Source organism: Camarhynchus parvulus, chromosome 15 (assembly GCF_901933205.1).
Source record: "Camarhynchus parvulus chromosome 15, STF_HiC, whole genome shotgun sequence".
Lineage (NCBI taxonomy): Eukaryota > Metazoa > Chordata > Aves > Passeriformes > Thraupidae > Camarhynchus > Camarhynchus parvulus.
In genome coordinates, this window is record NC_044585.1 from 5,471,160 (window position 1) to 5,753,531 (window position 282,372).

The window sequence follows — 282,372 nt, forward strand, 5'->3', positions numbered from 1 at the left end:
CAGTGACTCAGCCATCCTCACCGTTAGGCATCATGGGAGACACCGTCAGGATCACCTGCTCTGGGATTAGCAGCTGGAGCTATGCTGGCTGGCATCAGCAGAAGATTCCTGGCACTGCCCCTGTCACTCTGATCTATGAGGATAACAACAGACCCTTGGGCATCCCTTCGCGATTTTTCTTGTCTGCCTCCACAGCCAAAGGAGCAGCATGGAAAGGCAGAGGCAGGTTGGGGAAGGGTGGTGTGGAGAGGTCTGTGCAGGTGTGTGGGGCTGGCCAGGCTGGGCATTTGCCCTTGTGCTCCAGGGGCTTCAGGATGCAGAGACCTTCTGTGGTGCTGCTGACAAGGGGGAGAGTCACTGGTGCTGGGGCAGTGCCTGCACTGGGGGTGATGTGCCACCTCAGCCCTGGTGGGGGGCCATGGGTTTGGCTGGGGCAGCTGCAGGTGCAGAGCCCAGCGCAGAGCCCCTGCATGAAAAGAGAGTGGCTGGAAGAGCTGATCTCTGCTAAGATTGAGAGGCCTTTGCCCACACACCTCAATCCAACTGAGTGTAGTCCTGTGGCTCCTGAAGCACACCAGCTTCTAAGATACACCACTTGTGCTTGGAGCAGGACCTGTTTTTCCCAGCTGAGTGCCCAAGGGAGCAGGTGGCCTGAAGTTATCTTGCTGCAGTGATGGGCAAGAAAGAGAGGAAGCAGTGGGATAGAAGCCATCAGGAGATGTCGGGGGACACATTTTTATGGTGGGCCTGTGTCGGGTAGGCAGGCACATAAGAGGGTGTTGGGGGCCACAGTGTGAGGACATGGAGCTGCTGGGATCACACTGTGGCCTGGGCCCCTCCTCTCCTCACGGTGCTCACCACAGCTCAGGTGCCATGGCCAGACTTGCTGAGCCAGAATGGGGCCTTTGGGCACAAGGACCCCATCCTGCTGCCCAGGCAGGCCTGTGCTCCTGGGACACTGACTGACCCCCAGCTTCTCCCCTCTCTTCTCTCCCTCTCCAGGTTCCCTGGTCCAGGCAGCAGTGACTCAGCAGCCACCTGAGATGTCAGCCAAGGTGGGAGACACTGTCAGGATCACCTGCTCCGGGCTTAGTAGCAGCAGCTATGCTTATGCTGGCTGGTTCCAGCAGAAGGTCCCTGGCAGTGGCCCTGTCACTGTGATCTATGCTAATGACAAGAGACCCTCGGACATCCCTACGCGATTCTCTGGATCCTTGTCCACCTGGATCCTTGGCACCACGGCCACGTTAACCATCACTGGGGTCCAAGCTGAGGACAAGGCCGTCTATTTCTGTGGTAGCTGGGACAGCAGCAGTACTGGTGGGGATGATGAAGCCAATGAGTAATGGGGAAGTGAGACACAGAAGCCAGTGTCAAGAGAAGAAGCTTTTGAGCCATTTTTCTTCATGGACAAACAAAGCAGTGAAAGTGGAGTTGAGGGTGGTTCCTGTCCCCTACCTAAGGCACGAATGTGCATGACAAGGCACAGGAGGGGACTCTTGCCCCTGTCCCCATAATAGGAACAGCACTGCCTCATCCCCAGCCCTGTTGCCTTTTGCTTCAGGCTGCTCCCTCCTGCTGCTGCAGCTGCTGCTGCTGCTGAAGCTGCTTCTTCTGGGCCAGACTGGGCCCTGATTCCTCCATGTTTCTGTACCCATGACCAGGTCCCTTGCCCTCAGAGGGTGATGTTCTACTGCTCTGCTGCTGCCAGCTCTCCTTCCAGGGCCATGGGTCTCTAATCTTCCTCTCTGTCTTGAGGCTGTTTTTCCCAATGTGGCATCAGAACCATTGGGCACAGGAGACTGTCAAACTGCCTGGACAGGGCTGTATTTTTGGGGAGAAATATTTGATCCTTCTAGTATTACCCCTCTCCCTCTCTAGGCTCCCTGGCCTAGGCAGGATCACTGAGTCAGTCATATTCAGTGTAATTAAACATGGGTGAAACCATGAAGATCACCTGCTCTGGGAGCAGCAACAACTATGGCTGGTACCAGCAGAAGGTCCCTGGCAGTGCCCCTGTCACTGTGATCTATCTTAATGATAAGAGGCCCTCGGACATCCCTTCGCGATTCTCTGGATCCATATCCGGCTCCACAGGCACATTAACCATCACTGGGGTCCAAGCCAATGACGAGGCTGTCTATTTCTGTGGTGGCCAGGACAGTAGCTGCTCTCCTGGTCAAGGTCCAGGGCAGAGCCCCATCAGTGTGGGGTCATGGAACTGGTGGGAATGCAGCATAGCCTGGGCCCCTTCCCCCTCTGCAGTGCTCCCCCACAGCTCAGGTGCCATGGCCAGAGTCGTTGTGACTGGATGGCAGAGGGCCACATTCCCCTGCCCAGGCAGGCCTGTGCTCCTGGGACACTGACTGACCCTCATCTTCTCCCCTCTCTTCTCTCCCTCTCCAGGTTCCCTGGTCCAGGCAGCTCTGACTCAGCCACCCGAGATGTCAGCCAAAGTGGGAGACACCGTCAGGACCTGCTCTGGAACTAGCAGCGGCTACTATGCCTGGTTCCAGCAGAAGGTCCCTGGCACTGCCCCTGTCACTGTGATCTACTGGGATGACAGCAGACCCTCGGACATCCCTTCGCGATTCTCCGGATCCAAGTCCGGCTCCACGGGCACGTTAACCATCACTGGGGTCCAAGCCGAGGACGAGGCTGTCTATTTCTGTGGTAGCTATGACAGCAGCAGTGGCAGTTACTATGGTGTGACGTAACAGTGAGTAACAGAAAGTGACAAAGACTCAAAAAACAGGGGAAAGATTTTGGCCTTCTCCTTCCTGGCAGCTCATGATGTAGCCGTGTCTCCCACAGACACTTGGTACTGATGGCCAGGTCCTTCTGTGCTGCCAAAGCTGCTTGTGTAGCCATTCAGCAATTGGCTGGGCTCTGCTTCTCAAATGTCTATGACTGTGTCCATGTCTGACTGTCGGATTCCCTGTAATCTTGTCCAGGCAGGTCTGTGTACCTGGGACACTGACTGACCTCCTCTCCTCCCCTCTGTTTTTTCCCTCTCCACGTTCCCTGGTCCAGGAAGCAGCAGTGACTCAGCCATCCTTGATGTCAGCCAATGTGGAAGACACGGTCAGAATCACCTGCTCTGGGGCTAGCTATGGCAACTGGTATGGCTGGTACCAGCAGAAGGTCCCTGGCACTGCCCCTGTCACTGTGATCTATGAGAACACCAACAGACCCTCGGGCATCACTTCGTAATTCTCCAGATCCCAGTCCAGCTCCACAGGCACATTAACCATCACTGGGGTCCAAGCCGAGGACGAGGCTGTCTATTTCTGTGGTAGCAGGGACAGCAGCAGTGGCAGTTGGTATGGTGATAAAGAGAGATGTGGAAATGAGGTACAGAGGAGTTAAAGATGGAGTTTCTCTGCCCTCTCTCTCAGGGCTGAACAGGGCTTGATGCAGTTTCATATTCCCCCCTCCATGACCACTGGCTCTGAATGGCCTCCTGCTTGCCTCCTGCTATGCATGAGGAGAGCTGGGGCTCTGCAGTGCCTGGCATTGTCCTCAGCCCCACCACTCATTCTGCTGCCAGCCACGTCCTCTAGCTCTGCCAGGTCTCTTCGTGGGGCCCTGGCCTTGAGCTCAGGCCTTGGGATCTGTCTGAGGCAGTGGCCCCTCTGTTCCATCAGGACTTTTTGGCACAGCAGCCCTGTCCTGCAGGTCAGAGAGGGCTGTCCTGGGCCACTGACTGACACCTCTCTTCTCCCCTCTCCCTCTCCACATTCCCTGGTCCAGGCAGCATCTCTGAGTCAGCCGTCCAAGGTGTCAGCCAACATGGGAGAGGCTTTCAAGATCAGTAGCAGTGGCTATACCTGCTCCCAGCACAAGTCCCTGTCACTGCAATCTATGATAGCAGCAGGAGATCCACAGTGGTGCTGGTCCCTGCCAGTTCAGGGCTGATGCACACTCATCTCTGGTCACAGCAACTGTGCCAAAGGACTCTATGTCTGTGTGAGAGGCTCTCCCCTGGGAGCACACGCTGCCGTGGCCACGGTGCCATGCAGAAACCCTGATGGTTGTGGCCAGGGCCGGAGCAATCTCTGGACCTGGTGGAAGCCGCGGCAGGGGTGAGAGGCAGCAAGGGCAGAGTGCTGTCCCTGGCTCTGCTCTCAGTTCCTGCAGCGCTGTCCCTGAGGCTCTTCTTGTCCCCACACGGTGTCAGTGTGGCTCCACTGCACAGGCGGGAGGCTCACGGGCCAGGCGGGAGGCGAAGGGGCTGTGGCCAGCCAGGTGCCAGCGAGGTTCAGAGCAGCCCCGCCGGCTCCTTTGGCGGCTGCCGTGGGCCGGGCTGTGCTCAGGAGGCAGAGGGGCTGCCCCCGGCCGGACGTGACTTTTCCTTTGTGTTGTTGAGCCTGGAAGCTCCTGGTCTTGGTGTGGTTCCCATTCCCTTTCAAAGCCCCATTTCTCTGCTCTGCACTTCTCTTGTGGCAATTCAGAGAGGCCCAGTTGAAGCACAATGTGTGCAGCAAGGTCATGGTCCTGCTGGGCAGGAATAGGGTCAATGTGGTCCCTGGCTGATCTGAGAGCTCAGCAGGGATGGTGAGGAAGGAGCAGGCAACCCAGACCAATCTTGCTGCCTTTTGGTGGGACAGAGGTGCCTGCAATGGAGGGAGCAGTGGGACAGGAGCTCTAGGGAACACTGGGTGCCACACATCCATGAAGGGGCTGTGCCTGGTCAGATAGGGGCTTAAAAGTGGACCAAGGCCCACTGCACAGCCCCATCACTGTGAGGACATGGAGCTGGTGAGATTGCACCTTAGCCTCGGCCCTTCTCCTCACAGTGCCCGCCCACAGCTCAGGTGCCATGGCCAGACTCGCTGTGCCTGCACTGGGCCTTTGGGCACAAGTACCCCATCCTGCTGCCCAGGCAGGCCTGTGCTCCTGGGACACCGACTGACCCCTGTCTTCTCCCCTCTCTTCTCTCCCTCTCCAGGTTCCCTGGTCCAGGCAGCTCTGACTCAGCAGCCACCAGAGATTACAGCCAAGGTGGGAGAGACCGTCAGGATCACCTGCTCCGGTAGCAGCTACAGCTATAGCTGGCACCAACAGAAAGTCCCTGCCACTACCCCTGTCACTGTGATCTACTACAGTGACAAGAGACCCGCGGACATCCCTTCACGATTCTCCGGATCCAGATCCGGCTCCACGGGCACGTTAACCATCACTGGGGTCCAAGCTGAGGACGAGGCTGACTATTTCTGTGGTGGCTATGACAGCAGCAGTGGCAGCTATGGTGTGTGGTGACCATGAATAACAGAAAGTGACAGAGACTCCAAATGCAGAGGAAAGATTTTGGCCCTTCTCCCTCCTGGCAGCTCATGGTGTAGCTGTGTCCCCCACAGCCTCTTGCTACAGATGGCCATGTGCTCCTATGCTGCCAAAGCTGCTTCTGTGCAGCCGTTTGCAATGGGCTGGGCTCTGCTCCTGGAATGTGCTTATAACCATGTCTCTGTCTGTTCTGTCCAGGACTGTTGCATTCCCTGTAACCTTGTCCAGGCAGGTCTGTGCTCCTGGGATACTGACTGGCTCCACTCTTCTCCCCTCTCTTCTCTCCTCTTCCACATTCCCTGGTCCAGGCAGCACTGAGTCAGCAACCATCCTTGCTGCCAGCCAGCATGGAAGAGACTGTCAGGATCTCCTGCTCTGGGAGTAGCAGCTACTATGGCTATGGCTGGTACCAGCAAAAGGTCCCTGGCACCACCCCGGTCATCGTGATCTACAGCACTGACAAGAGACCCTCGGACATCCCTTCGCGATTCTCCGGCTCTGGGGGCACGTTAACCATCACTGGGGTCCAAGCCGAGGACGAGGCTGTCTATTTCTGTGGTGGCTGGGACAGCAGTGTTGGTCAGGATAGAAGCCCCCTGCAGGATGGTTGTTGTTGACCATGGATGCTGGGGGATGCTGTTTCTGAGGAATGACTGATGTTTGAGAGCTGCAGTTTACAGGAATGGTTATGCAGATTGATAGTGCATCAGACGCCCTTGGGTTTAGGGATCCCTGGTGGGACCAACACCCTGTTCTGCCATTTGGACATTTGGCCATCACCATGTCAGATGTAACTCATCATAAATCTGGCAGTTTTTCTCAGCAGCTGAAATGTGGTATGGGAAGTATCCTTTAATGAGTGAGCTGAGTGGGTGCTGAAGAAAGGTATATTGGCAAGTTCCTGCCTTGTGAATGGAGTCTTAATTTCATGGAGGAGCCACGGCCCAGACATGTGGTGGCTTAAAAGCTAGACAAGGACCACAGCACAGCCCAAACAAGGATGAGGCTATGGAGCTGGTGGGATTGCACCATGGCCTGGGCCCCTCCTCTCCTCACAGTGTTCACCTACAGCTCAGGTGCCATGGCCAAACTCACTGTGCCTGGACAGGGCTTCTACATGCAGGGCACATCCTGCTGCTCTAGGAAAGCTGTGTTCCTGGGGGGCAGATTGATCTCCTTCTTCTCCCCTCTCTTCTCTCCCTCTCCAGGTTCCCTGGTCCAGGCAGCAGTGACTCAGCAGCCACTCGAGATGTCAGCCAAGGTGGGAGAGACTGTCAGGATCACCTGCTCTGGGGGTAGCAGCAACTATTATGGCTGGTTCCAGCAGAAGGTCCCTGGCAGTGGCCCTGTCACTGTGATCTATCGGGATACCAATAGACCCTCGGACATCCCTTCACAATTTTCCGGTTCTGCCTCCGGCTCCACGGCCACGTTAACCATCACTGGGGTCCAAGCCGAGGACGAGGCTGTCTATTTCTGTGGTGGCCAGGACAGCAGCAGCTATGCTGGTGAAGTTACAAAGACAGAGGAAATAAAAGCATAGATTTTCAGTCCTCCTCGTGGCCAAGCAGAGTTGTGGATATGGGGCTGGGGCAGGTATATGTCTCCTCTGCATGACCATCGCTATGAATACCATTTTTTATTGAACGGGAGGCTGGGGACCATTGTTCTCATCTCTACAAAACTCATGTTATAGCTGTGTTCCACACCTCACTGCATCTTGCTAGTGATAACCATGTCCACCTTCATCTGCCAGAGCTGGCTGACTCTCTGTTCAGATGCCTTGGCCTGGGCTTTATTTCTTAAATATGCTGCTGACTGTGTCTGGGTTCATTCTTCTCTGACTGTGGCATTCCCGGTAAACCTCCTCCCCAGGAAGATCTGTTCTCCTTGGGCACTGACTGACCTCCTCTCCTCCCCTTTCTCCTCTCCCTCTCCCAGTCCAGGCAGCAGCAGTGACTCAGCCATCCACCGTGTCAGCCAAGGTGGGAGAGACCGTCAGTATCACCTGCTCTGGAGCTAGCAGCAGCTGGTATGGCTGGTACCAGCAGAAGGTCCCTGGCACTGCCCCTGTCACTGTGATCTACGATAATACCAACAGACCCTCGGGCATCCCTTCGCGATTCTCCGGATCCCAGTCCGGCTCCACAGGCACGTTAACCATCACTGGGGTCCAAGCCGAGGACGAGGCTGACTATTTCTGTGGTAGCTATGACAGCAGTGTTGCCCAGGCTTTTGGTAATGGTGGGGTAATTTTTTCACTTCTCTTGATTGCTGAACTTTTCCCTGTGTGGGGAAGAGTTCTGAACATTGGCAGTTCCTATCCTTGGTGCCTGCAGCTATTTTGGCTCTTGTTTCACCAGGTCTTGTCTTCAATTCTGTCCTCATGCCACATCTCATCTGGTGGCCATAGTGTGTTGAAGATGTCCCCATTACTTTGTCATGCATTATAACCACACAGAGCTTCTCACTGCCTAGGGACCCCCTGCTTTGCAGTACCTGACTGCTGGCCTGGACGTGGTTCCCCTTGGTCCATTGTCAGGGCTGTCTCCAACTGCCCCAGACACTGAGTGTCCACAGCAGGCCATGTCCCCAAGCTGTCTGGCCTCAGTGCCTGGGATGAGGAGTGCCCTGAGGGGCAATGGGCAGGGAGAGGTTTCAGGCTCTGGCTACAGCAATCCCTCAGGAGTGCCAAAGGTGGGCATCACACCTAGGGTGTCCCACATGTGTGCCTGAAGGCAGAATTCTCAAATTACTGTTCCCTTGCCTGGGGAGGGCTGTGCTCCTGTGGCACTCACTAACTGCCTCTTCTCCTCTCTCTCTTCTCCCTCTCCAGGTTCCCTGGTCCAAGCAGCAGCAGTGACTCAGCCATCCTCGGTATCAGCCAAGGTGGGAGACACTGTCAGGATCACCTACTCTGGGGGTGAGACCCACCATAGCTGGTACCAGCAGAAGGTCCCTGGCACTGCCCCTGTCACTGTGATCTACTGGAATGACCATAGACCTTCGGGCATCCCTTCGCGATTCTCCGGCTTTGGGGGCACGTTAACCATCACTGGGGTCCAAGCCGAGGACGAGGCTGTCTATTTCTGTGGTAACTGGGACAGCAGCAGTGGTGGCTATGGTGTATAGTGGCAACAGGAAGTGAGAATTCCAAGGATTTCCAAACTCCAAAATGAAAGAATATATTTCAGCCCTCCTCCCTCTTGGCTGGCTGTGGGGTAGGTTCCTCTGCCCTCTGTACAGCAATGGGTACAAATGCCCTTCTTTTGCTGTCCCACAGAACTGGAGGTTCTCTTGTTCTCCACCATGTCTGAAGGTCATTGTCCTCATTCCTACAAAGATCAGTGCGGCTTTGTCCCCCAACCCATCACATCTTGTTACTGATGACCATGTCCTCCTTCTGCTGCCTCTGTGCTGGTGTGCCTGGGGCTGTGTCACTCTGATCTATGGCAGCAACAACAGACCCTCGGGCATCCCTTTGCAATTCTCTGGATCCTGGTCCAGCTCCACAGCCACGTTAACCACCACTGGGGTCCAAGTCGAGCATGAGGCTGACTATTTCTATGGTAGCTGGGACAGCAGTGGTACTGGGGATGAGTAATGGGGAAGTGAGACACAGAAGCCAGTGTCAAGAGAAGAAGCTTTTGAGCCATTTTTTTCTCACAGCCAAACAAAGCTGTGAAAGGGGAGTTGAGGCTGGTTCCTGTCCCCTGCCTAAGGACACGAATGTGCATGACAAGGCACAGGAGGGGACTCTTGCCCCTGTCCCCATAATAGGAATGGCACTACCTCATCCCCAGCCCTGTTGCCTTTTGCTTCAGGCTGCTCCCTCCTCCTGCTGCAGCTGCTGCTGCTGAAGCTGCCTCTGCTGCATTGCCCTGGGCCAGGCTGGGCCCTCATTCCTCCATCTTTCTGTACCCATGACCAGGTCCCTTGCCCTCAGAGGGTGATGTTCTACTGCTCTGCTGCTGCCAGCTCTCCTTCCAGGGCCATGGATCTCTAATCTTCCTCTCTGTCTTGAGGCTGTGTGTCCCACTGTGGCATGAGGATCATGGGCACAGGAGGCCTATCTTACTGCCTGGGCAAGGATGTGCTCCCAGGGCAATGGCTCACACCATCTTATTGCCTTTCACCTCTCCCTCTCCAGGCTTCCTGGTCCAGTCAGTCATCCTCGGTGCCATCCAACCTGGGACAAACTGTCTGGGCTATATGCTCTGGGAGCAACAGTGGCTATGGCTGGTACCAGCAGAAGGTCCCTGGCAGTGCCCCTGTCACTGTGATCTACTGGGATGACCTAAAGACCCTCAGATATTCCTTCACAATTCTCTGGTTTTGTGTCTGGCTCCAGAGGGTCACTGGTGTTCAAGCTGAGGGCAAGGCCGACTACTACTGTGGTAGCTTTGACAGCAGCAGTGCTGATCTCATGGTGACAACTGTCCCACAGGCAAGCAAGATCTTGAGTGTCAAAAAGCCTGGTTTTGGTGCCTCATTCCACTCCACCAGGCATGACCACCTTCCAGCTTTGGGACGTTTCTATTCCCTTCCCTGTGTGTTCCAGGTCTCAGGGCTGTGACTCTGAGCATGATGTGGCACTGGAGCTGGTTTCCCAGAAAACTTGTGGATGACCCACCCCTGGAAGTGTTCAACGCAAGGCTGGATGAGGCTTTGAGCAATCTGGTCTAGTGAAAGGTGTCCCTGCCCAAGGCAGGAGTGTTGATGGTATTTAATGTCCCTTCCAACTCAAACCATTCCATGATTCTACGACTGTGTTCCCAGTGGCTGGGCCCTGGTGCTGCAGAAGCCCTGACCTGGGCTCATTTTTGCTGCCCAATAGCCATGTGAGGGGCAGAGGAGCCTGGGACAATGTTAGGAGCTGCAGACAGTGGAGCTGCCCAAAAACACCTTTGCCACATACCTGCCCCACAGTCTGAGTCCTGCCCAGGGCCTGGCAGCATTGCAGCTGCCCTGGCAGCTCAGGACTGGGCGTGTTGGCACTTGCCACCCCTGGGTGCTCTGGCTGGGCATGGAGAGCTTCTGCCTGAGCCCTGGTTCTCACATGGCTCTGGCTTAGCTGTCCCCAGTGTCCATGTCTCTGCAGCAAAACACCTTGATCTGCTGCAGGAGCAGCAACAATGCTTATGGCTGGTACCAGCAGAAGGTCCCTGGCACTGCCCCTGTCACTGTGATCTATGCTGGTAACAGCAGACCCTCGGACATCCCTTCGCGATTCTCCGCATCCACATCCGGCTCCTCGAACACGTTAACCATCACTGGGGTCCAAGCCGAGGACGAGGCTGTCTATTTCTGTGGTGGTGAGGACAGCAGCAGCAGTGCTTAGACAGTGGCATGCAGCAATTGGGGAAGTGATGCAAGAACCTCTTGCTATTGCAGATATCAGTCAGGAGTCTCTGCTGTGCCTGCTTGATGGAGGGTCAGGCTCTCATCATGGCCCTGCCCTTGCTGCCCTGCACTGAATGTGGCTGTGCCTGGTGCCTCAGCCTGGCACTCCCTTAAAGCCCTAGGTCCCCACCCGTTCCCTGGCACTTTGGGAGGGGATATGTAGCACTTGGAAACACACTCACCTCCATGGCCACATTACCCATGGCTGGGTCCAAGCAGAGGAGGAGGAGAAGTGGGAGGAGGCTCTCACTCTTCTGGCTGGGACGCCAGTGGTGATCAGGGCCATGGTAACTCCCAGCACAGGAAAAGGGAGATACAGGCCCACTGTTGTCCTAGTGAGACACCCTTGGGTGCTGCCTGCAGCTGCCCAGGCACAACATGGAGCAGCATCTATACCTGTGTGGCAGTTCTTGCTATGGGACACACGCTGTGCACCAGCAGGTCCTCTCCATCCTGCTCACAGGGAGACAGCCCTGCAGCCCTGCCGTGCCCGTGCCAGCCAGGCTCCTGGTGCCCTGGGCACCCACCCAGGGGTCAGCATAGTTGGGGACAGGGAGGATCCTGGGGGAGAGGGAATTTCCTGTGATGCAGCCACTCTTTGTCTGGGTTGAGTCTGCCAGAGACAGCCATGATCCCTATGCCCTGAGTTGGAGCAGGACTGACCAGGAGCTGCCTCAGCTCTGGCTGCTGAGCACCAGCACACTGGGCTCATGATCAGATAATGGGAAGGCATTGCTGAACCCTGGGGCTCAGTGCTGGCCCAATCCCATTGTTCTGGGGTGTGAATGCCTGGGAAGAGCAAAGGTCTTGGTCTTGAGTGGTGGATCTCAGCTGTCAGAAGAAGGGCTAGGGCACAAAAGCAGGAGATCAAGGGGGTATTTTACAGGCCTGGAACACCCGTGGGAGGGAAAAAGGCCAAAAATGAGTTGGGGAATGGTAGAGCTTGGCATTGCTCCGGTCCCATCACTGGGAGCTGCAGATACTTCTGTTTGCCCTTGCCACAGTGCCCAGCTCTCCCTTCTTAGGCACTGCAGCCACTCAGCCTGGTGTGGGGACAGGAGGGTCAATGCTGGTGGGTTTCAGGGTCAGAGCTGGGGGGTGTCTCCACTTTGTGTCTGGGGACAAGCCCTGCTACATCTGGGGTGATGGGGCAGGGAGGGATGTGCAGAGAGAGGCGCGGGCAGGATCCGGCCGTGACCGCAGGGTCGGATTTGCATGGAGGGGACGTGTCCTGGGCGGGCGGGGGCTTAAAAGGGAGTCAGGGTCCACGGCACAGCCCCATCATTCTGGGGACGCTGAGCCGGTGGGACTGAACCATGGCCTGGGCCCCTCTTCTCTTCGTGGTGCTCGCCCACAGCACAGGTGCCATGGCCAGACTCGCTGGCTGTGCCTGCGCTGGGCCTTTGGGCACAGGGACCCCATCCTGCTGCCCCGGCAGGCCTGTGCTCCTGGGACAATGACTGACCCCCGTCTTCTCCCCTCTCTTCTCTCCCTCTCCAGGTTCCCTGGTCCAGGCAGCGCTGACTCAGCCATCCGAGATATCGGCCAAGGTGGGAGAGACCGTCAGGATCACCTGCTCTGGTAGCAGCTACAGCTATGGCTGGTACCAGCAGAAGGTCCCTGGCACTGCCCCTGTCACTGTGATCTACTGGAATGACAAGAGACCCTCGGACATCCCTTCGCGATTCTCCGGATCCAAGTCCGGCTCCACGGCCACGTTAACCATCACTGGGGTCCAAGCCGAGGACGAGGCTGACTATTACTGTGGTAGCTATGACAGCAGCAGTACTGCTGCACCGTGACACAGAGCAATGGGGAAGTGGTACAAAAACCTCAGCTTACCCTTGGAGCCCCAAGACTGTGCCTATCCTCTGTCATTTGAGGAAGTTATGACCTCCCAGCAATGCTGTCATGGCCCAGGGTGTCCCATGTATGTGACTGCAGGCAGATTTGTCCTGTCACTGTTCCCTTGATCAGAGAGGGCCATGCTCCAAGTCACTGGCTGACCCTCATCTTCTTTTCTCCCTCCTCTCCCTCTCCATGTTCCCTGGTCCAGGCAGTGTTCTGTCACCTCTACTCGGTGTCAGCATTGTGGGACAAACCCATTCAAAGTCATCTGCTCCAGGGATGGCAGCAGCTGTGACTGGTACCAGCCTAAGTTTCCTGGCTGTGCCCCTGTCATTGGGATCTGCTGCAATGACTTGGGACCACCAGACATCCTACTGGGATTCTCCAGATGCCAGCCCGGCTCCATGAGCACAGTAACCATCTCTGGGGTCCAAGCCCAGGACAAGGCTGTCTGTTAATGTGGTAGCTACCAAAATGGCAGTGATGATGTTACCATGGTTGTTTCTGTATGTGGATATGAGGATAATGAGAATGGATAGAGCGAATGATCCTAGGTAGGCTTTGATTAGGCCGGAATGGAGGGCAGTGGCAGTTTTGGTTGTTATTAGTTGCAGGTGGACTAGTCCTTCTGGGCCTAGTATTTTGTATCAGGAGAGGTCAATTAGGTGGGAGGCAATGTTTTGTCCTCCATTGAGGAAGCTGGTTATGCTTAGGCGGTGGGTTAAAGGATTAAGTATCCTAGGGATGTGGAGAAGTTTGAGAGAGGAGTTTGTTTTGTGAGGATGAGTGTTTGGGTTATTTTTGAAATCTCTAGTGCTAAAGCGATGCCTAGGGCTGTCACGATTAGGGCAGTTATTTTGATGGAGAGTGGCATGGTTATTGGAGGGGTTTTTGTGGGGGTAATGAACGAGGTGATGAGGAACCCTGCTAGGATACTTCCTAGTGCAAGGCGAGTGATGGGGGAAGTTACTGCGGGGTTGTTTTCATTTATTGGGGTTAAGGGTGGAATTCAAACGAAGCCGGTTTGTACTAATACAGTCATACAGATCGTGTACACTGAGGTGAATGATGTGGCTAGGAGGGTTAGGAGCAGGGCTCAGGTATTTAGATAGGATCTGTTTAGGCTTTCGATGTTTTGGTCTTTTGGAGCAATGGAGATGGGATTTGGAGAAATGGAGCAATGGGGATGGGATACAAAGTCTTCCTGCCATGGCAGGAGCCTGTTAGGAGCCTGTGCTGTCCCTGTTTGGTGGGGCAGGTCCCTGGCACAACCCTGCCTTTTTTCTGCCCTGTGGTGGGTGTGCCTGTTTCCAGTGACACAGCTCCGTCCCTACAGCCCTCTCCTTGTCATTGGTGGATGAGAGCAGATAGGATAGAACTGAACAGACCATTTCAGATGGAACAGGCCTTCAATGATCACACAGTCCAACTGCATGGCCACTTCAGGGATGACAAAAATGTAGGGCATTGTCCAAGTGCCTGTATAACACTTGCAGGCCTGGGATATCATCCAGTTGTCTAGGAAACCTGTCCAATATTTGCCCACACTCTCAATAAAGAAATGCTGGGATAATCTCCTGTGCCTGCTGTGCTCCAGAGCCAAGATTCTTCTGATCTCCCTGGTTAGTGCCCAGGGCCCTGCTGATGCCTCCCAGCCCTGCTGTGCCAGGAGCCTCTGGACCATCACCACCTCTGGAAACAAAGGAGTTAAAGATGGAGTTTCTCTGCCCTCTCTCTCAGGGTTGAGCAAGGCTGTGGGCTTGATGCAGCTTCATATTCCCCCCTCCATGACCACTGGCTCTGAATGGCCTCCTGCTTGCCTCCTGCTGTGCATGAGGAGAGCTGGGGCTCTGCAGTGCCTGGCATTGTCCTCAGCCCCACCACTCATTCTGCTGCCAGCCACGTCCTCTAGCTCTGCCAGGTCTCTTCGTGGGGCCCTGGCCTTGAGCTCAGGCCTTGGGATCTGTCTGAGGCAGTGGCCCCTCTGTTCCATCAGGACTTTTTGGCACAGCAGCCCTGTCCTGCAGGTCAGAGAGGGCTGTCCTGGGCCACTGACTGACACCCCTCATCTCCCCTCTCTCTCTCTACATTCCCTGGTCCAGGCAGCATCTCTGAGTCAGCTGTCCAAGGTGTCAGGCAGCCTAGGAGAGACTTTCGTGATCTCCTGCTCTGGTGGCAATGCCAACAGCTACTTCAGCAGCACCGTGCTGCATCCAGCACAGCCTCTGTCCTCCTCCATGCCTCTGTGCAAGGAGAGCAGGACTGAAGAGATGAACCTTGTCCCCCTCTTGTCCTCCTACAAAATGAAACCAAAACCCCATTGAAGCCTGAGAAATGCTCAGAAAATGATCACCCACAATAGAGGGCAGTGGCTTCAGCTAAATGCTTTGCATATACAATTTCAATGATGTTTTTTCCTTTTTTGGATACTTTCAGACTTTGCACAAAAGGATAAACCTTCCCACAGGCAAAGCAAACCTCTGAAAGAGAAAGTGTCTCAAACCACAAAATCTTCAAAGTGTTACCTGTTCTACAGTGAACTATTTATAGAGTTCCTGTGTCTCAGGAAGTTCACTGACTCTGCCTCTTTCTATAACCACTTGCACAAGCCACATCATTTGAAAATCTGTGGGTTCAATTTACATTGATGCTGTTGGCATTCAATGGTCCAAGCTGAGCACTGAATCTGCCAATCTGTGGGATTAGCACCACACTGCGAAAACACTTTTCAAAGAAGCAGCCAAGCCTTTACAGGGAAATTTGAAGTTAATTGGTTTTACCTGAAACTCATTTTGTCTCACCCCTTCCTTGGCTATCTCAGCTTTATGTAGGCGTCTCTACCTCTTGCCTTTTCTTATTTTTAGGGTAAATATTAATAAAAATAAGTTGCCTGCAGAGACCTTCAGCTATTATCTCCATTGCTGGTGGTGGAAACTGCCCTGAAAGAGCCCAGCCAGGACCAAAACTCCACAGGTACAACTGTGCCCACACCTTCATCCTGCTGTGTCCGTCGAGGTGTCTCCATCCCATCACCTTCATTCCACTGCACCCATTGGGATATTTCCAGACCATTCTCTCCACCCTCCCACATCTGTGGGGTCCAGGACTGCTCAGCCATGAGGCAGGAGGTTTTTGTGTGGCCCTGTGTCACTGTGTGGTATATTCGGGGCCGGGACGAGTTTGACCGTCGAAGGTGAGTCGCCAACTTCCCCTCGGTCTTCCCTCTCCCACCACGGAATTTTGACATTCTGTCGATTTTGGGCGATTTGGGGTTTTTTCTCGGACTTGGCGCCGGGCTGGGGTCTGCCGCCCGTTTGGGGCTGGGCACTAAGCCCGGCCTTGGGGGCTCTGTCTCGTCCCCGAGGACTCTGACGACTCTGTGTGTGCCACGGAGATTTGGGGCGTATTTTCTTAGTCAAAAAGTCTTAAAATTTGTCCAGGAAATGTGTCTGAGGTCTCAGGGGGAAGGAAACTCAAGTTTAGGTCCCTAAAAGATGTGATTTTTGTCTTTGTCAAAGAAAATTGCCAGTCTAAAGTCTAAGTCCTCAACTCTTAGTCCTGAGGACTAAGTCTATCACCCCTGGTGAGGGGCAGGGGCTGTTCTGCGGGGTCCAGGGGTGCAGGTGCTGTGAAAGGACAGCCTGTCCTCGTCTGTGAGCAGCCCACAGTCATCCTGACTTTGTGTTAAAATGTCCCTGGAATCTTAGACAAAAGATTCCAGGAGTATCTTAAAGAGCCCATTTTCCAGGTAAGACATGTCAAAAATGGAGATTACCTGTCTGAAATGCTGCTGGAAATGTCGTTTGTCTGTCTTTGTCTGTAATTTTTAAAAGAATTTGGTGAAAAATCCCAATTTGAACCAAATTACACAGGGCTAAGACCAAGAAAAATGTTCTTTGGGCATTTTTTAATCAAAAATAATTTAATGGAATCATCCTGGTTTTTAAATGGAGATAGAGATAGAAATAGAAACACTACACTTTGGAGGAGGCAGCAGAACCACACCAAGAAGACCAAACATCTTTTTTCCATCTTCCTCTGTGTGATTTTTAGTGGTAGTTTTCAGAGACAAGAAAATGTCTGAAAGCAGAACTGGGCAGAAGACAGGATGGTTTGTCTGTGAAATTTTGGGGTTTTAAAAAAAATGCCTTGTAAAGGAAAGAAATGACTTTATGACAAAGAAATTAAGATTAAATTTTATATTATATATATTTTTTATATATTATATATAAATATATAAATATATATAAAGTAAGACTTTATATATATATATATATATATGAGATACAGAAATGTATAAATATCCATGTTAAATGCATTTTACAGAATTATACATCTATTCATATGATATGGATGACCTATGTATGTATATTGTACACTGTATGTATATTATGCATATTATCTGTATATATCTATCATATGTAATACATATATGCACATATATGTGCATATAGTGTATATAAAACATATATACAAGCATATATGAGATGTATGTGTATTGCACACACATATATGCATATATATTATATATATATATATATATATATATATATACCCCAAATGTAAATACATTACAGCTAGGAGTGCTAAGCTCTGGCTGTGGGGAAAGTGGGGAGTTTCTGGGTTGTGCCAGCAGGGCAGGCAGGGGCTGTGGTGGGGGACAGGGCCCCCTCTGACCCCGTACCACTCTCGTCCCTCGCAGGCCAGCCCCAGGTCGCTCCCACCGTGCACCTCTTCGCGCCATCCTCCGAGGAGATGGAGTCACAGGGCAAAGCCACCCTGGTGTGCCTGATGGAGAACTTCTACCCACGCAGTGTGACGGTGGAATGGGTGGGTGACGGCAACACCATCTCCACTGGCGTGGAGACCAGCCAGCCCCAGAGGCAGAGCAACAACCAGTACATGGCCAGCAGTTACCTGTCGCTGGAGGCCACCAAGTGGCAGAGTTACAATTCTGTCTCGTGCAAGGTCAGGCACGTGGCTGGAAACGTGGAGAAGACCGTGAACAGATCCGAGTGCTACTAACCCACCCTGCTGGCTCCCTCCTTCCTCCCCACTTCTGGGAACAGCGGCTCCCCCCGCCGCAGGTGTCTCTGCCCATGTCCGCCCGTCCCCTGCTCCTGTCCCCCCACTGTGAGTGTCACACAAATAAACACCGACACTGAACTAGCGCTGGCTCAGCATCCCTGGCTCTGTGTCCTTCCAACGCGCCCGCCCCCACTCGCGGCCTGGCAGCAGCCCAGGGAGGGTGGGATGGGAACACCTCCACCAGTAGGGAGGGTGGGATGGGAACACTTATGCGTGTGGAATTTGCAGGCAACTCCAACATGGGAAGAGATGAGAATCTTGACTCCATGTTTCAGAAGGCGGATTTATTATTTTATTATATATATATTATATTAAAGAAAATGATACATTAAAGCTACACTTAAAGAACAGAGAAAGGATTTAATCAGAAGGCTAGCAAGGAATAGAAAGGAATGATAATAAAATCTTGTGACTGCTCACAGCCTCGACACAGGTGGCTGTCATTGGTCATCAAGTAAAAACAATTTCACATGCTGGGTAAACAGTCCTCCAAATCACATTCCAAAGCAGCAACATGTGGAGAAGCTGAAGCTTCTCAGCTTCATGACATATATGTACACACACACTCATATTGCAAGGCCTCTGTGAAGCTTTTGCTCAACCCTGAGGACTCCAATGAAACCCCCTGGCACTGCCAAGACAGGGAACGAGCAGCCTGGGGCACAGCCTGTGCTCAGCCCCCACGCACTCATTGAACACACAGCCCTGGCTGTGCCATCCTCGCCCCTTGCTCCTGTGCCTCTGGGTGCCCACTGCCTTGCAGGCACATGTGGCCAGTGGTGGAGGCACAGCCAGCCATGTCCCTTTGCCACCAGGCCTGGCTCTGTCTCCATTTCATTTTCACCCCCGTGCTTCCTGGAATTATCACCCCCGTGCTTCCCAGAATGTAGCTGCCAGTTAAGCACAAACACCAGCCTGTCCATCACACCCTGTGCCACCACAACTGGGACTCCTGCATGCCACATGCCCTGTCCCCATCCCCAGCACAGCCCTGGGGAGGTTTCCCTGCAGCCCTGCCCATGGAAGGGCTCACAGCCATTGCTGTGCTGAAAGCACCAGTGCTCTGCTGTTGTCACCCCATCAGGGCAGCCAGGAGCCACTCCAGGGACAGGGGCTGGGAGCACCCAGCCATGCCATGTGCAGCTCTGGGGGAGGTGTCCCTCACCAGCCTCTTGGGAAAGGGGGGATGACCCCAGCACACCCCCCTCCCCAGGCTGTGCTAGTGGAATGCCTTGCTCCAGGCTTTGGGTTGCCATATGTCCCTGCAAGTGTCTTCTGGGGACACAGAATCATAGAACCCTAGAATGGAGTTGGGTTGGAAGGGACCTTTAAAAATCATCCAGTCCAAGCTCTCTGGAATGAACAAGGACATTAACCAGATCAGGCTGCTCAGAGCCCTTTTCATTCTGATCTTGAATCTTCCCAGGGATGGGACATCCACAGCTTCCCTCAGCTACCTGTTTCAACACCTCACCACTCCCACAGTAAAAAATTTCTTAATTTTACCTAGCCTAAATTAACCTTTCTTTCATTTAGACAAGAAACATCTCTTGTCCTATTGTATCGGGGCCTGCTAAAAGGCTGCTATAAGCTCTTGCCAGAGCCTTCTCCTCTCCGGGCTGAACAGCCCCAATTCTCCCATCTTTTCGTCATAGCAGACGTGCTCCAGAGCTCTGAGATCTTTGTGGCCTTCTCTAGACTAACCCAAACAGGTCCATGTCCTTTTTCTGTTGTGGGATCCAGAGCTGGACGCAGCACTGCAGGTGGGGCCCACCAGAACAGAGTACAGGGGGAGAATCCCCTCCCTCAAACCACTGCCCTCACTGCTTTAGATGCAGCCCAGGATATGTCTGGCTTTTTGGGCTGCAGGTGTACATTGCCAGGTCATTATCCACTGATTGCCTCAAATTCTTTGTAGCAGGACTGTTGTCAATTCCCTCGTGCCCCGGCCTGTATTGATATGAGAGCACAGTGCCCCTTCCCTCCTGCTTTTTGTCAGGGAGCTGGCAGCAGGCCCTGACCCCACCTGAGCTGCCCAAGGGCACCTCATGCTCCAAAACAGCTCCACTGGCTTTAATCCTGCTTTATCCTCCTCAGCTGGGCAGAGGAGGCCTTGCCATGGAACAGCCCCATGCACAGGGCAAAGCCCCCTTCCCATCACCCTGCTCAGGGGTCAGCCATAATGTCCCTTCCCATGTGTGGGATCACAAGCTCATGGTTTTCACAGGAAATCCCAAATCCCATGGCTACAGAGCAAACCCATGTGCAGGCCAGGCCCCTGGGCTGCTGCTGGCCTCAAGGAAGGAGCCAGCAGCACAATGCTCACCCTGTATTGGAGCCGGGCAAAAGAGGGAAGGGCAAATGATGGAGAGCTCTGTCCCTCTGTGTTTCAAGATAAGCTTCTTTAACAGAGTTTCCTGAGCAGAGAGGGCCCACCATGGCAGAGGTGCAGGGCTGGCTCCTGGGGGGCCACTGGGCTGTGGCAAGTGGTGCTGAAGGTGAGGGTCCCTGCAGCACGGCCACATCTGGGCATGCATCCATCCATTCCAGCTCGCTGCTGGGGAATGTGAGCCCAGAGATGGCAGCAGCTCCTGCACACTGCCACTGATCCCATTCCTTGCTCAAGCAAGGTTATTCCCTGCCAAACCCCTGCCTTTGGCATCTCATCCCCAGCCTTATGGTGCTGCCAGGAGAGCTGAGACTCTGCCAGCCAGAAATGCCCCAATGACCCAGACCTGCTGCCAGGGAGGATGTTCACTTCTTTTCTGCTGCAAAGATCAAGCCTCAATAATTACCAATTCCAGCAGTTGTTGAATCCTTAGTAGTGGTTGAGGCTGCAGTGAATGACAGGTGACACAGGGCCCCCATCCCAGCTGTGCTGCCAGGTTTGACCCTGAGAAATGCCACATTTCTTGGGGGGGGGGGGGCACTGGGGGAAGATGGCAGGGCAATGCTTTCCCCAGGTCCTGAGATTCACCTTGGCATTTCCTGAGTAGAGCCCATTCCTTGGTCACAAGACACCGGCTCCAGCTTTTGTGGGCTCAATTTGGGGCATGAGCTGGGGTTTTGCTTCAGCTCAGGCCTGTGTGGGCAGGGCACAGCACATCTCTGGCTCAGGGGGCAGGAAACCTCACTAATTATTGATTAAAAGATTTTTCTAAATCTTTTCCATAAGCAACAACTGTCAAGAAAAAAGCCTGATTAATTATAGATCAGTGGCCCTGGCCGCTCCAGGGCTCCCATCTCCCCCGCTGCCTGCAACTTGGCAAATTCCCAACCAGAGTTTTACCCTTAACAAACCTTCAGCAGGGCCAGAGAGCCTCGGCTGGGAATCACAGAGGGATGCAGGGCCTGATCCACCCCCTGGCAGGGCGGGAAGCAGTGCCTGGGAAGAGCAATCACCCCCCTCACTGGGGGCGTCTGGTGAGCAAATGTGCTGAGCAGAACCGAAACCTCCCTCCCCTCCCCAGCTGCAGCTCCTGCTCTCACTCTGCCTGTTCCTGCACTGCAATTTTAACAGTCATTTATTTTCTCATTTTCCCAGCTTGCCAGTAATTTTAAAATGAGGGGGATCTAATTTAGTAAATGAGATGCTTCGGGAAGGCTTTAATTAGCTGCAAAGAGAAGCAGTGGATCCCATGAAGGGTTTGGGCTTGGTAAGAACTGCTCTCTCAGGCTGAGGCTCCCAGATGAGGGCTTAACAAAGCTTTCAGGGGCCTTTTGATAAACCCTGGGGGTTTGGACATCATGGGCTTGGAGGGGTTCCACAGCTGAGAACAGAGTGAAGGATGCAGAAATGTTGGCAAAGGAATGTGGGACCACAGGAACTCTTGCAACCCTCGTTCCTAAACCACCGCCACAAACCTCTAGCACAAAGCTCTGCTCTGGTCCCCAAACCCTCCTTGTGCCCCCTCCATGATGACCACCTCTGGCCACATTTGTGCCCCAAAAAACAGCCCTGACCTGTGGTTTTTTATTGTACATCACTGGGTGATTTCCCCAGGCCAGGCAAGCCCCAACCTCTCCTACTAGGAGGAGGTGGGGTCTCTTTTTGTGGGGACGTGGCAGGAGAAGAGAGAGTGCACCTGGAGCTGATGAAACAGCTCGTCTGGAGAGGCACGGGCGGCGTGGCAGAGCCAGAGAGGAGGGGATGGGTCCCGCCTGCCCCCAGGCAGCTGCAGCCGCGCAAGCAGCCGCGTTCCTGGAGGCAGCAGGGCTGAAACTCGAAAGCAAGAGCAGGGTCCCAGAATAGCCCCAGCCCAGGCTGGGGGGAGTGGGGCAGAGGCAAAGCCACCGGGACAGCAGTGGGAGGATGGCACAAGCACCCTCGCTTTGGTGCTACATGTGTCCCAAGCCCAGGACACCCATGGTCTCTGCCCTGCCTGAGCCAGGGGGCTGCAGCCCCCGAGCACCTGGAGAGTGCTGCTGCTTCCTGCTCTGCATCCTGACACAGCCTGCACTCACATCACTGGGTTCTCTGAAGGACTTGGGGAAAGGCTGAGCAGAGCCCACATTGTGCCACGCCAGCACTGGGCCCTGTTTTCCCCAGCCAGCCCCACCGTGCAGCTGTGCAGCAGTGGGGCATCCCCTGGCTAAATTTACTCCTCACCGACTACAGCCCCCAATCAGAAATTCAAAAGGGCGCCCCAAAAAAGGAAGTGAAACCGTCTCCAGTGGGTGCTGACGTGTGAAGGCAAGAGAGCGCCACGCGGCCGAGCCTGAGCTGGCTCAGCCCTGAGATGGTGGCCATCATCACCTTGTGAGGGACATCAGCCCTGGAGATGGTGGCCAGCTCTGTGTCCCCAGGGCTCTCACCCTGAGGGGTCATCACCTTGTGGGGCACGTCAGCCCCGGAGATGGGGGAAAGGCCTTGGAGTGACATGATACTGCCCAAAATTGCTGCAGGGTGGGTGGTGCCGAGCAGGTACCCACTGGGGCTGGTGCCAAGGCTGTGTCAAGACTCTGTGGCATACCAGGGTATGTGTCCCCAGGCCAGGGTCACCCCTCCTGTCCCCTGAGGGTCCCTGACAGGGCACCCAGTGGAGTCTTGCCTGACAGGGTGGTCCCTGCCCTGGTGTGGGATGTCCCAGCTGCTGTACACACGCACACACACGTCTGTGCACACACATTGCACAGGTATGTGCAGATATGTGCACACACACCTCCCCTCCAGTGACCCCAGTGCTTCCAGCCCCGGGCTGGGCACGACTGACCCCACAGCTGTGGGCTTTGAGGCCAGGAGAGACCCTGACACTGCTCACGTTGTGGCCTTGTCTCCCTGTGCCACCGCCACAGGGAGACCAGCCTGGACAGCTTCCCGCTGCTACCCTGCTGTCAGGTCACCCTGAATTTACCCACTCATTTACTAAATTAAACGAATCAGTCCTTGCCTGCTGCCAAGCCAGTCCCTTCTCTGGAGTCATCCGTCAGTCTGATCTGTTGCAGGGTACAGGGGCAGCCTCCAGGTTCACAAAATATGGGGCAAGTTTCCCCAAATCTGGGAAAAAAATTTATAAATTAATAAAATACAAGATACAAATTATAAAATACAAGTCATGAATGGCAAAATACTATCAAACACCCCAGGGCAGCTCTGGGTCAAAGCCCCAGCTGGAGACAGCCAGAGAGTGCAAGACCAGGGTTTATTGCCCTGCAATTGGAAGAGAATTAAATGAAATAAATAAATGTTTCAGGCTGGTGTGGTCGAAAACACAACCTGAGCATTCAAGCCCATTTGTGAAGATGAGAGCAATCATTTGCATAACTGTGTCAAAACAGCAACTGCCAGGGCATGCAGCTGGCAGGAAGGTACCCCCTAGCTGGGGGTTATTTAGATGTGTATGAAACCACACCAGAGCCTGGGGGAGAGCCCAGTAAACAACCCCAAAGATAAGTGCCCGGGCTTGTAAGCAGATTGTAAACAAGCTGAACCAACTCAAAAATAAACAACTTTCAGCTGCTTCAAAATATTTATTATTTCAATTTTATTGTGTCAGGAAAATGTAATTCCCAGGAGAGCCTCAGCCTGGTCTGGGGACTCAGCAAAACCTTGTTTTCTCTCATATTTGAGGTAAACAGGTGCTGATCCCCAGTCAGGTGTACTGATAAAGATTTGATCACAGGGCTGGTGCTCCCTCTCTGGAGAAACATGGTCATTGAATTGCAGACCTTGTTATGACTCCCTGGGTGGGACTTTTTAGTTTAATGTTAAGAAATTTCTGGGTAGGGAATGGTGACAACAAGGTGGTGGCAGTGGTGGCTGAGGGGAGTGATGGGGGTGGCTGCCAGGGTCCACACCAGGCCCTCGGGGTTAGGCTCACCCGGTTAGGAAGGACTTTTAGCCAGATTTGCCTTTTTCCCTCTCCACAGCCAGGGTGGGCAGGGCAGACAGCAGGATGGGGAGTGGAGGAGAGCATTGAGTGCACCCTGGGGCTGGACCCTGCATCCTGTAAATGTGGTGTTCAGAGACATGGCTGGAGCCAGCAGTGTCAGTATGATCTTGAACAGCTTTTCCATCCCTAAGAGTTCTGGGTTCCTACGCCAGGCAGTGACACCCTCACCAACAGCTCCCTACCCTGTGCACATGCTGCTGGCCCCACGCCAGAGCCACAGCCCTTTCCCCTTCCTCTGCAGCCACTGCAGGGAAAAACTACCAGGTTTAAACATTTCTGCCATGTTTTGGGCACTTTTGGCCAGACCCCCCAGCTGGCTGTGGGCAGGGGTCTGATGCACATCACAGCCCCCCAGCTGAGCCAGGCACCCTCCCAGGCAGCTGTTTTGACCGCAGCCCCGCAGGTTGGAAACAGCCCTTGCTAAAATTACAGCCCGCCAAAAGCGAGAGCCCGCCAAAAGCGAGAGCCCGCCTGGGCCAAACATCAGCTGGGAGCCAGGAATAGCCCCGGCCCCGCTCGCTCCGCTGCCCTGGCACAAAGTGCCCTGCACGTGGCACCCGGGCACCCCTGCCGGGCCGTGCCAGGGCAGGGCAAGGGCGGGAAAAGCCGGGGTTTGGCCCCAACTCAGCAACGGCTCATGGAGGGGGGCATTGCGTGTTCCTTCCCTGGCAGCCCAGCACTCCCAGCACAGGCACAGCAACCCCCCAGATTTCGGGTCCCCACAGTGCTGCCCAGTGTGTGCTGAGCCTTTGGGGTGGTTTTGGTGTCCGGCTGTACAGAGGGTCTCTGCTGCCAGACCCTGCCTGGTGCCACTACTGTCCTCTGCTGGAGACACCACAGCCAGCCAGGACAGGTCCCCCAGGTGATGGGGACCCTGTGGAGTGCCTGGTCCCAGAGCTACTGCCCAACGTTTTGGCCACCAATGCCTTTGGGAGCCACAGCCTGTGCCCTCCATGGTCCCCCTGGGCAGGCACCTGGTCCCACTGCCTGGGTGCCCCTCACACCCTGGCCTGGCACTGGCCTGGACTGGGGGGCTGCAGCCACTTGGGGCTCACCATGGCTGCCTGGGCCCCCCTTTCTCACCAGCTGGGGCTGGGCCCATCCTGGGCAGGACCTGGGCACATCCATGGGGCAGCTGCCCTGTGGCCTTTGGGCACAAGGGGCTGGAGCTGGGCAGTGCAGCTGGAAATGGTGGGACATGGGTGGACATGAGGGAACAGGCAGAATAGAGGACATGGGAACATAGAGGGGCAGGGAACACAGAGGGGCATGGTGGGACATGGGAGGAAGAGAGGGCACAGCAGGGATGGTGGTAGGGCAGAGGGAGCAGTGGAACACTGAGACCAGGGACATGATGACACAGGGCACAGTGGCCTCTGGAAGTGGGGGACAGGGGCAAGAGACCATGGGAGCCAGTGGCACAGGGGACACAGGGGCTGGGGGCATGGAGACACAAGGAATGGTTGCATGGAGACACAAGGGACAGCAGCAGGAGAACATGGGGTACAGGGGCATGAGGACACAGGGGACAAGAACATATGGAACAGGGCAAATGGGAAAAGTGAATGAGGACACGAAGGGATAAGGGCCCCGGAATCAGGGGACAGGGGCCAAAGGACATAAAGGAAAGGGCCCCAAGGACATGTGGAACAGGGACAGGAGGACGCAGGCAGCAATGGCAGGACACAAGGACACAGGCACACAGACCCATGACAGAGGAGGCAGAGACAGGGACACAAGAATAAGGGACACAGGGACACAAGGCACAGGCACACGGGCGCGGGTGGCGGTGTCAGGGATGGGGACAGAAGCGCACGGGGCACGGGTGGCGCTGTCGGGGCCGTGCGGGTGCCCGGGGCCGTGCAGAGGGCGCCCCCTGGCGGCCCCCAAGCCGCTGCGGGCCCCTCTCCGTGCGCGTGCCCGCGGCGCCCCCGCGTGTCCGGCGTGTCCCCGTGTCCCGCGGCTCCCGCCCTCCGCTCCGGGGGGATCACAGAGCCACATCCCCCCTACGTGGGCATCGGGGATCTGCGACGGGGTCCACTCCGCCCACCGAGAGCCTCTTGCAAGGTTTACCCCAGGAGCCTCGCACGGGGCATGCTCAGGGGGATGCTCAGGACCCACGGGTGCGGCAGCCACCGCTGGGATTGGGGGCTGGAGCCCAGCACGGGCAGTGGTTCCATCCAGAAATGATGAAAAACGTCAGCCTGCCCCCTCTTCTCTCGGATAACGGCCTGTGCTCTTCACCCATAATTCAGGAGAAGGTTGGGAACATGCCTGGAGCTCCAGCACATTAATTATGAACCACCCCGCTCACACAGCCCTGCGCCGGCCGCTGCAGTTATTCCTGCCAGCACAAAATGAGCTCCGTGAAAAGATCCCCGTGTCCTGCACAAGGGCACTGCAGGTGCTGTGCTCCCAGGGACACCCCCATCCCTCCAACAGCCAGCCCCAGCCCTGGGGAGGGCGACAGGGCAGCGTCTGCAGCGCAGGGACTGCATGCGGGGCCTGGATCCCGAGCCAGGGGCAGGATTTGGCTCTTTCCTGCCTGCCTGCACCACCACACAGGGGATATCCCTGAATGTCACCCAGACAGCACCCCCAGCTCCCTCCCCACTGACCCCACAGTGCCATGCCAAGCACCTGCCTCAGATGGTGAAGGGACACAGAGCCAGCAAAAAAGAGGCAGCAACCCACTGACAGGACCTTGGCTTTATTCCAGTCGATAGAACATCCCCCTCACAGCAGCTCCCCCTGCCCATCTACAGGGGCAGCCCAGGGCAGCTCCAGACTTGCAGAGATTCACCTCTGCAGAGATGCAGGTTCACAAAATCTTCACCCAGCCAAGGTTGCAAGGTGCTTTTTTTCCCTTGTTTCCCATTTCCCACGAACAAGATGCATCACCTCCATCTCCGCTGCAGCAGGGCCAGACCCTACGGGGCTGGTGAGAAGAGGCTGAGCAGGGCCAGGGGGAGCAGGGCCGAGAGGAGCTGGTGGTGTTCCCCATGCAGGGACCCCCCGCTGGCTGTGGCCCCCCGAGAGGCAAAGACCTTGCGGCTGCGGAGGGGCTGCGGCGGGCGGAAGTTGTTGATCATTTTTAGGAGCGTGGATCCCTCGAGTGGGAAGTGCAGGGTGCTGACGAATGCCTTCAGCTGTGCAGGAGAGAGGGAGGGTGGGCAGCTGCATTGCCAGGCACCCCAGGCCCCTGCCCTCTATTAGCCCACCTCAGACTGCCCCACTGCCAATGGCACAGGACCCAGGGCGTGGCCCCACACCGGTGGATGTCCTCCCACCACCCCCCAGCGCTCTGCTGAAGCCAGACCCATAGGTAAGCACAGAGGCCGGTCCTTACAAGGATCAGGTCTTGAGTTTTAAAGGAGCTAATTGTGTTTTGGTGCCAGCAGTGAGCACTTAGAGAGTGGCTGGCCCATGACTCCCTCAACAAAATACATCTACTAAAATGCTTGACCAGCAGAGGAGAACTCCTTCCTTCCTTCCATGCATCCATCCATGCATCCATCCATCTCCTTGGAGCCTCCACTGAGCTTCAACGGATTCACTCCCATTTCTCTTTCTGAATGCCAAGGCTGGGCAGGAGTGCAGTATGGATGGGATTTCTCCCCACTGGCAGGTGGCCACATCTCCATTACTTAACCTTCATAAAATTAATTGCCAAGTTGCCAGGAGCATTATTCTAGAGATGACTTTCCCTGTGCTCTTGCTCTAGGGTCAGGAAGGACAAGGAGAGAGGTCACCCTGGGGACCCAGCCTGTGGGGTGCTGGCCCGTGGGGCTGTGCACGCCAGTACCTGCTCCCGGCCGATCTCCACGGGCTCCTCAAACACAGTCCAGACCACGGCCTCGCTGCAGTCGGGGGTGGTCAGGGAGCCCTGGTAGCGGTAGTAGCCCGAGAGGCGGGGGGCAGGCGGCAGCAGCGTGCTCAGGCGGAACGTGGAGGCCAAATCCACGGAGTCCCCTGTGCGGCAAGACGGGGCACTCAGCCTGTCCCCTGCCAGGGATGTGGTGGGGACAGCAAGGCCACCCCCATCAATTTCCCCTCAGCAGATGAACCCAGATGAGCTCAGAGATTGGCAAATTCCCCCATCCAACCCACTGGGGTGCATCCCTGCCCTCCCACTGAAGGGTCTCCCCTTTCCTGCCCTGCCCTGATGAGGAGGTGGCTCACCAGCATGGGAGACATTCCTCAGCCCTGCCACGATGGTGTTGTAGTTGGTGTTGGTGGTTTCAGAGATCTGTGTCCGGGGAGAACAAGTGATTGAATTCAAGCAGAGCCTGAGCAGGGCAGAGCTGGGTCATCCTGTCCTGCCAAGCAACCACAGGCAGAGCCAGCCTCCCCTGTTGCAGAGCACTGGGGAAGGTTCCCAGCCAGGTTCTCTTGCAGTCAGTGCGTTCCCCAGCCTCTCCTGGCCTTGACCCAGCCTTCCTGCCCCTTCCCACTCCTTCAGGACATCCGTACAATGCTCACCCAGCTGTACCGCCAGCACCCAGGTCCTAGAGGGCCCCTGCAGACCCACCTGGAAGAAGAAGCCGAGGACAGCCAGCCCATTGGGATGCCCCTTGGCCTCTGCCAGTGTCTGGTACATGGCATTCATGTGGACGATGTGCATCTGAGGAAAGCACAGAGGAGGCAGATGTGCGCAGCTGCCCCCAGCCAACGCCCTGGCAGCAGGACATTCTGCTATGGATCCTTCCAGCCAGCTTGGCCAGACTCTGAGCCAACCTCTCCCAGTAAAGCCCTTCTGGTCCTATTGGCACATCTGTGGAGTGGGTGCTTGGAGGATCAAAGAACCCCAGTGAAGCAAGCATTCTTTGAAGGGTGTGCAAAAGGGGGGCAGCAGTTCCGGGGTGCTCGCCAGACACAGAACATAAATTCTGCTTTCCTCTGGCAGATAATGAATATTTTAGAGGCGCAGAGCCTCTTTCATCCAGAAGGATCCCAATGTGCTTAGCACAGCACACTCCTGCTTGCTCTCACTTGCATTCACTAGCTCAGTGTGTGGTCCCAGCAGGGCACAGAGCCCCCCAAACCCCACTGAGTGCCTTGGATGAAGCAGCTTGGCCCATGCATGGTAAAGAAACACCTCAAGTCTCACTTCAGCTGCTTTTTCACCAGCCAGGTGCCTGTACAGAAGCACTGTTGATGCCACCAGTGCAGAGTCACAGAGCCCCATCACCTGCTGCACAACAACCTTGGGGTGCCCCAGCATCTCCCCTTCCCACCACACCAAGGGCTTGGGCAACCCAGAACGTGCTGGGGGTTTTTTCTCACATACCTCCATGGGGAGCTGGCGCCCATCCAGGGTGTGCTCGGAGCCGTTCCCAGCCGGGCTGCCCCAGTGGAAGTGGAGCTGGAGCGCGCGGTACCGGCCGGGGAGGCCCCCCCCGCTGACGGTGATGTGCTCAGAGGCCGACTCGCCCGCCAGGCTCAGCATCACTGCAAGGGCAGCAGGACAGGCTGAGGGGAGGCTCGGGGTGGGGAACAGCCCTGGCACAGCTCCTTCTCCCCGGCTTCATCCCAGCACTAACATTCATCCGCATGGGATCCTGCAGCACCCAGGAGTGGCACCACAGCCCGGCCCCAGTCAGGATGGTGCCTGGGGAGCTGGGACAGGGGAAGGTGCCCAGCTTCAGCACGCACCTGTGTGCCCATTGTTTGTGAGCCTCCACTTGCCAGGGGGAGCCTGGTCGTAGCCCTCGAAGAGGATGTCCCCGAGGCCACCATCCCGCTGCAGCCGGCGCCTGTCGATGTTCACAGGGGACTGCCTGTCGCCACCACACGTGGCTTTCAGCTCCTTCCAGTGGCTGGGCCCTGCAGAGGAGGAGCAGGGGCACCATGGGCAGCCACCAAACCACCGCTGCCCCCAGAAGGGGACACAAGCCCATGGGTGACTGTGTCCCCAGCCAGCTCTGCTGTCCCTGCCAGCCTGGCCTTGCATCCCATGGGAACTGCTCTCCTGCCCAGCTAAGTTTCCTTCCTATTGATGAGCAGGGGCTTATTGCAGCCTCATCCATAATTCAGCAGGATTTCCTCAAGGGGCTGGGGGCTATATTTAGCCTGGCAGCAGCGTCCACATTGACGCTGGTGAAGGGCAGGCTTTTCTCCCTGCCCCTTCTGCCTGTTGTAGCATGTTCAACCTACTCACACTGGTTCTGTCCAGCTGTGACAGGTGACAATGCAACCTGGCCACACAACTCATCCTGGGGCAAATCCTACACGTGTTCCAGAGTGACCACATGATGCCCATCAGCAGCTCCTGGGGTGGGGAGGTCACCATGGCAGGAGCTGGGAGGGGACACAGCAGTGCTGGCAGCTGACTGCACCCACTGCAAACCCACAGTGCTGCCTGGGGGCTGTGAGCAGGGTCCCCATGGCTGCCACCACGGCCGGACCACACAACCAACCCATATACGTGGCTGGCCCCATTGCCCCAGCATCACCTCTTCTTGCAACCCTTGTGGCAGCCCACAGCTGTAGGATGCAGCCAGCCAGCCAGCCTGCTGTTCACTGCTCCAGTGTGGCTGCCATGGCACCCCACTCCTCCTCCTGGTGCAGCCCAGGATTGAGGTGTCAGCACTGGGCAGCACCAGTACCTGTATTCAGTCCCAGCTGGGGAACAGGAGCTCCCTCAGTGTCTCCAGCCCTGTCCTCCTGGGGCATCTCCATTCCCAGGGGAGCTCAGCAGTCCCAGCAGGCACTGTTGGCTCTCCTCACACACACATCATGGCTTTGCCTACAGCCAGGGTTTGGGAACTGTTCCCCCAGCAGTGCCCCAGTGTTCAGCTCTGACATTTACCTTCCTCTTGGGCAGACCAAACCACAGACACTTGTGTGCTGTATCCTGCCCCCCTGGGCTCAGCCCTTACCCTTTATGTTCTCCTCTCATTACTTCAGGCAACTTTTTGCCTGGCAGCCCTGGGAGCTGCAGCCAGGCTATGCCCCCATCCCAGCAGGTTCCTGGCATGGTGTAACTGGGTGGTCCCACAGGTTCCCAGGTGCCTTCAATGAGGGGGGGCCATTCCACATGGCTCTGCTGCAGGCACACAGCCAGCTCCACATTGCTCCAGCCGCTTCCCACCGGCCCCTCTGCCCTGCCAAAACCTGCCCTCGCTGCCAACCCAGCAGCGTTGAAGTGGGTGAGACCGAGCCCGGCAATCCAGGCTCAGCAGCCACGGGGCATGGAAACCCAAGAGCTATAAAACAGCTGGGCCGTAACAGCTGATTAAATGCTTGATGATCTTTAATTAACCTTTTACAAGCTATTTGTAATTTGTATTTATGTGTTTTGAGACAAAGTGCCCCCAGCCATGCTTCCCTCCCCATCCAGGCAGGGCTGCTCAAAGGGAGCTGTCCCTCCTCAGTCGGGCCCCCAGACCCTCAGGCCCCAGTGCTGCCTACACTGCATGGGGTTTCTAATAGAGTATTTTAAAGCCTGGACTTAATTTGTTTCAGGTGGAAGGGGGAAAGCTGGTGCTGTCCCAGGAGCACCCGGACCTGGCTGAGGTGAGGGCTGGGGCTGACTTGCTCCAAGGGGCTCAGGTGTTTGTCAAGTCCCTACAGCAACACCCCCAAAAGTGGAGCTCCTCGAACCATTCCCATGGGGGGATTTACCCTTTTCCATGCCACACTCCCCACTGGGCCTTGCTGATGCTGCCCAGGGTGCTCTCAGCTGGGCCCTGTGGGGAGACAGGAGGGTCTGAGCCCTGGCCAACCCCAACACACCCACACTTGGCACCACTCACCGCATCGGGGGTCCTGTGAGTCGTAACACCACTGCCCTGCAGGAGAAAGGAGAGCTCAGGGCAGGTGATGGAGACAGGCACCCTTTCCCAAACCCACCTATGGCCATGCCCAACCCCCCGACAATGAGGACATCCCCCAGTGCAGCCCGGGGTCCCGCCAACACTGGTGTTCATCACGGTTATTTTTGGCGCTTGTGTTTTCACACCCTCCCTGCCTCCCCCACACGCTTCACAGGGAAACCTCCCTCAGTATCGCTGCTCCAAGGCAGCCAAACCTCCTGTTCACTGTGCTCCTTCCCCAGCTCTCGAGGAGCCATCCCCCCTTTTCCATCCTGGGCAGGCAAGGCTCACCCCACAGCAGGGGCGAGCGGGAACCGAGGAGAGCAGCCTCAGCCATGCCCGGTGTCCCTCTCCCTTGTGCCCGGTGTCCCTCCCCGCCGTGCCCCATGTCCCTCTCCCCTGTGACCGGTGTCCCCGCGGCTCCCGGGGCTGGCAGCGGCAGCAGGGGGCGGTGGGCAGGCCCGAGCCCACGCTGTGGGGATGGTGGCCGGCCCCGTCACTCAGGGCCACCTCAGCCCGAGCTGCCGAGCTGCCACCAGCGCTCGGGTGGCGCTGGGTACCGCGGGCTCCATGACAAGGGCTGGCGCAGCAGGTGCAGGGACGCCGAGGGGATGCCGAGCAAGCCCCCCTCCTGCTCTGCTGGCTGCACGCCCACCCAGGGCCATCAGCTCTGCAGAGGGGATGCAGGGCACCCCTTCCCTCCTCAGCTGCCCGTTCTGCTCCTGGCAGGAGGCACAGAAGAGCCGGTGCAGCCCGGGCCCAGCCCACGGGAAGGGTCCCTGCTGATGGCCGAGGGCGATGCCAGCGGGCCGGCTGCAGGCGAGCCGAGCCACGCTCTCGTGCCAGCCACAGCCGCTCGGAGCAGCAGGACAAAGGCAGCCCTGCCAGCCTCCACCTGTGCTGCTCAATGCCCCAGCCTGCGGCACTGCATCCACAGTCTCACTACAGTGGTACAGGAGGCACCAGCCCCCGAGGAGAACTGCGAGTGGGACAGAGCAGGCAGGACTCTGACGGTTCCCAGAGCAGGGATCTTGGGGTCCAGGGGCAAGAAGAACTCCTGAGAAATCCTCAGACCTGCACGCACCAGCCCTCGAGCATCCTCCGGCAGGAGCCAAGGTAGCGCCGGGCGCCCCAGCCTGGCCCGGATGCAGGTGAGCGCCCAGCGGCCCGGGACGGCAGCGCCCGTTCGCTCCGAGGTCTCGTCCTCATTGGTGCTTCCCGGTGGCGCAGGTCTGTGGGGCGGATGGGCTGAAGCCCAAGACCCCACTGTCCCAAGGGGGCCGTGGCCCCACCACCTCGAGCCCCCCCGAGGCCGGCAGCACTCGGGGCCATCCAGCAGCGGGAGGGGCCGGTGGGAGGGCAGGAGAGGGTCCTGGGACAGGCTGGGTCCCCCAGCCCCTATTGCCAACCCCTCAGCCCGCATCACCCCTCGACACGTGGGAAGGGAATGGAAAAAGCGGCGCCCCCCAGCCCCGCGCCCCCCAAGCCCCCCAACCCCGCGCCCCCGTCCTTTCCGCCCGCGGGACCCCCGGCCCCGCCGCCCCGGGCGCAGCTCACCTCCCGCGGCCGCTCGCACGACGAGGGGCAGTGCCAGGAAAGTTATGCCGAGCCCGGTGGGGCCCATGGCGGCGCGGGGCAGCGGGGGGACCCCCGCACCTCCCCGTCCCGTCCCGTCCCTCCGCAGTGCGCCCGGTGCCGGGCTGGGGCGGGCGGCAGCGCTGGCAGCGCCCGCAGCCCGGGAGATGCTCGGCTCCAGCCTGGGCTCTGCTCTTACATATTCATCACCCGGGCTGAGTTTTTAACTCCTCGGCTGCTAGGAGGGAGCGGGGAGAGCCCGGCCCCCGGCCAGCCCCTCGCGCCCGCCGGGTCCCTGTGACAGGGACAGGGACGAGCGGGGGCTGGCGGAGCCCACGGGTGCCATCCATCCGGATCTCCCGGTGCCATCCCGCTCCCCATCCCCAAAGCTGGAGGTCGGCGGCATCCCCGCTGTGCCCCAGCCCGCCCCCGCACAGTGTGTGGGACTGCAGATGGACTGCGGGGGCCTGCCAGGAGGCAGATCGGGCTGGGGACAGCAGCTTTGGCCCGTCCCCTCCCCATTCCTTGCAGACACAGGCTGTGGGACATGCCCTCTCCCCAGCTCTGGGAACTCCCCAGCCAGCAGCGGGTCCTGCATCTCCCGTGTCTGAGCGTGCTGGTTCCCACCTGATGAGGGGCAGGCGATGCCATGGGGACCCACAGACCAAACCCAACTTCTGCCTGCAAGCACAGGCCCCTCTCTGGAGAAAGGCCAGCGAGCACCTCCTGGAAGCCCCATCCTCGGGGCCCAGGCAGCCTGGACAGCCACGCTATGGTGACCCTCAGTCCCTGCAGTCACTAAGGAGCTGCACAGTGCTGGGGCAGGTTCAGCCCTTTCCTCTCCAGAGGGCACAAGGCTGCAATGGCTCACGCTCTCACAGCCATGGGGCAGTGCTGGGGCACAAGCCTTGCACACCCATCCGAGCAGCACCACAGCACACTGCAGGCATCCCGTGCTGGTGGAGGCAGCTGTTCAGCTCCTCAGCACAGAGGGAGCATATGCCATCCCATTGCACCTGTCCAGCAGGTCCCACAGGAGCCAGGATCTCAGCAGGTAGGCAGGTAGGTAGGAAGGGGGTGAGAACACAGGAGCATGGTGTTATCACATTCTCCTTAAATATCCGTGCCATGCTCACGCAGCAGAGGAAAGGAGGCCAAGGGGCCCAGCCTGCAGCTCCCCTTGCTGGCCCTGGCCGGGAGCACCGGCGAGTCCCTGCCAGGATGAACAAACCCGGCAGCAGCGCCCGGCCAGCGGGAAGCGGCCCCTGCTGCCGGCTTGGCCAGGGATGGGCTCTGGCTCAGCAGAGCTGCTCGGCTGCCAATGCTACAACGGGCTAATCCTCAGCAGGGATTCTTTGGGGCACCTTCTTCCCCCCCAGGCAGCGCCAGCCCCGAGCCACGTTTGGGCCCCGGTGCAGGGCACAGAGGAGGGTGGCAGCACAGGTGTCCCCTGGGCTGGGCTGGATCTGTGCCGTGGCTGACACTTGGCCCCTGCTCCAGGGATGAGGTAGTCTGCAGAGGGCTGCGGTCATCCTTCCGGAGAGCCGCAAGGGGCGGGCAGGTGCGGCAGAGGGTCGCACCAGCTCCCAGGCTGCCGATTGTTGCTGGGAAAGAGAGGAGCTGCTCCGGCACTCATGGAATCAGCACCTCCCTTGGAAACACGAGCCCACCAAGTGATCCCTCTTCCTACACGTCCACAGCAGGACAGCCTGTGTTGCCAGGAGTGGGGGAGAAGCCCAAGACTCCTGGGGTCAGAAGATGAGACTCATTGCCCCATGGACACTTTTTCAGGTTTTCAGGCTTCTCTAGTGGTGATTTTTAGCAAGAGGAGCAAAAGCAGAGTATGGAGCTCTGCACAGCCCCCATAAGAAGCAGGAGCAGAGTGAGGAAGCAGTGGGATCTACAAGGCATGTAGAAAGGCAGTGGCAGCACCACAGCCATACCGTGCTGCCACCCATCCCCACTGCACTGCTCCCTAGGCTGCATGGCTGGCTGCTGGCACTCGTGCCAGGCAGGAGCAACTTCCAGTTTCTACAGGAACCAGATGAAGCCTTGAAACTGATGGCCTTGCTGACACGTTGGTGGTGAGCTCACAGCTGATCCTGCAGTTTTGTGCCATCCTCATAGGGCAACACCACGTCCATCAGCCTGCTGCCTCTGAGCCAGGAGGTGGCGGGGTCCCTGCAGACACACACAGCACCAAGGGCAAGAGCCATGATAAGGGGAAAAATACCACTGCAAGATAATAGTTACTTAAGCTGCAACCATCGACTGGTCGTGGGCACGATGCCACCCTGGTGGGAACCCCCACCATGTGCACCATCAGCAAGCCCTGTGCCAGCACAAAGCAGAGATGCCAGCAGCTCCTGGAGGTAAATCCTTCACTGCCACCCAGGAGCCTGGCCGGGGACCCGGGCAGACAGGGACAGTGGTAAGACCAAGACTTGAGCCTCCACAGTGTGGTTCACATCACACAGGCATGGGTGCACGAAGAGAGGCAAAGTTCACAGGCAGTAAATACTCTGATCTTTGATCCCCATAATAAGCTGGTGCTAGCCCAGGAAGAAAGCCGGGAGCGGGGCAGGGAGTGCAGCAGGGGCCGGCCCTCCGGGGCACACAAAGGAGGCACTGTGGCCGGCAGATGCGCTCTGGCCACACGCCGCTGCACAGCCCCTTCATTCATGCCACGCTCCCGCCACCGCCGGGGTCAGCGACATCTCCCCCCGGGCCTGGCACCCCCGGGTCAGTGCCAGCGCACGGCCCCGGCGCGGCTCTGACACGGCCCTGGCGCGCTCCCAGGGGCTGAGCGCCCCGGACACGCCGCGCTCAGCACAGCTGCTCAGCACTCGCTCAGAAAAATGCATTTTAAGCTGCTAAGAGCTTACAGCAGGAGGCTGCCCAGCAATGCCCTGCCACAGCAGCCGAGGGTCAGCACACACAGCTGCCTCTGGACACGCGTGTCCCCGGGTCAGGGCGGGGAGCCCGAGAGCCCTGGCGGCACTTCGGACAATCCCCACAGGAGCTGTCCTGTCCCCAGGCAAGGGGCAGGAGGCAAGGGCAGGTTGTATCTGCACGGCATCTCCCAGCACCCGCAGAGCCCCAGGTGTTGCAGGCCAGACTGAGCCCTCCAAGAGGAGCCCCTCGTGCTGCAGCTGCTGCGGAGAGACGCGGGCGCTCCAGAGCAGCAGCGGGGCAAGGGCTGCGCCCATCGGCCCCGGCTGAGCCAGCACCGCCCGGCTGGAGCCGCCGTGGAGCCCTCTGGAGCTGCGCTGGCCATGGAGCTGCTCTCTGGAGCTGCGCTGGCCATGGAGCTGCTCTCTGGAGCTGCGCTGGCCATGGAGCTGCTCTCTGGAGCTGCGCTGGCCATGGAGCTGCTCTCTGGAGCTGCGCTGGCCAGGGCCATGGAGCGGCTGCGGTGGCAGCTGCCCTCTGCAGGCATCGGGACAGGAGCGGGGCCATGCCTGGCCCCACAGCGACAGCGCCCGCTGCAAACACTGCGAGCCCGGCGGCTCGAGAAAAAACAGCGAGCTGGGAGTCTGCACCAGCCTCTCCATTCTGCAGAACCCCCGGCGCCTGGACTCAGCAGCTTCCCATGGGGTTGGGGAGAGCAGCACGAATACACTGCACTTCATTTTCTTGGGTATACACTCAAGACCTTCCTAAAATTACACTAATACAGGTGAATCCCACTGGAACCTGTACACATAGGAACTCTGGCAGACTACCTTCTCAAAGTTAAATGCATTTATTGATCTTTTTGCAAGATCACAGCTCAGAAGAGTGATTTAACAAAACCCTCCTTCACAACACTGGGCAACCACATCGACGCAGAAATCAGGAGACACAATTGGAACACAGCATTTCTCTTACAGAACACAATTTATTTGGCATTTGGATGAAATGTTTCTCACAGCATCTTGAAAAAAAAAAAGAGATTAGTGCCAACCCCAAAGAAGTTAAAAACAAAAACCAGTGTCACAGGGACTCAATTATTATAGTATCAAATTTAAATTCTACATGGTATTTCACAGAATATCAAAATCTTTTATACACTGCCACAGTTAAGTCCAGTCACAAACCAACTACACAGGAGAAGCCTGCAAGTGCAGCGCTGGCTAAAATGATTTTCCAGAGGAAGGTACAAAGCAGTGTCTCATTCTCTCACAGCCTCCCAGGCACCCTCAGCCCAACACACAGGGATGGTGCAGCACAGCCACCTCTGCTGGCAGCAACCCTGACCCACTCAACACTCGAGGGGCACATCCTAGAAAATTAAAGCTATGTGGTACCGTAGCAGGCAGGCAATGCTGACTGTTATTAGGGGGAAGCACATCTTCATCACTGAAAGCATCTATTCCAAGGAAACACCTATTTCACTTGGGACTCGGGAACATGAGAAGCAAACATGAACTTTGATTCACCTCCTCTACACTCAAGTGCTCTAATTTTATGGTCCAGCTCCCAACTTGCAAGGGAAACTTAAAAGAAATTTCTGCATATTACATGTTCCTTAGCTAGGGATAAAAAAGACGTTTCAGCAACTGAAAAAAAGAGATGCACATTATGGATTGTACGAGGCAACATTAAAACATCAGTGTTTTGCCACTGAGAAGTCACAACTGAAAGATAAAAACATCTTTAAGTACCAAGTTCAAATTCATTTAACATGAGATGGGAAAAGAATGGTAATAATTACTGGTCACAAAAAACATTTTCTTCCCAAGTACTGAAACAGGCCATCACCCCATGGCACCTGTGGAGGCAGAGCACCCACCAACTGCTAGATTCAGCCTTCAGAAAAAAATGTCCACCTACTTCATATTTCGTCTAGATCGGTGTCCGGCTGTGCATGGCAGAAGGAACAGTCTGAGGCTCAAAGTAAACAGGACTGAACACTACACAGACAAGCTCCTTGCACACCTGAATGATGGTGCTGACCCTGCACAACAGAACCCACCACCCCTGTAACATTTGAACTCTGAACTCTCCCAGTACAGAGCCAGAGGCTGCTGTGGGACTGTGGATGGGCATCACTGACAAACCAGAGTGTCTGGGGCTGCTCTTAGGGAACAGCAGAGGCCTCAATATGGCACCACAGAACAGGGAAGCTGAGGAGCAGCTTTGTCTGAGGCCACAGTGGGACAAGACCAGCCCGGTACAGAACCAAGTGCTGGGACTTGACAACAACTGCAGTCAAGGGCAGCCCAAGAAAAACACACCCTGGGCTCCCACAGGCTGCTGGAAACCATGTGGCAATGCCATCTCCCTGCTGGGGCTGCAGGGACATTCAGGATGCACCAGATGTCAAGAAGAACATCCAGAGATGTGAATGGCAGTGGGGAAAAATCAATGCAGAAAGTAACTCCAAAGATCTCATCAAATGAATGGCAATCAAACCAGAGAGGTTTTCCTTGGGCAAGCACCAACTCTCTGTCATCAGCCCTCGGGACAAACTGCCCACCAGTCACCTTGCCAAGGGCAAGGAGGGTTTCCTGAGGAGTCCACTGTTGCCAAAAAAACTCTTAACTCTTCCCAAGTTTTTCCAGCAGTCTGAGTAGTTGAGACATTTTCTGCTACAAAGGCTCTTACTCCAAGAGAAAGTACTTAATGTGAAAAAGCTACATTAAAAGGGAGGGGGAAATGACAATTTTATTGCCAAATTAGAAGCTCACTGAGAGGTAAATGAGCTGTACTTAGTGAGCTGCTCCATTCAAGGCAGAGTTTCCCTTGTTTACATTTAAGATGAAGAAGGATAGGGGAAAACAGAAAATAGCAGCCTCCTGCCAATATACAAGTGGGAAAGGCTCAGAAGCAATGGGGAAAATAATCACACTGAGGTTTCTACAAAGAAGCCTCCATTTGGAATAGCTACAACCAGGAGCCACAATGAAGTTGCCAGTTGTAACTGAGCTTATTTGCAAATAAAATTCACCACAGAACCAGAAGTAAAATACAAAAGTATTGAACAGATTCCCGCAGTGTTAGGAGAAGTGTGAGGTAAGGTATCTGTTCACCTCAGCCACAAAATACAGCCTCAGAGACTGAACCAAGCCCAAAGGCTTTTTGTTATTGCGCTAGGATAGTACAAAGAACAAATACTCCATCTGGCTTCAAAAGAAATTGGAAATTTTCTACTTTGCACTGCTAACAAAGTATTTTTCAGGAACAGATTGCAGTAGCATAGACTTTGCATCCTATTTAAGTGTACACTATCACAGCCTGTCCTACAAGAGAGTGTAGCCAGCTTGAGAGAAGTATTAACCCTAGAGCCTAATTTCTATCTCAGGGCTTAGCTTCACCTAGCTGGACGCAGCACAAAGGTTACTGTCTACAGTATGTATAGATATATATATATATATATATAGATATATATATATATATATATATATATATATGTGTGTGTGTGTATATATATATATATATATCACCACCCAGAAACACACACACGCACACACACATTCGTACCTATAAAACTAAAGAAAAATCAGTACATACAATGTATAAAACGTATGAATGTGCTCAAAAATGCACAAAACCCGTTTTATTTTCATACTTCAGAAATGCTCAATAATTTGTATGCATGGTTCTGACTACTGCTATCCATCCACTTCATTAGACCAGGACTTGGAACTCGGAGAGGACTCGGTCAGAGATCCCATAGAGTGGAGAACTGCTCCTCTCGTTTCGTACCACTGCTGCTGGAGCCAGGCACAGCAGAGAGCAGGATGGGGTGGTGGAACAGCTCCAGGCAGAGAGAGGCTTCCTACCAGTGCTTCCTCCCACTCGTGTGCCAGCAGCGCTCCCAGAACTGTGATTCACGCTCTCGCTGGAGTCAGGGCTGTCTGCAGTGTCTGCACGTCGAGACACCAGATACGACCTCGATAACCAAACTCACAGTTTTCTGTGCAAAACGAGTTGAACTGTCAAGACCAATCCCCAAGTACAGTATAAGCCTATAGGCAAGACAGGGAATGGAAAGTAGCAGCATATTCCGTGGGGAAAGAGTCAGCTGCACTGGGAAACCACAACAGTGGGTTAGGATTTGTCATACAAGTATGATTTCTCATCATTACTAGAAAAATAGATCACATACACAGCCCCATGCAGTGCTTTCTTCCTGTCCCTCTAGGCTTGTACCCTTCATAAGGTAACAGGAGACCGACCACTCACAAGAGGCATTCTTTACAATTTCCTTAAAATTCATCTCATCTGCTGACTATTACAGTAAGTCAAGGAGAAGCAGAGGCAATGGGAGTAGGGGAGAAAAGGGTAAACTATTTGTACACCGAAATCCAAACTTAAATTTAAAATTGCCTGTAAAGATTATTTTATACTCATTAACAAAACCAACAGCGCTTGACTTTGGGTATCGTGAGGGACTGAATGAATCTTTGCCATCTGTAAATTAACTTAGCTTAAAGAGTTCAATACAAGGGGGAAATTTAAGTTGACATATCAGACTGAAGCAAACTGCTTTATTGATTTAAGTACACTAACCTCATTATAACCCCTTGTGAGACCTGGATAAATGGCTTGAGGGGCACAGGGGAAATCTCCAGAACAGGGTTGGCTATTTATGGGACTGAGATAAGGAAGAGGTGTCCAATTAGAATTAAACATCACCTATAGCACATGTTGATCACCATTTTTAAGTGGTATTTGTAGAACTGTAAAGAAGTGAAATGAAGGGGAGGGAACACACATGCTAAATATAGCATGCAATAAGAAAAGCAGGAACAGTGGTCTTGTATCTAGGCCAATTTTGTGCAACCATTCACTGTAAAGAAGTTAAATCACAAAGAAAATACCCTGATCTTACTTATGGGATTAGAACAAACAGGGGCTTCACACAGTGAACTCAGGCTGCATAAAGTTAACTGCCCCCATCTCTTCCCTAAAATACTTCCTAACACACGTGAGGGTTCCACTAAAGGGACATCACACAGACCCAGTTTTCTTCGTGGGCCAGAAGTTTATCCAACAATACAACAAATAACTGTAATTGCAAATCCTGTTTTTCTCAGTACCCATTTGTCACATATTGCGTAGATCATTCCTGCTCCAGCTCCTCTGGTGTTCTGATCAAGGCACTGTGTTTTACACAGTGTAACTCTTAATGGCATGAGTCCCACTCCATAAAACAGGCCCCCAGCCCCCTCCTCTGCAGCTCCATCTTCTCTGCTTGAACAGTGATTGCCCCCACCCTTCTTTTCCATTGTCTGTTTCCTGGGTCCAGTGGTATCCAGCCAAATCCAAGCAGCTTTTTTCTGATGTAGATTTTGATTCCTCTCAGGTTAAGAAAAAAAAAAAAACCAACAACCCAAACTACCCATACTTCTCACCTCCTCAGAAGTCAAAGGAATTCTCTGCTCTCCTTTCCATAGCCAATGGAAAAAAAGAGCAGTTGTACAATCCATATTTACAGGACAAATTGATTAGTGAGTGAATAACGACAGCCAAAAAACGAGAGGCACGATCCTAATCTAGAACATAAAAGCAGTATTTGAAAAACAAAGTGGAGATTCCTTCTGAAGTTCAAGCCACGGATTAGTGTTTGTCTGTGCAAACAGTTGCTAAAACTCTGAGCGGTGCTGGGCGTTTCACTCCTTTATACAATGGTGTTGAGGGAACAGTGGCTGTGGCGGCTGCCTGTCAAAGTTTCTGCTGGGGTGTTTTCATTTATGGGTGTGTCAGGAGGGACAAGAAAGGTGCTGCTGTCAGCAGAGTCTTCCAGCTCCACTGGAGAAGGACCAACTGAGGGAGGAAGCGACCCCTCTGTCAGCTGTGGGGATACATCACAGTTTCCTAGTGATGGAGGACTGCTTTGCACAGCCTGAGAAAGAACTCCATCTGCAAAGGACAAAAAACCAAGCAGAATCAGAACGTGGAGTTTACCATTTCACATTCCCAAACAGATTTATGATCCATATTTCTGGGAGCTCTGAGTTTTTCCTGGTTTTGAGCTAATGCACAACAAGATGAGACTGCAAAAGAGGAAAATTGTATAACAAAAATAAAACTTTGACATATAAATAAGATGCTTGCACTAATCAGGCTCACTTATCCTGTGAAATATGCTGCTATAAAATCTCAAATTGGAATGATTTCTACAGTATGTGAATATCACAGCTGCAAAACTGAAGAGCACTGGGTGAATCATTAGACAGTGGTATTTTTGGTCAATTTTTAGGGGGTGTGGGTGGGGGAAGCAGGGAGGAGAGAAGAGGCTGGATACATTTTATCCAGAATCTCTTGTACTTGACATTTGTTCTACTTCTTAATACCAAACTCTATCAACCTACCTTCAAAAGGCCAAAAATGGTAGCAGAATGTTAGAAAAAAGGTAACCAGCTAATCCATCCAAGGTTAGGCTCAAAAATAGGTAAGGTTTAAGAGGTAAACTGTTTACAGATTGGATTCCACTGCTAATTTAGGTGATTCAAAAACCTTTGAGAAAAACCAAACTTAATGATACATTTTAACAAAAGACTTGTCCATCACAGAAAATGGAGATTTTTTGGTAAAATGTCTTTTTCCCTCACAATAGCTAAAACACACGATTATAGCTTAAAAACATCCATCCTCTAGCCAAAATGAAAAAGTGGGAGAAAAGAGAAATTATTGTCTGCATACCTGGAGTGGAACAAAGGATGCTGTCTGGATTGACAGAAGCCTCATAAGGAGGAGGTGGGTCATCAGGATGTTGAATATCTGGGTACTTGTAAGCAGTATAGGGTGGAGGGGGATGATGAAAATGAAATGCTCCACCCTCCCCATCGTCTGAAAGATGCAGTGGAGTAAGGCCAGTTCCAAAACCATCGGGACCGTAATCAAAACCAGGCATCCTGCGGCCCAAGTTGAAATGGTGCACTATTTCAAGAGAAGGAAAAGGAGTAAGTGACTTTATCTCGTGCTGTCTTCTTCAGTTTAAGTCAGATGTCAACACTTTTTTCCACTTTTCACACCCCAGCAACTCAGGTCTCCTGAAGACCTAGAAAAGTCTACATAACCCATCCAAGTCAACTTGCTGCAATTACACAATACCCAGGCCCACCTGCTCCCAGTCTGTTTGTCCTGCATCACATCTAAATTTGACTGTAACCTCTTCAAACTACAGACTGTTGTTCACACAGAAGATATTTCAGATTTGGAGCACATACAAACAAAAATATTCTTCCATCATCCACTACAAAAGTTAAAGTTTGAAGACCCCCACCAAGACACACGCACAGTCAAGCAAGACAATGACATTTCTCCCCTTTCCATACCCCAATGTGTCAATATCCAGCACAAGGAGAGAGCTGATACTCACAGTTAGCTCCAATCAGAGACTCAATGCGCTCTCTCCGCCTCTGGCGCAGCCGGTGCACCATGAAGAGCAGCAGGGAGAGGATGAGGAAGGAGGAGATGCAGCTCACGATCAGGCGCATTCCACCGGCCATGGAGTCAAACAGGCTGTTGCCATCTGTTCATCAAACATAGAAAAACAGCCTGTTATTTTTGTTCAAGCTTCATTTCTCTTGATGCTCTTCTGTCAGTAACGGAGAGATAAACGTAGAGTGGAGATTCATTAGCCTGGTTTAACGCTTCTCCGTATTCCAAATATATAAGAAAATCATGAATCATCAGGTGATTTATCTTTTTACTGCAAGAAGATCTGAAAGTTTCTAAGAATATCTTCCTTGGGAAAAGGGGCAAAACGTTGAAGGCTTTGGGCCTCAGAAAATTGGAAAAAAGAAAGGTTAGTGGCATTTTGCACATCCACTTGTTTCCCTTGCATGGCTGATCACATTATACTAAAGAGGAAAAGGCTTGAGAACTAGCATATATATACACTACATAATTTCTGAACATCCTAACCCTTCCATTTCCACTAAAAAAATCTCTGAACATTGTCACTGTCACTCAGATGTGGCTATCTAAATTCCACATGTCACCAGTACACTGGTCAGCACCACTAAGTGATTGGAACATGGTAATAATCACTCAGGAACTGAAGAGATTAAGGTGAATGGGAATTAAACCTTTTCCTAGAGTCATACCAAAAGCAAGTGGCAGAACAAGAAACAGACCCAGGAGCTCAGAACTTTGAGAGCTCTATCCCATTGTTAACCAGCCCCACACAGGGAAGGCTCTTGTGAACAAATTACCACTGTACTCCCAGCACCAGGCACGAGAGGAATTAATTTCTCACAATTCAACTAATCCCCCTTGGTTATGCCTAAGCAGCACATGCACACACAGCTACTCTACACAAACAAAAACGACCTAAAGATGATGTACTGTGTTCTTTGCACTAACTTCTACTGAAGAGCTCTGAATGAGAAACACACCCGGGTTAGGGGTGGGTAAGAAACAGATGAGGTGGCTTCACAACGTGGTCACCTGCTGCTACAGGACACCAACACCAGCAGGGAGGGCCTCTCTTCCCAGTCACTACCAGAGGAACCAGCCACGTCCTGGCCACCTCTCCACACCCACTCCATACTTTTCCTTTCACTAACAGCAACTGAAGTTTTAGCAAAGATTCCTCATAAAAGAAGGCTAAAAGCCTCACAAAAATTTTAAGTATTAGTTTGCTACATATGCTAGTAACAGAAAAATCCACCTAATTTGTATCATTCCAGTCCATGGCTAACAGGCTGGCATTTATTATGTAACACCTCCTTGCCAAGAAGGAATCCATTTAATAGTGCACCACGCATAGAGCTCGAACATTACATCCTCTCAGATCCGGCTGTGCAGCACAACAGCCTGGGTGCTGTCAAACCCTTTAGCAAGTACCACTGACAGAGCTTCAACTGCTGCACTCACACACCTCCAACCAGCACAGCCTCCTGAACACCACAGACCTGCCCCTGCTCCTCCTCCATCTCACGGCCACACCGACTCCATCACCCCTGCAGAATACTCAAGGCTGTCAGTAACACTGAAGTGCCTTTAGTAAAATACATTCACATAGGTGCAGAGGCCCAGAGAAGCTGACTTTAGTCATGGGATGGGTTCTGGTGGTGCATCCCCCTCTGCAGGCTGCACTACGATCTGAGAAATGCTCATCAGACCTTGATGAGTTGCACTTAGGCTAAGCCCTCTTGAGCTTATCAGAAACACTGTCTGTTCCCAGGAACTAACAGGTATCTAAAGAACATCTGGTTTTTAATGAACAGCCTTGGAAACTCTTTTTTTTCTTTTTGCCTGAATAACAATCCACTTGGAGTGGTATTTTTGTTATTGCACCTTCAAAGAAAGTTACTGACTCAAACTGTAGCCAGGATGGAAAATTACTACAACTAGTGCCCATTCTCTTGTGACCCTATAAACAGGAGCCCAAAGCGGGATCCTTCTGATCTCTCAATTCCCAGATAAGGGGCTCATGTGTATGTCTCAAACACCAACAACCAGGTGGCTGTGGAGCCAGCCAAGGACTGCTAGTAACAACAGAGACAAGAATTGTTGTTAATAACCAAGGACTATTGGTATTAACATGCCATGAGAAGGAACAAGATTTGTCTGGAGAAGAGGAGCCAGGTGGAGATAGGGCAGCGCTTTTCTGTGAGAAAGAACCACATCACAGTACAGTGCAGGTGTAAAAATGTGTGGCAGGAAGTGGGCATGGACTCTAGGGTGGGATTGAGATCACCAAAGACACCTGAAGCCCACAAAAATACAAAATTAATTATTTCAGAAAACTTGGTTTTACCCTCAGTAGTGCCCTGTAACTGCACCAGTTCAGTCACTAGAAAAGCTTCAGCACATCAGTTCTTTCCAAGTATTTTATTTCTTCTACTACCTTTTCACAGTTGCAGGTCTGTCTTAACAAGAGCCATAAGAGAAAAATTATTTTCTACCACAACATGGAGTAGCAATAGACAGACTACCTTGGTTTCAAAATACTCCTCTGCTGTTTATCTTTGGCTAAATGAGAAGCATCTTTTAACTGAGTATAGCTGGGATTGCTCAGCTTACTCCTACCACTGAAAAATCCCCCTACTACCAAGTCCTTGAGTAATATTTGTTACCACTTGTAATCATTGCTCACCCACTCACGCTGCAAGAGCTGATTACCTGCCAACCCAACAGCAGGATTTATTTCTCCCAGGTCTCTCCTTGGGTGATTAATTTACTTACTGTTGATTAGTAAACTGTTTTCTTTCCTTTGTAACAGAACTTAGGGAAGATACATGAAAGAATCAGACAAAGATAAATACATGCTGATTAAAGAAAGTAATTCATTAATTTTTGTCATCTGGAATAGTCATTTATAACCACCCTGAAGGAAAACTGAAATGTTTAATTTAAAATTTTCAGTGTTTATCACTAGCTGAAGCAACTTCATGATGAAAGAAGTTGGATGACTGCTTGATAATTCCTCTCTAAAAAACTAAGTTTCTAAAAAATCCACCAGAACACTTCAAGCAAAAGTATAATGAAAGAGTCTCATTTAGCATCAATACAGAAGAAGAGCTTAAGGATGAGAAAGGATGTGGTAAAATACACTCTTCAAATCAGGATTCATGAAATAGTTAAGACCCACAGCAATGAGCAAGGATTAAAGAACATGACACGAGGTTATCCCAGGTCATCTGATCCTGTCTGCTGGATGATGCTTTGCTGACACTGGTCCTGAAGATAAAAAAAGTGAAGCCTAAGTCTTAACTCAGCTGATAAGAGTTGGAGGAAGACTCCTGCTTTTTCCCCACTCTTTCACTGCGGATCTGCCATGCCAGCTGCAAACATCTGTTCAGCTTAAAGCTCAGAACAAATGTGACACAAGGAGAGAGAGTGGCCTTTAATGATTAATCTCTCTAGTTAGGACCAATAAGACTGCAAATTTGGAAGCAAATAAGCACCCCTTTATTTGTAACAGATTGAAATAGAAGCCTCTGATGGAAGAGCTGACCTTTTGTGTTTTCCACAGGAGTTCAGAAAAATAGTTTCTTAATGCACTCAGATAAGATTAGGTTCTTTTAAAATACCAGTAAAACCAATATCACAGAATTGCTGAGGTTAAAGGGAACATCCTGAGATCATCTAGTCCAACTCCTGTTCAAGCAGCATCAGCAAGAGCAGGCTGTGCAGGACAAAGTCCAACCAGGCACTGAATATCTGCACAGAAGACAATTCCACAATCTACTCCAGTATCTGACCGCTCTCACAGTGAACTCCAAGCAAGCTAAATTCCTTTTCTGTACAGAAAAATAACCTCCCCAAAATCTGCACCCTAAAACATTGACTGACAAACAGTTCAAAGTCAACTTCATTGATTTAATCAATCCAAAACAAAAACCTCTACTGATATGCGAAATCAAATAATTAGGTTGTAGGTCCTGATTATTACTGAAACTCTATTTAATTTTAAAACCTCTGCTTCCCACATGATCCCTGCATGAACACTTCCACACACATAAATATGCTCATGACCAGAAAAATATGCTTAATTAGTGCTCAAGAGAAAACTGTTTTGTTTTCATGACAACTAAACATGACAAAGGAAATGTACCAGATGCTCTACTAAAAACCCACAGTATCATCCCCCTCCAAACTGAAAATAAACTACTGCTTCTCCTTTCTAAGGAGCATCAGGGATAATTCATTTTTACCAGCCACAGTCTGAAGTGTTTCCCATGATTTCAGACCCTTCCCCACAGGGTGGTTGTACCCAGCAATGTAGAGGCATGTAATAGACATATTTTATGAAAAATCCTTTTGCTAGGATTTTTCTCCTGAGAAGCTGAGAGGCCTCATAAATTAAGTGTAAACAATAATTATCTCCTGCTGTGGAATGCAACAGGTGCATCTTTGATTGGTCTCATGTGGTTGTTTTTAATTAATGTCCAATCACAGTCCAGCTGTCTCAGACTCTCTGGTCAGTCACAAGACTTTATTATCATTCCATTCCTTTCCTTTCTTTGCTAGCCTCTGATGAAATCCTTTCTTCTATTCTTTTATTATAGTTTTAATATATCATTTTTTTAATATATCATAAAACAACAAATCAGCCTTCTGAAACATGGAGTCAAGATTCTCATCTCTTCCCTCATCCTGGGACCCCTGTGAACACGACCACATTTGGTGAGCCCCGAGTGAGGAACATTGCCACAGAGGCACTGCAAGGATGTGTTGTTTCAAACAAAGCTATACCCAAAGATACCCAAGTTGAGCACTCAGCTGATTTTTACTGACAAAACTGTAGCACCAGAGTCATACCTGGGTCCAAGCAGGTGAATTTGCAGCACTCCTTGGGGTCCTTGCGGTACTGCTGGCAGCCCTGGGGCCGCTCACACAGGGCGGCCACGCACATCTCGGGCTCCCCGTTGTGACACGTGCAGCTCAAACAGGGATCGTTCCCCTTGGGAGTGAAGTAGTAGCCTTCATCCACAATGTTGTCTTTGATATCAACACAGGTCTGGCCTAGAACAGACAGGCACAGCAATGTCCATGGAATCCAGCTTCACTTGTTGTTTTAAATGATTTGTAAATGTAAGCAGAGCACCGGTTAAAATCCAGGCCTTCACACTGAAGAACTTTGAAAAAGGGTCTCCAGGGAGTGTGAAAGATAATGGATGGTCCCAGCGACACAGAGACAATTTTCAGCTCATTGACAAGGGGAGTTTTAGGTATTTAATGGAACTGACACACTTCCAAGCATCCCCTCCAAGACAGAGGAAAGCAAGCGGTCTGAGAAGTTTAACCTCACTGCCAAAGCCTGCTGCAGCTCCCTTCCTCTTCCCTGGAATTAGGAAAAGCTGTATCTTTTCTAGACCAAATCTTCAGGCCTTTTAACAGGCCGGGACTTAAAAAGAGAGCCAGGCAATAGTACTTCCACTCTCCTAGCAGCATCCTGATCCCTGCCCAGCAGGGGAAGCTTAGCTGCCTTTTGCCCACTGACCTAAAAGCAGGCGCCAAAACCAGAGAGAGAAAACATTGCTGGGAGCGGCAGCTGCACTGACTGCTCAGGGAGGATGGCCTGTCCCCTCCAGCCTACGCACAGTCAGCTGCTGGGGTCCAAAGGGAAGGTAAGACTGGGAGAGACCTGAGGAGGTCACCAGCTCAATCTCTGATCAAAGCAGAGTCAGCCATGACATCCCAATGGGTTGCTCAGGGTTTTATCTAATCTGGTCATAAAAAACTCTGAGGACAGAAGCTGCACAACTTCCCTGGCAGTCAGCTGCACCCTGTATAACCCTCAAGTTAAACAACTTTTCTCCTTGCAAAGAAGCACCATCTAGATCAGGTAATGTTTAAGATTACCTGATAATACTGCAAATACCTCTGCTGGTATCAAGGCTTTTGGAGTACAGGAATGCAGATACAGAAGATATGGAACAAAAGCCTTTTTTTTTCCCCACTTTTAAGTCAGTCAGCTCCACCTGTCTTTCCCTTCTAGGTCTAATAATTAGATGGAAAGAATTTAGTAGAACTTGCTATACTCTAAAATAAGTGTTTCCTCATTTTAATGTGAAATTAATAACTTAAGATCAATGTTTACTAACAAGACATTTATGAAAAAAAAACAAAAATTTTTTTTTGCCCAAGTTTATTTTGGGGCTGATACAGCTGCCTAATGACTTTTTAGTAGAACTCTGTACTGTGTGACAGCCACACATTATGATGCTCTTATTTATTGAAATCAAGCAGAAATACAACTCCACCCTTTTCTTCTTAATTCACTGGGCCAAAATTAGAAAGGGCAATGAAACAATTTCCAGCTACTTATTATATGCATATTTAAACACACAACACAGTTAACACTGAACTGAACCCAACTTACTCCTTTTGCAGAGGAATGAAGATTTCTTATAGCAGTTTTCAGCGTACCAGCTGTGATAACCGTCGCGCCGGAGGGAAGCAGAAGCGTAATACTGGAACTGGGCACAGAAAACGTTTTCCTTTCCAGACATAGCCGTACCAAATTTAGGGATAGGAGGTAAAAACACTTCTGGAGAGCCTGGAACAAGATACATTGGCATTAGTGGGTATGTAAAGTTTTAGAGAGTCTCTGTAACATCACCCATTTCCTGCACACCAACTCCAATACAAAGAGGCCTCCAGCACCAGCTCCCATTACCAGCACTGCTCTGGGGGAGGGCAAACAGCTGGGAGGGAAGGGGTGACTCACATAGAAAAGAGGCTGCTGTTTTCAAAGTACTGGGTAATTCTGTCACTCTGAACCAGAAGTGATACTCCAACATCTCCACAAGTGCTGCTTCACAGAGCCCCATGGGGTTTGCCTGACAATAGTCATACACCTCCTCAAACCACGCTGAGTTTGGTCACAGTTGCTACCAGTGGAGCAAGAACCCACACAGCAATTTTGTGCCTGGCACTCCATGCACCCACCAGTGCTTCCAAAGGTGTGCATCTGCCTGTGCAGCCCTCACAGAGCTGCTCCATTTTTGGGGGGAAGCACTAGGGCATCCACAGTTTGGTCCTTTCAATCATGAAACAGCATCCTGATAGGCTCCAAACAGTGCAAAAGGTGTTGAGGGCATTTTCTGGAGGACTTATGTTCCACATGTTCACAACAATAAACTAAAATTTTCAAGCTTTAGAAGCCTAAATCACTTTTCAAACAGGTATTAGAAATTCAGAGTCTGCATCAATAAAAGCCTAAGAAAAGTTTTTCACAAACTACTGAATGTTACTATGTACTTTACTTTGTAGAGGCATCTCTTTGTTAAATATAGAACTTAAAAACATAAGATTATATGTTATTGAGAAGGTTTAAATTCATATAATGCATGAAATTAAATAAAACTAATGATGAAGTTATGATGATTTTTCTGTAATTCATGCCTCCCTGTTGTGACCACTCTGTCAGCAGATGGCAGTGCAGTCAGCTTTCCAAAGAGAAAAGAGAGGTCCTTTTAAGGAGAATCTTTGTATTCATGTGTCAAAGGAAGTATTTTTCAAGACCCAACTGTTTGAAAATTCTGATCATAATTATGTGTCTGTACCTAAAGGAGAGTTTTCCTCCCAGATTATCCATGGATACTTAAAACTATGTGTGAGAAAAAACCTATTCAGATTAGTTTTCAAATGCTACACTGGGATTCACAGTGCTGATGCTTAAAAAACAACACCTTTGTTATAATTTCTCCATTATCTAAACCGGTACAGGAATTAAACAGGCAACTGTACACATAAGAGTTTGTATTATGACTTTAATCTCACTACTGAATTAGCTAAAAATAAAAGGTGTAGAAACATAGCTTTGCATTTTCAGCAGAGGGAGCTGCTTGTTTTGCAATTGAAAGGGTTTAGCCAGTGATACCCATCAAATTAATGTTCAGTTTTTCATATAAAAGGAGATGAATTTCTGGGATTACGCAAATTCTGACATGGTTTAAGTAAACTACCTGAAATACTTTTAAAAAGAAAAAAATCTCTGTAAATTCTGCAAAATTCAAGTGTGTTGTTTGAGTACGCAAAATTCTATAAATTTTTAAAAAGCTAAAACCTCCAAACACGCTACACTAGTCTGCAAATTCTAAAACCAGGAATCAGCAGTTCATCTAAACATTCACCACAAAGAATGAGAAATTACACAGTAATTCCCTTTCTCTCACTTAATCAAGGGGAAAGCCCAAATAAACTGACACGTTCTTTCCATGCCAGCATGAAAACCCATAAAACTTAAACTTTAAAATAAGAAGCGTGTTGAGTATTAAACTCTTCCACTTCTACCCACTGAAGCGAAGCAGTTCACCTACACTATTTCAACATTACCAGTGAAAGAAGTCATGCTGTTCTTTCAAATCATATTCATGCTTTAATACAATTTTCATGGGCACTGAAGTAAGCAGCAATTTGAGAGACCCACCTTTGTAAGCAACTTCCCAGTGACCTTCCAGAGAGTGATTTCTGTTGGTGATCACATACTGATATCCCACCCAGAACCTGCAAATCAAGTTACATTCTAAAGATACAGGCCAAAAACACAGTAACAAATTAAATTACACAGAACCTTCTAATGTCTTCCTATGTAAAAGCAATGTAGAGAGACTACAGTTGAGGAACAGAGAAAAATACTTGATAAAATACTTATTAGTTTTCTAGGTTTACAAATTATAACTGTGTCCTTTATTTCTATTCATAAACACCACCTTATTCTGTTGTCATGGCAGCATTTCAGTATCTCAAACCCAAAAATCACACAGCAGCATCCAGAAGTCAAGTATTTCTGAAGTATTACGTCAGACTGTTCTAGAGCAAACCACTTAACTCTTCACAGACAGAAACACACCATTACTCAGCCACTCCTGGTGATCTGACACGGCAGCCCAGGAGTGACAGAAAACCCACACACAGAAAAAGGAGGAATTGTTTATTGTGAACTAACAGAAAGAAGTATCTAAACCACCCAAACACAGTAGTTGCAACTCAAAATGCCTTTTTACTTCATTCCTATCTCAAAGTTGCTCTTTGTTAGAGCTACAGGTACTTCATAGAAATCAAAATTTTGTTGAAAAATTCACATAATTATTTCTATACACAGCAGTGCAGCAGCAGTCGCTGTTAAATCCACCTTCCCTGATGCAGCTCAAGAATATCTGTACCTTGCTAAGACAATCTGAAGATAAGAAGACTCTGCTGATAAAAAGACTCTGCTGAATTGAATTATCTGTTAATAATTATTAAAACATAAACTACAGATGAGGCACTGCCTAACAGCCAAGCACGTTCACACTGGCTTATTCACCTGATGTAAATTTTATCATTAGGTTTTCTACACAAACTGAACCACCAGCATTTGTAGCACACAGCAACCATTCTCTGTAACATGAGATCTTTGTCCTTTTCTCCCTACTCACCTACGATGGTTCTCTCCTTCAGATGCTTTTTCTTCGAAGTTCCACTCCTGCTCCAGGATGAAGTTGAGCTCTTGGTCTGCAGTGAAGGTGGCGAGGGACCCGTTCACCCGCTGACATGTCTGCACAGCGTCCCAGTAGTTCTCCCCATTTAAATACACCCTGTAACAGCTGGCTGTGCCCTCATAGTGGTGCCATCCTGTTGGGCACTTCCCTAGGAAACATGAAGAATAGAAGGGAAACCATTCCCCCCAAATTAGGATCTTTAAGGTAATGCATCCTAATCAATTATCACTGGGGCACGTACACACAACAGTGTGTACACTTCACCTCCACAGGAGGAGGTGCACACATTACAGACCCCTGAAGAGTTACTTTACTACCGTTTCTGATAAATGTTGATTTTTTTACATGTTTTTAAGAAGATTAAGCTCCTAGTAAAGTCCCATCACATTGTCACAGCCTTTAAAATCTTTAATTAAGACTGACCATCTACTGTGGAAGACGTTTCCCTGCACATCTTTATAAAACAAATAAATTTGATTAATCCAAGCACAAACAAGCAGCACAAAAACCCTGGAGGTGGCCAATTTAATGACTGTCTTTCAATTAGATGATTAGCAATACATTCAACGTGCTGTGAAGTGTTCAACCTACTCTTAGAGTCTCAATAGTACTCATATATTCCTGCCCCCAGAGTGAATCATTGAAGACGACAGAAGTTCTGGGGAAATTCTCGGTTGCTTTGAGAAAATCACCACTGTAAGGCAGATCTTTAGTAAATAAGAAGGCAATGGTGCAAACTGCTGTCCCTGCTTTCTCTCAATTAACTCAACTAAGGGAACCTGAAACAAAAGCCTTGTGGCATTTCTGGACGACATAGGCCCATGGGCTAACAGAAAGAATCACAGGACAGGAGGATGACATTTAAACCTGCACCTGCACTATTAATTTTGCATGGCCTAAGAAACTTAAAATTCAGAAACTGTTTTCTGTTCATTGCATCTCACAGTTCTGTTCTCAAGCCTCTTTATTCTGTTTTGTTTCTTTTGGTTTTTTTATTCTTTTTTATTCTGTTACAACTCTGCAATGAGTTCTAACAGAAAACTGCAACTCTGGTTTCACAAAGAGAGGATTAATAGGGACATAGGATTCTTTGCATGTACTGGTCTGCTATATAAACCATGCAGGACATATATAAAAGAAATGCACAAACACCGGAAATAGCATTGCATGTCAAAGTTTGGTCCAAAAGCTATGAAACAGAAAAGACTATTAGTTTTTAATTCAAAAATAGCCTAAACTTGTAAATGAATTAATTTAATTAATTAATTAATTAAAGAAAGATGGCCCAGATTTCCCAGTCTGCAACTTACTGCTGAAGCGGACGGGCTGAGCCACGTTGACGGTGTGGAAGCGGGCCCAGCTGTGCCTCGAGTCCACGTTCTCCTTCCCCTGGTAGCCTGGGGACCAGGAGGAATAGTTAGTACTGGTGAAAGATGCAAGCAAAGGCAGATTTCGTTTTATTAAACTTTCTCTGGGTTTTAATTCAATACATATGTGATACCTGACTCAGGTAAGCAAAGATGGCAGGTCCCTGCAATAACAGCTTGGCCATTTTACTCAGCAGGTAACTGAAATACTTTCAATTGAAAAGAACCAACAAGCCATTACACTAGTCGTGCAGGGTAAATGAAATATTTTGGCAGATTCTCACCAGCCTGCAATTGTACACAGGACTTGCTGCTCATGATTTCAACTGCTGCAGCAAATGCATCATCCCCAGCGCATTGTATCTGCTCCTGTTTACAGAACTACCCACTCCCCAGCTGCTTTGTTCCTCAGCTGTGTGTTCAAGGACAGAAGACAACTCCTCCAATACATTTTCCAACACATGCTCTGAGATGTAGGATGTAATTAAAACCAGGAAAGGAGACTGATCTTCAGCCAGAAGAACGAGGCTTTTTTTTATTCATTCTCAAGCTTCTAAAGGAAAAGCTAGTTGATGACTTCTGAAATAAACCCCCACACCCCTCATCTCAGTGTCAGGGTTAACAGGTGTACATGACCACCAGATTCAGTAATTTAGGAAGAACACAGTGTAAGATGTTATTCAAGAAAAGGGGCTGGAGGGCTCCATGTGCCTACCAGGAGTAAATAAGGAGCACCCAGTTCAGGTGGAGGCAGGGTGGGCCATAGCCAGCACAACTAGCAGGTTCCTAAGCAGGAAGGCTGGCATGGTGGTGGGGAGAAACCTTAGAGAAAGATGGAAGTGGGCACCAAGAATGATTAATGTGGAAACAAGAGATTAACCTTAAAAAGAGAGAAATTAAAAACCCAACAATACAAGCATTATAAATATCTGCTTGTATGTTACTTAATACTACTAGATGTTATTGAAGGTAGTAGGATTTACCAGCACAGTGCTATGTAGACATTCATTTCTGTATAAAAAATCTGCTTATTTTCCTTTAAAGCTGATTAGCTCCATTTAGCCTCACTAAACCAAACAAACAAAGACATGATCCCAAATAAAGAGAAGCTACACAGTCTTCTTCAACAGGTTTAACTACATCTGTTTGAAATATATATGAAACCACATCAATAAAACTTTCTCTTTTTGGACTATCTTTGGAAAGCAAGAGCTCCACAGCAATTTCATGGTAATATAAACCCTGAGCTGCAGGCTGTTCACTGCATTACCTGGGGGAAAGACTTCCACAAGACCCAACATCAAACAGTGCACTCCATGGAACAAATGTAGGCACTGATGAGCAAAAGAAATCCCTAGCTGGAGCCCAGAAACAGCAGAGTCGCTCTGCATTCATCTGTCTCTAGCATACTGAGTTTGCCCTGGGTTAATGGGATAAGCAAGGGCTATTTAATTATCACGTTATCCTAGGAATTACATGTCTACAGAGATCGCCCATTAAGGAATGGCTGTGCATAATACACTCACATGGCTTTAAGGAATAAAGCAGAAATTCTGGTGTTCAGTATTAGAATATGTTATCTATCACAGGCAAGAAGTCAGTGCCAAGAAACTCAGCATACACTTCAAAGGACACAAAACAATAAAATTATTTGACAGTGAAGATTACTGATTTTTTTATTATTTTAAAGGTTAATCTATTTTTAGTTTTAGAATCTGTTTTTAATCCTAATGGTTCGGTAGCACTATTTACACTATGATTTTCAGAGCAATACTGAGACACTGAAAAAGCAAATCTTCAATTAGAGCAAGGCTTTAAAAATAACACTAACTAATCTAGAATGCTTTATCAAATTCTACTGAGCTCAGCATGGGGAGCTCTATTTTCCCATGGCATTAAATGGTAGCAGCTAAACCCAAAGAACCAGTCAGAACCAAATACATGAAGACTCAGTTCCATCTCAGAAGTGAGAGCAGATGCAGCACCATATGGCTGACCCTCCGCAGCTAAACAGAACGCCCACGAGGACTTAACAATTTATCTTCCCCAGGAATAAAACAAAAGTTCACAGGTTTTAACATGCAAGGTTAAGGAAGGGTTACACAGGCTAACATCCTAAATTAACAGAATTTGTGCCAGATGCTTTGAAAAAATAACTACACAGATCCCACACAAAAAGAGTTCCATCACTTCCACCCAGGAAGCAGAACTCATTCCTTCCTCAGCATGTGCCCTTGTCAGCAGATTCATGCTGAAACCAGGACTGAAGTGGCACAAAGCAGACACCACAAAGCAGACACCACAAGCCACTTCTTCAAGCCCAACACTGTCAGCTGCTTAATAAACTGGCGCTCTTCAAATATTAAATTGCTTCTATTTGACCTGAATATCTGTCTCCCAAGAAAAGCAACGACGACAACTTTTTCCAGGGCAATAAAGAGATGCTAACAAGCCTCTAAGTCACTTGACTGCCATGAAAAGCTGTGGCAGATTCTGGTGGCAAAGGTGTAATTGGACTGGATTTCTATTCTACTTCTGCAATACTCTGCAGAAGAATTTTATGTGCTGTTCCTACTTCCTTTTTACAAATAATTTTATCTTTAAAAATAAATTAGAGTGCCATGGACTCATCTTTAGATAACAACTTAACTCAGAAGATCAGAACTAACTTTGAGTGTTTCACAAAGGAAAAGCCATCACTTTCAGTGCTTACACTTCATATCCTGAAAAGAAATGAAATTTTGGAAGATCAGTTATTTTCCAAGATCTTTATTCTTCTAAATACTACAATCACAGGCAATAACAGCAACAGTGGTATTTTTACTAGCCAAGACAGATAGAGATCTGCTTCTTTGACTTTATATAATTACTCCAGAAATGTCATTTGCTGGCTAGTTGGTGCAGAAAATGAAAAAATGGGTTCAAGGAAGAACCCATGGGGCACTATTTTTTTTCACCCTTTGAATATTAGAGTGGTGAACACAAGCATCCTCCAGTGTGTTTCCCAATTGATCAAATCATGATTAGTATTCACCCAGCTCCTTCCAATTTACAGTTGCTATCTAATTCACTCCAGCACAATTATAGTCTAAATATAGGGCTATCCATCAAGAGAAAGTTGTCTAACAGTGGTGATTCTGTGGCTATTTTCAGTTGTTTAAAACTTGAAGCTACCAACTCAGAATGGAAGCCTGCCATGCTGATGGCTCCTTCTACCTTTTGGAAAACTGTGTCACAGATGTCAAGTCACTCAAGCAAATCCCTTCATAAGGATGGATGTACTATGTCAAATTATGTCAAAATTAAACTGCCTGTGAAACAACCAGGTCTTGCCATATCTTATTAGTTCCAAGATTTGAGTTGTTCCTGTTTAAACACACAGATTCTCAAAATTTACATAAAAGCTGCCTTGTCCCCAAAGCTTCAAATTTTCTGTCCAGCATATTACTGAAAGCTTAGAAAGCTTCTAATTCCATCTGGTAATTTGAGAGGTGAGAGAACTTCAAGATTAAGGTCAGTTTTGTGCCTCAATATTTGAAAATACAGTTCAGAAGCTCCTAGAGAGGAGTGATTCTTCTCAGATCAAGCAGCTCCATGCTGTGTGTTATCAACTGTACTGTGCAAGGACATCAATGCCAAGCAAGAACAGCATCCTGCTGTGCTGAGTGCTATTCAAAGTAACGGACTGGCAGAAAACAGCTTATCATTTAAACACCACAAGGTAGGGTAAAAAACAATAGGAGTTCAGCAAGAGCTCAGGAAAGGTGTGGAAATGCTCAGAGGTTTTTATCATTAAGACCTAGGTTTTAAAAAAGAGATGTACTAAAAAGTGCACAAATGTCAAGAGTCACTTCAAGCATACAAAACATCCTTGCTGAAACAAAACACAAAGCTGTTTTTGATCACTTCAAAACAGGTTGCTGCAGCTGCTGCTTCATCAGAAGAGAAAGATGTGAAACTGATATGGATAGGATTTATGAAGGGCACTTGAATTTAAGACATCCATTTTCATTCATAGGCAACAGAAAAAAACATCAAGCCTGCAGTCTGGGAGGAAAACACAGCCAGAGCTATACTAAACCCTGCTCTGCTCAGCCTCCTGAAAATGAGTTACACCAGAAGGCCTGCAAAGAAGGCAGGATATCTGCAGAAGCTGATCTGATATTCTAGTAGAAGCAAAGCTGGAAATCCAATAAGCAGTAAAAGGTAAACTGCAGATCCCTTCCCCCTTATGGGTTTAAATACAGAACTTTTATAAAGGTGAAAAAGTTATGTTTCTACTTTGATTGCTTGTGTAGCAACATGAGAGAAAGTGATTAGAAAAAATAAATTCCATTTGTAAAAGTCGTTGTTGAAGATATTAATGCCTGTTTCTACCATTTCATAAAATACACCACTTTGGGATAACTATTTTTAGGATCAACTACTGTTGACATGGAAAAGTCCACAAATTTCTTGAAGCTCCACTGCTTGAACAGAAGCGAGTCACAGGCACATGCTACATAACGAACCCTCCCAGTAATTTTAGTATTGCTCACAGGAGTAGGCAGACACTGGTTTTAGTCTGTCAGAGAGATGAATTGAGGGTAATCACTGCAGCAGATTCCACTGACACATGGGTGCCTAGTGGGAAGGGCAGGGGGAACAGTACTTTGCACATGGAAAATATGTGACTGAGAGGAATTCCATGTTTTAAAGGAAAATGGTCATTATGATAAGAGACAGTGAGAATAAAAACAGCTATAATGACAATCTTCAGAGAAATATAGCAAAAAATAGGCATCTCACACACTTATTCAGTTTGTCAATGAATTAAATGTCTTACTTAATTGTGTTCTGAAAAAAATGCCAGAAGAAATTCAAACAAATAGTCTTACACTTTGGAATGTTTCTTGCACTTCAGCCAATATATGATTACCAAACTAATTTATTAATTATGGATCCTCTTCTTTTAATAGGACCTTTGTTACTAACACAAATGAAATTAGGCCTTAAAAAGGTGAACCAACAGTGGTAAACAACTTAGAATGGCTTTGTAATAAACCTTTCAAAACACCAACATGACTAAGGAGTCACTGAAACACACTTTTAACACCACCACAAAACCCTAATTCACTGCCATTGATCTGTTCTGAGTTGCTCATGTTGGAGTGTGCCATTAGTGGCTCAAAGGCTGAAGATTAACAAGCTTCACAACCAGATTCAGGGCCCTTTCTTGCATGCTTTCTTTTCATGCTTCAGAGAGTTTTCATGCCTTTTAATTTAAAGATGTTATAATTCTCCAAGTTTCACAAGTCCTGGTGGCTTCACTAACTAGTTCTTTTAGTCTTCAGACTGCCTTTATTGAAGGGAAGAACATTTTAATTAAAGTATTTACATTCAGCTGAATCATCACACAACTGCTCATCTAATCCAAAGGTATTTTCTACATTTAAAGCTGCATCATTTCTTGTTAATTCAGTGGCCAAAGAAGAAAGTTGCCAGTCCTGAGTATGACTGTGTTACTATTATTAGTAGCATTAGCTCCCCATCAATGTCCCAAGACAGTCCCTCCTGTGACTCGTCATGCCTGTACTGCTTTCCTCAACACAAACTCACTGCTCTTCCAAGCTGATTCTGCCCTCAGGTTTACTTTCATTGATGCTACTCCTCTTTATGCTCCAGCACAGCATTCCCATGCACACCAACCTCTTCTATTCCTGACAGCTCTGAATAACACCTGCTCTTCAACGCCCATTGCAGGTCACCATGCAATCCTACCAAGTTCATTGTTACAGGTATAATAGTTTTTACATCCTACACGAGTAGTTCTTGTTCCTCTGGTTTGCTGGCTGCACTCCTCACATTACTGTGCAAATATCTCAGTTCTTTCACAAACACCACACCTGCTTTCTGGCTGTTTTACTGAGCACAGCCTTTTCACCAATTACTTATCTAATTATTCCTCTCGTCAAGTGGAATATTTTCCTCTCTCTGCTGTCCAGCGTTTTCCCCTCTGGTATTTACAGACATTATTCTTCTCTTCCTGCACATAGACATGGTGGTGAATCAAGTCTCTCCCACATTTCATTTCTTTAACCTTCAAGTCCTTCTTATCATGTCAGGCTAGACAGTCTACACCCCGAACACAACACCAGAACCCACGTATTGAGAAATGCTACTCCCATAAATCCTCCTCCTATCAATATACCAAACATTCTTTGGAACTCCAGTCCTTAGTCAACACCATCCTGGTGCATACTCCAGGCAATAACTTAAGTTGCTGACTAATCCATCAGGAACAGGAAAAGATAAAAATAGTTTTCTATTAATGTGGAAGTTCAAATGTTCCCACAAGCAAAGTCTTCAGGGATTTTTGAGTAAATCCAAACACTAACATGACTCTGCCCTCCCCTAGACACTGAATTCCATTATACTCCAGAATTTTATCAGGTCCATAGTTTTTTTACATTTTGCCAAAGTTAGCTAACAAGGAAGAATAACAGCACAGCTATAAAAGTAATTTTCTTTAGGACATCCATATTGTAAAGAATATCTTTAAATAGACTATCAATGGCACAGCTTAATTTTCAGTGTCAGAACAAACTACCAACTGTTTTTCCCCTTTACTGCACATTCACACACACACCAACAAAAAGTTTTCTTGAAAGAGTACTGACATTCTTTCAATGTCCATAGTACACACTGAGGAGATGGCTAACTCCAGCACAGTTTCAAAGTTTGAATGTTAGATTTATTTCTCTAATTCCTTTAGATAATATGAATATTTAAAAGGATTTGTTGCTGTAAAACATCAATGTTACTATTTTGTAGCACCTCTCTAAAATAGCTGAGAACTCAGAATGATGAATGCTGTTATGGCAATGCCACAGAGTTCACGAGATTCTCTGCCAAGAGAATGAAGTAGAGTTCACTGGAAAAGAATTTCTTAAAACTGTTTTTGAATGTAATTTAGTTCTGCTGTAAAGATAAAAAGTTTTCAATTACGCCACAGTTGAATTCATGCTTTCAGATACCTGTCTCATTGTTCTTAACAAAAAAAAAACCACAGGTCAATTCACTTTTAAGAGACACAGAAAGAGCTGCACTAGCCTGTTTTTCAAGAACAACTGAAAACATTCAAAACTGTGATTGTACAGTCACAATATTTCTTTGCTTGTTTCTCAGCACAGCTCAGTATCCAGTAGCTTTAGCAGAGATCCACTGCTGCTGACAGGCTCCTGAAAGCATAAAGTCATAGGAGCTTATGAAGTGCAAATACACCAGCTTGTCTGGCAGAACAAAGTTCTGCACTCAAGCACAAGAAGCACAATCAGAACAGGGAGCAATAAAACAAGCTCTCTACCCGAGTCCAGCAATGTCACCCAGCACTGTCTGAGTGATATACAACCAAATCAGTAATTCCAAATTTAACCACAGGCTTATGTGTCATTTCAGTTTAACTGCAACACTTTTTCCTTGTCAGGAGAGTCTCTTTTCAGACCACAAACTCTCCTCATCTTCAGGATACCTGCTCTGACCATAAGAATGGAAGGATAATTCAGACAAGCAAAAAACTGTTTGCAGTATTAGCTGCTCAAAATGAAGAGAAGCCAACTCAGTCTTTGTTAATAATGGGTACAGTTCTACCAAATAATCACCAATTTCAAATAAAAAGAACCAAACAACACTGTTAGGAAAATTAATCCACAAACACCAGAGGTTTATGTCCAAAAAGGAGACAGAGGAGTCCTTTCTGGCTTTATTCAAACAAAGGGAGAGGCCATGGGGCATCCCCCTGAAATCTCTCAAATTTTTGGAGGATGCAGCCTCCTTTTTATCCAAATTTCCCAGCCACTCTCTCTTTCCTCATTGGCTGAGGTACTTGAGAGGTACAGACTCCCCAGTATGCCTGATACTGAAGATTTCCCTCTAATGTATAACCCTCCTTTTTAATTTTTAATTCTTACTCAATTTAGGGGTTTTTCTTCCCCATTATTTCTTTCACCTTTCAATGTCTAATTTCGTTTATCAGCAAACCTAAAGTTGATTTGTAAAAGCAAATATCTTTTTCCATTCATCAATCAATGGAATCCTTCTCATTATTTCTTTTATCTCCCAGTGCTAGTTTTATCTACCAGCAGACCCACAGCTTGTTTGTAAAGGCAAATTCACTATTCCTTTCAACCTGAAAGAGTCAAAGTACTGCTGCAAAGTAAGCTGGTACAGGGCTGAGCAGTCTTTTAGATTTACTTACCTGGACAGTCAACTTCATCACTCTCATCCTCGCAGGTGGGCCACCCATCACACTGCCAGGTTGAGGGGATGCACTGAATGGTCCCACTCCGACACGCAAACTGCCCCGGGGCGCAGCGCAGCTCTGGGAAAGAGGGAAAACATGGTGCTTCGTTTGAAATGTTATTTATTCTTGCAAATTTATACATATATTAATCATCTGTCATGTCACCGATCACTGATGCGTAACGGATAAAATCTCTGGTTAACTCAGCCTGTTAAAAACTCCGTCAGCTCAGCTCACTTCATGCCTTAAACTGCATGTTTGTGGTTTTAACAGACAGGAGGGTATGGGAAATCATTCTCTCAAGACATCCGTGGTAAAACCTTCCTGATAAAGATAGCCTGTGAGCGGCTATTACCACAGCATTATCCATTTGCTTCTTGTGGGGCACTGAGGAGTGCTTGTTCCATTTTCCCAGAGCTGAAGTTCAACAAAAATATGCTTTGATAGGTGAGCACTGCATTATGCAACAGCCTCAGAATCCTATTTCCATTCCAATCACTGTGTATGCCAGCACCCACCAGACTTGCACAAAAGCCCAATCTGATTTAGAGACATTTCACAGAACTACTTGTAACACAATATCTATATCCATGAACCTGTTTTCACTTTCTAGCTTCAGCTCTTTTGTAGCATTTCTCCATGTGAACGTACCCTTTACTAGAAACTGACACTCTCTGCAAACATGTTGCTCCTGCTTCTATGAGTTCACTGCCTACTTGCCATCACTACACTGTCACACCTAATTAGCATTATAAAAAGTACAACTTTTTTAAAACCTTTTTTTTTCAATTCCATCTATCAAATGCCAGAACCTAATAACTCAACTTCATTTTATGTCCTTCAAAACATTTTGCAGGGAATAAAAAGGTCTGTCTACAAAAGTGAACAATTCTAAACTTGTTCACAGCCGTCCATCAGTGCCAGCACCATCCACAGGCTCACTTTTGCACCTAACCATCACTGTCCATCTTTCTTCTAGACAGTGGTTGTCAATTTTCCAACCATTGTTTTTGAGCAATTTAGCACATTTTCCTCTCAGTGAGCTGCACTAATCCCAGGTAATTTATGTCTAGAGAATGAGCAGATTTTTAAACAGAAAAAAAAATGTTTATATGTAAAACATACTGATTTTGAATGGATCCAGTAGGCAACTGTCCTGCAGAAGGAAATCACTAAAAGAGAATTTAAAATACAGGTATGCATTCTCTCATCCACAGCTTACAACATAAGAGCAGACTGTAATTGCAATTGTTTCTTCTTGAAACACATGCCTAAGCTAAATCAAGACAGAGGTCACATTTAAGTGTTCAAACAACATGACTGGGCGTAATAACCCCGGTCACCAGGCACTCTGAATGAAAGCTGTACACATATACCTGGTAATTGGTATAACATATTGATAACAGGCTTCTAATTCCATGCTAGACTAAAATCCAGCCCTACTACTGGTTCCTCTATAAAACAAAGACCTGCTCTTCTAGAAAAATAAAAGCAGGCACATCCTCTTAGCAACCACCTACTCAGAGCAAACATTCAGGTCACAAGATGCTAAGAACTCACACAGACCTGCCAGACTACTGAGGGCAATAGACAGCACAACGAGTGTTCTCACCCATTTAGAGCTTTACTCAGCCCAAACAGAAAAAATACAATTACCAGTCATAATGACTTCCCCCTCAGACAAAAAAAAAAAGGCATAATTTATTTAGCCTGAAGAGAGAAAGAGGAATTAAACAGTTGGGGGCAGGGAGATTGTGTAAAAAATAGAGGAAAAGCTTCACTTTTAGCTTTGCTATTAGCTTCACCCAATATAGCAAGAGAGAAAATTTTAAATCTATCTTTAAGCTAAATAATTTCAAATCTAATATCTATGAGTTAATTAAATCTCCTTCTAAACAGAGGGAAAAACCCAACAACACAGAAATCACTAAATCAAACAAATACAAAACCTCAAGCTGAAATGGAAAGCACTCAGATTCCAAGAGCACCATTTGGTAAATAAATGATTGCAGCTTCTTTCGCCACTTTTGCACAAGGTCAGGACGCAGCAGGAGGTTCCTTAGAAAGTCTTGCTACTACAGTTTCAAGTACAGAATTTACACTGGGGCCTGTGGGAGATTTTTTAACACCTCAAATACTAATCTCAGCCCAGCTCCAGGTTTGCACTGCATCCACCCATAGTTATGGCAAAATTCAGTACTTTAAAATAAACTTGATTTTTTCTCTTACTGCTTATTTTCAATGAAATTCACACATACACCCTGTGAACAAAGTTATTCTGCAGCTTTCTGGCTTCACAGGCAGCGTACACCAGGAAGGCCAACCTGCACAAGGGAGAAACAGCCAAGAATACTTCTGTCTGTCTGCAATTTCACACATGCTATTACTATTTTATGTACAATTACATATGAGTGGTTCCGATAAAAGGATGACTCCATCTCAGCATTATGGACATTAAAAAAATGCCAGCTACATGCTGTAATGTCATGACTTCCTGTGTTAGAGACACTCCTCTCTGAAGAATGTGGATACATGGAAGAGTACAAAACATTTCTAGTAAAACACCTTTCAGACCAGCTGTACCATTGTTCCCAATGGAGATCATGCTGTCAGATGCACTAATTATTTCAGACCAAGGAACATGAACTGCTAAGCAATTCTGCTGTGGAGGGGGGAAATGTGACACAAAGAAATACTGTGAAATTAAAATCTCTGTCTTCTAAGCCATCCCAACCCATAGCCATCAGCAGTAAGATACACACATAAAAATAGATGGAAGTCTACAACCAAGCTGTAAGATACTTAGCCCAGGAATGGAGATATTTGGGAGATGCAAGGATGCACAGGGTATGTGCTGGTCTCCAGAACCCTGTGAAACCTTTCATGTCAGTAGCCTATTTTTAAGTTAAAACAACAGATAAATGAAAACATCTCAAGCCCATCTCCACCACAGAAAAGGGAACTCACACTGCCAGCAGCAGGACAAGAGTCAGGAAGATGGATGAGCAGTACTGAATAGTACAACATTATGTGACCATCCATCTTTCCTGGAATGCAAGTAATCATTTAACATATGGTCAGACTTTGTACTTTCCAGGAGTGTGGTAAATAAAAACTGTTTCTTCACCCATATATTTTCAGTTCTTTTGAAGAACAGCAAAGACTTCAAAAATATCAGCACATTTCTGTCCTTAAAGCCAGGTATCCCTCACAGTTCACAGCTGTTGATGGTAACTCACAGCAAGAAAGGATGAAGTATGTACCTTAAACTATCACCTCCACACAACACTAAACCGTACTTTCTACCAGCTGTTAAATGCAGAAACACTTCATATTTTCAAAATCATTAGTAAATATGCAATGGCACAAGTTCAGCTAAGAGCAAGCAGCTGTTGGAGCAGAAGCACAAAACAACATTAAGCCAAGGGCATCAACAATTGCCTCGAGGTGAAAATGTGGAAATGCAACCTCCCCCAGCACTCACATATGATGTGATGAGTGACATCAGCAGTATAATGATTCACATGTGCAATTCTAACATAAAAGGCTCTTTTTCTTTTCAGCCTCAGATGCAGTCTTTGCTATGCTACAAGATGAAATTTAGTACACTGAAATCTTATTGCAGAGCAATTAAATTTATCTGGCATTTGCTGGGAAGAAAGGAGACAACTACAACACTGCAAATAGCAGCAACTGTAGTTTTTGCACTATACAGATTATAAACTTACAAAACATCACAACGTTCAGGCAGTGTGAGAACATGAGAACACTTGAAGCAGTGAGGTGTCATGATAGTCTCTTCATTTCACTACCTCAGAGCACTTCTACAACATTAACCCTCTAAAATCCTACCAACCAGTGCATCCTCATGCCACAGTTACAACGAAGTACAGAACAACTCAAGAGTTTGCTGCCAAAGGCTACAGACAAGAACCTGCAGGAACCCAGCTGTCCTGACTGCTGGCACTGTGCTTTCATGATGACACTGGGTTTACTCCCTAGACCCCAAGCAACCTGCTCGTTCACCAGCACACCTGCACCTGAACAAATGTCTGCCAGAAATATTAAGTAACAACAGTGGTAACACTTCACCTGTTTCTCTACTATAGACTGGATACAGAAAACAAGAAATTCCTTAACTTGATATAAAAAGAGCAGAAAAACTGAAATCAGATTCAGACCATCAATTCTACAAGCAAAATATATAACCCAAGATAAAACTTACTGTCAAATGATGGCCAAAAAAAACTTATACCAACTTGCTTGGACATGTTATTAGATAATATAACTCATCCACAAGTCACTCATCTGAAAGAAGTCTTACCAAGGCTACTTGTGGACTTATAATTCGAAATTTAAAAGAAAACTTACAAAACAGTTGGAAATTTATTTCATCAAACCAGAAATGACAAGATTATAAATCAATTTAAACACTGCCACACAAACAAGAGGCCTTCATCTGCTTTAGCTGTCACATATTTTTCTAAGCTAGCAACAGCAAAATCAACAAGATTTTTGACTAACAGAAAAACTGAGGTTTCATACAGGAAAAACCTAATCTTTCAAGGTGGTTGCTTACATGCTCACAGAGAGCTTTCGTTCTGAAGATTTTGCCCACTGCATGTTGAATGCTAGGTGTTCCACAGAACTCATTGTGTATTTCAACACAGGGGTCAACCAGATTTTTGAATTTTCTTTACAGCAGGATAGTTTCCTGATTTTCTGCAAAGTACTCAAAAAAACCCCACTATTTACAAGAAGCATTATCCACAGGAAGGACTTCATGACAGATAATAGAACACACACACACGCTCCCTCTAATTTCCAGCCAGCTTCATCTGTTTCACAAAACAAACAGATTTTGACCACTACAGAATGATCCAGGAAGCCCTTTCAGGTTTAACAACCTCAAGTACTCCCTCTGTGTAATTGAGAACATTTTCCTCCTGGAGCCCAAGCACTGAGAAGCTGCAGTGCATCCTTCCTGAGCAGATGCACTCTGGCCACTGAGCTGCCCTGAGCATTACACATCCTGAAACCTGAATTTTCTGCATCATTTTTAAAGAGGTTCATTTGGACTAAGACGCCTTCTGCTCACATCTAAACTGCAACTAAGTTTTTGTTAATCTTCTCTGGTTTTATGCAAGACATAAAGGATAAATGGTTACTCAAAACAATTGGTTTATTTTAAAGACAGGTAGGGAGGATCCACATCCAGTATGTGAAACCACTTTTTCAACACAGTACATCTCATTTTAGAGCTTCCAACACCAAAGCAAGGCTGTAACAGACACAAGAGACAAAATGTTGATTCTAAACAAGTTCACCTTGCTGGTTCAGTTTCCTAAATGAATGTGATCAGTTGGCTTTGAAACAGCAAGCTTTAGATCAAATTAGCTACTGTCTGTACACATTAAGTCAGATCAGCTCTGGTTTGTCCCCTTGCAACCAGAAAGATTCCATGCTCCAGCTAATTCAGCAGAAATAGGGCTGTACAAATCCAGTAACATTCATGTGGAATTGGGGCATCATAACAGTTGTCTGCCACCAAAGACAGAACATCTCCTAATGTGTCTGTTGTTTTAAATATTTGTTCAAACACTGAAACAGTTGGGACCTTCACCTCCACAGCAGCAGAAAAGCCTGGAGTGAGCAGCAGGGTCACAGCTCTGAGGCACAGAAGGCTGGTCCCAGGTCACACCACTGGGGTGACAAGGAGCAGGGGTGGAAACAGCTCATGGCAATGAGCAAAAGGCAGCAGCTGGAAACATTTCCTGCAAAGATAAGCTGCTGGGTAAATGAGAAAACTTTGATACTGTTTTAGCAGGATTATCTATCCTGCTTCAATTGAAGACAGAGATACAGGAGAAATTCAGCTGGAAGAAATGTTAGATGCAATAAAAATGATGAGGCCCTATCTCAGGCACGTGTAATAAACATCTGCTGAAAAGCATCACATCAAAGTTCTCAAAATCTAAATTTCAACCTTATATTTTCAAGACACCAAAGATTAACCCTACAAAACCTGTGGAAAAAGGAGCAATAGATCCTAAAGTAGAAATGCATCCCTGACAAACAGAACATTCCCCTCACCTATGTTCCTAGCCCTAAAATACAAACTCTCCAGCAGTATAAAAACCTTGATATCACAGCAATTCACAAATTCAGAGGTACAGATGAGGAACCAGAGGCTAAAACTAAAGCCTCCAAAATATAACTCTCAATTCAGCAAAGTGCTTTGATACAGAAATTAAACTCAGTGACTACAATCACTGATTATGAAAGTTTGGGTTCCTCTGGCTGCAATTACTGAAGTTTTCTTTATTAAAGGATTCACAAGTTAGTCAAGTCTGATACATTATAAGATAGTATTTCAGTAGCTAAGACTACAGATGCACTAGGTGTTCGTGTTTACACAGCAAATATAGATTTTAATCTATTTCAGTTTTTAACACAAAGAAATGTAATTTTTTATTTGCTACACTAATTGTTCTTGTCTGCTGAGCTTCATTTGTATGGAAATTGAGATTTGATTAAATGTACACCCAGCATTTAATGTTATTTCAATTATAAGCTATTACTCTGAAATTCATGTACTGGAAGAGATAAGCTTGAAGTACATGGGTTGGTTTTATACATAAGCTTTTCATGAACAATGGCAGGTTTTTGTGTACATCAAACTTACTTTGCTTATTTTAATCACATTTCTCAAGGTTGGACATGCTAGATTCCCTGGCATCATTTTTATTTACAGACCAAAGGAAAACAAAGGACAAAAATACTTCCTTCTTTCTCAGTGTAAGTCACTCATTGTCCCAGACCAGATGAACCAACCTGTAAGGGAATATTCTGTTCAGATTTCAAGAGGCAATTACAGTCATCAAAACCTGATTAAGCATTAACAAAAACTCTAACTACAAGTGCTTAGACCAGTAACTCTTCTTATTCAGATTTTAACTTGTCCAACAGGTCTTTCTTATGTTTTGTAATACTCAACCTACATACTTAAGACCTGCACCTACATGTTGCATTATCCTTTCATATTTTAACACATTTAGGAACAAGTTTACTAAAATTCAAAATTATTTTTTTCTTAAATCACTGTTTCTATATAACCTGAGCCATGCTACACTGCATGAGGATGATCAGATCCAAGTCCCTGCCAGCAAAAAGCCCAACTCCCTAAGTCCTTCACTCTTGGAGATTCTGCTGAACACCAGTGCTCACCAAATGCCTACAAACAAGCACCAGAAACAAAACAGCAGAAGGAACACCACACCCACCACCATCAAACAAACACACACCACTCTATATCTAATATTTATGCTCAAGAGGAAGCACAACACAATCAGTATTGCTCTACACTGGTATTTACTGCAGTAACATAAACTTTAAAATACTCTTAAATACTTCCAAAACAACAACATAATGATGGTTATCATAATGTAGTCCTCAGCAGGTATGTGAAAAAACTGTCCTTAAGGTAATCATCTGTACTTAAAAAGCAGTTTCCCTAACTTGGATGTGTCCCAAGTCCACAGGTGAAGGTCACTGGAGCAGGTACAGTGTACATCTCACAAAATTCCTGCCAATCTGCCAGCCTGAAGGAGCAGGGCTGTGCTGCCCCACCTCTGCTCAGTGGCCAATGCCAGTTCTGAACAGCTCCTGGGAACAGAGCAGCTCACTACAAACTGCACCTGAGGATGCTCTGCTCTGACTCAGTCCTAAACAGGCTTTCTTGTTTTTAACCTGCCTTTGAGGTACCCTCAAACCCCTACAAGGGCTCTGCTCTCAGGGAAGAGAAGCCATACATAAATGGTATTTCCCTCAGCTCCAGGCTCAGAGAAGTCCCCACTAACCACTCATTTCCCAGCAGGTCCTTGTGTCACTCGGTGAATCTCACATCCATTACGTATTTTTGAGTTTATCATTATACCACCCACTGCTGCATTCAGTGTAGCAGAATAAATAAATACAGTACTTTATAACAAAATAACTGTAGGAGGAAAACAGACTACAACACTGATCTTTTCCAGAGAACAAAACTATTTATGAAGCTCATGTGTCACCATCAGTTACCCATTTCATAGACAGTTTATTCATTTCTGGTTCTCCTTACTGTTCTTCAAATTAAAAGCCTACAGAATAATTAAAATTAAAAACCTTCAGAAGAAATAAAAGCTAGAGAAAAACAGCATTCCATTTTCATGTCCAATTCCACAGAAAATAAAATGCTTGGTGATTCACCCATGATACTGAAAACATGCTTAGGAAGTACCCTTAGAGCATGTAGCTTTGGTTCATCATGGTCTGAGTATGTGCAGGAGAGTATGAAAGCACAACAGCACCTAACAGCACAAAGCCTGGAGGGGAAAAAAAGGCCATGTGATATGCTTATAGCCAAAACACAGCCCACACTTATTCTCAAATCTAATTCCAGCTCCAAAAATTGGAGATTCTGAAGCTATAATCCCATCTAATAGGAAAGCATCAGTTTCAAAAATAAATAAATAATACATGTTAGAGGCATTGGCATTTTCTTCATAACCTCAGCATGCTGTTCCATGGAGTAATTAAAATTGTGACAGCATTCCAGCTGAAAACTGCAAATCCTTAATGAGTAACACTCATCAACACTCAGTATTACTCAGTGTTCTGTCATAGTAAGTTATGCTAGATCACCTCAACATCCATCAAAAGATTTTACAGCACAGTAAGGAATGGTAGCAGTCTCCTTCCCCTCATGTTTGTTCTCCAGGTACCCACTCCCCAGAGCTGGAAGGCAGGGACAGGGAGCAGAATGAGGCCCCCACACCCCAAGGAGAGATGTTCAGTGACCTGCTATGGCCACTCAGACACACACAGGTCTATGGGGCTGGACAGGATCCACCCAATGATCCTGAGGGAGCTGGTGAAGCGCTCACCGAGCCACCTTCTATCATTTACAGCAGTCCTGGCCAGCTCAGCTGGTCCCAGCGGACTGGAAATCAGCAAGAATGACAGCCAGCTGCTCTAAAAAGGGTCATAAGGTGGATGTGGAGAATTTCAGGCTGGTCAGTCTGACCTCAGTGCCAGGGAAGGTTGTGGAGCAGATCATCCTCCATGAATGGCACGCACAGGACAAGCAGGTGATCGGCCCAGCCAGCGTGGGTTTGTGGAAGGCAAGTCCTGCCTGACTAACCTGATCCCCTCCTAGGACAAGGTGACCCACTTAGTGGTCCAGGGAAAGGCTGTGGATCTCATTTACCTGGTAGATTTTAGTAAATCTTTAACAGCACTTGCTGCAGCATTCTCCTGGATGAACTGGCTGCTCATGGTTCAGAGGGTAAACTCTTGACTCAGTAAAAAACCTTCAGACGGTGGGGCCCAGGGGAGACCTCACCACCCTCTAGAACCATCTGGAAGCAGGTGACAGCAAGGTGGGGGTCAGCCTCTTCTCCCAAGTAACAAGCAACAGGACAAGAGCAATTGGCCTTAAATTGCATCAGAGGAGGTTTAGATTGGACAAGAAGGGCATTGGAACAGGCTGCCCAGAGAAATGGAGTCAGGATCCCTAGAGGTATGTAAAAGAGGTGTTGATGTGACTTTGGGACATGTTTTGCTAGTGGACTTGGCAGTGCTGGGTTAATGGTTGGACTAGATAGTCTCAAAGGTCTTTTCCAACTGGAATGATCCTATGATTCTATATTTATTATACCTACACTCTGCACGAGCTTGGAACTGACCCAGTTTTTCCTTGCTCACAAGTGTCATTCACTGCAATTCATTGTCTGCTCTTTGTCTGGAGGGCAAACTCAAGGCCAGGAAGGAAGGAAAAGAGAAAAAGAAATCAAAATAACTACCAAAAAAAAAAAAAAAGGCAGGGGGAACAGACACAGCATTCAGCCAAAGCAACAACATTATAGCTTCTTGAATGGGAATCCTGGCTATAATTTTTTTAAGACAGAAAATAGACTTTGAGCTCCATGAAAGTGGGCACTTATTCCTAAGACTGAAACAGAAAAAATGTATTTCCCAATTCTCCAGCACTGCTAATACCAAGGAGAAAACAAAACTTGCTACTTGGACTAAGCTGAAAGAATACTGTGAATTAGGCAATGAAGCATTCCAGACTGAAAACCAGTTTATTTTCATAGTGAGAATACCAGGCTAAGCAACAGTCTTGCACTTCTCCCCCCCAAGAAACTGTTATATTATGATAATAAGAGGCAGAAGGGAAAAGCAAAATACAGCACAGGCACAAAGAGCAGTCAGTACAAACAAAACCAAAGCCACTGGCACTTGAGAAGCCTCTAATATGGCTCAAAATTCAAGCCCACTGTCTCACTAATTACCTTGTCCAGGACCTCCAGTGTTTTGTACAGCCTTAGCAGGATTTCAGTGTTTTAGTACAACAGTGACAAGCAACTTACACCTGTGCAGCACCAAATTTTTAACCCTTTCCCTAAAGAAAGCTGATCAGTGAAAGTGCCAATCACACCTCAAAAATTCACTTAACAATTTCAAGCAAGCTTGAGAGAAGTAAAACCCGGGAAACTAGCATATGTCTTTCAAAAGCTTGCACAAGAGAAGCAAATTCTGACCTTCTTGAGCTTCAGAGGGCAGGAAACCCCCAGCTGGCTTGCACTGCTCAGCAGGTGCCAGCCTGCCAGCACACCTGGTGTCACACTGTCACCACCGGGGCGGTTTCCCAGCTGGCAGCGGAGGGAAGTGGTGAGCTGGGGTAACTGAACCTTTGCAAGAGACCCTGCAGGACCCCCAGCTTTTTCATGCCAGAGAACATATTGTGGACAGGCAGAGGGACACTGGCCTTATTAAATCAGTGCCAAGCAAGGGTACTGCAGCAGAGGAGGGACAGAGAGAAGCCCACTGGAGTCCAGGTTTCATTAAGCGCCACTGCTTATGAAACATGCTCACAGGAAATAGTGCTAAGTAAACAGCATTATTCCTCACACAGAATTTAAATACAGCCACACACATAACACACTAATTCTCCCCAGAAATGAAGCAACAAAGAAAAAGTCCATTAAGAACAACATCAGCACTGATATACTCAGCAAGACATCAATTGTGTCCAGAAAAGGGCACCAAAAACAACAATGATTTCTCCCTAGAATCCATACACCAGGTCAGGGCAGATGGATTATCCCACACACACCACAAATCCTTCAACTACCTGGGTTCCACAGCTCAAAGTACTTCTGTATCTAAAGCTATTACCTGGTAGCTGCCCACCCAGAACTATTCCCAGAAAAATCCAGGCATGCAAGATGGTTCCTCTCCTCTTCCTGTATTCTCAAGATTAATACAACTCACCAAGTCAGTTTGGATAAGTATATGTCCATATACAAAACAGTTTCACTAAGAATCAGCAGAGGAAGAGGCCCTTTGACCAAATAACCTATAGACGTACAAACAAAAAACAAAAACATCCCCAAACAAATAAACAAAATCAACACGAACCCCAAGCCCACCAAAAAAAAAAAAAAAAACAAAAACCTACCCAACAACTAAAATCTAGCAAATAATCTACAGAAACTCATTTTCCTCCGAGGAAAAATTCAAAGCCAAAATTTTACATGAACTGAATTAGTATTTCCTTTAGATCACGTTTCAACAAGAAGAGTACCCAGATGAAACACGATAACAGCAATTCAAGAACTGTCAGAGCAATCAAGGCTAATTTGTAGCCACCATTTAAACTGAAAGTAGGAATTGCCAGATTTCAGCAGTATTACTTAGCAAGCCCATTTACTTCAGCAAGACAACACATGTTCCTTCTTTGCAGGAAAACAAAAAAAGTTCCTATCTCATCTTTTTCTTTTTTAGTACATGATTCAGCAGTATTTAAGCATATTCCTTAAACTTTCAGCACATGAGCAATCCTAACAAGTCAAATGAAAATATACAACTTAAAGCTAAGTATGTACTTCAAAAACTTTGCTGAACTAAAACATGAGGAATTGCAGTAGTCTTTAAAGCAAATAGGTGATAAAGTACTACCTATGAAATCAGGTATTTTTTAACTACACCACTCTCCAAAAAACTAACATATTTTTTAATTTTAAAACCAAATTAACAAGGAAGAAGTTCTCTACAGAGCCCTAAGAAAGCTAAAGGTCTTAAACAAGAATCTAGCAATTCAGGGAGACAGGAAAGCTGTGCCTGAGCACTATTCAAATGCAGGTCACACTAAAAAAAGCTTTTGCTCCTGTTTCACTTTTGTTCACATCTTGTACAAGACTCGATGAGCAAGCACCTAGAACACTTGAGAGCAAAAATTCAATACACAGAAATATTATGACCTCAAATACAGAAACCCAGTTTTATCCTTGCACAGGAGCTGGTGCAGTGGCTGTCTGTACTGGAGCCAATGGCTCATGCTTTGAATAGCATTCCCCTGCTCCACTGAAGCCCAACAGGGCAGGAATGTGGCCAATGTCAGCCACAGCTCTGTCTGTCCACACTGCATGACATCCTGTGCTTCCCTCTTCTCCAGCAAAACAAACACCTGAGGAGAAATTCCACATATCAAGCTCCTAAGTTTAATAGTTCCACCAGAAGTCAGCAAATACAGATCCAACCTAGCTGTAAAAAGGCACAGAACCCTCAGAGTAATTTTCTCATCCCCCACACCTTCTAACAACTCAAGTACTGCCAGCTCTCTTCAACATCTATTATGCCCGTGTGTCAGGTACTATGCTACAAAACTTGATCTTTGCCATTTTTTAGCTGCCACCTCAATAGAAAAAGTACATTCAATTCCATTAGTGCTCAGAAAGACAAAGATGGGCACTACAAAGATGGGCACTTTCTCCAACCTGCTTACTGCCAGAACTGAGGTGGCATGATGCCTCTTCTTAAGTCTCTGATCTCCCTCCGGCAAGATCCCCAACATTTCATACAGATTTTCCCAGAACTCATTAATAGACTACTCTTATGTTACAGATTTTAACCAGTGAAGAGTAATTTAAGTGTATCAAATTCCCACAAATCCAACAGAGACAAAACACAAATGCAGTTTTAACCATCCCTAGATTAAAACAAGCTTCAAGTTTTAGAGGCTTAAAAAAGCAAAATGCTACTCATGCACAAACTCAAACCCAGCAGGTGCTAGAAGCAGCATTATTTGTTTTCTTCTAAAGTATATAAAAGATGGTAAATTACTTTTAAGTCAGAATAAATCTTTTTATTTATGTTGCTAAAGAAATACTAACACAAACCAAACACAGAAGTGCTAAGGGACAACACCAATCCAGTTTTGCAGCCAGCCCAGAACACTCAGCATCATTCTACTGCAAATTGCACTTAATCCCATTTTTCTATTAGCTTTGACTCTCAATTCCACTGGGCACCCCAAGTAACTGGTCCTGTAGTGGGAAAGGCATGAGGGAGCACAACAGAAGCAGTGTATGAAAGAAAAGACAACACAGGAAAAAAGAGTTACACAAATGAAAATATGACAAAGAAAAATCAGTTAAAGGACAAAAGAGCAGGGAGTATCCCAAGAGCAGACACCAGAAGCTACTTCTACATTTCCCCCCTGATTCTTAAGCACAATAATCAATAAACAGAACAGAAGCTAAATATAATGTCAGACCAACCAATTTTAATTAAGTAGGAAGTTGAATGTTATTTAGGTTAGTTATAGACAATGAAGTAACTATCAATTGCCATTAAACTTAAAACCATATTATTAAATTCTCTGAATGGCAGGAAAATACTACAAATAACTTTCTTAGGAGATCAATTTAACAAATACCATGTAAACCCTGTTCATGAAACCCAGAATTAGCAGGCTGACCCTTTAAAACAAAGAAAAAGTTAAAGTTTCACAGAAACCACAAGATGCCAGAGGATTTCACAGTTTGGGGAATATGGATTAAAGGTTAATCCCAAACTCATGTTTTTAAGCAACTAAATTGCTTGAGTCCTGCTGCAGCAAATCAACAGCTTCACCACCCAATCCATGCTTCCTCCTGGACTCGGGATCCTCCACAAAACCACCTCGGAACCGCAGCGCAGACACGTGAGCCTGCCATGCAAGGATCCAGCATGAAACAGAAACCCTTGAGGGAGTGGAGAGCCAGGAAGGACTGGGCACTGGCAGGCACCCACCACACTCAGTGCTGCAGAAAAACTGGCACCTGAACTGTCCTGGAAAACTGTGAATCTGTTCCTTAAAGCTGCAGCTTATGAGGGACCCGTGCATTAGGCTGCATTTATACAAATAATAAGCTATAACTGCAGGACAAACAAACTGGTCACTAGAGTTAGCAAAAGAACCTGGTGTTTGGAGTTTGTCACAGGAAATCATTAACAATGTGCTTGACAAACGCCTTCAGGAGTTGCCTGGGTTTGCCAGATTTTCTTTTGGGACAGGACAGATGACACCATCTCTTATACTCCTTCTAGCCATAACTTTCTATCAGCCTACACAGAATAAAAGATTAGCAAGGCTCTTCCCATCACAGGTTAACCCTTCAGATCACACAGGCAAAGATCTGCAGAGTCTCTCATTAGCTGTGCTCTGCTCCCTTTTTATCTAAGCTCTTCCTTGTCCAGGCTATCACTGCAAGAACCCAATGCACTTGTCCACTTCAAAATACAGAACAACCCTGAGCACACACATTAAGGCTTGAAGGGCAGGAGCTGTGATTCCACTCAATTCCTTTCAGGTTCTGCTCCAGACAGAACCTTCAGGTATCAGAAGCTCCACTCAAGGTACACAGGTCTGCACTGCACAATGGGAAGTTCCGCTAACTACAAAAGAAGTTACTCATATGCACCTCACAGCATCAAACAAGACCTTATAAAAGTTGCAAGAAATCACCACGTAAAAACCCAGAGACCCAGGCATTACTCAAAGATGGACCACAGAGGTATCTACTACTCTTACATTACAATTCAACATCAACACCAGCCCTAACAAAGGTAATGCCAGGGGACAGAATGATTCATTGAAGTCTTGACTGGTTTTCTGACATTCACCAAGGGATTTTACATCTTTCATGCTTGGTATCTAAAATTCCTCTCTTCAGTCTAGCTGTGCCCTTCCCCTCACACACCAAGGAAGAAGCACAGCTGCTTCCTCCTGCTGCAGAGAGAGGCTGCGACAGCGCTTTATCCTCCATCACTTCTGCTGTTCTGGGCCAACCTTCCCCTGGCCCCACACCTACTGTAGGGACACAGAAGTCATGTGTCTGCAAACCCCCAGGGTGCCCCTCTTCTTTTTATTACTTCTCAGAGACAAAGCAGTGCAAACAGCCCTGCCTACTGACTCCCTTTTTCTCCTTCACTTTGTAGCCACAGCTAGCACAAATCCACTTGCACCTCAAAAATTTTGCTTTATAATTAACATCAGGAATTACCAGTCTTAAAGTATCAGACCTGCTAATAAGATCTGATACCTTCTGCTTCGTCTCTCTGCTACACTGAGATCGGCCACAAAAAAGATTTTTTGCATCCGTCAGCCTCGCTCTGCAGCTGTAAAAACAACAAACAGCAGAGCAAGGAACATCAGAACAAAACTCAATAATAGGTAACAGCGGAAGAAAAATAAAACTTAAAACCAGTAGATTAAGAAGCAAAGGGATGAGGGGGAAATACACCAGACTGGAAGACAGGCCAAGCCCTACTTTCAGCAAAATTAGCTGAGGAGGTGTGATAAAAACCCTTCTACCCCTCACTCCTAGAACCTTCCTCTTGGGAATTCACCTAAATACACAGACAGGAACTGCAGCTAGCAACGACATGAACCTGAATAAATATCACTCACCACAGCTCTCACTGACATGGAGACAGTGAACAAAGAGCAAAATAATGGTTCATGTTTGCCTACCAACAAAGTCTGTCCAGAGCAGAGGAACACTGGCCAGAGCAAATTTTATGACTCATATATATGGGTCTGCATTTGAATTAATCAATACACTTCAACTGAACAAAACCAGACCCATCCAGTTACAGCACAACAGTGGATCACCTTGAAACTGCTGATCGTGGGTTTGCTTAGACCTCTACTCTGATATTTCTGCCTTGCATGTAAGACCAACACCCCTTGACTGAAAGACAAGGAAGAGTTAGCAATTTGAGCACATTTGTCAGTTGTATTGTGTCAAAACACCAACAACTCACCTGTAAGAGCACAAGCTCAGCTGCCAGCAAGCTCCAAAGTGCATGGGAAGTTCCAGCTGGGAGCTGGAGGTGAGGTTTTAACCAGACCACTTGCACTGGCAAGTCTTTCTAAGCATGGCAGATTAAGTATGTTGTGCAATATTTTTTTGAAACAGAACTTGGGTAATAAAATTACTTCCTCTAGCTGGCTTTGAAGTGGAGAAAAAACGCTGCAAGAACAAGAACTCAATTGGCTTTTAGCTGCCTGGCAAATGCTCTAATAAGAAAGCCCGATGACCTACATTCACAAGGCTCTGTACTAAACCACTATTACAAAATCCAATATAAAGCCTGACCATGTTTAAGTGTTTTCCATTAGCAAGCAGCAGTATCTTGTTAGAGAAATATGAAAACGTGTTATTGTCTTTAGTAATGATGATCTTAATTAATCCTCTAAACAGTATTCTGAAACATGTCAGCGTGGTCATTCCAGACAAGCTCCCAACACTACAGAAAGACACCAGAACCTCCACTTCTCAGTGGGATGTTAACAGAAAAAGAAACTTCTTAAATATTCTCAAGCTGTGAAAGACTGAATTTATAACAACTTACATCTCTGATGCTCTTCCAACAACCAACAGAAATGCACTGGTTCAGAAACTCGGGCAAAATCTAAACTAGCACCGGAACAGATTATTGCAACTCAGTTAACACAGCACTGAAATATTTCCTCACACAAAGACATCAGCTATCTCAGCCAGCTAGTCAGATAACCTGAAGCAGATGGGTTTGAGTTGTCCTGGAAAAGATTTTATTAAATAAACCCTACTGTGGTAAATATCCCCAAAAAGCAACAGATAGAGTAAAATCAGCAAGTGTTTAAAGGAAATAATAAGTTAGTCTTTCACTCTACACCCATACAGTCGGAAGAGTTTGATACATTCAGCTTCAATTCACATAGCAGATTCCAAAAACAGTGAATAACACAACTCAAGGAGAAATGCCCCACCTTGAAAAAAAAAGAACGCTTTCAAAAATGCACTATAAGGCAGGCAACTAGTCAAAACAAGAAGGATATGGTCAAAACAGAACAGGAAAAATGGAAACACAAAACAAAAACAAAAAATTCAAGTGGCAATTCTCAAAGGCTCAAAATTACCATTACAAGTCCACAGGACCAGAAAAATCCAACTGCCCACTGGTATGCTGAAAGGACCTTGTGCTGTTAGTGATGGCAGTAGCACAAAACAGATGCATGTAACCAAGAGAGAAAAAAACTGAGAAAAAAAGTAAATTTTAATTAATTTCTTCCTAATTTACTAAAGCCCACCTCACCCTAAATGCAGAAAAAAATAGATCCATGTAAAATCACTGCCTTTCAGATTGCATGAAAAGATACTACAGTGGAGGAGGCTTAAAAGAAGGTTTTATTTATCTGAAGAGCACAGCAAGAACATGGATACAAAGCTAGTGTCAAATTAACATGGAAATACAAAGAGATGCCTGATCTGCCGGGACTGAATTGTGAAGGGACTACACATTCATCTCTGAGTACATAAAACCTCCCAGGGCTCTGCAGCGCTCATCTGATAGTTCCAAGTACAGATTTAAGCTAAGCAAGCTGCAGGCGTCCTTCCTAAACCAAAAAGACAGTTGCTACAACACACAGGTTTAAAGAAGTAAAAAGGAAAGCAAACACCACCTGGGAAACAAATTCTAAGTCCAAGGACTCTTCACTTTCTGCTGTCTGTCCCCAGAGTAGACATGAGAGACTTCTTCACCACTGATTAAAGTGGTGAATTTGGTTCTGTGTGTCCTCTGTACTTGCGTGAGCCACGTTTTCCCTACTTGCACCTCACGTTTCAGGATCAAACCATGTGCTCCTAATCTATCAAATGGGTGATTTGTTTGAGACAGCAGATTCAAGATATAAATTATGCAAACCAAACAAGCCAGGTGACATCGGCAAAGAGCTGTGAGGCCACCCAGAAGTGATGGACTCTGCTCGGAGGAGGAGGGAGAGGCACCACCATGGACAGCTCAGCCACCACGTAAACAGGACGGATGAGTCTATTCCACATGGAACTCAAACTCCTCACACAGCAAGGAATTCCAGCTGCAATACCACATCCAGATGCATCACCTTGGGCTCAGGAATACATATGGTTTGAGCAAAATTCATGGAATGCTTATGGAGCTGCCACAGGGGAATTCTAACACTGCAAGTTTCAAAGCCAGTGGTGTAGAACCTGAGTAGATTAGAAAAGGTTTGCTCACAAGGACACTTCTGCCAGTGAGGCTACAGCACCACAAATCTCTAAAGCAGGTACATTACAGGTACAGCACCAGTGGAAAAATATCATTCATCTTAACAAAGTAAATCTAAGTGAAAAACTTGTGTTCATCCATCATGCATCAGCTATCGACAGAGATACTATATCAAACTGGAGTGACAAATGTGACACAATATGAAAAAGGCTATTTTTGAATTTCTAGGAGGCTCAACACCAGCAGAGTTCAGGGTCAAGTCTACCCACCTATAAAAGCACAAAGACAGCTCTGAATAAGCTGAACCTTTTCACCCAGCAAGGCAGCAGCCTGTAGCACTTAGTGCCAGCAAAAAGGAGCTGCTTGACATCAGTTTTACACAGTACCTTCTCAGCCATAAAAGCCTCTAGCTGTAATAATACTAGGCTACCAACACAACGGGGGCTTTTTGGCTACTTAAGTGCATATCATAAGCCCTGTACATACTGCACTGCCAAAAAAACAAGCTAAAACAAAACAAGGCAGACACAGAGACGTTTCAACACCCAAGTTAGTTATTTCAATAACTCTGCCTACACTGACCCAATTGTGTTTCAGCTCTGCTGGGAACTCGCTTAGACGCAGTTCATTAATACTGTTACGTTTTATTAGTCTGGGTCATAAAAGTTATTTCGAAGAGAAAGAACAAGGGGGTTTCAAAGTACGCCATGGTTCTTACTCTCCTATTTACGAGGAGCACGAATCACCCAGGAACAGTCTCTTGGTGCGATGGGAGGGCGATTCCCAAACCTGCAAAGCCACCCCAGCCAGCCTCACACTTTGGCTACTGATGCCATTTGCCAAGAGCTGCCCATGATTCCCGAGGGCTTTGCCAAGCTCCAAGAGAGTTCAACACCCAAAAAGAAACGCCAGCTGAGCAATATACCTAGAAAAACTGTAGTTTTCTACCCGCAAACACCAACCATTTCTCCTAAATTAATCATCTTAGGATTTTAAGCACCGTGCCTAGCAGCTATCATACAAACTCCATCGCTGAATTATTTCCGTAAAAGAAGCACAAACAGAACCAGACAGACGGACCAGGTGCGGCAGGTTTTTTTTCTCTCTTCCTGGCAGGATTAAATGGCACTTCGAAAGCAAGCATTTTGTCCGGCCGTGCAGGCATCCAAGGCCCACAACATAGGAACAGGTAAGCAACAAGCACCTGAAAACTTCGTCACCACGTTTTCTGCGCTCATTACCCGCAGGATTATGTAGATTTCTAGCCAAGCTTTCACACTTTGACACCAAGGTTTTACCCCGACTCCCAGGGTAAATCCAGGCTCTCTCAGACCCCGGCAGCCGGCACAGGGGACCGATGCTCGGCCGCGTCCCGGTTCTGTTCAAAGGCACAAAGCAGCGGCACAGCCCAAACCTGGCCCCGGCCGCCCCGGCCCCCGACCCGGGCTGACCCCGCGGGCTCTCCCTGCCGTGCGCCCGGGCCCGGCACCCCCGGCCCCGCCGCCGCCCCTACCTGGCCGCAGCGGCTCGGTGATGCTCAGCACCAGGAGCAAGAGGAGGAGGAAGGTGCCGCTGTCCGCCTTGGGCACCATTTATCCTCCGTTCATCCTCCCCCGGCACAGCGCCACAAACCCGCGGGGAGGGACGCGCGGAGCGGCGGGAGGAGGGGCCGCCGCCGGGCCCGCGGGGGGCCCCGGTCCGCACCGAGCTTTTCCCCTGCCCTCCCTCCGCCGTTCGCCGCCGCCCCGGGCGGAGCCGGCGGCCCTGGCTGCGGCGGGAGCGGCGCGGGTCGGGCGGCCGCGCTGGGGCGGCTCGCAGGGCTCCGCCGGCGCACAAGATGGCGGCCGCGCCTCCCCGCCGCCGTGCCCGCGCCGCCACGCCCCCTCCCGCCGCGCGCCGCCCGCCCAATCGGCGCTCAGGGGGCGGGGCCGAGCGCGCGGATCAGCGCACGCCCCCCATTTACGGCGGTGGGCGGGGCCGGGCGGGGCCGCCGGCAGGGGGCGGTGGCGGGGCGGCCCCCGGAGTGCGCCCCGAGCCCCCGGTGCCCCGGGATGGCGCTGATCGGCACCACAGTCCCGCAGCACCGCCTCTGTCAGCCCCTCCGTCCTCACCACAATGGAAACCCCATTACCCACAGGATGGTCTTGCTCAGTTTGCTCTACCTCCCCAGGGCAGCCTCTATCAGTCCCCCCTTCCCCGCAGAACAGCATTTCCCTGTCCTTTCCTGCTCACATCCATCACTCCCTCACAGACTTTCCAATCCTGCTGGAACAGCCCCAGCCAGGTTCCTCTGCACCCCGGGACAGCCTTTCCAGGTCCCTTCCATCTCTGCTGCCATGGCCTTTTCCCGCCTCTGCAGGGACTTCCCAGTGCCACCACCTTGCCTGGCCCGCAGCAGAGGCACAGAGCTCTGGCCTTTCCCAGCCCCAGCACGCTCCCAGCTTGATCAGCTTTTACTTCTTCATTACCCTGGTCACCCCTGCCCACAGCGGGATGAGACAGCCCCTGTTCTCGTGTCTGCAGAGTGACAAGGACAAGCAGCACCCAGGGCTGGGACATTCCCACAGCCAACCAGGGGTTTCCATAGCTCCTGGAAACATTGCCTTCCCAGTTGCCGGCCCAGACAGAGAGGAAATGCATAAAGAGAATTAATTGTGTGGCCCAGGTTATTGCTAGTGGCCCTGCAAGTGACAGGTGCCTGTAGGAATTTGACCCTGGGTGTTGCCAGCTGGGCAGGGTGGTGGCTGTCCCTGGCTGCAGACAGTGGCCCAGTGCCACAACTCTCCTGGTGCTGGATGGAGGTCAGCCCAGGTGGCATTTGGGATCAAAAAGGCAGTTTTAGCATAACATTCACTTTCCAAATTCATCTGGAATTTCCACTGGCTAGGGCATGTGTTTGGGCAGCAGCAGGACGTAGGCTCAGCCAGGGGCCAGACACAATGGCTGACCCACGGTCAGCAGAGCTGCCACTTTCCTCTGCAGGGAATTCCAGCTTTTTAGTACAACCTATTCAAAGTCAAAACCTAGGAAGGAAAAACCTGCCGTGGAAATGTTTACATATTTTTAATATTTACAATGAGGTGTTTTCTACTCTTTTGCTGCAACTAGTAGTTCTCAAATTAAAAATTGCAATTCCAGTAAGGTCCATTTTGACCCAATTTTACCCACTCCCCTTTTCTCAGTTAATACCAATTACTCATTATACCCAGCAGCAAACTTTTCTCAAGGGTTTTCCAGATGGATGTAGAGCTACTTCTCCTTTCACGGCTCCTGCTCCCCCTCAGTCACTGACTGCCCCATGGGTCAGCTGCCAACCTGCAGGCAGGGAACAGGGATTTCTGTGGGATTTCTCGAGCACTCACTACCTCTGTCCCCCCAGGAGCTGTTGCTGTGCTCAGGTCAGTAGCTCCAGGGAGGTGCCTCTTTCAAACCTGAATGTGCAGTTTAACATGGGAGGGGAAATCGGTGCCTGTCAAGAGCTCCTCAGAGCTGGGGAGCAGCAAGCATGAGCCTGGAGCAGTGAGCCCTGGGGCTCAGGAGCACTGTGTGCCCAGGAACGGGCCTGGGGACCCGCTGGAGTAGCAGGGCACTGCCTGAAGATTCAGGCCAAAACCCACTTTCCCAGCTCTCATGTGCTGCCAAATACTGCCATGATCCAAGAGCCTGTGGGGACCTGAAGTATGACAACATCCTCCAGCACAAAGTGTGAGCATCAAACTGCCCAGCTTTGCCCCTCCCATGGGATGCTGTGGGCACAAACTGTTCTGAGCCTGGTTTGTACAGCACAGCCCCACAGGCCTGATCAGGGTATCCTTATCCACCCAGGGCCAGGGCATTACACCACACAGGGTGATGCATAAATAAATATCCTATGATGCCTCCACCATGAGAGCAGGGTGCTGATCCCTGGCTTTTGTCCCAAGGCAATGCAGGCCTCGTTTCCCTCGTGCCACGTCCCACAGCACCCCAGCTCTGAAGAGGGGGGGCCCAGAGCACAACCATGTGCCCAGCAGCCCTCAGCACCCCTGAGCAAACAGGCCATGAACCAATGGCCCAACAGCACCAAAGTGAAGGGTGAGAGGTGCCCAGAGCCCCAGATTGTGCCAGGTCAGCTGCTGGGGCAGGGAGAGGTGGGAAGGAGCTCATGGTGAAGGTGGTTGAACCCATCCCTGGCCCTGGCCTGACCCTGAGCTGGGGCTCATAACCAGCTGCTGTAATCCAGCAGCCCTGAGCTGGGATTGAGGCAACACATGCAAATAGGAGGAACTGAGAACTGCTCCATTTCCCTCTCCCCTGAGTGTGAGTGGACCCATTTCCTTTATCTTTGCAGAGAAATAACCCAATCCTCCAAAACAACAAAGTATCTCCAACCACAGCTTCCCTTTTGACCTAAAGAATCAGTTCCCTTACTGGAACCTGCTTTTGGAAGGGTGAGAAGCTGCAGTCCCTGCACCAGGGCAGAGCTGGTTACCCTTGGGCCAGGGAGAGGCTCCTGGCCCTGAAGGTGAAGGGCTCAGAGAACCAGCTTGGGGCTCAGGGATTAGACTTACAAGAACAACAATCTCCTGTGGTCTCCCATTGTCTTTCCTGCCCGGGGCAAGGAGCCAAGGCCCAAACTGCACACAGCAAGCCCCAACAGCCCCGGGACGTGATGGTGTTCATACCACATGGACAAAGGTCTACCAGGACTTCCAAGCATCCAGTAACACACCACAGCCAGCCTGGCCACCCAGGAGAGGCCTGGGGCCACCACTGCTCACTGCCAGCTACTTGTGCAGCTCAGGAGAGCTCCACATGCTCTTATGGCGGAGAGAGCAAGTGTGCTTCGGCCTTGCACATAGGAAAATGCAGATACATTGCAACAGCAAAAGAAAAATAATGTGCTGAAAATGGGAGAAAAAGAAATCACCAGTCATCAAGAACCAAGATGTTCTTTCACACTGGATTTGGCCCTGTAAGGCACTTGATCTGCCACTGCTACAGCAGCAAAAATATCTGGCAATGAAGAATTTAGTGATTTGCTAATTACAGCTAACAGGGGCTGAACTGCAGCAGGAAGCAGAAAACAGACATTACAGCAGGCATTACAGGAACAGCTAATCTGAAGAGCACTATAGCCCTTTCAACAGATCCACTTTTACAGCATGTAACTGAAAATAAGTTCCATTTCCAACAAACATATGAAGGCACATCAGTGGCAGAATCAAGACTGTGATTTTAGTGTGGCTGTCTAGGTTAATTCACTTGAGGGCAAACACAAAACCAGCACCATCCACAGAATACTTAATGCAGTCTGCTTTTAAGCATGAATTGCACAATGTGGAACTAACCACGCTCAGATATCACATCTCCCTATCATTCCAGCTACTCCTTGCTATGAGCACAGCCAGTTGGAAATGCTGTGGCAGAGAGATGCCACATCCCACTCCTGATCCATGTGTCAGGAGTCCCATCTGCAGTCCCTCGAATGCTGCTCAGCCTTTCTGTGCATCCCACACTCAGAGGAGCTTCTGCACCCACAAATGGGCAGGAATCTCAAATCCCAGGTCTGCTCAGTGACCCAAACTGCAGGCCAGGGTCTGACCTCCTGCCTGTCTACCTAAAGAGAGGTCCTATGCCTCATGGAGACAAGCATTTCACTATGAAATAAATAATTAGTATTTGAAATTAACTAAGAACTTGGTTCATATTTAGTCAGTTCAGTCCTTAAAGAACAATTCTGAAAGCATGAAAACTTTAGTAAACACACTCCTTTTCCATTAATTCATGAGTACCTGAGAATAACTTTTTTGCTTAAAGAAAAAACAGAGCCTTCAAGTATTTCTGGACCAAAAAGGTAAAAATTACTAATTTTTGAGTCCTAGCAATGCCATGTTGATACATTTATTTTTACAAGGTGCACTATAAAAACTGAGTCCCTCAGAAGGGTTTTTCACAGTCTGGGACACGACTTTTGGAAGCAGCAGAGGAAACCACACAAAAGGAAGCTCTCCACCAAGACAAACACAGCACCCAATGCCCCAGACCTCAGAGAATGCTGCAGACACTCCTCAAGTTGCTGGGCAAGACTTTCCATGGATGTTCCCTCAGCAAAACATCCCCTGACTACAGCAAATGCCAACACTGCCAAGTGTCACATAGGCTGTCTTATACTCAGGTGTGGTGCAAGAAATGAAAACATCTGGCTACACCTGCTTCCTCCTAAAGGGTGCACAGTGCTTCTCCAGGCTGGATCACACCACACAAGGGCTCATCCCACACACAAACATCAGCTCGTGTGCAGCAACCACAGCACTGAGTGCAGGCTATGTATGGTTAAAATTGCTTTTCCTTTTTTTTGGCCAATTATAAAAACTAAAGCCAAAAGCTCCTAAGAATGGGAGGAGAACACCAAACAAAAGCCCCAGTGAGGCTATCAGAAGTATCATTTCTGTCCTTCAGAATGGCACTGTCATCCTGGTGGGTGACACAGGACTGTCTCTGGCCCCTGCATTGTGATGATCAGCTCTCTGGAGTCACACACAGAGCAGCTACAAAACAAATCTGATCTCTTCCCTCTGCCAGCTGCAGAACAGTACAAGCCCAAAACCTGCAGAAGTGAAGTCTGAGCAAAAGCAGGAAGGCAAATCCCATACTGCAAAGTGTAAGCAGTGGAGGAGGAAATGGGGTCCTCTTAAGGAATGCTGGTTTCAACAAGATCACAAAGTTAGTCAAACTTGTGAACTGCATCAGTTTAAATTCAAGTTAAAGAGAACCCCTCTAAAATTCTGTGTCATGCCTCAGTACACACATGGTTGTGTCCCCTCTTCTGCAAACTCAAGTTTGACAAACTGGAGCCAAGTCCAGTTCAGCCTTTAAGAAAGGCTGACCCCACTTAAGAAACAGACATAGCTGTAGAGAAATTAATTTAAATGCACGGCTCTCTTAAAAACAGAAATATATCTTTAAGAAATGATGTCCATTTTCCCACTTTCCAGTATCCAGTCCACAGTTCACTGAGCACAGCCAGATCACTATCACCTTGGTGGTGACTGGAATGTTCAGAAGAAATCAGATGCCTTTCTTCTTTTGGGAAGCTGCAGCAAATTGTCCGTGATGGATGTGGTATCCTGAGATACTGGTGTCTGAGACACTGTCCTAGACTGTGGGGTGCTCTGGGGGGTTTGAGGCCCACTGGCTGGGGTCTTGTAACCAGGAGTTCCTGTGTGGGCTGGGGAGGGGGTGTAGCTGGCTCGCAGGGCTTTGTCCGTGTATTTACTTGCAGTCCTGTTTACAAGTCTTTGCAAAGCTGGTGACATTGCTGGGCTTAGTCCTTTTGGGGTAAGGCTGAAACAGAAGAAACAGTTTTAAGAGATTTTACAGTAAAAAAATCTGCCTTTAATCAGGAGAAGCAATATTGCCTCCCTACATGAGTTCGCCCACAGAGCAGACCCACTGCCTGCAGCTAAATGCAGCCTGTCTCTCTAGAGAAACAAGTGACAGAAAAACCTCAAACATCCCTCCCAAACCTGAGTGGCACTGCCTGACTTTTCCTTTGAGCCCATTCTATCCTTCCTGCGACCCCCCCCAAGCAACTCTTATCGTGTCTCCTCTTTGCAATGAGGCAAGGCACTGATCCAGAGGCATCACTGGGTGGCTGTAGGGCAGAGCAGTAATGCTGACAAAGAGTGTCAGGGACAGCCACCAGCCACTTTCCCTCAGGAATTAAGTTTTTTAATTTCTAAATTTTTAATTTCTAAAAACTTTCAGCCCAAATGTACCTCTTCCTATCCTTCCTTACCATCATTCCTCCCTTTCTACATGTGCTGATTTACATCTCATCAGATAATAGCCACCCCCAGTTCTGCTGTCCAAACAGAAGTCTCACCTGGCCAGGTTTTCTGTCACTTTTCGAAGCGCCTCCTGCTTCTTTGCTCGGTTTTTAGCTGCCACTTCATTGGCCATCTTGAGTCCTAACCTCTCACGGCGTCCGGGCTCCAGGATCTATAAATGCATCACATACAGCTCACTTGCCAAGGCACTCAGGAGTGCTGAAAAAATGAGTCAAAGCACCTTCAAAGCTGGATTTCAATGTACAGGGATCTAAGGCAGGGAGAAGTGGGGTCAGCCCACACCTCTTTGCTGCTGCATAAAAGCCAGAGAGGACACAGAGACCTTCAACCTGCCTTAGCAAGTAACAAAAATTGCAAAACCAGTCCAGTCAAGGAAGCAGCCATTACCTCTGGCATTTCCTCCTGCTGTTTCTTCTACACAAACAATGTCACCTGTGTCTTGCCTGGCCTGTAGCCAGCCAGCTCTCAGCCATACACAGACATTGTTAAACAGCAGGAGAACCAGTCAAGGCCTCTGGAGTCTGACAAAACAGAGGCACATACAGCAAATTACACCTTTCTTAAACTAAGAGTCTCAGACATCTCACATTCAAAGACACCAGCAGGAGACAAGTAGCATGCAGGGTTAGGTGCCATTAGCAAAGCCAGAGTGTCTTTTCTACTCTCAACTGATACATCTGCCTCAGGCTGCAACAGCCAGAAGATAAAGACAGAGGGAAATGCGAAATTTCCACCTATTCACACATTAAAACCAGAAAAATTGAGCATGTCTTCAGCTTCCTCTGAAAGCTCCTCTGCCTTGGCCCACCACCAAATGCAGAACCTCATTCTCCTGCCAGCAGTGTGTGTTCCACCTCAGGTAGCTCCACCAAGAAGACTTCATGTGGATCCATGCTCACCTCCACCCTCCAAGCACAAACTAGATTATTAGCTTCAAGGACTGGGAACACCACCCAGAGATGTGTCACACTCCATGTTAATCTATTACTTACTCATTTGCCTTTCCCTTCTTAGCTCTTCCCCCCCAGAAAAGAATGTCATGCTGACATGAAATACCTTGAAAGCTGGGCCAGGTGTTCTGTCCACGTAAGGTCTTTCTGACCCTTCCAGACGTAAAGGGGTGCTTTCAATTTCACCCCATGTCATAAAAGGTGACTCATTCACACCTAAAAACAAATTCAACAAGTTATGCCCATGCAAGACATTTCACTATTCATCCATCACAAAAAAAAAGGGGGAAAAAAGAAGAAGAGAGAGAGAGAGAGAAGCAAAACAAATTAGGAAATGCACAAATTCATCAACAAAGGAGCCCCTCTACTGCAGAGGAAATCACAGCCAATGTCAATAGGAACATGTGGTTCCCATTAAAGGGATTGCCTGTAGCTGTGTCACCCTCTCAGTTACAACAACCAAGCACCACCCTTTCCATGCCTTCATTTTTCCATTTGCTAAGCTTTTGATTAGTGACACTTTCATTTTTCCCTCTACAGTACTAGTCCTCCCCTCTGCTGCTGTATGAAAACTCCGTGAACACAGGAAACTCTTTAAAATTAAGAAAACAGGCAGAGGATTTAGGGACATGTAATAGCCAAATGTACCCTCCAATCATCTCAGGGGCAGCCTGCTCCAAACAGTGACTGCACCTTGTCTAACAGGTGTAGAATGGACTCTCAGAGCCCATTTAAGTCTCTGGCTGGAAAATCCCCCTGTCCAGGGTTTGGAGAAGGCATTCACGATGGAGAAGGGAGGTGCTCCAAACGCCACCTACAGGTTTCCCAGAGGGAAAGCCCCAATTTGTTCAGGCGTTGGCATAACCACAGAAAGCACAGAGAAACAGCATGGCTGGTGCAGAACAGCTACAAATTCAGATGCCACGTTTCAACTTGGAGAAAAATAACCAGATTGTTCTAACTGAAAGTACCCCACAGCTAGATGATTCCTGAGCAATGGCACAGCAACTTCAGAGTCTCTTGGTGCAGTGTGATTTCTCCTACCAGTGTATTGTATTTAAGCCCTGCATGCAGCTGGTATACACAGTACAAGGTTCTACTCCTTATCTAACCCTGTAATGACACTCTAGTGTTGAACAGAGCATCAAATTGCAGTGATAGTCCTGTTAAAGCAGAAGAAATAAGAAAACCCTCTTACCTGGGGCAGGAGAGGGGGTAGCCACAAACCCATACCCATTCACTTTTGGAGAATCTTGGGGTATCAGTTCTTTCCCATCAGGTCCCACTTTGCCCTGTTTGTACTGAAATAAAAAAAGACAATTTGTTCTTGTTCATGTGGAAAAAGGTGAGAGTCAGCTGCATCGAGCACACACACACAGTTCTGGAGGATGAACCACACCACAGAGCAAAACCTAACTAGAAGTCAGAAGTAAAATTATCCAACCTGAGCATTGAGGGCTGCAGCTTGTTGGAGCTGTGATTTGCTCACAGCTTGGCTAAAAGGGTCCTTCACAAAACGTGTGTTTCGATGCACAACTTCCCTGGGCTTCTTAAAAACTTCACTCTCATCAGGTACACCTAGAAAAGCAAAATGCTTTTTAAAAAAGAGCTCTTCACTGGTTCACAGAAATTATCAATTGTACATTTACAGCCAAAAAAAAAAAAGTACATTTACAAAAATATGTATTTTTCTATAGCAACAAAAAGACTAACAAGTCCAAGGAGGACTCTTTGAGCAGAAGCAAACAAAGAATGAAGATGACAACAAATGCTCCTAAAGAAGACAGGCCAGGAAAGAACTTTGGCTGCTGAAAGCAAGTACTTCTGTAAAACAGATGAGCTTTTCAATGGCAAATAGAACATGATCAAACTTTAGAATCAGAGGCCAAGAAAAAAAGAAAAAAACAACTTTACAGAAGAAAAAGCACAGCATAACCTGTAAGAGCTGCTCAGTCACACACAGAAATGCTGTCAGCCCTGTCTGGAGCCAATGCCTCACCTGTGGGATAATACATGAGGGTGTTCCGAGCTGTGTACTCCCAGGTATCCAGCCCAGCTTTCACGTTCTCCAGAGCTTGCTGCTCAGCTGAAGGAAGTGCCAGGTTTTCATTTTGTCGCTGAAAGGGCAATGGAAAAAAAAAATAGAAGGTGAAAAAAAAAAGTCAAAAAAGTCTGAAGTAGCTTCCTGCAATCTTTTATTCAGGCAGACACAACTTGGAGAGCTCAGTCACAAGCTCAGCCACCTGCCCTAGAACACTTTGCATAAGGTATGTAACAGACTGTGAGGGATAGTTGGGATAACAAAAATAACACTCCCTCAAGAAACAGGAGCAAACACCCACACGTCAGTGCCAAACTTCATGAAAGGGCACTGCACCCCACACCCATCAATGTGCCAGCTGCTCAGACTGACAAGGCAGGCCCAGAGCAGCACCAGGACCTCCCCTGCAGGGGGCTGAGGAAGGCAGCACAGCCAGCCATGCTCATGCAGTTCTGTGCTTCAGCAGCTGAGTGGGTTACCACTGATAACTGAAACTGAAATAAGACAGACAAACTGCAAATAATGAGAGGCTGATGGACAAACAGCAGGAACTGTGCTCAGCTGCTCTCCCTGGTGTTGCTGCTTACAGAAGAGGCTGCCAAGGACAGCAATACACTCTGTGCAGTACTTTGCAGTCTCAAAACTTTCAGAAGAGACAAAGCCTCAGCAACTAAGTCAGCACTGCTCTTGTGTGACAGAAAAAAAGGACTGCACAAGGAAGCAAAGAGCAGTCACAGGACACAGGGAACTGAGCTTTAGCAGAGTGAAATGGTGTTTCCCTGCTGTGTCCCTCTGGCAGAGCAGAGCCATTCCCTACCCGGGTGTACTCCTCCTCTGCACTGTACAGCCAGGCGTGCTTGACCTTCTCCTTCTCCTTGGCCACCTCCATGATCTGCTCAAAGGACGCGTTGTCCTCGCTCGTGTGCTTGGCCAGGAACGTGTCCAGGCTGGGAAGAGCATCTTTATCATCCTTCTCTGCTTCTCCTACCAAGAGAAGGGAAGAAGCCTGAGGAAGGTTAATGCCTCCCTCTCTAGGGCAGCACTGTGTGTGCTCTTAACCTTCCTCCACAGACACACCAATAACTACCATCAAGCTTGGCCAAGACATAGATCCACACAGTGGTGCAGTAATAAATCAGGTTTGGAACACATATAACCAACTTTCAATAAACCCTTTTATGGTATTTATAGCAATTTATTTTAAAGGTGAAATGTACAAGTGGCCAGTTGCTGGTAGGCAATTTATTTTTGGAAGAACTCAGCTAGATAATTCTCCTACCTTCCTCTGCAGTCTTGATGCCAGCTTTAGATTTATTTCCCACTGGAAGGCCACCTGGATGCACTTCTGGGGTTTCAAATGTGGCTGGGGTAACATCTGCCACCAAAAAAAAAATCACCTGGTTACTGGAGCACACAACAGGACTTGCTGTAAGGATGATGTACCAAACAAGTCACAGAAGTCATATCAAGAGAATAAAAATTAAATTAGAAACTTAAGAAAAGAACTCCACAGTGCTCTATTCAATTCTGTCTCAACCTCCAAACAAGATTTTGGCCTCACCTATGACATTTTTCTGCTGCTGGGAGAAACCCCCAGGAGAGCCACAGCCCAGTATTTCTGCTGTGGGAACCTCTGATAACCACGAGCTTCCCACACCTTCTGTCCCTGATACCCAAAAATCTCAAATGTCTGTAGATGCAACAAGAACCCCTAAAACTACAAACTAAAATAAGCATTCAAGACATAGCTCAGGATTTCTCATAGTAGAGAGCACATAACATTCCCAAGGGAGCAGGAACTTGGCAAAAGATGCCTATAAGGAATGTTTATTAAAAGGCTATTTTTTCCAAAACCCTTCCCTCAAGGAGTGATTAGACACCATCAAAGAGAAATTCAGCATGAGCCACCAGACACTGGCTGCTGCCAAACTGGTACACTTAGCTCTCATGTAACATCAACCTTGAATCTATAAGGTAAGCATTGCCTGCACAAACTTAGATAAAGAAGAGCAGCAATATCAGATACAATCTCCTCATGCCCCACAGAGCCAGTTCTTACAGGGTGCAGGTGTGTCCCTCGACGATTTGTTCAAGGAAGAGCCAAACTTGATAGCAATTTGTCTCATTTTCTCCAAGTCTCCATTTTCCTCAGCCTCCAGATAGTCCTTCTGTGCTCGCAGCTTCTCCACATCGGGAAAAAAGTCCCGCTGGATGATCTTCTCTAAGCTCTGCAAAGACAGAGACAACTGCAGTGCCCCGCTGGGACACCTGGAGCGCCGGCCCAGCTCGGGGCCAGCGGTGCAAAGCCCGGGCAGGCCGGGCCGGTGGCAGAGCGCTGCCCGCTGCCGCCGCAGGACGGCCGGGAGCCCGAGGGGCGGCCCCGGCGCTACTTCAGCGGGTTGTAGCGGGCAGCGGCCGCCCCTTCCCCGCGGAGCGCAGCCGAGCCCCGCCGCGCTGGAAGCGCTCGGCCCAGGCACCGGCGGGCGGAGGCTCCCGGGCCCGCCGCCTTACCTCGATATAGGCCTCCTCATCCAGGATCTTCTTCGGGTGCCTCGCGGCCGGCGACACCACCTCCTTCCCCGTCACGGCGACGGGGCCCGCGGCAGGAGCCGGCACCAGAGCGGCGGGAGAGGCCGGGGGCACCGGTATCGCCTCCATGGCGTCCGAAGCGCTCCGCTCCTCCGCCTCCTCGTTCTCCGCCGCCGCGAACGCGACGGGCAGTGACGTCACATTCCCGCGCCGCGGGAGCGGAATGCGCGCCCCGCCCCGGGAGGAGCGCGCGCCCCCTGCCGGTCCGGAGGAGCCGGGCGGTCCCGGGCTGAGACAGCGGCGGAGCCGGGGGGGGGAACCGGAATGGGAGCCGGGATGGTAACCGGGATGGGAACCGGGGTGGGAACCGGGGTGGGAACCGGGGTGGGAACCGGGATACACACGGGATGGGAGCCAGGATACAGACAGGATGGGAGCCGGGACAGGACACGGGATGGGCGCCGGGCGGACCCTCCCCCCGCAACGCCCCCAGCTCCTCAGAAACGCCCGGGCTGCGGGGAGCGGACCCCGGCTGGCTGCCCGGGCACTTTTATTGCTGTCGCTGCTTTCCAGCTCGTGGCTTCTCCTCGGCCGCGCCGGGAACACGGACACGGCTCCTTGTGCCCGGGACTGGCTGGCAGAGGGCTGAAGGCGAACGCTGCCCGTGCCAGCCCTCTCAGCGCAGCACGTTCATCACCTCTCCCCAGGGCTATGGGGAGAAACCCGCGTTCCTTTGTTCTGAAACAAATCGCTTGCCCAGCGAGTTCAACCCCAAAAGCAACTCTAGATGCCGCTGCAAACAGGAAACGTTCATTTGCAGAATATTTTGCAAATCTACATCAATAAAACAAGCACAAATACTCCATGCACAGAGCAAAGACAAGAAGGGGAGTTTCTCTTAAAGCACACAGATTTAACACCGGTAGAGCTCTGTCCCCTGCAGGTCCTGCCCGCTCAGTCATTTGCCGTGTGAACTCGGTTTGGAAGAGGCATGTGGCAGTGCCATGTCTGCTTTTACCTGTCCTCCTCCTGTGTGAACCACAGAGGTTCCTTTTGCTGCATTAGCCCCCTCGGTCACCCCCTGAGCCTGTCAGCCACGGGCAGGGGGTGCTTGCTGCTCCCTGTGGGCACTAACAGCCCTCCTTGGGGGGCTGCTCGGCCTGCAGGGTCAGTGCCGAGGCAGTCGCCCTCTTCTGATGCCGCCACTTCGCCCGACGATTTTTAAACCAAACCTGGAAAGTGCAAAACAGGAAAAGGGCTCTTGCATGTCAGGTGTTACTGGGAGGGGGACAGGCAGTGGCCCTCCTGGGCTGTAAGGACTGTAAGGATGGAAAGGCTGATACAAAATGTAATCAGTGCTCAGGTACATGTGAGGGGCACAAGGGAGCTGGGACAAGTTCAGAAGTCACGCAGATCACTTAGGTAAGGAACACACCCTTGGGTGCAGGGGATGGGCAGCAGAGCTGGGCATGTCTGTATGTGACAGGTGGTTCTGGGAGAGAGACATCATGTGAGTCTGTGGGACTGGGTGCCAGTACAAATTAGCCCAGCTGAAATGGTTTATGTTTTTCCATTGCTCACCAAACTTAAACTCTCTTTTGTCAAACACACAAGGATGGATGTTAAAATGAGGCCGTGGGTCTGCAGCTCCCCAAAACAGACAGCACAATGCCCCAGTGTGTTCCTGGGGGGCTGCAGGCACACAGGAGCTCTGCCCTCAGCAGGATCTCACCTCCACGCGCTCCTCCTTGAGGTGGATGCGGTTTGCCAGGTGCTCGCGGGTCACCACGTCCGGGTACTGGTTCTGGTGGAACAGCGTCTCCAGCGCCTGCAGCTGCTCCTCGCTGAAGATGGTGCGGTGCCGGCGCGTGCGGCGCTGCAGCTGCTGCTGCAGGCTCTGCAGCTGCTGCAGGCTCTGCAGCTCGCCTGCCTTCTCCTGGGAGCTCCTGCACACCCTGAGCGCCGGCTGCAGGAGCCGCATGGGCCAGGGCAGCCGCGCATCTGCCAGGGGACAGGGACAGCAGCGGGGTTACAGGCTCAAACACTGCCGTGCTCAAGGCAGCTCAGGCAGCAGTTGTATCCCTGCTGCTGTTTGGGAGGAGGCAGCCAGGTAGTGGGTGCCAAGCTGAGTGGTCACTGTGCAAGTGGGACAAGAGTTTAGGGCATGACTCTGGGAGAAGGATGCAGGTGGTGAGCACTGGTTGGGTTTTCTTTGTTTGCTTACCAGTTGCACTATGGCCAGCTCCAGAAAATAACTGCAAACTCACAGCCCAGCAAAGATCTGTGTTTCAGCCCTGACACAAGGGAATTCTGAACTTTCAGGATGCTATTGAACTGCATTTTTACAGGGTTTGCTACTTTTTATTTTCCACAGTAATTTTGCTAGATGTAGCCAAAATTCTTTTCCCTAAAGGATAAGTGAGGTTCCCCAGGGCTGGTGATGTCAGGAAGCACAGGCACAGCCCTGCACATGGGCAGTGTGGCCATGGGGCCCCACACTCCACAGAGAGCTTTCACCCCTAGAAGCATCATTCTCTCAAGAGTTTCTCACTAACCAGTAATATCCACTAACAGTCAGCACCCTCTGCTTTTCAAGCCCTGGCAGCATTTCAGGTGAAAGTTTCCACTCTTAGGAGCCTGCTGCGAACAGCTCAGACTGCTGGGCCTCGGCCCCAAGACCACCATGGCCAGATGCCATATTGCCACTTGACACCCTGGTTTTCCCCTGCTCCCAGCACTGGCACCAGCCCCTCTGTGAGCCCCACACCTGAACCAAACCCAAACTCACCCAGCCCAGCACTCACCCAGCCCAATATTCACCCAGCCCAACACTCACCCAGCCCAACACTCACCCAGCCAAGCTGGCAGCTCCTGCAGGGAACGGGCACTCGTGTGAGAGCAGCAGCAGCAGCTGCAGCCTGCCCCTTCCAGCTCTTCCTCTTCTTCCTCCTCCTCCTCCTCCTGCAGGGAGCTGGCTGGGATGGTCTCCAGCTCGCAGGGCCTCGGGGGTGTGCAGTCCAGGATGCTCCGCAGGCACAGTGGCACCAAGACCTGGGGGCTCTTCTCCGCGGGGCTGGAGAGGATGTCCTCGATGCTGAACGGACGTGGCTTCTTCAGGCCTCTCCTGCCAGCCTCAGGCCCTGGCACTGGCTCTGCAGACATCCTGGGCAAACAGGCAGCCCAGCTGGGGGGCTTTGCTCTCCCTTCACTGGCTCCCTAGTGGGGCTGTGCTAGGGAAAGGACAGCTCATGTGGCTTTTAAAATGGACTGGCAAAGCCATCCAGAACCATGGCTTTGTCTTGGCATTTCAAGTGACTGTCATTTTTGCAGCTGAGTTTTTATTTTATACACACACACTCTTTCTCTCCCTCTGACCTAGCTGTGTTATGACTGAAGCCACTCTAAATATATATAGTGAGAGAGATATAATCCCTTTGGAAAGAAAACCGTAAACCCCCCTGCAAATAAAATAAATTCTAACTAATCTTGGCAGCTTTGTGAAGGGTTAGTGTGGATCTAAGATTTAGCTAATCCCACAAAAATGACTGGAGAAGGAAATCTGATTTCTCCATCTCGGGTGTAGATTTGAGGTGGTTATGATCTCCATTGTGCTGCAGCTCCTATCCAAGGAAGGGGGAGGATGGCTGTTCCCAGCCCGGAAATGGACCAGAGGATTAAGTCCTTAAAAGAAGCAAATTATCCCTTTCTCTGGCCAAATGAAAGCTTTCCCATCAAAAGAGAGCTGTCATATCATACAATATGAGAGAAGAGGGAGTTCAGCTTAATAAAAAATCATTTTTAATGACAGCACAGCCTTTGGCTTTGCCAGAATTCTCTGTGAAAGTTGATTTATTTTCTGCTGAAAGCAGAGAAATTGTATTTTCCCTCCTTCCCCTTTCCCCCATCTCTGCTGCCCTAATCACTGTAATAATGCAGATGCTTTGCATGTATCCAACATATTCTTTGTAAGGATTCAAAGCCCTTAATAAATTAGATTATGAGCTGCTTGCAGCAGCTCTGCACCACAGCTTATTGGCATGGAACAACCTCCCATGCAGCTGAGCCGTGCTCTGGGAGGGGAAGGGAAGGGGAGGATTGTTGCTGCTGGTGCCTCTGCATGCTCTCAGCGAGGTCTCACAGCCATCCAGGCAGGAGTGTGGACTCGGTACCACAGCCAACTTTCCCAAAGCCAGTTCAATTCCCAGATCCTGCCCAGCCAGAGAAGTTGGGGAGAGGCCATGGCCAAGATTCAGGACGGGAAGGGAAGCCTGACTCTGCCCCTCCCGAGGACAAACAGCAAAGCCTGGCAGCTGCAATTCACAGGAGGAGAGAGAACATCTTGCATCCTGTGTTTTTAACTGACTGAGTAGCTGGGAATAAAATAGAGAAGGTGTGGCTGAGGTCAGGTTGCTTAGCAAAGTTTAAGCCCAAGTTCCCTTGCCCTCAGTGCAGTTTAAGCCCAGGTGAGAAGTGAGGCTCACATGGGGAGCACTCACACCTGGTGTTTCCTTGCAGTCCCACTCATGGTACCCCAAGGAGACACACGGGTGGGTGCTGTGAAACCACTGCACACCAAAGACCCTGCACAGCCCAGCAATGCCTCCAGCATCCTGCAAAACCTACAGCCACTCCCCAGGACAGCCTCTCTCAGTCCCTTCTCTCGTCATCCCTGCTTATTGCCTGCCCTTCCTCAACTGCAGGCCCCTCAGTGCTGGGAAGAGATGCCCCATTGCTGTTCTACTTGTGACTCGCTTCAAACCAAACTGCTGCTTTTCCTTCCATCCCTTTATTTGCCTCTCCTTCAGCTGTTCCAATGGTGTAACTTGGATCATAACTGAGCTCTGCAAACCTTTACCTTTTGGGACGAAGGCACCTTTGTAGCTGCTCAGTCTGGACGTGTTCACTCTGCCCTGCCAAGGTCTCAGCGCCCCAGAGAGGCACTGGGGGTGCCCTAATTCCAGAGATCACTGAAACTGCTCCCAGCTTTTATTCATGTACCCAAGCACTGACACGAGGGGTGGATGTGGGGCCGGGTTCTGCTCCCCACTCTGTGCTGGTCCAGAGGGGCCACAGGGCTGGTGAGCTGGAACATGCCACGGGCAGGGGCAGGATCTGACCAGCTCTGTTCAGATGCCTGAAGAGGATTAATTCTCCTTCCCCATCCTTAACAAAGGATGCCTTTCCCTGGGCATCCTGTCCCAGCCCTGCCTTCCCACCACACATGCACTTAGCCTATTAGGATCTCAGCTGATTGCTTTCTTTCATTCTTCCCATACCTTTCACTACAGAAAATGGACTGGTAATACTTCTTTTATCAAAGAATTATGGGATTTAGGACCCAGATTGTACAAAGAGACTTTTGATAGCTGCTGGTAATCAAATCCCAATCGGCAGACACTTCTCTGCACCCTGTTACCAGAGAGGAATAAAGGAAAGGGATTTCTGATGTACTGTTTACTGAGCCCCTGGGAGATAGGATCACTGGGCTATTTCATATTAGAAAAGGAAAGGAAAATAAAACAAGAAAGAAAAAACATGCAGACAAGAGAGGACAATATAGATATGGATAAAAAGAAAAGAAACAGGTTCTTATAATTTTCTTATTGGTTAAGGAGATTCCAAAGCCATTATAGAGGATTAGCAAAAAGGTTAATCTGCTTTAGCTGTTCACTTGTCAAAAGTGAATTTATAGGGTTTGAAAATCCTTCCTATGGTGAAACAAGAAAAAAAATCCCCCTTTCCCTCCTCTGCCCCTCCCTCCTGCAGGCAGCACAAGGTGATGGGAACACTGGAAACCCTACAGCATGGTAGCACCTTCCTCTGCCTTGCCTGTGTGCTGTGGGAGCTCTCGTTTGGCAGCGCTTCTCCCCACTCCCTAGCACCAGTGTGGGGTGGCTGTGATGCTGAGGAAATGGAGGATCAAATCTGAGGGATGTAACCATCCTCCTGCACTCCTCTGCCTTACCTGGGACAAATCCTGGGTTCTTTCACTCATTGGTATTGCCAGCAGTCAGGGCATACCTGGGCCCCTGGCTGGATTTGGGCTTCCAGGCTGATTTCTAAAGCAGAACAGAGATGGAGGCTGCTGACAAATGTTGCCAAAAACTACAGTCTGGGGGCTTTCCATCCCCAAGGGAAGTGCTCAGCCCGGGATCCACATCTCAGTGCCCTCCTGGCCACCCAGTGGAGCCACTGGTGCATGCCAGCTGTGTTTTCCTGGGCTGCCTGTGCCACGACTCATCCAAGCAAAGGATGCACATCACTCACTGCAAACCACTGTGAGAAACAACCCAGGGTAAAAACAATCCTTCAAGACCAAAAACAAGAAACATTTTCTGTGTAGCTGAAATTCAGCGGGATGTGCTAAAACTATGTTTAATAAAAAAACAGAAGTTGTAAAATCATTGGAGTTAGGAGTGAAAGGGGCTTTTGGAGATGATCTTAAAATTGTGCCAATTAGAATTGTTCGACCCTGTGCCAACTAAGATTAAGAGCTCCAATAAACTCATTTTGATTTGATGATAATTACAATAAACATGTCTCTCTCCCCAAAGGCCATTTTATTCCACAGGAAGAAGTGGGATCTCTCCACTGGGTAGCAGTGTTATTACTGATGCTGCCAGTGGATGCTGTCAGTGGTGGTGGCTGGCTGTCAGAGACGGTGTCCGTGGTGGAGCACGTGGGGAACCAAACCTCCTCTTCCGCAATGAACCACGACGGGATCAGACAACTGCTTCACCCTGGAGCATTCCAGTTGGCATTTCAGAGACCTTACACCGCCTCATGCTGACCAAATACCTCTGCGCTCGGCAGGCACCACCGGGATTTCGGAAGTTCTGGGTTGTGTCGCTTTTCCCCGACTACGGAAACAGTTTGGGATGATGATGCTTCTCAACTCCTGCCTTGCAGCCGGCGCTGGTCCCGGTCAGGGTGAAGGAAGGAAGGAAGCGCCGCGGGTCCCGGGCAGGGTGAAGGAAGGAAGGAAGCGCCGCGGGTCCCGGGCAGGGTGAAGGAAGGAAGGAAGCGCCGCGGGTCCCGGGCAGGGTGAGGGAAGGAATGAATGAAGAAGGAAGAGCCGCGGGTCCCGGGCAGGGTGAGGGAAGGAATGAATGAAGAAGGAAGCGCCGCGGGTCCCGGGCAGGGTGAGGGAAGGAATGAATGAAGAAGGAAGCGCCGCGGGTCCCGGGCAGGGTGAGGGAAGGAATGAATGAAGAAGGAAGCGCCGCGGGTCCCGGGCAGGGTGAGGGAAGGAATGAATGAAGAAGGAAGCGCCGCGGGTCCCGGGCAGGGTGAGGGAAGGAATGAATGAAGAAGGAAGCGCCGCGGGTCCCGGGCAGGGTGAGGGAAGCCGCCGCGGGCGGTGCTGCGCCGGGACAGCGCCAGGGGGCGCCGCCGAGCGCGGCAGCGGGCCCGGCTCTGTGGTGCGGCCGCCATGGGCGCCGAGCGGGAGGCGCGGGCCTGCGCTGCCTTCTACGGCTCACGGGGCCTCGCCCCCACGGTGCTCTCCTGCCTGCGCTGCCTGCGGCACTTCGCGGGGTAAGAGGGCGGGCCCCGGGGAGGGAGCTCCCGGTATCCCCCGGTGGCGGCTGCACCGGGAAAGCCCCGGCGTGTAGCGGCCGTGCGTGCCGCGGGCGCGGGTCGGGAGGGAGGCAGGGAGGGTGGGCAGATCGATACCCAGCGAGGGGTTCGAGCCGCGCTCACGGTGCTCCCCATTCCCTTCCAGCCTGCTCAGCAGCAGCAGGGCTGCAGGTTTTAGGGTTTTCGTGCCCTTCTGCCCACCAAGGGTTTGCAAGGCGCTGGGCTTTGAGGGTTTCGTGTAGCTCCCCCCTGCCTCCGCCCCTCCGTCCCCGCTCCAGGGCAGTGCTGAGCGCAGCTGGGAGAGAGCAGCGCCGCGGGCTGGGGCGCCCCAAGCCCGGATCCCACCAAGTCGGGCTATTCCCCCGCTACAAACTTCACCGAGCCGGGGTGTCCTCACCCCTGTCCTTGTCCTGTTCCAGGAGCACTGCCAAGAGATGCAAAGAGAAGCACCTGGAGGAGGCTCTCCAGCTGACACGGGCGCTGAGCGAGGGTCTGCAGGCGCTGGGGGAGGCAGAGGCACGACCCCTGCTCCGCTGTGTCCTGGCTTTCCAGATGGAGGCAACCAGCAGCTGCAGCTCCTTCCAGAAACTGGAACAGGTCTGTAAGGCTGGGCTGGCTTTGCCCACTCGTGGCACAGCCCTGGAGCTGTCTGCCATCCTTAGCAGCAAAGGGGCTCAGAGGTGGTGCAGGCTGCCCCAGTAGCCCTTGGCAGCGGTGTCTCCCAGGGGTCTGGGCAGAGCAGCTGACCTGGGGTGTCTCTTGGCAGATGGTGACCCAGCTGGCAGTGGGGAAGGAAGCCCTGTTGGCCCAGGAGGTGGACACGCTGCTGAGTGGCCTGGCACTGCAGGGAGAGGTGAGAGAACCCCAGCTGTGCTATGGCACTGGCTTTCATGGGGACTTGTCTGGAGACCATGTGTCACAGAGACCTGGTTTGGGCTGCCTCCAGTCCTTCAGTTCACTTCCCATGATTCTGGGGATTTGCCCTTGCTTGCAGCTGGCAACACGTGGCTGCCTATTACACCAGCCCTTTGCTCATCCTTGGGGCAGCTTCTGGCACTGGCAGAGCCCTCCTGCCCAAGGCACTGAGCCCCAGCATGTTGTCACACAGGACAAACTATCCTTCTGTCCCTGCAGGTGCTGTCTCCTGAGGACCTTCAGTCAGGTCAGCCTCTGTTCCTTACCTTCCGGGGTTTTCTCCCAGCTCACACCACGAGTGCACAGAACATTTCCTGCCAACCCCAACTGGGTCCTGTGTGCTCATGGGAGGGGAGCAGGGATCAGCCAGATCCATGTGATCTCTGCAAGGTCCCAGCAGCATCCAGCTCTGCCCACCCACAGCTGGAAACCAGACAAGCCAAAGCATCCCCTGCATCCCAGCCCCTCCTTACCTCACTCACCAACGCCCTTGGCTGAACTGGGAGCAGGAGGGCCGGGGGCTGATGCTGTCCCCTTGCCTGCAGTGTCCATGTTCCTGGAGGAGAGCAGCCTGGGCCGGCAGCACTGGCGGCAGAACCTGCCCCTGCTGCTGCAGCGCCTGGCCAGCACCCTGCGCTGGGTGCTGCAGGGCCAGCCCACACCTGGCAGCACCTGGGGCTACCTGGTCATCAAGGTAAGAGCCACCCTGGGCAGGGGGGAGGGATCAGTACCTGCAGGGACAGGCTGGGCACCGGCAGCAGTGTCCAGAGGGATGTAACGCTGCTTTGAATGGCTGTTCCTGGGGCATTGCTGCTTTTCCAGAGGTAAGGAATACTGATCATCCCTCTGGCACCTCCTGCTCCTCCAGGCCTGCCTCCAGGTCTTCCAGGTGCTGCCAAATGATGTGGCTCCCCTGGTGTGGAGCACATCAGGAAAGAGTGAGACCCTGCAGAGCCTCTTGGGACTGCTGCTGGAGGTGGCTTGGGGGAAGGTGGGTACGGCCCTGGGAGGGGTGGGGCTGCCTGTCCCAAGGAGCAGAGCAGTGCTGTCCTTCCCAGGTGCTTTCCCCATTCCCCTCCCCAAGGCAAGCCTGCAGAGACAGCTCAGTGTCATGTCTGAGAGACCCCAGCAGCTGTTTGCAGGGGCAGTTAAATGTGGTTGGGGTTTCAATGGTGTTTTGAGTTGTGCCTTTTCCTCCCTGTGAGTCCAGGCCCTGAACAAGGACACGAGGCTGCTGGCAGGCACAGCCCTGAGCATGTTGGTGAACACGGCCCCCCAGGCCCAGCATGGGGCCAGTGCAGTGCTGACCCTGTTCCAGCTCCCCAGCCGAGGTGTGTGCTCCATCCTGAGCTGAGGAGGGCCTCTGGCAAAGGGTGACATGCGTGTCTGGGTGTGAGGGGGCAGAGGCTGGTGCCAGGCTGGACTCTGCTTTTGTGCCTCTCTCGGGGTCTGGGAGCTCCCGCTGTCTCCAGCCACCTCCCATGGATGTTCTGGAATGAGCCATGGCAGTTGCTCTCAGAGCAGCATTTGGGTTTGCCACCTTCCTTTCATCCAGTGGAGCCATCTTCCAGCAGGCACTGGGGAGCTGAAGTTTGGGGAGCTGGTGGTGGAAGTGCCCCCTGTCCTGGAACCAGATGGGCTGGAGAAGCTGGTGCTTACCAGAGGTGTGCTGACGTGCTGCAAGACGGACATCCTCTGCTGCCAGCTGGAGGGCCTCCCCCACGAGGTAGGAGAGCTCCAACCTGGTGGACAGGGCTCGAGGGAGCCCTTGGAGAGGGCTGGCAGCCGCCTGTGGTGCCTGCAGATCCCTGGGGGATGAAGCCAGGCTGCACCCCTGCACACCAGCAGCTCCATGCATCCTGCTGAGCACAGCCATTGGCTGAAGAGCTTTTTCCAAAGACATCCCAGCAGCGATTTCTCTTTCCTGGGGGGCTGGGAAACAAAGAGATGCCAAAAGCCCCTACACAAGCAAAGCAGTGTTCATGCTTGTTCCCATGGCATGAACTTGGGGCTGTCCCTGCAGAGCACAGCCTCATCTCTGCCCAGCTCAGCCTCTCCCAAGTCCTCACGGACTGAGGACTCCCACGCAGGGAGCAGAGGTGCTTACAGAGCAGAGCTGCTCTGTAAGAGCAGGAGAACCAGGCAGCATTCTCCTTGCCTGTCTCATGGCAGGGTTTTCTCCCTGGAAATTCTGTGCCTGCCCTCTCCCTGAGCTGCTGTGCCCCTGCAGGCCTGCCTGCTGCTGGACGTGGTCTTTCCTGCTGTGTGTGCCCTGACCAGGGAGCAGAAGGACTGCCACTACTACTGCTTCCAAGGTAGGAGATGGTGACCCTGCCATGTGGGGAGGGCTGGGAAGATGCTTCCCAGACAAAATGCTTTTCTGGGTCTTGGTAGCTGGTTTGGAAACTGCTATTAATTTCTGTTCCTGCCCAATGGACAGTTGCCCTCTTGGGGTCTTGTGTACATAACAGGGGAACTGCTGCCCCTGCACACAGGGTCCTTAAGGCCACAGCCTGTGCTGGCCCTGGTGCAGGTGAGTCTGGGGGAGGGCTGCAGCAGAGCTCTCTGTTTTGGCAGCCTGTGCGCTGTGGCTGCAGCGCCTGCGGGAGGGCCTGGCTGCTCTCTGGCGCCTGACGGGGACCCGCGTCCTGGCCCAGGACACTGAGCTCCTCCAGGAGCTCACCCAGCTGCTGTGGAACAACGCAGAGACCCCGGTAAGGACACAGTGCCAAAGGGCACCAAATGTGGCAGCCAGGAACAGCTCTTCCTTCACCTGGCTCAGCTGCTGTTCCCAGCCCATAACACATCCCTGCTGTTCAGTTCCATCAGCCAAATAGAATCCCTTGCCTGCAGCTGCCAGGGCAGGGGCAGTCACACTGCTGAGGTCAGGGCATTTGTCACACACAGGCTCTAAAGAGCCATGTCCCAGTGCTTCACCTGCCACAGGACAGCAAGACACAAGAGGGAGCCCACCCTAAGCCCCCTGTTTGTTGTCCTTCTCCCACAGGTGGAAGGTGTGTCTGAGTTCATCCACAGCTCCTTCCAATTGCTCCTGGAGATCTACCACCTGGAATGCCAGCACTTCCAGGACCAGGAGAGACCCCTCTACCAACAGATGCTGCAGAGGGTGATCTCAATGCCCTGGCAGATCAAAGCAAGATATGTGCCCCTGTGTGCCATCGTCCCCTACATGGGCAGCCAGCAGGTACGGAAGGCAGGGGTATGGAGAGTCTTGGTGCCAGGTGGCTCTGCTGCTGAGGTGGCACAGCCTCTGTCCACTGCCTGTCGCCTTCTACCCAGCTCAGCTGTGTGGGCAGGGAGCCTTCCTACCCAGAGGGGCTATTTTAGCATCCCTGGGGTAGTGAGCTACAGCAGTGCATCCCTGGGGAGTGCCAGTGGGAAGGGAAGCTTTGCCTGTCAGTGCCCACCAAAAGCAGCTTTGAGGTACCGGAGATGCTCAGTGCCAGGGGTGACTGCAGTGTGGCCTGTACCCATCTGTCTTTCCCCCATGTGCAGCTTTCAGCCTGACAGGGAGATGAGGTCCCCTGCTTTTCTCCCAGGTGCTGGATGCCTACCCGGACCTGCCACAGCATCTCCTGAGCTGCCTCTCCACCAACCACCTGTGTCCCGCTGCGGCCGAGGCCTACAAGGTGCTGGTGCGGCAGCAGTGCAGCGAGTGGCGGGGTGGGCAGCGGGACACAGAGGAGGCCCTGGCAGAGCAGTGGGCGCTGCGCTGGCTCCCCCTGCTCTCCCAGGGCCTCTGCTCTCCCCTGCCCATCCTGCAGAGCAACAGTGCCAACCACCTCCTCACCTGGACCCTGCGGCAGCTCCCGGCCACCCAGGCCCTGCTGACCGCCCAGTTTGGCGGCCAGGACACGATGTCACTGCGGGCCTGGGTGTCGGTGCTGAAGGCACAGAAGAGTGTGGCAGGGGCCCTGCCGCTGGGGGAGGAGGCTCTGGAGCGGCTCTGCCGCTGCCTGGGCACCCGCGAGGAGGGTGTTCGGCTGGCGGCGCTGGGCCTGCTCTGCTGCAGCCCCAACACCAACCAGCCCCTCTCGGGCACCGAGGTGCGGCTGCTGCGGGAGTTCCTGCCCCTCAACCTCAACTGCGACTCCTCCTCGTTCCGGCAGCTGCTGCAGGCAGCGGTGAGGAAGGCGCTGGTGCGGCTGCGGGACAGCTCGCTGGCCCAGCTGCGGGGGAAGGCGCCGCGGCGCTCCGGGCCGGCAGAGGGAGCAGAGCAGCTCGCCCAGGCAGTAGGTGAGGCGGGCACTGAGCACCTGCACCACAGCCCTGGGAGATTCACGTGTGCCCGGCATCCCTTGCTGCCATGCTCTCTGCCCACAGGCTTTGTGGAATGGCTGCTGCAGCTCAGCATCGCCTCCCTCAGCCCAGGCTCCAACTACCAGAGGAAGAAGACGGCTCTGCTCCTCCTGGCTGCTATTTTGGAGACCTGCACAGACACCTGGAGCCCTGACAGGAAGAAAGGCCAGCCCCCACGTGAGTACAGGCAAGCTCCCTGGAGTATCACCTGCAGCTGTGGGGATACTCCCAGCCAGTCCCACCCCACCGCCCCGTGTCCCCATCACAGGGACCATGGCCACGCTGCTGAGCTACGCCAGGCAGAGAGGCTGCTGGGACTTCTTCTCCCAGCCCAATTTGTTGGCACTGCTGAGCTGCCTGCAGGACAGCACTAACGAGGTGAGCCTCATAAAGCCAAAGGGAGGTGATACAGATGCCTGCCTTGGCCTCCAGCAGGCTCAGGGGAGAAGCCCACCATGGTTCCCATTCTCCCATGTCCCAGTTTTCCCCATGTCTTCTCTGTCCTGGCAGATCAGAGACTTGGCCTCGGAGCTGCTTGTCCGCTACTTGCCTGCCACATTCCCTGAGCCCATTGCCCTGGCTCTGTTCCAGCTGGCCCAGGACACCCTGGGCAGCCCCCGAGTGCAGGAGGCTGAAGCTGGAGCTGTGCTGATGAAGACCATCCTGCAGAAGTATGAGCTCCTGGCATGCCCCTCTCTCTCCCTGTGGTGGCACAGGAACCTCCAAGAGTGTGTTGGCAGCACTGGTGCTTCACCAGTCTGTGGTCACAGAGGGGGTTTGCAATAGCCTTGCAGTGGGCAGCTGGGGAGGGCTGAGGTGCAGGAGTCTGCATCAGGAGAGGAAGGGGCTGAACAAGATGGAGAGGAAATGAGGAAGGAGAAGAGCAAGATGGGCAAGAAATTCCCTGGTACTCACAGCAGGATCTGCCTGTTGCCCCAGGTCAGACAGTGGCACCATGAAGAGCCTGTCCCTGGAGGCTGAGGCAGCCCTGACACTGCCCAGCCAAGGGCTGTGCTTTGCCCAGCACCTGCTGCACGTGCTGCAGGCCCAGTACAAGGTGGCACACCAGGACCTGCTGCGGGCAGCAGCTACCGCGCCGATGCACGGTACGGCCCCAGCTGGGCAGGGCAGGGCAGGGCAGGGAGCAGCTCCTGCAGCAGCTGCCTGGGACCTGGAGCAGCCCAGAATCATGGCAGGACTCCGGCCACAGCTTGTTGCTGGTGCCACATCCTTGCCTTGGTTTCCCTGTTCTGGCACTGCCCCTGCTTTGCACACCCCTCACCCAGGGCCCTGTTGACTCCCCTGCCCCTGAGCCACGTCAGCCACGGGCTCAGGCAGCAGAGGCAGGGCTGTGCTGACAGCACATGAGCAGAGCTGGGTGTTCTGCAGGAGCCATCGCAGCCCTGCGCAGGTGTCTGCTCCAGGTGCCAGAGGTGGCCGTCTCCATGCAGGCAGCAGAGTTGGTGCAGAGCTGGCAGGAGCTCCTCACCTGCCTCGTGACCACAGTGAGAGACATCACCTCCCTCCTCCTGGGGGCTCTGCAGAGCCAGCAAGGCCCTGGTGCTGATGAGCAAGGTAAGTGTGTCCCCATGGCGGCAGAACCAGCCCTGGAATCCATCCCTGGGAGCCACTGACTACTCCATCACAGTCATCCCTGGCCCAGCAGCCCTCCAGCCCCGGGGGAATGCACTTTGGGGTCAGTTCCTCTAGCAGGGGACCATTGTGGGGCTGGGCCTGGCTTTGGATCCCTTTCTCAATTCCATGGGAGAACAGGAGCACTGGAGTCAAAAGACTTCCAGGAGCAGTGAGGCACCTGCCAGATGAAAACAGTTGGGCAAGAAGGGGCTGGCAGAGACCTTACAGGCCTTGGAAAGAGCAGTGGGAAAAATGCAGCTGCATTCCTGAGTGGGGCATGTGGCAGGGTAGGAGCCATTGCCAGTTGTGTGCATTCTGACAGGGGACTACAGGTCTTCCCAAACCCCAGCAGCATCCACCTCCCACTGCCCTACACCCTGCTCAGACCTGGCTTTTCCTTTTGCAGCTGCTGCCCCATCATTTGCAGAGATGGGCAATGCCATTGGCTCCCTCATCATGCTGGGGAAGGGCCAGGGACAAGAGGAAGAGGAGGGTGACTCAGTCCTGCTGTCAGAGGAGCACAGCCTGATCCTGACGTGCTGCTGGGTGTCAGTGAAGGTGGGGAATCCTCCCTATGGAACTGGGACAGGGGCAGCCCAGCATGGCACCCGTCATCCAGCCTACCCCAGCTTCACCTCCCCCTGGGCCATTCGCTGGAGATGAACATGGGAGAATTTCTATCCTTACTTCAGTGCTCTCACAGATGTCCTCACACCCTTCCAGGAAGGCTGCAGCTAGCAGGCTCCCAAAAGCAGCCCCCTCTCTGCCCTAATGGAGCCCAGCTTCTTCCCAGACACTGACAGTCCCCTGCTGTGGCACAGCCAGGCTACCTGGCTTGCAGCCCTGCTGCCACCCATCCCAGCTTCTCCTCCTCCCTGCCAGTCCTGCTGACCTTCCTCTTCTTCCCAGGAGATTGGGCTGCTCCTGGGGGGCCTGGCTGAGCTGCTGCTATCCCCAGCACTGCCTGCTGAAGTGGGGCCCCTCCTGCCACTCCCCACCCTGCAGATGGCCACCAGGGTGTTCCAGGAAATCCTGCTGCGGTGCCGGCACTGGGTAAGGGCAGATCTGGCCCCTTGGCCATCCCTGCAGCCCTGTCCCTGCCCTGCCATGCTGAGGGGGAGGGAGGGTGAGTGCAGTGGGGTAGGGTCTGCTGTGGGGCAGGACGTGGGGATGGCTAGAAGTCCCCTGGCTGGGATCCCAGTGCCAGACCCTGTCACGTTCCCACACCATAATGTCTTGTCACTTGCTCTTCCCCTTCACAAAGAGTTTTCTGGGGGCATGGGAGGTCTGGTGGGTGCAGCCTTTGGGGTGCTCATCCTGACACTGCTCTGCCCCAGGGAGCAGTGGAGGGCTGCAGCATGGGCTTCACCAAGTTCTGTGCTGCACTGCTGAAGCACCCAGATCCGGAGCTGCAGGCCATCCCACGGGCTGTGCTGGAGCAGGTACAGTACTCATGGTGCCTCTTGTTTCCCCAGGGAGCTCCAGAGGCATTTCTGCACTCCCTGGGGCAAGCACCCTCCTGGCAGCTGAGATGCTGGTGCCCTCCTGGCAGGGCAGCTGCAGGTGTCAGGTGACAGGTTTCCAGCCTTATCTCAGGTGGATTTTGTTTCTCTCTCAGGGCTTGGAAGCACTGGGTGGGCCCCGGAGCAGCTCGATCACGCGCCGTGCTGCCGGCTTCCCCATGCTCTTCCTGTGCATCGTCAGCGGGGAGGCCCCGGCGCAGGCACGGCCCCTCCTGACCCGCTGCATCCAGACCCTGCTGAGCCTGGCTGCCACGGCACTGCCCCAGGACTGGGACCAGACCCTCGACCTCCCGCAGGTCAGTGTGGTGTTCCTGGCTGATGGAGCCCTTTTGGGGACAGGGTGATCTGTGCTGGGTCCCCTAAGCTGTGCCAGGTACCCAGTGTGGGACCGTGAGAACTCGAGTGAGCAAAACCCCCAGCCCTGGTCGTGCTGTCCAGCCTGGCAGCCTGGGAGCTGATGGCCTTTTGGCTCCCCTGTCTTTTCCCACCCTCTTCCCTTGGCATGGTAGCATGAGCCCTGTCCCCACATGGTGCCCCTGTGCTCTCCCCAGGTGTGTGCCCTCCACGTGCTGCAGACGCTGGTCCGCGGGGCGGGGCTGGGCGGGGCAGTGCTGTGCCACGCCACTCCCATGATGGCCCTGGCACTGCGGGGCCTGGGCTCGCCCTGCTGGGCCATGAGGAACGCGGCCATCCAGCTCTTCAGTGAGTACTGACAGAGAGAGAGACATCCCACCGCCCCCAGGGCTCAGAGCCTGTGTGGGGTGAAGTGCAGGGGGTTGGCAGGGTTGGATGGGACCTGACACTGCCTTCTCTGTCCCTGCAGGTGCCCTCACATCCCGGCTGCTGGGACAGCCATGGAGCCACAGGGACGGCTGCCCATCAGAGGGGCTGAGCCTGCACGCCTTCCTCGGGCAGCACCCAAAGCTGGGCACTGTGCTGCTCGGAGAGCTCAAAGTGGCCACAGCACCAACATCAGGGGGGCCCCGCCTGCACCCTGCACTCCATGCCATCCTCACCCTCTTGGCCCAGCTGCAGCCTGGCGCTGACATTGCTGGCAGGTATGGGGGCAGTGGGGATGCTGTGTCTCAGCCAAGAGCTCATGCAGTCGGAAGGGCTCCCATGGCCCTGGCTCTTGTGAGACTTTACTCCAGCCAGAGCATCACCACATGGTGCCCTTTTTGCTCCACAGTCCCTCTGCTCCCTTCCTGGAGCCACTGCTGGGGCTGGCAGAGAGCCCCATCTACGCCGTACGAGCGATGGCTGCCAAGGCTCTGGTGCCCGTTGTGGCCCCTCCCCAGCGCTGCAGGCTCCTCCTGCAGCTGGCCCGGCAGCTCCCTGCAGCACCCGGGCAGATCCGCTCGCACAACGCCGTCCATGGGCACCTGCTGCAGATGCAGGCACTGCTGGGCTGTGCCAGGGGCACCGGGGGGTGAGTGTTCCATGCTGCCTCCCCAGCTGGGCTCACCCTGTGCCAAACGCAGCCTTTTGGCCACAGAAGTGCCCATCTTGGCGCTTGCCCCGTGGTGAGGCTGTGTCTCCACGCAGGCTGTCGGCCGAGGCGCTGCACCCCGTGGCTCTGCAGCTGGAGGCACGGGGCTGGCTGCTCACCCCTGCCCAGCGCTGCCCCCTCGTCCGCGCTGCCTTCCTCCAGGTCCTCGCCCTCCTGCCCGCATCCTTCAGCCCTGGCTTCGCCCAGTACATCCATGACACCATCAGCACCGAGCTGGGCAGCCTCCTGCAGGGGGGAAGATCAGGCTGTGCCGAGCCACAGGTACTGTTTCGTGCCAGGAAGGTCACGGCCGTGCCTGACTGGCAGTGAGCCTGGGCAGGGACGGGGGGAGCCATCGCTCCAGGCTGAGCACTGGAAGGGGAATCCTGGTTTTCCCTGCAGGTGGGCTCAGCCATCCTCCACCAAACCATGGCCCACTTTGTGTGCAGCGAGGCAGCCCGGCTGGCAGACAGTGAGCGCATTGCTGCTGTCTGCTCACTCCTACAGCAGCCAAACCCCGACATCCAGCTTGCCATCCTGAGCTGGGTGATTGCTGGGGAGGGAGGATCGTGCAAAGAGGTGGAGAACGCTCTTGGGCTGACATTGCTGGTATGATGGGGTTTAAAAGGCACCAAGTAAAGCTGGGGGGCCCCAGTGCACTACACAGATCCCATTGCTGAGAAGCTTGGTGCTCCCCAGGCTGAGGGTGCATGGGTGCAGGGCACTTGCCTGGTCCTGCAGTGCTAGGACCACTAACCATGTACCTTCTTTCCCATTGTCAACTAGGAGAGCTTGCAGTCGGTGCTGCAACAGAGAAGGGACAAAGAGTTCCTGAGATTGTACCTTGAGGCTTTGCTGCATCTTTACAGAGATCCCTCATCATGGTCCCAGGAAGCTTCCAGTAAGCTCCAGGGCTCCTCAAGATCATGCCTGGAGATGCTGCTGCACATGGTGGAGGCTGAGTGTCCTGGGCCTGATCTCCTGTTCCAGGCACTGTGTGCTGCCAGCCTGCTGCTTGCCCACCAGTAGGTCCTTGCTGCTGCTGGGGGGCTGCCCAACTCTTCCAGCAGATTCTTCCTTAGTCCTTACTAGAAACAGCCCTGACTTCCCTCCCATAAATCACAGCATTGCACCTGGCTCCTGCAGTCTCAGGCCAGCCGGTGACCTTTGGTCCCCTAATGGAGCAGCAAGGTGTGCTTGAATTCGCTCTCCTTCCCTGGCCTTGGCAGGTGTGGGGACGAGGACGTTGTGCTGGTGGAGCGCTGGTGTGCGGCGCTGGAGGAATGCAGCCGCTCCGCCTGCTCCGAGCTGCTGCGGCTGGCGGCCGCCCGCTCCCTGCAGCTGGCAGGGCCCAGGATGGTGCAACCATCCCTGCGTGGTTCCTGCTCCCTGCAGCTGGCAGGGCCCAGGATGGTGCAACCATCCCTGCGTGGTTCCTGCTCCCTGCAGCTGGCAGGGCACAGGATGGTGCAACCATCCCTGCGTGGTTCCTGCTCCCTGCAGCTGGCAGGGCACAGGATGGTGCAACCATCCCTGCGTGGTTCCTGCTCCCTGCAGCTGGCAGGGCCCAGCGTGCTGCAGCCATCCCTGCATGCTGCCCGTCCTTCACTCATCCCCGTGGCTCTGAGGTAGGTCACTCAGCCCATCTCTGGGGGTGGCTGTGCTTGCAGCACTGCTCCCTGCAGCCCCAGCCCCAGCCTGCTGCAGGTTAATGGACTCTGCTAAAGGTGCCCCCTGCAGAAACTCAAGGGTGTTGAAGAAAACCCCGCTCATTGAAAAATCAGTGGCACTCAAGAGCTCAGAGCCTACAAAAAAAAATGTGTGGGTGGCATTTTAATACAAGCAGCCAGTCCATTATGAGCAGCAGATGGCATGGCTGAGTCCCTCAATCCCCAGCACAACCCCTACCATCCAAAGCTTTTGGGTGGTGGCTGTGTCTTTCACAGTCCAGGCAAAAAGTCCCTCAGAAAAGCATTCGCCTGAGGTCTCATCCTCCCCTCCAAGCAGGCTGGGATGCTTTGGGGCATGCAGTATGCTTCCCTTCCCTTCTCTTCCCTTTCCTCAGGCTGATAAACATGGCCATTCACCTTCTGCAAGATGAGGAGCGGGAGGTCCGGCACGAGGCCTCAGGTTTCGCCAGCCTCCTGCGGCAGAGCCCAGAGGAGCTGCTCCAAGATGGCTGCATCTTTGTGCAGGACAATGTGGGGCTCCAGAGCCTCCTAGAGCTCCTTCTGGGAGAGTTCGGGGAGCACCCTGAGACCTTCAACTCACTACTTCAACACATCCCCATCTTAGATCTCAGGAGTGTTGTGGAGGAGCTGGAGGCCAACAAGTGAGTTGCTGGAGCTGTGGACTGGCATGAGGGAGTGTGGGGTACCATGGGGCCAGCCCTTGGCTTCACTCACACCTCTGCTTTCCCCCCAGAGCTGCCAGCCTGTACAAGGAGGATGAACCCAACGTTTTTGCAGAGCCAGCTGTCCTGGCACAGCAGCTGCTCCCTGTCCTGGTGCAGCTCCTGGAGAAGGCTCCCACTGGCAGCCCAGTCCATGCCTCAGCTCTGCGGTGGCTGGAAGCCACAGGCCCCGGTGTGCTGAGGGACCTGCAATACTGCAAACACTGCTGGAGCCAAGGTATGGTGAGCGTGGAGTGCCTGGGACAGGCAGTGTCCTTGTTCCCAGGCCAGCTCTGCCCAGGGGGACCCTGCCACACTCACGGCTCCTTCCCTGCTCTCGCACAGGTCCTGCTGCCTGCTGGGGGATGAAGGCGCTGGGCTGTGCCAAACTCCACACAGCCCTGGCCGTGCTGCTGGTGAGGGCCCAGCTGGTGGCACAGGTGCTGCAGGTGCTGGGGGAAGGTGCCACCACCATGCCAGGCCTGGGCTGTGGCTCCCAGGAGTTGGAGCAGGAGCTGGAGCTGGTACAGGGGCTGCTGGTGCAGCATGGGCTGGCTCCTGTGCCAAAGCAGGACAATGCACCAGGAGAGCTGGGACCACTGTCAGGGACTGACAGCTCCAGGAATGCAGCAGTGTGACACGAAATCCTGCAGCCATCTCCCTCCATTTCAATGCTTTCTCTGACCAGCAGCCAGGCCTGCAGGTTTGGTGGTGTAACTCAGGGGAACCCCACTCACAGTGTGGGACACACTCACTTTTGTTCCCAGTTTCTGACTCTGCAACTCAGGACTCCAGTACAGCATTGCCTTGGCCCATGTCCATGGCTTCCTTGCCCTCAACTCTGGCTGGCAGGAGGGGACCTGTGCTCCAGAACTCTCACACCCCCTTATGCTCAACTCCCACCACCTGTTTTTTTAACCAGCACTTTGGTCCTTGGCCGACTTGGGCTTTTATCCCAAATAAAGAGGCCAAGAACATTCCCAGTGTTGAAGCCTTTTAATTCCCCTGCCCAGGAGCGTGGTGTGAGAGCAGGCTGCAGGAGCCAGAAATGTCCTGAGGCAGCAAACAGACAACAGGCAGTGCCTGCAGTAGAGCAAGATCCAGCCCTGGCATGGCACGTGCTCCCACCACAGGCTGTGGCAGCACCACCCAAAGCTGGAGCAGGGACCCTACCAGCAAGGTCATGTTGTGCTGGGCGAGGAGTGGGGAAGGACACCACCCAGCCCAGCCTCACTCCTTCCAGTGGGGGCTGCTGAGCCCCATGGCTGGAACTGGGCACCGGCACCATCGCCTGCGTGCAGGCTTTGGGTGTCTGTTTAATTCCTCTCTGCAAAGCCCAGCAGGGCTGAACTGCCCTGCATGGCTCACCTGATACTGCAGCGAGTGAGCTCAGACAAGGGGAAGGATGCTGCCTCCATCCTCACGTTGCTTGCCAGTTGCAGCTTGTAAGTATAATGTCATGGCTGAGCATGACATCGTCACACCATGTCACTGCCACATCGTCTTCTCACCCAGACTTAACTTCATCATGCTGTTCTTCTACCATTTATCACCACACTTCAGCAATTCCCTTATTTTTAGTCTTTATAAGAAGGGTTTTTCCATTCTTCAGCAAAATATTTAATGGAAAATGGAGCTGGCACCAAGGGTGAACAGCAAACCTGCAGGAGGGTGAAATTATGAAAGAGAGCACATTTTTATTTAATTCCTCACCTCCCCAGCAAGGAGTGGTGCCATGGGGAGGCTCAGCTCACCTTCCCAGGGTGATCCTACACAAAGATGAGAGCTGGTGGGGAGCAGACACAGCCCTCCTGCAGGCCCTCCTGCACCCATGAGCCCTGGCACCCCACCACAGAAGCAGCCACCCAAAATGTCCTGGAAGGGAAAATCAGTGAGAACTAGGGTGTGCCATTAATAAATACAATTTTTTAAAATCATATATAGTTTTATATATGGGTTTATATTACATATATAATAATGGCAGTCAGGCTAGATGATCATTGTCCATTCCAACAGAGATATTCTATTCTATTTAAATGTTTATTGGACATATTACTGATCCATTTAATAACATGATGGTATACTATAATATTGTGGCATACTTTAACATAGCTTTGTATACAAATATTATAATTAGAATATAAAAGGATAATGCCTTAGAGACAGGGAGAGATGTTCCAGGAGAGATCCCACGGTGGGGATGGCACAGATTAGCACCTACCTGGCTCCTTGCAGGCCGTGTCCGGTGCAGTGGGGACGGCGGTGGGGCAGATTCCCGCGGCATTCCACACAGACCTGTTTGTCCCGCTGCAGCCGGCGGCTCCAGGCGCGCCCGCGGCACGGGGGCCCCACCTGGGTCAGGCGGAAATAGCCGCAGGAGCTGGGGAGGGGGGAGCTGGGGAGGGGGAACGTGGGAGGAGAAAAGAGGGGAAATGGTGGTCGGAAGGTAGGGCAGAGGTTGGGGTGGGTTGTTGATGGATTGGGGTATAAAGGGGATGTGGGTTTGGGGGGTGGCAGAGGGGGCTCGGTTGGGGAGGTGGGAAGGGAAGGCTCTTGGGGGTGCAGAGGGATCCTGGTTTGGAGGGCAGGAAGGATGGTGGTTCTATAGTGCATGCAGAGGGCCATGGTTTTGTATGGGGGTGCAACGGGGCCGTGGTTTGGGGCAGGGAGAAAAGCAATGGCTGGGGGAAGCAAAAAGGCCCTGGGTCTGGGGGTGCGAAGAGGCCATGGCTGCAGGGGGTGCAGGAGGGGCCCCAGCTTTGGGGACGGGGGTTACAGAGGGGCCCTGACCCCACACATACCCAGAGGGCTCCTCCAGCAGTGGCAGCCCAGCTCTTCGCCAGGGATCTCTGAAGTCCTGGCTGAAGGAGTTGGGGAGAATCTTGGCTACCTCTGGCAGAAGAGCAGCTGTGAGGGACACGGGGATGATTAAAGGCACCTCGGGGCGGCAGCACACGGGGACAGCAGCAGGAGGGCAGCAGGCAGCCCCGTTACCTTGGGCCGTCCCGCAGGTCGGGTGCTGCCCCAGGCAGCCGCGGCGCTGCTTGAGGTCCGGACAGGGATCGCCGCCGTGCCGGGGCGGCACCGTGACCTGGCGGCTGCGGGCCCTGCTGCCAACCCCGCACGGGGAGCTGCACCCGCTCCACGGCCCCCAGGGCCCCACAGCACAGCCCACCGCTGCCAGGGACCGAGGAGAGGCAAAAGAAAGAGTTTCAGTGTCATGAACAACGGAAAGAGCAGAGCAGGGGAGATGCAGCACAGGGGATGGGGAGAGGGGAGGAAGGGCAAGGGCCAGAGTGACCCCAGCAGCCCCTCTCCCCTGACCCCTGCCAGTGCATGGCCTTTGTGAGCTGCTTCCACAGGACTTTATCGCTGTGTGCATCGCGCTGAGCTGGGACTCTGCTAATCTCCGCGGAGATTAGGAAGGGCTGACTGCTGGAATTGTCAGGGGGCCGTGGCCAGCGTCTGCCTACCCAGATTTGGGTCCCCAGGGCAGGCTGGTTCTGCACTCCCTAAGGCCATGAGCCCTGTTTGGCACCCTCAGTGCAGCTCCCGGTTCCCCTGTCCCTGTGCAAGGCACTGCCTGTGACAGTAGCAGAGGTGACACCGGGGCTTGTCCTGCGGGGTCCCACACTGACCACTCAGGCTTGCAGTGACAGCGCTACCATCGGCTGCAGAGCAGAGGCCACCCCTTCGAGCTCTCTCATTGCACTGGGGCCAGCCTGACATTCAGCATGGAAAAAAGGGGACAAGTGAGACATTGCTACAAACCCAGTCCAGCCAGCATCCCCAGACACATCCTGTTATCACTCAAATTACGAGGCTAATAGCAAACACTCGCCGCCGAGCACGGCAGCACAGGCCAGTGTCCCCAGCCGCGGTCCAGCCGGTGCCATCCATCCCCTCGGGCACTCACCGGCACGGCGGCACGAGGTGGGGTAGTCCTGGCAGCAGTCTCCGGTCCGCTGGCAGTACGAGTCGCAGTAGCAGCGAGCCCGGCGGGTGCCGGGGGCCCAGCACGCGTTGTTCCTGCCGGGGCAGCAGCGGTGCCGGCAGCTGCCCGTGGCTCCCAGCAGGCAGCCGGTGGCCAGCAGGCAGCCGGCCCAGAGCAGCGGGCCCCGCATGGCACCGGCAGCCTGCGAGCCCCGCGGGCCGATGGCTCTGCCCCACTCCAGCGGACACTGGATGAGGAGCGAGGCTGTGCGGGTGGGAGCTCGGCCGTGCCGCACCGCCCACGCGCTGGGCGGGGGGACAAAGCCCGCTCCCTTCTGCTCCACCGCCCCTCGGCTCCATGGCAGGGCAAGGACTTCATACAATTAACCAGGGTTATTAATAAAGCAGCGTGCATGCGACAATACAACGCTGCCTGGGAGCATCTGTGATCAGACACTGCTGGGCGGGAGCTGATGCTCCCCCAGGAGCAGCATCTTGGCACTAAGGGGAGCCCCGTCCCCCACGCACAGGGCAGGAGCCATTATTCGCTGCCCATTCAGCACAGCCCAGACACCAACGCAGCCGCTAAAGCCAGACTGATTTTATTCAAATTGCGAATGTAAAACAGAATAACAATAAAAAAAAAACTAATGCAACCCTCACTGGCTTCAGAGCCAAAAGCCGCAGGTAAACCGTGCCCAGGCTTTCCTCCTTCACCCTCCAGTGTTAAGGCTGAGCTCATCGCTGGCTACAAGAGAGAGGAGGGATGGGTTGAGCCCTGGCTCTTGCACCCCCAGCTCCCTCAGGGAGAAATTTGGCACAAATCCAGTGGGGCCAGCCTGGCACAGGCAGGGCAGGGCTCCAGCCCCACGGCCATGGGTGTTAGTGAGTCAGCGTGAAGCTCTAAAGCTCCAAAAGCTACGGGATCACCTACGGCACCACAGAAAGGCGGCGGGAGGGCGGATGCGGGGAATGTGGCAGAAGAAAAGGGTTTGCACCCCTGGCCGAGGGGCCAAGGCTGCGGCCCGGGGCTGCACCTCCTGCCCCGGCTCGCACGCACGGCTCGGCTGTAAACGGCAGCTGAGGGGGCACCCGGCTCACCCCAACCCCAGCCCACAGTGAGCAGAACTAAAGGCCTGGTGTATGTGCAATTTTGGGCAACTGCTGCTCAGCAGCCCAGGGCTGAGCAGGATCCCCAGGATGGGATGGGATGGGATGTTGCACACCAGTGGTCTTGGTGCTGGCAGGCAGGGAGGGAGGAGGGAGCTTGGGGTCACACCACGGGGTCACTGCTCTCCCATCCCAGGGGGTGCAGGGCTGCTGGGCCCCCTCCAAGAGCTGCTGTGACCCTGCCATGGTTATCAGCCCCATTGTCAGCTTGTGATGTACAGTTTGGCATTGCACCCACATGGCTTGAGGGGGCTCTCAGCACCCCCAAAAGAGCTGCTCCTGAGGCAGTCAGGAGTTCCTGGCTTCTGGGAGCCCCAAGGCCACTGTTAAAGGGACATCTCAGTCTGGTTAACCAGTACACATAGCTCATGTAGGGCTGGGGGAAAGTGTCACCAGGAGATTGGGGTGGGCAGGACGGGGATGCTGGGGGTTGGGATGGTGGGATGCAGCTCCCTCCCTGCTCCTTTCAGCACACAACTAGTAATTTAACTTGCTCCAGAGCCTGTTCCTAAAGATAAAGGTGGCCAGGTTTGGGGTGTGCAGGGCAGACCTGGCCCCAGCAGTGCCGCAGGTGGGTGTGGGTTTGGTCTCTGCTCTCCAGCTGAAGCCCTGCGGGTCACAGGAGGTGGGGGCTGCCTGGCCCGGCCCCTCAGTCCGTTTTCCACACCTTGTCAAGGAATTTGACCACCTCATCGTAGATGATGAAGACGATGGCCACGTCAAGACACACACGGCCCAAGCGAGGCACTGTACCCTTGTAAAACCTGCCAGGAATAGAGAGGGGGCCATGGGGCTGGGTCCCCTCACAGCCCCTTCCCTTCCCATCCTCCCCACCAGCCACCCCCAGTGCAGAGCTTACGCCAGGGGCCCTTCGTGTTTCATGATCTGGTAGGCGCAGTCCCAGGTGTTCTTGTACTTGTGCGCTTCCAGCCCCTGTGGGAAGGGAAAAGCAGGATCAGAGGCCAGAGCCAGGGATGCATCTGGGGGATTTCAGGGGAGAGGCAGAGAACTGGGGGTGTGCCATGAGGAACTGATCTCTCTCCACTGCTGCAGGGCATCAGTCCCCACAGGGATGTCCTCACCTCTGTGCAAACCCTGCCCATGCCTCAGGAGCAATCCCAGACATCTCCCAAACCAAACCTTGCGGGGCATCGTGTGCCTGCCCCAGGGACTGCAGCAAACAGCTCCCAGGCAGGGGGTGCCCCCAGCCTGCTGCAGAGCAGTCCCACACCAGGCCCTGGCACTGTACCTGCATCCTGGTCTTCACCACATCCAAAGGAGTGTTGCCAAAGACACTGGCAGCTCCAGCAATGGCTCCAAACACCCCTGTTATGAAGGGGTTAATGGCCTTGTTGGGATTGTCCCCTAGGAAGGAAGAGAGGGTCAGGGCAGAGTGGTGGTGGGATTCCCACATACATTCCAAAGGGAGCCTGGAAGGAAGGTCCCAGGTTTGGCTGCTTGTGGTTAGGGGGCAGTGCTGAGCTGGGGACTGTCCAGCAGCACCTGCCCCACAGAGCCCACACCGCACTGTGGGGCTCAGGGTAGTGTGAAAATGATGCTCCAGCATTAGGACCCATCAGCCCCAGAAGCTGGTGCCGCCCTACCCCAGTATTCATTTTCCTCCATTCCAAGTGACTGAGCCATGAGAAATAGGAGGTGTGTGGAAAAAAAACCATCCCAGCTCCCAGGGGTGGCTGGGGAGCCAGAGGCACAGCCAGGGTGGCCTGAGGGGCCAAGGGCACCATACCTTTGTACCAGTTCCTGAGGGAGGTCATGACAAAGAAGCGGATGGCCTGGTTTGATCCTTGCTTGAGGACAGTTGCAGTTAAGCCCTGGTAGGTCCCCTTCAGTCCTACAAGAAGAGGGTGTTGGAGGGGAGACCAGCCTCAAGTGGCAGAGAAAATTCTCCCCAGGCCACCTGTCCCAGCCTGTGCCATCCACCACCTCCCACCCTGTCCCCATAGCATGGCAGTACTCAGGGAGTCAGGGTCCCACTTTCCTGGGACTCACCCTGTTCCCGAACGATCTCCCGGACGCCATGGAAGAAACCACGGTATTTGGGGTTGGGAGAGGTCTGGTCATGGATAAACTTCACCTAAAAGGAGATGATGTGCTTGTCCTGGCTGAGGTAATGCAGATGTGATGGCCCCAAGGGCTGGCAGCCACCTCCTGACTTGTTCCAGGGACAGTCCCAAGATCCAAGGGACAGTCCCAAGACCAGAGCCACCCCACGCAGCCAGGCAGCTCTGGGAGAGATCACGGGGGAAGCCTGTGCTCGTGGCCAGCACTGCATTTTGCAAAGGAAAATGTGGGAAACTGCTCCTCCAAGCAGCCATGTGGGCCTTACACTCATAAAATGGGTGACAAGATGGCTTCTGGGAGTGGGGCTCCTCCCTAGAGTGGAGAAGGGGCCAGGGCCACCTGAATTGACCTCCACAGGGCTTTCCAGCATCAGATCCACCCCTACAAAACTGTCTTGGGCAAATGCACGCAGCCCTCAGGACCCCAGAAGTAGGGCATCCCTGGGTTTTGTCCCCTCCCAGCCCAGCCCAGCGAGGGGTGCCAAGGCAGGGGACAGTGGCAGCCACAGCCACCCACCTTCACAGTCTCCATGGGGCAGACCACAGCCACAGCCTCAGCCACGCCAGCCCCCAGCCCGCAGATGAAGCCCCGCGTGCCGTCCAGCCGCCCCTGCTCGTCTCTCATCTGGTTGCTGAGGAACTCAAACGTCCCGAACCTGCAAAGGAGCCACTGTGCCAACCCCTGGGCACCTGGACAGGGGTCTGCACCCCCCTGCTCTGGGCCCAGGAGCAGCTGCACACCCTGTGAGAGGACTCTCCCTCCCTGGGAGACCACATGGCTTTGGTAAAACACCAACAGAGACACCAAGGGCAAAGCACCCCCTTGTTTGCTGCTGTTGGGGGTCCCCCCCACTCAGCCCTTGCCATGGGGGCACGTACCTGACAGCAGCCTTGGGGATGGAGCCGTACAACAGCGAGCTGAGCCCCCGGTACAGCCCCCGGACGCCATGGTCACGGACAGTCTGCTTCACACAGTCCCCTGCGGCAGAGCACAGTGGTGCCGCTGTCACCCACCACGCCGAGGACCACCCACCACTGCCCTGCCAAACCCCCAGCACCAGCCAGGCTCCCCAGGAGCCCCAAACCCAGAGAGGGGCTGCTCACCAATGCCCTTGTAGCGGGGAGGGTTTGCCTTCTCATCCAGCTGCAGCTGCGTCTTCACATACTCGGTGGGGAATGTGATGCAGATCTCGATCCCTCCAGCCAGGCCACCTGCATGGGACAGGAAGGGACACTGAGGCAGGAGCAGCATTGTGCCCATTCACTGCCACATGGCTGCTCCCAGGTCCATGATGGCTGAGCCTGGGACCTCTGGCAGCCAGGTCTGGGCTGGGACATGATATCCCTGTCCTCACCAAAACCCTGAGGACTCCACGCAGCAGCAGGGCCCTGTGCCAACCTGGTGCCTTGCATGGGCATCATTGCCCTGCCATGGCAAGAGCTGTCAAGGAGACTGGACAAAGGGGTGGGAAAGCAGGGCAAAATACCACACCCATGGCTGCCTATTCGGTGTGCTGCCCCTCAAAGGCACCTCTCCCTCTCAGGAGCCTCGCACCTCCAGGTGAGCTGCCAGCACTGGGATGTACAAACCCAGCGGTGCTGAGGCAGGCCCAGCACCACTGCCCACACCAGCAGGAGCTCATTTGCAGCCCTGGCTGTGCTGGCAGGAAGCACAATTATCATCAAGCCTGTCTGGCTGCCCCGGGCTCCTGCCGTGGCGGCTGCTGGGCACTGATTACACTGGCTGCAGCCTTTCCTGATGGCCTGGGCAGCAAGGGATGGAGCCCTTGCAGCTGGACCCAGCTGTGCTGGGGGAGCTGGGCTTGACCCATCTGGCCACAATGGATCACAAAGAGCAACAAAGCGTGGCCAGGTCCCGCCGAGCAGCAGGAGCCCTTTGTGCCAGCAGCACCAGGGGAAGCACTGGCCTGAGCTCCCTCAGGTCTCACAGGGCCAACCCTGAGCTCCCTCAGGTCTCACAGGGCCAACCCTGAGCTCCCTCAGGTCTCACAGGGCACCAGGAGAAAGCACCGGGCTGAGCTCCCTCAGGTCTCACAGGGCCAACCCTGCTCCGCCCAGGACAGGGCACAGGGCGCTGCTGCTGGAGGCAACACCACCCTGAGCACCCCGAGGATCTCCCTGCTCCTTGCCCAGGGAAGGTGAATCATGCTCCAGCCCATAGGCTGGGGTGCAGTGTGTGGTCAGCTCCCAGCTGGAGCTCCCAGTCTCCTATACAGCCTCCAGTAGTTCCTCCAGCCTGGCCATGGCCCTGGTGTGACTCAGCAGGCCTGTGGTCCCCACTGCCAGGTTTGGAGGCCCACCATGGCCCAGGGGACACCCCAGCAGGGAACACACTGCCTCTGTAGGAGGGGCTGGGACTGGGTGCAGTGGTGGTTATCCTGCTCTGCAGTGAAGCACAGGCTGGTGCCACGTGGCACAGTTCTGCTTATCAGCAGCCCCCCAAAGTACCCCCATGAAGGGATGCTGATAGGGGACACCACGGCCCATGGCTGCTCCCTGTGACAACAGCAGGCAGCACCAACTCCTTGGACCTGCAGACTTTCTCACAAAGTCATATTTCTTCTGCATGGCCCTCACACATGCATCTCTCTGGTGTTGCCAGCTCCCCCCTGTCGGTGCCACTGGCAATTGGCATCCTCGGGAGCACTGCTGCCTCCTCTCAGCCCAGTCCCCAGCAGTGGGGCAGCACCCATCTTTAAACAGTCTTAAAGGCACAAAAAGCACCAGGCTGCACTTCTTACCCAGGGAGCCAAGAAGCCAGGCCAGCCTCAACACAGCTGGGACAATGCAAAGCTCAGCTCCGTGCTCACAGAGCACCCCACTCCTCCCACAGGCACGGCAGGGATGGGGACACCGTGGCACTGAGTGCCCAAGGCAGGACACGCCAGCCCAGCTGGGCAGCATCCCGGCCCCTGGGGACGGGCGTGAGGCCAGCCCAGCTCTGCCACAGCAAACAAAGGCTCCTTGTTTCTTTCCCACTGTGTTCCCAGGGGGCTGGAGCTGCCCAGCCCAGCCCAGCCCAGCCCAGGCAGGCTCCCCTCAGGAGGCAGTGCTGGGTGACCACTGCCAGCCCTGACGCCCCCGTGCACCCGCTGCTCTGGGGGCATGGAGGAAACACAGAGCCAGCCCACGGCACTGCAGCCAGCCAGCAGCTCCCCTGGGGCATCACAGGAGGACAGGCACCATCCCCAGGGTCCCCAGCACACCCCTGCTGCCCCCTCGACCCTCTCCTGCCCTTGGCGTGTCCGTCAGAGGGACAGACACTGCCGGTCCTCTGGCAGGGGGGCTGGTTGAACGCTCATTTCTCCTGCAAAGACAAACAGCTCCTGCAGGAGCAGCTGGCAGGCCCCAGAGAGCAGCTCGATGAGGAGCAATGTGGTCCAGCTGGGTGCAACAGTCCCCAAAAAGCTGAGCACCAGCTGGCCCCTCTCCACACTGCCACACACCACGGTGCCACCAGCCTTGTGCCACCACAGCCACAAGAACACCCCGAGTGCTGCCAAGGCCACTTCCCTCCCTCCCACACTGCAGAACTGAAGTGCTGGATGTTTTAAGCACCATAAATATTTGTTCTCTCTCGGTCCCCCAGCACCAGCTCCTCCCCCAGCACACCCAGAAGCCAGACAGCAGGGAAGCACCCAGGACAAGCAGCAGTCCAGGGGGCAACCAGAACCTCAGCTCATGGCTGCCACACCAAATGCTACAGGGACCAAATGCTGCACCTCCTGCAGCCTGCTCACAGCCTCAGTGGTCACACTTGCATGCAGGGGAGACAGAGGCTCTGCTCACCACCCCATGGGCAAAGCCATCCCCAGGAGCCCAGCAAAGGAACAGCACATTGTTCCTGGGAACTGGCAGCCTCTGGGGCAATGAGGCTGCCCTAGCCAAGGATGAAGGAACAGGGCACCCGAGCTGCCAGGTCCCCTCCCTGTTCCCCAGTGTTGTTCTGAACTAAAATCCCATGGGAAGGTGCACAGAGAGCAGGGACTCTGGACATACTCCGTGACTTGTGGCAATGTTAATCCATTTTCTTTTGCCCACAGAGAGACAGGGTGGCACAGGCCACCTGCCCTGCAGCTCTCTGGAAGCAAGAGCCATCAGAGGTTCTGCTCTGCTGTCATCTCCTCTCCCCACACAGTTTTACCCCAGCAGTAACCTCATTCTATGCAAATAAATCACCCCACTGCCCACGAGCAGCAGCTTTGTCCAATCCCCTTCCTCTCCAGAGCTGCAGAGACTTTGCAACCTGTTTACCCGGACTTTACACAGCAGCTCCAGCTCTTGCAACACCACGGAGTCAGCAGGAACAGCAGCACTCAGGAGGTGAAAGAGCACTCAGGGCAGCTGAGATGCTGGGCCAAGGCTCTGGCTGCTCGCTGGATGCAGGAGCCAGAGGACAGGGAACGTCCTTCAGGGAAGGTCGCTCTGCCCGGCCCCAGGGAAGGTGCCCCTGGAGGGGGGATCCCACTGCCTGCACAAGGAATGGCTCCCTGCCTGCAGCAAGCCTGCAAGGGCTCCAGCTGCCAGCTATCCTGACATTGCAGGCTCAGCGGGAAGGGAGAGAAGGGAAAAATACCCTGGGCAGAGTTTTCCTAGAAAAAGTTCAGCTTTCCCCGGCAGAGAGGCCCGGGGAGGCCGTACTTTGAGGACACGCCTGCAGCCCTCGGGCACGGCTGGGGAGAGCTGGCAGGAGGGAAAAGAGGGTTTTTTGGGGACAGTGGGAGGGTGCTGCCCCTGCAATGCTCACACAACACGTGATGGCATCAGCACACGCAGGTTCAGCTCCACACACCATCCATGAGCAGCTTCTGGGACACCACTGACCACCCCAACCCAGGGACCCAGCTCCAGACCACGGCAGTGCTGAAGGCGGGAAGATGCAGCTGTGATGGGGAAGACAAACAAAGCCCCAGGACTGACACAAACCAAGGCTGCACAGCCAGGACTGGCACTGTCACTCTCTGCAAACTCCTACCCAGAGGCAAATATCCCATTGAACACCCACTGCCCTGTCTGGGAGCCACTTAGGGGCAGGGGGTGGCACTGGCCCCTCTGCCACTCCTGCAAGTGGCTGTGCCTGCAAAAGCATCCTGCTCCTGCTGAGTGATGGAGCAGCAGGTCTCTGCGCAGCTCTGATGAGAAGTGAGCACCTGGGGAGCAATTCCAGTCTCTCCATTTTAAGAGTAATTTCACATGCTGACATACCAGCACCTGATTTCCATAAAAAAGCACCTTTTAACTTCAGATTCGCTAGGATCCTTTCAGGCCAGAGGAAATTATTTCTAAGGGTCTGGAAGGAAAGCAGCAGAGCTCTCCCAGGGCCCATGGCTGGAGCTTCTCCATTCTGTCAGCTGGGTGGCTGAGGATGGTGGGAAGGCACAAGCAGGCTCTCAGTGCAGGCTGAGCCCTGAGTTCCCCATTCTGGGGGCTCCCAGCCCACGTGCAGCAGGTGCAGCTGGATGGGGTGAGCTGAGCAGCTGACACGGGTGACACAGACCACTACAGGCACAGGATGCAATCCTGCCCAACTCCTGGATGCAGTGCTGACAGTTTCAGCACCCTCACAAGAGGACTTGGTGCCCTTTTAATTTGCCAACATAGCTTTAGGAGCTGGAGAAATAAGGAAGAAAAAACCCCAAGAACAAAAGACCATCAGGCTGCTACACACCACGAAGGCAGAAATGCCCACCAGCAGCTTGTGACAGGTCTCGGCAGCCCAGACTGCTGCCTGCTCCCCTCACCGAGGGACCAACCCCCCCTGGCAGCCATCCAGGCTGCTCTTCACCCATCCATTGCCGTGGAGCAATCCTGCCCTGCCTGCCTGCAGCGGTGAAACGGGTTTGACAGCTCCACCCTCCCAGCACTTCCCACCACGGGCCATCTTGTGAAACTGGGGGCTCAGGAGCAGGCAGGAGCCTCGCTGGGGCTGCAGCTCTCCAGGACAGCTGGCTCTCGGCAGAGCTCCAGCACTGCTGTCCTCACCGGGGCACCTCCTCTGGCCACGGACAGTCCTTCACCACCCATCCACAGCCACATCCTTGAGGAAAACCACCACGGGGGCAGCTCTGCCACCAAAAGTCTGACTCAGTGCTGAGATGGAGAAGGCTGCCTCCCCAAACCAGACTGCCAGAAGTTTAACTGTGTTTTGGTTAGAAGGGAAAAAACATGTCCTGCAACAGGTCAGCAGGCTCAGAGGGTGTCTGTCCCCATGCTGGGTTAGGAAGGTCTCCCTCCCATCTGACAGGGGCAAGGCCAGTGGGGAGCACAGGGGTTCAGCATGCCCAGCAGTAAGCAGACATTCACAGCTGTTTTGGTCATGGGAGCGTGCTACAGGCAGGCTGGTGACAGTCTGAACCCCCAGTGAAACAGAATGGCAAACATGAGAGGTGCCCCTCTGTACCCTGTGCCACTGTGGGTAAACAGCCCCGCGCAAACAGTGCTGCAGATAACGCTACGGATGGGATGAAGCCATTTGTCCTGAATCTTACTGGAACTGTCCTGTTTGAACAGGCTGTCCTTTCACAACTCACTCATTCATCACCTCTTTGCATTTACTTCTCAATATGACAATTAATCATTATTGCAATTTAAACTTCTCAGCTGTGAGTATAATGGCAGAAGCCATTTCCCCATGCTCACAGTCACAGCATCCTCTGCCTTTAGTGCTGATTCCACATTTGGAGACTGCCAGGTTCTTTGTCCTGCTCAAGTCACCTTCTCCCCATTGCCCGGCACACCTCAAGGCCCCAAGTTTGTCACCATGAGCTGCCTCCTGGCCATCCCACCACTTAAGTTCAGACACCAACTTTTCAAGTGTCAAAAACCCTCTTAAGACATGCAACAGGGAGCTGATGTCAGAGCCCAGGGCTGTTGGATGACTCCCCCAGCACAGCCCCGTAGCTGGATGAAGGAGCCATTGCCAGGACTGAGACTTCCCTGGGGACAGGCTTTGATCTCCCAGCCCCCAGCACAGGGGAGTGACCGCTGCACCAAACACTGGAGCACAGAGAGGGAGAAGAGATGGCCAAAAAAAACAATCCCTGCTGTCAAGAGATGACCTGAGACCTCAGGGCACAAGCAGGAGCAGGGAGGCTGCATTGGCATGCACCACACAGCACCAGGAGAGCTGAGAGATGCTGCAACATCCCCAAGCTGTCAGCTCATGGTGCTCATTGTCTCGGGAAGACGGACGATTCCTTCCGACCATTTACATCAACCCAGAGAAAATGGTTGCCTGCAGAATGTCAAGCAGAACTTCAGGCATGTGAAAATCTCAGAAACTCACATTTCAGAGCCCAGGGTTAACCCCAGCTCAAACAGAATCCATTCAGACTAAAGGGACACCCCAATATGGTTTCCTGGCCCTGGGGCTGACATCCTCCTCCCACCAGGAGCCTTGGGGCTCTTACAGGTTTCCACTGCAGCCCATGAGGGCTCCCAGGCAGGCAGGGACTCATTCAAGGCTAGCATGGTCCTTGTGCCCCACTCCCCAAACAGATGATAGCCACAGGAGGCAACTGCAGAGAGAAGCCACAGCCAGGAGTGATGCACTGAGGGCCAGCAGACCCGGCAGGACTGGCTCCCTCCACACTCTCCAGTCTTTCCCCGCAGCTGAGCTTGGCCTCCACCCAGCTCAGCATGAAGGGAGAAACATCCCCTGCTCTGCTGTGAGCACCAGGCATCTATCTCAAAACCAGGGAGTGTGCTGGACTACAGCCATTCACAGCAGCACAACCTCCCTCACACCCTCTCCTGAGAGCAATGGCCCTGGAAATCCAGATGGACTTGGGACTTTTGGGAAAGGAGACCTGCTCTGCAAAAGGCAAGTCTCAGTTTTCACACCCAGTACAGCATTTCCTAAGAAAGATAATATCAAGGATTAAGAAAGAAGAGGAAACTGAAGCTCCAATTACTGCTTTGTTTGGGAGCCTGGGCTCCCTTGCTGAACCCTGCTTCATGCCCCATCCTCTCCCTGCAGTCCCCCTCCCCTGCCCATGCTCCCCCTAGGACCCTGGTGCACATCACTATTATTTGCCAGTGGTACTCAACACCAGGGCAGCAGCCACAACCCCTGTGAGCTCTTTCCAAATCCAGCACCACGTAGGACAACATCCAGGAATTCTGCCTCCCTAGCCAGGCAGGATTAGGTGTAGGTAGAAACAGCAACTGTGCAACAGCCCCCGGGTGAGCAGAGATACCATGCAGAGAGCAAGGCAGCTGAGAGCTTCTCCGTGGGAGGAGCAGACCCCAGGCTTCAAAGGTGGATAGAAACAGAATAAGGCTGTATGTAACTCTGGTGAGGGCAGGCAGAGCCTTTCATCAAATGAGCACTGATAACCACGAGCAAAGTTCTCAAGAGGAGGGCAGGGGTGCGAGGTAAAGACCATTTGTGCTGGGCTGGAAATAGCCCACACTGCAGGCTGACGTGAGCTGACCCAACAGCACCAAAACGAACTGCCAATGTGGCATCCAGAAACCCAGTGAAGGAGCACTCTCAGGATCCCAGAGGTGACTGACGACTCTGGTACCAGCTCTGCCACCAGCACTCCTGTCTCACCACTTAACTGCTTTTATTTCAAGCTTCCCACTGCAGTGTGGCCCTGTGCTGGGAGCACAGTAGACCAGCAGCACTCAGCCCTTCAGGATGCTGGTGGGAGGGACAGGAGTCTGGTGGGCTGTTTGGAAACCACAGCACAAAACAGGAAGGCTGGCTGTGGGAGGCCAGAGAAAGAGCTGGGCTCCCGGCCCACCTGCTAACAGGTTGTTATCCACAAGAAGAGCCCAAGCTGCCTTCATGTGCTCAGGCCACACGTGGCCACAGCAGCATCAGCAGCATTGTCACTGCAAGGTGAAGGGCTACCTTGGCACACAGCAGCTGCTTCGACAAAGAGGGGCCCATTAGCAAATTAATTTTTAACCTTGCGTTTTGTCTGTTGCGACAATTGAAGGAGAAGAGCTCTTGGCAGACAGAGCTTTACTTGCATCTCTTCAGAAAAGAGCCAACCCCAGCCTGTTGAGGTCTGGGCAGCCAAGGGAGCTGTGCCTCCCTGGCAGAGGATCCCAATCACCCACAGGGTCTGGGAGCAGATACACACCCAGGGAGGGATGATGGCTTATTTAACTCCACCAGCACAGGTTGATGAAGCACAGCAGGAACGTTCCATCTTAACACCTCCAGCTCACCAGAACGTAGAGCACACATCCCTGTTGTGCAAACAGATGTCAGATGAGAAACTCTGAGAGCGTCAGCAAACCCCTTAAAGTCAGCAGAGACAACCACAAACAGCACTGCATCCCCCAGTGAGGGGCTGGAGGGCTGAGCAGACCAGGGCACAGGGAGTTAACAGCAGCTTTCTCCCATTTCTGTGGCTCTCTAATACAATTAGATGCTACAGAGGCTTGGCTGGACTTCTGCCCATTAACCAATTACTCTGATTACAGCCTGTGAGGAGAAGACCAGCATCTCAATAGAGTCCTTCTTCTACCTCTGCAAGTCTGCTGCAACCTCTCTTGCAGGAGGCTGATTCTGGTAAGCTGATGATCCTGATTACAGATCTACACAAGATCTATGAAAGTATCCTGGTACATTGGTCCAGGCAGTGACAACCTGATGCTTTCATTGCACATGGACAGCAAGTTGGCAAAGACTGTGAAGGGTGGGCAAAAAGGAAACATCCTGTCCTTCCCATCCTAAAATTGGATTAAATCCTATTTAAAAGACCTTTAAGTCAAGAGGCCTGAAAAAAACCAACCCATTTTGAAATGGGGCAGCAGAGAGGAGGAGCACAGAGCTCCGGAGGAGCCTGGTCTCACCGAAGGGCTCGCTTGAGTGAGAAGTTACCCTCTCGTTGGAGGCTGCCTCCTCCTTGTGCCCCAGCCCTTTGGCCAGGCAGCCGAGTGATGGCAAAGTCCCTTCCCGGAGACGTGACACCGGAGGCTTCGGTACCCTTTGCACGCTCCAGCGGCCGCATCCACCTCCGCCAGTTGCCCCGGTGCTGCGAGGGAGGCCGCCCGCCGGGGCGGGGGCAGGGCCGGGGGCAGAGCCGGCGGGCGCAGCCCCGCTGCTCCCCGCTGCCGCTACTGGAGGCTGGAGCTCTGCCCTTGGAGGGGAGCAGGGAGTTGGACAGACAAACAAAGGCACAATCGTAGGAGGGGGAATTGGCTGGAAAACACAAAAGCTCTAAACATGCCAATCATGTCGAGGCTACGATGGCTCATTTCAAAACAAAGACGCTAATCTCCACTCTGGGAATTGTCCTGCGACTGGCAGGAGAAACCAGGGAGCTAATGAACAGCTACAAAGGAGTTTAACAAGCCTGCGACTGTCTTGGACTCCATTCAGCTCAGAGCTCGAAACAGCCACAAGCAGGAGGCAGAGCGTTAACTCTGCAGTTACTGCTGCCCTCGGTGCAGTTACTGTTCTGATCCCATGGAAGTGGTCAGAACTGGACGGGAAAACACGCCCTGATCCAAGAGACTGATGCTCAGGCACAAAGGAGGGAACAAGCAGCCTTTAGAGGAGCTGTATCAGCGCAGCCTGCGGGACACAGCTGGGGCAGGAACAAACGACTGCTGCTGCTTCAGCCCTGTCCCTCAACACCCTCGGGGGAGCATGTGGGGCCCTTGCTGCCACCAGCCTCTCCCATCAGTTCCGCTCCCTCCTGAACACCGCTGAACCCCCGAGCGCCGCTCGCCCCGCGTCATGTCCGAGCCCACCAGCAGCTTCCCGGCCGGACCACCGGGTGCACAAACAGCCTGGCAAGACGCTGGGGTCTCCGCGGACAGCGGGAGCCCGCAGCCAGCGTCCAGGCTCGGGATGAAGCTGCAGGAGCTCCTCGGCTGTGGCTGAAGGGAAACCCCGGTCCAGCGGGGTCGCCTTCCGCGGGCAGCGGGAGAGGGGCGGCAGTCCCGGGATGGAGCAGCACCTGCGGGAGCGCCACCGCCCCGGGGCGGGCCCGGCAGCCTCCGCCCAGCCGGATGCCCACGCTGGCAGCAGCGGGGCGAGCCCCGTCCCCAGGAGAGCCCCGGGAGCCCCTTACCTGCCAGGATGGCCTTGCCGGGGTGCGTGAGCTTGGCCTTGCCGGCGGGGGCGGCAGCGGCGGCCAGGCTGCGGGGCGCGGCGGGGGCGGGCATGGCCGCGCTGCTCCGCGGCTCCGGCTGCCCGGCGGCGGCGGCCGAGCCCTATTTCAGAGCCGCGCCCGCGAGGGGCGGCCCCGGCGGCGTCACATCCTCGCGGGGCGGGGCAGGGGCGGCCCCTGGGGACGTGGGGAGCGGCTCTGCGGGGCGCGGGGCAGCGGGTGAACGGCCGCAGAGCGGCAGCGTGACCCAGCCCGGCCCTCGGTGCTGCGGGAATGGGGGCTGCTCAGCCCGCTCCCGGGAATCCACGGGAAAAGCCTCCGTGTGGGTGCGGAGAGATGCCGGCCCGGCCGGAGGGACGTGGGCAGCAGTGCCCCCGCTCCTGAGCGGCATCAGCACCTCCGGGCACGCCTAGGCCAGGACTAGCTCCGTACCAGCCCAAAGCCCTCGGTCAGCGAGGATACACAGCAGTGCTCTCCTGCGCCGTGGCGACCGTCCGAGGGGAGGGAAAGGGAGGGTTTGCTCATCTCAGGCCCTTGGCTTGAATCCTTTCTGTTTCAGTGAGGAAAGGAGACCAGGAACTCCCGGGGTAGGAAGCGCATGTGAACGCCCAGCACAGGCGGAAGAGAAACAAAAACATTCTCAAATTAAAAGGCTGGTGTTAGTGCAATGACACTCTGGGCTCAGCCGGGTGTCTTTTTTTTTTTTTTTTTTTCGGTGTGTGTGTGTGTTATTTTTTTTTCTTATTTCTTTTCGGTTTGTGTTGGTTTTTTTGGGGGGGGGAGTGTTGGTTGTATTATGCATTGCTCCTCAGTGACTGGGCTGTGAAAATTGCACAAGGATATTTTTTTGCTTTATCTACAGACAGAGGAAGACTGCCCTGCTCTAGTTTATGTCCAAAAGCTGTATTTACAGGATGCAGGGAAAGAAACCAACACTGTTTTCATTTCCACCCAGGATTTCGCAGGGAACACTGGAGCTGTACTCCAGAACTGTGCTCTCCCTTACACCTGGAGCAGCCACATTACTCACAAGAGTGAACATTTTGTGCAAGAAGTCACCTCCAGCTATGCATAAAACGTGCTCCTGTCCAGACTTGCTCTCTGTGTGCTTTGTGACATGGTTTTTGCTTAATGAGACTCAGCAATCTGGCAGCTGGCAGCCCCATCCAAAAGCTCACTCTGCAGCTGCACAGCCCTGGCTTCATGGCTGAACCGCCAGCAGACGAAGCCTTTGGGAAACTGAAGCATCTTTATTCTGCCAGGCTTAAAAGCAAACATACTTGCATTGCAAAACTCACCCCCAGGTGAGATCAGAACTGTATGTGGTTTCACAACAGAGTTAAAATAGGCATGGAGTGGTCTCATGCCAAGTCTAAGGCCCCCCCTCCTTTAACACAGGGCAGTAAAGGAGGGGGAAGAATTACCATATGAAGGGGAGGAACAGTCATAGTCTTGGTCACAACTGCAGAGCAGCTACTCATGTTCAGGTTAGCATTATTAGAATGGTAAAGATAAGATAAATTCTTTCAAACACAGCAAACAAATGCATTTGGATTTCTGATTAACCTCTGCAACTCCCCATACCTTTCCATCAAATCATCATGGCTTTCACATCTGCCTGCAGACACGTACACCCTGTGGTGTGAGGCCATGATTACCTTTAGAACAAACACTGGCTCTTACAGATTCCCCAATCACCAAGGCCAGTGCACAACCTCATCCTGTCCAAGAAAATACCACACCACATGCTTAATTCACATCAGACTCAATGGGATTCTCAGCAGTGCTTACCTTGCTGAACAGGGAAAGGATTATTCATATTTAATCACATGCAGATTGCAAGCCATCTCCTGCAAGGACCTGACCTCCAAGAAGCTGCTAACACCACTTGTCAGCAGAAAGCCTGAAGGAGAAACAGTGAAACAAGATAAACAATCCCTGAAATACCAGGGTCTGCAAGAGCATCTCCAAAGAAATGCATGGTCAAAGCATAGAAGAGCAACATCAAACCCACCATGTTACTGCTCTCGCTTCAGGAATTTTCATGGAAACAACCTGAACTCATTTCCCTTGCTGGAGGCTGGTGCTTGTTTCTGCTGGCATACAAAGACTTGTGAAATACTTAGTCAGGTGCTGCTGCAGCCTGTGTGCCTCATGGCACCTCTCCAGGCCCTAATAATCACAATTTAAAAGAGCTACTGAAAATAAAAGCAACTTCCACAATTTATTTTTTCAAACATAAACAGCAATTGCACACAGTTTTCTGGATCCTCAGAAGCACATTGCTTACATGTCGACACTTAGTTCCAACTTATTCCTCCCTTGTCCCTCCCTAAAATTATTATAATTACTTTTATTTATTTATATTTATATTATTATATTTATATTATTTATTCAATTGGTATTAGACAGCACACCATGGTTTCAGAGACCATGAGCGGTCAGTATGGGGCACATAACTTCCTATTATATATCCAGGGATCAAAGAACCTCTTCATTTCACTGAATTAACAGATGTATTATCACAATTGTTACAACTCATCAACTACTACAAACCTTTCCATGCATTATTAATCCCCATCACTTGCAGTCTTATGATAAAATAAGAAGACTAATTTTCTCTCAGGTTCCCTATCGACAAAACAATTCCTTTATGCAAAACAGATCCTGCATATAACTGGCTTCAAGAAATGAAAATGCTGCAGATTTGAGTCAACACTTCCCCAGCTTTGAAGTGTGTGCTGCAGGAGCTGCTGTGATTATAAGCAAGATGATGCTATTCCAAACAATGATCACGATTCCCACTTGAGCAGAGCACACATGCAGAAAGAGCTCCTGTTGCTACACAAGATTATTCACTGAGATTACCAGGACGGAGCCTCTCATAAGCACCACAGAAGTCCTTGTTATGTTCACATCCGCGTGGGCCTGACTCAGCCCAGAAGAGAGTAAGCCCATGTACAGCATGTACCGATTATCATTCTGCTACCCTGCCATGGTCGTGAATCCCTCACAGCAGGATGTATTACTCAACAAAGCAACTCCAGTTGACAAACTCTATTAGCAGTTGATAAGGCCGTTTCCCCAACCCTTAAGTGGAAAAAAAAAGTACCTTACAAAAGGAGAGCAATTCAAAGATTTATTACTTTCCCACCCAAACTCCCTCCTAGCTCCCCATCTGGATAACCATTGCTTGGGGAATTTGTGCTCTGCATAATATTGAAGAACTTAGTGCTGTGGAAAACAACATACCAGAAGACTTTGTAATTCCTTCCTTTCATAACCACTGGGGGGGAAGAAGAAATGGAGATTTTTAGGCAAACAAATTTTACAATCTTGATTAAAAACAACAGATAAAAAAAAATCATGAGTCATTGAACTACACAGGAAATGCATAACTGAATAAGCTCAGAACCTGACTCAGGACTTTTAAATTCTGACACATAGAAGACAGGACTTCACTGACTGTATTTCAAATTCATCTTAAGCTTAAAAGCTGTCAACTTTATATTAGCCTTGAAGAAAACAGATAGATGTTGTTGCCTTTTGAAAGACTGCAAAGGCTCCAGACAAACTGAAACACACATCTATGCTAAGAATTTTGCAGTGTTGTATTAGTAAAACATGAGTCAGGATCTGTCATTACCTTTGGAAAGGTGCCCACAGAAAATGCACAATATTGAAAAATGAGAAAGCTAGACTAGTGACAAACTGTCTGGAGGCTAGACACCTGCTGAAATAGATGGTGCACAATAATGGCTCCAGATCCATTTAACTGGACTGGTGCACCTGCAGGTTGCTATAGCAAGGCTCATTCAGTTGGCAAACCCCAGCCTAATTACACACCAGTGTCACAAAGCACTCTGGTGTCGTCAAGCATTTTCCAGCCTTATGTCCTTATCTGGAAACAAATGAGATTGAAGCAGTCTTGGGGTACCCTGTAAAGCAAAAAAGGAAATGCAGTCAGCTTGGAACCAAGTGCAAAGCCAAACCATTTGCAGCAGAACAAAAGGGACACAGAAAGACTGCAAGAAGCTTTTCAGATGAGAAATAACACTGTCATAAGGTAATGCATACACTTGATAAACTGCTTGTAATGAGAACCTGTTACATACAGTGCTACCTGTACCAAGATTTGCAAACGTTCTCGCCTCATTTTTTTCCAGTAGATTGAAAAACTGTCATGCTGATTCAGTCACAGTAAGAATTTCTCAGAGGCCAAGTCCTAGCCTGCCAATTAGGATATCACACATCCAAGCATAAGCATTAATTACAAGCAGTTGACAGTCAGCTTTGCCAAAGTACTAAAGTTACTCACACTCATTTGAGTAGGCATCTGAGGTTTGTTTTTCAGTTTTAGAGTTCAATAAATCAAGGAAATTTCTTGGGCTTTTGAGTAACTGCTGCTGGATTTGCTAGGGGAAAAAAAAAAGTTGTTCCTTGTTTCCCACAGCCCAATTAAGGATTCATGTTGTGCTGGAAGTGCCAGCTCTCAGCACTGCAGCTGCTAAAAGCCTGTTAAATCAGAATTAAGGTTTTGACCCTACAGTTACTACTGTCTTTACTGTATCATGCCTATTATTTACACAAACTTCAACAGATTTCATCTGCCTAGAATTTTTATTTTTTAAGGAGCTAATTTACTCAAGATCATTTCCTTCTGCTATGCTACCATTTAATTATAGAGTCCTAAAAAAGGGGGAAGGGAAATGAAGTTTTGTAAAATACCACACCATCACATGAAATAAGAAACAGGACTTACCCCAGCAATGCAATTCTCCTGAATTCCCCTTGTGAATTGCTGGTCTTCTCTGATGCCAGATCTGTATATGCCCAAAGTTTGACAGACCAGGGAAGATTCCCCTAAGGTCTGACAAACAGCAAGAGCCATCACACAGAATGAGATCCATACTCTGTTTCTCACAGTGAAAACAAGAGGCAGTAAAAGCCTGTAGGTAGTCTCAAGCAACTTACCCTCTGACATAAGTCTGGAAATTGGTCTCCAGATGCTGCAAGGCTGCAGCAGGTTCTGCATGAGCAGATCATTTTACAGGACAGCACCAGCCCTGTGTCACTGGGGTGGGAATTAGAAGAAGCTTAGCTTTAAAGCAGATTCTCAGCAAAACAATCTTATCCAAAAACTTGGACATCACAAATTCATGAAATGAAGTAAACCCTTCACCTACCCCTAAAAGAGGAGTTATTTCCTGCTGTGAATGACTTCACTTTCAGGGAAACAGTGAAGTACCTTGGTATACAAGAGTATACCAGTTTAGGTACAGCTGCACTCTATTGGCAGGGAGTCCGTTTTGAATGCATGTCAGAATGCAAGATCGCAAAATTTATAAAAGCCAATTTACTTAGCAAGAGCTTAAATACCAGGAGAGTAACTAAAGCAAGACTGTTGATCAGAGCTGGCAGCTTTGCTTTCCTTGAGAGTTCAGTCACTCCTGTAATTAGATTTCTAGACTGAGGCTATTAAGGATCCCCAGGCTACCTCAGCTCTCTTACAGTCAGGAGCTGTTCCAGTATTTGATCTAGCACTTCACTGTGTTCCACCATTGGCTTGCACTTGCTGCTATAAAGTCAGAGCCCATTTTCAAGTTGGTATGTTGGAAAGTCCTACAGTCACACTAATCCTAGAGCTGGTCTTCAGTTCCAGCTGACTTACCCCAATTTATTTCAGCTGACAAGGAACTGGTTACAAAATAGAAGTACCATTTTCCTGGAAATGGCAAGCTACCTGGTTAATTCCTGCAGTGAGTAAGTCTGGACAGAGTGGAGATTTTCCTGAACTAATTAGCTGCTCAGCATTTCAAGCTGAGCTGTGAGTGCTGATCAGTACAAAGTTGAGGTTAGTATGTTACAGCAACACTTGGGGTATTCTGGCATCCATCAGGAAGGAGGGCTACATCCCCTTGCCAATGCTGTCATGGTGTGGTGACCAAGGAGACAATACACTCAGTTAAAATTAAACACACACAATTAAAATTATGCCAAAGCACAATCTGCTGTTACTGATTCCACAACCCTGACGATCTCCACTGGTTTGCATTAAAAGGTGTTTTGCCATGTTCAAAGTGGGACTCAGTATGAAAGGGGGCAGCTTATCAAAACCACTGCTATGCTGATGTATCTCAGCAGACAAGACTCTCTCTCATTGCAGCACCTCCCTCCACTCAGGACTGAAGCTTTCCCAGGCCCATGAATGAAAGGATGAGAACATGTGACTGCCTCCTGCAGCCCGCCCTCCCCATGTGACAGCGTGTGCTGATGTGTCTGGTGAAGAGACCACAACTCCCCTAAGTTACTTCCTAGGCCTTCCCTGTTACGTGCCTTGGCACAAATCTCCCTTCTCCTGCCTGGCATCCTCAGTTGTCAGATTAAGAAACCTGATGCTATGAGTGGCAGTGTATTACTACCAGCCAGTCCCCACACCCAAGACAGTAAGACTAGAACCACACAGTGGATACTGCAGTTTTACATTTATAATTGAACTTTTATAATATTCAAGATTAGCACAAGATTCATAACCATAAATTATACATTGTTATCTAAGTACATAAAACGTTAATGATACATGTATTTGAAGTGGCACAAAATAATAATATATCCCTGTTGGCATTCTCAAAGGAAGAGGTGGGTGATGGACACGCTCTTGATCCTACTGCAGCATAGCAGAACTGAGTCAGTGCACCCTGGTCACTCAGGTGGTGCTGACTCTGCCCACCAGACAGGGTCAGAACATGGTGTGGCAGGAAGCCAATGCCAGAATCAGTTAAAGGTGCAAATAAAAAGTCAGGATTATGGCCCTCCCTACTGCCTCAAGATGGTAGCAGTACGTCCCCGTCCCCAACCCTGACGCTGTGCTCTTGCATCTCCAGTGCTTTGGCAGCCCATGCACACTCCCATGTTCTCTTTGCCACACACAGCTGAGGTTTGTTTTAGTACCATTTAACGTCAATAAGTAACATGCTCTCTTCTTGTTAAACAAAAAGGATCTGGGAAGTGTTTGCTCTCTGGCATGAGAAGATTTATTTTCTTCAAGTCTCAGATCTACTCCAGAAAATAGAGAACAGACTCCAACAGTATTGAACCCCAACAGTATTGAACTCCAACAGCATTATTGTCCAGAAAAGGAAACTTTCCCAATATTCCTCTAAACATTCAGAGCACAAATATTAGAAAAGCCCATTTTCTTTTGCACATAAGAATGCAAATAAAATGGGGTGGTCAGATGTACACAAGCTTTCAACAATTCATTATTAAAGAGATGTTTCATTGAATTGTTAACAACCCTGCTACTTCAGTAGCTTCAGCTAAAGCTTTAACAACTTGGTGCCAGGCAAATTCCCAGCTGCCTTCAATGGGCTTTTCCAAAGAAAGAAAATTATGCTCTCTTCCCCCTGGCCTCAAGTAGTTATTGCTATATGAGTTAGTGAAATAGTGCCTTAACTTCAGACAAGAGTCTCACAATGTCATTAACAAAAGCTGCCTTTCAGAGGTTGAAATGTAACCGGACAATAATCAATAAATAACAGTAACAGGCATCCTGCTGAAGTCTCCTCACTGAGCTGGGCAGCAAGTGTGTTCAGCCATCAGAAGGTCATCTGTGCCTTGTACACTTCTTGGAGAAGTTAAAAAGGGACGGGAAGGAAGAGAACAGAGACAGTGAAGGTCTGTCAGAGAGCTAGTTACATATTGAAACCATAAACAGGCGGCTGGGTGAATCCTGGTGCTGTGTATCCATATGGGAAGTTTGCCTGGGGAGGTACTGCACTGGGGCCTGCTGTTAACATCAACTGCTGGCCTAGGAAAGTATGAGACAAGAAGAAAGTTAGTTTAAGATCCCAACCTTCCCTAATGCTAGCTGTACAGTGTGATAGGACTATTAGGCTTTAGCTAAAAATCAGCCCCTGTGCAAGCACACACCAGCAAGTCACACTATTCCAACATGTGCCATGGAGAAGGCACCCATGCCATCTGCTCTTGCTACCAGGAAGCTACAAAAGAGCAAGGCAGGATGCAAAGGGAAGATGAATATCCACTGATCTTGAGGTCATAATAAACATGGCTTGTTTTGAAGAGACCATACTGAAAGCCAAACTGGTACTATTTAACCCATGCATGGTCAGATCTAGAGAACAAAGCAAGTCAAGCAAATAGTTAGGTCTGTTAGGTCTCATAGTCTGGAGGGTGCTGCAAAGGGTCTGAACACACCTTGACAGATTTGTTTTCATCACTAGGCCCACACATGCCTCATGCATCTGTTAAATTTAGGTTAACATTTATATCAGACGGTGAACCAGTCACATCCTTCCCTTACCAGCCACTTCTAGGTGCTTGTTAGCAGAATGCCTCTTCAGAAGGGCTTCTAAAATAGCACCACACTTGAAGACAGCCATGGTGGCTGCACATGTCTTAAAATGCGTGAGCTAAAAAGACAGTCTGCCTTTCTACTTGGAAGAGCAGAAAGCAGACACATTCCTCAGACAGGAATAAGAAGAGGAATTTTCATGCTCTGTAAGTTATTCCTAGGGTTGGCAACACCCTGGTATCCCCTGTCCTATTACCATACTGAAACACGATTCCTAAAGTAGAGCTCTGAGCCACATAAGAGGAGCAATACTTTAATCTGAAGAGTAGAAGTACTGTAAGAGTGAGATGCCACTTCAACAACTTACACAGTTCATTGAACAGAGACAACCATTTCAATTACTACCTAGTTGAAACCAGTTTTCTTGGATACAATGTAATAATGTAAGCTGCCTCCACAAAGAGAGACCAGAGTGACAACAGGTAATCAATTAAAACCTACCAAATACTATTGGAGTGGGTTCAGCTACTTGTTCCTCTTCTTTTCTTAGGCTTTCAGAAGCATCAAGTTTATCCACCTACATTGAAGTGAACAGGAGATTTATGAAGGCCTTGTCTAGGAATTGCACCATCGTGTGAAGCTTTTCATGCCTGGTACTTCAGCTATCAACTGCTCCTTTTTAGTCCAAGTTGGAGACTACTGAAGTCTGCCTATTCCCAGCAAGCTCTGTTGTAAAACTGACTTCCCAATTCTTTTAGGTGTATTGCAATAAGCAGCAGCTCTCAAATGCAGATGAGGAACTCATTACCTTCAAGGGAAGCCTTTTTTGGGGCCTTATTCTAGTCACTGCTAACTATGATCCAGAACTCAAACGCAACCGAGTGTCCATCATCTCAAATGGGCCTAATCTACATTTACCTGCAACTCCTCTCCCCTTCAGTGACACCTCACAGATATTTGCAAATATTCCAGGCCCTTGAAGTTTGATCTAATCTAGGACTACAGTCTAACCTGGCTGCAAGGCACTGGTTTAATGATACCGGTATTCACAAGAGACTTATTCTAGGGGAAACTCTTAGAACCATCATGGAAAGTGGCCTAGTAGTATCAGCTTTATACAGATCTCAGTGCTGTGCCACATAAAACTCTGTTCATGCTAAACAAATTTGTGGAAGCACTACAGTAATGCAGGAGCCCTAAACACAACTTCAGATTGCGGGTGTGGAGTGCAATCTCAAGAGCAACAGTACTTTCCTTCTCAGGTTTAACAAGTTGTATCTTCCAGAAGAGAACCACTGAGACTGAAGACTACAAGGCATAAAAGTCACACAACTTCACATCCTGGTACAGGCAGCACTAACATTGTGTGCAAACCTACATTTAGCTCAATGCTGTATTTCTGCTGTTCCTCATCCTCCTTTCCCACTGCAAGGATCACATCTGGTCTGAGAACTGCTTCAAGAGGGATCTCTGTTAAACTTTAGAGATGTTATCCAGATATGGTGTTTAACAGTTTCCTCAACGTTTTGAAGTTTGCCACTCAAATTGACAACCTGAGTGGCAGCAGGTCTTTTACTGGTTCATTTATAGCTGTCAGCCTAAGAGCTCTCCAGAATAACACCAAATATTGCTGTTAAAAATGCTATCCAAATTACTATGGATCAAAGCAACTGACAGCCACCTATTTCCAACTACCTGTCTTGCTCCATTTATCCCCAGCCTCAGCTCTCTTGGGTTTGCCTTTCCCTGGGGCTGTCCTACAGTGACTCTGGCCAGCAGCACAGTCCTGCCCTCAGCTGGGCAAACAGCAGGAATGCCGAGAGCAGCCATCCCCAACAAAGGATAAGCAGCTCTAGGAAAGCCAGATCACATGGTCTCTGCTGCCTAGAACTGGTTCAAAAGGTTTCCAGGTGAGTGTCATCATACTCCGTGTGCCTGACTCCTGGGACACAGGCTATTCTATGCTTTAACATTTTTTTTATGCAGAAAAGACAGATAAGTTCTGGAAGATGTACACACCCCACCAAAACTAGTCTATTCTTTTGTGCTTTGGAAGTTAGTTACATGACAATTTTAGACATACCACATTTATAAAGCCCATTCTCCAATTTCATGTTTTGCAGTTAATTCAACAGACTAAATTAGTTTCACTGTAAACCACTTTCACCATGCAGATTTTCCTTCTGGCAAGTTATCCCATATTTAGTACACATGATTACTTGTAAATCCAACCAGCTGTTTAAGATAAATGATTTTAGACCTAAACCTCACATGGAAGAGTTCAGGTAAACCTGTATGGCAAGTTTCTCCTGAGTGAAATATGAGTAGGAGACGTTTACGATCTGCGCAAGTACGTTCATCATATTAACAAGCAAGAAGTTTACAGAAGCTTCATGGCAACTGTACAAACTCACCATCATGCCTGAATTATTGCACTCTTTGGTAATTTACAGTGTAAAAAGCAATTTGCCCTTGGAACACATCCTGTAACATGGCAACTGCTTTTCTTTGTTTATGAACAGCATCCTCCCTGCCACAAAATATCTAATACAGTGAAAGGGAGCCCAAAGTAAAGCCCTCCTCAAGCACTTGTTTTTGTGTCCCATGAAGAGGAGAAGAGTCTGGTTGGATTTTCAAGTTGCTTGTGAATAGTTATCCTTTTAGCATTAGAAAGTGAACAGGAAATGAGTTAGACCTAAATTACACTGCTCTTCTGGCAGAAGCTACAGCTAGATTCCTGTAAAAGAAACCTAGGATATTGAGGGACACAAATAAACACAAAGAGCTTGAAATCAGAGGGTCACCTTATAGAACAGTCCATCAACCTGCAAGAAAATTCAGAGGGCAATACTTAACATGACTTATTAGCAGTAACCTGAAGCAGTCACTTTTACATTCCTCATTTTAATGAAGTTCTTTACTGTGATGCCCCATGCAATCCTACAGCCTTCCAAGGCAGAATCTTAGCTTAGTATCTTAGAGCTGTTTGAGACAAGCATTTCAGTACCACACATGATCAGAATCTCTTTTCCCTCAGTTGAGAACCAGCTCTTAGTATCAGTATTGTGCAACCAGACTATGAATCTAAAGTTCTGTTTTCCATTAAAAAAAACCCAAACACCTTCAGCAGTCTACTCCTATGGCTGATATAGGAATGTTCACTCAAAAGCTCTATGCTCTTTTTACTCTAGGAAATAAGGGAACTTTACTTTCATAGTTACACAAAAGTGATATATGTGTTGTCCTCACCAAGTTTTCAGTTCAACAGCTATGGAGCTGCTGTGAGAAGCACAGTTGCTTATGTCTATTGCTAAAAGCAGAAGTTTAACTAGACCTCTTCAAGTGCCAAGGCATCTATTCATTAACTTTGCTAGCTAGCCTGGAGTGATGAAACCTACAGAACTTCAAGAAGACTTCCTCTATGAGGAATGGTAATATTCCAAATATATAAAGCAAAGAGCTCTGGTTTACATAATGCTAATCATAATGCAGACTAAAGTCTTAGCTTGTTAGCCTATGCAATACTCACTTTGGTAAGGTACTCTCTCATCACTTGGATGAAATAAGGCATTGCAAAGTCCATGATGTTATGTCTCCATGCCAACTCAAGGACTACATCTGGGTGCAGCAAGTCATAGCATGTGAAAAGGCAGGCTGCAAAGCACTCCTGCTTGCCTTCTTCCAAGAACCACTGGAGCAGCTTCTCAGCCAGCTCTGCATCTTTGGACTCTGCAGCATACTGCATAGCATCCTACAGAAAAGAACAGTTAAGCTTGACCCTTGCCTGTCAACATCTACATTGCCCTACACCTTAAATACATGTTATTGTGAGCCAGATAAGCTGAGTACTTGGCATACCATGAAGTTAGTCTTTAACAACACCAGGCATGTTCTGTAGGAGGCAAGATACCACACACAACAACTCTGAGGTAAGCCAAATACTTTATTAACATCATCCAACGAGCTTCCTACAGACTATGCACAAATTGGCCTGTGAGAACTCACTACAGGTTTGAAGAGCATACCACTATAATTGCATTTCATCTGTACCCTTACAAGAGCCTGTGACTTGAGGCCTATATGGAGAATGTTCCATACTGATACAGGTAACTGTACAGATGGCAAAGATTAATAGAGACACATCCCCAGATACAAGACAACATTATGAAATTAGATTTAAGCCATGCATTTGAAACTGCAACCACTTCTGCTTTAACAGTCCCTCCTTCAAGTGAAGGACTACTAATTAAAACTCCAGATTTGAAACTAACAAACATTCAGTATCCAGGAGATTTATGCAGTGTCATTAACTCACCTTATACAGACGGTCTTTCTTGCACAGCTCCACGCTCTGTTTCCAGCGGTTGTTACCCTTGTACAAGTATGCTGCAATACGCCTAAATTCAATTAGTTCATGCTTTTCCAGACGCTGAGCCAATGTTATGTTATCAAAGTTGTCATAGGCATCAATGGAAGCTCTCAAACCCTGTTTGAGAGAGAGTTGTTACACGTGCTTCCAGATGGCAGTAGGTGAGAACTAGAGTAGAGAAGCATCTATTCCTAGTGCACAAGTGCTTCAGTTCTGCCAGCTGGATGTTGATACTATGGCTACAACTGATTTACCTGAGGTTTCATGCACCTCTCCAAAGGATACTGTATAACAAAGCAAGATGTTAACTTGGTCATACCTGCTGCAGACTAGAAGAGCTAGTTACCACAAAAAGACAAAGCATGTCTTCAAATAGCAGCCAATGGGGCCAGAAACAAATTTATTTACTGAAGTGCTGTCCCACTGAGTACATACCTGATACTGACCTTTGTGAAGTCTGCTCTGAGAAAACATCTGTGGTACCTGCTTTTTTGCAAATCATTGACATCTCAAGACTCCTGCCTGCTAAGGACCTGACTGCATGCCCTCTCTCTGTTGCACTGGAGAAGTGTTATCTTCTACTCAAGGACATTACTGTGTCAGCAGCTTTTTTGTCAGAGAACCATCCCTCAGGCTTAGCAATCTGTTTTTTGGGGCTCACCTGGAAATCTTCTTCTTCTGTTAAAAGGTTGTTTAGAGCTTCATTAACTCCTTTGTTGTTGTGGTTCTGGACTGAACGCAGGTAAGGCTTTACTAGAAATAGCTGATTAACCTGGAAAGAAGATGTTTCCAATACAAGATTAAGTATAGCAATCCTGACACTGCATTCTCCTGAAACAGGTTCCCATTTTTTATTACAAGAGTTTGTGCTTATTGTTAAAACCCTTCAGACAAGGTATCTTGTACTGCCGGGAGTAAAATAAAACAGTTTCCAAGGCCAGTTATGCAACTCTTCTGCATGTCCCCTATCAAGCCAGCACTGGGCTGCTTCTCTGTCCATTATACCAGTGGCAAAGCTACTCAACAGATGTCAAGTCTGTTTTCCAGCCAGAGCCTGGAGTATCTTAACTTGAGCAAGAGGACTTTTTGTTGACCTACACTCTTCCCAAACTCACCTTTGAGAAAAAATTGACTGTCCTGGTGTGATCCAGTCGTGGAGATAATACAAGCAGGAGATCATTGATCAGCAGAGGTTTGTAGTCTAAGTAGAACTGCAAGGCTTTGTAGTACAGCTCCACATTGGCCACCTGCATGATCAGATACTACTTAGTACTTGAAACAGAAGTAAGCCTAAAGTGCTTAGTTCAGACCACTAACTCAGCACAAAGTTTATGTGACTCCTACTAAACAACAGCTTAAGTTTCCTTCCAGAGGTCAGAAGTTTTACACTTACGCAGAATTCTTGTTCCATCTTTTGACTGCTTCTTGTACCATCTGCTTTTTCCAGACAGTGAAATCACAGGCTACCACAGGCATCACAAATCAATTCTAATCCATCCAACTGAAGAGGTCCTGGCACAGGCAGCCATTACAGTTAATATGACCATTTGTCAACTTCTGAAGTCAGTGAAGACTGCAGCCTTAAAAAGTCTTTAAACTGTTTCCTTGAAACTCCCAAGAGCAGTAAGTGTGTACTCAGTCTTAAATCTTGTTTAAACTACTTCTCAATTCACTATTCTCTGCTGTACTCATGGGACTGCCCACCACACTTCTCAGACCAAAACAACTGGAAACATATGCAGAAATCTTCCAAGAACAGCTACAGCCTCAGACTGAAACAGCAGTCAGATCAAAGGTATTAAGGAGGTTAGGCCTCTTGCTTGTGACCCATGATCCTGTGCAGCCTCTGAAAATATTCTGTACTAGCTGCTGCCACTCAACAGAATGTGCTGCACAGCATAAAATAAATAGTGTAAGATCAGATTAATTCTTTGTGTTAAACTGACTGGAAGTTGTTTTAAGTACAGCAGAAAAACTGAGTAGTAGCTTAAGCAAACTGTTTTCTAAACACCAATTTTGTTGTGCGCTTTTGCCTCTGTCCTGAAAGAAGCTTTCAGCACTTTGCTTCAGTTACCACGTTACTTACCTTGGCAATTATGTCTTTAAACTGGCCTTCTTTCCAGGCATCAGTGGGATGATTCATCATAGTAATTATTGCATTGTCATACTCCTCATACTTGTCATACAGGAATACAAGTTCTGCCCAGAGATGAGCCTGTTCTGCAGCTCTGAGCACCTAACAAGAAAAACAAAAAAATGCACCAGGTTTGATTCACTGGCAGCTTCCCACCTTCACTTGCAGCTACCTTACTGCATACCTTTGGAATATTAACTCTAGACCAGAAAAGTTCCAGATGTTCCCTCATTTTCTGAGGCTTGAATTTGGAGTATAAGATGGCAAGTTCAGTAAACATCCCCATGTGAGCACGCTCTAGGCCCAGAGCAGCTTCCAAAAGGGCAATGAGGTCTTCAAAGTAGCCACGATCCTGGATGTTAGGAAAACAAGGATTATTAAAGCTTGCTAAAATGTATATTTACTTAAATCCAACATGCTTTCACTTTCCATTGAAAGTGCTTAGATTTTTGATTCCAATGAGGTGAGAGAATTATAAAAGAAGGCACAATGGAAACTATTACCACTCCATTTACTACAGAAAATGCACATTGCCACTAAGAAATTAAGATAGAGGAAAAATGAATTTAAATATTAACTCCCAGGATATCTTTTTTTTCTGTGACCACTTTACTAGCAGATACAAGTATGCTGTACAAGTCTTCTAGAATATTAACAGTTACCTGATAGTAACTGATCAGCTCCTCAAGTTCATCAGCATGGATGACTATGTGTAAGCCACAGATCTGTGCCAAGCGAAATTCTTTTCCATCCACACAGGCAAAGCAGACCTGTCATGACAGTCAACAAATAGTTAACAGGACAAAACTTTACCAAATTTGAGGTTTACTAAAGAGTTCCAAATAGGTATTTCCATAATACTTGTTCTAGAACGAAAATCTATTAAAACCCGCAAGTTTTAAGTTACCTCCTTCCAAGTCCTTGTGCTGTTGGCTTTGCGGCCACTGTCCACTGCTGCCTGATACTCCCCAAGGTGCACCAAGGTAGATGCCAGGCGAGCGAAGTTGGATACGTTGTTATAGAGAAGTTTTGCTGCTTCGTACATCCCCTCTTCATAACAGCGATCACCGACCTGAATGAGGAGTCCAAGGTAAACAAAGGTAGGAGCAAGAATGAGGGGTCAGCTAAGCAGAAAGTCACACTTGGAAACTGTGGACCAAGACATACCTGTTGTATATGGGCATTATTAGGGCCACTAATAAACTCCTCCAGTTCTGACAGACGATTAGTTTTTGCCAAAGCAAAAATAAGTTCTGTCTCTACATAAGACTCTCTGGCCTTCTTCCTGGCCATCTGTAAGAACTTGACTAGGTCCTCCCAATTATCTGGAAGAGAGCACAGATGTAAGATCCTATGTTTAGTCATTCTGTATTGTTTACCTTGCTCACCTTCGGGACAGTTTTCACAAGGAGGCTCAAATCTCTCCTCTACCACGATTAAAAGCCATTTGCACTTGAGTTATGGAATTCCCTGTCAACATCAAGTCACCTTCAGGTAAGACTGGACTTCTTGCTACCATTCTGCAATCCAACTGGCAAGCAGTTCTGCCACATACAGTCAAATAAATACATTGTACTTAGTGATACTTTAGATAACGGTCCAAATTATCTCCACAGAGAGGTCTATGTTTGGTGTAGCAAGAGAGACAATCTTGGTGACAGGAATCTCACTTAACATTGACTCATCCATCCCATGTACTGACTGTTCCCATTTTCTCTGAAACAGAATTCCTAAGTCTCAACAGTTCCTGATGTAAATGCAATAACCTAGCTCACATCCAAGCAATCTGAAGTTGAAGATGCTTTGTCTTACCATTTCTATTAGCTGCCTGAACGACTTCCATGTAGGCAGATGGATCATCTGCCTTTATATAGGAGTCAATGGCTTCCTTCACCAAGTCCTTCTGGAGCTGTGCTCTGGCCAGTTGGCTCCACACTGCTGGTTCATTACATCTCTCTGCAAATTCATAAGCACGGTCTAAGTTGCCAATGTGCTCAATCAGCACCTGTTTGAAATTGAAGTTCCAAGTTAAAAATCTAAGTTTTGTAACACTGTCCCTTCTAACAGAACTCTTTCTTTCTTCAAGTGTATACACTGCTCTGTGTAAGCAATATGAAGCTAACTGCTCTTAGAACAGCCATTTCTGTCCAGGGAAGCATTCTACACCACCATGCAGGAACCACACCTCACCTGAATTGCTGAAGTATTGACATCAAATTTTCTGAATATAGCAAAGGCTTCCTCATATAGCTCGTTACTGATGGCAATGTTGGCAATATCTGGGGCATCATAGTTATCCAGTCGATTGATGTACTCCATCACTCGGGTGCGGTCGGCCTTAATGGCAGTCAGGATCAGCAGATTCTGGAGATTCCTTTGGTTAACAGAAGGCATAGGCTATAAGCAGTGCACAGCAACACCTGCTTAAGTGACATGGATTGTACACGTGAAAAAATAAACCCCCTTATTGTCACTAGAGACAACATTTCATCACCAGATTAAGAACCACTGACATTTAGCTTCAAAAAGAATTTGCTTACCAGTATTTGTGCTCTGGTCTCAACACATCACTGCAAATTACACAGTGTGAACTAGCTCTGTTCTTCAAGTACAAAGCACTCCAAATTCTAGCTTTTCACCTTGTTATAAACACTGAAGAGTGTTTAGGTCTTGCAACCAAGAGGCCCATGATAACCTGGATCATTCACAACCTAAACAAAGGTACTGAATAGGCTAAACTTGAGGACAAAGCTCTCCTCTTACCTGTGTTCACTGAATACAGAATTATCCAAGACAATTTTTTCCAATAACTCAATCAGTTCATTTGGCAGATCAGCAGTCATGAAAGCTTTCACAGTTACAGAAACTTCCTCTGGATCCTGTGTCTCTGATAAAGCTGTTTGGACAACCTAGATTCAAAGGCATGAAACTATTAAGTGTTTTCCCCAAATTAAGTATTTGTCCATTTGTCAAGTTATTTGTCCAGTGAACTACAAATTAAAGCTTCAGAATTTTGAGAGCATTTTGATAAAGACAGCAAGAAACAGCTATTAGCTGTATTTTATGCAGAAGTAAAATCACATCTTACATCTATATGGGAAACAAATTCCCTAGAGGAAGGTCATTCTCCAGGACAGAAAAAATATCTTACTGGTAGCTACACCTTCTCACCACACAGGTCAGAATTAATACCTGCCACTCCAACTCTTAGAAACTTCTGTATGGTGAGATGGGGCTTTAAGGGGTCTTGTGGGGGAAGAATGCTACTTTAATGCTCCATACTGTTTCTTAGACATCCTGAGGTCCTCACAGACTGGAAGTTGAGCCTTTTTGCTGTACCTGGTCAATAAGCTGCCGCCTGAATGGGTTGTTTTCTTCCAGTACATTTGCCCAGAGCTCAGGGTCCTTCCTGCGCACCAGGTAGCGAGCCTCACTCTTAAACAGGGAGTTCTCATTGCACACCTGAAGGAGAGGTCACAATTATTGGCATTATTGTTAAGGGTCAGTACCACAAGACAGGTTTAGCTAGCTATGAACCAGACAGTCTAGAAGACTGACTAGAACTAATTTCTGACCAATGCTACATGCCACAGACAAGTTCTTACCCAACCTCTGATCTGGAAGGTTCATGGAGAAGGTCTCCAGCAGAATTTCTATAGCTTCTCTTGGTTTTGCCCAACACAAACACTCTGACTGTGGTTTCACAGTAACTATTTGCTTCTGGTTGAAGTGAAGACCTGCAGAAGCCTGAAGAACTTAAGTTTTAAATCTAGAAAGGGGAGCCACTTGCCTGGGCAGGGCTAAGTAGTGAACTGAGGAATGGTGCAGCTGTTTAAAGCTAGAAGTAGGTTATTGGTGTATTTGGTATCATTAGCTTTACACGTGTTTACGAGTGTTCAGAATAGCAAGTGGCTTGGATTCTCTTGTTAAGGTGTTAAGGGTACAGAATAAATGTGAAATTCCCTATAGAAGTGCACCACAGGAGAGTTACAAGTTGTGATCCTATTTGTACCACTAGCTTCAACTTCCACCTAGAAGAGTAGAAACCTGAAGGCCTAAGTCATCTTACAGCAACAGCTCACATTGCTAGTATCCAAATAAGCCCATGGAATCTCAATTACTGTGCTGTAAGCAAATCAGTACTAACACAATTTTGCTGTATGTTTTACATTTATCAGTTGCAGGAGTTGACCCTTCTTCCAGGAGACAACAACGTCTCAAGAATAATTCTTACAGGAAGAAGATCTTTATTCCACAACCAGAAACACCTTCTCAGAACATCAGTTCAGGGAAGAAACTGGTACAGAAAGGCTTTAATGGCTAACTCGAACGGTAAAGTTTATCCTAGCAGCCTTCTAGCAAACAACAACTCAAAGCCACCTTCATATCCTGAAATAAAGGAGACAAATGTAGCTAGCCCTTTTTTAACAGCTACAGTGGAACTATTACTTAAAAATTAAACACTTCAGGCTGGCAAGTCATCCACTTTAATCCAGTAGCAAGCCTAGATTATACTACCATTCTAATGCTCATAGCTGACATTCTCTGCATATACCAATATGGAAGTGCAGGTAGGAGAAGAATGTTTTTCTCAGCAACCACAAGCACTACTAGCTTCATCTGACATTAAGCTCTGGCGTTCACATTGAGACCAGAAAGTATCTGAGAACTCTGAGAATGTCACCTGCCCTTGAAATTCTGACGGATGTTCTAAGAACAACTAGCTTAAAGATAGGAGAGGAATGCTACTGGAGTAAGTCCTTGTAGTTAAACTGTCAACATTTATTTTCCTCGTTTCTGGTTAAGTATTGGAGCAAGTCTACGGGTCAATCACAACAAAGGAAAACTACAAGCCCTGTTTTAGTTTCAGGGAAACTTTTCTTCCACTGTAGGGTCAGGGTAGATGACAGCCTGCTCCTCCTGCTGAGCCTTCAAGGCTCAAAAAAATCAAATTAACGAAGCTTTAATGGTAGGCATATTCATTACCTGGGCCTAATAAACAAATGAATTTCAAGCAAAATCAGTGGATGAAAGACATGGATTGTACTTCAAAGTTCCAGTTACACAATTCCAGTTTGGACATATAGCATAAGTTCTTCTCATCAGCATAAAAATTAGTGTCTCCACACAGAAGAATCCCACCTGCCTCAACTCCTGCATGAGACTGCAAGACAGGATTCTGCAAGTGTTAGACTAATAGCCAGACAGGCTTCCACTTGCAGCAAGTAGTTCTTTAAAGCATGCTTATAAATGCAGTTTTGCTAACCTTTATGAGTTCCAGATCACACTGCCCCCTCTCATAAGCAACGCAGGCCAGATGAGGGTCCCTCTTTTCACAATATTTGCCAACTACACGGCTGTCATAGTAAGGATTCTCACGAAGGAAGCGCTCTGGATTATTATTACTGTCAATGTAGATTTTGGCCAAAGCATTATGAGTTGCAGGTTCTTCACAGCCTTCATGAATCCTTGATTCAAGCCATGGCAACAGCAACTTAAGCCTTTGAAGAAGCAAACATTTTAGGTTTATAAGTCAGACTGAGGTGTGTTTTACAGCTACCACTCAGTACCTGGCCTTCCCATCAAATAAGTCTGCTGGTCAAACTTAAAAGCAAACAGAGACCAGCCAGTTATTTTTTAATGAGTCTTAAATGAGTGGAAGAAAGATCTGCAGACACCCCTAGTTTTACAATCTCTCAATTCCTGTTGTATTAGCTGGCAGCTCACGCTTAAAGCCATTTGTTCATTTTACAGATAGTCAGAAACTAATTACAGAAGCTGCTGCGGGCCTGCAGCTAGACTGTCAAGACAGTTGGATCCAAATTTACTCTGAAGGCACATCCCATGGCTGGCTGTATGGCAGTGTTCAAAAGCCATGTTATACATGATGCAGTACTGTCAGGCATTCCTACATGACCCAATCAATCAAAAGACCGACCAGCAAATTTGAACTGCTTTTCTATAGAGAAACACAAAACAATATCAGTACTTTATCATTTAACAAAACTGCATGCAATTCAATCTGTGTATAGCAGGGTCAGGGAAGCCCGACACTGGTGCCTACAGATGCATTTTCATTACCGATTTCTTTTTTCCACTTCAGCCACCAGCTCATCTGTGGAGAACTGCCCTCTCACCACCATGATCAAGTTCTTGATGACATCTTCAGAACAATCTACATCAAGAAGCCCTCCAACCACTGCTGGTATCCGGCTAGGATTCACCTAGAATAAGCCACCATCACTGAAATTAGTTATCAGCATTACAAATAATGCACCTCCAGTCTTCCACATGGGGAAGTTCTAGTTAACAATTTCAATTATGCTTCAGAGCAGAGAACTGTGAGTAACTAACATTCGTATATACATTCCAGGAATCATGCTTTTGTGATAGACAAAAGGCTTAATGAAGAGCCTCCGCACTAGGAGAGTGAGCAAAAAAGAGGCAGCAGATTACGTTGTAGTTTCTTATAATGAAGTAAAGAGCAAGCCCTTACCTTCTGTACATAGATCTCGATATACTTCTGCAGATTATTGCGATATAAATAGAGCACCAGGTCATGAACAAAGTCAAACCGATCGCAGACAATGATCAGAGGAAGCTGATCTGTGAGCTTTGCCTCCTGTATTTTGTGTGAAAGAGAAAAAACAACAAAAGATTATTCACAGCCATGCCAACTAAACTTCCTTGGTGTTTCTCTCCACTAGAAAGCTGTACTTCTGTTGCTAAGCAAAATATACAGAAGACCCTTCAATCCCCTGGGCAGAATATTTACCTTCAGGAAGTTCTTCACTCGTTCTGGGTTATAGCAGTTACTTTCACGACAGATTCTTTCCACTTCCTTTATCTGACCAGTCTTGCAAGCTGCCTGGATGTACTTGAAGTGAACATCTGGATCCTGGCTAAAGTTTACAATGGAACCCAAGAAATAGAACAGTCCTGGAAAGAATCACATGTGTTTAACACTGTTAGAAGTGAAGCAAGTGAAGGCTGTATGGGCCTCAGATTGACTTAAGAGGTCAGCCTTGCTGACAGAGCAGCTTTCAGTCAACTGCAGGGAGTATCAGAAAGATTCTTTTCCCTTCTTTCAGATTTCATCTTTCTTTCTGATCTTTACTCAAGAGAGTTAAGAAACCATCTAGAACAAAACTACCCCTAGAACTCACCGTGATGAGCTCACTTTCATAAATGTATCCTAAGATCCAGCAATGTGAAAAGTACCTCTCCCATAAAAGCTACAATCCTTACTATTAGCTTCAATCAGTCAGTGCTTCCAAGTAAGCTGCTTCCTTTTAATACTGTACCTTCATAGCTTTTGAAAGATTCAAAAAGCTCCACAAGAGACTGGGTGCCAAGCTGTTCATGGTATTTAGAAGCAACTTGCACACAGAGCTGTAGGTTTTGCCGAATGTTGGCTGATAGCATGGCACGCAAACACTCCACAGAGTCCTCAACTGAGAGAGAGCCAAAGAAGTTCACAAGCCACTGCAAAGAGACAGAAATTTTACTCAGTAACTCACACAGGATTTGACTGATGTCTAAGATGGGCCAACTAGACAGTTACTACCCCAGCCACTAGAGAGAAGTCTTCCATGAACTAAGACCAAAGATATAAGAACAAACACTCACTGTATTTACAATCCCAAAAATGCATTTGGAAATAATATTTGAAATGCCCACCTGGGAAACTGAGGTCAGATTTAAGCCACTGAAAGTACAGATTACAATTTAATCATTAACTGGACGAATGTTCTTGAATCACAGCTACTCATGCTTCTTCAGTACCTACAACCCATTTTACAGCAGCCACAGAAGTGCTAAAGACTGTTCACATCACTTTCTGACTCTGGACAACACTTACCTCAGGATTCAAGAGGTGAGTATGAACAACTGCACGTTTAATATCATAGAGATCTGTGTAGTGTTCCAAAGCTCGCTGGAGCAAGCCTGCCTTTTCACACAGCTGGGCAACATGAGCACGATCATAGTGTGTAAACATTTGGTTTCCAAGAATGGCATCTGCAACCTAGGAGGTTACATTTCATATTCACTGTTAAGAAATCAAGACCGTCAAGAGAATCACAGCAGCTTAGCCTACGAGTTGTTGAGAAGTCACAGCAGTGACTTACTTAGTAGACTTTCATGTTACTAAAGGACTCCTAGATAACAGTATCAGACATTCTATTCTTGTGCAAGTCCAGTACTGTCTCTCCCTTTTTGGAGGAACTGGGTCGTACCTGCGGGGCATGAATCAAATTCATTTCCAGGAGACGGGTCTGAAGGTGGCCTTCTGTAGGGCGGTTATTTTTCAGGGCATCCAACAAAAAGGATGTGCACTGCTGCAGAAGACTGTGCTCCATGAACACATCCACAATCTGTTGAGATTGGACAAGTTACAGAAGAGGGGTCTATATACACACATGTACAATTTTCTGTGTATACAAAAAGCCTGGCTAGACAGGTGTCCTGGGGTGATCTTATGATACTGCATCCCCTATTGTCTGCTTTATGCCAAGATCCTAACCTGCCTCAAACTGAGAGAACAGGCCATCACAGCACCTACCATGCTGCATTCCCTTGTTTTCACAGTATTACTATCATGGTAATAGACAAGTTTCACATTTCCTTTTTCTCTAGAATGGAAGAAGTGCATTACTCTGAGCTATTATGCCAGAGTAATGCACAGTAAACCACCCACTCTTATTTAGTTCTAACACAACATGCAAAGCTCATCCCTTCTCCTGCTGGGATAGTTGCTAGAAATAAAGCCAGGGACTTTTTCCAAGTAGCTTCACTTTTTAATAATGCAAAATGTTCCCTTATTTCTCCATCCATTTAACAAGAAGTGGCCAATGGCAGCCAGAACTGAACTTAGGTTTATTTCTTCATCTTCCTATAAATTCTCTGCATGAGGAGATATATGCTCCATTAAAGCCAACAGTAGGATAGTAACTTTATTGCTTAGACTAAGATTGTGGTAGGTTTACTATCAATAAACCAGAAAGCTTCCACAAGAACTTGAGAACACACTTGCCTCTAAAGACTCAATGATAACCAAACTTAACTAGACTATTTAGTCACTCCTCTAATCAAGATGACAAGAGATGTGAACCAGCCTTACCAGTCCCTAGAATGGTACTACACTATTCCCTCTGCCTAGAAAGAGACCAGTACTCTTGTTGTAGGCATCACCTGGTTAATGTTAGCCAGTGGCTCCTCATCCTGTACCAGCATCTGAGAGAACTGCAGGCCTTGTTCTGGACTGACTCTCATCACACTTCTCAGTAGGAAGATCCAGTCAGGGGTATAGCCAACCTAGAGATTTCAGAAACAGTCATATATATTTAGGAAGCTTCACACTTCTATTAAGCCTTCAGATTCTTTAGCATAGGGATTATAAAATGTTGTGAGCTTGCAGTACCCATCCCACATCTTCCAGGAATTCTCACACAAAAGCATTTCTAGTCTGTTGACACAGAAATTCAGTATTCACCTACTTAGCAACTGAACTTGCGCCAGGGCAATTCTCTGGCTATGTAAGAAAACTGCCTGGAATAAATTTTTCAACAGTCCTAAAGGCCTATTTATCAAGTCCTAAACTTAAAAGTAGGCATTTAGCAATTTTTCTTTTTTTATAGATTACAAAACGAAGTCTGATGAATTCAGGAAGACTCTTATTTTTATTCTGTAGAATAAGCTTAAGCCAGTCCATTAAATTATTACTTCACAAAACTCTGGATGCTTTGAAGTTTATTTTTTTGCAGACTTTTTAGACCACAGTAATATACTATGATTTGCACAATGGACACATTAAACATAAGACAGAGCCTGCAGATTATAATAAATTTACCTTTTTAGCATAGAGCACTATTTTCTGGAATTGGCCAGTTTCAGCAAAGCACTGGATCACTTTGTTTGGCACATTAGCTCGAAGGTAGACACTGAGTGCAAGGGTTGGGTCAGCCGTCTTCACCAAGTCTCCAAGCTCCTCCGAGCACTCCAGCTGAAGTCAGAAGTGGTATTTTGTCAAGCAGAAGAATTCAGAGTTCAGAATTCATCAACAAAAGTGTTGTTCACACTCAACTGTTAGAAGGCAACAGAAGTAGGCTAATGTCACGATCGAGCCTACCTTGTCTTCCTTCAGCCACTTCTCCAGAAGCTGTTTGCGGCCCTGCTGCAGGACGGGGCGACAGAGCTCCAGAGATTCAAACTTGTTCAGCTGGCCCTGGTCGAGCAATATTCCAAAGTACTGGAGCAGGGGAGAGGCCTGCCCAGGCTGAGCTGGTACACTCTGGAACTTCCTAATTGTATCACTGGTACGTAGAATTCCCTGAACAGGCACAAGATAGAGAGAAGCAGTGTTTAATTAGTGAAGACTGAATAGCATTAGTAAAAAAAGCAAGTTGAAGGACAAAAGCATCTACTGTTAAACCTTCAGGATAGAGACCATCAAATCAATGACTTTCTAGCACAAAGTCAGTGGCCACAGAAAGTCCAGTCTGGTTAGAAATGGATAGCAGATGCTCCTTTATGGCATACAGGGGAATGTATTCGTCAGAACCACTACCAGACTGCAGAGAACTAACACTGCATTTATGTTTTGAATGTCAAGCTCTGAAATGCAAGTGACCTAAGCAATCCACTAAACTTAGGCAAGTTTCCATGATTTCTAAGCTTTACCTTTGGAGTTACTTACCTTTGGTGCAGATGCAGCTACTTTAGCAGCATCTGCATAGTTTCCTTGAGCAAACAGTGTGTTAAACTTCCTGGCAAATAACTCCTCTGCCCCAGCTAGGTTACTCCGTATAGCCATTCGCAGTCCCAAGTCAGGATTCTGGAGAACATTTGTAGCATAGTTCACAATGTTGTCTTCCTCAACACATACAGAAAGCACCTGGAAAGGACAAGAGGCATACTGAGTACTGTCCTTTCCACAACTACTATGAAATACAACAACAAAATGGCTGCGCAGCTCATCAGTGAAGGACTACATTAGTAAAAAAAAAGTTCTTCTTCAAGTAGCTCTGCACTAGGAGACATAAAAAAATGACTAATCAAATAGTCACTTGCTCTCTTCCATGACACTGGTTGCATCAAGTCACCGCTTAGGTTTGTTACATTCCATTTGAACTTTAGAAGGCTCAGAAACAAAATGGTGGATTTGTTACCTGTCCTTTTTTGTTCACACCAATAATGCCTGAGGTAGGTTCATGAGGAGCTGTGACAAAGATAGTATCAGCACTAATACGGTTCATGTAGATGCACACTCCAGACTCCAAATCATACATGTGGATATATCCATACTTCGTGATCAGATAAATCACACCATGCTTAATTCCAATCTGCCAAAGACAGGTTTCTATTAGTAAAAACTAGTAAGATTGTAACACTTAAGACAGCTGTCTTTAGCCTAGTCACAAGAAAGTACTGCAGTGACATGCCTTTGTACTGACACTAAGAAAAAAAATATAGCTTCAGGCTTCTTCCTTTCACACTCAAAAGCAATGAACAGCTTTGCTGGCCATTTGCAGGCATAGCTCCAGTGAACAGAGGTTGAAGGGAAATTAAAATTCATCTGCAGCAAAGAACATACTCTTCATCCTAATAAGCCAAGCTGAGGAGAAAAGTTTGGGCATGATTAGCATTCTAGTCTAGATATGTTCAGAAATACTAATGAGATAATTCCATTCTCTTCCAACAAAGCCTACCCAAAGCACCAGCAGAATCTAAACCAAGCTCATCTACTGAGTACTCCAGTTTATCTGTCAAGTCACTGAAACTGAGGAAGCTTTCAAACCAAAAGGGTCTTCAGATATAAAAGTATTCTCCCCTTGGAACAAGCCTTTGGATGTTTTGTTAATTAAGCTTTAAGCTGAAGTACAGAGCCACATGAATCCTGCCACAGATGCACCTTAGTTATGGGCATCTCCTGGTCTATTTACAAAGCTGATCTATTAGACTTGTCAGCAGTCTTATGCTCCAAGATAGTCTGATTTTATGGCACATTTCTACTCCTAGAGACATGGTAAGTGAAATTTGGTCTGTGATAGCAACCTGCTCTGTTCTTTCCTAAAGAATCTCCCACTTATGCCCCAAATTGCCTTTTCTGTGCTGCTACTACAGAATGTATGCTAATATTCTTATCTAGAACTTGGAACGTTAGTAGGAAGCTGAATAGCCAAAGTGATGTTGGATACATTCTCCCTGAAGACACTCTCAAGGGATTTTTTTGTGGTCTGTTTCATTGGTTTGGGATTTTTTTTTGGTAGAAGTTTTGTTGGGGCTTTTTATTATTTTTTAAATACAGGAGCAGTCTATGTATTTAAGTTACTTGTTTTAATGTCCATGCTACCTCCCACAGACCCATTAACACCCCTCCCAGAACTAGGAAGAATGACAGCAAAGCACTATAGAAAGCAATCTTTGTAACAGATGTCAGCTCCTTGCCAGGCTATAAAACTCACTTTTGGGGGGGTCAAACACTTACCTGCATTGCCACAGGAAAGTCTGTCTGTGCCTCAGGTGGGAAAAACACATCAACAGCTTTCTTAACAAATGGCTGATTTCCAGTAGCTGGCTGACCTACTTCAATTATGTGCAGCTAGGAAGAAAAGAGTTCATGTCACAAGATTGCCTGCAAGTGCAGCCACATGAAAGAAGTTCCTTTCCTCAGATATGCTACTGAAGTCATCTGCCACATTTGGCCAACACAGTCTGGGGAGCTGTGCTCCACATATTCAGAATGTTAAATTTTCTGGGACCTGATAAATTAAAACTGGGGAGAAGAATAAAAAAACCCCAAAACAACCACTCTTTTTATGAAAGTGACTACTCCTATTCAAGACAACCCATTCAAGATATTTTGAGTCACACTTGTAAATTCATCAGTTTTGGAGGACAAGACTAGTTAAGCCCAGGCATTTACTGTGGTGTTACCTCAGCCCTGCACAGACTGCTCAGCAGTTGTAGCATATCCAATGCTACTGAATTCCACATTCAGTTTGATGCAAACAACCTACCTATGGCACCACAGGAACATAATTGTAGACTTTACCTTGCCTCCTGCAGGACTCCTCACTGCAAAACAGAAGAGGGTAGAAGGTTTGGCATTTCCCTCTATTTTGAATTCTGCAAAAGCTGCTGCATGGCCTTCTATAGGTTGGGAGACTTTTCTATCAACTGAGTACAGCTGCATTGCACCAACCACACGATTTTGCTAGAAAAAAGGAAAGGTCAGCTTTTAGAGAAGACTTCAAATGTTTGTAGCAAGACCCTTGGGACAGTAAACTAAAAAGCAGCAAATGCCTCTCATCCCCTCCTCCAACAATTGAACTGAAGTCAGGCTATTTCTATACAAAAGATAGTTTTGAATTTTTTATTTACAGAAACCAAAGTTAAGCTACAGCAGCTATTAAGTGAAGTGGGGCCAGGGCTCTCCCAATTACCTTCACAACATATTGCTGCCAGGGAACTTACCTGTGCTGAAATTCCTATCAGCAGCAGCCATTTTTGGTGTTCATCTGTTCTGTAATTGATGATTTGGCAGCCTGCAAGACTAGCATGTCTATCAAACATCTTCTGGGGCTGTGATTCTCCCTCCATGCTCCAGTGGTACACTGCTGTCTCTGTCACCAAGGCAACTGTATTCACAGATATCCATTTCCAGAAGATCACTTCCTCAGCCATTGTGTGGGCTTTCATTTTACTCTTCATCTCAATGTTAAAGATCTGAAGTGTTTTCCCGGCTAGTATGACAAAATCCAAGAAACACCACAGATCAATTACCACAATGGCCATCCTGTAGTTTGCCCATTTACAAGCACCCAGTTTAAGCCACTGCTCCAGTGGTGCTACAGACAGGGTTAGTGTCCTGTCACATCTCAGTCTCCTTTGACACTTGACTCTTAACAGAATCCCCTCACCACCCCCAACACTTGTATCATCCCAAAACCAAACACAATCTCCTTACGGACACTCACAGACATTCCAACAACTGACAAGCACAAACACTTCAATTTACTGTAAGCTGCAGTAAAAAGACAGCCTAAGCTACAGAGGTTGTGTAAACTCTTGTGCTGCCAGTTGGCAGCACTGGTATGCCAAGTTACAGATGTCTAGTAAATGTCACTCAGTATAATTAATAAAAAGAATGGCTTCACTTTATGTCAATTTAGTAGCTGCTGTAGATAACCTGGACTGAGTCAAACAGCATGAGACTTGAAACAGCTTCAGACAGCCAAAGATCACAGCTCCCATTTTGTTTTCCTGTTGGATGAACTGCACACTGAACTAGATGGGCTTTGTACAACAAGTATCTACTGGAGAGGACAGTCAAAAGCTCAGAAAGACTATAGGAAGGTTTGGAGCTTTAGGTCCAGTTAAGATTACTTCTTCATGATTTAGAAAACTACACTGCAGGTTTAGGCTTGATTTCAGTAGTTCTTTTAAACAACCAGAAGCCCTACCCTGCTAAGTAGGCTTAAAACCAATGCTAATTGAACCAAATTATAAAGAATAAGGGAATCCACTCCTTTCACGAAGTCAAAGCGATGTTTTATTTTACTGCAGATGAGACAACTCAGCTCCAGGAATATTCTTTTCTGTTCACAAGACACCCACTCAGACTGCTGGAATATTGGCTTGTAATGCCATTATTTCTATCCCTATTTCAGAAGTGTTTCCTGCTAGTAACACTTGTGACTGCCAAACTGGGAGATGTTCGCTGATAGATAAAGGCTGCTGGCCATGGAGAAAACATATTCAGGAGTTACTAATCCCAAGTTAATATGTATCTTGAACTGCTCTATAATGTTTTAGCATAATTTATACATAAATTGATCATGTTAGTTTAATGCAGTGCCAAGAGACAATGCAAGACTTAAGAGCTATCACATGCAGCATTTGCTGCCTGGTTTAACAGCACTGAGAACTGTCAACCTGATCAACAACATCCTAGGAGAGCTTGCTTGCTTCCCTGGGACCAAAAGCAGCTTGCTAACGAACACTCTGCTCCGCACATGCACTTTCTGCGCTAGACAGATGCAGTAAGCCCAGTAAATTGATAGCTGGAAACAGTGTATTTACTCTCTTGGACAACAATTTGTCCAGCAATGGCCTGGTGCTATCAAAAGATGGATTTTCAACTGCCACAGTGTGCAGCCTCACATGCAGCCAGGAGACAAGTCGTTCTGGAAGGGCTCTGGTCACCATCTAAACAACAATCCCAGAAAAACTGCTCTTAAGGACAGACTTCCTGAACAGGAAACAGTATGCCTTTCCTAGGTTTAAGACCATAGGAGAAACTGACAAACAGCTAAGAACTCATGCTTGTCTCTTTTCTGGACTAAATTTGACTGTCATGTCACAGTTGGAAATGGCTTCAACAAGCTTCGCTAGGCAGTGATGCTACTGGATGTTGGGAGCTGCAGAAACCACTGCTTTACAACTTCCTAAATGTGGCAACATATATTCTAACTTCACAGTAACTAAACTTCACAGTAATTAAACTATTAAAAAAATCTGTTATTTGGATTGAGAAGGCAGGATCTGCTATACAGTCAAAGTGAGGGCAAGTGTGCATTTGAGTTGTATGTCTACTTGAACACTTTATTAGGCCAAGATACAAAAAGATTTAAGGTTTTTCTGATCAAAGTACCAAACTGGTGAATCTATTTAGACTATACAGGTGTAATCAAGTAAGCAGATTCGATTTTTGAACATCAGCACAAAAACTTACATTACAGTTGACTGGAACATGACATTTCTCCATTACACAAAGAATGGAAGCACCCTCGAATGCTGCATTCTCCACTAACACCCACTGCTGAGCACTCCCAGTACAGAGCAGTGCAAGAGGACCAAGAACACAAGGACAATGCATAAATCTTGGTACACCAGGAGAATGCCACATGCAATCCAGAAATGAAATTGTGCATATTGTACGTCAGCTAAAATGAAGAATAATTTCATTTCTTTTTCTGAGGGTGGGTTTCTACATTTATTGCTCAATAATCCTGGGATTACGAGCAACTGCCCATCATGGCACACTGAGTCACAATATGTAACCATTTTGACTATTGAAGCCTCACTCGATCAGCAGGAAAAAGTCTGGAGTGACAGACTGACTTAATGCATGTCTTCAGGTTATCATGGATAACATACTGGTTAGGTAGCTCTATTAACCCTCTTTCTACCCAACCTTCTGATCACTAAATTATTTATAGAAGAGATCATTAAGCTTGCAACACTTGACAACATAACTCTGCATGTCAACATAACATCATTAACTCAACCTTGTCGGTTCAGAGGACAGTCACTCACTCTGAATGGACAGAACAATACTCCTTTTGAACAAGTCCTAAGTGGCAAGAATAAAGCTATATTCTTTGAAGCTGATGATAATCCATTTAGTTAGTATATTAGTTTTCAAACCTGATTATGTAGTTTCCTTTTAAGAGGTAAATGAAGCTCTGCTAGTGTAGAGAAGGCACTTTCCTCGCCAATACAGTTTGTTTAAAGGGGTCCAATATAAAGGACAGTAAACTCACAACAGATCTGAATTTTTTTTTCATTATTACCTTTACCCATATGCAGGGTAAGGCAGTCCTTTGGAAGATGTATAACTATCACTATAAGTGAAGTCAATATTCACTTTAGTTCTCACCTGATGTCAGTATAAGCCTGAGATCAAAGAAGAGAAGTTGAAGGTTTTGCACCAGTTCTGAGGACAGTTTCTTGGACCCCCAAGTAATTTCACCATGATTTTTCACAATAAAAACCACACTTAAGCAGAAATGAATAGCACACAGGACATGCTAGCAGGTCTCTCATAAAAATATTGCAACTTCATTTTGTCTATCAACTGTACTTCCATCACATATACACACAAACATTAAAAGCACACTCTCCTCCTTCACTCGGTACAGTCAATAGTCAAAACAGCCAAATGGTTAGAAACAAGCCAATGGAGAACATGATCATTGTAATACCAGCTGAGGATTAAGATTCCCCCACCTGGCCATGAAGTGAACTGTCAAATGGCTACCTTAAAGTTCAGTACTTTTTATGAGATGGGACCATTCTGTACTACCAAACATACAATGTCAGGACAAAGTTCACTCACCATCTGTTTAGATAAGATGCAGGAAGAAAAGTACATAGTCAGTAACAGTTATTGCCATTAAATACCAGATGTTGCTCATTTGAGAAAAGAGCCAGACATGAATTAAAAATTACTTCTTTGACCTCAGAGTGCTACTTAAAGGCAGTAACAACACCACAGGTAGCAGTGAGCAAAGGTCTTCTAGCTGCAAGACTTCATAATTGTCAAACTTAACATGTTTCTTATGTTTGGACTTTTACACTTACTGGCCATCCTTATGACATTTTTGTCACTATCTAGTAAAAACTTCAGAGCTACAAGAAAGGACCAGGACCAGGCAGAAAATGTGGCTTTACACCCCTATTCATCTATACAAGTGTCCATTATGTTTACAATATCTGTTTAAAGGGAAAGTATACCAGATGCTGACCTGGTCCTCAGTGAGGATAGGAGGCTGCAGTGCCAGGTCCAAGCAACTCACATCCACTTGGAGGAATATCATCCATAGATTACTGAAAGATCTACTACCAAAAATACAGCATGCAAGTTCAGGCGAGAATTCTTATCCTCATATACATTCTTCTTAGAAAGTTTACATAAAGTTTAAAAGCACTAATAAGTAGTAGAGCTAAACAGTAGTTTTCATATTGCAGTCATAAAGGGTGACTCACCTTTGAGCGCTATTACTTTAGAGGCTGGATTCATGATGGCACTTTCTGCAGAAATTGGACGTCTGATGGGTGTTGTTGGATCACTCATGTCAATTATCACTACTTGTGCCTGCTCTCCTACTTTCTCCCTTATGCAGATGAACTTGTCAGACTCCATTGTTAGGGTGCTGAATCCAATGTTTGCTGGATTAATGCCCAAATTTTGGAGCTATAAATACAAAAAAAGAGAGTACTTTATTATCCTTCCCATGTTGAAGGTCCAACTCAAGCCTCTATGTCTAAAATCTCCTCCAGAAGGAAATGCAAGACTGATGAGTTTCTCTGACTAGAGTGTACACTATTGAACTCTGATTTATCTTCTGAATCTCTTTGTTCCACAGGCAAAGAACTACACAATTGTCAGCATTCAGGTCCTAAAAACATTCTGAAGTTGTATTATTGATGCAAACTAAAAGGAGTTTTAAATTATGTGTTGATTACTTAACCTGGTTCTCGTATGTGATAAAGACTACACCAGCAGTACCACCACTATTCCAGTTTTAGCAAGGCTGATAAATTAAAAGTTCAAAACTTAACTGCTGAATGTCATTCAGAATCACAATGTTCAGCATCAGAGGGTAGTACAGAAAGAATCAATTACCCATATGCAACCCCCTCCTAGCAACAGTGTAGAAGGAAGTCTACACAGCAGATGTCAGTTGGCCTACAAGCGGACTTGTCCGTCTTACTTCACACACCTAATCCTTACCAGTGAAAGGTAAGAAAGATGTGTTAAAATAAACAATCATTTCTGCTCTCCTTGCCCAAGATGTCATGCCATTAGGCTCAACAATAAAGGCAAAGGGTTGTGATGCAGGCCCCTTCCAGCCGTACGTCCAGCTCCAAACATATAACTTGTGCTCAACCATACAACAGTAAAACCAAAGTCGTTACTCTAAATGTAACCTGGAGTCATTCTGAGCTGCCAGACTCCCCTACAAGACATTATATGTATATGTCTTGTAGGGGAGTCTGTTTGGCAGCTCAGAATGTATGGATATATATAATTATATATATAATGTATATATATTTATAATTTTCATCCTTTTGTGTTAACTTTACTTCCATTCACTCTCAATTCCAGTTAACAGGAGGAGGATATAGGATATATTTTAACAGGATATATTAACAAAGATCACTGTTCCATTGGTGCACAGTAAATGAGATTCACCTATGCAGCACAGCCTGGTTTGGTACATCTGTAAACTGCATCTTATATAACTGTAACAAGCCTGAGCACCTGCTTTATGCCCCAAAGCAATGCTTTTCAAGCACAGGAACTGCATCAGCTTCACTGAAGCTTCTCAAAGGATTAACCTATACTGCTTTTCAGTGCACTGCAAGTGAAAAATTACTGCCCTCAAGGAGACAGAATAGAGTCTACCACCAGCATCACTGAGTCATTACACTCCTTTGATACATACCACCAGGAGCCTCACACAATAGACTAAATCCCTTGGGCAAGAAGTCCCATGATGGCATCACAAACACTGTTTTAGTGTGTTTGAGCTGGCTGATCATGGCTTGTTACAGATTCTGTAACGCTACTCACTAAATCGTAAATTGCGTATGTAACAGAGATACCTTTAAGTGTGATGTGTCGGGACTCTGCCCAAGAATGCCTCAGGAATTGTTTGTTTTCTGTTGAGCTGACTAATGAAGAGCTATTCAGCTCAGTAATTGCTAATCTCAACAGACTCAAGTTTCAGTAATGTAATATAAGCCAAATGTACGAATGCATAAAAAGACATTTACTCATTCCCATAAGTGTTTCTCAGCAGAACTGAGAGCCATTCAGCTAACACCTCACTTCAGGGGTAAATACTCAATACACAACAGTAAACTTCAGCAGGTGCCATTCATTCCAAAAGAGAATCAAAGTTTAGGCACAAGGTTATTAGATCATGATTGCACCCAGAGTTTTGAAAACAAATCTAACAGGTAGGTGGCTAATACATGCTTCTGTGTCAGGAAGGAAAGAAGTTTTCATACCAAGACAACTTGTGTACCCTTCATAAGTAACACACAATGTTTTACCAATAAACAGGCAAGTTGTAGCTCCACCAACTTCTGTGACCTTGAACAACAGAAGAATAAATGATAGGCTCTTAATTCCACTGTTCTTGCTTGCTCTACACCAGACAATGTCCACATATTGCCACAAATTACATGTTCACATATTTGACACTTAAGCACTTTGATGTTGAGTATGTTCCGAGTCCATCTGCCAATAGAATACAGTCCATTATAAAAGACTCATTAAGAGTCAAAACAGTAGTCAAGAGATTTAACTGCAGCACAGCTAAGTTCCTAACTTGATTTAATTAATCCAAATTCAGATGTATTTCCAGAGTACTGAAGCAGAAACACAGCTTTTTCAAGGTCTCTTCTCAATTAGTGTGCTTCAGTCTGACCTACTCTTCAAGACACAGCCCCTGGACACTCATTCTGCAAAGTGAGAACCTTGAGGCATTTCCTTGAAGTTCAGCTTTAAACCCACCATTATTCACTTCAAAGTCCGGTCCCCGTTGAAGAAAACATTTTGGGTATCTTTACTAAGACAAGTATGATTTTGCATCACACTCTGGTATTAAAATTTCCTGCTTTAACATATGATAAAATCTAGCAAAGGCTTCAGAAAAGGTAATGCTAAATTCTGCTTGAGTATCACTGCCATCATTATTATTAGGGAAACCCATCACATCTTTTAAAGGCTAAATGCCAGTACTCCCTAAAGGATGGTCATGTGAGTACTGCAAGCCTCAGTCAATGACGACAACACTTCACAGTTTAACAGTCTGAAAACACTGAAGACTGTTCCTACCGTTAGGGGAATGGTATGTATTCTCCTGAGATATGTGAGGCACTATAAGAGGCATATTTCTTACTGACTATACAGAAGAACAAGAGCAGAACCCCTCCACCATCAAATAACGTACATCAGCCAGCATCACTTTTACCCTGGATGGGACAAATCTTCCATGATGATCTGAACAACATTGTTCTAAAGTACCTTCCCCCCTTCCTCAAGAATAAAATTAGTGTAACTTTATTACAGAAGGTAGCAGGCACTTAGCTATGTATATTAAAAGGCCTCAGGTGAAGATGCTACAGGTCATTACTGAGGTTTATATATATATTAATTAGCCATCTTTCAGTTTATTTTTATAAAGGAGTGAACAACAGGCCTCTCAACTACTACTAAATTTTCATTTTTTATTATGCTTCTTAGGCAAGCAGTACCCTCTCTCAAACTAAGGTTGTTTTCTTCTGAAAATAAAGATTCACCACTACACAGTCATTCCAGAGGCATTTATTATGATTTCCATTATTCCATTCACCATAATTTCCATTATTTCACCCACACTTTACTTTTGGGTAATCCAGTTAAACCCTACCAAGCAGCCCCATGTAGGTTACAGCAAGCCTTGCTGTAGGGGAAAGGGTAACATTCAGTTCCACAGGTAACACCTAATGCCTCTCCTGCCCTAACACCCATTAGCTACACACAGAGCATAGAACCATTTTCATTATCAGGTTGAATGAACCAGATAAACAAGGATTTTTGCATCATAGATATCTAGTACTACTACAGAGTGGATTAGATACCATAAGACCTTCAAGCATTTTATGGATATTGAGAACTTACTGACATGGTAAAGATTAAACTAAGATGTATTATTTGTTTCTCAACATGAATGAAGACACAAAGATATTCAGGATGAAAGACCATTATTAATATGATATTTAGTCTTTCTCTGTTCTTTATGAGCATTGTACCATTTGCTAAGAAATTAAGTCAAGATGTCTTTTACACAAGAGCTTTACTAAATATTGAGCATTCTAATGCATTTCCCTTACTGTGGAGTGCAGCAATCCAGGCTGAGCCAGCACAGACCAACTCAGATACTGACAGCTCTAGTCTTCAAACTAAGCCTGTTTCTCGAATGGGAAATAATTAAGCCTTACTGTCTAATACTGACACTGCAGTAATTGGGACCTACCATCAGTTGAATGCTGGAGTCAGAATTCTGTGAATTTAGTATCTCTTCAGAGTTTAGTGTGAGTATTCCATTTCAGCTTCATGCCACATAATTCTAGCATAAATGCTTGTTAGAGGTGATCAATTATTGTTTCTAAGGCCATTAGAAAAGAGTAAGGCTTGGACGGAAGCTGTATGCACCCAAATAAAAACTGCCTGCCAAAAGCTCTGTAAGCACACATCTTTTTAAACAAGAACGCAGTAATAGCTTCCCATAACTCTTACTCATGTAACTACATAAAGCTCTAATCATCCCCAGTAAGGATGTGCATGTAATTGTTGGACATTCCTGCTCAACTGCTCACCCTCATCTCATCTCCTGCTATAGTTCCATTTTGACAGCTGAGGGACACCAAGGAAGTATGTAAGACCTAAAACATGCAAGACCACTAGTCTGAGCTGCAGCTGCAATCAGGCTTTCATCTACAGTGACAGTTACTCCCCACAAAAAAACCCTATTTCTGTATGTTTGTGATGAGGATTAGATAATCTATCAATGAGTTACCACTATCATGTGCAGGGCACTTCTGAATCCAATGAGTAAACTTGAGCTCTTCATCACTGAGTAGCTGAATCAAGTCATAAGATTTAGCCCTACCTTTTGAATACAAATCTAAAAAGTCACTTACAGCTTGCAAATATTCCTGAGTGCTTCTTAAGTGCACATGTCCAGCCAAAGCAAACTTATGAAAACCATCCAGCTCAGTCATGCCTATTGCACAACAAACAGATAGTAATTCTTAATAAGACAAGTCAGTCTATCCAAACAGAAAGTGGTTTTGTCTTGAAAATGATGGAAATCAATCTACATCCTTTATGCTTAAACCAGGATATTTTAGCTTGTCAGTGCTGCACCAAGATGTGCAGCACTTACATACTGAGAGCATGTCATGCACACAAGCTTTCTCACAGTAGCTGGCTGTGCTCAAGAGGCTGGATCGGTTACTGAACAGGCAGCAGAACTATGTGCCTGTGCATCAAAGGTTCCAATCTTGGAACCCGAGATCTTGCTTAAGCAACAGTTTTCCCCGTAGACAAGCAAAGGTTTTTTGCTAGTGAGAAAAAAACTCAGAGGCACAAAGAGACAAAAGCAATGACTAAGTGAAGGAAAAGTTTAATTTTAGATCAGGAACACTTTGTACACTGGATACCAGCAGTACTGCTTCCACTCTATCTACCAGTATATTTGGTCTTTTACTGCACTTCCATTGTAAACTGCAATTCCCTTGGAAGAGTTCAATCTGGTAAATAATTCATAATTCACTGCTCCAACAGAAATGCTGGAGTTAAGAACCTGATTAAATCACATTAGCTTAAGTAGTATGCACAAGTAACTCACTGCAGCAGGACTTGGCATAGTTTGCACTGCTGCAGCTGGGCAGTCACCAGACAGATAAAAACTAAGTCCTTGTCTTATTCCCCTCCCTTGCTATGGAACTTAAAACTCCAATATCCTCTGGGGAAAAAATGAGCAAGACGAACGTTCTTAATGAATTTGTGAAGACTCATCATGACAGAGTTCATATCTAAAAATAACTGTTCAATTGCATTAAATGGAGCTATACAAACAAACTGAATTCCTTCTACCACATTAAGACCTGGATATCGCTTATTCACTGCAACTATTCTCTGTCTTCCAGCTCACACACGACTTGAACACGTAAGCTGTAACAACTTCAAACTTAATGTGCCCTGTGACTGGCAGTCACTTCCTGCACGAGCTTGGAGCTACTACAGTTAGAAGGATGATCAACGTAAGACAAAATGAGCTGCACAAAGACTGTAAACAGTCTGCTTGATCCCTAGCACTCCTCCAATTCTACATGGACCAAGATCCCTGTTTCACTTCACACTGCCATTTATCCACTTCCAGCAAGAGAGAGTGGGAGAGAAGCGTTCAGTATTTAGCACTGCAAGTTATGTTTAGCTTCTCTGGAGAGCACTTTCTGCACGGTTCAGTTCTTCTTTTAGTAAAGTACATACAACTACCTCGGGAAGACACTGAACTTAAGGGAAATAATGTTTCATCAGCAACAGGCTGAACTTGGAATTAATTATAGCACTAACTGATATTCTAATCACTTACAGCTGTATTAATTAAAAAGGCTACAGGTAGAATCAGTACACAGATTGAATTAAGGCACAGAAAGATTTTACAGCTCAGGATCACTGGAACACACAACAATTACATGGAATTTTAACTTTTTTGGCTTTATCATAAAGCAGCAGAGTAGATTTACCATATTAATTTTAAATATGATAATTTAACCATAGTCAAGACAATTACTTGAAAGGAATGTGAGGGGGGGAGAGAGATTAATCTGATAAGGCTAAATATGTGTGACAGTGTAGTATTATGAAGAGAAGGCCTAATGTTTTCACAAATTCTCTACCAGATAACAAGCACCACGTAACATTAATTCATGACTTTTGATTTTAGTTTACAACATCCAGTGAGTTAGAGCTGATATAACTGTACTGCAGATATCAAGCCAGAGCAAACACTATGAGTTCCTACATTCCTTCCATTTTCCCTCTCTATTTATCCCACCATGTAGGGACAACTGCAGAAGCAGCATGAGGAGGCTGCTGCATGCCTACCACTGATTTCAGTCTGACTTTAGCAGAGTACTGCTTTAGGGCTTCTGCACTTAGCCTGGGGGAGAAGCAAAGGAATACACAGGAAAGAGTGAATGTTAAAGAAGTTTGTTCCTACATGTTAGCAACGGACACCCCAGGGCTCTGCCTGCTCCTCCCTGCAGCTTTCATGCTGAGAAAAAGTAACTCAAGCACAGGTTTAGCCTTTTCAATAAGATCAAATTGCTTAAGAGCAAAAAATAGAGTATGACTTCAGTACAAAACCCTTGAAAAGCAGGTGGGCAGGCCCCTCACCCAAACCTGAGGTAGCACAATGCTGATATTGGCAGTGCTGCAAGACACACAACACTGGTAATCACAGAAACAGTCATTTAACATGCAAAGCAGCACAGGACACCTCCTGCATATTAAGTGTGATGTCCCCTCATTGCTATTGTATAGATCAAACACAATCAGCAGGATTGGTTATGCTTGCCAGTTTTAAATGGTAAGAACTATACGCTCTCTAAAAAGAGTCTGACAACAAAATCACTTTGATCCCAAGTTTCTTATTCAGACCTGGTGGTGAGGGAGGGTTGTAAGCTCTTCTGCAGCTCTTACAAACCTATTTGAGATTCCTTTAATCACTGCTATAGTGGACACTGGCAGGGAGAGGATGGTAGAATTCTTCACCATGTTAAACTCTCCTAACCCATGAAAACTCAGAACACAGGTTTGTTTCCTCCCTTGGACAGAGAGATTAGATATTTTTGGAATTCACTCTACTGTTTTTTTCTGGCTAGAGCTCCTTCTAGGGTCACCAGGACAGTTCTTCCAGTTAAGCAAAAAAATACATACCAAAGGGAGCTGGAAGTGGCCATAACCATTTCCCAAGCTGAAATGCCCAGTGGCATGCAGTCCACACTGGGGTATGATACCTAGTTCGTATTTTGAAATGGATGCCTGATTTGACAGAAAGGGGCGGTACAGCGACAGAAGGATGACTTGCCAAGTCCACTTCCTGTTCTCTCATTCATTTAGCAAATTCCTTTAATTCCTGCCTCAAACTGCACGTTCAGAGACTGCTGTTCTCTCACTCCATCTACAACCCTCCCTCACCACCAGGTCACAAGAAAACACATAAACCGGTTTGTCTGTGCTGATCCATTAGCTATGGATCTTTTCCAATGCTGGCGTTATGGTTTTCACAGGATATTAAGAACAGAACCATGTCATTCTGGGGGAGGATATTTTTAATATTGTTATGTTTGGAAGGAGGGACAGCGGCTGTGCAGCTTCCAAGTTCAAATGGTTTCTTGCATCTCGTCTCACCAATTTCCTCACAGCTGCACCAAAAGAGGTTCCCAGGAACCTTCGCGATTCAGAGGTTGACGGTCGTTTAGGTGAAAGGGAAAAACCACAATCCGCCTGCAAGACTGCGGCGTCCACCCAAGCCGAGGCGGGGGAGCGCCCGCGGTGCCCGGGGCGAGCAGCGCGGCTCCGGCGCGGCGCCGCCCCCTCCCCGGAGCGGGAGGTCCCTCAGGCGACGAGTGACTCTGCACAAATCGCGGCCGCTCCGCACGCCGCGGGGACGCAGCTCCAGGGATGGAAGGATGGACGGACGGACGGATGGATGAGCAGAAGCGGCAGCCCAGAGTCCGCACCGGGGGCGGGCTCGGCCCCGCACGCCTTCCCGCGGCGCGCAGCGGGACGGCGGCCACGCTCCGCAGTGAAGGAAGGAGGGGACGGAGAAGATCCCCCCGCGGCCTGGCCCCCTCTCCCCGCCCTCAGCGCTCCCCCGGCCCGCCCAGGTCGCGGCCCCCCCACCCTCCTAAAGACAGGGTGAGGCAGAAGAGGGGGACCCCAACCCCGTGCCTTTTCTGCTGCCCCCCTCCGCTCACCTGGAAGTGCTCCTGGAAGCGAATGGGCAGTATCTGGGCCATGGCTGGGGGCGAGCTCCCCGGGGCAGGGGCGCGGGGCAGGGGCGGGCGGTGAAACGGGGCGGCCGCCGGTGCTCCCCTCACGGCGGCGGAAGCGGCGCAGGCGCGGAGCCCTCGCTGGGATGGCGCCCGGCGCGCCCGCCGCTCTCCTCGGCCTCAGTGCGGGGCCGCTCACTCTCCGGGATCACTCCGCACCTCAGCCTGCCAGGGTCTCCTCAAATAGTCCCTCCCTGCCGCGCTTCTTCCTCCGCCCATCGCCGCCGCCTCCCTCCCGCCTGACTCTGCTATCTCTCAGTCCCGCTGAGGGCACGGGCTGGGGACGGGGCTGTGAGGAGCGGGTGGTCCCCGCCGCAGCTACGGCCAGCGGAGAGGGGCGGGAGGGGTTGTCAGAGTGCAGGTATCCCTCCGCTGCTGCCACACACGCTCACGTGACGCGGCCCCCTCCCCTCCTTCCTCCGGCGCTGCCCCCGCCCGACCCTCACCCCGGGCCGGGGCTCCTCCTGACCCCTCCTCACCCCGATCCCCAGGGCTGCCCGCTGACCCACCCGATCCCCCGGGGCTCCTCCCGATCCACCTTCACACCGAACCACCCCCCCCGGTCCCTCCCGGCCCACCCTTACAGCGGCCCTTGGGGCTTCTCCCTTCCTTTCCCCACAGCTGCGCGGCGGTGCCGGGGCGATGCTCCCCTCAGCGCCCCGGGACTCCCGCCGGATGTGAGGAATAAGATCGGGAACACCCAGGACCTGCCTGGTGGGCACTGGAAGCCGAGAGCCGCCTGCCTGGCACCTGCCGTCGTGGCTGGCTGTGGCAAAGTGTGACACTTCTCCTCCTTGGCAGCCCCAAAGCCCCCAAAGGCACTGGGTTCTGGCTGGGTCAGATGGCTGCTCTTCGCCCACCACCCATCGACTTATCCTAGCACCATATGGGCTTTGCTCCCTGCAGTCATGCCCAAAGGTAGGTGAGGGGGTTTATGGCCAGTTATCAGCCATGAAAACCATCCAACTGTTCTGCCCTGTTCAGTTTTTAAATAGAAATAGGGCTCCTTCCCCAAGAGTTGACGTTGTGAGTTGGAAGCTCTTCAATAACCAAGAAGTGAAGGGTCCAACATGTAAGAGATTCATCAACACTTTTTTTTTTTACTCTCCCTTCTAGTCAGCCCATTAGCATTAGATGAAGGAGGTGAGGTTAATGTTAGTGCTATTATACTTCTCCTAAATTACAGTAATCCTTTGAGGTGGAAACAGCTGCAGTGGTACTGGCTCCAGCACTTTTATCCAGAGCATTGTATTGTTCACATTTTCCCAGAGAGCTCAGCTCTGGGAAACACAAGATTATAGGAGGATCTCTAATATAAAGCTGAACAAAGGACCCCTGAAGACTCAAAACCAGAGGCAGATTAAAACAATTTCATATACACTACAATTTAAAACCTCATTATTTTCACTTAACCTCATTCATTTTTAATACATGGGAATTACCAAAACTGGGTTAAGTTTCCAAAGGGATAATAGGCATGGCTTGCTGAGACACCTGGGTTCCTACTGGCACACACAGTCACAGGCTGCAGCCGTGGGGATCCCTTGGTGAAGAATGATCTACAATGGGACTGAGGAAACACTGAAGAACTCATTGAACAGGTAGGTAGAAATGAGAGACTGCTAAAGCCCCATCCCTGCAGAAATCTGGAATCTGTAGCTCTCCCCAGAGGAGTCAGGACTGTGGTTATGCACCACGGTCTGGTCTCTCGAAAGAACGAATTAAAACTGGAGGTAAAGTGGAGACAACCTTTATGTGGTCCAAAGGGGTTTGAGTAGCATCTGCTCTGTAGGTTTGTTAGTTGCAGTTTAATTTTGGTGGGTTATGAGTTTCTAAATGAAGGCAAGTGAGCAGTGCTGCAGAGACAGACTACCAGTGGGACATCAGGACGTATCTGTCACCAGCCCATTTTGGTACAGTGAGTGTGTCTGTCAACTTCCCTCCCTCACATTCACTTTATGGATGCTAATTAATTACATATAGAGCTCCTATTTTTGCTAATTTATATCTATTTCTTAAAAAAAACCCCAAAAAACCAAACCACATATTTTCATCATTTATTGCACAAATTAAGTAGTACCTCTTAAGTAGGGTACATAGTTATAAGAGATATATTTTTATATAATTAATATTTTAAAGAAAATTATGACAAGCAACATTTTTCTCTGAAATATGTTTATTATTAAGAATTACAAATGCACAAAAGTCACTGTGTACTGTGTGCAATCTTAGTAGTCTGGCACTAGGCTGCTGCCATGAACTGGAAAGATCAGTGGCTAAGGAAATGAAGGCTCTTTTAAAGTATAATTAAAATTAAAGGTCTATTCTATTTCTTCACTCCAATTTTAATAATATAATCCTTCATGCCCACTCCCAGTTGGCCAAATCCTAATTACAACATCCCATAATTTCTGTAGTAAAAAAAGTATCTCACTTTATGTAAAAGTGCTTTGCCACACTTCTGTCTGCTGATGTCTTTCTCATTTGTACCTTCTTTGCACTGCCGTGTTTAAATATCTGTCCTTTATAAGACCATGCTTTGCTGATCCCAAGGGTTGGATTCCTTGCAAGTGTGATTGGCTCTGAAGAGTGAGCTGAACGTGTTGGACATTTTGGCACAAATCAAAAAAATAGGAAAAGTATTTTGTCATCTTTTCTCCACTCTGCAGCCTGCTGAGCTTCCACAGCTAAAGAAACTGACCTCTGTACTGTCAGCTGTGTGCATGGGTGTTTTAACTGAGCCTTTTAACCTTGTTTTCTATATTTAGTTTGGGGTCTCTCAATAAAAAGGCCCTACTGGCCTTATTTAAGGTATTTTTCCTACAGTCCATAGTCTGTTAAAAGGGAATGTAAAAGGTCTCTGATGGTTTGCTGTGTTAGTGCCCCTGTGATTAGCTGACTGCTACTCCCCTGCTCCTTTATCCAAGGCAGAGCCACAGCACTCAGCAGCTGAGAAGGGTGTAATCCCTAGCAATCCTTTAACAATGCAAATGGAAAAGCTCCTGGTAAATGTTTCTCTATTTTTTTCAGAAGTTGCTCTCATCCAAATATTTGTGTTTCTGGCTCATCCTATGGATGGCAGCCTGATGCTCTTTTTCCAGTGTTTGAGAAGAGCTACATTCTTGTCTTGGAGGGGCTGTTATTTACATGGAAAAGTGTTGTATGTATGTTCCCAGTCTTGCCACAGAATCGGCCAAGGAAGTCTCACTGAAAAAGCAATGTGCATTTCTCTTAAATGTTTCTCTCAGGTTCTTGCTCAACAACATCCGTTCAAATCACTGCTTAACTACCCAAGTGTTCAATTTCCAAATATTTGGCCACTTTCCTGTTTTAATTCAAGAAGGTAAAAAAGTCACTGGCACATCTTCTGGCCTGTATGAGAAAGCATCCACTACAGGAGACCTGTGTGAGTGGGAGCACCCAAACACTTGGAGTGTTCCTCAAATTGCAGCTCCAAGAAACAAGGAATCTGTGGGTTGGACTTGCACATCCTTGTGCATGATCACTGCAAACTGCTGGAGAGCTGCTGCGTGTGGCAAAGCACTGAACACAGGATGTTGATCCACATCTGTTCTGAGCTGAGTGCTGCCTGGCACTGTCAGAGCATCAACATTTTGCCTAACAGATAAATGCAAACCTTGGGAATGCTGGATCAGCACAAAGATGTTTTGGTGCAGCAATGATAGTGTGTCACAACAACTCATAAAGTTCTGATTTGGTCTCTCGAGGAGAAAATTTGCATTTAATGCATCTCAAGGCCCTCACTGACTGCCCTGTTTGCTTGAGAATCCAGTTTGAAATTGTACTCCTTGTTTTTCAAACCACACCCTCGCTCCTTGGACTCCTTTCCAGCTCGTCTCCTGGAGACAGCGGAGCCTGCCCCTTTCCTTGCCTCTGTTCTTTCTCCTTCCAGCAAACTTCTTGCTGCTGAGTCAAGAACTGCCTTCTATCACTGACTCCTTGTACATGTCCCACAGTCCTTCATTTTACTGCAAAGCTCCATTCAAATCATGCTCTTTTGGCCTGGAATTCAATTATCCTTTTCCATCTGTTCTTACTGAATGCATAACTCTGGGTCATACAAAGCACTCTGAGGCTCTGGATGAGTTTCTTCTGTGGTTTTTGTAAGTCATTGTGCAAGCTCCTGAGATCAAGCTGGTAAAAATTGTGATGTTTTTGAAGTAGTTATTTAAAATGTAAAGATTATGTTGTAGAGTTGTTTAATATGTAATTATTTAATGTCTAATTTGTTCTTTGACATGAGAATGGTGTTATACATGCTTAGCATTTCAAGACAGTCCTGTTATGGTGGATTTTACTCTTGATGTATCACTTTATGAATTTACTTCAGTATGTGAGACTCCATCCTGTATTCCCTGCACATGAAAGCTCTGCTGGAGATTGTCATCTCCATCTCTCCATCATCTCCATCAGCAGAATCTGATAGCATTTAATGTTCGAATGAACAGGAGTGTCTAAAGCAGTGCAGGCTGGAGTCTTTAGTTTTCCCACAGAGAATGCACGGTGATACCCAATTTACCTGCAATGTGCAAACAATATGTTTCTCTTGCCTTCCAGGAGCATTTCCATTTGAAGGAGCCATTTCTGTTCATGAACAGAACACCAGCTTTGATGCTCTCTGTGCATTTGTAGAGTTGTTTGCTCCTCCCTGGGCACTGGTGTTCTTCAGGCTTTGCAGTACAGGTGCTGAATTCCTTGCATGGCAGTTTCTTAGCTGAAATTGCAACTCCTCCAGCCCAGCCTTGTAAAACCAGGGGTGTAGTGGTCAGTGATGCAAAGCTGGATAAAGGGCAGGGGAGTCAACATCTGTCTTCAAAATCCTGACAAATGCATCAGGGCTGCATCCTACATCGACCTTTTTAGAAGCTGAATTCCTCCAGAGTGTTTTCCCTGGCAGCTCATTCATCAAGCAGGTAGAGAGTGAATGTGTTCTTTGAAAGTATGAGCAATGGCAAGAGATGAGGTAGCCCATATAAATCCAGCGTGCATCTCTTGCTAATTTCACTAGGTTTGGAACAACAGAAAGCAAGCTGTGTTTGTGTATAGACCAAGTAAAATTTTAGCCTAAAGGATCTGATCCTTAATTAACATTTAGGAGCAGTCAGTGTGCATAAACAGTGGGTGAGAGGGGCTGGGAAGGACCTGGAGGGGTGTTCTGGTTATCATGACTGTCCTACAGCCAGGCCAATATTGTCCAATTGATTTGAGAAATGCTGAATATATTGGTTGTTAGGGCCTTTTAGCTATTTTCTTTGAAACATACCCTTGAGAGGGAAAACCTCAGTGTTCATTTTCTTAACATTATTATATTGTCCAGGAAAGAGAAGGAAGCCAAGAAAAGCAGAAACTGAGCTACATTTCAGAATGTACTGGTAAACCATAGGGATGGTAAACAGACCTTTTATTTTCTAAAGGGTATTTACAATATATTTCCCATTCTCCTACTCCTGGAAAGAAGTACTTTATAAATTCATCATCTGTGAATTTCCCCCATCCTCAGAAGGAAGAAGTCTTTATGAGTGTGCTTTTGCCATGTTTACCTGTGTCCTTTTCCCCACCACAGTCAGTTTGGAGACCATTGGCCAAATTCAACCATATGTGATGGAGAGGAATGAGCTCAAAGATACTGGATTCCAGCAAATTTCATGAAAACAGGCAGCCAGAATGGAGAGACTTTTATTTAGAATGGATGGCTGAAGTGGGAATTCAGCTTTTATTGGCAAATTTATGAAGCAGTCAGTGAAAATAATGAAAAAAAAATCTTTGACCAAGGACAGTACCTTCTTGAATTAGTTTTATTGTTCATGAAATATTTTTGTTCCCTTTCCTTATGCTCAAATTCCTGCTTTTATACGAATCTGTAGCTTTGCAGTAGCTTTAAATATAGGTTCAAAAATCCTCTCCCAAAACCACCATTATTTTCTGAACTGTGTTCTCCCCTTCAAAAACAGGTTTTTGTTGGACCATGTAATGCTGTTTTAGGTAACACAAAGGGGTTTTTTTCTATCAGCTTATAGGACTTCAGGATGCTGAAGATAAAAGTCACTCTCATTTTTTTATTCACTCCTGGCTTTCTCTGTCTGGAGTTGTTTATGGAACAGGTTTTAATGGACATTCTCTGCATTTCTTGCTTCTTAATGACAGGTACGACCTGAATGTAACAGACTGGCTTTTCTGGAACTTCAGTCTTAACTAGAATATTCAAGATACAAACACAACACAAAGATATTTCCCAGAGAGGTTAGAAAATCACACATTTACTATGTTTTAGATTATTGACAACAAGCAAGATGGCTGAGCTGGAATAAAATGTAGGCAAGCACAGGCTTACAAGCTGGAAGTCCTCATAATGAAATGTCTACCTAAAAAAAAATCCTACTAGTGCTCAGTGCCTACAAGGCAGGAGCAATACATAAGCACTTTGCAACCCTGTCACTAGAATGAATTTAGATGACACAAGACGAAGGCAGCCGTGCCCCTTTCTGCCAGAGCTTTCAGTGTAACTGATGCTACTTGTGTGAGGGATGTTGAAAAAAGGGAGAAAACCTGTGCAGAGGCCTTAACAAGCACCAGAGGGAATTTACAATGCTGCTTTTTAGAGTATAATTAATCTTTCTAGAAAGATCTTCCTGAATTTAAAGAGTATTTGGTACTTTCTACTTTTCTAAAGGCCCGAGGGATGCCCTGAAACATAAAAAATTACATCATATTTTTGGCAAACTGTGCTGTTCCAGATATGTAGTGTATCTTAAGCTAACACAAAAAATGAAAGGGGAAGGAAAGTTCTAGCTAAATCATTTATTTAGCATTTTGTTGTCATGTTTCTTTGCAGATTTTTGGTCCTTATAATGGAAAAAATGTGATCTAATAAAGTACTAATTTCAAAAAGAATATATGAAGGTTCTTATGGAGTAGCTTTTAGTTGCTCCCTTCTTTCTCTACCAAGCCATACTGCACCCAGGAAGCAAAGGGATTACTTCTACCCCCCGTGGCAGAATTTTCCCTCTTTCATCTTAGCTCTCCACAAGTCATTTACTCCAACTTAACCAAAGTCCAGTGCTTAAAATTCTGGATGGAGTAAGGCTTGAGCTACAGCACACCAAAAGTGAGTAACCTTTGTGTGTTTCTACCCATATAATGAAGACTGAAACATGTTAATAATAAGCAGCTCTTCTTTTGTTTCTTTGATCATGCTGGAAGAGGCAATCTAAAGAATTGAAAGAAACAAGTTTAGTGTTAAGAAATAAGCACTTTCACGGGCCCCAAAGATCTTTAAATATGTGCATATTTCTCTTCTAGCTCAGAATGTGACTGAGACAGCACATGGTATGTTGCCTGATGCAAGAACTATGTTCAGTTAATACATATTGCCAAGTCTGTGTCTGCAAACAGGAGCTTGATTTGCTATGTCTGGGCTGTGACTGGTCTTACTCCTTCACAAAGGCAGCAAAATAGCAGAATAAATAGTAGAATACAGGGAACTCTTGAGCTTTTTGATCAATTTTTCTAGAACAAGGGTAGTCAAATCTAGCCCATAGGATTAAAACAGCCTGAATCCACTCTCATTTGTGACATAAACATTTTGGAATGGTCTGTCCTTTCCCAGTCCACCCACTCATGTCAAAAAATGATGTGGTTGGCTGTGCTGATGATGCCAAGGTCATGGTCAGCTCTGGGCAAGGTCTGGTTAGGCAGGGCTTTCTGAAGTCCTGCCTAGCCAGAGAGCTGTGTGTTAGACCTTTTCACTCGTGTGTTACCTCCTCAGCTGCTGGGTTACAAAACAAGGCAGCCTCTATTACACTGCTGATCTCAGATATCACTTTCTCTGTCATCTCCATTCATAGTTACATATGACATGCAGAATTATTTTCAGCTGTACTTGGCTTGCATGTAATCCAACTTTGCAGTTCCCCTCTGGACTCTGTAGATACAACAGCAGGAAGAAGCCACCTTTTGTCCCTTTGGGCCAGGAGGACATGCCAAACATCAGTGTGGATATGTTCCTGAAGACCAAACTGCTTCCTGTAAGTCTGCTCACAGACTTCATAATCCATCTGTTTTCTGTAAAATGCAGTTATTTACAGCAAAGTTCACTTCACAGTACAGTAGCTGCTGTTTCTGTTGCTATTTCTGATGAGGCTCAATATTGTCTATTTTTCATTCTATCTCAATGCTGCCTTTAATTGCCTCTTTCCAGCAGATTTATGTATTATCCCTCCCGGCTGTTCACACACAGACTTCCCCTTACTTGGCAATCTTCCAGTCAATCCGTACTACAGAGGTACTAAAACAGCAGAGCAGTTGCTGAGAGTTAAAATAAAACTGCATTATGTTGTACTACAGGGCCTACAGCTGACTGAGCAATTGGGCAACAGAGCATCTGAGACTCAGCAGAAGTTCTCTTCCTTTTCTTGATGTCTCATTTTATACTTTTGGGCAGGTACAAAAAAAGGTGGTAGAGGCTTAACAAACGTATCTTGAAATGTTATCTAATGCCTTTATTTATCACTACTCCAGGGAAGAATATGTTGGAATTAATGATTCTCTCAAATAACAAACGAAAATTGTTCTCATAGGAATCAGCTTCATAACCCTGACACTTGAGACACGTGGGGAAGCAGAGACATTCCCTGGAGAACTCCTGGGGTCATTAGCACAGCCAGGCTGACTCAGCAGTACATCTGCATGTGCCCAACTGCAAAGATACAAGGAAACTTAATGGTTTTAATGTGGTGCTCAACATAAATACACACCTATTTCCTAAATAAGTACATTCCTAATTTAAGGCTCCAGTGTAATGCACCCAGACCCCACTGCTCTGTGATTCCCAGGAGCTGTGGGTGTCCAGTAACACATGTAAACCAGCAAGGTGGGGCAGTGTCCCACAGAAGAGCTGCTGTGGTTGTGCTCTTCACCCTGCCTCACTTGGGCACAGGTGAAGCCCTCGGGCTTCTGGCAGGCTGCCACTGTAAACCCAGCACAGCTGGCTTGAGTGGAGAGTAAGGCCTCAATATTGCATTTCAAACACTGATTAGTAAAGCAGGTGATTGAAAAAAAAGGTGTTTGTTTAGCTTATGGAGATTGGAAAAGAAAACAGCTCCAGGAATCCAAAGCTGGAAATGCTACAGCAGTTGGGTACATGGGATTCCTCTGAACGAGCTTCCCTCCCTCCACCTTTGGCTGCAAGGATGAAAGTCTTTCTCAGACAAGTGCTCAACAAGCAGCTGAAATCCAGCTCAACAGAAAGCCATTCAAAAGGGTCAAGAGCAAGGATTCATGCAGCAAAGTAAATACCTGGAGATGGAAAAATCTTTCTCCATCTTTCCTCCCACATGTTTTGGAATTATTGTACCAGGAAATTATTAAATTGCACAAGTTTCAGTAATGAATGTATTGCTTGGATGGCATGGAAAATTGCTGAGGGATATGGCTTAAGGAAAATAACTTTCCAAAGTCACTGACGAAAGATCAGATGGATGAGCAGGACCACAACTTCTATGAACTTCTGGAAATTGAACTGGTATGGTACTGAAATAGTACTGGTACCATTAAACTCTACTGCAAAAAAATTCAGAAGCCAAGTTCCTCGCTTCACATACAAGTAAGAACCTACCTGAAGGTCAAGACATCCACAAGCTTTCTACCATCACCAAATTTGGGACCACACAAATACCACAAGTTTTGAAAATGGTTTGTATCTTTTTCTGCCTTACTCCTGTTTCACCTGTCCCATGTTCATGCATACATCCAGTTATTGATATTCCTGATAATACCAAATACTGTGGTAAGGTTACTTTTTAAGCAACATCTGGAATTATTTTATCATCACAAATAAATTCTTTTGCAAAAATAAATGCTTGTTTACATTCCTCTCTCAGGATCTAAGAGAATTTACTCAAGAATAACATAGAAATGTCATACCCTCTTTTATTCTCAGAAAGCAAAATCCACCAGCTGCAAAACTATGTCCATGCTGGTACAAATTTAACAGAGTAGGTCCTGTGTTTTAACAGATCTTAAGTGGGAAGAGCATCAATGAAGTTGTAATTAAAAAAATGTGCGAAATAAATGCAACAACTCTTCATGAACAATAAGCACCTTTATTGACTGTCTTACCATTCAACACTCATTCCATTCAATCTCTTCAACTGATGAACTACAGTCCAGTTTAGCATTCAAATAAAAGATAATGCAATTTGACTTGTACAAAAAGTGTTATACCTGGGTGGCACAGAATTAAAGTTCTAGTTAAAAAAAGCCATAGACACAAATAATCACTACCTGTGATTTGAAAATTAAGTCCTATGAGTTTCAAAGTAAAAATTAACACATATCCTCTATACAAAATTAACACATATCCTCCATATGATGTTATGCTTGTAAAAATGCCTACAAAAATGTTTGTTCAGAAGGCAGACTGGTTGGAAAATATTTTCTATTTCACCATTTAACAAATGACATCACTTCACAAGGACTACTAGGCAGCAAAATATTTCAGGTGAATTTCACACATTAGAAGAACCCCTGACATCATCATGTCCCAATGATTTCAGTAGAGGCCACACAGCTCAGCACTGCAAAAGAAATCTGTGTAGTACAGTCTAAAATTCAGCTACATATAATTTGTTACAAGATTTAATTCAATGCTCAGGAAATTTAAAAATCAAATACACCTAGGAGTCTAGTCATCAGATACTGGTTATTCCCATCCTTTTTCCTTGCTGCTTTTAGAATTTTATATCTGCGTTATGAAGGGCATATGCTACTTCCCAGTGTTTAAGATCTCTTCAATATTAATTAGCAAACTTTTTGAGAAACTGGAAATTTGCTTTTTATAAAGAATACTTAAATTTTTTTTGCCATCTTCTTCTGACCTTATTAAACTTCTACCCAAGCCAATAAAATTAACAAGAGCTATTTTGCTGCAAGAACACCAGCTTATATGCCAACATGAATATGCAGGCAAATAATTTATTTTATCAAAAATTAGCACATGAGTGCAAATAAAACTTCTTCTGAAAGTCCTGGACTCTACACAGTTTAAGTTTTTCAACAGTATCCAAGAAGAAATAAAAGTCCATCTGAGGAAACAGTAAGAAAAGCTACTGAAGTAAATCCTTCACTATACATGCAAAATGGCATTTCCTGGAAAAGCAAAAATCATGTGGTTATTTTCCTTTAAATTTCCTTTTCCTGTAGGATGGAAAATTATTCCAAGAGATAAAAAACATCATCACTATTATAAAATAGTGGTGTCTCCTCATGTCAGTTGGACTTAAGTTTGTTATCAGCAAAAATTAATATGAAAGCAGAGACAAGCAATTCAGTTTGTAGCAGAAATTCTTTTATATCCATGCACCATTTTTTCTCCCTGCAAAAGAAACCCAGTGTGGGAAATGATCCTTTAAAACAAGGCCATTAAAACCAAACAAGAATAATCAATAGAGCAAGAAAACCTATGCAAAAGCAGGCATACATTACTGAGGCAGTGGACAGGGTTGTTAGGAGTTAGACCTCTGTATAGGTTCCACATGGCTGAGATCCTGGGTTTTTGCTCTGCTTGGATCAGGGCATTCTCAAAGCACAAACAGGGATTTATTTTTTATTTCCCTTCCCTGCCTGTGTTTTTAAAGGCATCAAAGATATCCAGGATGCATTGATTATTTCATAAGGCCAATACAACTAAACTTTTGCTCAAAAACTTGAGTTAATTCTGTGAAGTAACTTAGACTAAAAATGGAATAGCTCACATCAGAAAGGCAGCACAGCTCACCCTTAAATCAAAGATTTTTGCTTGGATTCAAGCTCCAGATTTCTCACTACACATAACACAACCAGATCCTCCAGTAACATTTTTCCTTCATGTGCCATAACTTAGTCAAGAAAGTCTCACTCAGTGTCCACCCTTGTTATCAGAGCAAACACTGAGTTGTGACACAGTTGCTTACAGGTGAAGGCAGATTTCACACTAAAAGGAGTATTAATTAAACAAATAAGAAACGAAACCAGGTATAATCAAAATTTTCATCTTCCTTCACTGAGGTACTTAACATATGAACACTAGCAACTATATAATTTACAAAATAAATGTATCAGCTATCTTGAGACATCAAATTATATAATTAATAAATATTCTAACAGAGTAAGATAATTAATCATGGTATAAACACAAACAGTAAATTGATATATTAATATTAATAGGCCATTTATAATTCTTGATGTGCATAAATGATACAAACGGAAAAATTAAAAAGCAATTAAAGGTACTCAGTTGCTCTTGAAGTTTTATGACCCTCCAAAAGAGATGTTTTGTGGGGGGGACTGAAATCAATGCCATCAGTAACAAAGGGAACAGAGGCTCACCTTAAATCTAATTCACAACTCAACCCTGCCTGTATGGCAGAAATAGTATTTTTTTCCATAACACTATGTCCAATAAGTGTAGCTTTTTTAGTGATTTATTTTTCTACGAGTGAACTTTCTGGAGACATAGTAAAACAAGAAAGGCTCAGTTTCTCTTATCTCCTTAACAACTGGCTGCACCTTGTGGCAAGTGAGCTCAAGGAAACACATGCCTTGAAAAAGGAATGAGTGGGGTGTGAATGTGACATCTGTGAAAGGGACAAGCTTGACAGCTCTGAACACCCAAATCTTTCTTTAATTCATAAGGCAATGTGGCACTAGTTCAAAAGAAGTAACAATCTCTTCCTAGCTACACATTGTCACCTGTGATGTTCCAATACTGACACAGGTCCCTTGGCCTCTCCAAACAGGAGTTCCTTGCTTGTTTTCAAGACAGACAGCAAGTTCTCACTGTCATGTCTTCAGGCTGGAGCAGAATTGTGATTTTGTTCTACAGTGACCCTTACAAAAGAACAAAACAAAGTGAAAGCCCAAATTCTATCTGGAAGACTCAAAAATGGTTTTGGGTATTTCTTCATTTGCAGGAATTATTCATACCTGCTGAGCCAATGTGAACCGTAGTGGAGTTTCTTAACAGTCAAATTAATTAGCAAAGCCCAGCATCTGCTCCAGCTGTAATCACATCTGAAATAAATGCTAAAGAACAGTCTTCTACAATCTGTTTGTGCTATCAGATCAACTCTCCATTTCTAAAATGGAAGCTGATTTTTCAAATAGCCACCTAAATGAATAAGGTGAGAAAGAGCAGAAAATGAAAAACAGATGGTGACCATTTCTGCAGAAGAATCTTTAAGAGCACACACATTGAAGCCCTGATTTTGTTACCCAAACATTTTGGGTCACTGTCAATGAACATTTCTTGCAGACCAGAAGATACCCTTAGAGATCTTTACTGACAAGACTGTAAAAGCAAAAGTATTTAGTTACCCAAACATAAAAACCACAATTTGTGGATGCACCATTTGGGCAAAATCATCTTAGGAAAGGGAACACACACATGATATTACCATTACTGCATGACACCCTTGATATTTTACAACTTCCACAGAACAGTTCATTCCTTAAGCCCCCAAAATGCTGCAGAACAGTCACTTAAAAATATTTTTACAGCTGGAAATCAGCATTTTTTCTGAATTTAACATATTTGTAGGTAAAGAGAATTAGCAACATTTCTTCTGAACAAAGCAGCACATTCTGTTCCCCCTGCCCCCTCCCCAAAACAGAGGCAAAAATGCAGTTCCTTTTCTCATCACACTCCCAGGCCAAGGACACTGCAGCTCTGTGGAGTGTGAATCCCTCCACACACACAACGTGGTTACACAAGTGAGGGGGGCAGCCTGACCCAGTGCTGGGGGATTCCACTCCACATGCACTTTTCCCATGTAGACTAAGAGGAAATGTAAAGTACTGTGCTGACTTAAGGCTATGTAATTTTAATGACAACAGAACCAGTAACAGAACAGAAAAAAAGGAGAAACAGATACCGCCCAAGATGCTTTTAAGAGCTTGGTTGAGATGAGGCATTCAGGATGAACCAACACTGGACAAAAGAAATTCTAAAAATCCTTTAAAGCTGTCGGACTTTCCTATCAGTGTTTTTAATGTTGACATCCAGTGTCTCTACTTTCTTTGTGAGCCGATCCAACATATCATCCTGCTCTTCTATCTCAGTCTGCAGGCCAAGAGCAAGGCTTTTCAGGCGACTCAGCCCAGAAGACATCTCATCTGTCAGGGGAGAGAGGCACCATAAGGAATCAAAGTGCCGAAACACAGATTATCTACATGGACAATATCAGGATTCCTTCTTCTCCAAAAGCCTGGGTTAGAAAATGTTTATACAATTCCTCAAGTGTGAGTGTTCCTCTGAAATAGAGGAAGCACTGGTATGTTCATAGTTGTACTGTTACCACCAGAACTGGTCACTTCCTCCTTTTTAACATTTTACATTTGGTGTTAAGCAAATGCTTAACACCAAACTGGATCTTTGTCACATGACATACCCTCTAATGCAGTTTTGACCTTTTTTAAAAAATGTATCTCATAGAAAATTTGGTACATATATTCTCTGCTCAGCATACACAGTATGCTCACTATCTCAACTGTTTTTCTTTAAACTTCATGCAGAGATTGTACCAGTGCACTGAAGATTAAAGCAGTTATTTATCATGGATGAAAAACTCCCATTTCTAGATTTTCTAAGTGACCAAAAGGTGACAATTTCATTGCATGATTGATTGGTATAAATACTTATTGAAGTTAGTAAGTTTTCCACAGCTTGTGAACAGAAAAAAATGGGATTCCACTAGCTCTTATGACCAACTATTTTTCTTTGATTTATTCCTTTCTGATTTTTTCCCAACCTCTTCTTTCTAGATCAGCTACACAGTGACACACATAAGCAAACAGGTACTTTGTCTACATGCTACAGAACAAAGGAAGGCAAACTCAGCTGAATGGTTTTAAGAAGTAATAAAAGAAATGCAGCAAATCCACAAATTAAATATTCAGTGCCTTTCAATTCTTAGCAACTTTCAACAAAACATGTACTTCAAGAGCTGTGCATTGCTTTAAATTATTTAGGTCTAAACTGATGTAACATGTATATAGTTTTGAAATGCTAATACAAGCAAATTATTTTTTTAATTATCATCACATTTTGCACGTTAACTAAACAAAAAAGTCACTTAATATCACTTAATAATTCTATCTGGCTTAGGAATCAAAAATTCTGCATTGTATGACATCAAACAGCTTCAGTTTCCTCACTCACCTAAGTTGGTATCAATTTTCTGGTGGTAAGCTCGCAGGTGTTGGTTCTTTGGGTAGGCATCACTTTGCACTGAAGAAACTAAATCTGCTTTGTTGAAGTCATGGTCTGTTAAAAATATAGAGTACAGAATATTATATTAAAATGAAAAAAAAACATGTGAGAAGAGGTTTTGAAGTTTTAGCAAGGCTGTTAAAAATTAGATTGTACACAGCTGCCAGGTAATCACGTAACCAGAGTACCAGGAGTAGTCCAAGACCATGGTCTATAGGCCAGCTCTCAAGATGAACGCTTAAGCTACAATTATTCTCTTTTGGGCTGCCGCCTGTAGCTCTGGTAAGGAGTTGGGGGAGAAAAGCAAACCGAGCCCGCAGCGCCCACCCGGGCGGGACCAAGGGCTGGGGCGGCCGGAGCCGCTCTGCCCTCTGCTGGACAGAGCTTGGCACTGCACGGACTGGGATGGGACCCGAGCCCCCAAAGCCTTCATTCCCTTACTCACACATCATCATCATCATCGATATCCTGCTGCTTTCCCACTCTTACTGTGTGAAATAACCCAGGCTCACTCGATAAACAGTTATTTAGTAGGGAAAAGCCCTCACAGAAGTTAACAGATTGAGAGGAGGAGGAATGAGGCCAAACACCACCTTCTGAGAATCAAGAAATAGATTCTGTATGAAGGCTTAGATTCCATGTCTGAAATAACAAGGAAAAAGTATCTGAAAACTATGACAAACAATGGTTAAAAGGAGAACCTCTGAGCGTGCAACATTTTGGCAAACTCAGGGAAACCCTGTCTGCTCACTGTGTGCATTCTCTGCAAATATAAGCACTGGGTGCTTTTAGCCTCTAGCAGGTATAACATCTTCACTACGGAGATAAAGATTTGAATGGAAACAATTCCCTAGAATTCAAAGCATGAAGTCTGGGATACAATCTCCAGATGTTAGGCAGCAAGGTAAGTCAGCATCTGGGCAGGCTGAAGGGTCTCTGCCTTCATCACTCTGCAAGTTTGTCCCACAAAGATGACAGGCATTCAGTGTAAAATAAAGTTAACAAACCTGAATTGTCTAACTTCCTTAAATTTGGATGGCTTTCCTGGTATTTTGACTCTTGCTCTTTACTAGATATCATTGCTTCTTTTAACCTAGTAAAAAAAAAAAAAAAAAAAAAAAAAAAAGAAAGCATTACTATTGACCTTGGCATTAAAGAAAAAAGGCAGCTAGACCACCTCAGGAAACAATAGAACCAATTCCCTAGAATTCAAAGCATGAAGGTTGGGATACAAATCTCCAGGAGATTTGTCAGGAGTTTACAGGAGTTTGAAAGAACCACCAGATGTTTTATTTTCTGATTTTCTGGTGACATGTCAGAGATGCTGAGGGAGACAAGTCCCAAATAAAAAGTTTATGTCACTTACCTGCTGTTAGCATAATATTCAGGGGCTCCATTCTGCTCTGGCTTGCTCTCTGGTGGTTTGGCTTTGAAGTAGTTTACCAAGCCCCCCCAGACACTCTTGATGCTGTTGATGTGCCTTTGACTCGTTTTCAAGTCCTGGTCCATTTTATCCACCATCTGCTCCGTGCGCTTCAGAGCCTCTCCCTGCCGGACGAGCTCCTGAGGGCATTGACAGAGAGAACAGATCATAGAGCCAGGATAAACTGAGACACCAAACAATTAACACTGAAGAAGGTGACACTCTGAAGAAAAATAACAGCATTCCTTCATTTGTACAATTTATTTCTAAGGGCAAACAGCTTTTTCCCTCGCTCCCCTTCCTCCAGGGCATTTCCTTCAAGAGTTGCTTGTCAGCCGCTGCATTAAGCAGCTGTAAAATCCTCATCCCTGTGACATGCTGGGTTCTTGGCACCTACCACAAACAATCCAGCAGTTTTCTATACTAGTCTTTTGTCAAGCTGACATTTCATCTATGGCTGACCACTAGATGGGTGATATGGTGGAAACGCACAGGTTTATGGCAAGGGAATGAGCAAGCAGGAAAATTTCTAGTTATGAATGGCATCTTAACAGGGAAAGGATTCTATTTTCACCTTACTAGGATGTCTCTGATAATTTAGAAATAGAATAACCAAAGGAAATAAACACAAACAGAATTTCTTCAGACTTCAGGAGTATTTGAGTTAATTTTAGCAGTGCAAGATTTAGGAATTTTTCTATATAGAAGTACATTATTTTCTAATTCAGCAGCACAAGCACTATTCCAAAGTAATCCAAAGATTAATGCTGGCAGAAAAAATTGCCTGCAGCTACCACCAGCGCAAAACAAAGAACTTGTGTTCATATTCTTGCTAAAGTCTGGGAAATTTTAGTTGAATATTACCTTTTTCCCCCTCTCAATAAAGCACAAACACACAGACTTCAAGTTTTACCACAGGCCCTGTGTCAAGCCTGAATTCTTGATTCCTCACTTGTGATTTCCTGGGCAAACAAATCACGAGTCTGAAAGTTCACAGAAGTCCCACCAAGAACCCTCTGAGGATAAGGACTGGCTGCAGCTTGGGGATGCTCTGGGGTTAATTTAGGCAACCACATCACCCAAGGAACATCCCATTATAGCAGGTGACACAACGGACAGGAGCTGAGCCCGAGCACAAAGTGCTGAAACAGGGCCTGAGGAATGAAGGAAATGATTAATCAGGGTGAACTGAAGCACATCACAAACAACTAACAGGGAAGGCCCTGTTCATCTAACCAAGAGAACTGCTAGAGAAACTTTTTAGTCAGCTAAAATCAGTAAGAACTGCTGAAAGCGGCTGAAAACACGGCCGAGTCCCAGCCTCAGCACTGCTCAGACACACAGGTTGTAACCGGGATTTTTCCCTCAAAACCCAAACGCCACCACGCAGAAAACACAGAGACAGGTTGGCTGGAAAACCCCGACTAAAGAGGCATTGCAGGAAACTCTCCGGGGCACAGGGAGAACAAGACTCCCCGCCCGGAGGGGGGAGCGCAGGGGCAGCGCTCGGGCCCCGCGGCCGCTCCCGGCCCGACCCACCTCGGAGGCGGCCACGCCGATGCGCTCGGACTCGTAGAGCAGCGACAGGGAGCGGGTGGTGCTGTCGGCGGTGGCGGCGGTGCGGCGCAGCACCTCCTGCTGCAGGTACCGCTGCCGCTCCGCGCCGCCCGCCCCGCCGGGACCCGCCGGCGCCACATCCTCCTCCTCGTCCTCCGCGAACGGGTTGTAGCTCCTCGGGAGCGCCGACATGGCGCCGCCGACGCGACAGTGTCTGCGGGGAGTCCTGGCCCCTCACGGAATTCCCAAGCCCCCGCCTAGGGCCGCGGCCGCTCCGCTGCTTCCGCGCACGGCACCGAGTGCCGGGCGGAAGCGCTGGGTGCAGCCACCGAGCGCCTTCCCCCCCGCGGGGCGGGGTGAGCGCGCCGCAGCGCCGCTGGTGGACAGACGGCTGCTGGGCGGAACCACTGCGGCGCGGGGCGGGGGGGAAATATGTGGAGGGCTGGCTGCGCAGGGAGGGGCGAGGGCAGGGAGGGCGGGCCACCGGGCGGAAGTGAAGCCATACTGGGTGCTGCCATCTTTGTGGTGTGATTGGTGCGCCGTGCTCTCGCGGAAGGCGCTGATCTCGCGGGCGGGGCGGGGCGAGCGGGCCGGCGCCGTTCCCGCACAACATGGCGGCCGCGGCGGTGGCGGCGGCAGCGGCGGCTGCGGCCACGGCGGCCACGGCGGCGGCGGCCGGGACGGCGGCTGCCACGGCCGGGACCGCCGCGGCTCCCTCCGCGGGGCCTGCGGGGCGCGGGAGCAGCGCGGCCACCGCGCGCGGCTTCTACTTCAACACGGTGCTGTCGCTGGCGCGGTCGCTGGCGGTGCAGAACCCGGCGCCTCTGGAGAAGGTGAGGGGCGTTTGTGGGGAGCGGCCGTCACGCGTGGGGCGCTGCGTGTGTGCAGGCTGCGGGGCTGTCACGCGTGGGAGCCGCGTGTGGCGGGGGGCCGTGCCGCGGGAGGAGTGGCCCCTGTGTGCGCAGCAGTCCCGAGGAGCCTGCCCGGCGCAGTTCGTGGCCCCTTCTGGGCACTGTTCGTGCCGTGAGGGGCTGTCCGGCCGGCCCCTGGCACTGTCACCCGTGAGAAGCGGGCTGGGGGCAGCGAGCGTGCCCGCGGGCCGGGAGATGCCCGGGGGCTCTGCCCTGCCTGAGTGGGGCTGTCTGTGGGCTCGGAGGGATTCTGTCAGCCCCGCTTCGTCCGTCCGTGCCTTCGGGGCAGCCGGGCCTCAGGGATGCTCCTGTGGGCCAGCTTGACCCAAAAATTCGGGTCAGCAGCGAACCCTCGGGGCAAAGAACTAGATATTGCTGCGTGTCCCCCAAATCTGTGGAATATAATCTTGTGGGAACAATTAGTCTCAACCTAATTAGGGCTGGCTTTCCTCCATGTATCTGGTTAAATCCAGGCGACGCAATCAGTGCCGGGTGAAATGTGGGTGAGATGAAGCTCTGCTGAAGGGAGAACCGCGGGGATCCGTGTGAGGGCAGTGCCCTCCCCCCGAGGGGCTGCCCCGCTCCCGGGCAGGTGCTGCCCGCCCTAGGGATGGACAGCCTCCTGTGCTGGGTCTGGGCACCAAGTGACAGCATGTCCGAATTGCATCAGGCAGTAATCGTGACTAAATGGCTGAAAAAAATCACCGCTCTGTGCTGATGAAAACTATAGTGCTTGTTCTGGGCCAGCTGTTGCAGCTTTCTTTTCTTATTGCTTGTCTTGGAAATGTTTCACTGGTGTGGCAGCCAATGGTGAATAATTTTTCTGTGCCCTGCTGTTGGTTCACAAATATCCAGGGATTTTTTTTCCAATTTGCCAGAATACAGCAGTTCAATTATAGTAACAGCTCATATCTAGCCAGGGTTGCTCACCCATGCTATTGTAAATGTAACCTGATGTGGAACACATGTATCAGCAGTCATCTTCCAAAGTTCATATTTCCTCTACTGTATTTTAAAATGAGCAAGAGGATTATCTGTGTTGTACTACAGGTCTTGGAATTAGGAGGTCTGGCAGTTGAAGGACCAGAACCTTGGATTCCACTGAGCATCCAGTCAATTTTTCTAATCCTCTAGGGACGTTTCTTGCTTTAGAAGGTTTGACGTTGGATGTTCTGAGAGTTATCTAAATAGGAAGTGACTTGGCATTCAAACATAGGTGAGTCAATCATAGTTATTTATTATGAAGGGCCTTTCTAGATAGTATTTATTAACATCAAGGAAATTTGTAAAAAAACAACATGCTTGTTGCATTTTCCCATTTGTTAACAATTCCATAGAATAACAAAGTATTTGGGAGGTTTGATGTATTCTTTAAGTGTGTGTTTGTTAAGTGTGGAGTAAAGTAATAGATGAATAGTGTGAAAATATTAATTCTGAATACTTAATCTGTTATGCTGAAAGGATTTGAGCAGGAGTCATACACAGGTTGGTAACAGTTAATTGTTCAGTGCTGTATATGTAGGAGGCATTGTTACAGCTGTAATTAAAGCTCCATCCACCTATTTTTGGTTACAGGAGTTGAGTAAATATAATAAAAGTGCCTGCTGCACGTTTCCTGCACATCTGAAAGTGAAGTAGTGGCACAAAGACTTTATCATACTCAGCACTTTGATCAAGTGTTGAAGAAAATCTTTAAATTGACCCACGTTGTAGTAAAAATGTTTGACATCCACTTGAGATTTTTCTGCATTTTTCTGGTTTCTGTCATTCCTCACTCTTTCCTGGCTCTTGGATGTTCTCAGTGAGATTGATGACTGGCGGAGGGTAACGTTGCCAGATGTATTCCAGAAGGTGGAGAGACCACTGTGCACTTCAAACAAGCTTCATTTTGGTTTCCAATCTTGCTCCACTGTTCTTTCCCTCTGCTGTTTTTCAGGTACAAAAGCTGCTCTGTATGTGTCCAGTGGATTTCCACGGGATTTTCCAGTTGGATGAACGTCGCAGGGATGCTGTTATTGCTTTAGGGATCTTCCTAGTTGAATCTGACCTTCAGGTATTTTTCCCACTTTGGTAACCATTTACCTTCAAAGATCTTGGATTAATTCAAGTTTAATTGTTCAGTGAATGAAAAGTTGGTATTTGCTCTTCGTAAAAGTAGATAAAAAGATCAGAAATAAGAGATGGATGCTGTCAGTTGAGCAAGGCAATACTGATAAATGTGATAGGCACTAGCCATGGCACTGCCATAGCTGAACTGCTGCTGTGTTTTCTGGTCATCATGGCTTAAGCAGAGAAAGGAAAGAGTATTCAGGAGGATTTACTCAAACCAGGTGTGTCATTGCATGTTCTTCCCCACATACTCCTGACTGACAAGGATGCTCCGATGCGCTCCTGAAGGCCAGGTTTGCAATAGGCCCTTTCATGCCAGGATAAACAGACAGACAGACAGGGCACACAGGCTGCATTGTACACAAGCATCCCTTCTGTGTCTGCCAGCAGGGCCAGCACAAGCTGCTTCTCTTCCCTTTGACTGCTGGGCCTGGTATTGTTCTGTGTAGAGGAGGGGAAGCATGGACAGAGTCACAGGTCCAATGCTGTTAGACCTCACTTTAAATTCTTTTATATTGCTACGGTTTGCATCAAGCCTGAATTGACTTCTGTTTAGTACCCATGTGCTATGGTACAGCTTGCATGGATATTATTGACCTTGTTCTTTTTTCTTTTTGTGTTTGGTTGGGTTTTATATAAGGCAGCTGTGCTGTACTTTGATTTGCAGGTGAGGGAGCTGAAGTGTTACATGGATGTGTTCAGTGGCTTGTGTAAGGCCCTAGGATATGTCACATGTACTGAATTGGCACTGGCACACTGAATTTCTTGCTGTCTTAAATTTTTTTGGGAGCTTGCTGTCAATAATGTGTTTGCAGTTAGGTACTGTTCTGGAACTTTCTTCTCCAGCTTTTACAGAGAATGAACTGTTGCCTGGAGTGAAAGGCTTGGATTTAAGGCACTGAATTGGGTTACTTTCATTTGCTTGTTTTGAAATCAGTTTTGCAATAGTCAAGAAGCCTGTGGAGTAATTATTAGAAGCAAGTTCTGTGTGTGCTAACGTAATTTTACCATATCTCTGAAGTATCTTGAGATTATATGGTTCAGCTGTTTTTCTCCATTTTAAATAGAATATTTTCTTCTTTAGCACAAGGATCATGTGGTTCCTTACCTTCTGCGGCTCCTGAAGGGCCTTCCCAAAGTGCAGTGGATAGAAGAAAGCAATGCACGGAAAGGCAGAGGTGATGTTTGGAGTTTTTGATTTTTGTCATGGAATGCCAGCCAGGAGATAGACATAGCAAAGGTTGTTCGGGACATGACTCAAGGGGTGGGGAGAAGTCCTGCTATGTTCTTACTTAGCTCCTGGCTTGATGTCTTTTAATACTGATTTTCTTTAGAAGCCAAAGGAAGTTGAATAGATCCCTGTTTTCCTGCTTTGCTGCTTTTGATGAATTGCACTTTCCAAATAGTTCTGTGTTCGATTTATTTTGTTATTAAACTGGAGAAGATCGTGTAGTAGCCACAGTAGGAGAGTGGAACATGAGATCTGTTGTTCTACTTTTAGCTTTGATGCTTAGTTGCTGTTTAAACCACTTCATTCTTTGCTTCCTTAATGTAAGAATACTTTCATACAGTATTATATAATTAAGGTTTATTTCCAATAAGTTGAAAGTCTGGGAAGGTTTTTAATTCTGATTTTTCTTTTAACATTTATGCTGAAATTATGATGGTTAGAGTGCTTCTAAATTTTGTATGTAATACTGTTTTTGTCTACAGTCTGCCTCAGAACTTTATGACATGGGAGTCACTTGTGTCTTCTTGCTTTCTTATAGTTTGCTCTTTCTGTGCTGGTTCTCTCTAACAAGGCTTAAGTGGCTGATTTTCTCTCCATTACTTTGCAGGTTTGCTTCCAGTGGCAGAAAACTTCAGTTTCTGCTTAGTGACCTTGTTATCTGACGTGGCTTACAGGGATGCATCTTTCCGAGAGCAGGTGGAGTTTGAGTTTGTGCTGCTGTATTACGCAGTTTTCCAATGCTGCAATCCTGACAAATGTCTGGAAAGGAGCACAGCTGCTCCCTGTCAGCAAGGGGCTGATTGCCTTAGTGTGTGCACTGATGCTTTAATTTGCTTGTGTTAATAGTCAAGTACCTAGAGGATATTCATAGGTCTGCAGTTACTTTTAGGTGTCAGTTGCTGAGGCCAGAGTTTTAAAATTCCAGTTTTGATACTGAGGTTGGGAGTGCTGCAGTTTCATTGTGTAGTGCTTGCAGCTCACTGCAGACTTTACAGGAGAAGCTCTGTAGCCTGAGTGAGGGCAATGTAATCTTTTAGTCACACAACATCAAGAAATCTTCACAGAGGTGCTTATGTTAATGTTTACAAGTTTCATTTGTTATAATGATCTGGTGTAAGATAATGATATCTCCTTACCAAAAGATATTTTTGTATGTCTGTCTTGATGACTTTAGATCGTGGATACAGTCCTACAAGTAATGCAGTTCCTGTTGGGAATGTGCCAGACACCACAAATGCATGATAAAGGTAGTGATAAAATTGTTACTGTATTTGTAACTCCTGTCCTCTGAACTTCTCTTGTGTGTGTTTGCCGGTTATCAGGATCAGTCCTGAAAAGTGAGTTTTGTCTTTCCGCTTCCCTTAGCACTTCTCTGTTCTGTTTGTTGCTGACTGGAAAATACGGAAGCAAAATTGTAGTAATTTGTGATGCTTTCATGGTTTTTCCTCTGCTTGTACAAATCAGTTGTTGTAAAACAGTTTAGGCAAAAACAGTTTAGTGAAGTGGTAGCAAAGCCATGAAGAGGAAGTTCTACTGTTAATTGCTGTTATATGTGTTTTTCTTTTCCAGAGTATTTATGCAAGTATGCAGTGCCCTGCCTGATAGGAATTTCTCGAGCCTTTGGTCGCTACAGCAATTCAGAGGAGGCTCTCCTTTCAAAGCTTTTTCCTAAAATTCCCCCACATTCCCTGAGAGTTCCAGAAGAGCTCGAAGGAATTCGCCGTCGATCCTTTAATGATTTCAGATCAATTCTTCCCAGTTCTCTGCTCACTGTTTGCCAGGAAGGAACACTGAAGAGAAAGGCCAGCAGTGTATGCAGCATCACCCAGGTTTGTGTGACTTGCTCTGTGTTGGAGTTGGCACTGAGATGATTTCTTGGTCTCAGTGGAGTTAAGACTTAAGCCTGGATATCCAGAGAGTCTCTTAACACATTATTTGAGCAGATACAAATGTCTTTATTGTGGTTCTACAACTGAGCTTCAAAATAGTTTTGTAGTTTCCAGAGTTCAGAACAATCAGTGGCAGTTAAAGTAGCAACTGTACTAGTAAATGTTTACATGGAGCATTTGGCAAATGCCATTCCTTGTGTTATTATCATTAAAAGGCATTGTAATGTTCATCTGTAAAATCGAGAAGCTGGCACTTAATGGCTGATGCTTTCATGAGAGGATACAGGAGCTCTTCCTGGTTTCACCAGGAGCTGTAGATGTTCATTGTCTTGGGGGAAGACTGGATTCAGATGGTGGTTTGAAACTACAGTTTGTTACTGGCATAGTTTCATACAGTAGAGGAGTCATCACTGATCTCTTCCCTTTAGCCAAAACACTGAACTGGCATTTTTTAACTTCCCATTTTTGGCTGGAATTGAGCTGTTAGACCCAGCACTATGTAGTTCCTGTTAGTTTTGCTTGAAGCTGTGTTTCACTTTAAAGCGTACAATCTATTCCCTGACAGGTTTTTAAATGTTTTATAAATATTTTCTAAAATACAGCTTTTATGCAATGTTTCAGGTTAGTCCTGAACGTGGGCTTCCTGCTCCCAGCTCTCCTGGAGGACCTGCTGCAATTCATTACTTTGAAGGTAGATTACCTTAAGATTACCTTAAGGAACAGTCTGTGATTTGGGGTTTTTTTCTATTTATAGAAAATTTAAAACAAAAAACCTTTTGACTCCTTCCTCTGCCTTTTAGAATTCTTATGGGAATTCAGTGGCACATGCTGGCTAGGATTTTTTTTTTTAATTGTGGTTTAAAGACAGTAGGAAGTAATTATTAACAGCAGTAATTTCCAGGCTCAGTGGTTTTTTACTTGTTTCTTGATTCCCTTCCTGCTAGGCAGTGCCTAGTACTGAGGAGCTTAATTCAGCTAGGCCAGAAAGATTTCAGGAGATTAGGCTGAGTAACTTTGAGGAACAAGAGTTAATATTGTGCTTCAGTGGACAACTACATTGTTGATCTAGGGTCTGGAACTTTGAGGCTTGTGGCACATTGTATAAATCCAAAAAAAAGGGCTCCATTTGGAGTGAGTGTGATGTGGGCCATTGTGGAAGACCCAGTAATTTTCTGAAGCCAGAAATACTAAAGAAGACACTGAAGTGGAGTGTTCACTGATGTGCATCGGTTACTGTATCATAAAAGGCCAAAACCTGAGAAAGTTTCGTGAATTAATATGCAAACTCTTAAATCCTGAGCTGTGGTAGAGCTCCATCTGTGAGTTCTAAGTCAAAGGAGGGCTTAAAAATAAACTCTCCTTCATGAATCACGTGGAGGACTAGCTCTGCATCTGAGCTGGTTTGTTGTCTCTGGTTTTGTGTGGCCCTTTCAGGTTTTTAACAGTTTGGGCTTTCTCTGTTTCTGGGCAATTCTCCTCTCTCAAGCCCTGGCTTAAATTAATTTCTTCCACATTGCTTTTCTTTTCTCTTCACATTGCTATTTCTAGAGGCATCTCTTCCTCAGTCATACAGAGTAATTCTTAAATTGCCAAGTAGGAACAGACCTGTTTATCTTCTGTCTACTGTGTTGAACCAATGTTGTGCTCTTCATGGTTTGAATTAAAAAAAAATAAACAAAACCCAAAGGTTGTGGGTTAGAGAGTTACTATTGTAGTAGAACAGAAATAATCTTAAATCTTTAGGTGGACAACTTTGTAAAATCTTTTGGATTATTTTAGTTGTCTCTCTGGTAGAGTTATGATTATTCCAGTCAGGATTTTATTTTCAGTACTGACTTCTACCAAATATTTCAGCTACAGTCAGTTCTTGTATTACTTCTGTTGATATAGTTTGTGATAGTCTTGCCTTCTGAAGATGAGAAATGACCTTGGTTTTATTCTGGCCAAGGCTAACAGCTTAAAAAAAAAAAGAACTGAGGACCTTTTTTTTGTTGTCAATAAATAGACTTGCTTAAAAGCCTGTTAATCACAAGAACATTACTCTAGCACAGCCAGCTGAGCACTTCAGAAAGGCATGAGATGTAATTTCTCAAGAGGAAACAGAGCCAAGAGTAGTTTGCTGAGCAAGTTGTTTGCTTAATAGAGTACTTGAATCTGAAAAATAATTTGCTTCTCTTTGCTTTCAAATTGCTGTGGTGAATTGGTGCCTATTCTAAGATGAACACTGTGCCATGTGTTCATTTCATCTAATACAGGGGAAAACCTTGCAAGACAGTTTTGACTTAACCTGTTCTTTGCATCTCTGTGCTTCTGATTTAAGGGGCATTTACAAATGTTTTCAGGTAGTTGCACATCAGTAGTGTGGAAAGGCTTGTCAGAATTATCTCTGACAAGGACACAAGTTATTGTAATGAATTCTCTGTTGTGATAGTAAACTTCTAATGACAATTGTATCGTAGTTTTCTGTCTAATTTACCAGAAGATGAGCTGAAATGCACCTCTGGCAGGGTAAAGATTGTGTTAGAAAGAGCTCTTTTCTAGTGGCTAAATGCTTCCATTAAAAAAGTTAATATTCTTTCCTCAAATTTGTATTTCCATTTTTTTTTTTCTGATCAGGTTCATATCTTCCTGATGGGAGTGCACTGGATCCTGATTATTACTTCTCCACAATCAGCTCCAGCTTTTCAGTTTCTCCTCTCTTCAATGGTATTAACAATAAAGAGTTTAACATCCCACTGGAAATGCTCCGACAGCTGTTGAACATGGTGTGTGATGGCTCCTTATGAAGATTGCAGTGACACTGTGTTCTAGATATTTGCTAGAAATAGATGCAGTTTAAGTTTAAGCTTTTAGAATTGCAAGTAAAACAACAGCCTTTGTCTCTCAAGCTTTGTGTAATTTTATTTTTATGACATTTAATGTCATGCTTCAATAGCATTCTGGAAAGCTCTCATAATAACCATGCAGAATTTGTAAACTTAAATAAGTTTATGTCAACTGCTTCCTGCTTGACCACTTGTTCTGGTGTAACCTGCATACTGCTAGCAGCTGAAATAGAAGATTGGGTTTTGCTGTGAGACTTCCTGAAGGGTTTGCTGGGAATTCACACAAGTGACAGAAGCTGCAGGCCCTGTCTGCTTCTGGCATCAGCTATTCTGGGACAGCAGAGAGACTCAAATGTTCTTGTTGCAGCCTTAACTTCATCTGAGGCTTCATAGTGAAGTGACTTGTGTTTTCTCTGCATAAGCAAAATTTTATTAAATTATATTCTGCTCCTATCTAGAGTCACTAACAGGAAACATCCTGTTTTAGTTTGGGTTTTTTTCCCTCCATAGGTAAAGCAGATTGTTGAGGATTCTCTTCTGAAGACCTTAGATGCAGTTATAGCTGAAGTTGCAGAGGTATGGTTTTACCTTCTTTCTTTAATGACTTTAATGCTTCATTTTTTGCTTTATTACTTGCAAAATTAGTATTTTACCTATGTAAGGTATGCCTTCTCTGTACAAAATGATACTAATTTCCTTTTTGAACAGTTCATTCAGTGGTTTAAATCTAACCTTGGACTGTGTAAAAATGGTAAAGGAGGTGATATTTTTCACCAACGTAGGATAAAGTAGTTATTTTCCTACATTAGCTCTGTTGTCCTAATAAATTACAGCATTGGCTGCCCAAAACTGGTTTACTGTAGACAAAGGTCTTTCTTGCATATTGCAGTGGCATTTTCACATATCTGAAATGCATTTGTTGTTTTCAGTTTGTGGCTTGGAAATCACTGCTGCTCTGTTAGGTGCCATTTCTATGAGTTTGTCAGTGCTGCAGCTCATGGACTCTCAGAGGTGGCAGATTTGGTTCTTTAGGTCTGTGAGTCCTCGTTTCAGAACAAGGATTTATTTCTTCTTCTCCCCTCCCCTGGGTGCAGTTCTGTCACAGCCTCCACACATTTTATGGAGTTTGCCTCATTTCCTCAGGGCATAAAGCTGTGGTGAAAGGGGTGTGTGCTGAAATATGTGCAGAAATGACACAAATGCTTTGCTCTCAGCCTCCCATCAAGCACTGCCCTGTTCAGAATGTAGGCCTGAGTGGAGACAACTTCAGCCTCTCTTTTTGCCATCTCTGTAAAGTGAGAGCTTTGAGACCCCCCCTGGTTTTTTTTGGTTTTAGCCCCATTGTTAGAGAAACAGACACACTCTTCAAATCAAACAGTGACTGAATTTTGTTAAATGCATTGAATGGCTGTACTTTTATTAAAAGTAGAGGGGGGGAAAGCTGTGAGGTTATTTTTTGTACCTGTTTTATATGCTTGTTTACTTTGTGGAGGTGGAGTGAGATTTACTTATTTGTATAATGGAAAGCACTTCCTTTTGAATCTAGCAAATTGCTTCTTTTGTCTTTCAGACCTGTTGTAGTGCAGATCTCTATTACAAAACCTTCAGTGACCCTCTTTACCTTGCTCAGTTTAAAATGCTGAGAGACACACTATACTATATGAAAGGTATAGTATTTGTTTATTTTTATTTATTCTTCATTATATTTAGGATCACAAGCATCATCTGCTTTGTATTGAGTGCTTGAGCATTGGGTTTGCATTTGCTGGGAACTCTACTTAGGGTAATAAATTTGTATTTTGAAATATTTCCATTTTAAAAAGGTACTATGGAAGTAGAAAAAATATTTTGGCCACCATTAAAAGGATTAATAGGTGGCATTTGAATTGTCTGTTCAGTGGTGGACTTTGTTATGATATTTATCTTTTAGACAGGACATAAACTTGATTAAATAATATAATTTATAATGTAGCAATGACTGTTATATATGCTGTTATTCTGATACACTGACTTTCATCCTTCCAGTATAATATTGTTTCTTTTTCTTTCTTTAGACCTTCCCACCTCATTTGTGAAGGAAATCCATGATTTTGTGCTGGAGCAATTCAACAGCAGCCAGTCAGAACTCCAGAAAATCCTCCACGATGTGGATCGACTGCACAACGAGCTGAGCCCGTTAAAACTGCGCTGTCAGGCCAATGCTGCCTGTGTGGATCTCATGGTGTGGGCTGTGAAAGATGAACAAAGTAAAAAAATGCTTCTTGGTCTCTGCAGTGTCTGTTCATTGTGTTCTAAGTTGTAGAAATACTTATGGAGTAGATGGTGCTCAGAGAAATATTAAATTTCAGCGGAATACAAGGGTAAAACTTCCATCAAAAGGTTGTCAGATTAGTTGGCTGAGTAGTTAGACATCTCTGTATAGAAACGGAAACAGAAACTTCCTATTACTTATCTCTGGGGGATGCTATAAATGCTGGATTGCATGCAGCTATTTGTTTTCTAGTTTCTGTTTTATTTATTGCTCTTAATGTCATAAATATTTCTCAGTGGTTCTTTTAAAGGAAATGTTTTTTCTTCATTTCTAGCAGGACTGGGAAGCTCTTTCTTACTTTTCCTCTATTTTCCTTCTTGCTGTATAAATCTTACATCTGTTGAATATGTGGAGGATTTTTTTTCCTTTGGACATTGCAATATTTAATTTCTGTTCAGTATGAAGTATGCTCAAAATCAGCTTTAAATACTGTCATTCTTTCAGTCGCAGTGTTTGACAGAGCTGTTTGGTACAGGTGCTAAGTTTCTAAAACTGTTTTTGCAGAAGCAGCACTAAATCTTATACCACAAGATTGAAGCTTATAAATTGCCTCCATTATTTTAGAAATTCCAATAAGGATTGAGTTGTGTGTGGCCTAATAACAGATTAAAAATAATTTTTTTCTGTTGATTTCTTTTTTTAAGGTGCAGAAAACCTGTGCATCAAGTTATCAGAGAAGCTACAGTCAAAAACCTCAAGCAAAGTCATAATTGCTCACTTGCCACTGCTAATTTGCTGTTTGCAGGTCTGTCTTTACAGTATTTGTCATTAATTATTGCAGTTACTGTATCAGTGAATGAGAAGTTTTTGAGTTTTACAGGTTGCTAGAACACTTTATCTGCTCTCTTTATTACTTTCCATCACTGTGTTCTGTATTTGGATTTCAGAGATCTGGTGTGAAAACTAGGAACTGCTTTTAGAATTTTCTTAGCTCAGCTACTTCTTGAAGAATAATATTCATTAGGGGTTTTTAACCAGAATTTAATTTTTGAACTATTTAACTTCTTAGTCCATTACACAAATAATTAAAATGTTGGGACTGGCAGGTCACTGAGGTTTTAGATTAAGCCTTGGTTATTCTAATTTTCGTCTTCTTATTTGGGCACTTATCCAGTCTTACAAATGTGGTGTTTTTCACCACATAAGTTGTAAGCCATCAGATTCCTCTAAATGTTGGCACTTGTACAGCACCTTTATTTTTGGAGAATGCAGTTCATTTCCTCGAACTCCTGTGAAAACACCCAAGAAGAGAGCAGCAAGGCTTGAGTGGTATATGACACACTTTGGAATAACCCAAAACAGTTACAGGCTTAAAGTGTCTAAATCTTCTGCTAAAAACTGAACCTCTCAAAACTGTGTAGGATTTGTTTTGTTTTCTGTTTGTTTGTATTGAGCTGAAGTTGCAAGCTTGCAGCTGAAATAAAAATAGTGCTGTTTTATTCTAAAGCTATGGTTTTTTGGTTTTTTCCTTTTTAGGGTCTGGGTCGTTTGTGTGAGAGGTTCCCTGTTGTGGTTCATTCTGTCAATCCATCATTGAGAGACTTTCTTGTGATACCTTCCCCAGTGCTTGTGAAACTTTACAAATATCACAGCCAGTATCATACAGGTAAAGGAAAAAAGCCTATGCTCCAGAATGATTGTTTTCCAACTTTTGTGGCTTTTTCATACTTTTTGGTATTTTGTGGTGATGCAGCTGTAGGTGGAAATGGAGATGGAATTGTGTATTTTTTTTTTGGAGATCAGGAGGAGGGAAACAAATGAAATTCTGGTAGAAGTGTATCTAAGGGTAAGCAGCAGAACTGCTGTGTCTCTTCTGCTGACACTGAGCACTTCTGTCTTGAGTGGAACTCTGCAGCCAGAGCCAGTGCATAATTATCCTCATAGTGAGGGAAAAGAATCACATACCCAGCTGGAACCTCCCTTGTTTGGAGTTGAGGCTCTTGTGTCTAATTCTCCTACAAAGGCTGCTTGTCTGCCCTGTAGCCTACTTTGCAGCTTGGGAGGCAGCCACTGACTCTGTCCAAAGCTGCTTCTTCTCCAGAGTGAACGAGGTCACGTTCCTCACACTCCCCATACCCATCCTCTGCTCCAGCCATGTGACTGTCTTGGCATTTGGCAGGTTTTTGTTGTTGGTTTTAGATTTTAATATTGAGTGATGATTTCCAGAAGAAAAATGTTCAATTCAAATCACTTGCTGATGCAAAAACAGTATTGTAATGCTAGAGCAAAACAGTAAAGTAGTAAGTGGCTAAATTTAGGAATAATAATTTAGGAATAGTCAAATGCAATAATGGCTTGTATAGCTCATCAAGTGGTGTTGATTTCTGTACTCCTGTGTTCTCAGTAGGTGGGAATGACATTAAGATTAGTGTCACCAACGAGCATTCAGAGTCCACTCTAAATGTAATGTCTGGCAAGAAGGGTCAGCCATCCATGTATGAGCAGCTGCGTGACATTGCCATAGACAACATCTGCAGGTAAGAGGGGGCTGGCACCGTGCTGGACATGTGCTGGTTCCCTGGCACCACGCTGGACATATGCTGTTTCCATGGCACCATGCTGAACATGTGGTATTTCCCTGGCAGAAAAGCACAGTGCCCATTTAGAAGGTTCTGCTCTGTGCTGCCATGAAGTCTTTGTGCCTTGTTTGGTCAAAACTTTGTTTTCCTTCAGGCATCTCTTGGTTCTGTCTATATCCTAACTGTAAAATTATTATTCAGTCTTACTGTTTTGGTTCCCATGTCTGCTAGTCACCATTTTCAGTAGGTAGGTGCTTTTGTAGATATTCAGTAGGTTTTTTTTGTTTTTAGCTTAGGTTCTCGCATTGACTGAGCCTCATGTAACAGAGGGATTGTCACACACTCGCGTGGGCAGTGATTATTCTTCCCTTTTAGACAGCTGCAGAGACCTAGAGGGAAGACATAGTTGGTGACTAGAGACAAGGAATTAAAGTTTCCAACCAGTGGATTCTGAATTTTCCTTATTGTATATTCCCATCATTATTGTTTTTGGAGAAAGCAGAAGTAGAAACTCGGCTCATTTTTTAAAATGTATCCACTGTGTTCCTTGGCAATCACTTCTTATTCTTCAGTATAAACCTGCTTCCCTCATATATAGATAGCATGAATTTACAGTAGTTAAAAGTGATATGTTATATTGATCCATTGTGCTTTTTCTGTCCATTGTTACTCCAGGTGCTTGAAAGCTGGCTTGACCATAGATTCAGTGATTGTTGAGGCCTTTCTGGCCAGCTTATCCAACCGTCTGTACATCTCTCAGGAGAATGATAAGTAAGTTGTCAGTCAGTCATAAAACCAATTTTTCCTTCACTCAGTGAATCTGAGACTTATTCTAAGATACAAGTACTGGCAGCATTCATTATTTTAGAATTAAATGTCTCTGAGATTAGTGGGCTTGTGCATGGGGTCAAGATATTCCCATGCCAAGTCTTTGCAGAGCTGAGCCCGTTTTCATATAGGGAGGTATATTCAGTTTTAGCTGATTGAATCAGCAAATCTTTGGTGAATGTTAGTCAGTTTTGAGTGCTCATCTGAGTGATGCTTTCTCTTCAAGCTTCAGCTGTCTTTTTTTGGCTAGACACATCTTGTCACTTGTGGCATTTTGCTCTGCTTTTAAGAGCCTCACTAACCAAGAATTCTCATGGGGGAGGTTCTGTAGTAGCTGGTCTGACTGTCTTAGTATTTTGCCCATCATTTTTGCCTTTTTTAATGTTGATTTTAGAATAGTTTGTTCATGGGTTAGTGTGGACTTCCTCAATAATGAGTTTGGGAGAGGTTATCTTTTATTTTGAAAATCAGCTTGTGCAAGTATATCCTCTGATGTTTGGGATGTATAGAGTGGCAGTACTAAAGCTGCTGGTGATGTTTAAATTTAGTATAGGAACTGTTACTTATCTGAAATGTAATTGAGGTCTTGATAACTTGTTGAACAGTTACATTTATCGAGTTGGGATTTTTGTTTGTGTTCCTTAACAGGGAAGCTCATTTGATTCCTGACCACACAATTCGTGCTCTAGGGCACATTGCAGTGGCGCTGAGGGACACCCCAAAAATGATGGAACCCATCCTGCAGATCTTACAGCAGAAGTTTTGCCAACCACCTTCCCATCTTGATGTACTCATCATTGATCAACTTGGCTGTTTGGTCATCACTGGAAATGTAAGGAAAGAATTGCCAAGAGAATGCCAGTTCATGATTCCTTCCTTTAGTTAAATGGAAATATGTTTTAGAAAGTACATTTACAGAAGGCTTTTAAGGCTTCTCTTTTCTGCACTACAGGTAGACACTGTAGAGTCTTTGTGATATCAGACAACAAAAGCTGTGATAATGTGTAAAGTGCTGTCCCTGTAAAGAAGATGAATCCCCATAGAAAATAAGAGTATTTTTTAAAAAAAGACTATAAAGCCCACCAAACCCAATGTTTTCAACAGTTATTAGGTTTTTAAACTTGGCCTATCACAAATAAGTGGAGAGTATTTTCTTTTTGTATCAGTAATTAACTTTCAAAGTCGTGTAGGTTCATATATTTTGAAGTATGGAAGATTGTCTTCTTTAGTCATATAAAGATTAACTGACTTTTTCCGAATGTTTTTTGTGCATCTAAAAAAGCAATTAATTGCCAGAACTCAGAAGTCTGAAAAAATGGTTTCCATCAGGAAGGCAGAATTAAAGAACACAATAAATTTGCTAAAATTTGATCCATTAAAAACATTCACAAAAGCACTTGTACTGTTTGCTTCATGGAAGCTGAAACCATTGCTCAGGCTGTGGCTGCACATCTATCTGAAGAGCTTGGTAATACTTGGAGTATGTTAGAGGACTGATCTTTAGAGAAATTGTATTCAGTAAGCTTTACTTAGGGATTTGGTTTTGGTTTTTTTGCAGCAATACATTTATGGTGAGGTGTGGAATCTGTTTCAGCAAATCAGTGTTAAAGCAAGCTCAGTTGTTTACTCTGCCACAAAAGACTATAAGGACCATGGATACAGGTAACACTCAGCTGTGTCCCTTAAATATGTGAAAACTATATCAAATACTCTTTGTGCTGCTTTGGGGTTTTTCACTTTTTCCCACTATCAAGTTTTATTACAAGGTTGTAAATTGTACTGTTCTTTGATGTTAAAAAGAAATACATTAATTTAGAAATAATAGCGCTTAAAATGCAGAGATTCCTGAAAATGCTTTTCACTACAGGTAGCATTGATAACTTTTACCTCTGTAAGGAGTCAATGTTTGTGAAAGATAATTGGCATTGATGACTTATGTTATCTGTAATTACAGTAATTAATTACTAAATTACAGTAATTAATTACTAAATCTCTTAGCCCAGAAAAGCTGAGAGTGTGGTTTCTTTTCTTTTTAATGCGATCCTGGTACTTGTTAGGGATTAAATTCAGACCATTAACAATTTAATTCTTTGTATGTAAGTTATGCATTGTTGTCCCCACTAGAAGTAAAGATTATCACTGACTCTGTTGGTAGTTGGGGTGGGCTGGATACCTTTCAATGCAGAATGGGAGCAGCTGAGAGGACTGTTCCTGTCAGTGTGTTTTAACAATGCAGTCTCAGCTTCAGCAACTGATATGAGTTATGATTCTTCTGCTCAAAAGCTTTCCCAAAACAGAAATACTGCCCTTGGCTGCTTTTTGTCTGCTACAGGAAAGTACTTAAAGTACTTTCCTTGTGGCCATGACAGCGTCATAAATGGAACATCCTCCAAAGGCACAACTTAAAAATAGTTTTTCACTTAAATACCAATTGCATTTCAATTGTCAGTAAAGTGATATGCTGCTCATAAAAACTGCAAGAAAAAAAAATGGGTGGAAATATCTCAGTAGCCTTATTACAAGAGTTACTGTCAGTATTATGAAGAAAACACTGACAATATAAAACCCGAGGAATTGCTTGTTCATAACTGTTCTTTCTCCCCAGGCACTGCTCCTTAGCAGTCATTAACGCCCTGGCCAACATCGCTGCAAACATCCAGGTGGAGCACCTTGTGGATGAGCTGCTGATGAACTTGCTGGAGCTCTTTGTTCAGCTTGGGCTGGAAGGAAAGAGAGCTAGTGAGAGAGCAAGTGAAAAAGGACCAGCACTGAAGGTCAGAAATGCACTGGTTTTTAATTGTGTGCAGCTGTGCTTTATGTGGGTGGCACTGCTAACACACCCTTGCTGTGCTAAGCCTTAGAGTGTGTTCTGGTGGTGGAGTGTGAGTGCTGGTCTGGGATGCCTGACTGGCTGTGTGGGGTGTCCCAGATAAAACAGGGAATAGCTGCAGTTCAGCTGAGACTGCCTGCAGTGTCAGAGCTGCAGAGGGAAACATGGGATGCTCTGGAATCAGTATTGGAGACAAACTGCTGCACTGACTGAAAGCTGTGCAGCTCTGCACGTGGAGAAATGACAGAATTCAGATGGATTGAGCTAGGAGGCAGTGTCTCTTTAGTGTGAAGATCCTGAGAGCAATTCTCACTAGAACATTCTACTCAATGCAGAGTACAAGTTATGAAAGGTATTCTGAAGACTTCATTTTCAAGAAGAGATAAAGAGGGTAGAACAGTGCACATGCTGTGCTCTCCACACAAAAGCAAGTTTTTCTTTGTTAGTTTGCCTGTCTCTTCTTCTCAACACACTAAAATTTGCTTGATAACCATTAAAATGTTCAGTGATTTTTTTATTCTATTTTCAACCACTCAAAAGTGATTTCTGTGAGAAGAAGAAAAAAAGTCTTATTTTTCTTCTGCTATTGCTGATAGTTGACATGGATATTCTCTGAATATGCCCAAGAATGGAAGTCAGTCCATCTTTTTCACCCTCAGTGCCATGTATTATCATAAAGAGACTGATATGCTGATATTTCATTTTTTTAACAAAAAGTGCTACTAGAAAAGTGGGTTTTCTACAGAAACTGTGTATTTCTGCAGGGTTCTGGCTAATGCAGTTAGTTTGTGTCTTTGCTCTGACTCTGAAGCGGTGAGTCAGGTGCAGTGGACTGTCCTGAAGTTAAAAAAAAAACATTGTGGCTTTTCCCAGTTGTCCCTACCCCTTAGAGTATCTTCTGTGCTATTATTTTATTCCCTTCAAAAATATTTTAAGACCCATCTTTTGTTTGCTGTATCTTGACTCTCCAGGAAAGATAACCGAATTTTTTTTTTAGTTGGGTTGTACCATTATTTTTTCATCTGAAAACTAATTGGCTTTGTTTCTTTAATGCTCTCTTATTTTCTTCTTTATTTTTGCTTTTTTAAATTGCTTCCTTTTGGTTTATTCCACTTCATGCAAAGCTGTGCCCTGTTAGGACATCTTCCCTGCCTCATCCGTGTTGGGCCAACAGTCTCTCTCTTGTAAGAAGGGAACTGGAGCATTCCCTCTGTCCCAAATCTAGTGTGGAGGGATATGGGAAGTGGGAAAAGCTTCAGAGAAATGTCTCCATATGGTGTCTGTGCCATCACTGCTTGCCTGATCAGAAAATTTGAAAATTATGTGCTGCGCTCAGTGAATGTTTTAAATTCTTTAATACTGTACTTGGTCAAGAGCAAACACTCTTGTATAGCTGCAATTTAAAAAGTCCTAAAAAGCTAAAGGAAATAGGTGTTTTCCTTATGCGTCTTATATTTCAATGGAAAAGGCTGCTCCTCCTGCTTAAATAAATTCTTGGAAAATCTGTCTTTTTACAGGCTTGTTATTTTTGGCTTCATTTTGATAGTAAAATGAAACTTCTGGTAAACATTTGATACTTGTTTGTGGCCACCCATTTAATGTGATCATTTTTCTAGCAGTTATTGAATATCTGTAGAATATGTACTAACAGGGGAAAAAATCCCTTCAGTAGCCATGAGGAAAACCTGAAAATCTTTGTTAAAAGATTCCAGGATGTGTTCAGTCCTGTGGATTTCATGGATGCTCTCCTGACCACCTTGTGCACGTCTCTTTGCAAGATACAGAGTTGTAACTGCAATGTTTGATCCTTGAAATATGTATTTTAGCAAATTCTTTAGAAATATTTCTGGAAGATGTTTTGAGCATTTCCTTTTTCTTCTCAGGCCTCCAGTAGTGCAGGGAACCTGGGTGTGCTCATTCCTGTCATTGCTGTGGTGAGTATCCAATGGATCAGTTGTTGCAAACAATAATTTTTCTCTCATTTATCAAATACTGCTGCTATTTCAAGCAAAATGCTTTGATTGACTGGTAGTGCAGAAGTTACCATCCAGGAGAAATGTGGTGCTACTGTAAAATAATACACCTAGCTCTAAAGGAGGGGAACATTCATTTAATAATGACAAATCTCTTGAAAATAAAGAATCTTTTGTGATTCAGGGTTAGATTGTTTCAAGCCATGAATTCAGGAGATTCTTGAGCAAACTAATACTGCAGGGAATATTACTTTGATTAGTATTTGACCTGCAGTGTAACAAACAACGCATATCTATGGCCTGAGGAGAAATGAAAAACAAAAGCTAATAGAAACAAAGTAAAAAATAAATATTAGTTTGGCAGCAAAGTGAGTTCTGCTTCTTTAAAGGAAAAAAAAAATCATTGATATAGAAGGGGGTAAGTGTCCTGTGTCTTCTGAAATTGACTGTCAGGCTGAAAGCATTTTAGGATATGTGCAAGGACACTGAAGTCCATACCAGACTCATTTATTCTGAAACATATCTGTGTTCACTCTTGGATGTCATTTTTTTCTGGGGAAAAAACATTTCTTTTAACAAAGTACAAGTGCTAATTCAGGAAAAAAATTGTAGATCTAGATCTCCACTGGAAAATTTGATATGTCCAAGGCTTGTTACCAGGTCAGTTGGTCTGTTTGCCTAACTGCTCTGCTGTAGCTTTTACAAAAAAACAGCCACATCTGAAAGATCCATAGACAAACTTCCTGAAGGAAAAAAGGCATCATGCTGCTTGTTTCCCTCCTGAAGCTGAATTATTCTGTGGAACTTTTCCTGCACAGCTGCTGGGACAAAAGGGAAAAACGTATCCCATGCTTGCAGTAGGGATGTCTGCTTGTAGTTTGTTCATACTGTACATCCATTAACAGGCAGGAAAAAAACATTCATTTCATACTCTGCCCCTCAAACCCCTTCAGTGAAGTTTGTCAGTGAGATGAGTCTAAAATTAGCACCAGTTAAAGATCAGTTCCTTTCCTTCCCATACCTCTTCCACTGGTTTTGTACATCGGCCCTCCCCAAATTCAGCAGTGATCACAAGGACCAGTTCCTAACTTTAAAGAAATGTGTTTATAAATGTCTTGGGTCACTCTTATTCAATAGTTGCTCAGGTTTTGCATGAGCCAGCTAGTCCTGCATTGAGATGTTCTAGTGGGTGGCATTTTTCAGCTGTCAGTGATGCTGATTTGAATGCAAGCAGGACCATTCCTTGCATGTTGAGAGAAGATTAGTGCTTATTAGAGACTTAATGTATAAGTTATGGAATTACTTTTCTGTTTCAGTTTTTTATTGATGGTATATTTGTTCTGAATAGCTGGGGATAACTGCATTTTTCTTAACCAATGTGACCTTTAAATGCAGTCAGATAGTGCCAGAATCTGAAGCAAGAGTTAATGGTTACATTATGGTTGTTGAAGCAAATATTTGACTTTCTTGCACAATGTATGAAGATCATGAGTTTTGAGCAGTAGCTGATTTGCTTTTCTGCTTGAGCTCTTTGCCTTGAATAATTGTCTTTACTTAAGTCCCCCAAAACCCATATTGCAGATGCTCCAGCTCATTCAATCATAGAGACACTAATTAAACCTAGAGCATAAATATTTAAGCTTTTGCAGATGCTTTTCTTTTTTGTATATGCTTTCCTTTTTGAATACAGATAAAACAATAAAATGTGTATATGAATGTTAATTTCTGTTGTGCACTTCCAGTACTGAAAATTGTCAATCACCTGGTGGACTTAAAGGATAGGAATAGAGGAAAACATCTGAGTTTCCTGTTCAGTGTCAGCTCTTCATCATTCATCATCAGCCAATACCAGTATTTCACTGACTGGCAGCTTGAAAAGCTTTATGTATGGAGCATATAACTGGAGTAGATGCAAAATTACAAACAGCAGTATATAAAAGCAAAATTAAATCAAGTTAAACTTAATATTGGAAAAACACCTTTTTAAGAAAATTCATAATTCTTAAAATAATTATTGGTTTAAAGGTTACTTGTGTGTTTTTGCTAACATAAGACAAACTTATAATGTACATAGATTGATACAGTATTTGATACTGCAGAAAGTAATAAAAATACTCTCACTGGATTATGAGGCACATTTTTTTAAAAGCTATGGTGTAAAGTAAGGTATGCAGGGGTGAGTATGTTCATTGTCTCTAATAATTTGAATGTATGGTGCAGCTCTGTTCCTTGTACCAGGGAGACAGTGATATTCTACAGAGTATGGGTAAATCTTCTCATTTTCAAATGTGACACATTTGAACAGAATTTGTATTGTTACCAGAACGCTTCAGAAAGTTTGCAGTGACTTGAAAGGTTTCATCCATTAAATCAAGCATGGAGAGTGCACTGAAATATTAATAGAGTGATTGCTATAAATGGCATTTTTTCTAGAGAGGATTAGGTGATGCTGAGCCAGCCAAAAGGGCATTTTGCTGACTGATTTCCCTCTTAAGGGTATTCTGAGGATATTTATATAATTTACCAGGCTGGCATAATTCTGATACCTCTTGTACCAATGAAGATCAGAGGAAGTATTGAAGCAATACAAGTTAGATCAGGGCAATGTAGTGGGTCCCTTGGTATTTCATTCCTCCAAGACATTTCTGTCTCCTCGTACTTCATACAGTGATCCACGAGGCTCGTTGTGTGCATCAGTTTGAATGTTAATACACATTGTGTGTATTTACTGAACATTAAATGATGCAAGCAAAAGAAAGAATGGAGACATTTGATCTGTTTCAAGTTAGATTGTGTAAAATGCCCAGGAGAGACTTGGGTCTATGGCTTAGTGTCTATGGCTGGTCAGGTATTCAGGATTTCCTTACTCCTGTTTATAAACAGACATCCTAGCACAAATTTAGAGCTAGATTTCAAGACTCTAGATAGTCTAAATACTTTATTGATTGCATTTTATACACTGTTGCAAAACACAAAGTGTAAGGTACTTTGTGATTTATTTTTTTTTTGCTAGTAATATACTTGTATCAGTACATGGCACTAATTGCAGACAAATTATCTGCTGCTGTGAGTCCACTCATGAGAAACTACCTGTAGACAATAAGTTTTCTTTTTATACCAGTGACTTTTGTATTGGCTAATACGACAGTAAATTTTCCTTTATGATACTGGTATTTTAACATACAATTAATTACACATCCCATGTGTAACAGAATGTTGGAGGGTGTTCTCTGCTTTTAAGATGTGGCTGGATTGGCCACTCTGCCCATGAACAGGAGGCAGCTGGTGCGGTGCTCGTAGATCAGGAACAGGAATGGGCGATCCACCACGAAGCGGATCTGGGTGGAGAGAGGCATGAACCCCACCGTGGTTATTGCTGCAGCCTCTGTGCCCTCCTCATTCACTGTGATTGTGCCTTGGTGATTGAACTGTTCAGACAAACAAAACAGGAAAACAAATCAGAGAAATTGAGGCTCTCCTAAGTAAATGAATGATGTGCTCACAGCCTTGCCTGCTTCATATCCCACACCCCTGCTGGTCACCCTACACAGCACCAAAACCTTTGGGGTTTGTTCTGGGGAGAAGCCTGTTCCTGACTGACCACAACACTATTAGTGCCTTTGCATCTGATTAAACATGTGCTTCATTATGTGAATAGACAAGGGCAAACCCACAATCCGTTTAGCTTACTGTGTAATATTATTACTGAGCTGCCATGTTTTTGGGTGATAGAGTTTAATCAGAGAGGAAGTGAAGTGAGGAGTAAATACCCTGTCAATGGTGATCTTCTCATCTGATATGCCAGAGTAGTCTCCTTTTCCATTGAACAGTTCTTCTATTCCCATGGATCTCAGATAATCAATCAAGTTATAAGTCTTCTCCAGCTTAAATTTAGGCAGAACCACTTCTCTTGTTCTAGTAAAAATAAACACAAAAAGGAAAAATCACTTAGCAGATATTTATGTGCATGACTCCTTTGCTCTACAGACCTGGTATGGTTTGGATTTTTTGCCGTTTTCAGCAAGCAGGACACAGATATACAGGACTGTACTTCTGCTTTCAAAACTTGAGCATCATGACTTTTAAAACTGTGCTTTAACAAATTCATTCCCCTGTGAAAACTGTTTGTTTGCCAATTTGATACTTCATTTATAATGATTTGCATTATTTATGTGTATAAGGTATGTGACTTTGAGCAGTTCAGTGCATGCTTGTAACAAGTGTTGAGCTGTCAGGTTTTCTGAAGTACTAAACTGGAGATTTGTCACTTATTGTGTACAACAGAAATAGGTTGAATTCCTGGATAGCACATCAAATCATCTCCTTTTATCAAATCTGAAGACAGATACACCTGTCATCTTTCTCAAGGGAGGCTTTATTATTTTTCCTCTCCCATAATTGTGATGTCCTTTGATTATGGAATGTGTTCTTTTACACCCAGCTCTGTTGAAATGCTCAGTGCTGAACAGAACATAGGCTGATGTGACCGAGATTATTGGTGCAGAATAATGTTGTTTTCACAGTCTTGTTTTTCCTTCTTATTGTAGACTTTATCAGTAAGAACATTTTCTTTAAATCTGCATCGTGAGATACTCAATAGAAAGAATTTTGAAACTTTCATTACAATTTTCTACGTCAATCATCCTTGATTTCTTGACAGTATTTAAATTTTGAGAGATCACCTGTCCTGATTTTTAATTCAATAAATCCATAATAAATCCATTTTTGGAGGGTTTTTTTCCATATTTTTTATCAAAATTTATTATCCTCTGCATGCTTTACTTACTCTCATCAGTCTCATCAAGAAAATACATAAAGACTTTACCAAGATGTGCTTTTCAGCAGATACCTGTTTGTCATGCTCTTCTGCCACTTTTCTACCACTTGAGGTGTGATCTGCTTCTCGAGGGCTTTCATGCCAGCCAGTTTGTGTGGGAGTACCACCAGCATGCTGATGTTGCCCACAAAGGGCAGCTGGATGATGCTGCAGTCCAGCTCAGGGTCAGCAGCAGCCAGGAAGGTGCCCTTGGTCTGCATCATGGGCACCTTTCACCGTCTGCTTCTCGTTCAGCCGGAAACTTCGCTTCATGGTCATCTCCACTGGAAACTTGTTCTCCCAGGTTCCTGTTCATACAAGGCAGAAGACAGATAAACCCCTAGGTGGCTGTTTAATGAAATGTTCCCAGAATAGATCTACACCAAGCTTTAAGTCAGCTGGATTGGGATTTACTGTAGGAGATTGTTGATTTTAGTGAGGCCTGAATTAGAAGACAAGTTTTAAAGTGACTTTGAAATTCCTGGCTTTCTAACTTAACATTTGCCTGATTTGAGTGTTCTGAATTACAAAAGCAGGTGAACACAAACCAGAAATAAGAATTTGGTCAGTGTGTATTATTTTTCCCTGTGAGGAACCTTGAAATTTAAACAGATGGGTTTGCCTCTAGCAGAACAGCTGACCTAGCTGTTTGCTGAGAGTTGTGATGCTTGAATCCATTTCTGAAGGCACCTCTTTGGAGAATGTTAGTGGTATATAAAGCTAAGCAAGGGCTGTATTTGTTTTGCATAAAGATACTATGCTGAAGGCATTATTTTACCTTAGTCCATTCAGAATGGTTCATTTTCTGTCTTAACCTGAAGTATTGGGGTGTTGACTGCTTAATTCTATGGTCCAGTTTGATGGGATAACAGACTCCTGTAGATGTGCTGAAATCTGACAAGTTTATGCCCAAATAATGCAGTCCAACACATTTTGCAGCCCAGAAAGCTTTGTCATCAGGGTTTGAAGCTTTTTATGTGGAGATACTCTGGATACCAGAAGTATTTATTAACTGTTTGAAAGAAGATTTTTTAAATGTTCTATTGGTCTTTTTATAGAACTGTGGCTCTGGAATAAACATCATTTCTTAAAGGGCAGACAAAGCTGGAAGATTATAGTGGAAGTAGTGTTACTAGTATTTCCTGTAAAAACTCAAGAATTTATCATTGACAAGCAAGTATGTGAGCAAAGTGACTGTGACTGTGTGGAGTGCTTACAATATAACCTTAACTGGTTCCTTATTCTGACTTTGCCAGATTTACTGTGAATAAGAAAAGCCTCTATCAGTCTTTCATTCTAACAGTTCCTGCACAGGTCAGGCTGATGGGGAGCAGTTTGAGAAGTGAGCAGACTGCGGTTAGTAGTCTGAAAAGTATGGGGTATAAAATGGATTATGCTATTCCCAAACAAATAGTCTCACTTCCAAGGAAAACCCAATATCTGGCTGTTTTTCAGGGAGCAGAATTTACAGATGAAGAACTCCAGCTGTACAATGACATGGGGCGGCTGTGGGCCAGGGGAGCTTCAGCAGCTCTGCCTTCCACTGAGGGGTGAGAGGCAAAATCTGCTCTTCCTAGTGAAAGAGAGGAGCTGGGGGAATATTTTTCTTGGATTCAGTTTTGCAAATATGTTTGTCTTGGTGTAGAATACTGATCCCCAGCAGGAGCTGTGTGGCCAGCTGAAACCAGCTGGCACTTTGACTTTGGTGACTTTCTGTTTTGAATCTTCCCCCAAGATGTCTTTTCGGATCCATCTGTGATGGCAGATGTCTCCATTGAGATGTTGTGTCCATTGTTGTCTCCATTTGTCGGTTACCAGAACTGTCATGGCTAAAATAACCAGGTCCTACTTGATAGGAATCTCATAAATGTTTAGTCAGAGCTGTGCAGGATGGGGAGTAGGCTGGACATCTGTACAAGATAAAATGTGCTTTTGACCAACATAAATAGTTTTTGATGGTTTTTAATATAAAAGGAGATGAAACCTCGCAGTGTTTGTCGAGTATCCCACTACTCAGTCTCACTTGTACTGAGCATCTCTGTATATCTGGAAATGCTTACAGGTTTCTTAGTCCTGAGGGCTTAACAGAGCTTTTCTGCAGTGGTACAAACAGTGTAAATGGAAAGATGTGGCGTATTAGAAGGAGTACTGTGGAAACTAAGAAACCTAGGAGCAGAACTTGGTTTTAAAAAGTTCAGTTCCACTCTGAGTAGAATTCTCAGGAGACTGTCACTGTAAGACAAAAGAATGAGAGCAGTAGAGAATTGATCTTTGTTTTGAGGGTTACAAATTACAGCCTTCAGCAGATGGCACCAAGGTAATTTGGACTAAGAGGACAGAAGAAAAACCCAGAAGTCTTTTTGATCTTGATGACTCAAGAGTTCCAATAACATAACTGTCTATTTTTGTGGTGTTTTTGTTATTTTGAGACGACACAAGTATTTAATAATTTCAGAATTAAACAAAAGGATGTTTCAAATTTCACCAAATTATGAAAAAAAAAGTGTCTGTTTAACTTTGTATAGTACTTTTCTTACGATGGTTTAACAGGCAAAAAAAGCCCTGTATTTAGTTTGATATGATCATCAGGGATGTAGTCAAGGATTTAAGTGAGTGCCTGTTGGATGGTATAGGAGAATAGGAGATTATGCAATAGGATTTGGATGGTATAGGAGAATAGGATTTTATGCAAATGATTGCTTCAGATTCTTTTAGGGGTGAGTAATATTATTCAAGGAAGTAATTCCTTGCAAGTGAGTGGGAAAAAGTACATTTATAGGAATGTTGCTTCTATAACTTGCTGAGGTGGCAGCTGTAAGAGAGGCCTTTGTTTCCTGGAAGCAGGGACATAACTGGGGAAAAATAAACTCCTTTTTGAGTTATGGGAAGGAGTGTGTTGTACTTGCAAACACTGTTACCCTTTTGGCTAATTTGTCTTTCCTTACCCGTGTTTTAAGTCACCTGATTTTCATCTTAAACAGTCAGAAACAGATTTCCTTTTATCCTAAGTTCTTCTTTCATTGGCACCTCCCACCTCTGGCTCATTTAATGTAATTTTAAAAGTTGGTTGAAAAACTAACAGACTTTCAACCTGAGGCAGATAACTTGTCTTGAAAATCTCACCACAGGATCTTAGTTTAAATGTAAAGACATTGAAAATAAGGGTTTATAATAAGAATATATTGTAGAGTCTTTACTTCAAGCCTCTTTAACTGTTCAGCCTTTACTGATGCATGAAGGAGCCAATATCAGCAGACCATTCATGCTGAATTAACTGAGATATTCCATGTAGTGAATGTGTTTGGTTTTAGTTGTAGAAGAGCAGTGTTTTGGTTATTCTCTTAGGTCCCCTATATGGACTTGTTGACAAGGATCATGCTCTGATCATATTAAAAAATTGCTTCCTTCAAGCTGAAATTCTTTGTAGTCATTTGTATGACTCCTGAATACTTCAGAGATGTTAAGTGCTTTAACTGAAATCAACCTGTAGCATTTCAGTGACACCAAGACTGAATGTGACTAATGACTTGCATATGCATCTATACCTCCCCATCTGATACTTCTACAAAGATTATGCTTTCTGGGGCTATTCTGCATTCATATGTTGTTTTTCTGTCTCACTGTGAGTCATTAAGGTTTTGGAAGTAGTAAGCATTTGCTCTATGTATGCAATACCCACTAATTTCAGAGCATCGTTGTGCTACAGAAACAGGCAAAGTGGGCTAATAATACAGATTCCTGGTGAGGGAGTCAGTAGGTGTTTTGTAGTGTACATTAGACTAAAGTTCTGTCTGGGATTTCTAATGACATATGGCAGTGCATTGCAAACTGAGAAAATCCATCAGTAAGATTGAAATAATAGAGTCTTACCTTTAAAGTAAAGACAATTGAGAATCATCATCAATGTTGTAGGGTTTATATTCACAAGAGCTTCCTTTATTAATCCCTTGGTCAGCTTCAAGATGCGTTCGTTGGTTTTGGCTATGAAACTGGGATCTGAGAAATCAGCTGCTTGGGCATCAGCAAAGTAGTATGTTTTCATGTTGGTTTTGAAATCATTGAGGACAGAAAAGTCTTTATGGATGTAAAGGTCATTGACAGACCTCAGCGTGAAGCCGAAGTTGCGCCTGAAGAGCCGATGGGTGAGTTTGCGGAAGAGGTTGTGAACGGTCATGAGCTCGTATTTGCTGCTGGCATTAATGAAGTCTTGAAAGCCAAGAACTGATAACACTTCCTGCTGGGTTTGATCCTTCAGACCCAGGGAAATCATAGCCATTGCAGTGGAAATACCAACAGGAGCCATGATAATGTTGTCTGAGGAGCTGGCCTTGTCTGCCACGCTGCGGTAAAGGTTGAAGCCAAAGTTTGCATTGAGGATATTGAGGCGCTGGATTCTGGTTTTGCCTTGGAATAGTTCAAGAATATTTCCTTGTTGAACTTCAGAAACCATGTGTGGGGCAGCATCAATAACATCACTGTAGTCATCTTCACTCAGTATCTTGTCAATGTCTATATAGTCCTCTTCCTCCTCCTCTTCAGGAATCAAGTCATTAGTGATGGTGTTTTCTCTGTGGAACTCGAGTGGTAGGTTGGGCATGTAAGTCCCGTTTTCATGTGGCTGTGCACCTTTAAGGCTTTCAAAATGCTCAGTGACATCCTTGACTCCACAAAATATGGAGGTTATGATGACAGCAAAGGCAAGCAATTGAAATAGGAACTTCATTCTGACTGATGAAAGCCTGGAAAACAACATAACACAGTTGAGAGAGTCAAAGGTAATTGAATTTTAGTTATCTATTCCCTGATTTTAGGTTCATGCTGATTTCTGTGGCAGCAGCAGATCTATAGTTACCCTAGTCAACAGCACTGTATTTTAGTGGAACAGATGTCAATTAGATGGGTAAGTCTGTTTTACTGGTAATTGGATTTGCTTACACAATGCCTCCAGCCTGCCAAAGAATTGGTTGACCTCCTCCCATACAAATAGTCATTACTGGCATATTTCAACAGTTACAAACTCATTACCCAGAATATGTAGGACCCTTTATTTTAAACTGTTACACTTAAACTGTGCCCTAACTGTGTGATTAGTGTATGCTGAAAGTACAATGTGAAGTTCAATTTGAAGATTTGAGCTTGGTAGGAAGAGCAGGGACTCCTGATCCAATCCCCTGCAGAAACATACCAGAAGGCTGAGATGTACTGAAGAATTTGAAAAACAAACATCCTGTAGCTACAACAAAAATGGAAGTTTTGTGGGAGTATTTTGGAAAAGCAAGGCAGCAATTTGGTGAATAAGGGCGATCTGGGCATGTAGAAAAACATGTATTTGCACTGAGCACCATTAGTGGGACTGCAGTTGGGCATCAACGTCTCTCCTGGCCTGCCCATGGCCTTACTGGGGCATTACTCAATGTCTGTGCACTCTTTCTGCAGCTCTCTGTCCTCATCTGCCACTGTTGTAATGGATTGGCTTGATTCTGCTTTTGGCTTAGTTATGTTTTGTTTCACTTTTCTATAGCGCTGCAGAACTCGTAGTGCTCTCTGTTTTCTTCATGGTGTGAAGTCTGTGGGCTCCCTTCAGAGCTTTGTTTCTCTAGGGTTACTGTGATCCCAGTTCTAGATTTGTAACCTCACCTTTTTTGTTTGAGAATACATTTAAGTAGAACCTGCATTTTTCTAAGGGAAACTTAATCAATCTTTTCATCTACTGAGTACTGGACTATTGCATTTTAAAATTATTTTTTAAATCAAGAATTTTCATCAGTATATATTTTAAGAGAATCCATCAGACTTACTCAGCTGTAAAACCCTCCACCAAGAAGTAGGTCTGAGAGACTTTTCACCATAATATTGAGTGCAGTAAAGTGATCTTAGAAATATATGAAAAAGTGTAGTTGCCTTCTGCAACAGTCAGAGATCAAAATGTAGGTGTTCAGTAGATCTGTTACCTGAAACTGAATGGGTATCTGAATGCCAGGCCTGGGGTTTTGCTCAGACTTAACTGTAAAGTTATTTCATGAATTTATAAAGCTAATCTCAATTGATACACTTTCTTGAGTAAAAGACAGTTATTAACAATATAATACAGGACAAAATACTGAATACAGTTAAAACAAAAATCTTACTAAGGTGTTGATTAAAATGCTTTTTAAATTAGGAAAGAGCGTTGTTGTGCAAAGTATAAAGGTTCACATACCTGTACCTGTTCACTGACCTGTATATCAGTGAATAAAACCTTGAAGGAAAATACTTTCAAACATGTTGTAACAGGATTGAAATAACTGAGCTGACAGATTAGTTTTTGAAACTCTCTCCAGACTAATTTACGTTAAATCCTAAAACCATTTAAGGTGATCCTCCCATATAAAAGAATACATTGTTTTGCAGAAAGTATCCAAATAAGAATTTGTTTTATACTGTGACTGAGCATCTCGAGTCAGTGTTTTTCTTATTGTTTCTCCATAAATTCATTTGTTTTTCCCCGCCCCCAGAAGTCAGGCCCTTAGGGCTGAGATACTCTGTCCAGTAACCATTGATAAACATTTTCTCTCTTGGCACAGCAGAATTTGCTGTCTGTATTCCCAACTTTGCATTCTCATCTTCACCAAACTTCAGTTATTGCTCAGCTGCACTTACACAGGCAAAACATCCCCCTTCTCTGCAATATATATGTCTTTGGTGAGATCTACCCAAAATCACAGGAGAGGTAAATGAAGCTTACCTTTAAGCCACTGTAGGGGAAGGATGTGTTGAAAAGCTGAAGTTAAAGGGAACAGCAGGGTTTAAATCTGAACTTTGACGCTGCTTTTTTGTGTATCTCCCAAAGTAAACATTCTCTAAACCAAACACTGCTAAACTTACTTCGTCAGCCAAAATCCCTCCCTTGCCTAGTGATCTCTGCTGAATTCTCTGTTGTTTGTTGAATTACTTTTATAGCTTTGCAGGTACTTGTTCCCTTTTGAGGAAAGTCTTTTAGCAAAAATCACTGTGTATGCAAAGTTTCAAAGTCAAGCACGCACATAAACTTGGCTGTTAATGACAGGAAAAGCCATGTAGCTGCTGTTTGTGCTGAAATGGGGGACGGGGGGAGCATCTTAGTGCAAATATATCTGAGGCCTCTGTGGTTGTGGTGGGGTTTCTTCAGCTGGTGTTGTATTGGTGCAAAGATTTCCATTGCACAAACAGCTTTTTACCATAGTGTTGTTCACCAGCTTAAACTCAGACTGATTTTATTATAATAGAAATATTTTTTCATGCTTTTCCTTTTTAAATGACTAATCTCCCTCATGATTTGCAAGCATCCGAAGTTGGCTTTATGTAAGGTTTCACTGAAGTACTGCTGGCACTCATATCTTGAGAGAATTATTGTGGTTAGAGAAAACTTCTTCAAGCTAGGTTAGAATGTAACATTTTGTTAATAAAGTTTACAGTAGTAATATACAGCCATATTGAATAAAGCTTGCGGTTTAATGGACAATTTCTTTTACTTTTTATACACTGCCTGTGCTTTAACTCTTTTTAGGATAACACACTATGGTCTTTGTTATAAAAGTTTATCTAAAATTGTAAATCATGTTGGCTGAGAGGATATACTGCTCCTTCAAAAGGTAGCAGCTGTTTGTGCAAAAAGAACCAGAGAATTTTAATAAGTGTGTTGAAAATAATGCTCTTTTACTTGCTTGTTTAGATAGTAAATTCTTCAGAACTGATGTCATTCTGTGCGTGGGTGCAAACAATGAAAGATCCCCAGTTGGTGCCTCAATGTATTTCCACAAAGCTGATAAACAATAGCAACCAGAAGTGGTTTTTGACTAATATTTATTTGGTTTGGAGTTCCTTGACACTGAAGCAAAGCTGCATGGCATTGTCTTCAGGACAGTTTGAAGGACCATGTGGTCTCTTCCTCCCTGCAGTGGATAGTATACTAATATTATGTATTCTCCTCAGAGTTTACTGTATCAGCATGGTGTTATTCCTGTGTAAAACAAAGGAAATTCCTACTTCAGGCATCTCAAAGTTAGCCTTTCAGCTCTCCAAAAAGAACTTAATTTCTATAATATAACAATAGCAATATAATGCTACTTTTCATAGGTGACAAAGAATATTACCTTTGTAAATCATAGTAAAGAAGGTACATGAATTGATTCCTTAGTGTGGAATTAATTTATTCTAACTCCCACCATTTTCTGATGTTAATTTTTCTTTCTTTGGTAGCTCACTAGACGCTTGCCACCCATCAAGGAGGCCAAGCCCAGGCTGCAGAAGCTGTTCCGCGATTTCTGGTTGTATTCAGTGCTGATGGGGTTTGCTGTGGAAGGATCAGGTACTCTGCATTGCTGCTCACATTTCAACTTTTGATGAATCTAAATACAACTCCATGCAAACCATTCCCAGTAGCTGGAAGAAAAATTGCAGGCATATAGAGACTTCAAAGGAAACAGCTTACATGACAATTCTCTAGTGGGATTTCTTTAAATCTTTGCAGTTTGTTTGTCAGATTCAGCACGATACAACTTGTACTTAGTTTTATTCCTAATAGCTTTAGTTATGAGTTTTGATAGCCAGATTCCTGAAATGGGAGATAAGACACATGGGGTACAATGGTAATTAAGTAGAAAGTTTACCTAAGCATACTTACTAAGTTTGGAACATGGATTATGTGTGTTGAGTGTCTGTGCTTAAGAGCATGAAAAATCTGCCCTAGATGTAGTGCAAAGCTTGGTAATGCAGGTAACTTTGTGAAACTTGATTTTTTTTTTTAATGCCTCATTCCACCTTCCTCTTTCTACTTCTGTTCCAGGTCTTTGGCCAGAAGAATGGTATGAAGGTGTGTGTGAAATTGCCACCAAGTCTCCATTACTCACATTTCCCAGCAAAGAGCCACTCCGATCTGTTCTGCAGTACAATTCTGCCATGAAGAATGACACTGTGACTTCTGTAGGAATTGATTTCTTCTGTTACCTCCTTCCATAATGTCTGCCAGTGTTAAATGACATGGTACCTGTTGAAATAGCACACTCCTTCAACCTGCCTCCTATTAGTGAAAAGCAGCTATGTTAGACTATTCTTCTGACATCAGGGTGCATAAGTGACTTGGGGTCAGTTTTATGGAGTATTAATACAAGTGTTTAGGGGGTAGCAACACCACCTTGACTAGCTGTAGAAACCCAGTCTTTGTGGAGGTGGAAGCCGCTTAGTGCTTTTTTATCCATTTTGTGCCTGACAAAACTTGCGCTGATTAAAAAAAGAAAATCAACAAAGTTTGAAAGGAAAAAACACATTCAGGCTTTCAGAGAAGTGTGAAGTTTGCTCTGGCTTGATACTGGTATTCTTCTCTCTCCCTAGAATTTGTAGGATAGATTTTGCAGGACAGATTTTGCCCAAGGGCTTTTTTTGGCTTATGAAATCTCTTTGGCTCCCAAATAATACAGAAATCTGCATTGTGCCTAGATACCTAGTTCTGTGACACCAAAGACTGGCGCAAGTCCATGAGGTTTCAGGAGCTGGACAGTGTTGATGTTGGTCAAATTTGCATGCATTTTATGTGGGAATTGTATTTCTTCATTACAATAACTGCATGGGAAGTACCAATTATTTCTGCCAGAAGCTTGATTCCAGATTTAATTCTGTTCTGTATGTGAAGCATTGTGACTTGCTGAGTCAGGGGAGGTTGGTCTGAGTCTGTAGGCAGAAGCATCCTGACATATTGTTTGTGAAGGTTGAAATGTTAGTGAACAGGTGAATGAATGTTTGAGGACACAAACTAATACAGGACTCCCACTTCAGATAAGTTCATGTACTCATCTCTAGGCTGAATTAAATGAATTACGGAGCACCATCATCAATCTCTTGGATCCTCCTCCAGAGGTGTCGGCATTGATCAATAAGTTGGATTTTGCCATGTCCACCTATCTCCTTTCTGTTTACCGCCTGGAGTATATGAGGTTTGTGTTTATCTATATTTCATTTTTTCACCTATGAAACAGCAAAAAAACCCTAAAACAAAATAATCAGTAAGTTCCTGAAACAAATAAAATCAGAAATAAACAAGACATGAAACAAATAAACAAGACCCCAAACATGCCAACTTAAAAAAACTCTCCTTCCCTAGGGTGCTGCGTTCAACCGACCAAGATCGCTTCCAAGTCATGTTTTGCTATTTTGAAGATAAAGCAATTCAGAAAGACAAATCTGGTAAGATTTACCTGTCTAGGTTTCCTCTCAACTTGAGGTATGAGGCAATTATCTCCAGGCCTGCAAAGCAGAAACAAATCAAGCAGCTATGTAGCAAAATGAATCATGTTCACCAGATTGCTGCTGCTTTATTCTTGCCAAGAACACTGGTTTTGTTTTGAAACAAGTTCAATATTGGCTGAGTAAACATAAACACTTTTTAACTGTTAAGCCTGGTTTATAAAACAAATGTAATTTTGACAATGAAACCTGTCACTTCTCTCCATTCCTCAGGCATGATGCAGTGTGTGATAGCTGTTGCTGATAAGGTGTTTGAAGCTTTCCTGACAATGATGGCTGATAAAGTAGGTTATCTGGCAACTAAAATTTTGAATTTGTATAAATGTTCTCATTTCAGTTTATGAAAGTGATTTTGTCTGTTCCTTTAGGAGCTTCATACTTCTCTTTGGCCTGTTTTTTAGCCTAAAACTAAGGAGAATGAAGAAGAGCTGGAGAGACATGCTCAGTTCTTGCTGGTGAATTTCAACCACATTCACAAGAGGATCAGGAGAGTTGCAGACAAATACTTATCAGGGCTGGTAGACAAGTGAGTGTAGATTTCATGTTTCTCTTTTCACAGTGACTGTTTAGTGGTTGCTTAGGCACTTGGTGACACTGGTCAAGTGGATTTCTTGGCTGCTACTTCTGCTGAAACATCTCTGTGAAAAATTACATTCAGTGGTGTTTTTAGCCTGAGCTCAGAAAGCCCTGGTTAAAATGTGTGTCTGTTCAGTATTGCCATGGGTGGAGCAAAGCAAAGTGCCCATGATAGAAATGCAGTCTCAGCTCCTGTGCAATAGCTCTCCTCAGCTTTTGGCTCTGGATAAAGCCAGGCTGTTGTGAGGCTTTGTGGCTTCTGTTGAGTATGAGCTTACCTAGGGATGTATAAAGCTGGGTCTTTGAGCAGCTCCCTTGATAAAGTAATGGCCTTCTTCAGCTCTCCATGGTTATTTCTGAATTCTGTCTTGCTCTAGATTTCCTCACTTGCTGTGGAGTGGAACTGTGCTGAAGACTATGTTAGATATTCTGCAGACATTGTCTCTGTCTCTTAGTGCAGTAAGTGCTTTTCTTTCCTAGAACTTTTTTTTGCTTTGTTCTACATTTATTTGATAATTAATTGAGTTTGTAATTTGGTCTTCTTTTTACTAAGATTGATAAAATCTTAATTTTAAATTCTGTGAAGCAAGAATTATCTTTGCAACCCTATTTCATAAGTAGTAAAACTAGTGCTAAAAAGTTGTTGTCAGATGTGGATTACAATTGTTGAAATGTCTTATTTGAAATAAAATTTCAGTGGTGTTTTTCTGGTTTGTGGTTTGTTTGGTCTTCTATGAATTATGGTTTTCAGATTGTATTCTCTCCAGTCTGTGTATGTGTATCCATATCTCTTGAATCTGTTACATACTAGAATTTTTGAAGATGGAAATGCTTTATAGAATTTTATTTTAATACTAAATATTGAGGAAAGTGCTTTGGATTTTTGAAATTATATATTCTAAAAATCAAAGTGGAATGCAAACAGTTTCTTTTAGAGATGTTCTAATTGAGAGCAAATGTCAGCAAAAAAGGTTTGGTAATCAGGCTTCTTGTTTGCTACCTGTAGTGTTCATGTCAGGTGGTGATGAATTTTGTCTTACCAAGAGTTGGTAATTGTTTCTTTTTAGGACATTCACAAGGACCAACCATACTATGACATTCCTGATGCTCCCTACAGAATAACAGTCCCTGACACACATGAAGCCAGAGAGGTGAGTGGCCCTCCTTGATTTATCAAAGAATTAAATAATGCCTTGTTTCATAGCCTGGAGATAAATTAGTGAGCTACTCTGAATGGTCATTTTTTAAAAGTACTTCCCTAGGTAACATTTTTCTAATAGGATATGACACAGTATTTATGTTTTTCTAAATTTAAATTGTTGTACTTGACTTAAAGTGTGACAGTTCTTTTCTAATCAAGGACACATTACAGAAAATTTTAACTGTGTCATGTTGCTTCAGCTGTCTTGCTCCCTATGTTACTTATTACACCCTTAAGACCAGTTCCTCTTGTTAAATGTCCTGTATTTTACTGATTGTGGTGATACTTTTTATTCTAGAGTATAGTCAAGGACTTTGCTGCACGCTGTGGGATGATTCTGCAAGAGGCAATGAAATGGGCTCCCTCTGTTACAAAATCTCATCTACAGGTAATGGGCCTGCTTCTGTGAAAATTTGATTTTTGTACATCTTGGACACTGCACTGAGGTTTATATTTCCTTTCCTAAAATAAGAGCCTCAAGGGATTCTACCCTTGTGTGAAAGGACAATTAATTACTTTCCTTTCTTCCGTGTAGTCCAAAACACTTCATCTCATAAGGGTTTTTTTTGTCAGAAGTGATTCTTTTAAGAGAAGATTACAGCCTTCAAGCATTCATCTTGATAACTTTATTCATTTTGAATACAGAAGCAGTCTTACTCTGTGTATTTAGGACATTCAGAAAGTCTTATTGCCAGGGGAACAATGCCCAGAAGGGATGAGTAGAAACAGTCTTTTGTCACACTTGTGTGTAATTAAGTTTCCCATAGTTTGCAGTGATGCAGTACTTGCTTATGAGCTGCCTTGTTCTGAAGATAATGAAGTATTCTGGAGTTTGGTTTGGTTTTTTTTTTCAGGAGTACCTAAACAAACACCAGAACTGGGTGTCGGGGCTGTCCCAGCACACTGGACTGGCCATGGCTACAGAAAGTGTTTTGCACTTTGCAGGCTACAACAGGCAAAACACCACTCTGGGCGTGAGTATTGTTTGTTCCCTTGTGCACCTGCAGAGAGACCTTGACAAATTAGAGGGCCAAGGAGAAACCTCATTGCTGCCTAAAACTTCCTCACAAGGGGCAGCAGAAGGGCAGGCACTGATCTCCTGTCTGGTGACCAGTGACAGGAGGCAATGTCATGAAGCTGTGGCCGGGGAGGTTTAAAGCTGGGTATTAGGAAAAGGTTCTTTCATTCAGTGGGTGGCTGGGCACGGGCACAGGCTTCCCAGGGAAGTGGTCACAGCACCAAACCTGACAGAGTTCAAGAGGTGTTTGGACAATGCTCCCAATGGTGTGGTGTGATTGTTGGGTTTGTCCTGTGCAGGGCCAGGAGTTGGGCTCAATGATCCCTGTTGGTCCCTTCAAGCACAGGATATTCTGTGGCCCTGTATCCATGGAAGAAATACACATAGTCCATACTTGATTTTGATCAGTCTTGGTGCTGTTGTATGGATCAGTCCTGATACTACTATGATTACAAGCATAAGGAAATTTAAAACATATGTGAAGGAATAAAAAGATAAAGAGACAAATGGTTTGATATGAGCAGTATAAACACCTTGTTATGGTCTGGCCATAGGCAACCCAACTAACTGAAAGACCAACTTGTGTGAAGAAGGACTACTCCAACTTCATGGCTTCTCTTAACTTGCGCAACCGTTACGCAGGAGAAGTAAGTACAGAGTTTCTCATGACTGTCGGGTGTCCAGAAGCTCTGGCATCACTTCTCAGGGAATGGTGTCCTTCCAACCTATACTGGTGTATGGGTCTATGTTACATGAAACATAGTCTATAAATCCCTTCAGGATAAAAAGTATAATTTTCCTAGCTTATTAAACAGATCATGTTAGTGTTGGTCTTTCAGATAAAGCTGAAGATTAGATAAAGCTAAAGATTAGATTGCCGTTAAAGCTAAAGATTTGGTAAAGTAGTAACAAAAGATGCCTCTGTTTGTGGAGTTCCCTAATCAGCATGTGACCAGTACTTAACTGGATTCCTGAAAATACTGTTCTTTGTTGAAAACCCCCCTCAATTTTACAGGTTTCTGGAATGATTCAGTTCTCAAATGCCACAGGACGAACATCTGACCTGAATAAACTTATGGTCAAAGACCTGAATGCTGCTCTTGAATCAAGCAGTACTGAATCCTACACCCAGGCCATGTTTAAGTTGACTGCACTGCTAATAAGCAGCAAAGGTAATGAAAACCAAATGGAGTTCTGCTTTCTGATGGTGAATGCCAAGAATAATAAACTACAAAAACTATCCATATACCAACCCAGTATGCATCAACTTGCAGCAAAACTGTGTTTTGAATTTTTTCAATTAAACTTATATTGGGGAAAAGCCTCCTTAAACCAAAAGCTATTTATTATTAGGAAATGATTATTACCTATGGTACACACCAGTTTCATGCTGATGTGGAAAGCAGTTGTTCTGTTGGAGAAATCTGAGTGAATGTTTGTTTTCAGACTGTGATCCCCAGCTCCTTCATCATCTGTGTTGGGGACCCCTGCGAATGTTCAATGAGCATGGCATGGAAACAGCAATTGCTTGCTGGGAGTGGCTGCTGGCTGCCAAGAATGGAATAGAAGTGCCGGTAGGAAGTGATTTAATTACTTTCTGCCCCTGTCAGAGGGAAGAGAGAAGATTTTGGGAGATTCACAGATATTGTGAATCTGTGTCAAGGATGTTTAAATGCACTGTTAATCACTTTAGCCTGCCAGGAAGTCTCAGTTCCTGTATTGTTGGAAGTCTGAGCACCCCCATGAGGTGGACTGTGGTTAGCAGACCTTTCTCAACAGCATAAATGTTACAGCAAAAGAAACCTGTTAAAATCCCAGCTGTAGAATTTACTTTGCTGATGAGATACCTGACCTGTTAATGAATTGACTCTATACTATCACAAACTATAGAATGGTGTTTTGAAACAAAGAGAAATCAGTGTCCCTGCTCATTAATCACCCTCTGGTATGTGGTATTGCACCATTACATAAAAACATGTTTGCAAATGTCCTAATCCTGTAACAGGATAAACCAGTTGTATTTTGTGAGATGGGGATCAATGTAATGGTAATAAAGCAACTCAGCATGGTGCAGTGACAGTCCACACACCTGAGAAAGCTGCCTCTGGTAATTGCTTTGCTTAGGGAGCACCAAGTGTTTCACTTAGTGAAGATACTCATCCATCTGAATTTACTTAGTTGAGTTTGCTTGCAGGTTTCTGTGGTTAACTTCTTAAGCATCAGTTTCATTTCTTTCTATTGGGCATTTGGAGAAATGTCTTTGTATCTGGTTGAGGAGGAGAAGCACCCTTGGTTGCTCAGCCCTCTTACTACAGAGGATGCTGCTCCTGAGAGCAGGATCAGCAAAACTGAATTAGGTGCCATCTTTATGTTGTGCTTGATCAGGCAGAGTGTGTTCAGTGTGCTCAGGGGCCAAACCAGGTCCTGTAGGTCACGAGGACCTGGTGCATGCTTGTCCCTGCTGGGCTCATGTGGGAGGCAGCAACCTTTAGTGGAGCAGGAGGATGGATGGTGTGGGCTGATCTAACAGTCTCCTCAACAAAATGCAGTGCCTGGCTGCTGCTGCCTTTAGTCTCAGTTACTAGCTGAGATTCTGGCGGTGTCTCTCTTCCTTTTGTAATGTAGTATATGAAAGAAACATTTTCTTTCAGGTGGGATGTATAGACTTGTCTCTGCCTCTCTGTCAGCACTGCAGTGAATTTTAATTGATGTAGTAGGTTCTTGTGTGTGCTGTGGGGAAAGTTTGTGCTTTCCATGTAAGAAGATGCAATTGAAGCAAGAAGCACTGTCACCTTCCTTTTTGCAGTTCATGCGGGAAATGGCAGGAGCCTGGCAAATGACAGTGGAGCAGAAAGTTGGGCTGTTCTCTGCAGAGCAGAAAGAAGCAGATCCGTTAGCAGCCTCAGAGGAGAGCCAGCCAAGGCCCTGTCCACCAGAGGTGACCCCACATTACATCTGGATAGAGGTGTGTATTTTTTCTGAATGTCCCACCTGTGGCAGTCTGTATTTCCTGTTGCTGTGCTTGGGGAAGGACTGGAGTCATGTGCTCACAGCCTGAGAGCCACTCTGTTTAAATGAGCATAATCATTGAGGGGGAGAAAGGTGTTTGAAACAGAGAAGTCTAGGGGTGGGGTTTCAAATTCAGAAAGGTCAAAGGAGGCATGGTATGTCTGTCTCTTTTTCTCAGTTTTTGGTGCAGAGGTTTGAAATAGCCAAATACTGCAGCTCTGACCAGATCGAGATCTTCTCCAGCCTGCTGCAGCGCTCCCTGTCCCTGAACATCGGGGGCGCCAAAGGCAGCTTGAACCGGCACGTGGCAGCCATTGGGCCCCGATTCAAGTGAGTGCTCCTGGGTTTTCCCTCTGGAATCACAGAAATGAGAAATAAGGTTATAGGGAGATGGAAGAAAACAGCTAAACACTACATGTTTAACTTGGCTTCAGGTGCTGAGAATTGCTTTAAAAGCCTGCAGTGATGCAGTCTAAGCTCTGTTTTCAAAGCAGAAGTTGATCACTTCAGCCTGAAAGTACTTCTTTGGTGTTTCAGGAAATTTCAAGGGATGATTTCATGTAGTGAATAGCCCACATCATGGATCTAGTAATGAATCTAGTCTTTGCTTCATCAGTTATTTTCATGTTTAGACTTGAAGGCTTTCGCTTTCTGTGGTTCAGCAGTCAGAGCTTTAAAGCAGACTGGTGATAATGTGAACAGGTTGCTAAGAGCTCTGAAACAGACACTTCTCAGGCTACATTTTCAGCTGTAGTTGTGGTTTGCATGGTGGGGTATTGGTCACCATTTTAGGAGAGCCAACATTTCCATTCTCTATTTTGCTTATTAGGTTGCTGACCCTGGGTTTGTCTTTGCTGCATGCTGATGTGGTTCCAAATGCAACTATCCGGAATGTTTTGAGAGAAAAGATTTATTCAACTGCCTTTGATTATTTCAGGTACTCTTTATTTTGAAACAACTCACTGAAAATGTGTTTGTGTTTTTCCTGGACCTTCAGTGATACTTCAAAGCAGCAGCTGTTTTTATCTTCTAGTGATTTTTCTTCCTTTCCTTTTTTATCCACTTTAACAGAAACTTCTCTTGTGCTTAAGTATGGTTCAAAAATTATCTCAAAGAGGCTTAGATATTAGTTTCAGATTTTGTGTGATTTAAAAAGCAGCAATGTTTCAGTTCTTTTCCCTTTTTTTCTTATTTTGAAGTTTATTCAATGCTCAAAATTTTATCTAGATTTATAAGGTTTAAAGAACTGCTGTTACAGTATGTGTGGCTGAAATACAGACACACTGAAACTGATTATTTCAACATTTAACACAGGCACAAAAGAAAATTTAATTGATAGGAATGTCTCAATGTGAGGAGGTCACTCAATCCTAATGATAACTTTCAAATGAATCCAAGATGCTGACAGACTGCTGCCCTAATTTTCAGTTATAATTGGAAGTTTGTGCTCTTCAGTCAGACATAATAAAGCCATGAGGATAAAATGTAGTGATGTGTGGTCTCATCCTTGTAGATTTCAGTCAGGATAAAAAGTACAACTTGATTAGGTTGGTGAGGATTTTTGACTGCTGGGAGTTCCCCCCAATGCATTCAATATTACATTATTTGTGTGATTTCTTCAAGTTGTCCTTCGAAGTTCCCTACACAAGGAGAAAAGAGGCTCCGTGAGGATATCAGCATATTGATCAAGTTTTGGACGGCAATGTTCTCAGACAAGAAGTATCTGACTGCCAGCCAACTTGTGCCACCTGGTGAGTTCCTTTAAGTGCTGTTTTAAAAGTGTCTGGTTTCTTTGGATTCTACATCAGATCTGTGCTCTGTTCTTAGATAATCAAGACACCAGGAGCAACCTGGATATCAATGTTGGATCTCGGCAACAGGCTACACAAGGATGGATAAATACTTATCCTTTGTCCAGTGGCATGTCAACCATATCTAAAAAATCAGGTATTTTTTTTATTGTAACCAGCTGATTACACCTAATTTTACAGCATAGTTTATGTTCAGATATTTAAAGTCAATATTTATATTAAACATCAGGCTCATATTCTGGCAGGCTATTTAACTACCAGTGCCAAACTCTGAAAAACAAAGGCAGAAAAAGTCTCACTGGTGACAAGCAGGAAAGTTCTGATATCACCTGATTTTTTTTGATAGATTGTTCAGTTCTGTTGTGCAGGAGAAATAAGACTGGAAGAGATCAAGTTGTATTGAAATCTTATAAGGAAATTTTTTGCTTCATGGAAACATGCCCCTAGTGCTTTTTGGAGACAGCAGAGTGACATTAGATCATTGACTGTATTTTTGTACAGTTTTAAAGCTTGTGCTCCTTCTTTTTAGAAGACTGTCATGTTCCTAAAGTGAATGCACTGCTGGCTACAATAATATCTCTGTAGCCTGTTGTACTCCATATATTCAAAGAACACTTGCACGATGAGTGGCTGCAGTGCTGACTTCCTGCTGCCACTCTGATCTAAGTTACAGGTGTCCTGTGGTCATTCAGTTCTTCTGTGTCCATGTTTCCAGCTGTGGGCAGTTTGAAAGTACAGTTTCACCTGCTGAACAAAAGCCACTGAAAACTTTTTAATCCTTTTCTCCAGGAATGTCCAAGAAGACAAACAGAGGGACACAGCTGCACAAGTACTACATGAAGCGCAGGACATTGCTGCTCTCATTGCTGGTGAGTCATCAGAAGGATGGGCAAACTGCATGAATTTCTAATACCCTCCTATTGTTGCAGGATATATAAACTAAAGTATGAGATTGGGAGTGTTTTGCTTCTTCCAGAAAACCCTTCTTTTTTCCTGTTTCCTTCAGGCTACTGAAATCGAACGCTTGATCACATGGTACAATCCACTGTCTTCCCCTGAGCTAGAGTTGGATCAAACTGGAGAGAGCAGTGTAGCAAACTGGAGGTCTAAATACATCAGTCTTAGTGAGAAGCAGTGGAAGGATAATGTGAATCTGGCTTGGAGCATTTCTCCTTATCTTGCTGTGCAGCTGCCTACCAGGTGAGATATTTCAAAGGAAACAACTGATGCAATTACTGCTGCCTTAGAAGTTGAGTGAGTATTTACAGTAAATACTGATAGCACTTGCTGCTGGTTGCAGCCTCTTGCATACTGTCACAACTGTTTGAGACCCTTGAAAAGAACTAGGTTACTTAATAGACTCATTTGCCTCAGTCACTAATGAAGTCCACCTGCCTTTCCTACGATCTGCTCTTTGCCACTGCTTAGACAGTGTTTGATTCAGAAGAAATCAGGTTTGTTTTTTAATAGCATTCAGCCCATTAGCAAGCATAGCATTTAAGCGGTGCTAAAAGTATCTTGGAATGCAGTGGTTTTGCTAGATATTGGCTTGCACTTTACTATTATAGGAGAATTTGCATAGTTGGCTCCGGAAGGGAAAGGAAATTCTTTCCCCCTTACGACAATGATAGTTTTTGCCAAGTAGAGTTCTGTACACTGCTTGCTGTAGAATCCCAGACAGAATATTTCAGCCAAGAATCCACTAGTGGAAGTGGGCTGAAATACAAGTGGTTTATACAAAAGCACTGGATGAGGACCAGTTGTTTCAGAATCCCCTTTCCACAGCATATTGGGGTATGTTACTTCATAGTTGGACTATGTTTATTGAGCATATAGTTTTCTGCCTTCTGCTGTTCTCGTCTTCACATAAATAGAAAAAGCCATCAAAATTTTCTAATAAGGTTATTGTGTTCCTGGTTATGCTTAGGTTTAAGAACACTGAAGCTATTGGAACAGAAGTGACCCGTCTGGTCCGGTTGGACCCGGGAGCTGTTAGTGATGTTCCTGAGGCAATAAAGGTACCTGTGAATATTTTTACTGTTACAGGGCCCCAGGAGGCCCATCTCACTCAGATGTATTGGAAAATACAGTCTTGACTGACTCCAGTGTATGTTCTAGTGCTACCCATATCTCCGATAGGAGAGAATAACAGAATAGCTGTGGAAATAGGATGCTGAGAAGAGAATCACAGCAGTAAGAGAAGGTAGCCAGTTAGTTAATGGTACATTTTACTTCTGGGTATTCTCACTGTACACAAAATGGCTGAAAACTCATCACTTGCAGCACAACCACCATTTCTGTTCCTTTGGCAAAATAAGTGAAAAGATCAATGGACCAAGCCATGATGAGTGCTGCTGAAGTTATTTTAAGCATAACCTTTTCTGTGTATCCAGAGGCCAAAGTCTGGAAGTGAGGAAGGCTCATCATGCTGACCTGCTGTAGAGCACCTTAGTCCTGTGAGGGACAGTCTTGTCAGAACTGTGTTCTGTGTATCACCTGTAACATAGATGGCAAGAAAATGGAACCTTTTTTGACCCTTTCAAAATGACTCATCCTTTCTTCTTTCTCCATGTACAAGAACTGGGTTGTACTTTTAGTAACTTCATTTGGTGTTCTGGGAGGTGAGGTGATTCCAGCAGCTAGGTTTCCATGGAAAAAAAACGCTTGCTAAAACAGCTATAGTTTTGTAAAAAAGAATGTTCTATATTTCACTTGCCCTGCTGGAGGGAGCTAGATGACAGCATTACTGTCTGATGTGTGGTACCCACATATCAGGGAGTGCTACAAACCCCTAATGTGTCTGACCTGCTTTTTCAGTACCTGGTTACCTGGCACACCATCGATGCTGATGCACCTGAGCTCAGCCATGTCCTGTGCTGGGCACCCACAGATCCACCCACTGGCCTGTCCTACTTCTCCAGCATGTATCCACCCCATCCTCTGACAGCCCAGTATGGAGTTAAAGTCCTGAGATCTTTCCCTCCGGTAAGAAGAGCCCCTAGAAAGCCTCAACACTGCAGGGGAAGTTACAGCCCTGGTCACTGTGGCCACAAGTTTCATTTTAATGCCATGGAGAGGCATGTGCTAAATGGGCATAGCACACTGCAGAATGTGCACACAGTGGGATAGAAACTTGAAGTTGATTGTCCCATGTAAACCTGGCTCATGTATTTGCAGCTTTGTTGTAAATGACACTAAGCTGAATTCTTCAGACTGCCCTTCTAAAATCATCTCTTTTGCCTCTTCTTTCAATGACAAAGCTGCTCCTTCTAAGGCAGCAGAAAGCTGTTTTTTAGCACTTGTCAGACTTCTATTAGGACTATGAAGTACATGATTATTAATTATATTTTTGAAGGGAGTAACTAAACAGAATAATACTTAGATTTGAGAGAGTTGCATACAAAGTTTAAAATGAAGAGGCAGTGGGATTTTGTTTATCACCTAACTGAAAGGAGCTTTTCTCTGTGTATGTGACTCATCTTCCTTTCTGGCTACTAAAACAAAACAGTAAAACCCTGCCATCCTTTCTCTTTCAGGATGCCATTTTATTCTACATTCCACAGATTGTTCAGGCACTGCGGTATGACAAGGTGAGATTATGAATCAGCTGCATGTGAAGAAAACTGATTTTTAATGCAGCTTTTAGGTTTAAAACAGTAAATAAGCCAAAAATTAAGTGTAATCTAATGCTGCTTATTATTATCTTATCTTTAATACATAGAAGAAAAATTATTGTCTCTAGAGGCTGGCTGGTTTTGGATACCCCTCTTTTATGAACACATAAACTTGAGAAAGGCTATGTAGCTCATCTGTCAGGAAAGAGCTTTTGTTATGGGAAACCCCAGGTGAGGACTCTGTTTGAATAGAGCTTTTGGAGGTCTGCATGAGACAACCAGTAATGAAGTTAAATCATTACCCTTAATAATTTTGCTGTAGAGTTACCCAGAGAAGACATCCAGTGGTGTCTTGTGCTCTGTCACATGTATGAAATCAGATCTCAGCCTTATCTTGCAGAAGCCAAAGTAAAGCTTGACAGCCAAGTTCAGAGTTCATTAATGTGAGATCCTTCTACCTGCCAGCAAGGCAGTGAACTCTGGTCAGTGCTTTATTTTCAGGTGAACATCTTCCCATCCCACAGTGTAGGTGACTGACTGCAGTTATTCTTTGAGAACTCTGCAGTGCAGAGCACAAACATCAGACACCTGTCTGTTAATATCACTCAAACACCTCTAGGAACACCTATAGACTACAGAAGTAGTTGCAGGTAGAGGAAAGGGAATGTGGCTGCTGGAAGGAGTATGATTTTCTTGGACACTTCAATTTCATATGTCTTCTTACTTTCCAGAATTTCAGTGGAACTGTGCCAGCACATGCAGTTCTTGCCACCAAACTGTACAGTCCCTGTGACACTGTAGATTTCTGGTATTACAGGAGCATGTAGTGATGCCAGGCAACACCAGTGTCCCTGTTACACTGTGCTTTGTACACGTAATAGAAGATGCTCTGAGCTCAAAGAGATTTGAAATCCAGAAAGAACAGATGGAAAATGACCTAGAGGTGGGAAAAGGCCGATTAGAATAACAGATTAGGTCAGTAACAAAGCTGAAAACAATTTAAGATTGGTTTTCTACCTTTTAAAATACACTGTCATTCATGTCTTTTTAGCAAAATGAGAGGGTGCAGAGGTCTTCTTTCCATCCATTTAACGCTTTCTGGGTTTGTAGACTAGCTGTTAGAAGCAGTAATATTGAGTCTGAGAGTTGTAGAACTTTGATCCTTACTGGTCTGTCTGTGGTTGCAGATGGGTTATGTTAGGGAATACATCCTGTGGGCAGCTTCCAAATCTCAGCTCTTGGCTCACCAGTTCATCTGGAACATGAAAACCAATATCTACCTGGATGAGGAAGGACATCAAAAAGATCGTGAGTACTTTAAAATATAGTCTGACTTGACTCCTTTTTTGTTCCCAGTCCAGACTAAATCTTCTTCCTGCTTCTTGCTTGTCAGGAAGAATCCTTTTAGCTGGGAAATTCTCTTTTACTTACAGAGGTAGGGCCCATTGTGCATCAGTGCCTGATAGAGTCTATCAAGAGAGAAGGTGCTGGTTCCCTCAGTACCTTTTTCTGAATACTATCCAAAGGTGCTGATTTCCATCACCCATATCATTTTACTTTCTGAAATAAGCTGCTGACACAGATGCTTCCTTTTTTTCACATGCAGCTGACATTGGGGAACTTCTGGAGCAGTTAGTGGAGGAGATAACTGGCTCATTGTCTGGCCCAGCCAAGGAGTTCTACCAACGGGAGTTTGATTTCTTCAATAAAATCACCAATGTTTCAGCCATTATCAAGTAAGAATTGTACTTCAGAAATTGTGCTCAGTTTGTATAAGTTAGAAACAAACTTGAGGCTAGTGTGTAGAGTAATATATAATATGCAAATAATTAAAAGGTAATTCATCTTTCTAGGCCATTCCCTAAAGGAGATGAAAGAAAAAAAGCTTGTTTGAGTGCTCTGTCTGAGGTGAAAGTGCAGCCTGGTAAGATGGGATTTAGTTGTATGAAATTGTGGGCTTTTGCATTCAACATGATTATTTATTTTCTGCAAGCAAATCTTGAAATCCCTATGAGTGGTGGTTTGTAGAGATTTCAGTTTTGATGCTGGTGGCTGTTCTTGTTTGATTATTTCTTTCTTGAAAAAAATGCAAATATTTTTGTCCATCCAGTAATTTCTATATGGTGCATCAAAACTTATCCAAAAGCAATAGATAAATAGGTAATGCATATAGTGGATAAAAGTAGAAGTGTGTGTCTGAATAGGAAGGCTAAATAAACTGTTTTGCTTTCTACCACCTTCTTTTTTAAAAAGACGTGGTGTTTTTGAGAGGTTTTGATATCTCAAGAGTGAAGTATGTCCAGTTCCTTAATTTCTCCCCTTTCTCCCATCAGGCATTCCCTTGAAATGTCATTATCTGAGGGTCCTTTCAAATCTTGAACATACATTTTCCCAGCCTGAATCTTCTCTTTAAGATGGAGTTCGATGAAAGCTTTTCCTGACCTCTGACAGGTCTCAGACCTTGTACCATCTATTGGTGGCTGAGGGCACTGCCCACTGGGGCTGCTGCCACATCTAATTCAGGACTGTTGTAAGAGATGTCCTCTCTGGACCTTTCTGTGGTACAGGTTCTGCAGTATTAGCTCAAAACTGTATTTTATTAGTTTCTGGAAATCTCTCACTAATGCGAAGGATACCACATCCTTCATGGCACACAGACTGTAATCTCCAGTTTCCCTCTGGCATTAATTCAGAACTATGTACTGAACTTGTAGACACTGACATCAGTTATTGTCCAACTTGCATTGTCTCACAGTGGATTTGTTCTCAGCTGTCTGCTGTTTTGCAGGCTGTTACTTGCCCAGCAATCCTGAAGCAATTGTTCTGGATATTGATTACAAATCAGGAACGCCTATGCAGAGGTACCATGCTCTTGTTATATATATGTATATATGCTTTTTAAGTTAATGAATGACATTCAAGTATTTTTCTCTACATTTTTGTTTGGCTAATTGCACTCATCATCTTTGTTTCTTCTGTAATTTAGTGCAGCAAAAGCACCCTATCTGGCCAAATTCAAAGTGAAACGGTGCGGAGTCAGTGAGCTTGAAAAAGAAGGTGAGTAACTTCAACTTAATCATTGATGTTACTAATTAATACTGAGCAATGCCTTTAAAACTGCCTGCTTTTAGTGACCTGTACCGCTGCAGAAAAAGTATTTCTGTGTTGAACTTTGTTTGCCATGATTCAGCTGAGAAATTAAACTGAATGAAAGGAAAAGAGAAGAAAATTATGAAAACTTTTTTTTTTTTTTAAGTCCCAAGAAGCAAGCCACATAGGGCTCTTGAAGAAATTATAACAGTTACTTTAGACTAAAATAGAAATCATTGGCCTTTTCTGCGTTTTTAGACAGCAGCAAAATCCAGGTTTTGGCAGATTTTCTCTCTAGCATTGCAGGCGTTTATTAGATAAATCACAAACACTGGTTTGAGATGTTCTAAGGGAACAAGTTCCCTAGACAAAGGGAACTATCTTATGATAATTACCTTGTAAGGCAGAAATATCTGTGGTGCACATGCAGTGGAATGCTGTGGGTTTGAGTGCAGAGGGCTTGTCATGACAGAAAGTTTAAATTAAATTCATGGACTAGTTAAAGTGCGTGTCTGGGTTTTACTTGGTTCCCTTGTTGCAGGTCTGCGTTGTCGCTCTGACTCCATTGATGAGAGTGAAGAGGAGGATGAGGACAGTCAGAAGGTTTGCTGGCAGGCTGCAATCTTTAAAGTGGGCGATGACTGCAGACAGGTACAAAGTTCTTGGGCTTTGCACTTAGAGGAGGCAGATTTGTAGGTGATAATGCATAAGAAGGAAATAATTTTAATATAGAAATATTTTGCTTTGAAACTTTGGTAATCTCTGCTAGTTGTGGACTGAGAGGGAGAACTGTGTAGTTCTCTAGAGAAATTCTGGTTTGGAAGTAAAAGCCATCCTGTCAAGACAGGTTTACCAAGCCTTAAAAATTTTCATAGAATTTATTTTTCAATTGAGCTATTGGTAATATAGCTTGAGTTCCTAAGGTGGGATCTTGTACATTGAAGTTTGATCGATTAAGAGGGAATGCTGGTTATCATCCCTGAGTTATTAGTAGTCCTTTTATCAAAGGGTGATAGGCAGTTCATTGTTAGGTCAGCAGTTAAATCATCAGTGTTGCTTGCTGCCCACTCACACAGCATTTATCAGTTCCCTTTTTGATTTCCCCCCTCGTGCATACCCAAGCACACATCTGCACACCTGCTTAACTTATGTGCACTTCAGAGTTCTTCAGAGCATGTTTATAATTCAGTTTATAACCTGTAACCTCTGTAATGTTTGTGCAATTTTTTTCTTGTCTGACAGGACATGTTAGCTTTACAAATCATCGATCTCTTCAAGAACATATTTCAGCTGGTAGGCCTGGATCTTTTTGTGTTTCCATACAGAGTGGTGGCCACGGCTCCTGGGGTAAGTGGGCAATTAACTGTAGTGCTGTAGAAAATTAAAAAATACTTTCTTCCAGCACACATAAAGATTCCATTCTACAAGGAAGTGCTGCTCACATCACTTACGCCAAATATTTAGAGTAACAGCAATAGAAAAAGTCTTTCCTCTCCTGCTTCCTGCTTTTCTAAAGCTTTTGGCTCTGAAATTTTGCTGCTTGCAAATGTTTGTTGTTTGATTTCTGGGACTATGTTGTGCAAAGCAGTGGAAAGTCACAGTTTGTCTTCGTTGCATAGAAATCCTAAAAGAGAGGATATACTTTTTTTTAATTAATAAACTAGAAATTCTGTATTTGGTGATCTATTGGCTTCCCCACATTTCCTAGAGAACCTGTATGACTGCCAAGAGCCATGAACAAAATATATTTGGGAGCATGCTACACAAACCTGTTTCTCTTCTCCCCTGCAGTGTGGTGTTATTGAGTGCATTCCTGACTGCACGTCCCGTGACCAGCTGGGCAGGCAGACAGACTTTGGCATGTATGATTATTTTACAAGGCAATATGGAGATGAGTCTACCCTTGCATTCCAGAAGGTAAAATATCAGTGGGCAAGCACAGGAAAATATCAACTGAGAAACATTCTGCCTGTAAGAAATGACAAATAATTGCATAATGACTACTATAATGCTGTATCTAGTTCCTGATGCTGATAATCCATTTTTAGCTATTAGTGAGTTAGCTAAAGAATTGCAGCTATACATGTATGGAGAATGTCATTGGACATTGTTTCAAACTAATCATGAATGGAAGAAAAAAAGCTTTGTTTGTTTGTCTCATCTCCTGATGGAGAGTTATTAAATTCTGTCAGTTGTTCTGATTTGTTTTAACTTGTTGTTTGTACAGGCCCGCTATAATTTCATCCGCAGCATGGCTGCCTATAGTCTGCTCCTGTTCCTGCTCCAGATTAAAGACAGGCACAATGGCAACATCATGCTGGACAAACAGGGACACATCATTCATATTGGTCAGTCATATGCACCTCTGAATGTCAGTTGTTTTTTTTTTAAGTCCGAAGAAGCAAGCCACATAGGGCTCTTGAAGAAATTATAACAGTTACTTTAGACTAAAATAGAAATCATTGGCCTTTTCTGGGTTTTTAGACAGCAGCAAAATCCAGGCATTGCAGGCATTTATTAGATAAATCACAAACTCAGGTATATACAAAGGTATATACCTTTGCTTTCTGCTCTTAAGTATTGCTGATAAGAGACAATAAGCCATTTCCCCTTTGAGATCCGTCTGTATACTGGTTTCACTGTTTGTAAACATTCATGCAGGGTTTTCATGCCCTCGTGCCAAGTGTTTTGTTTGTGTTGGCTGCTTCTGTGTCAGTTTAGTTCTGTAAAGTTTTGTCAGGTTCAGGAAAGTATATACACACATATGTATGGGTGACACATGTTTATGTACTCGTGCATGGATACTTGTGTGTATGTGTTTAATGATAGAAATGTATCTTTGGATTCCTTTCATCACTGCAAGAGTATGAATTAAACTTGACAAGTAAATTTATATTGTTGTGTGAGGTTGTAACCTCTGCTTTAGCTTTGATTTTCTGGAACTGCACAAATATTTCAGCAGTTTATTTGATATCACCATTCTTACATCTATTCTCATATCATGGTGATGATGCTTTTGTTGGTATTCTTACACTTCACCAAAGCTTTTTTCCAATTGCAGTTAAAATGTTTACATTGATACATGCAATCCACATGTCTTACTTTTGTCAGTTTTAAGAGCACACAATTAACCAACAAAGATTATGAGGCAGTTTATCTTTTGTGCACAGATTTTGGATTCATGTTTGAAAGCTCACCTGGTGGAAACCTGGGCTGGGAGCCTGACATTAAACTGACTGATGAGATGGTGATGATAATGGGAGGGAAAATGGAGGCAACACCATTCAAATGGTTTATGGAGATGTGTGTCAGAGGCTATCTGGCAGTCAGGTAAGGTGTTCTTAGCTGCTCACAGTGGAAGTTCTTGCATGCTGAAAGCCAGATGAGAAGAAAATGATAACAAATGTTGATTTGTAGGGAATCTGTGCCCGGTAGTCTTGCAAACTTTGAAACAATGTAATAATCCTGCTATTTTACATCTTATCTTTGTTGTATTTTTTCTGTCCTTATGTTATATTTTAAAATTTTATATAGTCAATATATAAATGGGATGTTTCACACATTTCCTCACACAATTTAGTGCACTGTTAATACAATTAGAAACTACTGTCTTGGAATCAAGATCATTTTGGTTCCTTGAGGGGAAACAGTCTGGACAAAGTTCTTGTGGCAAAGGAAATGTGTCACTCAAGCAGCAGAATAATAGCCTGGTAGATAATAAATGTTCTGAGCAAGAGGACAGGAAAGAGAAGAGAAACTGGGCTGATGTAGCAAAGAATTACCCAGAATAATTAAGATTAAAAGATAGTATGTTTCTGTGTGGTGTTGCTGCTTTCAGCCTTTTGTACTGTTTTGGTGCACTGCTTCACCTTTCTGATGCGAAAGAAATGTTGTTTGCTAAAGCATTACTTTGCATAATCCTACTTGAGACTTCATCTTGCAGCATTCTGAGTATCTGACAGTCCATCATAAAGGAGTGACATTTAATTAAAGTGACAGATTGCAAGCAATGGTGTAGCTTCACCAGCAGATGTAAGAGCATTATCTGTGTTGATTTAATTACAGAAAAAGGTGGGATCCAGCTCATTGAACTCCTCAGCTTGTCTGCTTTACCCGCTAAGGCTGCAGGAGTCTGAATGCTCTGGTTTTGTCCTCTTTTTCTCTAGGCCTTACATGGATGCTGTGGTCTCACTGGTTACCCTGATGTTGGATACAGGGCTGCCCTGTTTCCGAGGGCAGACAATCAAGCTGTTGAAGTAAGTCAGCAATATGTGTGAACTGGAAAATGTTTTTTATTAAAATGTTATGTCATTTGTACCAAGTGGTTTCACAAGAAGTAGCTACTTGCAGGAAGTGAAATCACACCTGGCTGAGCTTGTGCAAAGACACATTTATACCATGTTCAAAGGAAACTTCACTCATTTTCTCTTATTTGATTGTGATTTTCTGCATATAGACACAGGTTCAGCCCCAACATGACTGAAAGGGAGGCTGCAACTTTCATCATCAAGATCATCCAGAATTGTTTCCTCAGCAACAGGTTTGGCTTCTATGCATGTCTTCTCCCTATGGCTAAAGGAAAGCCATCAGGCTTTGAACAGAGCTGAAAAGTAGAGTTTTATCAGTCAGATGCCAAAAATTTTTGAGTCATTGATAGTGCAGGGTAGCAGCTTTGTTTCTGAATGTGCTGCATCTCCTCCATTTTGTGCTGGGAAGGAAGACTTAAGTCCAGGATGGTCAAATAGCAAGGCTGATTAGACTAAAGAATAAATGTAATAGTTAAACATCTTAAGTGCATGTTTTATTATGCTAGATAATACAGACTTTGTGGGATATATTGGAGAGTCTAATACAAACTCTTGTGTCGTTCCCTATGGGGTCAGCTTGAGACCAGTGCCACTCACTGGCTCAGATACAGCCCCACTAGAATGGAGGTTCCAGTGCTCCCTAGTGCACCTGCTCAGAATCTCAGATTAATATAGGGGGGTGAAGGCAGTGACCCTGGTGTGTGAATGGCCAGAACCAGCTTAGTTCTGACAAGCTTGAGCTTTTCTACCTGTGGCATGATTAATCTGTGACCTGAATAAGCTCTACCCATGGATAATTGAATTATCTGTAACAAGCTGAGATCTGTTTGCTCAGTCACTCATCAGAGATGCTGCTGTTAAAGCTGTTATTTCCCCTGCACTTTTATTTTCATTATTAGCATTCTCCTTAATTAAGATGACTTTTATTTCCGTATAATCCTGTCTCCATGCAGCCCTGATGATCCTGATTCATTCATTATGCATTTCCTTCTCCTAAAACAAACTGCAAATGCCATGTGATGTGCTTGTGGCTTATCCAGACACAGGATCCAAGCTGCTGATGCTGTTGCCACACTGGGAAGTGTGGAAATACTTTTTTAAACTAGTTTAAACAAGAGCAGGATGTTTTGTGCTGTCCATAACAGTAACTGGGCCTTCACAATGCCTTCAAAGAATGGAGGGCTAGTTTTGATTAGCAGCTGATTTCCTTCACCCATGTTTTGTCTCTGTGAGATCCTGATGAATGTTTCTTGACAATAGGTGCACTGTTTTTTTAAACTTTTCCTTACCTCTGTTGCTTTTCTTCTCTAGGAGTAGAACATATGACATGATCCAGTACTACCAGAATGACATCCCCTACTAGACACTAGAGATCCACTGCCCAAGTGAAACGTGCAACCCCGTGCCCTCACTCCAAACTTGTGACAAACAGGAGATGCTCTGTCACACCTGGCTATCTACCCTCTGTGTATGTGTGTGTACATGTTGGGTACATCCTGACCATTGCAACAATCAGTTCGGATTCATTCCTTTCTCTATACCAGGTTATATATATATTACTGTTATTCCCTGGATTTTTGGAGTTGGGGTGCAATCACAATAAAAATTGTATTACAGTTGTGAATGTGTGAAAGTGGTAAAGCTTGAGGAGTTCGATAATTTTTCATGCAATGCAAGGATTTTATAATGTCTTTAAAAAGTAAATTAAACCCTTTCCTGCACAATCGCACAAAATGCCATGGAAGGGAAGGGTATGGATTTCTCTTTGGAAACAGAAATGTTAACTTGTTCCAATTTTACTGTAGAAAGAGCTTGATAATCATCCAGGGTGGTGATGTCTGTGTAGCTGTGTTCATATTTTGCACTGTACATGGTCCCTGCTACATGGTCAGTATTTCATATGTACATGAAGAATGTATTTTTTCCTTTTGTGTGTTTTAAAAAGAGACTCTACTGAAGATATATTTAATCTATAAAATATAATAAAATACCTTAGACTTCGTGTCTGTTGCAAATGTTTTACCCTGTGCTGTTTTTAGTGTATATACATCGCTCTGCACACTTGTGTACTGTTCATTATATTACGCCCTTTCTTTCTAATAGTGAAATCTAATTTATTCTTCAGCTGCTTGTCCATCTCAAGTGACATTTTTCATTCGTAAAATACATGTTTGGTGCAAGAGCTGGAATGTAGGACCAAGGTAAAGCTCCCCAGTGTTGCTGACTAAGGGCCTCTGTCCTGGGCTGGGACATAGGTATTTTGGTTTTTTTTTTTTCCATCTTACATACGTGTCCTATATGGGCTCTTCAACACAGGGCTGTCCCCTCTTTGGGGGATTTTGTCCCCCTCTTTAGGGGGATTTTTCCCTTTTGGGTGCTTTTCCCGAGTGTCCGGATCGTGCCCTCAGGGAAGGAAGGGGCCTGGGCAGCGCCCCGGGGCGCCCCCTGGCGGCCCCCGCCGCTGCGCGAGTGCGAGTACTGGCGCGGGGGGCCGGCCTCAGCCCTGAGGGACAGTCAGCCCTGAGGGGAACACAGCTCTGAGGGACAGCCAGCCCTGAGGGACAGTCAGCCCTGAGGGACAGCCCGCCCTAGGGGACACCCCGCCCTGAGGGACGGCCAACCCTGAGGGGAACACAGCTCTGAGGGACAGCCAGCTCTGAGCGGCACCCGGTCCTGAAGGCCACAGCCCTGAGGAGTACCTAGCCCTGAGGGACACCCCGCTCTGAGGGCTACCCGGCCCTGAGGGATACAGCCTTGAGGAGCACGCAGCCCGGAGGGACACAGCCCTGAGGGGGACACAGCCCTGAGGGACAGCCAGCCCTGAGGAGAACCCAGCCCTGAGGGGCGAGGACGACACGGGGTACGGCCCCGAGGGCTGAGGGGGACACAGCCTCCAGGGGTGAAGGATGGAGGCGTCGCGAGGGAGAAGGAGCCCTGAGGGCTGAAGGGGACGAGACACACGGTCCCGAAGCACAGAGGGTGAGCGGCTCACGGCTCAGCGCTGAGGGGCGGAGGTATCGTGAGGGAGACCCAGCCCTGAGGCGGGGCCTTGACGTGAGGTGGGCCCGGCCCTGAGGTGGGGCTTTGTCCTGGTGTGGGCGCAGCCCTGAGGTGGGGGTTCTGTGGTGTGAGGAACGCCCAGCTCCATTCATCAGATGCTGGGCTGTTGCGGTTGATCAGGGTGTCTATGTCTGAGGGGATGGTAGGTCGATGATATGGCTGTGTCCTCTGCTTCCCCTTGGGAGTGTGCATTTCTGAGCACCTCTAAGTCAGCTTTTAGTCTCCCGGTGTGTCCCTGGGGCCCAGGCAGAAGGAGCTGCTATGGGGAACTTCTCAGTCCGAAGCCAGGGTGACTGAGGAGGTCCCTGTAGAGAAGGGAGCGTCTCTGAGCTCATAGCTCAGCGAGCCTCAGAGGGGACAGCCAGGGTAGCGTGTTTTGACTCTGCCTTCAGGGTGCGTCCTGTGCGTGGTGCAGTGGAGGGCCTATCCCTCCTCCATTGTGGGCTGCATTCAGAATTTACACCTGCTTTTGCCATGGCTGTTAAAGTGGGTCTTGTCTCTTGCCTGTGCAGCGGGTGGCTCTGAGCCCCTTTTCTCATTATGGGGAGGTGCTGCTGGCTCTAAAAAGGTTTGGAGGCTCATCAGGGAGAAGTAGCATGCAAGAACTGCTTTAATTATTGATTTAATTCAGATTTATTATATAACCAACTGGGACATGGAGTAATTTTGGTGCTCTGTGCCTGCGGCTACTTGAACCTATTTATGCTCCATAGGAAAGGAGCTGATTGACACTACAAATGTGGTGAACTTCCTCACACCTTTCCTTTAATGAGGAGCAGGTGGAGTGAGGAGATGTGAAAGCTTCTTCTCAGGGGAGGTGGTGAGGAGTTCTAATATTTTGTTAATCCAAGTCAATGCTTATGTGCATGTACTTTCTGTACCTCAAAATTAATCTACCATGTTAAAAATATCTAGGGCTAGAAGTGAGTAATTAGCTGGTGAATAATAATATTAGAAATAATAATAAGCTTTGGTAATCAGAAAGTCACTCCTAGTTGCAAATCTCAAACCACATAGCAATTTGTGTGTATTCTAGCATAGAATGCCCAGAATTTGCCAGAATACAATTAAGGCCATCCAGGGTTTTGTATCAGGAAGTGAATGAGATTGAGTGTTCTTCACAGTGCTTGCTTGCTTCAGTCAGGCTGTCTGGGAGAGCTGATGTGGTCTTAGTTTCTTTCAAGTTTGTTCAGAGAAATGAAAGCTGCTGAAGACAATTGAGTATAGTTACTGTAAGAACAAACTTGTTTGCAGTATGGTCCTAAAAACCCAAATGGCTGCATTTGAGATCTGGATGCATCATTTTGTACTGCTGTCTTGCAGAATGTTGTGAATGTGTTAAATCTCCACTTTAGCAGAAATTGTAGGCTCCTGTGACTTCTGTTCTCCCTGCAGTGTCAGGTGCACACCTGACATCCACAGATTTCGTTTTCTCAAGTAGACTGCACCTTCTTCCCATCCCCTCTCCTCCCCTCAGGGTTCCTTCCTGCAGCACAGACATGGGAGACCTCCCCTGTAATTGTGTGTCCACTGAGATATGGAGGGGATTTGGCTGTTTACATTTAATCATGCAAGGCAGTGCCCTGAAGATTCCTCCTAAGCGGGTTGTGTACTGTATCTTCCTCCAGGGAGACTGAGGAGGCAAGAATACTGAGACACCCCACAATACTGCAAGTGCTTCTGAGATACTGAATCAATGCAGTTGGAGACACCACAGACTTACCTCACCTTCATCCTCCCACCAGGGAAGGATATGTCCTTGACACGTGGAGGCTGGCAGGACTTTCAGAAGTTACTCAGGTAATTATAAAGGATAGAATTAAGACCTACATGAAGGTACTGTGAAGGATTTTGTCTCTGAACTTTATGCCAGAATATGTCCTGGTGCCTGCACAGCCTTGGGAGAAAAGACATATCAAACAAAAGAGAGGGGGAAAAACTGCTCATTAAAAAAAAAAAATTAAAAAACTAGGGAAAGATGCTCCTGTGGTTTCTCCACTCTCAGAAATTCCCATTCATGGTGAGAGACAGACTTCCTGGGCCAATACCCGCTGCAGTTCTTTCTGCATTGGCCACGCATATAAAGAGCTTTTAAGAAAGGAGCAAAATTTATAGTGATTCATTTGCATCTGATGGACCCGGGGTTCAGAGCCACTGGTAACTTGATCAGCACTATTCAAATGCTAATCTCATTATGCGTGTTAGAGACTGAAGCAGCAATCCACCTCCGTTAGCACAACGTGCTTGTGCGATGTTCTGGCTGGTACGCGGGGTCGCGGTACCCCCTGCAGGCACCCAGTACATGCTGCAAAGCATCGGGGCTGATGTGGGCAGGGAATGGGAGCTCGGTGGAGGAGCCAATGGAATTAATCAACATAGGAAGAGGAGCTACAGTTCTTTTTGGAAAAATGCTGGAGAAAGGGGAAGGGATTGTGGCCATAGAATGGTTTGGATGAGACATTTCTTTTTTTCCTTTGTATCATAAATATGTCCATCTTTTCCCTTTGCTTCCACATGAATGCTATCCAAAACAAACAAAGAAACAAAAACCGAAAAAAACCAAACCCCAACAAAAAACAAACAAAAAAACCAACAAAAAACCAAACCAACCAAACAAAAAAACATGGCAGCAAACAAAACAATTTGTCCTGAATGTACATACAGCTTCAAGCATAACTAATTCTTTGACTTTTTGAAAAATATTTTGCCTGTGCTATTTGGTGTTAAGACCTGGCAGTTTTGCTTGTTTCATGTAACAAGGACTAAAATCTGCTGAAATGAGAAAATGAGAGCATGCACAGATATCCTTTCTAGATAAAGGCTCTCTGATAGAACCTTGTTACTGACATGTGCAAAGGATGCAAAGGATCTCTGCCTCACACTGTTACCTAGAGTTTGTGGGTTGGGTTGGTTTGTTTGAGTTTTTTGGTGCCTCATCTGTTTCTGTAAGGATTCTGCATTTGGGAGGCCACAGCAGTTATACTCCAAAGAGCAAGACTGGTAAGGTGACATGGTGTAATTATTAGATAAGCTCCTTAGCTGGCAGGAGCAGATGAGCTCTCGTAACTTGCAGCCCTGGCACCAGATGATTTAGTAACCAGCACAGCTTCCCCAGAAGAATTGGCTTTTTGCTGGGCCCTTGCCACTGCAGCAGCCCTGTGTCTAAAGCTTTGCAGTTATAGGTGATGCCTTTGTGTTTATTTCTGGTACAATATCAGTGGCCTAATAGCAGTGATAGTGTTGCTGGGAGTCATGTTACTCTAACACAGACCTCTCCAGGGTCAGCAGAGCCATGGGGAGCCTCAGTGCTCACTGTGTCAGTGAGAAATGTTCCACGTGGCTCTGCTGTCTGACAGGGGAGAGCAGAACCAGAGGGTGACACAGTGACACAGATAAGTAATCACAGCAATCACACAGGCAAACAACAAAGGCTGGCAGTTCACTGAAGGGAGAAGTTACCTGGCTGTATTCAGGTATCTCTTCCCAAGGAAAGCATGGCAGCCAAAAGGGGAAGGGAGTTGGAAGTTATAATAATAAGTGCCCACACAAAGACTGCTACATACCCTGATACTCCATATACACCTTTTGGAATTAAAAACCCTTCATGGGTAACAGGCAGAGCTAGGATTGTGTCTTAGTCTGTTCTTGAGCAAGTAGTCCCAGCTTTGCAGTGACAAGCCTGACAAAATAAATTGTGCTCTGCTATTAGAGAGGAGAAAATATCTGAATTGTAGCAAATCTAGGAGACAATTCTAGCTGTATGTATTGATTAGGAGTGAACACTTGGAGTGGTAACTTCTATCCAGATGTAAGAAGGGAAGACTAATGGAATTCTATCCTTGTAGAGGTATAGGAGCAGTATCTCACAGAAGAATCAGACTCTGGATGACAAAAATAAGAGGTAAAATCATATATTACTCTGATGTAGTTCTTCTCCCCAGTGCAAGTTACATTTTGACTGCAACATCTCAAAATTTTTAAGAACTTGCTGTTAGCACACAGGTGAAGGCTGTATGTGTGCATCCTGGCATGCACACCTGCAAACCATTCCCTTGCTGAGAACTTCACAGGACTCTGGAGTACAGACCAAACAGCTTTGCAGTACCTGACCTCACTGCATAGAGGATCCTGTACATGCTGCAAAGTTATTCCTTGAGCCTGTGTGGCAACTGATTGGACATGAGTGAGTGATCTAATAAAGATACTTATGGATGTTGTGCTTAAAAGAACTTTATTGAAAGAACTGTATTAACCTAGGTAAGTAGAAAATCACATTATGTTCTGGCACTGGGAGTCAGAAACTTCAGTCTTGGTGCCAGGTTTGGCTGCTTGCACCAGCTTGAACAGAAAGGGGTAAGGGTAGGATCAGGATTTTTGGAATTGTGAGGATGATGGAGTGACTAAAGAATTTTGCCTGGTACTATTGGTTATAAGTTAATAGAACCTTCTAGAATACCTAATATCTTACCACCTAAATAGAAACTCCTTCTGTGCAGTTTTCAGAGGCCTGCTGACCCCCAAATGGATTCCTGGCTCCCCAGATCTTGGACTAGTCAGCTTTCCTATTTTCCTTTGGAGACAGGAGTTACCCATCACTTAGATGAGATGGGCTGGGTGGAAGTGAAGAGTAAGCTGCCTCCCATGGCTACAAAGGAAGAATCCCAGCAGTGCCAATGCAAGGGGCATATGCTGCTTTTTCTGCCTCAGATCCCAGATTAGAACTGGGCAAGAGTTTTGTGAAATGTGGGAGATGAGCTGAGGTAAAGTTGACCTGAAAAATCAATTGTCTCTACAGCCCGGGTGGGTGGCAGTGCTTTGCAAACTGGTAGAGCTCAGGCAGTCAGACCCAGATGCTGAACTCAGGGCCCGGCTCTAGCGAGGGCCTCTGATGGGCGCGTGAAGCTGAATGGCTCTGACTGCTGTCCGTCCGTCCTTAGCCGAGATCCCGCTCACGGTCCCGGCCTCGTTCCCTGCAGGCTCGCAGGTCTGCGGGCTGGGCGGCAGAGGGCGCTCCAAAACAAGCCACCGTGCCTGGGACACAGGACCGAGCGACAGAGCAGGCACAAATCTGCCGTTCCTGTAAAGCGGGCGAGTCTGTCAGGAAAAACCTTGCCGTGACCTTTCCTTGTGACATATCTGTCGCGGCACGCGCTGAATGGTAGAGCTAGCGAGTACCTGAATATCAGATATGAAATTGCTCAAGAGCCTCGCTGTTTGTAATTCCAGCGTATTCGGCTGGGGAGGTTTTTGACCTTCCAAGGGACAAAAAGGAAATGTGTTTTGCTGGCTCTGCATTGTTGTCAGGTGAAGCCTTTAAATATATGGGTGTCCTCTGGTATAGCAAACGTGCAGAAATCTAGTGCATTTACCAAAACGCAGAGGTTTATTGTGGTAACTCTCCTTGTTGCTATCACAGTGTATTGGATGAGCAGCAGCTGTAATCAGCTCCAGAGGTGGCTACATTTCTGTGTTGTTGTGCATGCACATTTTTGGAAAGCTCTGGGGTGAAAGATACTCTATATGCAGGTTCTGGTGTAAGTTATCTGTTATTTCTAGGTTTGTGTACTTACTAAAAATTAAAACCTGCTCCACATAACAGTAGCTGAGCATTCTCTCTTACCTTTAAGAAACTTGCCTTGGGGCTTCACCTTCATGGCAGACCTAGTGGGTAGATGGCACAATGAAGTCTTCTAGCTTCATAGATTAAGTGGAACACAGGTAATAGGATGGGGAAAGAAAACAGATCCAAGAGAAGAAAGCACTTTGGTGCAGCTATGAAGAGTTCATTGGTTTTGGATAATTCCTGTGGTCATTTTGAGTCCAGACAAGTAGTAGTTAAAACTCTTCCCTATGCTGTGACCAAGGTGGAATGGGGTGTGTGGAATCCTCTGCCATGAAGATAGCCCTGGTCTGTGCTGTTACCAGGCTTAAAATTCAGTGTCTCAGGATAGATCCCAAAAGAAACCAGGGTTCTGAAATGTGCTTTCTCCCTCTTACCCCACATGTAAACTGTGATTTGAATGTCATTGTTTTTTGCATCAAGCCTGTCCTTTAGGCTGCAACTCTAGACAATAAAGGAAGAAGCAAATCCAGCTGTAGCTATGGTTGTGTCACAGATCAGAGCTCAGAGGGACACATAAATATACAGTAATTTCAAGCTCATTAGCTTGCAGACAGAAAGACTAGATCAGAGGGAAGGATTAAGCTCTAGGTAAGAAGACAAACATGCCAAGGAAGCACTTGAGCTGGATCCATGATGAAACCTCAGATAGACCTCAGGAACCTGAAAACCCACTTCATTTCCAGGACAGTGCTGAAATTGGCAATTTTTTCTTGCCTCTCTGCTGACACTGTGATCTTTCTTCCAATTTGAACAGAGCTTTCTTTCCTTTGAGATGCAGCTCTTATCAGCTTGTGGGACAAGTGACTCAGTGCAGTGCCTGAGGTTATGGGAACTTAGGGGCTGATGGTGTCTCTGTTCCTACTCATCAGCTGAGCCTGGAAAACCAATCATGTTTGTGTTCCTACTTTGTTTTAGCTGAAAGGTAAAACTCCTAAGCTTAAATTTTATTGAATTCAAACGAGACTAGGTTTAAGAGCAGGTACATCAGTTCCAAGCTTCACCAAGGAGAAGGAACTCATGTTGCCAGAACTCTCACACAGAATATGTGGTAGGTCAAATCCCTCTAGAAACACTTGAAGTGAGACCTAAGGCACTTGACCTCTTGCAAAAGATGTTCTGTGACTTTGGGAGCTGCTTCAGCTGCACTGTTCTTGAGCTTGCCCCCAGTACGACATAAATTTGGAGCCCAAAAATCAGCTGCCCTTTCTTGAGACTTGGGCATGTGTGCCTGTGCAAGAGAGCTCTCAAAGTACAAATTGAAACTGGAGCCCTTTTTCCTCTTGTATCTATTACTATGATTTTTGAGCTTTATTACAATGTAGGTAAAAGGGACATTTCAAGAGATGCAAGTTCTATACTGAAAATGACTTTTGAATATAAAACATATTCACAACTGAGTTTGCTGCTGACTGTTTCCCTCAAAGTTCCTGTGGCTTGACCTTTCCCCAGGAGGTTGTCTTGTAGTTGTGTAGAAGTGATGCAAAGTTTGCCCTTCACTTTATTTGGGAGCCTTTGCAAAAAAGCTCTCCTCGAGGTGCAAATGGCTTTTACTGAAATGATGGAGCTGTTCTGCCTTTGAAAAAGGTGGTGTACTTTGGAAGACATTTACCGGACCTGCAATTGCACTACTGTCTGTGGGGATGTTTGTGGAGATGGGTACCATATGTGTACCCATACAAGCTGTCACCACTAGATGACACCATGACTCTGGCAACAAGGTTCAGATAAACCCTAAAGCCAAGGCCATTTTGCCTGTTTATTTGGTTTGTTACAAACCCAGAGCACGGGCTGGATTTGTGAACCTTTATTTATGATTTGGGGTGGAAACCGTCTGAACATTTGACTTGCAACTAGGCTGACAATGGTTATGCTTGGTGGACCTGTGTGTATTTGAAACAAAATCTCAGGGCAAGATTTGGGCAATAGGAGCATCCTTGAGCCAAAACCAGAAGGGGTTTGCCTGACCCTGTGCAGAACTGCTATAAGAAGGTTTCACATTACTTCACTGCTTACCCCAAGTGGATCTGGGCATGTACTACAGAACAGTATTCAGACCTGGTCAGCAGCAGCCCCACTTCTCTTTTAACCCATTTTCTCTGTGGCTGGTAGATAACAAAAGAGCTGCCAAGGAGTTGCCATGCTGCTGTCATACCTGGCTTAACAGTCACCACAGTGTAATGGTGGCACAGCCACTATTTGGACAGCCTTCTTTCCAGGATCATGTGGCTTTCTGACCATCTGACTGACTACTCTTACCCACCAGCAGAAGGGACCTGTTTCTCCCTGGGTCATCTTTCTGGGCTCTCACCCTAAATTGCGCAGGGTCTAGCAGGTAAATCTCTGCAGCTGGTCATTGAGCTGTGGCTCTTGCTTGCTACCTCATTCTCTATTTTGGCAGAGGAAATGCTTTTTTATTCCACAGCCTGAAAAACTTCCATTCTGCTGTAATTACTTTCTGTGTACACCTACTGAGGTTATCCTTCTGTTGCTCTTTTTTGTCCCTTTCCATGAGACTCAGAGTATGTTCACATGAAGCATGTTAATAAACCAACCTGCTTGTCTTATGCTCTTGCAAAGGGCATTTCTGCATACTGAAATATGGCAACTATCATGTAATTATGTGGCTCCAAGGATAGATTGAGGGAATTGATAATCTAAGAGATGTTTGTACAATGCTTTGTCTCCTTTGAAATTCGTGTCTTTCCACTACCACTTCAGGACAATCCTCACATGCAAACTTGTTAAATACCTTATAGCAAGGAGTCAGCAAGACTCAGGGCATTTACCTAATGAGCACATTGTGTGCAAGCTACCCCTAAATCCTGGTTGTCATTGTGTCTCTCTCACTAGTCCTGGCCTAGAGGTGTCCCAGCAGTTTGAGAGATGGGTGGTCTTGTTATAACTGTGGCTCCCAATAGTGCTTACTGATTTGGATTCTGTTTTAGTGAACTTGTGGTGCATAGACGTTTCCTTATTCTCTTCATAAAATGATTTTCTCACAGAATGCTCACATAGCTAGCTCAAACAAACTAGCTGTGTTAATAAGGTTGTCTTATGCTAATTTATTATGTGTGTAGAAAACATTTTCAAAATACCATTTGTTAAAGCTTCCTTATTATTGTAAGGTTAAGCATCACAGAAAATTCTACTCCAAATGTTTTGGTTCAGTTTGTTTTTTATAGACAGATAGTGGAGTGTTTACCTTGAATCATCCCAAACCTTTGCTGTGATTGGGATATATTTTTTATGGTTATCAGTTTTCATGGAAGGCTGGAATTAATATTTCTGGTGCTTGATAATACTGTCTTTTGATATATTCACTGATGCAGTCAGAGAATTCTAAAGGTTTTGCCAAGCCTTGGCATTTCATCTGAAGGACTCTCAGGCCCCTAGCATTGCTTCTGTTCGTTAGGCCTGCTGGGATGGCAGTAGGGAAGGATTTTCATCTTCTTCTCTACAGCTGGGAAAACGGAGGCCTAAAAAGACTTGAGTCAGTGATGCAGACTCCTACATGCCCAGCTGTAGCCCAAGAGCTGCTGGTCCCCTTCTTGAAGGGTTTCAAAGCTGAAGAGCATAAGCAAGGTACTGAAGCTTTTCCTAAACTTTAATCAAAAGGTTGTGTGGTCATTCAGCGGGGCCCCAACCAGTGAGTAGCCAGCAGGTAATGGCAGTGTCAGTTGGACAAACTTTCCTGATTCTTTATGGGATGCGAGTGTAAGCACAGAGAATGAAGAAATAGGCACAGCTTGAAGTACTGCCTGTAGAAAAGGAGCTCCAGCAAAAGCTGTCACTCTCCCATTTGGTTTTTCTTTCTGTCTCTCATTCTTTCATCTCCCTGTCTGGCCATTTGTGCTGCCTGCCTGTTTGTTTGTTGGCTGAGTGCTTGCTGAATTATTTACCAACCTGACTGAATTAAGCAGCAGCAAAAGCAGGCAAGTGAATCCCACCTGAGACTCTTCCAGCAAGCGGGGGGGTTGAGAAGTGGGGCGTGCATATGTGGGTGTTGATACGTAGTGCTTAATTAAATGTACCAGGAAAAACCTTGTGGGAGGAGAAACTCCTCTATTGCCCTGGGACAGGGCTGAAGGGAGCAGAGCACACGGCTGACGCACCAGCTCAGGTGGCAGCGTGCCCCATCTCCAAGCTGGGTGGGGGTCCTGCCTCTGGGAGTTGCCTTCAGCCCTTGCCAGTGTCATCTCATCCTGCTGGGATGTGGCAGGGCTGTCAAGCATCCATTCCCCTTCACTGCGTCAGTTGTGTTGTTTGTGATGGTTGCTGTACTGTGTGGGGTTAATTGGGTTAATGAGCGCATTGTACATTATTAGAGGCTAAATTGACAATTATGCTAATTATTGTGTCTTCGTTACTGAGGATGTTTAAAAGTACAGGGATTCTTATACTATACACACTAAATCAGACCTGAGTACCTGGACTCACTTTACCAAAAGGAGGTGTTCCATATATTTGATGTCAGGAAACACCTCCTGGTTGGCATATCCCTTCCAGCAAGAATGTGCAAGCTTAACACACAATCCTTAGCTCATGCAATTCCTTGCTTGACTATGTGTCTCGGCTGTTTAGTCTTACAGATGGGAAAAATGAGACTTAGATCTTTCTGTGACATATCAGATCTGGGTACTCTCTCACTAAAGCATGCATGCTCCAGTGTGGTTGCTTGCTCCAAGCCAGTGCTCCATACCCCATAGTGAACACAGCCTTTTGATTCTGAAATGTGCTCTCATGACAGTTCTTCAGACCACAGCAGTTGGTTCAGATGCCAGAGATCTTTCCATGACTTTGTTCTTCCTATCAAGTTCTGTTTCTGCTGAAAAGCACAATCTTCCCAGAGGTCACTGTTTGCTGAGGTGAGGAAGCAGACTGCGATTTGTAGATATGCTGGTTTGGGCTGCTCTCTACATTGCATTGCTTTGTCATGCAACTGTTACTGTCATGCCACTGTAGTAATGCCATCCTGACTATTCCTACTGTGCAGTTGTCCCAGTAAAAATAACCCAAGGATGCGTTTGTGCCCTAAAACCAGCTATGGAACAATATTTCTGGATACTGAGCAATTGCAAACTATAAAGCAGTATTGGGCTTGAATAGAGTTACCTTCCCTGCTTCCATGGGGCTCACATGTAATGTTCACCAGAATTGCTGCTGGCTTCAGTGGGAGCAGATCTAAGGCTGAGAATGCAGAATGCTCCAGTGTGCTCCAAGTCATCTTTAATGCTGATCCAAAGGTGTAAAGAGAAAACTTCTCTTTAATCTCTCCCAGTTTAGCAGGAAAGATCATCCGTCCATGAAGTGCCTTGTGAAGCTGGGAGTACTTTTGTGCATGTAGAGTACAGAGCACCTTTGACTGAAGCCAGCTGATTGAAAACTCATCCTCATCAGCTCTTTTTTCCTTATATGAATGCACATGCTTGAGCATGTTAGGAGAGATTTAGCCCCTCCAAGCAGCCTGCTTGCACTTACATCTCCTGGACTTCTGACTTCTTAAAGTACCTCTTCCCTTCCAGAATGTGACATTTTGGCAGAGGCAACCAATGCAAACTAGTCCTTATTGTCTATAGCACTAGTTCTCCACATGAGGTAGAATAATGTCTCCAGAAGGTGAATATAGAGGGAGCTGAAAACGGCAATGAGAAGAGCACGGCATAATCAAAAGCACATGCCTCATGAATTTATCATGAACTAATTCTGTTGCACTTGCTATATAAATCAACTGGTAACTCACCATGTAAAAGATCATATACAACTATTCAGCACTTCCCTCCCATTTCTGCTATAACCCTCTTTCTGAAATTCGCTGTACAATTGGTGCAAGCGTGCTCACACATTCTGCTCTGTTGCAGAGATGTGTATGTGGCACATCAAGGTAATGGATTTTTCTTGAATACCCTAGCAAGTACTGTCATGTTTTGCATCAACAAAAAGTGATTTCATATAGCATAAAGCAAGGAGTTCAAAAGAGCTGATGACCCTTTTTGGCCTAGTTCCAGATGGGAGTCGTGTCTGGGTTACTGCCCAACCTTTTCCAGTAAGTTAATTCCCACTCTTCAAATTGTAATGGCTACATTGAGTTGTGCTCCTCTCCATAATGATTACTTATAGAAAAGAAAAAGTGCTTTTTCACTGAACTCCAGCATTCTTCCTCATGCCTTGCCAGAATTTTGTGTAGGTGCCTACACTTTGTACTTGCTGTGAAAACTGAGGCACCATATCCAAAACTGCTGCTGGCATGAGCATACATGTTGTGTTCTAAGATCCTACAGCAACATTTGAGTCTACCAGTTCTATACTGTTCACATGTCTACAATTGATTTCATGTATTTCTTTAATAAGAAAGCTTAACTGTCTTGATTTATCAGCAGACATCATCTAGCTAGATTTTAGCAAAGCACTTAGTAAGGTATCACATAGGAATACTGTACTCAGAAAAAACAGGGATTAGCACATGGCTTGTGCAGTAGAAGAGAGGCTAATGACAGGAGGCTGCACAGGAAAGAAAGTCCTAAGAGTGGAGCTTTTCCAGTAAAAAGTTGATGTATTTGCAAATGTTAGTTCTGCTACTTAAGTACAGATTCACTGGACAATATTAGGATTCTGCAGAAGCATCTGTACATACAAGTGTACCAGAGGAGCCGGGGGGCCCCTTTGCCTTTATCCGCACTGAACAGCACTTGCCTGCTCTAGTCTCTGCAAGAGGAAATGACCCTTTCTGGTGCTGCCATCCCCTGCTGTGTTTCAGAGAGATTTACTGCTCTCTGCTCACTGACTGTACTCAGGATCTGGTATAAGAGCAAATACCTAAGGGATGCATACGTCAGCAAAACTTGTTCTTCCTGATTACTCCAGTCAGGCCAAGGGTGGCCCTTCTGTTAAAGCAAGGTTTGTAAGTCTGGATCTGCTTATTCAGATGAGGTCAGAATTGTTCCCTAAATCTACTCCTGTCCACATGTCTGAGTGTGGAAGGAGAAGGGGATATCCTACCCAGCATGTCAAAGGAGGGACAAAGTTCTTGACTGATGCCAAAGTGGAATGGAAAGCTTCTTTCTGTGACATGTGTGATTGCTGTATGAGAGCGTCAGAGTCAGCCTGCCTCAGACTCACAATAATCAGTGCAGCTGCCACTGCTGTACAATGGTGAAGTGAGCCATTTCCCTGTTTGCCAGGCTTGGCAGGGAGGTGATGGAAGAGACGCACCTGGGGAAGCAGGTACTTGGGCTGGATGACTGATGGAGTCCTAGATAATACAAGAGGGAGAGATTCAGAGATTACAAGGAAGAAAATACTATGTGGAACTGGAAGAGAGGAGGGAATGTATCCAGAATAAAATGAAAACAAGGGGTGGAATATTGTTGGAAGATAGAGAAAGGGACTTACCTCTCCAGAAATCTGGAGGGCATAGGGTTTTTTTCTCTTTGTCTGTCTCAACCTCTACCCCTTCTCATCCTTCCCATACAGATATCTTAACCATCTTTCACTGTGGCAATTCGGTCCAGCATACACTCTATGCTGCTCTGCTCACAGTGACTGGTCAATCTGTGCTGGCTGTTTTTGTTCAGATGCTCTTCTCCCTTTTCCCATTTTCCTGTGTGGGGATTTGAAACCAAGAATGAACCTTTCACATCTGTCTCAGTGACAGGAGGTGATGTGTTAACCAGGGAGAAGTGAAGGGAGCCATCCATGCCAAGCATTTTCGGAGCCTTTCCTGTCCCACTTACAGATGTTTGCTAAAGAGGTGTTTTGGTTTAACTGTAGCTTATTGGATTATGTGATTATAGCATTTGAATTCTTTATTAGATCTTTTCTGTCTTGGTCCCTGGGGTTGAGAGGGGCTTGTTTTCTGGCCTTTGATGTATTTGAAAAAGTCAGGCTATTTGTATCACTGCTTCTTTGCTTTGATTCTTTGACTCCTTCTCTGGGGAGCGTTCTGATGTGCAGAGCTCAGCTTTGTGTGTCTGCTGCATGGGATGTCTTTGTGGTTTATTTTTGTACTGGGCACAAATCACCCCTCCTGCTCCCTTCTTTGCATATTGTCATGAAAGCAGGTTATTGCTGACCAGTTCATTTGGGAAACTTGTGCTTGCTGACAGCTGTACAGAAAATTCAGTATTTTAATGAGAGACATACTACCTTTGCTTGGAGAGATGGATGGCATTGCAGCAATTGTCCATTTTCCCCTCAGGCCCTTTCTCCTGGAAAAAAAAATCTTATCATTATAATTCATTTATCAAAAGAATATTCTTCACATTCTGCTGTATCTGTTTTCTTGATGATTTTAACTGAGGTGCTCGAAGAGGACTCCTCTGAACCCCATAGTGGGAAGTGAGTAGCTTATACTCTGGTTCTCTGCCACAAAGCAGCACCCTGTGAGCAGAATTTCAGAGAAGGGAAATTTGCTTAGCTGGCAAGAAAAGGTCAGGCCCAGCTGGGTAAACCCTGCCAAGAAGGGTCAGTGTGGTGAACCAACTTAGGCTTCATTTGTCACCTGTCAGTGCTGAGCACGATACACTTAATAGCATGGCAGTGGAAAGGACAAAGGGGATTTCTGAGGGGAGAAGTGAGGTAAGCCATAATTAACTTGAATACTGAAGGAGAAACTCCATCTTGGAGCTGCTGAGTTTCTCTTGTGAGCTTAGATGTTTTCATACACACTTCTAACACACAGCGCATCCCCTCCTGTATGCTCTAACCCCTGTCCATGGCCGTGTTCTCCACAGTGTGTCATGTCAGGAAATGGGACCAAATGAAAGGAAGACTGAGTCTTTGTGACTGGTCTTTTGCCCATTGCCTGGGCACAGGCACTGAATGCAGTACTAAGATCAGTGCAGTGCAGAGCTCAGGCTCAGTCTGACTTGTTGACCAAGGAAGCAGAGAGGACTCTCCCACGCTTGTGTTAATTCTGGGATTAAAGTCCCCACCCAGCATGGGCAAAACCATAACTTATTGATCCCAAGGGGAACAGTTTTGTTAATTGTCCCTCCAGCAACAAGAGACAAGGGGTTCCCCCACACACTTTCTTTCCCTATAGGATGAGCTATTGCCTATACCTGTAGTACCTAGTTTATCTATCACCTCTCCTGCATTAAATGTTACTACCATATTCTTGCTTTTCCCAACAGAAAACAGGCATGTTTTGTTCTTTTGTTCCTGAGTAGTGTCCAGCCAGTGTTATAGCCCTGTAGATGTATCCTCATGTACCCCACAGCACAGGCTGCTTCAGTGGTGAAGCATAAGCTGATTGGAAACTAAAAGCTATTTGGTGGCCTCTTTTTCTCGCCAGGCATAGCTTGGAAATATCTTTGCAAGGGCTGCCAGTGCCCAAGCAGTGATTTGGTTCCCACATCCTGCTCGTCCTATGTGAGGGCTGCTTTTGTTTTGCATGGCAACAACTGGCAGAGCAGGTTTGGAACAGTGAGCCTGATTCTGCTTCACCCCCAGAGCTGGAGTGTAAGTAGGCCTGAACTATTTTTAAAGGAAACCATTCAAGTGTCGTTAACAACAAAGTCATAATGGTAGCTTCTGACACAGCTGGAAAACATCTGCAAACACTGGGAACAGGTAACAGTTTGATGAGGGCAAAGTTGTATCAGACTGCACACGGCTTGTGAGGATTAAAAGCCTTAGCTAGTGGGGTCAGCATGACCTCTGGTTTGGCTTGGAAGCTCCTTTTGTTCAGGAAATATTGGTAAAACATGGCAGCTCCTTGCTTCTGGAGAGTGTCAGGATGTAGAATACCAAACAAAAAGATAATTTACCTGACAAATGTAACTCTACTCCATGTAAATTTCTTGAATTAGCTCATTTTTCAAAAGCTGAATTTCTATACCATTTTGAAGGTCAGGGAATGAGATTTTTGTTTTGTTGTAGGTTGTCTTTTAAACAGCTGCCTGCACTTGGTAAACTGCAATCAGTGTGGTTAAATGACTAATGTTGTACATTCCCTAACCCTGAAAATAGTTGTGGTGCAGATTTTGCTGGGATTAGTTTTGTTGTTCTGTTTCTGTAAAAATCTTAGGCAAGTGGCTTTTTGCTAATGTAGACAAGCATGGAAAGCATGAGGCTTCATTATTCACAGAAATTATGGCAAGAGCACAGCAATGACAAAAAGAGCCAAATAAATATTCCTGATGTTTCTTTTGCTGCATTTGCTTGGAGCAGTGTGTGCATGGCCAGGATGTCATGATTTTTGTGTTTCTGCTATTTTGCCTTGAGGTCTGTACAGTGATAAACTGTAAGTGAGGACCACACTGTGTTATGAATTGAGCAAAAAAACAGGATTGTGTTTTGTATCCTCTCCAACTGCCTCCTTAAGATTACCTTTGTCTCAACAGCTTCTATTTTAAAACAATTTTATTTGAGATGCCAGGTGAACAAGATTTGGAAATCTAGGTATTTTTCTGATTGCTATGCAGCCAGTAAACAGAACTGCAATTGCCCCATACCTGATGCTACTATTTTTGATGTCAGGAATGGCACAGATAATGCCACAGATGTCTTTTTTTTGTCTTCTCAGTTTTCTCTCTGGCTTTTCATCTGAAGCAGGCACACTCTGAACATGGAGCACCTCCTAAATACAAAAAACCCCAAATTTAGCTGTTCTAGTAAAAGATAATACCTCACCACTGATGTTACTCCCTACACTGGTCACTGGAAGAGCCCCACCCTAAGCTGAGTGTCTGTTTAAACAGTTTCAGTTGTTGGTCACAGCAAAATTGTTGGCTTTGGAGAAAATTGGGGAATGCTCACAAGAAGTGTTCCTTTTGCAAACTGGTGGAAACACAGCCCCAGTAAAGACAGAAGAGATGGGAGGAGTAAGTAGGAGGTGTGGGAGGTGAGTGCTGCCTCTGGGTGATGATGGCCACTGTGTGCTCTGCAGTACCACTGCAGTGGTAGCAGAAAACTGACTGCAGGTAGACACATCTTTTGTTATTGCTAATAAAGGAAAGTTTCAGCAGAACTTAGATTACTTCTTTACCTCTCATAGAGGAGCAAGGTTGGGTAGATACCACTTTTATAGAACTTTTTAAGGTACCTGCCCAGGGTTATGGGAAATCAGTGACAGTGACAGACCTAGAAACAGAGCATAGGAGTCCTGTCTCTTTAGCTGTCTTCACTAGCCATTAGATGATACTTCCTCCAGATGTTTCAATAAGGGGTGCTATAAAAAGTTCTTTGCATTGCTGTTGCAATTCCTTATTTCCAAAGGGCTGCCTGCCTTTATGTTTTTAATATCATTGCTTTGAAGCACCATAGCTGGAAGTGACAGTGCCAGAAATAATAATAACAATAATAATCTGCATAGCACAATGGGCATTTTACCAGCATGCAGGAAGACAAAGGTCTCTGTGTGTTTTATATTAGCACAGTGAAAAACTCTTATTGAGTCTATCTGGAATGCATAGGTGGGAACCTTAACCCCTCATATGCTGAGAAGAAAATTATATGCAGACCTGAGAGCTGAAGTAAATTAAAAGGGCAGAGCTTCATTCCTTTGGCAGTGGGAGGTCTTTCTGGACCATATGCCTTGACAGCTTTGTTCAACCTTATGTATTTAATATCCATGTGACACCAGTGTAGTTAATTTACAAGTATTTTTTCCCATTTTCTTCAGTTGTATATAATTGCTCTTTAATATAGACCAGAAAAGACAGAAAAAAGGCAAAAACCCAAATCTTTTTTTTCTCTGCCAATTCAATTCTTATTTCTGCCATGGCCCATGTTCAAAACCCAAACAATAAAACATACAGCTGTGACATAGGGGAATTGTCCAAAAAGGACGATATCTGAAGGTTTATGATTAGGTTTAATATTCCCTCTGTCTACAGAGCAGCACTTCCTGAATGTTTCTGTGGTGGGAAAAGCATCCCAGCCATTTCCCCTTGTGGATGATGGTGTAATTAGAGCTGTAAAGAAAGAACCCATGACACTAAAAGGCTATAAGTGCTGCAGATTTAGGACAACAGGTTTCTATGGAAACTGAAGTGAAAATAGGACCTTAAATGGGTGAATAACAATAATACAGAGTTCTCAGTTTGGATCAATCTGTAAGTTGCAGGAAAATACAGCCTGCCTTTCTGGCAGTTATTTGCATAATCTTTTCCATGGTGCTTTCAATGAAACATTGCCCCTCCAACTCTTAATTTCTATAGAAAAACATCCTTTCCTTAAAAAAGAAAGATGAGGATTTCCCAATGTATGGTATGCATCCATTTATAGATATTATCAAAAAAAATTCAAGCTCAATATGGGCAAATAAGCAACATAAGTGATGGCATCTATTCTCATCACTGGTAGTACTCACTGGAGTCCTTGGTAGTAGCTGAAATTTTTCCTGCACCAGATGGAATATGAAGTCTTCTTGTATTCTTGTTGATGCACTGGAAAGATGAGGCAGCACCAGTGGTACCTTTGCACATGATACATCTGTCATTCACTGCGTGCTGTAGTTGCCAGTTCTTGATAACCAATTGTCTCTGAAATTCTGCTGAGTGTTTTTCAGTCTAAGACTGGGTTCCATGTTTGCAGTGGGAGAGCCTTTCCCTCAGCTCTTCCGTTTCTGAGGAAATTTGGAACAGTCTCTTACTGGCAGGAAGTTTTTCCTGGATTTTTGGTAGAATATACTGTCTTGCATTTGCTGTGCCGTGCTTTAAGCAACATCTGAAAATGCCACAGTTAGAAATGCTCCAGGAAAGAACAAAAGAGGACTTGGCATTCTTTGCAGTGTTACTTTTTCTTGTTGAGCATTTAACCACACTGGAAGAAATGAAACTGCAGTGAGGGAAAGATTGAACTGCCAGTGACAGAAATACCCATATGGTCCTGTTTGTTTCTGTAGAAACAGCCATGCAAACTTTGTATAATAAATATACAAACTTGGGAATATTTGGGTCATAGATTACAGCTTTCTCTGCAATGAATCTGTGTAGGCTAAATATATAGAAATATATATGTGGCATTATTACTAAAATGAGAGGCAGCCAAACTGGGGCACATCTGCGCAGTAATTGACCTAAGAGCTTATCATCCCCATGGCACTCTGAGTGGTTCATGGTGCTCTGCAGCCCTGAAACATGAATTAATTTTGCAAGCTGTGTCTAAAAGTCACATAAGCTGCAGTTTAACTCTTTGCAAACTGTCCCAGAAGAAAAGTCAACCTCATAATGTGCTGGGTCTCTTCTCCTGCCCTCATTGGTACCAAAACACTATTCCAAGTGGGAACCACTTTGAGCAGTGTATTGCCAGTCATTGAGCCTGAGCCAAGATCCTGGTTTGTGGGAGTGTCATCTACAGCAATACCAATGATTTCTGGTCTGAAACTTGTGTTCTACCGTTTGAGTTTTAATTAAATAATACAGACTTCCCTGGCTCTCCAGCTTTGTGTTGCCATAAATGAGGGAGAAGCTGTTTCTCTGTGTATGTGTCCAGAATCTCTCTCTGCATGTCAAGCCAGGCAGATCCATGATTCTGGCTGCTCTGCTTGTGCAGGCTCAGGGCATCATCCAGATGCTGACACACTGGCTCCAGACAGGCTCCCCACAGAATAAATCGTGTTAAATTCTTGATCTGATTGGCAGCCCTGGGAATTCAATTCAAGTCCCTGGGGAGTGGCAAGAGAGCATTTCTTTTCTCTATGGCTATTGTCATGAAAATGAATAAATCCTTCTCCCTCCCCCCCATCCTCAGGTTGTCACTGGCCTGGATTAATTTTGTGTAGGTTTTTCATATTCTTTCCCTAGCTGTTTCTTGAGGAGGGGATGGCCTAATTCTCTGCTCAAGTTTAAGGCAAAACTGAGTTTAACTAGGTGTTAAACCAGGAAGGGAAGATGAGCGACCTGACTGAAGCCTCTGCAGCCTGCTGGCTCTGTGGCTGCCTCGTGCCCCAGCTGTGGTGCCCCAATAAAGACAGAGGCTCATTGGGGCCGATGAGAGCGAGGCTGGTCACGCTCTCCACTGCCTTTAGCACATCCAGCTCATCATTATTCTCTTCTTGTTAAGATATTACTTGGTGATTTGTCCATGGATTTACTCATCCTTTTAGGCAAATACAAGTTATCTGCAGCTGGGCTGGGCCTGGTGTGCCCTCCGTGTCTGCCCCGTTATCCGTGTGATACCAAGCACAGGCATTGGCCCCGGCACAGCCCGCTGAAGGGAGCGAGCCCCGCGCCCAGCGCGGGTTAGGTCAGGCACGAATGAATCGGAAGGGAACAGCTGGGACCCCGCGCAGGGGCTGCGCTGCAGCTCTCGGCAATTCCCGAGTGCCCTGGGGATGCTGGGCTGCAGACCGCGAGCCAGCCCGCAGTGTCAGAGCAGAGAGCGCGGGGAGCTGCCCGAACACGCCGATCTGAGGAAACCCATCCAGCCTTTGTTTCAGCAGAGCATTTAAGCACGGTTAAGGTTCACGTTTACTGCAGTGCTTGCAGGGGGAAAATGGAAAAAGTAGAATTTTGTATTGTATTTTTATTAGCTGAAACTTTTTGATCTGTCTCTTCCCTTTTGAAGGCAAAAAATGAAAAAAAAATTCCTTTTGGGGGAAAGAAATTTGATAGTTTTGGAAATTCTTTGTTTAAATATCTGATTTATCCTTAGTGAAATAAAGTTTTTTTATTGGAAATTAAAAACTTCCCCAAAATTTTCCTTAGAAAAGGAACCAGTATCTCTCAGTTTTATTTATATGTTTAAAATTACTTACATGTTAAAGTGTCTCGCTGAATCAGAACTTTAGATAAATCTTTTCTTATCTTAGCTACAATACCCATTTGAACTTATGTAGGACGTGTAAGTATAACAGTTAAATGCTCTCTCTTTTAATTCATAATTATAGGTCTTTAAAAACCTCTTTTAAAAGTGTATGTAATTATTATATAGAGCAGAGTTTTTTACCTTTAAATGTCATGTATTTGCATAAAATTTTACATATATTAATGCTAATCAGGGACATAGGAAGAGAAACAGAATTTCGCTAAACTTTTTGCTTTGAATTAGGACACCAGTGTCAGAGGTTGAGCTGAAAAATAGAGATGTTGATACCAGCTGTGTTCCTCAAATCCTTGCACAATGGCAAAATTATCTAATGTCTCTGTTGGTCATCATTCTGTCAGGCAGTTTGGGAGTGCTGACACCTGGGTTGCTGTTGCTGCACCGTGCTGTTAACACCTTGTTGAGCTGAATGAGAAATTTGCACCTCTTTTTAAGACAATTGATTTAATGATTTATAATCTGCGGTCTGGAGGCTCCCAGAAGTTTTCTGAAAGGGCCAAAAGGAAAGTGAGCCTGTTGACAGTGTGCTTAGATTTGCTATAAAAAGCCTAGGACAGCCAATGGGAATTTTTTTGCATCTGCAACCTGGAAAAGGTTGATAACTGTTGATTTAGAGTGTCAGCAGTCTCAGCAGCCAGAGCTGCTCCTGGTTAAGATCTGGACATTTCCTCTCCAGCCTTCATGTGGGGTTCTGGGTCTGTTCTCAGTAATTCTGTGTTCACAAAAGCATTATAAAAATAAAAATGTCGAGGGAGAAGTGATTATTCTTAGAAACATGAGGCAGCTTACAAAAAAACGATTATTTAAGTTGGAGGGGGGGGCAATAATGGAGAATTATTTCAATTCCAGAGAATTTTTTTAAAAATCCAGAAGCATGTGAAATGAGGACTAGCATGATGATGGTAAAGAACCCCCCTCTCTGCATTTTACAGCAGAAGAGGAAGGAGATAATGGATTATAAATGTTAATTATAAACATGTGTTTGATAGGTAACACCTTTAAAACAGCTAAAGAAAATATTCCAGAGTCACATGTTGCAGAACATCTTGACAAAATGTAGCACTTGGCAAGGAATTCAGCAGGATCCAAAGTAAAGGGAAGTTTCTAAGGCAGGAAAACCAAGGTGGGCATTAAATTCCCTGTGTAAGTCAATTGAATGTTGAAGCTGCAGTTCTTGATACCTGCTCATTGTCTTTAAATGCTGGGAACATCAAGAGCTGGATAAAAAAGGATGAAGTGAAATATAATGATAAAGCTACAAGAACCATGTATGTCAAGGCATAAACCTCTGCCTTGTGCCTGCAAGAAGGAGCTTCCCTCTGAGTAGACTGGTCTGTAATTTGCCCACTGTGAAGCTCCACATATCTACATATTTGCAAGGGATTGTTTAGCAAAAAGGAAAACAAACAAACAAAAGTCCGGTTTATGAGGCACTGAAATCCCGGAATGAATGAAATCCTGAGCTGCTGAACAGAATTTCACTCGTTCAGAAGTGTGGCAAAGGCACCACTGTGCACGCAGGTGGACTGTGCTGCACTGTCTGTGGCACTCCCACCTGGCACTCTGACTTGGATTTGGAATGGGAAGGAAAGCTGAGAGTACTTGAAGAAGAAATTCTTTTTCTGAACTTGTTAGAATGTTGATGTTAATTTTTTATGTTTTGTGATAAATACTTGAATATCTGGAAGATTTTCTTCTCCAATAGTTAGTGAAACAGATCTGCACTGAGCCAGAGCAGCCTTTTCCAGTACCTAAATATCTTAGAGAAGAATTTCTTTCAAAGCACAAGCCTCTTGCATACAAGCTAAATAAACATATTCTCATTTAGGAAGCAATTTATGATGAGTAAGGGCTGAAAAGGTAACTGTTACAATGGAGGCACTGCAGCCAAGTAGTGACAGCATTTAGGTACAGCCCTGGTATCTGTAGATAAATGACAAGAGCGTTGTTCAGTCCATCTGTGTAACATAAGAATGGCATATACACAGCTGACTGTAGGAAAGGAAACAGTGCTATTTTCTTTGAGATCTGCCTTTGTGCTATTTTAAGATGGCATCAGTTTTGAATAGTGATAGTGGCAAGCTTGCTGTGGCTTATAAACCTTTAACTCAGCAGAGGTCCAGGATGAAAAAGGAGCCCACCTACCTGCATAAAAGTCATCCCCCTGCATCTTGCCTGCAGTTTGAATACTAGAAAAGCAGGGCTTTTTTAGCCAAATTAATATGTAATAGCTGAGCTATATCCAGTTGTGAGACATCTGAGGCAATTTTAGCATCAGTCTTTGGGATTATGATTTACACCATGTATTCCTTTTTACTGTGGCACAGAATGGCTTTAAAGTATGCTCTGGTTGAACACTTGTTGCTGCCATCTTTGTACTGGTATGGGGACAATCAGAAGCCATAGGCATCTAAAGTAGAACTTAGTGTCTTTATTAGAATGTACTTTTTTTCTTTATGGCTTTGATTTACAATTTTTTTCTCTCTTGAGTCACAGTGAAAAGACTGGAGTTTTTGAGAATTTGTTTTTAGAAAAAGGCAAGTGTTATGTTTCAAAATCTATAGTCATTGTGAAAAAAAGAAGTTTTGGTACAGATGAAGCCTATGTACATTTAAGGAACATTTCAGAAAGCTTGGTAAATGACATTACTAGAAAGGGATACAAAAGGTGGATGAATGCATTTCACAATTTCCATTTGTGTGCATGATTCCACAGCCGTGGGTAGCAGTGTGTTCCAGGACAAGTCTGATTGTCCAGCTGGAGAGAAGCGAGCGTGTCATCATGCCCATACCTTAGATGAGACAGGCAGAATCAGGCCCAGCAAATGCTGGGAGGCAGAATAAAGCCGGTGGTATTGCAGGGACAGGATCTTGCTTTTGATGCTCCTATTGATATATACAGCTGGTTTGTGCAATGTACTGCAGAGGATCTGTGCATGTTGTACTGCTATAGAGAACAGTGCATGCCTTGGCTTAATTGTTGTTAGTGCTCAGTGTTAGATCATTATACTAATTTGCTAGATGCAGAGCAGTTGCTACAGATTACATTGAGGGCATCTGAACAGATTACTAGGACCCGCAGTTTGCTGCAGGGCAGCAAGCCATGTGAGAGAGATTAAGTGTCAAATTCTGCTCCCCAGTATAGCGTTGTAAACATCAATAGTCCAATTGATTTTATCAAAGTAACTTTGGATTTAAACTGGTGTAATTAAGGGCATCTGACCTCGTTGTTTTGTTATGTTTGTTAATACACATGATACTTTACAGCAGAAGTCTTTGTAGTAGATAGGACAGGAATCTATAAAAGAGATTCCAGTACATTGCTAAGATTTTTGAAGGAGTCCAAATAACTAATGTGAGCCTTTTCTTCACTTTACTTATCCCATGTTTAAGTGTCTGAACATCTCAGCCATACAGTGTAAAGTAAAAATGATGTTATAATTCAGTTTTATCCAACAATTGAAAGATAATGCCCCCATTTCTGACTGAGCTGTGAGCATGATGCAGGATTGCAGAGACAGAATGATGCACAAGATATATAACACTGATTATTCAAGATGAATAGGCTGTAGTGAATACAAGTAACATTAGTGGTTACTCATGGATTTAGTACTTGATCTTACTACCACCAAAGCCTGTAACAAATCTTCCCCCAGCTCTAGAGGAGGAGAGCTGTTTACTGGGAGAGCACAGCCAGACTGTGTGCGCTGCAGAGAGAACAGTGCATCGTAATGCACATTACATTGCTGTGCTGCAGCGTCAGGGAATCTCCCGGTGGTGTGTGCTCTGCGATAGAAATGTCGCTCAGCCTGCCTGCTTTAATAAATAAGTGAGGTTATTTTAATACTGCTCTTGTCAAATTTGCAGCTGCTAAAGCAGCTCTGAGTGGCAGGGGTATGCCAGCTTCACCTGCAGCCACTCTGGATGGCTGCAGGAATTTCATGCTTGTTCATTCAAGGAGGAATGCCAATTTTCTTCTCACACCTTCCACCTGACCTTGCAGTTCTCTTGCATAGCAAATGTTGCAGGGAGGCTCCTGGTAAGGATGTGGAACAGACAGATGTCTCATTGCAAGGGGGAGCAACCTTTGCCCTGTTGCTCTCCAGCTCTGCTAAGTGCTTTGCCTCCCTGAGTGGAAGGAGCCAGGAGCAAGTGCCTCTCTTGGCACCCCCTGGCAGCGTGGGTGGCAGTGTGGGAAGCTGGGGCTCACAGAGGAACAAGTAAAGGCCCTGCTGAACCTGTGACCAGGGTCTAAACCTGTGTCCAGGGTCTAAACCTGTGTCCAGGGTCTTGTCACCTCCCCAGAAGCAATTTTGCACATGGGTTTTAGACTTCTGGCTGCATCCTGCCTTGGGCTTTTTGCACTGTGGTAGGCCAGGTTGGCCACAGCCACTGACTAATGATTCCATAATGAATGTACCAGAATTTAATTGGATGGCTACCGGGCCCTGTATCTGACCCCTTCAGAGACAGTCTTTCTTTGAGCCTTGTGATCTTTTGGTCTTTGAATTTCAGGATTGTATAAATTGCTGATTCGTCCTGAGAACTTGGTCCTCCCATAGGTGACCAGCTATCGAAGCAACAGTCACAGACCTGATAATTAATGCTCAATGTTCCCTGGTGCTTCATAAAGGAGAAGACTTGCCTCCTTTTCCATATGCTAGAGGCACTCAATGCCAAAACACTGCACTGATTGGAGAAAACAGTGCAGGCAAACACAGTATGATCTTACCCTTGTGTGGTATCTTAGCAAAACCCTGAGCTAGAACACAGGAGGCTCAAGCTCTTTCCCAGACATATTTCATCTGCTCTATTGCCTTAACTCCTCAATTGAATGCCTTGTTCCCTACTTGTCTGGTGAAATTTTAAGATTTGAGAGCCAAAGACAGTAACAGGACAGTGTGACATCTAATGGGGTAGGTAGGGCTTTAGTCTTTGGAGTTTTTAGGTCAGGTGCAAATGGGACCAGTGTTTGGTGCCCTCTCTGGTTTGTTTTAAAATACCATATCCTGTGAGTCCATATCTCTTGCAGTGCCAAATGTTGCAGCAAGCAGTTGTCTACCATGTCTGCAGGTGTTGTCATACAAATGATGAGCAGGTCTCAGAGGAGCACTGCAGAAAGGATTCCTTAACTCTTGAGATGTAGAGAAATGTGGTAACTGCTTAGAATGCAAAATGTTCTTATTTTATTAATTGTTTGTCTCCTTCTGTTCCACCCACCTGTTGTGCCTGTCATTAACTGAGAGTACATCACTTCAGAGCAGTTGTTATTTAAAAAGCAGACATAAATGTTCATAGAATTTCTGGCATAACAGACAGCATATTACTACTTTTAGTGACAATACTAGCTAAAAGAAGCAACAGAAGTTTTTACTCTCTCTTCTCATCTCTGCATTATCTAGGAATCTGGGCTGTGCTCTGCTTAAAAATTATGAACAGAGAGATTATAGAGTCTCTCCTCTCTGGCCTGAGTCCCACTGAGAGTGATGGGGTCACACGCTTGTGGTACCTTAGGCTGAAGGATCTTTTATTAATGCAGTTAAAGCACCAGTCAGAGTCAGAGATAACCGTGTGTCTGAGTTTGCCTCACTGACTTGGTCTGAAAACTAATTGTGTTTACACTCTGGTTCTGGAAAACAGCAATGTGGAGCCCAATGCTATTGATTTTAACTTAAAAGAAGGAGCCCCCCAAGGAAGTGTTAAGGCTTTAACATCATAGAGAGGAAAGCTGTTGTGCAATGGCAGTGATGAGGGTACCAAGGCTGACTTTGCTCACAGGTTTGAGGAGTTTTTGTTACCAGATCCTCCATTTATGAAAAGAAAATCCCATTCCTCTTTCTCATTCTCATTTCTACACTCTGTAGGCTACAGGAATTTAACCCACAGCATTCAGAGTAGGGATTTGGAAGAAGACTTGTTTGCTTCCTTGACTGACCCATTGTTTTACCCTGACTAGCAGCTGTGCACTAGGACTGCTAACCTTTCAGTGCATTCGTTTCTCTCCCGATTTTCTGCTCTCAAGAGCTAGGCTCTGTAGCAGGCCAGGGAGGTTAGAATATCTGTGTGAGCATTAAATGGATTTATGCAGCTTTGACACAGCCAGAATGACTGCTGCTCAGCTCTGTCATTGTTACTATAATAACTTAATTATTAGATTTCCGGTTGCTACTGGGTTGTTGTAGGCACTGTATAAACATACAAAAAGTGATGATGGCCTCTGCCCTGAAGCTCTTGCATACATGAGACAGCAGACTGTTTCAATGAATGAATATTGTTGGACAATTAAAAGTATAAAGCAAGAGTTGGGTTTTAGCCTCAGGTCCTCATAACTCTCAGGTCTCGTGGTTGTGTTCAGGGCTGCCTTCTCCAGGATGCACAAGGCAGAGCTGCTTGTATATCACTTATACAAGTGTATAAATGTTGGTTTGTGTTTAAACAATGTAAAACATAGATTTAGTACAGAGCTTGAATCAGACAAGGAGCCTAAGATAACTGGTGGGACACTGCCCTGTACCAGATAGAGCTTAAATGGCTGCTGACAGTAGCCACTGATGGATAATTGATGGTTTTCATTGCCCTGACCCTGTTTCATTACATAATCTGGTATGAATTATCACAATATCATCCCCGTGATATTGCTGGCTTCCTCTGCTGGCTTTCTCTGGTTATTCTGACCAACATAGTTTAGTTCATGGAGATACTGGGAAAAGGAGACTCTTGCAGATGCTTCCAGGAGTTATAGACATACAGAACTATTCACACTGAACTGGTTAACAGCTACTATGAAGACTGATTTTGGTTCTGGGAGGTTACTAGTCAAGCAGGAACTCCAGAAACATGGCGTACAGATTAGTCACACTGGGCAGATAATAAATTCAACAAAAACCACTCAAAGTTGTGGCAAGTTGTTGGCAAGTATTCCAGATAAGTAAGGTATTCCAGGAAGTATTGCAAGTATTCTGGTGTGAATTGTGTTTGCATAAATCATCAGATAAGGCTATGTTACACTGTTAAAACTATGATTGGAAGTATCTGTTTCTGGTTATTTTTGGGGATTTTTTAAAATTGTTTTGACTTGAAGTGCTTGCAATTTTAATGATTTAACTAATTGTGGTTAGGCAATATGACTTTTAGTTGGTGCAACTGCAGTGCTAAGAAGTATAGCACAAAGGCAGGTACAGTGATAATGGTTATTAATAGGATGTATTCCAAGCCAGGCAGAAGGAGGTGAGGATCCTGCCCGAGCTCAAGAAGAGCCAGGAAGAATTGCCCTGCAGGGGGGCAGGATTTTGCCATCAGCTGCTTCCAATGAGCAGCTGCTCAGCTCCTGCCTCTGGGCTCTGACTTCCTGCAGCTGATGGGTGGTGCTTTGCTTCTGTGTGAAACTGCAGCCCCTGTGAGGTCCTTCCAGGCATTTCACATGCAGCTGTCTGACTAAAAAGAGGGTAGGGATGGCATAGCAGTGTTGCAGAGGGGAGAAAAGGAAGGGGAACCTGCCTCTGCATATCACCGTGCTTTAGGCAATGCTGCAAGAGGTGACTGTCTCATATTCCCTAAAGGAATAGGGAAATTTGCATAGAATGCCTTTAAGCCAAGGTCTGCTTGGCTGAGGAGGTTTGTAGGTATCTTGGTATAACAAAGAAGTGCAGCTCTCCAGCACAGACTGAGCCCCAGGCACAGCTCCAGACAGGAGCTGTCGTGTTCCTGTTTGACGTGGTGTGGCTTGCTTTTAGAGATATGGGAACCACAAGCTGCTGGGGCATTTGCGTCCTTCATGATACCTGATGTGCTCTGCATGACACCAATGAACAGGGTTAATCATTTCCATGTATATCAGTACCTCAAGGCACTAAAATCTGGTGAGAAGTGTTAGTACCAGTACCAAGCTCTGATGCTTGTGTTAGTACCGGTGCTGGAGTCCAATATGTCATGGTTTTATAAACTGGCCTCTCTTATTTTCATGACTTCTTAAAAAATCAGTTTTTCTTCCCTTTCTTGCTTTGTCTCATTGCTGATGAAAGCATGGTCTCTTCAAATGCATCATCCTACACTGCATCCAGTGGTTTTGGCTGTTCTTGATTTCAACAGATTTAGCAGAAGATGTTCTTTATATCGCTGAAGTTTGCAGGATCTGACTTGTCTTCATCCATATGTAACTGGTTACTCTTTGATAAATAAAGTTCTACCCAAGTAAGTATATAGAATCCCATCACATCTGGAGTATGTGTTCCTGCTCCCTGGTTTTGAGATATCTGCAAGAAACAGGGTTTTATTGGTACTTTATTTAACAGACAAAGGAAACAAGCCATAGCACCAATGTCTGATTTAACTTAGCCATAAAAGCCAGTGTTTGTGAGTTTTGTGTTTGTTGTGTGGAGTTGGAAACAATCACAAAAGTAGTTTTCTCCAGTATTAGAGATCTTTTCTGACACACCAGCCTTTTTTATTAAGACTTTTTTGTGGTCTTGCTGCTTTCATGTTATTTTCATAAGCCCTCTTTGCTGACCCTAAACTTTTTAATATATTCAGCTCTTGAAGTACTAACTATTATTTCCCATTTTGTTTTGGCTTCTCTGCTGTTGTTTTCTTATTGATGGTCTCACAGACTTCTATCCACTGGCTTTTTATGAACCTTCTCTCTTTCTGAAGCTCCTTCAGAAATGATGCATTATATATTGTGAGATTGTATGTAATGAGGAAACTTTGCCTGCTTAGAGGTTTCTATCTCCATGGGACAAATTTGTGGCTGGGGTTTGCAGGAATGTTATGGATAAGGAGATAGTCAAGAATCCTGGATGTTTGTGCTGCAGTTTCAGGCTTTTGTGGGGAAAACATGAAAGGTGAGTACCATGGCAAAGGAGTGTGTGTGTGAAAGCAGGCAGTAAGATTTTTCTTGTGTTGAGCTGCATGTAACAGTATTTTTAGTTGAAATCAGTGCAGTAGAAGTGAATTTATACATGGCATGGGAAAGATGGCAGAACTGGCACCATAATTTTGACAGTAATGGGCTCAAAAAAACCAGCACTGAGCCAAACAAGCCCTAATGGCCACGTCAGGTGAGCCTGTGCAGGAGAGACCATGCTTCTCAGAAAAGCTAATTGGTCCAGGCAGAATGCCATCCTAACACAGCTGTATTGCTCCTAGCTCCTTGCTAGTGCTGAGCAAGCTTAGCCAGAATTATCTGCCTGGCTCTGTGGGGCAGAGATTCATCCTCCTCACTTCCCACTGCTTTGGTTATTTCTCCTTTCAGGAAGAGATGAAATGAGTGTGGCTTTGTGCCAGCACAGGTTGCTGGGACATCCATACTGCTCTGCATTGCTGAGCCACTCCTGTTTGTGAGCCTGGTGACAATGACAGTCCTTAGCAAACCTTGGGGCTGCAGCATGTCTTAGGGAACACTGCTGCTAATACTGAGCACATACCTCATCAGCTTGTTAGGAAGGTGAGATTTGGGCTCTGAAAACTTGGGTGGGGTCTCAAGAAACACCCTAGCAAATAAATGGTTAACCAATAAGGCAAAGCATAGAAATAGGATGGAGGAGTGTAATTATCATGGGATAAGCAAATGATTAGAGTGTTATGATGCTCTAAGTATAGCCCTAGAGTCAGGTGCTTAATTATTAATATTATTATTCATGGATGGGTCTTTATGATGTGGGAAATGAATATTTCTGGCACTGGAAGGAGATGTAAGACACCAGTTTAATATGCCAAGCAGAGCTTATGAGAGAGTGGTGTGCTTCATATAAATTAAATCTGCCCGTTAGCCACGTGTTTTCCACTGGGGATGGATTCTTCATCTCCTTGCCTCCTAAAGCTGCTCGTAAAATGTGAAATTAAAAAAAAAAATCTCCTTTTAATATTTTTGTAAGTAAATCAAAATGTTCAAAATGAAGCAGAAATGTGAGAGAAGACATGGGTGGCAGCTTTGGGCTCAGGGGAGGCAGGGCTGGGATGAGTCCAGGTCTTGGTGATGAGTCCAGGACTGTTTTTCAGGTAGCACTGGCTGTATTCTCCTTTCACTTAGGTACCTATAACCTCACAAATCCATGGCACACATGTGGTTAGGAGCAAATGTTGGAACAGACACTAAACAACACTGATACAGCTTTTATGCTGACATGAGCATCAGCTGCAGCATCCCCAAGGCCAGGCACACTAATATTTGTTTTGGGACTATTGTCAAATTGGATGTTTTGGTGTCTTTATGTTGCATTCCTGTGCTGAACTCCTTCATAGCACAGGCTTGTTTGTCTGGGACTCAGCTGTTCATGACGGTGATTTGGCTGCTGTGTCTGTGGACCACTTTGGAGGCCACTGTGTAAAGGTCTGGATTAGTACAGATGGTTATTTGTACAATAGAATAGACTGGATTCAAATGGGCATCTCAAACACATCCAGAAAAAACAGCACATGAGATTACTGTAGTCAAATAAAGGGAAAATGTTGCTTAGCTTGGCCTCCAGTCACTGAGGAGCAGTGTCAGCCTTTGCAAACTCTAGGTTCAGGCATTAGCTGTTATTAGAGCAAGGAGTTGTGTCACTAGGCAAATAGTGCAGAATTTAGCAGAGAGAGAAAAAGTGGTATACAAAGTGCTGTAGGGGATGGAGGCTGTGTGCATGCTGAGCATTCTGTCAACCTTCTAAATGGCTTCTTCCCTGTCAGTATCTGGCTTTTTGGCAGTGTGGCTGTTGAAACTGTATTCGTCTTTCACTCCAGTCCTAAAAGGATGGACTCTTGCAAAGTACCCCTGTGTGTGGTAGAGCAGAAGAGTGGGAAAGATACCGTTGTCTTCTTTCCCTCTCTCTCTTTTTTTTTTCTTTTCTTTTTTTTTTTCTATATTACAATCCTGCCTTTTTGATCTTGCCTCCTGCAATATTATGAGGACTGCAATAGATTGCTATGGCAACTGGCCAACCAGGCCTGCATACTAAAGGAAAACACCTCCATGAGGGCTCACAGGGGAAGGAGATAAAAGTGTGAATGATGCAAACAAACAGAAGAAACTCCAAACAACAGCAGTAGTACCATGTGGATGTGTTATACTGTGAAATGGGATGGAAGCACATAAGGAATAAAGCACAGTATTGCTGGCCAGCCTCAGAGCCAGAGCATTTTGTCATGCACCAGCAGGATAGAAAACTCTCATTCTTCTGCTCCCCCATCTCTGCAGCCCTCAGCACAAGCAGATATCCAACAGACATGTGTGTCTGTAAATATGGGTGGACTAATTTGCAGGGGCATGGGGAGATTGCTGTGTGAAATTGGGGATGCAAATGTTCAATTATTGCAGCTTGACAGTGATAAATGGAGAAGGGAAGAGGGGCTGCATGGCTGGGTTCATCCTCTGGGTACTTCTGTTCTGGTTGGTCTGAGCTGCATCCCTGTGCCGATGGCTCTGGGGAGTGCTGGGCAGAAGAGGGGAATATAACAGAAGAAAATGCCTGTCTGGCATGGGACAGGGCCAGCTGGCAATAGGGATAGGTCTTTTCTGTTCAGTAAAACAGAGCAGAAATGTTGGTTCCTAAATATCTGGCAGAGGAGGCAAGGAGGTGGGGAGAATATATAAATTTTCCCCAGCATACTTGGCTTTATCTCCACCTTCATCTCTGCTATATTGAATGTCCCTCCAGTCTCCCAGCCACAAGCCCATATGGCATTTCCCCCTCCCCACAACTGGAAGGAGCAGGCCTTTTTGCCAGAGGAGGAGGAGGGGTGTGTATGGGGGGAGGTTGGTGCTGCTGTTAGGGCCAGATGGCCCTCACTACCCTCTGCCACAGACCCTTTCAGCTCCTTTATCTCTGTTTTTCTGCTCCCAGCAAATGGGCAATATCTGGTTTATCAAGGACCACTTGAACCTGGACCTGCCATTAAAAACTCATGGGTACTTTTGTCTTGCTGGTCTGTGGAATGTACTGAGTGAGCCCAGATGTGCCATGTACAGAGGAGTCCCATGGGGGTGTGAATCTAGCTGTAGTTCCAGGCTGAGGCCTGTTGGAGCTTGGCACAGAGAGTAGGACAGCCAGTGCCCTCTGAAGGGCTCCAGGAGCCTTTCCCAATTTGCCTGTCTGCTGTCTGTGCTTCAGTGAGCACAGGCTCCCACAGGATTGCATTGGTGCACAAGCAATGAGAATTTTGCCCTTCACCCAGAAGAGACCACTGTGTTAAGCCAACACATTTTTATAGGCAGGACAAAGTGCTCAATCACCAGGCAGCATCTTAAAATCAGGTGCAGAGACACAAAGGAGCAAGTTTCCATGGAGTGGAACAGGTGACAGTGGATGCTGGAGAAGGAGGCAGACCTGCTCTGCAATGAAACACAGCGATCTGTATAAATTAATGAACCCTGCTGCTTCTCCCACCATCATGTAACCAGGTACTCTTTCACATGGGTATGAGAAGAACGAATATTTGCAGAAATGCATCAGAGTGGCATGTAGGGGCTAAAGCAGGTGATGGGGTCAGCCTCCTGTCTGTTTCAGAGGTGGTATTGGTAACACTGTGATAGCAGGAAACATCTCAAATACACAGATTAGTAACAACTACATAAATTTATAACTAGAGTTTCTAACAGTTTCTAACATGTACTGAGGAGGGCAGACCTGTAACAAGTGTTCTGAATTAACCTTAGTGCTGCACACATGCCCCTTTCAGTGTGGTAGCTATGTAAAATACTAGATTAGTCTCTAAACCTCTGCAGAGGCTGGAGAATGCTGATCCCAAGGCTTGAGTCTGAGGAACTCTGCAGGAGTCAGTCTTTGATTGCCAACATCATGTTCCCATGAAATTCTGCATCCTCCACAAGTAGGCTTCAACTCTGTGGCCCTTCTACAAAGTATTTTCCGTTGACTTTTCTTTGCTAGTTTCAATGTGTTATTCCATTTGTGAGGCTGTACCAGGCTCCCTGTGGTTGGTAATTAAACATGCTGGAAATTCTTGTGCTTTCATTTTTGACCAAAGACCCTAGGCAGGCTGGCACAAAGGGATAAGGTTTGCTGACTTTGGTGTAGGAGGCCCTGAGTTCAGCTTCTCATCCCTTTCTCAGCACTTTTCTCTTTTTAAAGAAAACAATAAAAAGAAGAGAGATGTGATCAGAAAGCACTTTCCAAGTACAAAAATACTGGAAATGGGATGTTTGCTGCAAAAAATCGGATGAAGTTAGAACAGGCTGAGCCTTGAAATGGGCCAAGTTAAATAAACAGCAAGTCCTGATAACTTGGCCCTTTTTTTCCAAGGTTCATACACCCACATATGGGATCTCAAAAGGGTGAGCCAATGTAACCCTAATTGTATCTTATTTATCTTGGCTGTTTAAACAGCTCACCATGCTGTAACTTGGCCCCTTCCACAGTGATTGCATCTTTATGCAGTTGACCTTTTCTTCCCCCTCCAGTTTGCTGTATGTGCTACAAGTTTTCATGTCAGATATAATTATCTGAACCCCCGTAGGCTGTGGGGATAAGGTTTCAGCCATTTTTGGCAATGGGGTTCTTTCCCAGGGCTGCAGATGGGTTAGGTGAACC

The 282,372-nt window shown here is 46.3% G+C and overlaps 13 protein-coding genes across 19 annotated transcripts; 4 read left to right on the forward strand and 9 right to left on the reverse strand.

Annotated features, from left to right (window-relative positions):
* The first annotated feature begins 8,834 nt into the window (after window positions 1-8,834).
* Window positions 8,835-10,627, forward strand: LOC115909624 (Ig kappa chain V19-17-like). The gene is made up of 3 exons (XM_030959107.1): window positions 8,835-8,897; window positions 9,437-9,792; window positions 10,411-10,627. The coding sequence occupies exons 1-3, from the start codon at window positions 8,835-8,837 to the stop codon at window positions 10,625-10,627; spliced, it is 636 nt and encodes a 211-aa protein (XP_030814967.1).
* Window positions 10,628-11,969: 1,342 nt separating this feature from the next.
* LOC115909412 (immunoglobulin lambda-1 light chain-like) lies at window positions 11,970-17,640 on the forward strand. The gene is made up of 4 exons (XM_030958721.1): window positions 11,970-12,051; window positions 12,190-12,474; window positions 15,689-15,730; window positions 17,240-17,640. The coding sequence occupies exons 1-4, from the start codon at window positions 12,006-12,008 to the stop codon at window positions 17,560-17,562; spliced, it is 696 nt and encodes a 231-aa protein (XP_030814581.1). The 5' UTR covers window positions 11,970-12,005; the 3' UTR covers window positions 17,563-17,640.
* Window positions 17,641-26,947: 9,307 nt separating this feature from the next.
* LOC115909593 (carbonic anhydrase 15-like) lies at window positions 26,948-33,458 on the reverse strand. The gene is made up of 8 exons (XM_030959066.1): window positions 33,392-33,458; window positions 31,775-31,810; window positions 29,673-29,843; window positions 29,308-29,468; window positions 28,549-28,641; window positions 28,200-28,266; window positions 27,823-27,989; window positions 26,948-27,166 (listed from the first exon to the last, which is right to left on the reverse strand). The coding sequence occupies exons 1-8, from the start codon at window positions 33,456-33,458 to the stop codon at window positions 26,948-26,950; spliced, it is 981 nt and encodes a 326-aa protein (XP_030814926.1).
* A 3,812-nt stretch (window positions 33,459-37,270) lies between these two features.
* Window positions 37,271-83,097, reverse strand: DGCR2 (DiGeorge syndrome critical region gene 2). 2 transcript variants are annotated; one of them, XM_030958686.1, is made up of 10 exons: window positions 82,829-83,097; window positions 62,890-63,012; window positions 54,597-54,683; window positions 53,224-53,434; window positions 52,233-52,309; window positions 50,181-50,357; window positions 48,617-48,820; window positions 43,722-43,874; window positions 43,043-43,279; window positions 37,271-42,259 (listed from the first exon to the last, which is right to left on the reverse strand). In XM_030958686.1, the coding sequence occupies exons 1-10, from the start codon at window positions 82,905-82,907 to the stop codon at window positions 42,018-42,020; spliced, it is 1,590 nt and encodes a 529-aa protein (XP_030814546.1). In that variant the 5' UTR covers window positions 82,908-83,097; the 3' UTR covers window positions 37,271-42,017. The 2 variants fall into 2 exon arrangements, with proteins under 2 accessions (XP_030814546.1, XP_030814545.1); XM_030958685.1 differs by having other exon boundaries at window positions 53,224-53,443.
* Window positions 83,098-87,182: 4,085 nt separating this feature from the next.
* On the reverse strand, window positions 87,183-94,844 carry ESS2 (ess-2 splicing factor homolog). Its single transcript, XM_030958783.1, has 10 exons — window positions 94,650-94,844; window positions 94,198-94,366; window positions 93,418-93,513; window positions 92,956-93,122; window positions 92,097-92,214; window positions 91,542-91,675; window positions 91,296-91,398; window positions 90,204-90,313; window positions 89,183-89,298; window positions 87,183-88,641 (listed from the first exon to the last, which is right to left on the reverse strand). Exons 1-10 carry the CDS (start codon window positions 94,794-94,796, stop codon window positions 88,356-88,358), a joined length of 1,446 nt encoding a protein of 481 aa, XP_030814643.1. The 5' UTR covers window positions 94,797-94,844; the 3' UTR covers window positions 87,183-88,355.
* Window positions 94,845-96,208: 1,364 nt separating this feature from the next.
* On the reverse strand, window positions 96,209-97,829 carry GSC2 (goosecoid homeobox 2). Its single transcript, XM_030959243.1, is given in 5 exon segments — window positions 96,209-96,235; window positions 96,237-96,316; window positions 96,319-96,379; window positions 96,382-96,668; window positions 97,520-97,829. Coding segments are annotated over 5 exon segments (765 nt in total).
* Window positions 97,830-102,077: 4,248 nt separating this feature from the next.
* On the forward strand, window positions 102,078-115,498 carry LOC115909426 (thyroid adenoma-associated protein homolog). 3 transcript variants are annotated; one of them, XM_030958757.1, is made up of 31 exons: window positions 102,078-102,203; window positions 102,665-102,842; window positions 103,012-103,098; window positions 103,380-103,407; window positions 103,706-103,854; window positions 104,029-104,151; window positions 104,371-104,491; window positions 104,732-104,886; window positions 105,391-105,475; window positions 105,738-105,874; window positions 106,168-106,365; window positions 106,721-107,417; window positions 107,505-107,657; window positions 107,749-107,858; window positions 107,991-108,151; window positions 108,420-108,586; window positions 108,870-109,055; window positions 109,522-109,673; window positions 110,025-110,168; window positions 110,453-110,557; window positions 110,734-110,934; window positions 111,190-111,340; window positions 111,462-111,696; window positions 111,828-112,067; window positions 112,184-112,409; window positions 112,530-112,736; window positions 112,914-113,152; window positions 113,357-113,755; window positions 114,193-114,459; window positions 114,552-114,757; window positions 114,865-115,498. In XM_030958757.1, exons 1-31 carry the CDS (start codon window positions 102,100-102,102, stop codon window positions 115,155-115,157), a joined length of 5,904 nt encoding a protein of 1,967 aa, XP_030814617.1. In that variant the 5' UTR covers window positions 102,078-102,099; the 3' UTR covers window positions 115,158-115,498. The 3 variants fall into 3 exon arrangements, with proteins under 3 accessions (XP_030814617.1, XP_030814618.1, XP_030814619.1); XM_030958758.1 differs by having other exon boundaries at window positions 104,735-104,886; XM_030958759.1 differs by lacking the exon at window positions 113,357-113,755.
* A 15-nt stretch (window positions 115,499-115,513) lies between these two features.
* LOC115909429 (somatomedin-B and thrombospondin type-1 domain-containing protein-like) lies at window positions 115,514-118,871 on the reverse strand. The gene is made up of 4 exons (XM_030958761.1): window positions 118,436-118,871; window positions 117,321-117,696; window positions 116,741-116,914; window positions 115,514-116,394 (listed from the first exon to the last, which is right to left on the reverse strand). The coding sequence occupies exons 1-4, from the start codon at window positions 118,641-118,643 to the stop codon at window positions 116,289-116,291; spliced, it is 864 nt and encodes a 287-aa protein (XP_030814621.1). The 5' UTR covers window positions 118,644-118,871; the 3' UTR covers window positions 115,514-116,288.
* A 177-nt stretch (window positions 118,872-119,048) lies between these two features.
* Window positions 119,049-132,920, reverse strand: SLC25A1 (solute carrier family 25 member 1). The gene is made up of 9 exons (XM_030958760.1): window positions 132,764-132,920; window positions 122,808-122,915; window positions 122,583-122,682; window positions 122,221-122,359; window positions 121,633-121,717; window positions 121,370-121,474; window positions 120,872-120,987; window positions 120,482-120,555; window positions 119,049-120,386 (listed from the first exon to the last, which is right to left on the reverse strand). The coding sequence occupies exons 1-9, from the start codon at window positions 132,855-132,857 to the stop codon at window positions 120,272-120,274; spliced, it is 936 nt and encodes a 311-aa protein (XP_030814620.1). The 5' UTR covers window positions 132,858-132,920; the 3' UTR covers window positions 119,049-120,271.
* A 6,354-nt stretch (window positions 132,921-139,274) lies between these two features.
* Window positions 139,275-174,367, reverse strand: CLTCL1 (clathrin heavy chain like 1). 3 transcript variants are annotated; one of them, XM_030958610.1, is made up of 34 exons: window positions 173,954-174,367; window positions 165,395-165,602; window positions 161,099-161,367; window positions 160,677-160,838; window positions 160,110-160,223; window positions 158,791-158,964; window positions 158,319-158,516; window positions 157,752-157,952; window positions 157,473-157,625; window positions 156,815-156,937; window positions 155,860-155,997; window positions 155,484-155,648; window positions 154,927-155,107; window positions 154,398-154,561; window positions 154,119-154,244; window positions 153,704-153,846; window positions 152,889-153,123; window positions 150,962-151,084; window positions 150,386-150,531; window positions 149,813-149,996; window positions 149,435-149,627; window positions 148,790-148,947; window positions 148,530-148,694; window positions 148,285-148,392; window positions 147,807-147,974; window positions 147,575-147,724; window positions 146,604-146,735; window positions 146,150-146,260; window positions 145,435-145,605; window positions 144,649-144,870; window positions 143,924-143,944; window positions 141,621-141,696; window positions 141,129-141,212; window positions 139,275-140,612 (listed from the first exon to the last, which is right to left on the reverse strand). In XM_030958610.1, exons 1-34 carry the CDS (start codon window positions 173,993-173,995, stop codon window positions 140,497-140,499), a joined length of 5,124 nt encoding a protein of 1,707 aa, XP_030814470.1. In that variant the 5' UTR covers window positions 173,996-174,367; the 3' UTR covers window positions 139,275-140,496. The 3 variants fall into 3 exon arrangements, with proteins under 3 accessions (XP_030814470.1, XP_030814467.1, XP_030814469.1); XM_030958607.1 differs by lacking the exon at window positions 141,129-141,212 and having other exon boundaries at window positions 173,954-174,366; XM_030958609.1 differs by lacking the exons at window positions 141,129-141,212; window positions 143,924-143,944 and having other exon boundaries at window positions 173,954-174,366.
* Window positions 174,368-184,129: 9,762 nt separating this feature from the next.
* SNAP29 (synaptosome associated protein 29) lies at window positions 184,130-192,623 on the reverse strand. The gene is made up of 5 exons (XM_030959173.1): window positions 192,256-192,623; window positions 190,660-190,856; window positions 190,301-190,386; window positions 189,243-189,347; window positions 184,130-188,197 (listed from the first exon to the last, which is right to left on the reverse strand). Exons 1-5 carry the CDS (start codon window positions 192,463-192,465, stop codon window positions 188,040-188,042), a joined length of 756 nt encoding a protein of 251 aa, XP_030815033.1. The 5' UTR covers window positions 192,466-192,623; the 3' UTR covers window positions 184,130-188,039.
* Window positions 192,624-192,884: 261 nt separating this feature from the next.
* PI4KA (phosphatidylinositol 4-kinase alpha) lies at window positions 192,885-247,413 on the forward strand. Of its 2 annotated transcripts, none has more exons than XM_030958666.1 (55): window positions 192,885-193,106; window positions 195,121-195,237; window positions 196,378-196,471; window positions 197,132-197,220; window positions 197,699-197,771; window positions 198,094-198,353; window positions 199,035-199,104; window positions 201,030-201,178; window positions 201,749-201,814; window positions 202,809-202,905; window positions 203,293-203,484; window positions 204,194-204,294; window positions 205,026-205,155; window positions 205,894-206,026; window positions 206,744-206,839; window positions 207,545-207,728; window positions 208,455-208,558; window positions 209,502-209,670; window positions 211,610-211,660; window positions 224,733-224,841; window positions 225,319-225,455; window positions 226,329-226,462; window positions 226,630-226,712; window positions 226,986-227,056; window positions 227,174-227,298; window positions 227,726-227,807; window positions 228,416-228,499; window positions 228,848-228,937; window positions 229,404-229,523; window positions 230,122-230,214; window positions 230,583-230,739; window positions 231,014-231,141; window positions 232,374-232,532; window positions 232,755-232,906; window positions 233,406-233,513; window positions 234,200-234,327; window positions 234,404-234,523; window positions 235,177-235,256; window positions 235,394-235,587; window positions 236,315-236,405; window positions 237,205-237,372; window positions 237,924-237,977; window positions 239,189-239,309; window positions 239,608-239,737; window positions 239,855-239,925; window positions 240,790-240,862; window positions 240,988-241,058; window positions 241,633-241,742; window positions 242,334-242,438; window positions 242,883-243,008; window positions 243,319-243,439; window positions 244,262-244,421; window positions 245,258-245,347; window positions 245,548-245,631; window positions 246,710-247,413. In XM_030958666.1, the coding sequence occupies exons 1-55, from the start codon at window positions 192,885-192,887 to the stop codon at window positions 246,759-246,761; spliced, it is 6,378 nt and encodes a 2,125-aa protein (XP_030814526.1). In that variant the 3' UTR covers window positions 246,762-247,413. The 2 variants fall into 2 exon arrangements, with proteins under 2 accessions (XP_030814526.1, XP_030814527.1); XM_030958667.1 differs by having other exon boundaries at window positions 192,964-193,106; window positions 205,897-206,026; window positions 246,710-247,220.
* SERPIND1 (serpin family D member 1) lies at window positions 214,386-223,547 on the reverse strand. Its single transcript, XM_030958668.1, is given in 6 exon segments — window positions 214,386-215,127; window positions 215,470-215,614; window positions 216,549-216,748; window positions 216,750-216,823; window positions 220,386-221,254; window positions 223,240-223,547. Coding segments are annotated over 5 exon segments (1,464 nt in total). The 5' UTR covers window positions 221,239-221,254; window positions 223,240-223,547; the 3' UTR covers window positions 214,386-214,935.
* Window positions 247,414-282,372: the final 34,959 nt, after the last annotated feature.

Coding starts and splice junctions, on each gene's coding strand:
- LOC115909426 (XM_030958757.1), top strand. CDS start 102,100: ATGGGCGCCGAGCGGGAGGCGCGGGCCTGCGCTGCCTTCTACGGCTCA. Junction 107,658..107,748: donor GAAGAAAGGCCAGCCCCCAC/GTGAGTACAGGC, acceptor TCCCCATCACAG/GGACCATGGCCACGCTGCTG. Junction 114,460..114,551: donor GAGGAGCTGGAGGCCAACAA/GTGAGTTGCTGG, acceptor CTTTCCCCCCAG/AGCTGCCAGCCTGTACAAGG.
- LOC115909412 (XM_030958721.1), top strand. CDS start 12,006: ATGGCCTGGGCCCCTCTTCTCTTCGTGGTGCTCGCCCACAGCACAG. Junction 12,052..12,189: donor GGTGCTCGCCCACAGCACAG/GTGCCATGGCCA, acceptor CTCCCTCTCCAG/GTTCCCTGGTCCAGGCAGCG. Junction 12,475..15,688: donor TGGTAGCTATGACAGCAGCA/GTACTGCTGCAC, acceptor GCCCTGTGTCAC/TGTGTGGTATATTCGGGGCC.
- ESS2 (XM_030958783.1), bottom strand. CDS start 94,796: ATGGAGGCGATACCGGTGCCCCCGGCCTCTCCCGCCGCTCTGGTGCCG. Junction 93,514..94,197: donor GAGGGACACACCTGCACCCT/GTAAGAACTGGC, acceptor TTTTGGTGGCAG/ATGTTACCCCAGCCACATTT. Junction 93,123..93,417: donor CATCAAGACTGCAGAGGAAG/GTAGGAGAATTA, acceptor TTCTCTTGGTAG/GAGAAGCAGAGAAGGATGAT.
- PI4KA (XM_030958666.1), top strand. CDS start 192,885: ATGGCGGCCGCGGCGGTGGCGGCGGCAGCGGCGGCTGCGGCCACGGCG. Junction 241,743..242,333: donor TGGGCGATGACTGCAGACAG/GTACAAAGTTCT, acceptor CTTGTCTGACAG/GACATGTTAGCTTTACAAAT. Junction 243,440..244,261: donor GGGACACATCATTCATATTG/GTCAGTCATATG, acceptor TTTTGTGCACAG/ATTTTGGATTCATGTTTGAA.
- LOC115909593 (XM_030959066.1), bottom strand. CDS start 33,458: ATGGGCCCCACCGGGCTCGGCATAACTTTCCTGGCACTGCCCCTCGTC. Junction 31,811..33,391: donor CGTGCGAGCGGCCGCGGGAG/GTGAGCTGCGCC, acceptor TTTCTCCTGCAG/GGCAGTGGTGTTACGACTCA. Junction 28,642..29,307: donor GGCGCCAGCTCCCCATGGAG/GTATGTGAGAAA, acceptor TGCTTTCCTCAG/ATGCACATCGTCCACATGAA.
- SNAP29 (XM_030959173.1), bottom strand. CDS start 192,465: ATGTCGGCGCTCCCGAGGAGCTACAACCCGTTCGCGGAGGACGAGGAG. Junction 190,387..190,659: donor GAATATTATGCTAACAGCAG/GTAAGTGACATA, acceptor TTTTTTTACTAG/GTTAAAAGAAGCAATGATAT. Junction 189,348..190,300: donor AAGGAAGTTAGACAATTCAG/GTTTGTTAACTT, acceptor TATTTTTAACAG/ACCATGACTTCAACAAAGCA.
- SLC25A1 (XM_030958760.1), bottom strand. CDS start 132,857: ATGCCCGCCCCCGCCGCGCCCCGCAGCCTGGCCGCCGCTGCCGCCCCC. Junction 121,718..122,220: donor GCCCCATGGAGACTGTGAAG/GTGGGTGGCTGT, acceptor ATCTCCTTTTAG/GTGAAGTTTATCCATGACCA. Junction 120,988..121,369: donor CCTCAGGAACTGGTACAAAG/GTATGGTGCCCT, acceptor CTTCCTTCCTAG/GGGACAATCCCAACAAGGCC.
- CLTCL1 (XM_030958610.1), bottom strand. CDS start 173,995: ATGGCCCAGATACTGCCCATTCGCTTCCAGGAGCACTTCCAG. Junction 160,839..161,098: donor TGATAGGAATTTCAGCACAG/GTAAGTTCCCTG, acceptor CCTTTTTTCTAG/CAAAATCGTGTGGTTGGTGC. Junction 146,261..146,603: donor CAGTCAATTTTTTCTCAAAG/GTGAGTTTGGGA, acceptor TCTTCTTTCCAG/GTTAATCAGCTATTTCTAGT.
- LOC115909624 (XM_030959107.1), top strand. CDS start 8,835: ATGAGGCTGACTATTTCTATGGTAGCTGGGACAGCAGTGGTACTGGGG. Junction 8,898..9,436: donor TGGGGATGAGTAATGGGGAA/GTGAGACACAGA, acceptor CTCCCTCTCCAG/GCTTCCTGGTCCAGTCAGTC. Junction 9,793..10,410: donor GCCTCATTCCACTCCACCAG/GCATGACCACCT, acceptor GATCTGCTGCAG/GAGCAGCAACAATGCTTATG.
- DGCR2 (XM_030958685.1), bottom strand. CDS start 82,907: ATGGTGCCCAAGGCGGACAGCGGCACCTTCCTCCTCCTCTTGCTCCTG. Junction 52,310..53,223: donor GAAGGAGAGAACCATCGTAG/GTGAGTAGGGAG, acceptor CTTGATTTGCAG/GTTCTGGGTGGGATATCAGT. Junction 42,260..43,042: donor CATCCTTTGTTCCACTCCAG/GTATGCAGACAA, acceptor TGTCCTTTGCAG/ATGGAGTTCTTTCTCAGGCT.
- LOC115909429 (XM_030958761.1), bottom strand. CDS start 118,643: ATGCGGGGCCCGCTGCTCTGGGCCGGCTGCCTGCTGGCCACCGGCTGC. Junction 117,697..118,435: donor CACCTCGTGCCGCCGTGCCG/GTGAGTGCCCGA, acceptor GGTCCCTGGCAG/CGGTGGGCTGTGCTGTGGGG. Junction 116,915..117,320: donor CTGCTGGAGGAGCCCTCTGG/GTATGTGTGGGG, acceptor CCCCCTCCCCAG/CTCCCCCCTCCCCAGCTCCT.